This window comes from Siphateles boraxobius, unplaced genomic scaffold (genome assembly GCF_051911475.1).
Source record: "Siphateles boraxobius isolate OS27281-9 unplaced genomic scaffold, OSU_SipBor_1 13, whole genome shotgun sequence".
Lineage (NCBI taxonomy): Eukaryota > Metazoa > Chordata > Actinopteri > Cypriniformes > Leuciscidae > Siphateles > Siphateles boraxobius.
In genome coordinates, this window is record NW_027508733.1 from 10,628,447 (window position 1) to 10,886,692 (window position 258,246).

A 258,246-nucleotide genomic window follows, 5' to 3' on the forward strand; every position below is an offset into this window, starting at 1 on the left:
AAACACTTTGTTCTTTCAAAATTATATGTGCTCATTCATGTGTAATTACTTCCACCAATTAATCAAGTACTCTCGTAAGTGTAGAATCTGCCATTCAGAATACATATGAGCGAGTCGCTCGAAAGGCGGCAGCCATGTTGCGCCTCCATCTTGAAAATACATTAGCCAAAGAGGGACATACCTGGAAATTCAAGCTTCGCCTTTCGAGCCTTTACTTAGTGGCACCGTGACGAATGCGAGGGGGAAATTACTCATAATAATACGGCCACAGTAGGAGTTACAACGCCCTCGGAATGGGAGGGGCTAGAAAGTAATATTCAGTTGGTAGTCTTATACAATTTCACCGCTATATGGGAGAAAATCTTACACAATGTAGCTTTAAATAACACAGAACATAAGCTGACCTGACTGTCCATTAAACAGTTTAATTTGAATTGTTTGTGTTTTTTGTTTAACTTTCAGAGCAGGACTTGGAGAACGCCTGACGATGGGATGTTGAGACTTCGTCCTCTGAGAAAGATCTACACCACATCAGTGATCACATCTTCTGCTCATCAGTTGTACTGTAGTAGGGCACAACTGAACAAACTGTTTTCACGAACAAACTGAAGAACACGAACACGATAGAGACGTACAGGGAAGAGCAAGAAACCAGTTTAGCTGTGATATTGAATTAATTTTTTCCAACACAATATAAAATCTGTTTTCTGTATCATAGGTGACTGAATATGATTCTCTGGCACTCATTTGTGTGGCTTCAGCAGTTGTGAATCGATTAATTTGATGTTAATGTATTTTTGAAGGCTCATTGTTAGTTATCTTGAATCTCATTTGTCTTTATGCTACTTTATCAACTTTATGTTGTGTCCTCAAATAAAGTGTTGTGTAATAAAGTATGGTGAATATTGTGTATTGAAAGTGGTGTTTGGGACAGAATTTTATTTGAGAAATTTGAATTTCTTATTTAGCTTAGTTCATAATTTAAAAACAAAAAATTATAATTAATTACCATAATTATTTTACTTAGGACATAAACATTTTGTTGTGGTTAATGATATTTGGGACAACAATGCAGCAAAAGTTGCACATACTTGCATTTATGCCAGTTTTCAGTGAAATAAAGAAAAGGTGTGTGAATAACAAGAGGCTGCAGTGGGCTATCTTGCTACAAACACTTAAAAGTATAATTGAAGATGATCCATGTTGATCATTCTAGTACATCTACTACTGCATTTAAAATGAAAGCATAGACATTACTGATGTCAGGCAAATAATCAGCAGTCAGATGGGGTGAAAAGGATATTTTGGCACTGTTTTGTTGTTTTACTGAACGGTGCATTATCCTTGTGATATAGTAATAGTTCAAAATCTAAAATCTGTGTAGACTGTACTGCCCGTCCACCCTCAGGGGGCCAGCAACGGCCCCCAGAAGAGCAAAAGAAAGCACATTTCAAATGGCTGTAACTCAAAGTCCGGTTAGTGTATCAAAGAGACAATATGAAGGACAACTGCTTATGCTATGTTTACTAAATAATGTTGGGCACAGTTTTCAGACATATATGGCAAGCTGGCATAAAGGTTATTTTAAAAGTGCTCGCAGTAAAATATCAAATTGCAACCTATCCCTCATATATATCATAAAGGTTTGCACAATTAACAAATTTAGATATCCAGTTGCCCATTAAATATATTATTTATTTAACATTTACTGTTTCATTACTAAACGTTTTAAACTACATTACCCACATATCTCTGTCATTATATCAATGGAACAGGAAGCCTTGTGCTGTAGTTCATTGAAATGTGCAGACATGCTTAGGGTTAGGGTTGGGATCTCGGTAAAAGAGAAATTTTTCACAACATAGAGACACTTTCTAGTTACCTTAAGGTATAACTAACGTAATAATAACACCAAAACATACTTTGTAACATGAAGCGCCGTTTTATATGGGTTAAAAGATAGTCCAATCACAGCGAGTTCTGCGATAAAGTCACAGCCAATAACAACCCAGCTGAACAGATGCGTCACACTTACTTGCCCAATTATGGTAAATGATGACAGATCTCTTCCAGTTCCGGCTGCAGGGATAGATTCCTTAAATATTTAATATTTGGGCTGTTAAATATGTATTGTTTCTAATTAAATTATAAAACTCACATTTAAAAACAAAAAGCCTCCTTTGTGTGGTTACCACCCAAAAACGTTGTATTCATATGATCATGACACAAATTTGCTTATTTGATTAGACTGATGCATACAGTTGAAAGAGAAACCTTTTTTTCTAAGCAATGGCACAATGGCAGGGTAGTTTGCAGTTTTTTAAATTAAAGATAATTGCATGTACTAAAGTGCTACTAACATTTACAATGTATGTATAGTATATCCAGTATATTATATAACAAAATGTAACAAAAGCATAATGAATGCACACAATTTTTAAAGCAAATTCCAATATTTAATGTCAAACTGTTTAAGACAAATGTAGTACCAAAACTAATGCACAACAGAATAAAAATCAGATAATTGTAAACAAAACATAAAATCCAGATACAGGGGCAATCTATTATAGTGACACATACAGTTATTTTAAAAAAATCGCTGATGAAGTTATATTTTTACAAACCACAAGATGAGATTCAACTTTGTTATGTGAAAATATATTTGTTTCTTCCCTTTAAAGAACAAATAGGTGAAAACTTAAGCACAACATTTTACATTCTCAACTTTAATTCTATATCCTTGTGATTATTGGTCACTTTTATTGTAACTAAATGAAAGGAAACCTAAAATAGTTAATTATTATAAATGTCAGCAAGAAAATGCTTCTATAAAATACATTCAAAGGTAGGCCTGTATTACAATTACATTAAACAGGTAGTCATATAATGATAACATAGATGTAGTTATGGTGGATAAATAGTGACCACTGTAATCGAAGGTTTAATGAAGCTAAATGTAAGACATTAAGTCCATCTAAATGTAAAGGTAACAAACTCACAGAATAATGTCCAGTTGTCAAGTGTCATTTCTGTAATACTCTTTCAGCACCAAACAGAACTCCATGAATATTGCTTGTTTTAAAAGGTTTTCCTGAACACTCTCACTATCTTCAATTGTTCGGACAAACACCTGCTATATACACTTGCAGAAATATACATTTGACTATTGTCATGAAGTCGCTGCATGACTAGAACTAATGGATGTCAATGAATATGTCCTTTACCAAAACTTAAATAATGGTTCTGCATATATCAGAGATCATAAGAGTGGGACTCCACATAAAGACTTTCAGAAACTGTGACAGAAAAAAAGGGAGCACCTCGCTGGACACATCCTACACATGCCCAAACCACACCACCCAAAGACAGTTATGAAGTGGACACCACTAGGTGGATGCAGGAGACAGCGAAGACCAAGGAAGACATGGAGACAGATGTTTCATGAAGACCAGAAGAATGTCAGTGTCCCATGGGAAGATGTGGAGAACTTGGCCACGGATCGAATACGTTGGAGAACACTTGTTGCCCAATGTGCCCAGCACAGGACTTGATGATGATGTTGTGAGTTTATCCATAACTGTGGGATATTTTTCTGTAAGGAGTATTGCATAATTAAATGTTAAATGCATTTATGTAATAAGCTCACTGATATGTGGTCATTTCTATGAAAACAAGCATGTCTTTAATAGCAAGCAATAATCATATAAACTTGTTTAAAAAAAATAAGTATGATTTACATGCAAGCGGGACAGTTATCAGCAGTGTAACTGATCTGATTACGACAAAATAATCGAGTATCTGATGTCATGTGACAAGTCAGATTAGCTTTTGCACTCTTGCAAACAGAGGAAGGTTATGAGTTGTGGAGAGACATCATGTATCATTGGAACATCAACAGACAGGGTCCAATTTGTAATAATTTTAATGAATACAATGCAATTAATATAAACTTTTTTGACAGTGTATGGGACATCCGACTACTTTCCAAGAAGGTGCGCAACTGATTTACAAATATGGAGATAAATATGTACAGGAATTGAGGCACTAGCCATTGACAGCACAAGAAGTAAAAGCTGCATGATTATGTACAAGTATTGTACGAATTTGACAACTTGTTAAATCTTGTGAATTATTAAGACTTTGAGACTATGTACTGATTGGGCTTTGGTTTTGTAAGAAAAGGTTTAAGAAACAACAAATAATAAATAAAATAAATAAAAATAAATAATAGATAAAATGTTTGATTTAGGGTTAAAACCAACACATATATACCATTGCGAATATTTGCCTTTGTAGCTTTTCGTCTCCCGTTTACTTCTCCTCAAACAATAATGAGCTGACTGAGTCCGAAACGCCCTTTTGGTCTTTTCAGCTGAAAAAAAAAGAGAAAAGAAAATATCATTATGTAAAATATATTGGATTATTTAATGGAAAAATTACTGATTTACCTTACAAATATTTCTTGTTACATTATTTGGCATTAAAAGCATGATAAGTGTTGTGATTAATATGCATTTACAACAAATATCACTTTAAAACTACCAATACTGAGGTAAAAGCACGGACAGTTTTGTGGTTACTGTCCTTTTACCACACCTATCACAGTAAAACTAAGGTTACTGTGGTAAAAGCATGGTAAGTGTTGTGGTTACTGTGAATTTACAACGAATATCACATTAAAACTACAAATAATGTGGTAAAAGCATGGTAAGTGTTGTGGTTAATATGCATTTACAACAAATATCACATTAAAACTACAAATAATGTGGTAAAAGCATGGTAAGTGTTGTGTGCATTTACAACAAATATCACATTAAAACTACAAATAATGTGGTAAAAGCATGGTAAGTGTTGTGGTTAATATGCATTTACAAAAAATATCACATTAAAACTACAAATAATGTGGTAAAAGTATGGTAAGTGTTGTGGTTAATATGCATTTACAACGAACATCACATTAAAACTACAAATAATGTGGTAAAAGTGTGGTAAGTTTTGTGGTTACTGTCCTTTTACCACATCTATCACAGTAAAACTAAGGCTACTGTGGTAAAAGCAAGGTAAGTGTTGTTTTTACTGTGATTCTACTACAAATACCACTTTGGAACTAATTGTACTAACTTACTTTAAACCTAATATGAATATTATTAACTGATAGAAGGTCTAGGCCTGTAGCACGTCACGTGACAGATAGTGTTTAATTACCCTGTTTTGAATTAGAAAGCAATGAAACGCAAAGCCTCCGTGGAGATGACAGATAATGCAGTGACTGAACATGAGCTAATCTGATTCATTTCGACCATCAGAAAAGACAATATATCAAACATTATTAGGACAGTGTATTTTGCTACTCACCAACATCTGGCACACATGAACTGATGCCAAATATCGCGATGTGTTCGGAAGGAGACTTCTTCAACGCGATTTCCTACTGATAAAATTCGTGTAGTCGTTTATACTTTTTTTTTTTAAATCAATAAACAGCAAAGCAGTCCAGCTTCCCTGGCAATAAGACCGAAATAATAACATTAAAATAAATACATATACATGATAAGATATCGTGAATAAATGTCGATTAAACAGCTGCCCGACTGGCAGAAATAATTGTGCATTACATTAGTAAACAAATAAATAAATTAAATAAATAAATAAAAATGCTGATATCACGAAAATAACGAAATAAACGTGTCCGTATCACGAAACAGTAGATTAAATGACGTGACCATATCACGAACTGCCGTGAGACTGGGCTGTGTGGCACCTCAGAAGCGTGGGAAAAAATCCTCATTTATATTAAAATGAGTGTATAGGCCTACTGAGAAGTCTGAACATTACTCATATTATTGTTTTTATAAACTTTATTTAACCATCTGGAACGGAGAAAAAATGATACCACTTAGCGCCTCTAGTGGACTTTTCACCCGAAAAGTGCAGGGAAACGTACCTGGAGGTACGTATTTCAGGTCTTGCAAAAATGTAGGCAGAGTAACGTATTTCCCATGAGCCTGGGTTGATTGATTCAGATACTACTGTAATATCAACAGTTGTCTCCCTCACATTTATAGCATTTATTCTCGTACCAAACTAGGTTTTTCATATCATTATAACTTTTCCATTCATATCCTTATATTTATCTCATAATGTGTTATGACTATTAAAATCTCCACAACAAATAACTTTACCTTCTAAGTGTTTTGACAGTTCCTCTAAAGATGCTACACCATGCTAAACATCGTCCAACTTTTTTGAGACCTGTAGCAGGCAGAGCTGATTTTGTGCATGTTGTAAAATTTCTCTGTTTAAACATTTTTTGTGTTATCTATGTTCTATTGTGAATAAAATACTGGCTCATGTGATTTGAAAGTCTTTTAGTTTTCATTTTATTCAAAATTAAAAAAACGTCCCAACTTTTCCAAAAATTTGGATCTTTGTTGAAATGTGTGAAAAGGAATTACAGTGAAACTAATACTTCAAAAATGTAATTGTAAACAAAACATTTGTGATATTTTTTAGTGTTGCTGATCAGATTCTCACTTCCAAGTGTTTTGTTTTTTGGGCGTCCCCTCATATGATTAAGTTGTTATCTGAATACTCTTTTCGCTTTTGCTTATAATAATAATAAACCATTTTTAAATGACAATGTTGTATTTTCACTTAGTGCTTTTAATGCTATGTATACTTATATTTCAGTTATTTGGTCTGCGAGCTGTAAATGTTTTGCATCCCTGCCCTGACCTCTGTGAATGTTATGCGTTTTCTCCATGTTTTCTTCATTCAAGATGTGCTATATTTCAGATTTTTTCTTTATCTTTTTGCTGTGTTTGTATGACAATCTTCTAGGGTGATGGAAATGTTTGCCTTCATTGTAATAGTCTGAGTGTTCAGTCTAGTCTCTCCCACCTTGTTCTTGGACAGACTATCTCTAAGTCCTGTTATAAACTAATATCATACACACTTAATCCTATTGAGGCTTTAAAAAAGCTGAATGTTTTTGTCCACTTCATTTTCTAAAGAAACTTGTAACATCTTTGTATTTCCATGTGATGAATGCCTTTAAAAACATCTGACTGACTCAACAGCTGAAATCTGAATTTGTCATGATTTTCTTTTTCTTCTGTATTCGGAAATAACTGAACAAAGTTACACTGATTTATTAGAGAGATCATTGTGTGTCTCTGTACAATCTAGAATGTGATTTTTAACTCTGATTGGATTAAAACTTTACATTTTTTTAACATTTTGTAAACATTTTTAGCACTTAAAACTGTGAATTTGGGGTTTTGACACTAGAGGACATTCCAATAATAGCAGAAGTAAAACTACTAACATCAGTTGGGCAGAAATGGAAAAACACCTTCAGCCAAATGCTATTTACACAGACACCTTTAAACACACTCACAAACATTCAGCACACACACCTTCTCATGCAGAAGTTGCTTGTCTAGATCAAACCACATTTCACAGAATGAAGCATGGTTCACTTTGACTTGTTCTGATGAATATTTTACATTTGTGGTTTGCAGATATACATGTTCTCTAGTTTTTAAAAGACACGACCACTTTTATATGATGAACAAATTTTATTTTACCTTTATGCAAATACAAACATTGATCAATGCACATACATAGAGCTCATTAAATATGGTAACACAAGCTCGAATCTGCATGCTTGATGTTCAAGAACCAGTGAGGTTTGTTCTGGATTTTTAAAGTTTTTTTTATTTTTTATTTTTTTTTTTGCTTGAAAATAGACTTTAATGGATGGACAAAAGCATAAGAATATTGAAAATATCTTCATGTATGATCAGAAGATAAACAATGGTTTGGAATGACATGCGTGTGAGTAAATTATTTTAGGCTCAACTAACAAGAATCAAACATAAAAATACTTCAATGCTTCTAATGATTTCGATAATTTATTAAACAATGTATTGCATGGCAAATTCATTTGAGGTTTTTAGGAGATTAATCAAACTCAAAATAAAACTCTTAAGTTTTTTTTACAACACATTCATGTAATTTATTTATTTAGTATTATTTAAATTTTTTGCAATTGTTGGTGTGGTGGATCTTACCAATCCAAGATTTCAACCGTAGACTTTGAATCTGAGGGTGTTTCGCGAGTTTTTAAATGAAGGGACCGAACAGCTGGATTTGGGACTTAGAAAAAGACTGAAATTTGATCATCTCATGGCGACAGGAGCATAAAGTGTGTGTGTGTGTGTGTGTGTGTGTGTGTGTGTGTGTGTGTGTGTGTGTGTGTGCGTGCGTGCGTGCGTGTGCGTGTGCGTGTGCGTGCACAAGCTTGTGTTTGTTTAGATCTGTTGTGCTTTCATAGTCTTTTTTTTGATCAGACATTTCACTGAACAGCTGCACATGTTTCATGTGTTTGTTTTGTTCTGCAGTGTGATCGTTAAGTTATAAAAAATTTTTTTTTTTTTTTGTATTTACATCTCAGAGTAATAAACTCCTGCGGCTGTTCAAATACGATTGTTTTCATCCACTGTGATCAAATCTCTCTTGTTGTTTTGGGTATTTTAATTTCAATGATCACAAATGCAAATCATCCCCATTCCCCAGCAATTTAAAAACCAATTTTTTAAATACATCCATATTAAACTTTCAAGCTGTAATTAATTCATCATATAATTACTAGATTGCTAACCCCACTACTGTAACTCACTTCTTTATGGCCTTTCAACTAAAAATATAAAACAATTACAATATGTTCAAAACTCTGCAGCTCGCTTGATCAGTCACACAAGAAAGAATAAACACATTACTTCAATTGCCACCATCAGTGGCTTCCGGTTTCCCTGCGTATAAACTTCAAGATACTAATCCTCACTTATAAAGCTCTCCATAACCTTGATCCTATTCAGCCTTATGTTCCTGTTAGTTTCTTACGCTCTTGAAATACAGTCAGTGTCAGTGATGGAGGGAGATTTACAGACTGAGAGCTAAGAGTAATATTCAGAAGAAAAAAAAAAACATGTTTTTTTTCTCTGAATATTACTTTTCAGCTCTTAGTCTGTAAATTGTACCTTGTTATTCATGTTATTTGTTTGAATCTCTCTTTGTTTGTATCTCTTGGTTTGTGTATTGTGCTTTGATGTTGATATTAATTTTGTTCTGTTCCTTAACCTATCTTTGTAAAGCAACCTTGGGTGTTGGAAAGGTGCCATATAATCACAAATTATTATTATTAGTAGTATTATTATTAAACTATAAAATAAATAAATCAAATAGTTTAAAGGTCAAGGTATTGTTTATAAAATAATAATAGGATTGAAGAAATGCTCTTTACTCACCATAGACGGAAACATTGAATGTTTTTGATGACCATTTTGCTCCAATTATCTGTAGTTGATAAACTCCAGCATGTTCAGTTCTGGTGTTTGTGATGGTCAGAGATCCAGTTTGATCGTCCAGCTTCAGTCTGTCTCTGAATCTCCCATCAGAAACTTCAGATGTGGGGAAGATTTGCTTCTTTTTTTTAATTTTAGCTATGAGAGAGTTTTTATCTCTAAATTTCCACTCTATGTCATCGTCTTCATGTATTTCAGTAACATCAGTGTGTAAAAGAACTGAATCTCCCTCCATCACTGACTGTCCATTTATCTCAGCACTGAACACACCTGGAGAACATGAACATGTTTTAAACAGATTAAGACTCTCGTTGGTTTGCAAAGCCTGAAATCAACTGTTGTTTTTGTCATTTACATATGAACTGAAAAACATTCACAACAGCAGTAGAGATACTACACAAAATGAAATGTGAGATATATAAACAGACAGATGTTGTTATCGATGAACCAATAATTTGGTCTGTTTTAAAATTATCTTCAGTAAAATCATTGCTTAAAATTACATAATGTACTGAAAACAAATACATAACTTCAGCATGAAGCTACAAGTTTAATTATGCTGGATATTTTAAATAATTATTTTAAAATAAATGAGACGGTTAGATCAGTAGATAAAACAGGCTCACTGATTCTCTGATGCTCTCAGGGTTCATGAGCATTTTGCCAATTTAATTTCCATGATATTTGTCTGTTTATGAAAACTGCAGAAGTATTAAAAAATTAATTATGCAACCTGATTTCAAGATCTCGCCATAATTATTCATCTGGTACAGGTGTCAACAGATGAAAATAATCTAATCTAAATATATATAATCTAAACAGTAGCAGCTTTATTGCTCTGAAATGGAAAGAAATTAAACCATTAAAATGTTTTTATAACTTACCAATTAGACTCCAGCAGCACAAACAGAACAAAACAAGCGCGCGAAACATTTTCTTTAACAAAACTGTTCGGCAAAACAGTCTATGTGAATCCTGTAAAAAGAGTTAAAATCAACTAGCATCTCACAGTACCAACTGCACTGACGTTTATCTTCCAAGTCAAACTGAAAGTAGCTGTGGTCGGTTTTCAGAGATGTGGTTTGATCTGTCGGGTGGACAAACAGCTTGTAGGTGAGAATGTGTATTCAGAGCAGGTGTGTTTGGATTGGAGGTGAAAAGTTTTTTTCCTGACCTGCAAACAGCTCTTAAAAAAAAAATAACATGAAAAGAAACTGTTTCTGACACAGAAGGAGAGATACGATAACTCTCATCTGTTGTAGGGGACTGTGTGAAGTTTCCACCCACTGAGCAAAAAAAAAAAAAACTTTAACCCTTTAATTTACTATTTTTATGCTGTAGAAATCATCTAATGGCTTTAGTAGGTTCCCAGGGCAAATTTAGACAAGAACGGTATAAATTAATCAGGATGTTGGTTGTATGATGCTCATTAAATTGATCAAGATCATCCATGAGACACTGTACGTCACGGGTGTGGTGTGGGCAGAAGAACAGGAAGGAGCCCAGAGTTCAAATTTACATCTATACTAATTCCAAATAACACAAACAGGTACAGGCAGGCAAACGGTACACGATGCAACGTAAACGTAAACATAAACATAAATGTAACACATGCACAACGTGTCATAAACATAGAACCGACAAGGACTAACTGAACTGAAGGAAACTAAATACAGACACAAATCAACAATAACAAGGTGAGCACAGGTGACATGGATGATGAACAAGTGTGGGTAAATGAGGGAGTGAGTGCAGGTGTGAAAACAAGAGGGATTCTGGGAAGTGTAGTGCAGACGAAGACTGTGAGACTGTAGATATATAACAAATAATATAACTGATGAGATCATCTCATTTTCACACTGAGTCCAAGTTCGAGGCAACGTAAAGTTTCTCGGAGGAATGTAAAGAATAAAAAAAAAAAAATAATGTTCCATCCCAAATTTTTTCCACCACCATGTCCCTTTAGGGGCTCCATAAGATACCAAAGGCCTGAGACGTCAAGAACGCGTAGCTTAATAGGCTAAATATTTTGCATTTAGGTGTTAAATGTGTTGCTTCATCACTCCTAAGTTGTTGACTCGTCTTTATAGTTCACAGACATAATTTCTATTTTTGAGGTGCTGCCATCTGTCTGATGTTTCCTGTTGATGCTGCTTAAGCTGCTGTTTCTCAGAAACCCACTAGATGGTGATATTTATCAGTTAAACAAGTATCATACAACTGAAATGTGGTACTCACTGCAGGGTAAAATGATGACCAGCTCCTCCTCTCTGGTTAGGGTGTGGTTAAATATTCTAGCCCCACCCATTAGGCCCAAATTAAATTTACTCCAAGCCTCCTCCGTCCTCGCTGGAGCTCTAGTGAGCAGCTTATCGAATATCATAGTAATTTTTGCCGGGGTTGATCCATATGCTGCGGCTGGATGTAACCGATCGGCAAGAGTTACCGTGTGCAGGCGAGGAGGAGCTGAAAACAGAGACGTGAAGTCGGACACTTTCTGCTTCCCGTAGTGACCGCTCACGTGGTGTTTGCATACATTTGTACAGCGGAATAATTTGGGACACCTGGTGTCCATTTCCCAAAAGCATCGTTAGCCAACTATGGTCGCAAGATACATCGTTATCAGTATAGTTCAAAGAGTCTGTGTTTCCCGAAACCATCGTTCAAACAAACATTCGCCAACATTCGCAAAGTTGTGTGGTTGGAACGACAGCTCTCGATCTGTGGTTAGAAGCATAGGCCACGTTTACACATAGCCGGGTATTTAGAGAAACGAATATTCCCCCCCTACCCTCCGTTTTCAATAATGACATCGTGCACAAAACATCGTTTTCAAAAAAGTTGTCATTTACATCAACCCGCATAAATACGCCGTCGAGCGCCATCATAACTATGCCAAACTGGGCGCTCACATGACGTTAATCATTTCTGGCGCATAATGTAAGGTTTGAGAACCTAAAACTCCGTTTCTCCCAGTTGACACGGCCACACATACCCGCCGTTTTCAGAAATAATCGTTTTCTGTGATAAAGACGGTGTTTTTGTGTAAAGGAGAGGCCAAACCGCAGGGAAATATCTGCGTTTTCCCTTTGTGTAAACGGGGCCATAGTTTCTTGTTTGCATGACATGTGGATTTAATAAATCCTTATCTTAAGCAAAATAAGCAAGCTGAGATTTAAAGCATTGTTTTTGAAGAGTGTGCATGTGCACCTATGATTGAATCTGGAAATAAATAGAAATAACTGGGAAAAATGAGAAATAGTTCTTAGATGCCATGTCCGTAATTTAGGCTATAGCAAAAAATAACATTTATTAAATCTCAAACAGATTCATTAAAAAAAGTTATTACCTCAAACAGGTGCGTGACATCATTAGCCAACGTGGTTGAACGGCCAACTTGCGACAATATGGTTTCGGGAAACAGTCGTGACTAGCTAGTTGATTTCTTCAACGATGCATTGTACTATATGGTATTTAAGCAGTGAGTTATGTCGTTGTACGGGAAACGTATCCCTGGTCGGGAGGGCTCATTTCGCTCGTTGACGGAGGCAGCTCATGCCATCGGACAGGTGATCCCTATCGACCGATGGACGGGGAGCAGCATGATTTAAAAAAAATTATAGACCGAGAGGGCCCATGTAGTTTCCGAAGGGAGCAGCTCACTAGCAGGGAGCTGCTAGTGGGCCCTTCCAGCTGATGACAGGATGAAAAGGCAAGATTGCTCCGCCAGTAGGCTTTGCGGAAGTTCAATACTCACGGCACATGTTGACCCGATGCTCGAAGCGAGCCGGATCTTTTGCTGGAAAAAGATCTTGGTGTCAAGCAAGGTCGAATTCTTGGCCCTGCGGGCTTTGCTCTGTCGAAGCAGAGCTTTTGGCCGTCATGGAGGCTGGAGTGGACTTGGGAGAGAGGTTGACTGATTGCAATGTAACGGAGATCATACAGTTTTACTTTAATCATCAGCAAGAAGTGCATGCCAGAATTGATCAGCGCTTGCCTCAATCCTACTACTGCCCACTTCCCGAAAGGTGGAATCGTTGGGATGGCCGAACGATAGGAGGACACCAGGGAGGACGTTGGATGTCTCGCCGGTGGAGGCGAGGGTTGGCCTCGGTGACATAGTAACAAAATGGGCGAAAAATATGCTGATTAATGATCAACACACAGAGAAAGTCTGCTGTATATATACAGGCTACACCTCTTATCTGTTAATTGGGTTGATTAACTCAATGTACTCCCCTTGTGTTAATAAGGTTAATTATCTGAACGTGCTACTCCCGAACTTTGTTAATAAAACATCATTAAGTGAACTTCACAAAGTGCAAGTAAAAGACCTACAGGTGCTGGTCATATAATTAGAATATCATCCAAAAAGTGGATTTATTTCAAGAATTCAACTTAACAGGTGAAACGAATATATTATATAGACTCATCACATGCAAAGTGAGATATTTCAAGACTTTATTTGTTATAATTTTGATGATTATGGCTTACAGCTTATAAAACCCACAAAATCAAAATCCCAGAAAATTAGAATATTACATGAAATCACACAGTAATTACACAGGAATACCATGGTCATTGAACCAGGTTTTGGTTCTTTTGGCAGTGTGGGCAGGTGCAAATCCTGCTGGAAAATGAAGGAAGCCATAAAGCTTGTCTGCTGAAGGAAGAAGGAAGTGCTCTGGAAATGTCCTGATAGACGGCTACATTGAGTGGACAGCACAGTGGACCAACTCCAGCCGATGACATGGCTCCCCAAATCAACACAGACTGTGAAAACTTCACACTGGACTTCAAGCATCTTGGATTGTGTGCCTCTCCATTCTTCCTCCAGACTCTAGGACCTTAGTTTCCAAATGAGATGCAAAATTTGCTCTCATCAGAAAAGAGGACTTTGATCCACTGTGCTTTATTAAATCCAGAGTCAACGCAGCGGTCTTCCAGGACATTTTCAGAGCACTTCATGCTTCCTTCATTTTCCAGCAGGATTTGCACTTGCCCACACTACCAAAAGAACCAAAACCTGGTTCAATGACCATGGTATTCTTGTGTAATTACTGTGTGATTTCATGTAATATTCTAATTTTCTGGAATTTTTATTTTGTGGGTTTCATAAGCCATAATCATCAAAATTATAACAAATAAAGTCTTGAAATATCTCACTTTGCATGTGATGAGTCTATATAATATATTAGTTTCACCTGTTAAGTTGAATTCTTGAAATAAATCAACTTTTTGATGATATTCTAATTATATGACCAGCACCTGTATATGCATTATACCTTCACCTTCGGATTCAATCGTTGGGCCATTGGGTGGTCCTTACAAAACACTTTCCATCCAATGAGTTGAAGAGAACAGAATCGTCGATTAACTGCTGCCAAATATCACTGAGAAAAATGGAGGTTGCTGCAGTAGGAGAAGCCACTGTAAATAATAATTTAAAATATTGAATAAATTACTTGTGCCTCAGTACACCTAGACTGAATACAATAAACGTGGCCATGTTATCTTGCTTTCGGAGGCGGATGTCAGTGCTGTTTGGGAACACAGTTGTGTAAGGAAGTTCTGGGAGGTCATTAAACACTAATTCACTGAAACACTCCAATGACAGCATACAAAATATGTGGATTGAAACATAGCTAATTATAACACGATAGGAGGACACACAAAACAAACCTGCAACACTTGAGACGTCTGACACAAATAGGCACCGAACACTAGGATGCAAGATTTGAATCTGCAAGAAGGATAGTAACAGTTATTTTCTGGATGAATTTAAATCTTTTACATATACAGACAGTGGTAAGAGGGTAAGACAGATTACTCCATAACTTAAGTTATACACCATTAATTAATAGGCCTAATGCATGTTAAACAAATGACACTAACTATAACACTAATAGTGCGCTTAAATTAAAAAATGAGTCCTCTTTTACTCACCCTGGTGTAGTTCTAATGCTGTTTACCCATCTTTCTTTTCTAGACCACGAAAGGAAAGTTAAAAAAAAAAAATCCCAGCTCATGCTCCTCAAGATAATGGTAGTGGATAGCAACCAGTTGTGAGAAATCAAGATTTAAAAAAATGCGACATGGATTTTAAGGACCTAATAGTCCTTAGTCTGGCCTAATGGCCTTTTAAGTCTGTCCTAATGGCTTAGAGAAAAAAAGACAAAGCAAAGATTAAAATCTTCTTTAATCATTATGCTAGCACCGGCTGGTAGATGTTGTAACTACACACTCCGACTGAAATAGGCATCATTGTTCAATAACATTCTGGCTTTAGAATTATGTTTTCTCAAAATCAAACTTAAAATCTTAAAATTATATGTACCCAGGAAAATGTTTAGCTCATACCCCTTTTCCACCAAAAAAGAACTGGTTCGGAACTGGTGCTGTTTCAAAGTTGGTTCAACTTGCGAACCTTCTCAGAACCTGTTTGTTTTTCCACTGACGTCACTGTGTACGTCGCCATACCTCTTAGCTTCGTCGTGTTGTTGGTCACAATAACCCCGCCCCCAGCCCCTGACGTAAGCATAACATGGTAAAAGAATGGTTCTAGTCCAGCAAAGAGTTGGTGCCGCTTTGGAACCAATTTTCCTGGCTGAGAACCGGTTCTTTGTCTGCCAAAACACAAAGAACTCATTCGCGAGTAGGCACCGGCTCTCAAAATACTTTGGTGGAAAAGGAGTATCTGATGTATTGTTTGGCGTTGTCTTTCTCACATTCATCAATGATATTTGATGAGTAAGAATCCAGTTTGAGCTGTGACTCTTATTTGTGTTTTATACATCAGTTTTAATGGATTGATTCAGTACTTTATTAAAGTATTACGTAACCCTGTTTTTAAAATGCTCGTTGGAAAAGGGGTAAGCAACATAAAAGGACACGCGAGGCACATTCGTTTCTCTAAATACCCGGCTATGTGTAAATGTGGCCTAATCAGAGCACAGAAACAGATACACACAAAATACAAATACAACACTAATAAGGCTTAGGCCGTAACAATAGTTTAAAGCAGTTTTGTCTTGAGAGGATGTCAGACTGTGAGGTTAACAGCAGGATATGAAGAAGCTTTTCACCTGCAAACTACACATATCAACAAATGGCACCATTCAAGATGTTTGTCCATCCAACAGATCACACCATGTTTCTGAAGATATGCGACCGCAGCAGTTTCAGTCTGACTCAGATGAGCTGCGAGAATCACACCTCCATAACCTGGCACTGCAAGGCAGACAGCTTGACCTTTTCAGTTGTTTTTCTGCAAACACAATAACTGATATATTCAATTGAATTAAGTAAGATCTATTTTACCATAATTCAAGAGATTGACTTATATTCCACTTTTCTATTATTAGTAGTAATTAATATAGTTACCATACCTTTCAAACATAATCAATGTTAAATGATAAAGATGAAGTTTGTTTTCCCCTTTTAGGAACAGTTAAAGTCTATGAGAAGTCTACAGGTCAGAAGACCATGAAACAATGGCACACATCCAGAGCACATGCATGTAGGAGGGTCTCCATTGTGGGAGGATTCACACCTAGTCAGATATTTCAACAGATAGTCTTGTTAGACCAGACCCTGAATGGGTGAAGGAAATCTCGCACATGCTTGTTTTGTTCTGTTTGTGCTGGTGTCGTCTGATTGGTAAGTTATAAATGCTTTTTATGGTTTAATCTGTTTCAGAGCACAGTAAAAAAAAACTAATACTACTGATCAGATTAGACTTTTAGTTGCTGTCATTAGAGATTTGGGAATTTTTATATTGTAATGTTCATGCCTGGAAAAGTCATGGAAACTTGTGCATCCTCGGACAATTTTGTCTTTTTCAGTTTTTGTTTTTTTGGATCACTTTGCCTGTGTTAATGCTAACTGCATAATTTTGGCACAGGTGTGTATTTTTATTGGAATTTTACTATTTCAACCCCATTTCCTTTAAAAAAATCTGTTTTGCACTAGGTAGGCTATAAAATACTTCCTCTCAGTGCCTTTTGGACAAAAATGTCCCTATTGAAACCCATTAAAATTGCGATTTTTAATCCCAGGGCCATTTAACTATAAAATGGTTCAATCTTTGTTAAGAGGCTTTCATTCTGTTGGCAAGGCTTCAAAATAAAAATTTGCACAAGGGTTAAATTGCTACGTCATGGAGAATAACTGAAATGTCTATGTCTTCAGTAAAAAAAACACTGGAAGTGAATCCTCCATTGAGCAACTTTTATTTTTGTTTTCATTTTTAAGTATATTAATTTCAAGGACTCCAGACAAAAGGAAATCCTACCCAGCTCTCTTAAAAATTAACATGAACAACCGCACAAGTAATTCGGTAGTCAAAGTGCAGTTTATATTTAGTTTCAAATGGCAAATTTCAAGCTTTGCAAACCACCAGGAACCTTAATCTGATATGTAAACTTTGTTTGTTTTTTGTGTTTTTGTTGTTTTGACAGATGAAGTGCAGTTGTTATCAGTGATGGAGGGAGATTCCGTACTTTTACGCACTGATGTTACTGAAATACAAGATGACGACAACATACTGTGGAAATATGGAGCTGAAAACTCTCTAATAGCTAAAATCAACAGAGAGAATCGAATCTTCTCCACATATGATGATGTTCCTGATGGGAGATTCAGAGACAGACTGAAGCTGGACGATCAAACTGGATCTCTGACCATCACAAACACCAGAACTGAACATACTGGAGTTTATCAACTACAGATAATTGGAGCAAAATGGTCATCAAAAACATTCAATGTTTCTGTTTATGGTGAGTATAGTCATAATTTGTCAAAATGTTCATATATTCTTGTATTATTAGTAATTGATTATTCATTAATAAAATAAAATTAATTAATTAATTAAGTACAAGTAAAGGTTAATCAACAGCATTTGTGGAATAAGGTTGATTACAAAAAAACCTGTCCTTTGTTTACTTTAAAATAATATATTAAAAAAAGACATTGGGGGTATGGTGATGCACTTATAATGAAAGTCAATGGGGTCCATTTTCAAGAAATTACTAATTCTGTTGAAACATGTTATTTGAGCTGTAAAGCCATTTTATGGTTTTGGTGTTTGTCAAATCTACAAACTTAAGTATAACTTTACCCAGAAAAGGTTAGTAAGTGATTTTTTTTTTTTTGAGCAATACTGAACTCTGTAATTATTTTATAATTTGAGATGTCATGAAATATATTTCTGTTAATTCTCTCATATTTTCCAGCTCATCTGCCCACTCCTTACATTACCAGAGATTATTCACAAAATCTGTCATCATCAAGCCAGAATTGTTCACTGGTGTGTTCATCAGTGTTGAATGTGAGTGATGTGACTCTCTCCTGGTACGCAGGAATGAGTGTATTGTCCAGCATCAGTGTGTGTGATCTCAGCATCAGTCTTTCTCTACCTCTGGAGGTGGAATATCAGGATAAAAACACCTACAGCTGTGTGCTGAACAATCCCATCAGCAACCAGACCACACATCTGGACATCGACAAACTCTGTCACACACATTCAGGTACGATATGGTGACATTAGTCATTATTTACTGAGCTGATCTCTGTTTTTGACTTTTTGAGATAAACTGAGATCTCAGTCTTGTTTGAGGTCAAACTGACAGACTAATTTTTTCCATCACAGATGAAAGTCTATTGTATTGTTTATTTATATAGTGTTGATCTATGCTGCTGCTGCTGGATCTCTGATGATTGTTGTTATAGTCGTGATCTTCTGCATCTGCAAGAAATGTAGAAAAACAGGTCAGAAATTCAGTTATTACCTACAAATATTAATTAATACATTAGAATCGGATACACAGATTTTTATACAAGATTCCAAGCTCTGTTGTTTCAACATGTCTGTATTATTGTTAATGCAGTCGAGACCCGGCAGGACGGCAGAACTGATTCAGTATTGTGTAAACCAACAACACGAAAAAAGGTAAGACGTTGTTTCAGTCAGGTAGTGTGATTGAAGTTCTGTGTGCAGTCAGACGGTCAGTGAACAGATGTATGGGGACGGTCAGCCTTGATCACTAGGAGATGCTCAAAAATTATACTTTTTAAACATGTTTTTATGCTATTTATTGTTTTTAGTTCTAACATACAGTAGGCCATATTTTCATTCTGCATTCTTTCATTCGACCTAAAAAAGGTCATTAGTATACAGTAAATCAAAATTAGCACAATTATTATTAGCACAGAAAAGTACCGACAGCCATAGGCACTGATCCTCAACAAACTCGTCTCCATACGCGCGTGATGACTCTGATCTTCAACCAGATGAACTGCATAATATAACGTTCCGATGTAATCTGACTTCTGACCTATAATGCTACCTAAATCATAATCATACACTGTTCGTTCGTTGGCCAGAGGAGGACTGGCCCCCTGACTGAGCTTGGGTTCTCCCAAGGTTTTTTTCTCCATTCTGTCACTGATGGAGTTTTGGTTCCTCGTCACTGTTGCCTTTTCGCCTTTCTCGCCCTTGGCTTTTGGTTGGGGACATTTCATTTTATATTTAACAATATTATTACAACATTATTTACCTGTTATCTCTGTAAAGCTGCTTTGAAACAATGTGTATTGTAAAAAGCGCTATATAAATAAAGGTGACTTGACTTGACTTTTGCATTTTGTAAGTAACAGTAATATATTATTATTGCTTATTATATACTTTAAAGAGATAGCGTGTAGCTCCTCCAGTGACAGACATGAGGCAAGAGGTCTTGGTTAGAATACAGGGCTTTAATGCTGGTCAACCCGTGAGAACTGGTTGAAGAAAGAAAATATAAATTAACAAAAAATAATGCTATATGCATGTCTCACACATATTGTGTAATAATCAAGGCCATATACAGCGAACGTTAGACACTTATATGTTATACATCAAAACAATTACACATGAAAACATATGTAAACACAAACACCCTCACAGCAAAATAAACGGTCAACAAAACTCATTGCTGCTTATCACATAGAGGTGCTAAACATTCTTTCAAATCTTCTGTATCTTCTTCTGCCTATTTTCTTGTAAACTTATGCACTTAAACACGACAACAGCGGATAAATCAGTCTCTTTCGCCGTAAAGTTTTTCCTCAGCGCGTCGCTCAAAAGCGCCCGGCCGGAAACCTTCGGGCGGAACCAATAATTAGTTCCGTCTTGCTGTTAACATTAAATTCAGAAGAAGCAAAACAGTAAAAGTGCTAATACAGAAATAAACTGGCGACAAAGGCAGTTACATAGCGATTGGCTCTTTTATTCAGAAGGCAGGAATTATTCCACCATATTGCGGGCTGCACGTCACCCACTCTTACTTGAGTGAATAGAATTGTCTGTTTATTTCAAGATTTGTGAGGCGTCTTTAGTTGACAAACAATGGCCTATTTTATTTTTGACATGCTGCTGACTGCCTAGTTGTTGTTTTTTGTTAAACATACATGCATGAATTAATTGCTTTTGTATTATAATTATACTAATTATGCATGTACAAACCATTACACCATAGTCATCCTGTGATGTGGTCTGTGGCCTAAAATGTTAAATCATCTTTTTGTAAAACCATATGTGACCAGTTTTAACAATAAATAATTGGTTTGTTATTCTAAAACAACCCATACTAGGTCAGTTTTATAGCATTAGATGTTTATAGCATTAGAAGTCAATTTTCCCTGTGCTGAAGTTTGGCCTGACCGTTCTCAAGTGACATGTTGGTTGCTTTATAGAGGTGGTGAAACAAGTGTATCGTTGGTTTGTAAACGTCCATCATTCTCAAAGCAGAAACTGTCGTGACAAACCTTCTGATCTTAAAGGGGTCATCGGATGCCCATTTTCCACAAGTTGGAATGATTTTTTAGGGTCTTCGTGTAAAGTTTGTAACATACTTTGGTTAAAATTCCTCAATGGTTGTGTAAAACAGTACCCTTTGTATCTCAAAAACAGCTCTTTTCACAGCGACCCGTTTCGGTGCACTTGCGGGTGCGGGCGGGAGGGATGATACGCTGCACTCCCGCAAATGAAATATGAGTATAAAGTAAAATATATAAATGATTAAAGTAGCGTACATAATTTGTAGTTGTGAGGGAGATTCTGATTGGCAGCAATAAAAACGTTTTAAGCAGCCTAAACTTGTGAATGTTGTCGGGTAGGGCGGGGCCTAATCTCACGCACACTTGTTTAGAGACAATTCCTTTCCCGCTGCTCCGAGTTCGAATTCGAAAGCTAGTTCAAGTTCAAAATAGACAGCATGGACGAGGAACAGAGCGCCTCTAGTGCTTCAGATAAAGTGCTGTTGTGAATATTATGCTGTTCGTAATATGGGACCAATAAATATGTTACCAAGTATTGGTAAGGAATTTTGTGTGCACGCATTTTTTTCCCCAAGACCTTTCGTCAGACAGAAAGTGCGGGCGGGAGCGGGACATTATATCACAGATGCGGGCGGGAGCGGTACTAAAAATGACAAATCTTTGCGGGAGCGGGCGGGAGCGGGACTGGACACTGCGGGAGCGGGCGGGAGCGGGTCTGAAAATTGTGTCCCGCGCAGACCTCTACAGCACAACACACTAGTAGCTAATCAGCAGGATGGGAGAGGAGAGAGAGTGAGCCAATCAGCAGCAGGGGGCGTGTCCATTCCTGATGAGGGAGGAGAGAGAATTAGCAATAGGGGCGTTGTTTGTTTGGAGCTGGTGCTGCTGGTGACTAACAACAAACTCTTGCTTATATATTGGCTACTCTTGTGTACTGTATGATAATTTTTTGTTCCCTGTCGTTTGTACACCATCTAAGCTGTATTTTTCACAAAGGATTACTTTGCTTCACTCCATCAGCTATGATAAACAGTAGGGTTGTTTTGGTACACAGAAGTCATGGTTTGGTACGTATCTCAGTTTTGCCGTTACGATTCGATACGGTTTCGAGATCGGTACATTTACATGAGTGTTGGGTTGGTGCAGATCGTCACTTTTACTTCTGCCCTTTTTCCTGTTGTGGCAGTGAGCAAACAGCATTGCTTTACCGCGCCGGCCCCTTTTTGGATTAGAGTGTGGATCACCTGTGACTGATTGTATTCGACGTCTGACTCCATACACTGAACAATGTCCATACTGCCAATGTTTGGGACTAATACATGTACTGTTACACCCCTAATAATGACACATTTGCTCTTTAGAATTGTCTGTTTGTTCATTTGGGGGCGGAGCAATGAAGGGAGGGTGTTTGTTTGGGTTGATTTCAAATATCAAAAGTGTTTCTCTAAAATCTCTTACTGCACTTTTAATAGTTAGATCACAATCCTAAAAAAATAATTTTACAGAAAAATACTAAAATCTTGTTTTGAAGGTTGGTCTGCAATTAATATTAACTCTGATTATAAAAAAATAATAATAATAATAATTAAAGTCACATCCAGATCCACAGGTACCTGACTGAATTTGTGTTTCCTTTCAGAAATCCAAGACGGATGCTGTGTATGAAAATGTCCCCAAAAAACGATGATTACTGTATCTACTGGAACAGGACAATACCTTACAGCTTTTGGTGTTGCTCACATTTATTCTCTGCAAGGATGTTTTCCTATCTCTGTTTTGTTTTTGCTCTTCGTATTGCAACTTTTTATTTATTTTTTTATTTTTTGCAAATGCGAAATAGTTTAATTTAGTGGCTCACCATTAGCATAGCATCCAGAATCTCAACTAAAATGTTCTATTTTTAGTTTATCATATGCAAATGTATCTATATTTCATTATAAAATATTGATCTCATTTACTACTTGTTTTTTTCTTGTTATTATGCTCTGCTGATCATTTTGTCAAATGTATCAAATGTTAGGAGTGTCAAATGAGCACATCATCGCTCTCTAGTGACCAAAGCAGAAATCACATATAAACTTGCTGATAAAGTGCTATGAATAAATACTGCTGTATTTGCAAAAGAACTGCTAAAGAACCAGTAAATTAAATAAACAGACACAGGACCAAAACACAACACTGATCTTTCACATCTAGAAAATCAACGGAATAATGTAAAATAATACAACAATCTCAGGTTCTAGCATTGATAAATAAATAAAAAATGTCTCTAATATCTGCTGCAAGCTCACAAATGATTTTATAACCAACACATTTACAGATGCGAGCAAATTATGTCTAATGTGTAAGACTTCAGTTTCGCTAGCCGGTACCCTATGAAAAGAAAATATATTTTCCCTGTATTTGAATGATCAATATATTAAATGGTTTAAATTTGAAAATATACAGAATAATATATTGTGTTAATATATTACAATATATTGAATAATACATAATGAATTGCCACTTTTCATTTTGAAAAATATGTGAAAATATATTTACTATTATATCATAATGTATGTAATTTTATATTCAGTAATATATAGATGTACATGTGATCAGATATGGTACTGCATGTGTAATATATTGCAGATATATTTACTCATGCAGCACAAACACACATGTATTATACACATGTTCATATTTTCAATCTAGTTAACAAAAGCTCAAGCACACCTGCATCATATTCCAAGGTATTTTAAAGGCCAATCGTCAACCAAACCATAGGCTCTACTTTTCAGGACAATGGTAACCCCAAATACTCACACATACCAGAAACCCTTTTAAATTCCAAAATAATAGAACATTAAGCAAAGCATGCTGGGAACTAGAAATCTGTTGTAACTCATTCCTGTGTGTGTGTATATATGTGTGAACATACATTCACATTTATATGGTAACATGTATGTGCAATATGTACACAAAATGAGAAAACTTTGTGAATATTGCATGTAATGCTATTTTTGGATTACCAACGGGTATGTTTAAGGTTAGGGGTTGGTTAGGACAATGTAGCAATTACATTTTTAAAATTAAACAACTAAATAATTACTGAAAAGTAATAAAAATAATAAAAATACAGAATTGAATAGTAAGTGATATAAAATAGTATAAATTGCTAACACACACACACACACACACACACACACACACACACACACACACAAAATAATGTCCTAGAAACGCTCTCCTTAAACGGCAGGAATACCCTACTCAACCAGATTAGTAATGCAGTGTGAATTAATATGATTCAGAAAGCTCAGGAATCAGAGCATAAGACTCACATATAAAATGTAAGAATGTCTTTGATTTACAATGGTTTATTATTGGGTCATTATCTGCTGTTGAGTTCTTATTATAGGGCCCTCTATTGGTCAAAGGTAGAGTTGTTATTCTTCCAAAAGTGAAGACTTATTTTGACCCAAGATGACGCTCAACATTTACATTTAGTCATTTAGCAGACGCTTTTATCCAAAGTGACTTACAACTGAGGACTAAAGCAAGCGAGTCATCGTGAAGAGGCAAGAACAAGGCAAGAAGTGCTCAAAATACAAAGTTCAGGCATTGCTCAGAGTAGCAAAAACCAGACATGGGAGGATTTAAAGGCGAAGGAATGTTTTTTTGTGTGTGTGTGTGTGTGTTAAAAAAACACCATGTTTTTTGTGTTTGTGTTTATGTTAGGTACTCACGGAAGAGATGACTTTTCAGTTGTCTTTTGAATGCTGTCAGGGATTCTGCATGGATGAGGGTGGGGAGATCATTCCACCAGCATGGAACCGTGAATGAGAATGTTCTGGAGAATGATTTAGTGCCTCGCTGTGATGGCACCACGAGCCGTCGCTCCTTGGCCGATCGTAGGCTTCTGGTAGGGGTGTAGACTTGTAGGATTGAGTGAAAGTAGGACAGAGCTGAGTCTGTGATCGATCTGTAAGCAAGCGTCAAAGCCTTGAATTTGATGTGAGCAGAGAGTGGTAGCCAGTGCATAGAGATGAACAGAGGATGATCAGATGATCACACAAGTGACGTGGGCCCTTTTGGGCTCGTTGAAGACAAGACGGGCTGCAGCATTCTGGATCATTTGTAGAGTTTTAGTTACACATGATGGAAGTCCAGCCAGAAGAGCATTGCAGTAATCAAGCCTAGAAATAACCAGGGCCTGGACAAGAAGTTGTGTTGCATGCTCCGTTTGGAAAGATCCGATCTTCCTGATGTTATGCATTGCAAACCTGCATGATCAAGCTGTCTTCGTAATGTGGTCTGTGAAGGACAGCCGGTCATCAAATATTACTCCAAGATTTCTGACTGAGCTTCATGGGGTGATTGAGGATGAATCTAGCTGGATAGTGAAGTCTTGCTGTAGAGACGGATTGGCAGGGAGGACGAGAAGCTCGGTCGTTGCCAGGTTGAGCTGCAGGTAATGTTCCTTCATCCATGCCGAGATGTCCGCCAGACAGCTTGAGATACGTGCAGCTATTGTGGGATCATCTGGTTGAAATGAGAGGTAGAGCTGGGTGTCATTAGTATAGCAATGGTAAGAGAAACCATGTGCCTGTATGATGGGTCCCAGTGATGTGGTGTAAATGGAGTATAGGTGCGGTCCAAGAACTGAACCCTGAGGAACCCCTGTGGTCAGTTAATGTGCTTTGGATACCTCGCCTCTCCATGCGACCCTGAAGGACCGACCTGTGAGATAGGACTCAAACCAGAGGAGGGAAGATCCTTTGATGCCCAGTGATGAGAGGGTGGACAGAAGGATCTGATGATTCACAGTGTCGAAGGCAGCAGAAAGATCAAGGAGAATGAGAACTGAAGATTTGGAAGCAGCTTTAGCAATCCGTAGGGCTTCTGTGACTGACAGTAGTGCAGTCTCGGTTGAATGCCCTTTCTTGAAGCCAGATTGATTTACATCTAGCTGGTTGTTCAGAGACAGAAAGATGGTTGGTTGAAAAGCAACTCGTTCAAGTGTTTTCGCAATGAATGGTAGGAGAGAGACAGGTCTGTAATTCTCCAAAAGTGATGTGTTTAATGTTGTTTTTTTAAGCCGTGGAGTTACCCGAGCCTGCTTGAATGCTGTAGGGAAAATGCCAGTATGGAGGGATGAGTTGATGATGTGTGTGTGAGAGCTGGTAACAGTGTGGGAGTGATGGCTTGTAGAAGGTGTGAGGGGATGGGGTCTAGAGGGCAGGTGGTAGGATGACTGGAGAGAAGAAGTCAAGTCAAGTCAAGTCAAATATATTTATATAGCGCTTTTCACAATACAGATTGTATCAAAGCTGCTTCACAGTATCAATCAAACCAACTTAACAATGTTTGTTTATTAAAAAAAAAAAAAAGAAGTTTAGATATGCAGCAGTATTAACACTTTGTTTAATGAAATGGCAAGGGATCCAGGTTTGTGTTAAATGAGTTTTATTTTTACATTTGTCCTGGACAATATCAAATATAAGATGTGAAAATAAATGTCCTTCTATAAAGACCTATACTACACTGTAATAGTAAAACATTTAATACAAATAAAAAAAAAGTGGAAATGACATTTTGACATCATACTAAACACCATTAAATAAATGACCACCAAAAAATGTGTTAAATTACTATTACTATTAATCAGAAATGTGCAGGATTAATTTACACCATGGGGAACCTGTTTGATTGCAATATATTTCTCACATCAAAACATTAATTGAACATATTTGTATTAAAATGATGGCTTAATCTGCTTCTTATTTGTAAATGGTTTGATACTCTCTGCTGGACATGAGCAGTCGATGAGACTTGAACAGAGCCGAATAAAGCCTGAAATCTGAACCCCTCAAGCAGTGAGTCACAACTGTGCCTGTATGATCATTTAACCGTTTAAAAGATCATGTGATTTACATGACATGGATGTTTGACATCATTTCCTCTAACTGCTCTGTAGAGTAGCTGCTGTTCTTGTGCACTGTGAAACAATACAAGGTTCATTCCACTCATAACACTCAATTTATTTCTCTACAGACAAAGTAAAGATTGGTCACAATTATTCTCTGCAATTTATTCTTATTTATCTTTCTGTGTTTACTGTTGCTCTTCATATCACAACTTTTGATTACGCTTATAAGTTCTGTGTCCAGAAACTCAGCTAAAATACTCTATTTTTTAGCTTAACATGACCCGGAAATGTGGCCGTTCACCTACAAACTACATGCTTTTGCTAGATGTTTTCTCACAGACGAGATGTTGGTCCACCAAACAGATCAAACCACGTTTCTGAAGAGACCCGACCACAGCAGTTTCAGTCTGACTCACAAGCTGAACTACAGTATGTAATGTGTGATGCAGAAACATTTAACTTTGTACTTTGGGTTTTCCATACACCTTTTTTTTTTTTTTTTTAGTCACTAAAGTATATTTTTATTGAACACAATAATTTTCTATTTTGACATATTTCAGACAACTAGCTTTAAAAAAAAAGTGAATGTTAAATGTTTATATATATATATATATATATATATATATAAGTAGATTACTTACAATGTGTAGTCGGCTACCGAGTCCAAATTACATGACAACAGTTAGTAACATAATCCATTACACTACACATTTAAGGTAATTTAGTCTGACTTGATTACTTTTAATTACTTTTGACCTAACTCATTTATCCAATTTTTTTGAACAAGAACAAGATAATCTTGTGCCATATTGATTAGCTTAGTGTGTTTGTCAGGTGATTAGATATGCAGTGTTGCAATGTTGAGAAGACACTTGTTTAAAGTGAAATTATTTCCGTGGATCCAGTGATCAAATCCTTTGGGTCTCAGTTTTCAGTGATAGTCACATGTCTATTGGCTGGTCTGTGTGTGCAATTCCACAAACCTGGAAGACCGTCTGAACAAATATATGCGGTATAGGCTTTTATAGAATGGACAATTTAAGAGATAAAAGTATTAGAGGGATTCAATGAGTAATCAATAATTCACTGCCATTTTGAGAATGACATGTAATTATGTAATCACATTTTTTTTAATTATAAAACTGATTAAGTAATCATTCATAACACGTTCAGAGAATGTGAACTAAGAGTGTCAAACTCTGTCGGGGGAGGACTCACACAACACACTCACACAACACACTCACACACACACACACACTCACACACACACACACACACACACACAACAGGGTGGGAGTTTTCAGCAGACTGAACCATTAAGAAAAATGCTTCACAAGTTTGTTTTGTTCTGTTTGTTCTGCTGGAGTCTGATTGGTAAGTTTTAAAATAATTTTTACAGTGTAATTTTTTTTCCATTTCAGGTCAATAAAGTATGCTGCAGCTCATATTACATTATTTTCTGTTGTCATATAGATGAATCAATATAATTAGATTTACTGACTTTGAATACCGTTCTCTGTTTTCATTGGAATTTTAAATTGAAATGTTCATGCCTTCTTTTGTGTCTGGAAATTTCTCTTGCTCAAAAATCCAAAACCTTTATTGAACTCTGTTCAATTCACATTTATTTATATTGCACTTTTCACCATACATATAGTTTTAAAGCACTTTTACAGAAAAATGCGTGATCAAAATGATCACACTTTAGAAAATTTGGCAGTGGTGCATGTTGGGCATCCCGAGGTAGAGACAGAAAAGCAAATAATAAGCGTAGCTGCTGTTCATATCATTAAGAAAGGATAATCATGTGCATTTGATCTGATATAACTGTATAGGGTTATGAGATGCATTATGAATGCTTGGCTAAAGAGATGTGTCTTTAATATAGATATTAAACTATGAGCACCGAACATTATCAGGAAGACTATTCCAGAGTTTAGGAGCCACATGTGAAAACGCTCTTCCTCCTTTATTCTAGTAACTACCAAAAGACCAGAGTTTTGTGACCTTAGAGAGTGTGATGGATTGTAATAGCTAAATCGTTCAGGGCCTTATAGGTCAGTAGCAAAACTTTGTAATTGATACAAAACTCAAAAGGTAGCCAGGGGAGAGATAAAAAATTGGTGTTATATGATCATATGTTCTTCACCTAGTAAGAACTCTAGCAGCTGGATTTTGGATTAATTGTATCTTTTTTATTGAAAATGCAGGACAGCCAGCTATTAACACATTACAGTAATGGTCTAGAGGTCATGAATGCATGAACTGACTTTTCTGCATCAGAAACAGATAGCATGTTCCGGGGCTTAGAATTTTTTTTGAGGTCGAAGAAGGCTGTGTTTGTATCATATGATGATTTTCAAAAGACAAGTTGCTGTCTAATATAAAACCCAGGTCTTTAACTGTAGAGGATGAAGTTATAGTACATCCTTTCTAATGCAAATTGTATTCTAGTAGGTTCTGTGTACATGTGTTTGGTCTAATAAGTGATACCTTAGTCTTATCTGAATTTAATTAAGAAAATTACAGGTCATCCAATATTTTATATCTTTAACACACTCTGTCAGAAGTCTCATCTGGTCGTGATGAAATCTCATCTGTTTAAGAGTGGAAACTATTCAATGTTTTCTATATTACCAAGAGGCAGCATGTATTTTGAAAATAGCAGAGGGCCTAACACAGATCCTTGTGGCACTCCATAATTCACTAATCAATACTTGGATTATTCTCCATTTAAATAAACAAAATGGTAACGGTCTGATAGATACGATCTAAACCACTGTAATGCCTGTATCTGAATACCAGTGTAATTTTGTAATAGGTCTAAGAGTATTTTATGATCTATAGTCTCGGCCCTGGCTGCTTTTAAAGCCTCTTTATAACGAGAAGTGCTGTCTTTCCACGCGATTCTCAAGACCTCTAGATGGGTTTGTTTCCATTTGCGCTCTAGATTATGAGTTCTTCTCTTGCTAGCGTGAGTAATACTGTTGTACCATGGTGCAGTACTTTTCTCTCTGACCTTTTTTAATCTGATGGGTGCAACAGTTTCTAATGTACTAGCCAAAATGGTGCAAATACGAGTCATTTCCTCTTGTTCATTTGTGTGTTTGGGTACAGTGAGAAGCTGAGACAGATCAGGCAGGTTATTTGTGAATCTGTCTGTAGTGTTTGGGAGAATTGTTCTTGTTGACAACACTGAATTGAATATGGCAGATTTAAGATACGCACATTACAAGGTATTGAACAGTGACATCATCACTTTGTGGTTGAATGTCTATATCGGTAGGATTGGTTCCTTGCAATATACAGTAATATGTAAAATAATGGGTGGGTCAAGTAACGTTTTGTTTTACCCCATATGAGTTTAGTAAGTCTATAAACGCAAAGCTAACACATTATTTGTATCTATGACATGAATGTCGAAATCTCTGACAATCAGCTTTATCAACGTTTAACCACTTTCAAATCCCAGGCATCTTTTGATAAGTTTAAAATATATTAAAGATCACATTTTTGGTTCATATCTATGTTTTCATAAATCTCACCTTTCACTTTGCTTTTGTGTGTTTGCAGCTGTTCTGGATGTTCATCAGTTCATATTTAAACAATTAAATCTACATCTGATATCAGGTTTTGTAAACCATCAGGAGCTTTAATCTGTTCCTGTTCATGTTCTCCAGGTGTGTTTTGGGCCGAAACAAATGAAATACAGTCAGTGTCAGTGATGGAGGGAGATTCTGTTCTTCTACACACCAATGTTACCGAAATAGATAAAAACGACCACATAGACTTGAAATTTGGAGCTAACAACTCTTTGATAGCTAAAATCCTAAGAAAGGAACTATTCTTTATATTTGATGTTCCTGATGGGAGATTCAGAGACAGACTGAAGCTGGACGATCAAACTGGATCTCTGATCATCACAAACACCAGAACTGAACATACTGGAGTTTATGAAGTACTGATAAATGGAGCGAAAATGACAACAAAAACATTCAATGTTTCTGTCTATGGTGAGGAGAAATCATTATTGTTATGTGTCAATTATTGACATGTTTAATCATTTTTTTATTTTGAGATCAAAAACACACTAAACCCTAAACACACTGAACCAATAAGTTAACCAACATATTTTTGTTTATTCAGCTCGTCTGCCTGTTCCTGTCATCACCCGTAACTCTTCCCAATGTTCATCATCAAACTGTTCACTGATGTGTTCAGTGTTGAATGTGAGTGATGCGACTCTCTCCTGGTACGCAGGAATGAGTGTATTGTCCAGCATCAGTGTGTGTGATCTCAGCATCAGTCTCTCTCTACCTCTGGAGGTGGAATATCAGGATAAAAACACCTACAGCTGTGTGCTGAACAATCCCATCAGCAACCAGACCACACATCTGGACATCAACACACTCTGTCACACATGTGCAGGTACCACAGCACTGATGATATATGTGTGTATTTACTGACCTGAACTCTGTCTTCTGTTGTAGATCAGACTGATGCATTCACTTCTTTCTTTATCAGAACCAGACACACACACTCCTTCACAACAAGACTCGCTTCTAATAGTGTTGATCTCTGCTGGATCTCTGTTAATGGTTGCTTTAGTCATTGGGATCTTCTGCATCTGCAGGAAACGTAAAAACTTATCAAGTATGGCAATAATTCATTTTATTGTTTGCATGTTATTTAATAATTGCATTGATAAAAATGCTTACATTTGAGCCTTATTAATAGAATATGCTGTGAAAAAAACAGATCGATTTGAGATTGAGTTTTGCTGTTTTATTATTCTTTAAACAGTTCAGACTTTTGATGAAGAAATAACGTATGCAGAGACAACGTTCTACAAAGAAAATCGACACAAACCGGTAAGATATAAAGCAAGGTTACTAGAAAAGTGCTGTGCGGGGTGTAAAATCTGTGATGATTTAAGTAGTCCTAACACAAAATTATTGTTACCTTCAGTTGACTATGTGTATTATGTGAACATACTGTTTGTTTTGAGCAGTGAACAGTGTTTCTTTTAACAGAAACTCACTAAATTAAACCATCTAACAGGAAACAAGACATTTGCACGACAGTCCATGAGAAAATGTGCTTTTTAAATCACTCAATGACCATCAAACCTGCTTTATAACACCAGCATTTACACTGTCCATCTTTTTTGTCACAGTCAAATGTTGTTTCAGAAAAAAATCATGCATCAGATCATATTTTTTTTGTGTCCAATTTAGGATTACTTTAATATAGGCTATTAAATATTTAGTAGTCAGAGAATCAGACAGCTGGTGTAGTTATTAATACATTAACAACATTTCCAATTTTTCAGCTTACATTATATTAATATTTTGCATAGTGTTAGGCCTATGTAGTTCATGGTACACTCTCAGAAAACAAATATGCAACAAAATGACCCTTTTCGGGGTACAACATGTTGTCACTGGGACAGTACCCTTAAAGGGATCTGTACCTTATTTACCCCTAAAGGTTTCATAGCAGTGCCATAAGAGCACACACAATCACAATCTGCTTAAAGTTAGTTTAGCAATAAGAAGAAGGTAAACATTTTATCAAATAACACTGCATCACTTTTAATATTTCACATTCTCAATCAATTTTCAGCAAGCCACATTTTTAACCTGTAAAATATTATAGCTTGTGTGATATTTTTTACAGAAAGTAGAAGAGGAGGGTCATGTGGTTTATGCTCCTGTCGCCATGAGATGATCAAACTTCAGTCTTTTTCTAAGTCCCAAATCCAGCTGTTTGATCCCTTCATTTAAAAACTCTCGAAACAACCTCAGATTCAAAGTCTACGGTTGAAATCTTGGATTGGTAAGATCCACCACACCAACAATTGCAAAAAAATTAATTAATAATAAATAAATTACATGAATATGTTGTAAGACTTTTATTTTGAGTTTGATTAATCTCCTTAAACCTCAGATGAATTTGCCATGCAATACATTGTTTAATAAATTATCGAAATCATTAGACACATTGAAGTATTTTTATGTTTGATTCTTGTGATAGTTGAGCCTAAAATCATTTACTCACGCATGTCATTCCAGACCTATAAGATTATTGTTCATCTTCTGATCGTAAATGAAGATATTTTCAATATTCTTATGCTTTTGTCCATCCATTAAAGTCTATTTTCAAGCTAAAAAAAGCCAAGAACAATTAAAATGCCAGAACAAACCTCACTGGTTCTTGAGCATCAAGCATGCAGATTTGAGCTTCTGTTTATCATATTTGATGAGCTCTATGTATGTGCATTGATCAATGTTTGTATTTGCATAAAAGGTAAAATAAAATAAGTTTGTCGTATAAAAGAGGTAGCGTCTCCTCAGAAAACTTTACATTTAAACCGATTGATTCAAAAGTATCACTTGTATGATGTCTTTATGGACCTTCTGAAGCTTGAAAATGTTAATTAAATGGACGAAAATAATGAGAAAATATTAAAACATCTTAATTTGTGTTTCAAAGACGAACAAGTCACATTTTTGGGGTCTGAAAACTAGAGAACATGTATATCTGCATGGAGTGTAAAATATTCATCAGAACAAGCCAAAGTAAACCATGCTTCAGACAGTGAAATGTGGTTTGAGACAAACAGCTTCTGCATGAGAATGTGTGTGTGCTGGATGTTTGTGAGTGTGTTTAAAGGTGTCAGTTTTGTGTCTGTGTCAATAGCATGTGGCTGAAGGTGTTTTTTCCATTTCTGCTCATATGATGTTAACAGTTTTACTTCTGCTATAAAATAGCCCATTAATTCTGACAGATAAAGATTCTCCCATTCAAACAGTGACAGTGCTGTGAAATTTTGCAGTTTAAATTCAAAATATAAAATAAATACCGCAATGGTGCTGTAAGGGTGGATTTCCTGCAGGGGTTCAGGCTGCAAGACTGCCGAATGACTAAAGAAACGTTGTCAGAAAGATGGTAGAAAACTGTACATTTCTTGTATATTACCACGCACTGACACTTATACCAACGATGGAAATAAGTGCAGTTACAATAGCTTAATATGTGGGAGAGCGTTGCTATATAGATTGACAATATTGTATTGCAATATGTAGCACTTCAAAGTCAATACCAAATCAAAACTAGTTAGCACATTATTTGTTATTGAAAAGGTTTAATAGCAAAATATGGTTATGGTTAAACTTAAAATAGTTACAAAATAAATGTATGAGATGATAATACTTATATCAATAAATGTACCCAGCATAGTATATGTAAAATGTTACCTGAGAGAGAGAAGAGAGAGAGAGAGAGAGAGAGAGAGAGAAGAAGAGATCCAGAGCATAAAAAGAGTAGAGCAACAGTTACAATACTCTTTTATCCTTTCCCTGACCATGTGACTAAAACCCAAATGTGAGACATTCAAACTGACCAATCAGATAATTACAACTTCCCCCACGGTAGCCTACTAAAGGTGTGACAATGCATAGACCCCCGGAGTGCACACATCTCAGCCTACAGGCCTTGATCACTATCTGCCCCTCTGTGCCATTAGGAACTCCAGATGGTCCTTGTGGTAGGAAAAGGGGGTGGAAAACAATAAAAACAAATGTCTTTGTTCATTTTCAAATTTCTTGGATTATTTTCAATCCTACAGTGCCATCCCAGTTTATGCCACTGGCCCCAGAAGTCTAATAACTTTGATGTCATTGATATTTGGGTGTTTATGACATCAAACAAACATGGTGGCAGTCAGGGACGTGTGGGAGCATATCTATGTTCCCAGAGTTAACACTAGTTCCTATGTAAACCTAACCCTGGGAACATAGGACCCTTTGTCATGTGTTCATAATTCCCATAAATGTGGGGAACATGGGAATGACCCAGCAGCGGATGATAAATATTTATTTTAAACAAATAAAGTGAATAAAATGAGTCAAAGTTTATAACACTTATTGTTAAACCTGTGCAGTTGACAATCGCACAAAATGTGTTTTTCGTACAAATTGTCTTACACTCTGTCTTACGTGCAGAAAGAAACACTCAAAGAAATGAAACTATATAATAGCATTTGACCACTAGATGGGTCATATTCACAGAGACAAATCATCTGGGTTTGTTTGTTTGTTTGTTTTTTTGCTTCAACATCACTGCTTATAGTAGGGTTATTAATAATGTTCAATACTGGCTGTTTCCCATGGAATTTCGTTGTAAATACAGCATCAAACATTTGTAATAAATTGCCTAATACTTAATTTATACATACAGGCCTGGTTTCACAGAGAGGCCTTTGATTAAGCCAGGATTAGGCTTTAGGTCAATTAAGTAGCTTTTATAAACATGTCTTAGAAAAAAAATATATTACTGTTGTTGATCTTGAGACAAAACAATGGCACTGACATATTTTTACTTAGTTAAAAGAATTTAAACATGCATTTTAGTCTGGGACTGTAGGCTTAGGCATTGTCTGTAAAACCAGCCAAAAGTTTAAGTACAAGCAGTGCATAATACTGAAATGTCCTCTAGTGTCAAAACCAGGAATTGACAGTTTTAAGAACTAAAAATATGTTAAAAGTTATAATCCATCAGAGTTAAAATCACATTCTAGAATGTACAGAGACATGAAAAATTCATATTTCAGCTGTTAGTCAAACAGATGTTTGACACACAAAGATGTTACAAGTTCCTTTAGAAAATGAAGTGGACAAAAATATTCAGCTTTTATAAAGCCTCAATAGGATTAAGTGTGTATGATATTAGGATATAACAGGATTTAGAGATAGTCTGTCCAAGAACAAGGTGAAAAGACTTGACTGAACACTCAGACTATTACAATGAAAGCAAACATTTCCATCACCCAGGAAAATTGTCATACAAACACAGCAAGAATAAAAAAGAAAGCTGAAATGCAGTACATCTTGAATGAAGAACACATGGAGAAAACAACATTCGCATGGGTCAGGGCAGAGATGCCAAACATATACAGCTCGCAGCCAAATAACCGAATATAGCCAATATCCAAATAACTGAATATAGTGCACATTTCATTAAATGCTAATTACACTATATGAATACAACATTGTCATTTCGAAATGGTATATTATTTTTATTAGCAAAAACAGTATTCAGATAACAAAATCACATCAGGGGACGCCCAAAAAACAAAAACAAAAACACTTGGAAGTGTTGAATCTGATCAGCAGCACAAAATATGTTTGAAGTGTTACAGTTTCACTGTGATTCATTTGCGCACATTTCAACAAAGATGTATATAAAATAACTATACAAAGAATATAAAAAATGACTATAAAAGTGTTTGTCCTGTCATGTATACACAAATGTGTGTGGAAATTGGGCTGTAACACATTTCACATAAAATGTTCATCCAATCATTCAATCAAATCATCCAATCAAAACATCTGCCTTGCCCACCCAATCAGAAGACACAGATAGTGTAAGGATTGTTTTAATCAATGCCCAAATCATAAACACATTGAGGTTTGATAACTGATTTTAAGGTGTCAGTTTGCCACCACTAAAATGGGTCATACCATAAGCAGTGGAGTTACGCTAGAAACCCTCGCTTATTTAAAAACTTGCATTTATTGCATGGACGGAGCAAGATAATTATGTTAATAACATGCATATGCATAGTTCAGTTGAAACCTTGCTTGCTTGCAGTTAAACTGAACGTACGAGACAAAAACTGTTTAAATAACAACACTGATCGAAAGATTAACAGTATATTCTTCAGTTACGGGCCATTCACACACATGTCAGAACAGTTCTTTAACTTTTGTAGAATGCCGCGTCATTCATGAGACACTGCCAAAGTATGAAGGCGGGACTGTCAAACACATCAGTCTAACACATTTACATAGAAAAACACTTTTCTTTTTTAAAATTGTCACTTCACAGTAGGAATGTGAAAATGGTACCATAGTGAAAATAAGATAAAAACTCATGTAGAGCGGTTATATAAAATGTTTGGTATTAAAGTTTTTTAATAGTTAAGATCACACATCACACGTCATCAGCATGTTACATGCTATGTAGAGTTAGACAGACGTCAGCACCGCAACCGACACAGTAGCTGCCTTTTACAGTTCCTCCTGAACCAAAACAACCAGCTTATGCTGCGTTAACACCATAACTGGGAAAAGACGGAAACCTGTGACGTAATAATCGGAGCGGTCCGTGTGTTTGGTAGGAGTGTTTGGTGAGATCTCTTGCTTTCAAAGCTTTTGAAAACCTTTACATAAGCTTTTTAAAGGTTACGGTTTTCATACTTATCAACATAATATTAGTTTTTTCTATTAACAGCAACAATACCAGTCTTTCTGTGAAGAGCAGGGGCCTATACCATGAAGCCGGTTTTGGCTAGCCAGCTATGTTTCAGTCTAGTTTGCGTCAACCCAGGGTTTTAGGGACCATGAACGTGGTTTGGCTTTTAGCTGTGTTCATCGCCATAGTAACTTACGCTCCACGGCTAACCTGGTCCAGGGCAGGTTATGTTCCAGGTAAGAGGTTGCAAACTGAACTTAGACCAATCAGCTGTGAGCAAAGTGTCACATGACTGATGTGAAAAAGTCACTCCACCTGTTTCTACTCCAAATTAAAGGTCACTACATAGCAAAGGATTTTTAAAGACAAAATCGTCTGGGTTTTAGTGATGCTTATTTAGAATAATAAATTTGTATGATTTAGATATTATGTAATTATTATACCATTTATCAATCACACATGTACAATTTTAGTTCATCAATTATTATTACGCAGTTTAAATGAATAAATATATAAAGGTAACATAAATACGCTTTAGCATCAATAGATGAAGCTATAAAATGACTACATGTGAGCTTAAATGTTCAATTCTCTTTAAACCTTTATCAGCTGTATAAAATAACTTCACAACTTTTACTTGCACTGATATACAGTAGCGAGACCTTTTCTTTTAGTTGTCCTCTTTCATAGACAGCTGTTTTCTTCTTGCTGTGTAAATTTGTTTAAATTCTTACTATTTTAATACTTTTATTTAATAAGTGAATTGCGCTGCTTCTCTCGCCAGAAATTAATCTCAGTTTCACTCTCTCAACATGGGATTGGCTGTTCGCTACTGATGTCACACTTAAACTCCTAAACTCAAGATCAAAGCCTGAGTTGACAGAGAAAGTTGATGATCAGCATCATGGTACCAACAAAGCCTGGTTGGATTGGTTTGGTTTTGTCAACTCTAAACTAATCCTGTAACCCTGAGTTTGTTCAACTACCATCATGGTACAGGCCCCTGGTGTTGCAGCTGTGTCCATCTTAGCAAGATATTCATGTAAACAGTAAATTCTAACTAATGTACCCAAATGGGACAAAAGTATTTCAGTGCATTAATAGGTCTTATCAGTGCTTGAAGTGGACTGGTATATGCAGTATCAGCACTTCAATATTTCAGTCTGTACTGTACCCTCACTTCCACTGGGACATGATTTCAAACGAGAGACTACCGGCACTTTTTTTCCCATTTCGAGCATTGGGTCTTAGTGTAAATGATGAAACAAAACAAAAATATGTTTCTGTGTGGGTCACTTTAGCAGCTTTAACAAATCTCTACAAACGGTTGACCAATCCGACAATACAGCGAATACAATTAGTTTTATCTGTCATACAGATGACTCTGATCGTTTAACTAAACCAGGTTTGAGACAAGTTAACTGTCTCTGTTGACATTTTTCATACATTTAGCATCATTAATCAGCAAATGTAGAGCATTTCATTAATAAACTGTTAGAATTTGGGAAATTATTTAGAGATGGCAAGGGAAGACAAAAATCTTTTAAATTTCTAGTTAACTTTGTTTTACCCTTATGATGAGAATTTTGATTATCCGATTATGTACATGGTTTATTTTTAGTAGTTTATTATTTTTAGCTAAATATAAAATACTTAAAAACAAAAATAGCCTATTAAAAAAATCTGATCTAACCATTTTATATTCATATCCAGCTGGGAGAAATATTTATTTTTTAGTAAAAATTCTTAGACATTGTTTTGGCTCTCTGGGCCCAGAATTCTCATCTTTGGTGACTATTTTGAGTGTTTAGGGTTTTTTTGTTTTTTTTTACAGCTGCCAGAATTTTAATTTTTGGGTGAACTATCCCTTTAAAGTATCAGAATAATTTACATTGATGTATCACTGGCAGCTTCAGAATTAATCTCAACCTGATTCAGAGACAAGTCATTGGTAGTGTTCACCACTATAGCATCAGTCTGAGTAGGGGACGTGTGACTGGCATTATCCATCAGAATCCCAGTCTGATTCAGGGACAAATCTTTAACACCATTCGCCTGTAAGAAAACAGATTCACAGAAGATGAAAGAAATGAACAGGATGAATAATTCAGTTACACATAAAAAATATATACCAGAGACTATGAACTGTAATTGTGCATTTCTTTTGATTTTTGCAGAATGTATGCTGGTTTTCTTTTCCTAAACATTAAACACATTGTCCTGAAAATTAAAGTTATTATCCGTTAATGTAATAATTTCTGAATCTAACCAAGTAAAACTGGATCTAAATTTTGAAGTCAGACAAATTCAGTGTATATCTTACCTAATCACTGTGCTACATCCTGGTGTCTGTTTGAACAAAAAAAATAATAATTAAACACACATTACTACGGTTATTAAGAATAATCTTTTTTTTTTATTCTTTACACACAATTTCCATCTTGATATATCTCAACTGCATATAATTTAGTGATGCCAGTTCGCAAACAAATCATTGTTCTGAGCCAGTTCTGGATGAGCCAGTTCACCAAATTGAACTGAATTGTCTGAAACAGTTGTGGCTCAAGTCAGCACTGATGCACATTATTTAACTGAATCGTTTTGGATGTGCCTGACAGTCACTCAGACTCAAGATGAATGACAGTGACATCGATACTGTTTCAGGACCATCTGAAGAGCTTCTCCAGCACCAGAACCATAGTTGATATTGCCATGATTAAAAAGCTTTTTGATATTTGTTCTTTACTTAAAGCTACATACTGTATTTTTCTGCCACTGGGAGTAGCTAAACTCTTCAAAACAATAACATTGATGACGCAGTATGTAAATTAGGATGGAATCATGGAACTTGTCTTCATCCCGAAGGATCTAATAATGCTTATGGATGAGTGAATATACTGATGTTTTTACATGACTGTGGTATGAAGCAGGGCGCGATTGCTTATGAGTGACAGATACAGTATCAGCGACACACGCGAGTCCCGCGGATATAAAGTAATGAGGACATTTAATTCTACCGAACTACCCGTAAGTGGTGAATTAATACTCACACACATCAGTTTATTTGACGAATTAAACTTGAGGTAACGCAGCGCTGTTTCACTTGGTCTACACCAGTGGTTCTCAAACTTTTTAGGTCGCACCCCCTTTAAACCTTTAAAAACATCTGGCTTGACAGTAGCCTTGAATTCTGACACCATGAGCTTCCTGCTTTCTAACCTTATATCCATTTTTATTTTTTTATTGCATTTGTTCTACTTATTGTAATTATATACACTGATAAAGAAATTATTTATCAGTAGTCCCAAATTCACACATTCTGTTTACAGTGTCTACCATTGTAACATGTCTACGAACTGTCTGAAAGAAACGGCTCACAGATAAGTATCAGACTTCCCATCACTAAAGTAATACTCACCTTTCTTTCTTACTTTACAACAAATCACAGCAGTTACAGCAGCAGCCACCACGAGCAGAACAGCAACACATATTCCTGCTACAGCACCTGAAGACAGACCTGAATCTAGATCAGAAAGACAGACCAATATTATTATTCAACAGAGAGTGACTCATAATCAATTTTACCAATATCTTTTCCTCATATTTACACTTTTCTGCTTTGGTCATCAGATGTATGATATTGATTAAATTGATAAATGGCACCATCTGGTTGAATTTTGAAGAACAGCAGCTAAAACAGCATCACAGCACAGAAAAACTGACTTACTAATATTTTCATGTAAATGAAATTCTTGTGAACAGCATGTGTTGAATGTGTCACTTGATGTGAAGGTGATCTCAATTACGAAGACAAAGCTCACTTTTTCAAACATTCCACAAAGAAAACATTTAGTCAATTTAAAATTTTAAGTTTGCTCAAGGGAACTACTAAGTGTACTCACCAGTGACAGAAACACTGAAACTCCTTTTGATGCTGAAGCTGCTGCAACTGATGTCTAGTTTATAAAGTCCAGAGTCCGTGTTTCTGGTGTTTGTGATGATCAGAGATCCAGTCTGATGATCCAGCTTCAGTCTGTCTCCGAATCTCTCTTTACTCTGAACATCTGTACAGATTCTCCGCTGATTTCGGCAATACGAGTGTCATTCAAATACCACGTCATCACATCATTTGGGTGTTTTATTACACCGGGATTTAAAGTGACAGATTCTCCCTCATTCACTGACTTTCTCTTCATTTCATCTTGTTCTGAAACAGGAACACCTGAAACACAAACCAACTGATGATTAAAGGATATGTATGCCAAAAAAAACACAAAATGTGAAAAAATGAAAGATAAAAGCAACATTTTATCTCTATTTTTATCCTTTTTCAACATCGATTTGCTTCAGAAGGCCTTTATTAACCCCCCTGAGCCGTGTGGAGCACTTATATGATGGATAGATGCATTTTTATGAAATTTAAAACAGAAACAGCAATTCACTGCCATTATAAAGCTTGGAAGAGCTGGGACATTTTTTTATATAACTCAGATTGTATTCGTCTGAAAGAAGAATGTTATATACACCTGAAAAGTTAGTAAATGCATTGTTAAAGTAGTCCAAGTGACTACAGTGGGTCAACCTTAAGTTTATCAAGCGATGAGAATACTTTTTGTACACAAAAAAACCCCAAAATAACGACTTTATTCAGCTATTCATTTTCTTTCTTCACATAGTGCAACAGCGCAGCGCTTCTGGGTTGTACGTCAGAACGTAGGCTCACCATTGGCCAGCATCACACACATGACCAGCGTCGGCCAATAGTGAGCCTACGTTCTGACTTACAACCCAGAAGCGCTGCGCTGTTACGCTACGTGAACTGATGTCAGAGGCGCACACAGAAGAAAATCAATGTTGATGTCTTTACTAACTTTTCTGGGATGGCAGATATCGATTACTTAGAAGCCTATGGAGGAGTGATCCAGCTCTCAGATTTCATAAAAAATATCTTAATTCGTGCTCCGAAGATGAATGAAGGTCGTACGGGGTTGGAACAACACGAGGGAGAGTAAATACTGACAGAATTTTCATTTTTGGGTGAACTATCCCTTGAAAAGCGTCTTGATCGCCCCCAGCTGGCTGGAAGCAGTATAGGTTACAAACCTAAGGTCTCTCCATGTGAAAGGAGTAAGGATGCGAGACAAATAACTTTTTTCTGTCATTAAAGGTATTTTTTAACCACACTGATGTAAGTTTTTTAAACAAGTTTGGTTTTAGATATTTGATGCTACAAAAACAGGAGTGTTTGTCATTATGACTGTCAGCTGAGATTAAGTAGTCACTGACGGACTATTTTCGGGGTCTTCAGGAGGAGATTGGAGCTTTAACTTTAAAGTCTACATTACCATAACTGTTTATTTCACGTCATCGACATGAGCTGTTCTGTAGTAAACTACTAACCGTAACTGTGGAGTGAGGAGTGCCTTGATACCGCGGCTCCACTTCACTCACCAGATGTCAGAGCCATATTTGGACTTTGGCGGCTTCACTTCTCTACAATGGAAGAGAGTGAAGTTGTGTCGTCCATCTTTTTTTATAGTCCATTTAAACAGCTTCATTCATTAAATGACTCACCGTGACCAGTAACACTGAAGGTCATTTCAAAGCCATTTCTGCTGCTGCTGAAGATCTTCAGTTTATATTCTCCAGAGTCTGTGTGTGTGATGTTTGTGATGGTCAGAGATCCAGTCTGATGATCCAGTTTCAGTCTGTCTCTGAATCTCTCAGTATCTCCATTACACTGAACATCTGTACAGATCTTACTGAGATCTCCAGTAATTTGAGCTATACGAGTGTCATAAAAATACCATTTAATGTCTTCTTGTTGGTCTGTTTGAACACCAGTGTTTAGAGTGACTGAATCTCCCTCCATCACTGACACTGACACTCTATCAGCACCAGACGCACCTGAAGAAGAAATTAACAGTTTATTATAAATTATAAACCAAACAAAATTACACAATACGAAAGGGCTGTGAAAAGTTTTTTTCTCCATTGTGAGAACATAATGTTACATGCACATTCACTCATCAGACAAACATGCTTCTCATGGATCTCAATGAACATCATACAAAAACTCACATTCTGATATTAATATATTAACTGCTTTCCCTAAACATATTTGTGGATTCATAAACCAATTTTCATTAGATTCATCAAGAATATTTCTCATTATGAATATTGTAGATTAATATTATTCATAAAACATTTGGTGCTATTAATTGCAAAATATTAGCTTTTGTTTTTAGTATTAAAACAGCGTTTTATTGTATACAATTGTTATAACACTATTACTATTATTCATTTGACAGAATTACATTACATAATTACATTATTCATTTGGCAGAAGTTTTTTATTCAAAGCGACTCAAATTACATTCAATGTATATTGATACATTTTTATACTGATTTAAAAGATTTCAAGTTTCAACGAGAGCAATCTTTTACTAAGATAACAATTGTGAAGGTAAAATGATGCCATAAAGAATCGCATGCGCAGGGTAAGATTTGTGAAAGTGTAGCTACATAAGATTGCAAGCGTAAATTAAAGGGGCATTCGGCAACTATTTCAGCTTAATAAAACCGTTTAGAAATCATTTGGATGGTTTAATAACCTGTTCTGGTGAGAATGGTGACTTTCCCCGCTCCCCCCAACGTTCCCAGGCGGAAAACCAACCTTGCAACATGAGGATTGACGTCCTGGTAAGTTGGAAATAGGAAGTCTCGTGAGAAGCGAGAATGAGCGAGAAACACAAACTGCTTTATGGCAATTCGACATAAACACACACGCCGCCCTCAATGTGTATGATGTATTACCCACCTCGGTAGACATAGATCCACACGATAAAGTTGGCCGGCTCCAATAATAACAAATGCACATGAGCAGCGGTTGAAAGCGGGAGGAAGGGGCGGCAAGTGAGTTTTTTTTACGACATTGTTGTGAAATATACGCCTCACAGCTGTAGGGGGAGCTCGTTAAGAAAACATGCGACAACAAAAGTGAAAATCAGCGGAAAAAAATAGCTAGAGTTGCCGAATGCCCCTTTAAATCAGCATGCGCACGATAAGAATTGCAAAGGTGTAAATCACCTTTCAAGTGTAAGAAAAAAATTTGCAGCATTTTACTGTTATTCGTAAGTGTAATTCATATATTGTGAAGCTGCAGCTTCAAGCTAACGCAAAATAAATCAAGTGGTATATACTCGATGCAGAGCCAAATGGGAGGTGTCACAGTGTCTGGTTTATGTTCCCTGGTGTCCACTAGAGGTCCCCTTTCCCCACGGTGTCATTCACCTTTGGAACGTCATTCCCCACAATCCTTGTCTGCGCTCATCACTGTTCATTGCACTCAGCTGTTCCCCATCATGATTGTCTTGTTCTGTGTATAAATACCTTGCCTGTTTAGTGTTTGTTATGGAGTCCTTGTCTTTCATCACCCCACTTCTGAGTACTGTCTTTTTGCCCGTTTGAATTGTTCTTGTTTATATTGGATTGCTACTTTGGTTTTGACCCCTGCCTGGACTGGATGTATGATTATGGATTTCCCCAATAAATTCTTACTTGCTATTGGATCTCTCTGTTTCCCGTGTGTGGATCGTGACAGGAGGAGGATAGCGCTCAAACTATCTGTACAACTATCTCACGGTAAGAAAACTCTATGCTTTAAAGCTAAACTGAACTTTGACATGTATATAAAATATTAATCTTACTTGCATTGGTGTCTCGACATGACTATCAATGTTATTATTGTTTTCTGACTCCCTGACATATTAATCGGGAGTAAGTTAACTTTCGCGATAAACAATATCGATTGCTATGTGCTAGGATTCTCCCAAGTGGTACATACTGCATTTAATCAGTTTTTATTTATTTTATTTAAATATTTATTTAACCTGCACAGATGCATCAGACAATACTTTTGCGAGGACAGGATCCCCTGCTGTCTATCGAGAGATGCTAAGTGTGCTGCATAAAATATCACTGTAAATCAGTGTATAACCATTTACACAAGCTCCGAAATCATGTGGCTAATCACATGGGAAATGCAGTGCAACAAGAAGGTATGTGAATTATTTTAATTATACTATGTGTGAAAAATACGTTTGTTGAACATTATGTTTTTGCATGTCATAGTAATTTCTTCCTAGCATTGCGTAAAAATGTACAGAAGAATTAATGAAAATGAAAACTGAAATGTGTTGTGCATTATGAAATGTATGGTGTAACTGTTTGAGCTCATTCTTTTGTTTTAGCCAATTATGGTTTTCAGTATTATATCATCATAATTCAGTCATATTAAAACCAAACCACTGGCTCTAATATAAGGCTCTAACATTTTAATTGCAATGATAAACTGTCTTTATTTACATGTGACTGCCCGTGAATAAATAACTTTTTTTATTGCTGTATTACTTTAGAAAACTGGCAAATTACATTTCTCCCGGCCATTGGAACATGTCTGTACTGACAGATTTGGATGTGCAGCTTTTTAACTTCTTTGCTTGTAAACTTTAAATATCTGTAGTAAGAAAGAATGCAGTACACAGTTGTCACAAATAACCCACTGATGGTGAATTGAGTAAACCAAGTGCATGTATTTAACAAAACTATAAACAAACAAAGACTTTAGTTAAACAAAAAACAAATCACCGGATGTGACAGCTATGTACTGTATTTATTGTATGGTCTAATTGTATATTGTCTATAATTAACAGGGTGCCCCTCTTCAGCTAGGAGGAATTGATTGTGGGATATTTATGCTGATGGTTAGTGGTCTTATATTTGCTGTACAGTCGGTCTGTGTGCTAAACACCTTAGTTGTTAAAGGGACATTGTGTAGGAATTTCTCCCATTAGTGGTGAAATTGTATTTTGCATTCAAACAAATTGTGCTCTCCAGCGCCTCGCTTTTTCAAATGCGTGTTGCATCTATGGTAGCTCTTATGTACCAAAAAGCTATGACAGGATGTCTTCTAATAGCACTTTGTCGAGTTTAGTTTTCAAACAAACTGCAACTTGACAGAGAACAAACAAATAGAGTATGAATAATAACAGTGCAATGCAGCCTTTTAAACTTGCGCCTCACTGCTCTGCTCCTCCGTTTCTGCTGCTTTCAGTTACGTGACGCTGGCTCTAGAAAAAAGCGTTGTGGAAACGCGTTGGCCTAGTACTTTTTGACCCTCTCTGCTACTATAGTTTTTCAAGATGGCGGAACGACATGGAAGCCTCCGTGGACCTACCCATCCCATGTATATAAAGATAATAAATTCTTTGTTTACGAGGATAAGTCAGATAATTGGCAGAGGTATTTGTACACCATTGAGGACATATTTATGAATAAAAATATTGATTTTTAGATAATAAAATGCTTAAAAAACTACACATAGTCCCTTTAATATAGTTTGTGTTTTTTCGAATGCACTCTGTTATGCTCTCAAAGCCATTTTATTTTGCTGCGGTGAGTTTGAATCCATTTATGGTTATTTGTAAAGCAAAAAGGACTTTATATTAAACGATTAAGATTTTCAATTGCTATCTTTTACCAGTCTGAGATTCCTATAATCAGGAAGTGGTGGTGCTATCCGTTAATTCAGACATTTCCTCCGACAAGGTATGATATTGATAACTATACTGTTGATTAAAACCGTCATGCTGTGAATTCCAGAAAGAAATAAAGCTGTGCATGCCTAAAAAGATTCTAATGTTTGTCACTTCCCAAAACCTCACCCAGGAACAAATACCACCAAATCCAGATGACATGGAAGTCATTCCACCTGAGTCGGATGACATGGAGATCACCCCAACACCAGATATCTATGTATGTAGAGGGAATGTTTATGTATTGCAAGATTTGTTTATTTATGTTTTTACCTTTCCTGCTTCAAGTGTTTATGAGCAGCACTTCATTAATTACATTATTATTGGAATTATTATATTGCACACACATTCAGCTGTCCTGTGAGTGGGTGGAGGAGAACCAACACCACTTTACTGGGAGGATTGATCTGCTAAAGATCTTAAAGGCACAGTTCACCCCAAAATTACTCGCCCTCATGTTGTTCCAACCCCCGTAAGACCTTCGTTCATCTTCGGAACACGAATTAAGATATTTTTGATTAAATCTGAGAGCTGGATCACTGCTACATAGGCTTTTAAAGGATTGAAACTTGCCAGCTCCGAAAAGTTATTAAAGACATTGTTAAAATAGTCCAAGTGACTACTTACAGTGGTTCAACCTTAAATTTATTTAAGAAAAATAAACCCCAAAATAATGACTTTTTCAACCATCTCTTCTCTTCCATGTAATTCTCCTAAGCTGTTGACGTAGTGTAACAGTGCAGCGCTTTTGTGTTGTACGTCACACGTAGGCTCACTATTGGCCGACGCTGGTCATGTGGGTGATGCGTGTGACGTACAACACAGAAGCGCTGCGCTGTTACACTACGTGAACTGACTCGAGGCCCACAGAGAAGGAAATGAATAGTTGAAATAAAGTCATTATTTTTGTTGTTGTTTTTTTTTGCGCACAAAAAGTATTCTCGTCGCTTGATAAACTTAAGATTGAGCCACTGTAGTCACTTGACTATTTTAACAATGTCTTTAATAACATTTCGGGGCCGGCAAGTTTCAATCCCTTAGAAGCCTATGGAGGAGTGATTTTTGTATTACAGCTCTCAGATTTAATCAAAAATATCTTAATTTGTGTTACAAAGATGAACAAAGGTCTTACGGGGTTGGAACAACATGAGGGTGAGTAGATACTTACAGAATTTTCATTTTTGGGTGAACTATCCCTTTAAGGATGAAGAAGGATGATATATATATAATATTTAGCATTTTATCTTATTATACCATTAAAATGTTGTGTGGAAAAAAGTGTTGTGTTCTTTGAATATATTTGTTATTTTTTATATCTCTATTATAACATTTTATTTAGATTTAAGATTAATTTTATGTTAGATTAATATTTTTCAAATTTAGGCTAATATAAACAAATAAATCACATAAAAGAGTATGTGACTATTAAATTACATTTATCTTCTCCCAAATTTTGTTGAAGTGGATGCCTCACTTATCTCAGAGCACATTTATTTTTATTGTTTTTCCTCTAGTGTGGGAAGTCACATGGCTGGTTGTATTTAAACAGCTTAATTAAAAACAGCTTAATGCCTGCCTAGCCTATTACATGAAGGTTGAGTCTATCAAAAATTACAGTCAATATTCCATTTAAATTTACAATATAACAAAAAAACTAACTATCCTGCCGTACATGCTTTCACATTTGTGTTAACAATAATGTCACAATAATTAGTCATAATCATGACAAATATTACAGAAAATAAGTCAATATTCTGAATCCCAGCATCTTGCGCATCAGAACAAACATGTCCTTCCATCACGGTTGAACTCGCACTAACATTAACAGGCTGGATAGCGCTTCAAGCTCTGTCCACTAGATCCAGCGAGGGGGAGCTAGAGCTCCTCCCATTTGGCTCTGCATCGAGCTCCATCTCAATGACTTCCATTTTTCCACGCTTAAACTTTTGGCGCGGTTTTTGCGGACACATAAAGAAATAACTGTAAATCCGTTTATTTCGTGAACTGTTATTTTCACACAAGTTATTTAGACATTTGCAACAGTTTAATGTTTTTTACACAAAGGTTGGTTTTACGGAATTAATCTGTTTTGCAGTTCCTGACTCTGTTGTTTTCGCTTGCAAATTGCTGTTCACAGACCTGCAATGCTTTTGGCCGCATTTGTGCGCAAAAATTGTGCCAAAAGTGTAAGCGCGGAAAAATGGAAGTCATTAGAATACAGATCATATTTATTTTGCGTTAGCTTGAAGCTGCAGCTTCACAATACATGAATTACACTTATGAATACCAGTAATAGGCTATGCTGCAAATATTTTGTTTCTTACACTTGAAAGGCGATTTACACCTTTACAAATATTCTCTTGCGCATGCAAATTTAATTTACGTTTGGAATCCTACACTTTCACAAATCTTACCCGGCGCATGTGATTCTTTATGACATCATATCTTCATAAAGATGCTCTCGGAGTAGTGAGCACGTGGGATAAATTGCGTAGCTGTGGATTAATTTCGTCATTAATTTTTATGGTTGACTAGAACAGAGATTGTAACATAAAATGTCTTACCATGTGCGAGTAAAAACAATACTAAGCAAAAGCAATATTGTGTGTTCATGTTTTCCATGCACAGTGGTTCCAGCCACAAAATGAATGAATGAATGGATGGATGGCGGCAAACGTTATTCTTCTTTTGCTTTCGCTTCAGCTTCTTCTTTTGGCTGTTGGCAAACCAGTTTGAGGTAAATTTCCGCCACCTATTGGTATGGAGTGTGAAGCCTCGATGAACGAAAGGAAATTAAACGAGAAGGAAAAAAATAAGAAACATAAAACTTTATCATTCTGAACAAATCTGTATCTCTTAAACATTTAAGGGTCTATGAGATTCCTCTAAAATATTTATGTACATTCTGAAATATATTGTGAACTGTAATGACATTGATTTCCAAATCTCTTTGGAGTTTATACAAGCTGATACCTTTCTCTTTTATAGCTATATGCCGCCTCACAGTGTAAAATCACATGTTCATGTTCTGTTTCTGTTTTAAAGTAATTGCAGCAGTCTGTCCACACTTTCATGATATGCAGTGAATAATAAAGGTTAGTGTGTCCTATACAGAGCATGGTTAACAGTATCTTCTCTTCCAAACACTCTTCTTTCAATCCCCACTTTATGCTGAATAGGTGTCTCCCTTTCGACTCTTTATTCTTGCTATTTTCAACTCAAAATAATTCAAATATTCATCCATATTGCTATCCACTCTTAGTATTAATTATTTAATTATTTCTTGACTTCTTTTTAAAAACGTATTATCCAAGTTTTCAATGCTATGGATTTTAGCAAAGGTTGTATCTAAGACTTCTGCATTTTCCTTATTTCTAATGGACATTTTCCCTTTCTCTTCTCTCCTGGGATCTGCTTATAGTTATTACTACCATTAATTTTCCTAATGATTCTCCATGTCACATGCTCCAATACAACCTATCTGCTTGCGACCAAATCTGGGTTCCACTTTATTCAGACATTCTACTAACTATAAGTAACTTTGCAACTAAATGTCAACTAACTGTCATTAAAGTATTAGTAGAGTGTTTGATTAATATCTGCTAACTCTTTATTTTGATGCTCCCCCAACAGATACTCTACTGACTAAGTAAATTGGCAACTAAGTCAACTTATTTTCCTAACCCCAACCCTAACACCTAGTCTACTAACAGTTTACTACAGTCCACTAATACTCTAATGAGAGTTAGTTGACATGTAGTTGCAAAGTTACTTATGGTTCGTAGAATGTCTGAAGTAGACTACCGAAATGAAGTGGAACCCAAATACAATCGACACCCACGGCCAGCTTTAGCACATTGCTTACAATGAGTGATTGAGCTGCTACTGTGTCTCATAATATCCAAATGTGTGTATCATTGTCCTCCTCACTACTGGATGCTACACATCCACGTAATATGGTTTATAACCAGACGAGGGAGAAATGGGTGAAACAGAATTCACAAAACCTACAGTTTTAGGCTTGCTTGAAATATTTTTCTTTTTCCAGGCTTCACAATCTGTGATCAGATGACCTGCCTCATACAGTAGAAACAAACCCGCCGCTCACTAGAGCGACATTTTGCGGATCTGCCCCCCTCCATACCCCCCGGCTAAATCTGGTATTAGCATCTCGTCCTCCATCTGCATTTCAGTACCATGGACAGCTACTTTTTAATCATACCTCCCCGCTGAAGAAAAAACACTTTGGTGGGTCAATACGAACTCATCAGCAAGAACCACCAAGATTTGATGAGCACAACCTTTGAAAATCTTCAATAAAATTAATTCTCAAGTTCTCAAGTGTTTACTTTTGTAACGGTCATCAGCTGGAGAGCCCTTTAGAGCCACCAGAGGGCATTCCACTTCAGTTTTTTTTTTCCTCACAACATTTGCCTTAACTCTCTGCCCGGACTCATCATCACTGATCACATTCACATGTTTGTCATTACCTTGTTTAGCTCACCCCTAATAAGCCTGGTTTTCACATTCAATCACTGTGTAGTGTTGTATGTTGTTGCACTGCATCTCTGAGAATTTCTTTGGTTCCCTGTATTTTGTTTTTTTGGATTCTCTGCTTTACAGTTATTGATGCTAGAGATTGCTTATGCCCTATATCAGAAATGTGTGGGGTTGGGACAATAGGCTTGTTCGACATCATGCATTTCCGCGTAGACTGATCGGTCGCTGACTTGAAGCAGTGCATGCCGGTTAGAAATTGTGTCCGACTTGAGACAGCGCCAACGCCACGTGACTGTGACGTTTGGCATCAAAGTAGCGCAAGAGCGATTCGAGAGAAGTTGGAGAGCCAGCGCAGTTTCTCCAGAGCGGCTGCAAGAGCTCTGATGACGACACAGCTGTTCCACGATTGGCCGGATTCACCACATGACAACTATCATGTGTGTTTCGTGTTTACACTCACACCTTTATTTCAACTAATCCTCATAAATCTGTGTTTTATAACAGTAAAATCTCTTTTCATGTAGTCAAGATGTTATAATGTGTCATGTTTATCAAAATAAAACTGATTAAAAAACATAGATCCCACTTCATTTGATAAGCTAATGTTGAACTTTATTCTTGTACAAACAGACACTGTTTTAAGGGGTAGGCTACATAAAGTATTGAATGAAAATCTCTCCAAACATCTGTGTATTGGACAAATATTGCATTTATTTCACTTCAGCTGTGGTAAAGTATGCAAACACCACGTGAGCGGTCACTACGGGAAGCAGAAAGTGTCCGACTTCACGTCTCTGTTTTCAGCTCCTCCTCGCCTGCACGCGGTAACTCTCGCCGATCGGTTACATCCAGCCGCAGCATATGTGAGACACCTAATATCGACCCTGGCAAAAAAAAGTGGTAGGGAATTGTTCCACCCAACAAATTACTATGATATTCGAGAAGCTGCTCACTGCTGAGAAAATGGGTGGAGCTTACATCAAGCTCCTCCTCACTCGAGCTCCAGCGAGGAGGAGGCTTGGAGTAAATTTAATTTGGGCCTAATGGGTGGAGCTAGAATATCTAACCACACCCTAACCAGAGAGGAGGAGCTGGTTGTCTTTTGACTGCAGTGAGTACCACTTTTCAGTTGTATGATACTGGTTTAACTGATAAATAGCTCCATCTAGTGTGTTTCTGAGAAACATCAGCTTAAGAAGCATCAACGAGCAGCATCTGCTGCAAAAATGGAGGCTGCATTTTCAGGACCACACTTCTAGGACCGCATTTCTAGGACCCGAGGTTTTTAGTGACAACGCCACCTACCGAATTAGAGGACCAGCGAAGATGGATGACATTCAGAGTGTGAGTATCAAATGCGAATCAATTTTTATTTGTTTAACTTTAAAAACAATTGTGATGCATTTCTTTGGAAAGTTAACGTTGCCAACGTGCTGGTGATTTGCTAAACAGTCTTGAACGCATAGCCATCATTAGCCTCTAATGCTGGAAAATGATTTGTTAGCACGTTCATTTAACGGAACTGTTGCATGATAAGCCTGTGTTTACTTATTTACAGCACAATAAACTGTAGCATGTTCGTTCTGAAAGCTTGTTAATTACTCATTGTTTTTCCATTTTAATTCAGTTAAAATAATCTTAATGTTTTCACTGTCACATGCTCACAGTCAGCCTGTTTAACGTTACCCACAATACATGTGTACGTCTCTTCATTTTGACATGGTTTTATAAAGTTGGTTGAGACATATCAGAGAGGCCATTATAATAATTGACTGTTAAAATCCCACGTGTTAGATTGTGTCATTTACTGTATACTGTAGGCTACTCTATATGGAGTGATATCAAGGACACAGCTCAGGGTAGGCAATAGTATGACAAAAGATAAATAAATAAATTGGTTAAGTACTAGGCTAAGGCCACATCACAATGTGTGCTTTAAATCTTATATATATATATATGGTCAGGAAAAGTCGTGTCAGTAATGTTATTTCTATTCAGATTTCTTGCATCTCTCTCCATTATTTTTTTTTCTCAGTTCAGATGGGCTTTATTGACATGAGTGTTAGAACCTTTGTTCCCACAACATCAAAATCTTTTTTTTTTTTTCAAATCTTTGAACAGTATGCAATAATTGTATTATGAACATTAATTGGTATGAAGATTGATATCATTATTTGTATCATTATCATTACTCTGTGGTAACTAAGATCTTTTAAATATGAAATTTAAAATTAGAGAGTAGAACATGTTCAACTAAATGTTCCTTATTTAATTCACTTCTCTTTCTCTCTCTTAGGAGTCAGTGATGATGTTGTCCATGTGTTTGTCCATCCATTGAAGTTCTGTCTATGTGGTTCACGTCATGATCAAATTTGTTTTTGTGTGTGTTCAAGTTCAGTTGTTATATATTATTTTGTAAAATATTTTGTGTTCAATTTCAGTTGTTATATATATTCTTTGTCATCCTGAAACATCTTGATTCATATATACCCCTCTTCGCTATACATTTGCACTGGGAACCTAAAGCTATTAGACGATTTCTATAGCATAAAAATAGTAAATCAAAGGATTAAAGCCCACTAAGTTTTTTTTTTTGCACAGTGGCTTGAAACTAAACACAGTCCCTTACTTACAACAGATGAGAGTTATCGTTTCTCTCCTTCTGTGTCAGAAACAGTTTCTTGTCATGTTTTTTTTAAGAGTCTTAAAAAGCTGTTTGCAGGTCAGGAAAAAACTTTTCACCTACAAGCTAAACACACCTGCTCTGAATACACATTCTCACCTACAAGCTGTTTGTCCACCCGACAGATCAAACCACATCTCTGAAAACCGACCACAGCTACTTTCAGTTTGACTTGGAAGATGAACGTCAGTGCAGTTGGTACTGTGAGATGCTAGTTGGTTTTAACTCTGTATTAACTCTTTTTACAGGATTCACATAGACTGAGTGTTTTGGCGAACAGCTTTATTAAATCAAGCGCTGAACAGTTAAAGAAAATGTTTCACACGCTTGTTTTGTTCTGTTTGTGCGGCTGGAGTCTAATTGGTAAGTTATAAAAACATTTTAATGGTTTAATGTCTTTCCATTTCAGAGCAATAAAGCTGCTACTGTTTAGATTATATATATTTAGATTAGATTATTTTCATCTGTTGACTCCTGTACCAGATGAATAATTATGGTGAGATCTACTAGCTTTGAATTCAAGTTCCATAATTACATTTTTAATACTTCTGCAGTTTTCATAAACAGACAAATATCATGGAAATTCATTTGTCAAAATGCTCATGAACCCATCAGAGAATCAGTGAGCCTGTTTTATCTACTGATATAACCGTCTTATTTATTTTAAAATAATTCTTGAAAATATCCAGCATAATTAAACTTGTAGCTTCATGCTGAAGTTTTCATGTATTTGTTTTCAGTACATTACGTAATTTTAAGCAATGATTTTGCTGCAGATAACTTTAAAACAGAGACCAAATTATTGATTCATAACAACATCTGTCTGTTTATATATCTCACATTTAATTTTGTGTAGGGTCTCCATTGCTGTTGTGAATGTATTTCAGTTCATATGTTAATGACAAAAACTACAGCTGATTTCAGGCTTTGTAAAACAACGAGATTCTTAATCTATTTAAAACATGTTCATGTTCTCCAGGTGTGTTTGGTGATCAGATAAATGGAATACAGTCAGTGTCAGTGATGGAGGGAGATTCAGTTCTTTTACACACTGATGTTACTGAAATACATGAAGACGATGACATAGAGTGGAAATTTAGAGATAAAAACTCCCTCATTACTAAGAACCAAATCTTCCCCACATCTGATGTTCCTGATGGGAGATTCAGAGACAGACTGAAGCTGGACGATCAAACTGGATCGCTGACCATCACAAACACCACAACTGAACATACTGGAGTTTATCAACTAGAGATAACTGGAGTAAAACTGACATCAAAAACATTCAATGTTTCTGTCTATGGTGAGCATTTCTTCTATCTTATTATTGTTTTATAAACAATACCTTGACCTTTAAACTATCTGATTTATTATATTTTATTATTATTGTATAGTTTAATAATAATAATAATAATTTGTAATTACCTTTCCAACACCCAAGGTTGCTTTACAAAGATAGGTTAAGGAACAGAACAAAATTAATATCAACATCAAAGCACAATACACAAACCAAGAGATACAAACAAAGAGAGATTCAAACAACTAACATGAATAACAAGGTACAATTTACAGACTAAGAGCTGAAGAGTAATATTCAGAGAAAAAAACATGTTTTTTTTTCTTCTGAATATTACTCTTAGCTCTCAGTCTGTAAATCTCCCTCCATCACTGACACTGACTGTATTTCAAGAGCGTAAGAAACTAACAGGAACATAAGGCTGAATAGGATCAAGGTTATGGAGAGCTTTATAAGTGAGGATTAGTATCTTGAAGTTTATACGCAGGGAAACCGGAAGCCACTGATGGTGGCAATTGAAGTAATGTGTTTATTCTTTGTTGTGTGAGTGATCAAGCGAGCTGCAGAGTTTTGAACATATTGTAATTGTTTTATAGTTTTAGTTGAAAGGCCATAAAGAAGTGAGTTACAGTAATCTAGTTGACATGTGACAAAGACATGTATTACGGTTTCAGCATCTTGCAGACTAAAAGGAGATCGAATATGAGAGATATTACGTAGGTGGAAAATTGCTATATTTACCACTTTACCAATGTGATCATTAAATGAAAGTGTGGACTCAATGAGATCAGCAAGATTTCAAACTGTGGTATAGGGGTAATTAACAAGTCACCATCCAAATATGTCAGTTGACCGGAAAATTTAGATACAACAGAATTAGTTCCTTGATGCAAGTTGTCATTGTAAGCAGCGGAAACACTGAGGTGGGAGGTATGTTAAAAATAAATCTGAATGTCTTCAGCATAACAGTGGAAGTTAAACCCATAGCGTTTAAGAATTTATCAAATTGGTAACATAAATAGTGACAAGAAGAGGGCCCAAGACAGAACCTTGAGGGACACCACACTGATGGATTTGTTGGATGGTTTGTGCTTCTGGTATATAAAAATTTTTTGCCTCGCTGTCAGAAAGGAGTCAAAGGCTGTGTCAGTAATTCCAATCTCATGACTAACAATGTCAAAAGCTGAGCTGAGGTCTAACAAAAGGAGAGTGATAAGAGAGCCAGAATTAGAAGCGTTGAGGAGATCATTAAGAAACTAAACCAAAGTTGTTTCAGTTCTGTGTAAAGGACGAAAGCCAGACTGGAAAGACTCATAGCGGTCATGTGCTGTTAAATAAGCCTGTAAATGGCAGGCAACAACTTTTTTCAAATATTTTAGAGAAAAAAGAGAGGTTTGAAATAGGCATAAACAGGCACAGAATAAACCCTCATTCAACACACTGAACTGAAAATATTATTATTAGATTGTTCAATATTATTTTTTGTTGTCATATTTTCCAGCTCGTCTGCCTGTTCCTGTCATCATCAGAGATTGCACTTCATCATCATCATCAACTAACTGTTCATTGGTGTGTTCATCAGTGTTGAATGTGAGTGATGTGACTCTCTCCTGGTACGCAGGAATGAGTGTATTGTCCAGCATCAGTGTGTGTGATCTCAGCATCAGTCTCTCTCTACCTCTGGAGGTGGAATATCAGGGTAAAAACACCTACAGCTGTGTGCTGAACAATCCCATCAGCAACCAGACCACACATCTGGACATCAACACACTCTGTCACACATGTGCAGGTACCACAGCACTGATGATATTACTGTTTATGCACTCATTTACTTAATGACTATCTTAATCATCTCATCCACTCTCCTTCACTTCATCCATTCCCCAGTGTCTCTGATAGTGTTGATCTCTGCTGCTGCTGCTGCTGGATCTCTGATGATTATATCTACAGTCGTGATCTTCAACATCTGCAGGAGACGCAGAAAAACTGATCAAGAAGGCAAGAGTTATATACTGCTTTTAAAACAAATAACAATACGTTTTATTATTATAATTATTATATAAACAAATAAGTATTATAACAGATACTAATACATATTTTAATTGTTTTTGATAAATATCCCTATATTTTATATATAGAACTAAATGTGTATTTGCATTTTCTGTATATTACATTATGCACGTCTATATATAATGACACTGAACACCACTCTTTACAAATCACACTGGAAATATTGACATAGAAATGCAGATCTACATTATTTCAATAATAAACCAACTTTTGTGTAAAGATGAAGCATTCTGTTGGTGTACAAATGAACATTGATATGATTGATGCTGTTTCACTTTGAGTTATGATAAAAACTGCAGCATTCTATATTTAATCAATTACATTAATGCTTTAACTCACAAAGAAGTCACAAAGAAACAGATCTAGATGAGATTGAGTTTTGTTGTTTTAATGCATCTATTGTTGTTGTTGCTAAAACAGTTCAGACTCGTGAAGAAGAGATAACATACGCTGTTCCCACATTCCACAAAAGAAAAGCACATAAATTGGTAAGAGAATTTATTCCTAATTTATGTTCTGTGTCTGTGAATACGTTTAGGAGATACAAAGGTTGAGATCCAAATGCAGCATTTATTGAGTAATCCAGAATCGTAATCTAAACACAGGCAAAGGGTCAAGCTCAGAAGGCAGTCAAAACAAGCCAAGCTATGAGGAACAGCTGATGACAATCATGGTTGATTAGTCCCGGTAGTGGGTTATGGGTAATGTAGTCCGGGGTGCCCTCTGGTTGCTATAAAGGGCACCCCAGCTGTTAATCGTGACAAGCTCATTATTCAATGCCAGAAACACTCAAAAAAAATGCTTGGAGTAAAAAATATATATATTTTTTTAATTTTAAAGCAATCGAGAAGCATTGAAAGACTGCATGATATTACAAAAATATATATTTATATATATATTTAAATTTTAAATCTTAAACAGTCTAACAGGAAACTGAAACCTTCAGGAAATGATGCACATATTTTTGCTCATTTGCACGACCATGTCCATGAGCAAATGCTTTTTTTAAAATCAGTCAAACCTAAGTTATAACATAATTCTATTGCAAATTGACCATCTTTTTTTCCCCCACATGTGGCAGATTGGATCTTGTTACAGTAAAATCTCATATCAGATCAGATTTTTAGTGTCCACTTTGTATTTACTTCAATACATTTGTGAATCATTGAAGTCAGAAAGTCACATATGTCACAACAAAATAATCTATCTGTCTAAGATGTCTCTATGTCTGCTGTAAGGCTCACTTCTGATGTTTGTTTTTAATATTATCATCTCTTGTTATGTATTATTTTACAGAATGTTAAAGAGAAAGACCATGTTGAGTATGCACCTATTGCCATGACATGATGAACTGACAACCACTACATGTCTCATCAGGAAATCACAGCGGACATGCAGTAGGATCATTCTTTAAGTGTGGTACTTTAAGATGGACTCCTAAAAACTTTTTAACATACATTTTTCAAGGACTTTTTTTAGATAACACATTATCTAAATCATTTGGCACATTGCAGCATTTTCATGTTTGACTTTAAGTTTGAGTTTGTTTGTTTTTTGTCTTAAAGAGACCATGTGTGTACATCTCTTTTCTTTTCTTTTTTTAAGTGCAAAATGTTGGTGCAAAAAAATCATCAAAAGGAGTGGAGACCGCTGTGGTCTCATGCATTCACATCTGTACAGAAATGTTGTTTGATCCGTTGGACAAACAGGTTATGCATGAGCTTGTAACTGCTAGGTGTTTGTGCTAATGGTAGTGTGAGAGTGTGTCTGAGGTGTCAATAGCGTGTGGTTGAAGGTTTTTTTCCATTCCTGCTCACATAAAACTGTCTTGCTTTAGACAAAACACCTTTACTACAAAATACTAAATCCAACATAAAAAACCCCCATCAAACCAAAGAGAGATGTTACTGCGTGAATGTGAAATATATGAAATATGGAAAATACTCCAATATTTATTTGTATTTTAATTAATTTATCTATATTTTAACTTTATTTCTGATTATCCGCTTGTAGCATGACATCAAAGTAATAACTGATGACTCCTTTCAACAGATAGGCAACTAAGACCAAATGATAAACACTTTGATGACAAATCTATGATACCACTTATGATGTATAGAATGCCACCTACAAGAAGTTCATCAATCTGTAGAGGTGTTTGTTGAAGTGGAATGTCACACATCTCCAAAATGCTGCAACAAAATAGAGCTTCTTCTTTGGTTGTTAATGGCATCATTGGAGTTGCATTACTGCCATTTTCTGGTTCTAGTTATTTCCCATATACTTTATTCATCATTTTCTTGTCATTAGTCCAGTTTTAGTCAGAAAGCAAATGAAATATTTAATTCCTTGTTCACAGTCCATTATACTCTTTACTCTTTTCCCCCCACACTATACTCTTTCCTTCTGATCTTGAAAGGCTGATGACTGCTTCTATACCCTCTTTTTGCAGTGCTTTCTTAGCTATTTTGTCTACCTTTTCATAATACCCATATGTGATGGGACCCACATAAAGTCATCACCTTTATTCTTTATTTTTATAGACATAATATCATAAAAAACCTCCTGATGATTCTTAACCATACCGGTCTTGAGACTCTGCCGTTCAGAGACAGAGTCGCTGCAAAGTAAAGTTTTTTAACTTGTGCATTCCATCCATTCTAATGCCATAAAAATGGCAAACAGCTCAACAGCATATATACTTAAATGATCTGATTTTCTCCTGATCAGATCTCACTCTTCTGGCTGGAAACTACAGTTGCAGCGCCTGTAACTACTGTTATCGGGTCTCTAGATCCATCTGTAAAAACTTGCTTAAAATTGATGTAGTTTTGGTTCACATGTCTATAAAATTCACTCAGCACATCAACTTGATTGTTTACTATCTTGGTCTGTAATACCTACAAATCCACTATTGGAGTGTCAAACTTACCATACCATAGTTTTACAAAACTCCTTTCCATATACTTCCAAGTCACATGCTACATCATCTCCTACAAAACAATTTTCCCCCTTTCCCTTTTCCCAATACCGGCACATCCGGGAACTTAACTGTCAGTTTCGTTCCCGCCCCCTTTTAGGAGAAAACAAACTAGACTTCCCATAGACTTCAATACAAAATAACGGCACAAACCAACGTCCGTACACAGCCGGCAGGCGTGAATAACTTAAGAAATCACTAATATAAAACATGTCAAGTAATTATATGTCCACCCTGCCTGCCATAGAGCGTGAAAGATACATCAACAAACTTAATTTGGTCAATTTAAAAATTGTGTCCCGTCATTCTCCCAGCGTCAAATTGGTGTAACAACCCCACCCAGTGGGGTTATATATACTATAAGATATATAATGTAGCCTATATTATAAGACATAATATATAGCCTATATTTAAAAATGTTTACTTTAAAAAACAAAGTAGGAGGAGGATGCATTCCAAGCTCGGAAGTCATCAGTGCAATGTTTCATTTCCTGTCTCCTGAGAGACCTTCATTTGTATGATTTTTGAAGGCATGTAGGCTATAGGCTAGATGTATCTTTCACTGCCTTTGATATCCCACAAACCTTTGCTTTTCATTCTGTGTCTGTGACAGTAAGATTGCGTCTGAAAGTTGTGGCTGATCGTCAGTCCGTGTGTAAATGTACATTTTTCATCAACGTTAACTTTTCCACTTATGATTAGCAATAAATTACTATTGTAGTCATTAAATATTCTCTTAGTTTTCTCCCAAGCTCGCTTTATTTTACTGTACATTATTAAACCTCAGAAGTCTTACCGAAATCAGTTTCGTGAGTCATTGGCTGATAGGGCAGCGGGGCAGCACTGCATACGTTTTCGGACGCAGCCGATCGTTTCTGTCTAATCACGTGGGTGATTCTCCCACTAATCTCGCTAATCATGATTCGCTTTACGTCGAAATGTTCGAAGTTCGAACCCAAAAATGAAAATTCTGTCAGTATTTACTCACCCTCATATTGTTCAAATCCCGTAAGACCTGTGTTCATCTTCAGAACACGAATTAAGATATTTTTGATGAAATCTGAGAGTTGGATCACTCTTCAGGGATTGAAACTTGTCGGTCTCGAAAAGTTATTAAAGACATTGTTAAAATAGTCCAAGTGACTACAGTGGCTCAATCTTAAGTTTATCAAGCAACGAGAATACTTTTTGTGCGCAAAAACAAACAAAAATAACGACTTTATTTCAACTATTCATTTCCTTCTCTGTTGGCCTCAGTTAGAGCTACGTCACATGTAGGCTCACTATTGGCCAACGCTGGTCGTGTGCGTGATGCGTGTGACGTACAACAACAGAAGCTTACGCTGTTACACTAGTGAACTGACTTGAGGGCCAGAGAGAAGGAAATGAATAGTTGAAATAAAGTCCTTATTTTTGTTTTGTTTTTTCGCACAAAAAGTATTCTCGAGGCCGGCAAGTTCAATCCCTGAAGAAGCCTATGGACTAGTATGGAGGAGTGATCCAGCTCTCAGATTTCATCAAAAATATCTTAATTCGTGTTCCGAAGATGAACGAAGGTCTTACGGGGCTGGAACAACATGAGGGTGAGTAAATACTGACAGAATTTTCATTTTTGGGTGAACTATCCCTTTAACGAGTCATACAAGTAGCCTAATATGAAGAATATAAAATATTTCACGCAAAATGCATGCCATGTAACTCTGTTAGCCATAGCCTGGTGTACATTATTCCTTCTATTACATCATATTGAATATATTACCTTATTGGTAAATTCATTTATCAGAAGGAGAAATTCAACCCTTAGGCTATTTTTGTGCACATAACATTGAGACTATGGAGATTGGCTGCTTCTGCCCTTATGAAAATGAACCATAGTTTTATAGTAAAACTGTAGTAGGCTAACAATGTTTTTCATTTGGCAGATTGATTACCATTGTATAATCAGTTTTACTAAACCATATCGTAGCAAAGCCATTGTTAATTTGGGGTTACCATGGCTATTATAATCATGTTTTATTTTTATATGATTAATTTCATATGGTAAGGGTTCTGATTGAGGTTTTTCCACAAGATTTAACCTGCTTTATTTTCACTCTCGAAGTTTTGAATCTTTTCAAAGAAAAATATTATAATCTAAAAAAAAAAATACGTATACATAATACATATAGAGTTGCTTTAAAATGGGTCCGCCTTCAAAGTTTAAAATATATACAATTATTTGTACTTTACTAGAGCACCATCTAGTGTCCTAACCAGGAACTCACATTCCAAAGATATGCATAAACCCTCATCAGCTTTTAAAATAACAGTCGAGTAGACTCATGTGTTTATAAGGCTATGGATTAATTTGAACAGCTTGTGTGAATGTCAAAGGTTCAATCCTAAAATGTTAAAGATGAAAGTTCAGTCTATGTTGTGTTAAAATCACAATGACACACAATTATGACTCTATAAATGATTCATTATTTGCAAAGTTTCTGATAAACTCAAAACAATTGCAAAAAAATTGCAAACAAACATTGTTCATTTAAGAAAATAGATTTTATATAGCCTCAACTATACTTTTTTTTTATTTTTTTTTTATTTATTTTTTTTTATACAGGTACAGCTTTCTGATATACGTGACTCTGGAAACAGATCAAGCAGGATAAACCTGAGAAAGAAGAGAGATTTGAACAATTACAAGTCTTTTTTCTTGTCCTGTCACAATGGGTTGCAGAAAACTCACAACAATAGAGTAGCAAACAAATACAGTATTTAATAATTAATCTAAACAATGAACACAGAATTCACTGGAATTAGTTTAGAAAAACAACTTCCTAAAACACAAACAACACTGAACAAAGAACTGATAGATCAGAAGCTAATACGTTTTCTTATGGAACAGTTCTTTTCTCTCCGTTTTGGCCTTCCGTCCACACTGAGACGGTGTTTTTGTCCTGTGAATACTGAGCTTTTTGTTGTGTTGTGCCTGTTATGTGCTATTCACTTTCTCACTGTTGCTAGAGATATGTTACTTTGCACACTCTTCATATCACAGTCCTGCAAAGATGGCAGAAACTGTACTCACAAATGCTGTCCTATGGCAAAACAATCCGGCATATAATGTCGACTGAGATCGACCTGGACACATCAGTGAATGGTGGGATATTTTGCTAAAAAAAATTAAATCTATCAGAATATCATGAGAACTTTGTATGTTCTGTCTTTATCTCAATGACCTTTTATGAGGTTTTACACGTGCAGTAAGGTGAATTGATTGTTATCCGATGTTTCAGTGTGAATGAGAAACTTTTGGAAAATGCATGAAAACGCTAGTGTGAACAGAGAGCGTTTTGAAATGAAAACGATGTTTTCAAATGTATCCGGATTAATGTAGACATAGCCTTAAATACACATTTAGTAAACAATGAAACAGGGAACAGGTGTGAAACTCAAATCAGCAACCAATATAACTAACAATGGCAGGGAACATGGGGAAACAGGAACAGAGCAAAACCAAACTAAAACACAAATGAGCTAACAGAACTAAACAAACCCTAACAAACAGATGGTGTTTAAAACTGGGGTGAAACATACTCTATTATTACATCCGCCAGTATTATTATTTATGTTTCCTGTTCATTATCCTGGAATGTGGCGGTAGAGACTGGACCCAGAATGCAGAAAATGCAGGTGCATGCGATCATTTCCATCACACAGTGATCATTTTATAGAATCCTTACATAAAAAAAACAAAAAAACTTTGAAAAAATATAACACAGCCAAACATGCTTCATGAACAGAACTGAAAGAAATGGAGATGGACAAAACAAACTATCTATAAATGGACAAATAATGTGAAATTGTGAATCTTTACCTTGAACGCCCCACAGGTTCTTCCTTTTGCAAGAACTTGGCGTAACAAAACTGATCAACATCTCAAATGCTTAAAGGCAGAATATTACAATTTACAAAATACAAAGAAGAACAATTCAATTTTTGCACATTTCAACAGTGAAGGCATTTAGTAAAGTAAACATCTGAAATCTTTTTTTAAAGTAATATTCATGTTTTATCAATAAACACATTTATAAAATGTAAAAAAGCTTATGCAGCAGCCCATGCTGGACTTGAACCTTCAAGCACAACCACAAAGCTTTGACACCCCAATAATAGCAGGTGTTAACAGGTCCTTAGAGTGGACCAATCTGGTTGAGAAAGGGAGACTTTCTGGTTAAAATAGATGTAGGGACACCAGCATCCAAAATGCAACATACTGGCACTGAGAAGATTTTCACACTGTGAAGAGCACTTGCATCTTGCAATATTAATGATTATGAATCTGATCAAAAAAAGATCAGTGCATTATTATATCTTGTGGAACAAATGCTGCTGCTAATTGTTAACAGAGATATAGACAGTTCTGCATCGTTCCTATCAGGATTCCTTTAGTAGCTCCAATGATCTTCTCTACAGTCCCCCGATCTTTGCTCTGCTGTCCCCCCGACACTCTTATCATCCTTCAGCTCGTGCAGTGTAGTCAGGAGAGTGCGGTAAGCTGCAGTGACGTGTTTAATGGACATGTCACGGGTACACCACCTTGTAGGGACTTCTTGGAGAATCAAATCCAGTGAGTGGTTGCTGCAATGCACATAAAGTGAGTGCGGGTTTAACTCTTTAAGCCGAGCTTGCACACCTGAAAAACGTCTCAGGTTACGTCTGTAACCATAGTTCCCCGAGAAAGGGAACTCGCGATGCGTCGAACGCTTTGGGAACGCCCCCGGAGTGAATGCGTCTGAAGCATCTATGTCAACTAGTCCAATGGAAAGAATGAGCGTCACGGGCGGGTGACATCATGACCAGGAAGTGATAAAAGCACATCCGGTGCAAACCGGCATTAGCTTCGAAAAATTGCCGAAGCAAGCCGATCACAGGGATGCAGGAAGTATGGCAGGGTGACGCATCATCTCGTTCCCTTTCTCAGGGAACTATGGTTACAGACGTAACCTGAGACGTTCCCTATCGAGGGAACTCGCGATGCGTTGAACGCTTTGGGAACGAGAATACACAAAACGCCAGACTTACAAGTAACTGAGTGTCAGACTGTTGTAGCTAAGCACTAAGCACCTGAGAACCTGGGGAAGCATTCAGGTCTAAGCTGTAAAACCTAACGAATGTGAGCGGTGAGGACCAGCCTGCCGCATCACAAACGTCTTGAAGAGAAACCCCAAATAACAAGGCTTTAGAAGCCGCCATACCACTAGTAGAATGAGCTGTGACCGCCAAAGGACACGGCTGGTCAGAATACTCGTATGCAAGTGAAATAGCTTCAACTATCCACTTACTAACCGTCTGTTTAGAAGCAGGAAGACCTTTCTTAGGAGATCCAAAGCAAATAAATAACTGGTCGGACTTCCTCCATGAAGAAGTCCGATGAACATAAGTGTCCAGTGCTCGCACTGGACACACGAGGTTCAGCCTTTCCTGGTCCGCAGAAGTAAAAGGAGGAGGACAGAAAGCCTGCAGCACAATAGGCCTCGGAATCAAGGTCGGCACCTTAGGGAGGTATCAGTTTTGGATATAGGAAAGCCTTGACCATCCCCGGTGCAAACTCAAGGCAGGTGGGGGAAACCGAAAGGGCCTGAAGATCTACAACTCTCTTTAGGGACGAAAAAGCTTGCAGAAAGATAGTCTTAAGGGTAAGAAACTTCTCTGAAACCGAATCTAAGGGCTCGAATGGAACCCTAGACAGGCCTTCTAGTACTATAGCAAGATCCCAAGCTGGCACCTTAGTGCGAATTGCAGGCCTCAGCCTCAGTGTGCCACGAAGGAAACGTGTAATCAGGGGGTCTCGACCCAAAGATGTACCCCCCACAAGAGCGTGGTAAGCCGCAATGGCCGCCACGTAGACCTTGAGCGTGCAGGACATAGACCTGACGTAAAGCGCTCCTGCAGGAACTCGAGTACTGTATTCACAGAACAGTTAACCGGATCCCACTGATGTCGGTGACACCATACAGAAAAAACTCTCCACTTAAGCGCATTAATTTCCTAGTAGCTGGAGCTCTGGAGCTTAGAATGGTCTCAACCACCTCAGTTGAAAGACCACTCTCTATTAGTTGGGCCCCCTCAAAGGCCAAACCCACAGGTTCCACATCTCTGGTCGAGGGTGAAATATTGTGCCCCCGGCCTGAGACCGAAGGTCTCTCCTGATCGGGATCTCCAAGGGAGGACCGTCTTAGAGATGGATCAGGTCCGTAAACCAGATCCGACTTGGCCAGCGTGGTGCTACTAGCAGTAGGCTTATTCCGTACCGGCGGACTCGCTCCAGAACTCCTGGGAGCAGAGCAACAGGGGGAAACGCGTACAGACGTAGCCTCGGCCACGTCTGTACCATAGCATCCAGCCCCAGGGGGGCTGGGTGAGTAAGGGAGAACCACAGTGGACAGTGCGTTGTGTGCTGAGGCGCAAACAGATCCACCTCTGCTCGGCCGTAAAACTCCCAAATTTTCCCCACTGCCTCGGGGTGGAGTCTCCAGTCCCCTGGCCTCAGCTCCTGCCTCGACAGGATGTCTGTTGCAATATTCTGGTCCCCAGGAATATATACTGCCCTCAGGGAGAGTACCTTCCCCAGAGACCACAGGAGGATCTGGTGCGCCAGTTTGCAAAGCGGACGCGAACGCAGACCCCCCTGGCGGTTCAGATAAGAGACCACTGATGTGTTGTCTGTACGGACAGGCACATGATGGCCCTTCAGGTCTGGGAGGAACTGCCTTAACGCATTGAAGACAGCCATCATCTCCAGGCAATTTATGTGCCAAGAAAGATGATGACTCTTCCACAGACCCTGAACCGAGCGGCCTTCCATTACCGCTCCCCAGCCGGTGAGGGATGCATCTGTCGAGATAGTAACTTGATGGCAAAGAGCTCCCAACACCGGACCCTGGGTTAATGTGAACCAGTGCTTCCTCCACATAACCAAGGCGCGGAGACACCGCCGCGTGATCTTGATCATACGAAGTGGGTTTCCCCACGGAGAGAACCCTCTGGTCCTGAGCCACTACTGTAAAGGTCTCATGTACAGCAGGCCAAAAGGTATCACGTTGGACGTTGCTGCCAAAAGACCCAACAATCTCTCGAACTGTTTTACAGTGCGTGACTGGCCTAGCCTCAGCCCTGTTGTGGCAGTCAGGATAGCAGCTACACGAGCGGGCGATAGAGTGGCCCGCATCGTCGTTGAATCCCATACTACACCCAGGAAAGTGGTCCTCTGTACTGGAGAAAGCACACTCTTCTTGGTATTGAGCCTCAACCCCAACATCTGCATATGAGCGAGAACGACACCTCGGTGCCGAACCGCCAACTGCTCTGATTCCGCTAGAATCAGCCAGTCGTCGATGTAGTTCAGAATACGTATGCCCTGTAGCCTGAGCGGGGCTAGAGCTGCATCTACGCATTTCGTGAACGTGCGGGGTGGTAAAGCTAGACCAAAAGGAAGAACCCGATATTGGTATACTTTGCCCCGGAAAGAAAACCTTAGGAACTTCCTGTGCTGAGGGAGGATGGAGACATGGAAGTAAGCGTCCTTCAGATCTATCGTGACAAACCAGTCCTCGGATCTGATTTGAGTCACAATCTGTTTGAGTGTCAGCATCTTGAACTTGAGTTTCTGTACTGACCCGATTTAACAGACGAAGATCTAAAATGGGACGCAACCCTCCATCCTTTTTTGGAACAATGAAATAACGGCTGTAAAAACCCGACTCTCGGTCGAGTGAGTACACCTGTTCTAAAGCTTCCTTCGCTAACAGGGCCTTTACCTCTTGCTCCATTACCAGAGCCTGCTTGGGATGCACCACTGTGAGCAACACCCCGTTGTATCGAGGAGGACGAGAACCAAATTGGATTCTGTATCCTTTCTCTACAATCCGCAGGACCCAGCGAGAAATATTTGGCAGTAGCTTCCACGCTGCCAGAAAATCTACTAAGGGAACCAGCCTCTCGAGGCTGGTCTCTGGTGTTAACGAGACGGCCAGTTCTGGAGCCTGAAACATAATGGCAGGAACTACCTGAACTGGCTGCTCTAGAACCCCCCTCAGAGGGTGCGAAACTGATGCAGTGCCGCAGCATCGCATCAGCGACTCGCTGGAGACTGCTGCGCCCTGAAGCACCGTGGGTGGCAGGGTTGGCAGAACGGTCTCGTGAGGACCCCGAAGTGGAACGGGCACCGTATACTGAGGTGTACACCGCTTCACTTCGGTCGGGGCTGTCCTTACAGGCTTGACGCCAGTGGCATCAGGACCTCTTTTTTTGAGCCGAAGTCTTCTTCGCCTGAAGAACGGTCCTCAGATCCGGCTTCGACGTAGAAGACTTCGACTGAGAGTGCTGCGCCTTTTTCCAGTGTTTCTGTGGAGGTGCACGAGACGCAACACTCTCTTTCTGTTGCACACGATATGATGAGCTCGATGGCTGGGGCTGCTCACGCCCAGCAGCCCCAGGGGCTGGACACGGCGAGGGAGAAACTTTTTAAAAGCATCAGATTGCTTCTTAGATTCCTGAAATCTCTCGACGACCGCATGAACTGCGTCGCCGAAGAGACCCGAAGGCTCAAGCGGAGCATCTAATAAAAAGGTACGATCTCTCTCTTTTAAATCGGCCAGATTTAACCATAGATGTCTCTCAGTAGCTACCAGGGCTGCCATACACCGCCCAATTGCCCTGGCGGTCTCCTTAGTAGCTCTGAGAGACAGATCGGTGGCCCGACGAAGTTCTCGAACCTCGTCAGGACCAACTCCCTTGCTGTTTTCCAGGTCCCCCAGCAGGTCAGCCTGGTAAGCCTGGAGCAATGCCATAGTGTGTAGACATGCTCCAGCTTGACCTGCTGCCGTATAAGCTTTACCCACTAAAACCAATGTTGCTTTAAGTGGTTTAGTGGGCAGGGCTGAGGCCTTTAGTGATGATGCTGGACCAGGTGACAGATAGCTGGCTAGTGTCTGTTCAACCTGGGGCATCACCTCATAACCGTACTCTTTCAACCCTCTTATTTTAGAATACACATTAACTTGAGGGCTGAAAAGACGTGATGAATACGGCTTATTCCACGATTTAGAGATTTCATTGTGCAAATCGGGAAAAAAGGGGAGGCCTCGTGGTGGAGATGATGTGGTAGAAGAAAGGAAACGCTCGTCTAATTTGCTTTTGGGACGAGTTTCTTTTTTCTCAGCTGGCCATAGAATATTTAATCTATCAACAGCGCGAGACATCACATCCACCAGCTCATCATATGCTGGGGAAATAGATTGCGAATCTACTTCGACAGTGTGTGTGCTTTCACTCTCCATACTCATAACATCAACCTCCTCGGAGGAAGAGCACTGAAGTAATGGAGGGCTCTCTCCCCGGGCGGAAGAAGCAGCAGAGCGGGCTTCCGACACCGGGAGGAGAGCACTGGATCTTCCGGTTAAGGAAGGAGAAAAGGCCCTCGGACCCGTCTCCAACCCCTCCGAAAGATCCTTTTGCGATCCCCAGGAATGCATTCTCCGCGCCGCCTTGGCAGACGCGGGTCCTGTACCCTGAGGATCGCGAGCCTGCCCACTCTCGTCAAAGAGTGACAGGCGAGAGCGGAGCATGCGAAGCGGAAGCATTTCACAGTGTTGGCACTCAGGCCCCTCGAAGGCTGAGACCGCATGCTCCACACCCAAACAAATGACACAAAGCTCGTGTGTGTCCCCACCCGTTAAATAACGTGGGCAGGGAGAAGCACACTGCTTGTACATTTGTTTCGCCATAACGTTTCCGAGATATATTGCAACAGACAACAATAAATAGACAGAAACAGTATAACACAGATCGCTTGCTGAGGCAACAGAAGCTAATGCCGGTTTGCACCGGATGTGCTTTTATCCCTTCCTGGTCATGACGTCACCCGCCCGTGACGCTCATTCTTTCCATTGGACTAGTTGACATAGATGCTTCAGACGCATTCACTCTGGGGGCGTTCCCAAAGCGTTCGACGCATCGCGAGTTCCCTCGATAGGGAACAACATTCACCATTGAGTTTTAATTGTTTTTCAAATGCGATGTACTGCGGCTCTACATTCACACGCTTGTTTTCAGTCTTTTATTTTATTAATATATCCTTACAATTCATTTAATTTCAAATAAAAATTAAATGAATTATATATTTTAGATGTTTTTGGTTTATATCTTCACATCTGATCAACATGTCTGTGTAAATTTGTTTTACCAAAAATTGTTAAAACATAATATGTTGTATATAATTTAGATTTTTTTTTTACATTAATCATGGTTGTCAACTTGCCATCAGCAATTATCATTAAAAACAATGCAAATATTGATATTAGTAAAACTCAATGTGTGGCTGTTGCACTTTTTAAAGTACACTTTTACACACAAATACCCTTATTTATGGTTTTATTTAGTTATAATAAACAAAAAATTGAATTGATTTTTTCTAAAAACTTTTTATCCGATTAATCGAAAAAATAATCATCAGATTAATCGATTATCAAAATAATCGTTAGTTGCAGCCCTACATTATATTATCTAACTTAACTAGTCTGCTGCTGCCATGGCCCATGGATGTATGTATGCTGCATGGAACGAGCGGGAAACCACTTTACTCGGCCACCACTAGCCTGCCTGACCTTGACAACGTAACTTCCGAACCTGTGTTGATTAAGCCTCAAAATAATGAAATTAAAATCCAAAATACACTTAATAGCCTACGTGTGACAAAATCATTTCCTAAATATTCATAAGGAATTTATAAATTGTGCAAAATCATTTCCTAAATATTCATAAGGAATTTATAAATTGTGCAAAATAATTAATACATTTTTAAAAAATCTCCCTCTCACCAATAGGGGGTGCTGCAGCGGCCATGGGTTACTAACTGGAGAACCTATCGATGTCCCATTATCAGCAGGGATCAATGGCATCTCTGTCTGATAAGGGAATTGAGTCTTCCACAGTATTCCCCTGTAAGAAAACACACACAGAAGGTTAAAAGAAATGTTTTTACCTCTGATGTTTGCTGAATGCCCTTTATTCTAAAGTAAAACACCACAAGAGAACAGTACTCGAAGTCAAAATAAATGATTGGTGTTTTTTTGCAATGATTTCTGAATGCCTAAATACATGCTGAGTAGGGTTGCCACCCGTCCCTTAAAAAACGGAATCTTCCTGTATTTGTGAAATAAACAGCGCGTCCCGTTTTGAATCAATACGCAGTTTGTCCCGTTTCCCTTTCGAGAGGTCTCTCCTATTGCGTAAGTAGCTTACGCTATGGGAAAACTCCTTTTCTCGAGAATATTGAAGTCTTTATGTAAAACGCATTGCAGCTGCACAGCTGACAGCAATGAACGAAGGCAGCTCGGTCATTGGCTGTGCTGCGGCAACTTGCTCGAACCAATGACGGGGCGACTCTGAATGCGCGACCAATGAGCGCGCTTCGCGCCCGCGCGCGTCAGAGCCCGCCAAGATGGGCGTGGCCAAGAGCTATATATTGGGCGCCCCGTCATGAGAGTTCTTTAGATTTAATCTCCTTCAGCGAACACCTTCTTCGCTGGATCCTCCGGATTATTGAAGCTTCGCCGTCGAAAAGCATACCAGCGGGATTTGCTACGAGGACGTCGGCACCTTCAGCCGCCTTCTAACGTGATCCTACTGAGCCATCCGGCGTACTGCTCACGCAAGTATTTACATCTGTTCGCTCTGTGACACTTGTAAAAGAGCAAATTTTCCAAGGCGTTGTTTCAAATGCCTTCCTGCGCGTCGTGCAGAGACCTTCTCCCGGACGGGGATCGTCACATCATCTGCGCTCGCTGCCTGGGCCGGGACCACGCAGAAGCTGCTTTGACCAAGGGCGGATGCCCCGAATGTGACGACCTGGGTCTCTCCGCACTGCGGGCTCGCCTCGCAGCTTTCGCCGTGAGCGAGCCCATCGCCGCCATCCCTCTGTTCGAGCCGCGCACTAAGAAAAAGCACCGCTCACAGAGGCTTCCTGAACCTGAGCTCAGTGACGTCACGCCGAGCCAGTCTCCGCGTGCTTCACCGCCGCTCTTGCCTTCCCCACCGCCGGTTCAGTTCACCCAGCCGGACCCACACCCCTCTAGCAGAGCGGTGGGCCTTGTGACTTTCGGCGCGTCCGAGGACGACGGGGGAATGGATGACAGCTTGTCAATCGACGCTGCATCGGACGACTGGCCGGGCTCCACTCTCGACCCCGCCCCGTCGACGCTAGCTAGCGCGAGCGGGGGCTCCACCATGGATAGCGAGATTATCCGCGTTCTCTCTAAGGCCGTGGAAGACCTCGGGCTCGATTGGTCTTCTCCCGAAGAACCAACCCGGAGCCGACTGGATGAGTGGTTTCTGCAGGGGCGCCAGCAGGCCCCTCGGCAAAGGCCTTCTCCCTTCTTCCCGGAAGTTCACGACGAACTCACCAAGTCGTGGAAAGCCCCCCACTCTGCGCGCCTAAAGCCTTCTTTTTCTTCCTCGCTCTCCTCTGTGGACGGCGCGAAGGAAAGAGGCTACGAGGGAACACCGCCCCTCGAGGAGGCCGTGGCCAATCATCTCTGCCCGCCCTCCACCACCGGATGGAAAGCCAAAGCTTCCCACCCCTCGAAGCCCTGCCGCACTACTTCAGCTCTCGCCGGTCGCGCCTACGCCGCCGCCGGCCAAGCTGCATCAGCGCTTCACTCTATGGCGGTACTTCAAGTGTTCCAAGCCAAGCTTCTCCGCTCTATGGACGAGTCTGGCCCCGAACCCGAAGCCTTTAAGGACCTACGCAGCGCGACTGACATAGCCCTGCGAGCCACGAAGGCCACCGCCCAGTCTATCGGCCGTGCCATGGCTAATTTGACTGTCCTCGAGCACCATCTGTGGTTGACTCTGACTGAGATGAAGGACGCGGATAAGGCGCCATTTCTCGACGCGCCTATCTCCACCAGCGGGCTGTTTGGACCGGCGGTTAAGGGTTTCGCCGAACGCTTCACTGAGGCCCAGAATGCTTCACAAGCTATGCGGCATTTCCTGCCCAAACGCTCCAGCTCATCGCAGAGCAGACAGAGGCCGCCGCAGCCGCAGCAGGCTAGAACAGCCCCCACCGCCTCTCAGCCCGCGCCTCAGGCTGACGCTCGACGCCGCTCGCGCTCTCACAACCGCAAGCCGCCTTCTGAGCGACGGGGTCCTCGGCCCAAGATTGTGCTGAACCCCGAGCCTCGAAAGCCGTCCTAGCCACAAGAATGAAAAGAGAGAGTGCGTGTCTCGCAAAAGCCGGACCACTCTCTCTGCAAAAGCTCAAGCATTACCCAGTCCCCTTACAGGCGGCTGGATATGTTCATACAGCAGTCAATGGGCCAGTCACAGAGCTCGCTCACCTGCAAACAAACGCCGTTTTTACGGCGACGCACAGAAAACACAAAAAGAGTCTTTTTCTGCCTGTGTCACTAAGGGTTCACATGTCCACAAAGTGTGCATTCCCAGATACTGTCAAAACAGTGCCAAATTCATTCCCAGCTCAAGCTGCGCACCCCATGAATGTAGATCACGTGCCTACGGTCATGTACGCACCACTACACACAAGCACTGTTCACACAGTTATAAATTCATCCCCAGTAAAAGCGGGAAACATTATAAAAGTGACGCGTGTGCCTACCACTGTTTATGCACCCCCACTTATAAACACTGTCCTTACAGTGTCAAACACAACCCCAGCCCAGGCTGCGACTTTTACAGACACAGCGCGCGCTGCTGTAATCACACACGCGCCCATTCACTCAGCTGCTCAGCGCGCGCCCGCGCCTCTGAGAGCTATGAGCTCAGGCGATTCGCTGGCCGGGTCCCTGCGTCACAGCGGCCCGCCCCTAGCCTGTATTCAGCCCATATCTGTACGTGCAGCGGCATGGGAAAATATTCCAGATATGCCGAAATGGGTATTGAATATAGTAAAGCACGGATACTCGCTCCAGTTCGCTCGCAGACCACCACGTTTTACGACTGTGGTCGAGACGAAAGTGAGAAAAGAGTGCTCACATGTTCTACGCACCGAGGTGCGCAAACTAATAGAAAAGGGCGCTGTGGAAACTGTTCCCCCCTCTCTGAGCGAGGCAGGTTTTTACAGCCGCTATTTTCTCGTCCCAAAAAAGGATGGAGGTCTCCGCCCCATCCTAGATCTCAGACACCTGAACAAAGCACTAATGATTCGCTCGTTCAGAATGTTAACAACCAAGCATATCCTCGCGCAAGTACGCCCAGGAGATTGGTTTCTCTCAGTGGATCTGAAAGATGCTTACTTTCACATTCCAATAGCGCCTCATCACAGGCCGTTTCTGAGATTCGCTTTCGAGGGACAGTCGTACCAGTACACAGTACTTCCGTTCGGCCTGTCCCTGGCTCCCCGTACATTCACGAAATGTATGGATGCAGCACTTTCCCCCCTAAGGCGAAGGGGAGTGCGAATACTGAATTATCTCGACGATTGGCTGATTCTAGCACAATCAGAGAGTCAGTTAATAACACACAGATCTTGGATTATCAGCCATTTAGAATGCCTGGGTCTAAGAATCAATTTTGCAAAAAGCATACTATCTCCCAGCCAGAGGATTTCTTTCCTGGGAATAGTTCTAGACTCGATGCAAATGACAGCGCGTCTGTCATCAGAGCGCGCGCTCACCATCCGGCGCCTTGCAACATCATTCAGGGCGGGCGCGCTCGCCCCCGTCAAGCGGTTTCAGAGGATGCTCGGTCTCATGGCCTCAGCATCGGCCGTACTCCAGCTAGGATTGTTGCATATGCGCCCTCTCCAACGCTGGCTCAAGAGCCGCGTCCCTACTCACGCGTGGCGTTCGGGCCACCTTTTAATCAGAGCGAACCACGGCTGTATAAAAGCCCTGACGCACTGGAAAGCCGCCGACTGGTACCAGTCAGGCGTGAGTCTGGGTGTGAACACAAGGAGAAAGATGATAACGACAGATGCCTCCAAAATAGGTTGGGGGGCCCTTTACGAGGGCAGGCCTGTCTCCGGCTTTTGGTCAAACCCGGAGAAGCGCCTACACATAAACTGTCTGGAAATGAAAGCGGTCGCTTTGGCTCTCAGAGCGCCTGCTCCCACAGCTGAGAAACGAACACGTCTTGGTCCGAACGGACAACATGACGGTAATATCGTACATAAATCGCCAGGGTGGACTCAGGTCGAGCTCCATGCATTCAATGGCCAGGAGACTCATTTTATGGTCCCAGCACATCTTGCGCTCGCTGAGAGCAGCGCATGTGCCAGGTGCCCTGAACCAGGGGGCGGACATGCTATCCAGAGACAAAATTCTCCCAGGAGAATGGGCTCTCAACCCGCTGACGATTCACTGGTTATGGAAAACCTTTGGCAAAGCGGAGATCGACCTCTTCGCCTCCAAGGAGAACGCGCCTCTTTTCTTCACGAAAAGCATGGATGCGCTCGCCCAGAGCTGGCCGAGCCGTCCCTTATATGCCTTTCCCCCGATCGCGATGCTACCGCAGGTCATCAGTCGGGTCAGAGAGGAGAAAAACGCAGTGCTGCTGATAGCCCCACTCTGGAAGAACCAAACATGGTTTCCAGATCTGATGCAAATGCAATCTGCACCACGGCCGATTCCACTGAGGCCAGACCTCCTCAGTCAGGCCAACGGGATGATATTTCATCCCCGCCCCGATCTGTGGGCCCTTCATGCATGGCCCCTCAACGGGTTCCCAGGAACCTCACGAGCGGAGCACTAAAAACCATCGCTGAGGCGCGGGCGCCCTCCACGAGACGCTTATATGCCCAGAAATGGAAAGTGTTCAGTGTCTGGTGTAATGCCAAGGGCCTGAACCCTGAAACATGCGAGATTACGAACGTACTCGCTTTTCTACAAGGGCTTCTGGAGGCGGGCCGCGCCCCCTCCACGCTCAAAGTATATGTGGCGGCCATCACAGCATCACACGACCCTGTAATGGAACGTCCATTGGGAAGAAACGACCTAATTATTCGTTTCCTAAGGGGCGCTAGGAGGATGAACCCTTCACGCCCCCCCTCAGTGCCGATCTGGGACCTAGCTACTGTCCTAGACGCTCTTAAAGGGCCTCCGTTCGAACCACTCCGAACCGTGCACCTTAAACAGCTCTCGCTCAAGACTGCGCTCTTGCTGGCACTCGCCTCGGTCAAGAGAGTGGGCGACCTGCACGCGCTTTCGACAAGCGCTGCCTGCCTAGAATTCGGACCTAACGACTGCAGGGTCGTCCTTAGACCGAAACATGGGTATATTCCTAAAGTGCTCACCACTCCCTTCAGAGCACAGGTTATCTCCCTAACTGCGCTATCGTCCCCAGCAGACGAACACGACGCTAATCTACTCTGCCCCGTTAGGGCTCTCAGAGTGTATTTGGAGCGTTCTGCCCTATTCAGACAGACAGAACAACTGTTTGTATGCTTTGGCGGCCGTACGAAAGGTTCCGCCGTTTCAAAGCAGAGAATCTCTCACTGGATAGTTGAAGCTATAGCGCTGGCTTATGAAGCTAAGGGACTTCAATGCCCCTGGGGAGTCAAAGCACACTCCACCAGGAGTGTGGCTTCTTCCTGGGCATGGTCGAGCGGGATACCGATCGAGGATATTTGTGCGGCGGCAGGCTGGGCCTCACCGTCCACATTTATCAGGTTCTACAACCTACAGGTCCCGACACTGCATTCCAATGTACTATCAGCATGATGCTAGTTGAACTACGAGTTCGTATCTAGATTATGTATGTGCTTGTGTCACACTGAGCGCCTTCTAGCCGCTCTGTATTCTTTCCCACATATAAAGCTCGCCTCTGCCGGCTAGTTGGATGATAACTTTGCTTTTTTAGCTCAGGCACCTGCCTCTGGCTATCATAAGGCGAAGTTCAGCACGCACGGCGTTTTGCATGGTGTTCCCATAGCGTAAGCTACTTACGCAATAGGAGAGACCTCTCGAAAGGGAACGACTCGGTTACTAACGTAACCTCGGTTCCCTGAGAGGAGGGAACGAGTATTGCGTAAGCTGCCGTGCTTGTGCTTGGTTAGTTCGCTTCAGTCGTTTTAACCTAAAGAACTCTCATGACGGGGCGCCCAATATATAGCTCTTGGCCACGCCCATCTTGGCGGGCTCTGAGGCACGCGGGCGCGAAGCGCGCTCATTGGTCGCGCATTCAGAGTCGCCCCGTCATTGGTTCGAGCAAGTTGCCGCAGCACAGCCAATGACCGAGCTGCCTTCGTTCATTGCTGTCAGCTGTGCAGCTGCAATGCGTTTTACATAAAGACTTCAATATTCTCGAGAAAAGGAGTTTTCCCATAGCGTAAGCTACTTACGCAATACTCGTTCCCTCCTCTCAGGGAACCGAGGTTACGTTAGTAACCGAGTCGATTTCCAATAGTGTTGCCACCCGTCCCGTTTTTTCCGGGATTGTTCTTCTTTTTAACAACCTGTCCCGGGAAATTTATACACTCTCCCGGTTTTCGAAAGGCTAAGATGAATTAGCCTTGAATTGTTATTTTTGTGCAAATCCAACTGAAATCTAATCATATTTATCAAGTCTGAAAGTGTCACACTGGCGGATGTAGTAGCCTATATGTCCGGAACGGTCGCAAAGTTTCAATTCAAATGTAGTACCTACTTACATTGTAGGCCTACGTGATTTTAGCCACAGCTTTATGTTCTAAAACCGGCGGAGACGACAGCATGGAATAAATTCTGTTCTGAATAAATTCAAAAATTCTGCCACGGCCTTAGAAGATACTGTAGCCCAGCTTGGCAGACACACATACAGGTGAAACTCGAAAATTTAAATATCGTGCAAAAGTTCATGTATTTCAGTAATTCAAATTAAAAGGTTAAACTAATATATTTAGTATATATAACTATATACATATGCATGATTATACTTTTCAGAGGGCCAACATTTCTGTATTTAAAATCCTTTTTTTATTGATTTCATGTAATATTCAAATTTTCTGAGATTTTGAATTTGGGGTTTTCATAAGCTGTAAGCCATAATCATCAAAATTATAACTTTTGCACAATATTCTAATTTTTTGAGTTTCACCTGTATAGACTGAGACTGTCTGAGAATGCCTGAGACTGAGACTTGCAGATCTCACAAATCAGAATCGGTTGTAAATTCAATTTTTTTGCAGAGAGACGGGTTCAGTGCACATCTTACCTCATCATGATTCTGCCTTGTGTCGCCTGTATAAACAACAACAACAACAACAACAACAAACTTGATTTAACTCAGATTATTTTGGTTAATTTGAATAAAAATACACATTATTTTTAAAGATTTATTTTGCTCAATAAATCTCATACTTCTGTAAGGCCAGTAAGTCTGGGCTACCCCTCGAGAAAACAAAAGGCTCTCCTGAGAATTAACATTTGAAATCTCTCCTGCATATGTGTGTAACCCCTCCACCCGGGTCCTACTCGCCCCGCTGTGTGCAGGCCTCGGACCCGGGTCTCCTGCGAGAGAGTCAGGTGCTCTAACAAGGTGGCTAAAGACTGCAGACTCTATCTTCTGTCGCTAGAGCGCCTATTGAGATCAGAGGAGTGAGGTTTACTTGCACAGCAACTACAAGCTGGCCTCCGTTACATATAACAGCAACATCCGAGACGTACCAAACAGTGCAGCTCACACCTCATTTTTACAGTCTCATCATCTCCCCCTTCTCCCCCTCTTCTCCTCCTCTCCTAAAACTCATAAAAACATATGCAATGTTAAATGTGTGCAATAAGTAACTATACATGTTTGGTATCATTTAAAATGTCTCAGTGCGCCTGGTAAATACAAAGCTCCAAGGAGTTCTAGAATATATCTGAAATACTGTGTGCACCTTAAAAGGTGTGGCCTCCGCCATATCCTCCATTCAAACTACCTCCTGTATGTACATAAGTATTCTCTTCTACAGGTATCAAGAACCCATTCAATTATAAATTCTGATCCCACAGTTGTGAACCCCTCAATAGAGGACCAAAATCTAATTATAAAGACAAAAACCACCATATTGAATTATCTGGGTTTATAAGGAAAATTGACAAAAGGTTCGGGGAATCTGTAGGTAGACTTCTCACATGATTGCTGTGTGTAGTTTTTGTTGCCAGGTAAATATTTCTACAATTCCTCGATTTCTGTATTGTTGTTATTGTGTATGGTTAACTGACGATTTTATTCTATGAATTGGATTTTGAATTATTGTTTTATTACCTGGTCAATAAATTATGTTTGAATTCATTTTAAATCACTCTGAAATTATTTTCTCAAGCAGACTAAGTGAAGTCTTATGTTTCCGCAAATCTGCGTCCAGGGTTAAATACATACTCCCAGTTTAGATGGAGCGTGAGGCACATCTGCTGGGATTCTAGATTCCTGACTAACAGCTTGCCTTTAAGTTGTTATGCAGTCGCAAATAGGGGGCTAGATAAAATGCTATTAAGGTAATAGCAAGCGTTAAAGCAGCATTATCTTACTATCCATAACCTCTGGTTATTGTTTGGGCTTTAACTAAGTTGTTATATGGGTGACTGTAGGGGGCTACAAGGGGTACTTTTTAACCATAGATATATACACTAGATGTCGCCTTGGCTACGGCAGTTCATTGGAACGAATGCGTCAATAGAGCCGCCATCATGGAACAGGGGAGCCCCTCCTCTTTAATGCATCAGCGTCAATGAAGGAAAAGGTCTAACAGAAAAAAAATCACTACATCACCAATCACCGTTTTGGTTCGTTCCAACGGTCAGACATGTTTTTTTCATTGAGTACAGAGAAATTAAAAAAACGTTACAAAATTTCACATTCTTGTGAAATATAATCCCTTGCTGTCTGGTTTTTAGATTTCATTTGTGTGAACATCCATACGCAGCACAAAAGTCATCCATGAATTCAGCGTTACCTAGCTACTTCCTATGACAAGACCACTGTTCCAAGATGGCGGCGGTTTTGGCGCATGCTTTGAACCCCAAGGTGACATCTAGTGTACATATCTATGGTTTTTAACAATAGCAAGCGTGTGCGGCGGCATTGTTGAATCGCTTTAGCCATAACCTCTGGTAACCTCTAATGAGTTTGTGATCATGAGATCCGCGTAAAAGAACGACCGGCGCCCACATTTAATGATACTCGGATATCATTATAACCTTTTTCATTTATGGAGTCAGATGAAATAACGAGGTAGGCCGCCCTAATACATATGAGAAAATGTATTTCATTTAATTTTGTTGTGTTGCGTTAAAGGAAAGACAGTAACGCGGAGACCTTCACCCGTCCTATTGGAAAACGCAATTGGACCAATAACGGGCTTACACTTCCATCTTGTCAAATAAGTTGTATAAAATACTTGCCATATTGTCCTGCTTGTGTAGATTTCCTTTGGCGATAGTAAATCACACCAGCAGCTGAAGCCACCAGCAGAACACCAACAACTATTCCTGCTACAGCTCCTGAAGACAAACCTGAATGTGGAACATCTGAAGAGAGACAGACAATATTACCAGAGCTTGACTAAAAATCAACTTTAACAAGTCTTTTGACTGATATTTATACCCATCTAATTTGGTCATCAGTGTGATGGTAATTTATTTTATAAATGACACCATCTGGTAAATTTCTTTTTCAAGAAACAGCATGTTTACAGGAAAACTGACGAATCTTATGCATTTTTGTTATTAACAATACTTAATTGCAAAATTCATAATGTAAATTTATATTAGAATTAGTTACTAGACTCATTTATATTTTAATATTGAGGTAAATCTCACTTTTTCTAACAGCCAACAATGTACATGTACAGGGTTGATTTACAGTATATATTTCAACTGTTTCATTAAACTCCAAAGGAAAATGCACTGAATGGCTTCATGATACTCACCAGTGACATTAACACCGAAACGGCTGACAGTCACACTGAAGCTCCTTATGATGCTGATTCTGCTGATGATGATCTGTAGTTTATAAAGTCCAGCGTCTGATGTCCTGATGTTTGTGATGGTCAGAGATCCAGTCTGATGATCCAGCTTCAGTCTGTCTCTGAATCGCTCATTACACTGAACATGTGAACTGGTTTTATTGGGATCTCTAGTGATGTCAGCGCTGAGAGTGTCATTAAAATACCACATCATCAAACAATTTGGGCTTTTTATTACATGCGTGTCTAAAGTAAAAGATTCTCCCTCCTTCACTGACTTTCTCTTTATCTCATCTACTTCAACATCAGGAAAATCTGAAACAAACCAAACACAAACCACCTATTTTAGGGGGAAACTACATATCATGAGAGAACTGTGGAACTCTCTTTACTTTTAGTCTAAAAATCAACATTTATCCACATTTTGAGCTAATAAACATACTTTTATCCTCGTGATGAACTAAAAATACCAAGTATGGTGTAATATATTGATCTAAACAATTGCTCCACTGTCATCTTCGTCAGAACAAAACTGATACAACAAAGTGCTTTAAATTATACTATATATTTAAATGTACAAATTCCACAGGAAATGTGTTTGTGAAGAAATGATCTGTATGTGAATTAATATACATGTATAGAGATAAAATACCTCTAAATGTCACCAAGCTTAACTGTACAAGACTTAATGCTTTATTATATAACGACTCACCATATACTGCAAAAATGAAGCTCTTTGTACTGATGTTGCTGCTGATGATGATCCGTAGTTGATAAACTCCTGTGTCTGTAGTTCTTATGTTCATGATGGTCAGAGATCCAGTCTGATGATCCAGCTTCAGTCTTTCTCTGAATCTCTCAGTACCATTATTACACTGAACATCTGTACAGATAACACTGAGATCTCCAATGATTTGAGCGATGCGAGTGTTATTAAAATACCATCTAATCTTTTCTTGTTGGTTTGTTTCAACACCAGTGTGAAGAATGACTGAATCTCCCTCCATCACAAAAGCTGACGCTTCATCTGTATCAGCGATGAAGAAACCTGAGGAGGAAAGGAACAGATAAATATAAGCCAAACAAAATTAAACAACATGAAACTACTGTGAAAATGCAGAATGCGTAATCTTGAAAGTTGTGTAGCCGTGTTTATGGGTGATCGTTTCTGCGCAGATTATGCCCATCTCAAACAAGTATATTGTTTCAAATAGATAAACAGACCTGAATCTGTAACCGCTAAAAAGTCATTATTACTAATAATCAATTTTACCAATATCTTTGGAACAAAATTGCAACTTATGAACCAAGACTAACTGCTGAGACTAAAACAAATTACCTTTTTAAATCATACTGAAAGCAATAAGCCTGTTAGGCAGTGGTTTAAACAAGCACACGGCAACACAAATGTAATAAATTAATGATGAATTTATAGCAAATAACAATTTCTTTGCCAAGAAACGTAGTTCTTCAGGAATATTTAACAGAATAGCTGCCCAGCAACAAATATGCAGCAAAATTTTTGAATTATCTATGTACTTAATGTGAATTAGAATGCAGGTAAAGAGAAAAACACCTCTGAATGTGTTCAAAAACATCACTAACATTAAACATGTGACGTGATGTAACGCTTTTAAACATAATGACTCACTATGAACAGTAACAATGAAGATCTTTGTACTGATTCTGCTGCTGTTGAGCTTTAGTTTATAAACTCCAGAGTCTGTAGGTCTGGTGTTTGTGATGGTCAGAGATCCAGTCTGATGATCCAGCTTCAGTCTGTTTCTGAATTTCTTATTACACTGAACATCTGTACAGATCTTACTCTGACCTCCAGTAATTTCAGTGATGACCATGTCATTCACTAATGTGAAATACCACCGAATATCTACTTGTTGGTTGTTTTGAACATCAGTGTTTAGAGTGATTGATTCTCCCTCCATCACAGACAATCTCTCTGTATCAACACCAGATGCACCTGGAAGAGAAATGAATAGTTATTTTAAACCAAACAAAATGTTCACCATATGACTTGAATAGCTGTATTTTGAAGTGCGAACTATCCAGTAGTGGCTCCTGGCTGTAATTTAGGGTGTGGCTCTTCGAATTTTCATTTGCATTTTAGAAGCTGCATAAGATATTTAGTTTTATATTTCCCAGAATCTGTATTTTTCCAACAACCCTACACATTTTTCTTTTTGGGAATAGTCAAAATAATATGATTAGACAACATAGACAGTCTAAAAAAAGCGATTTTTGAAATGGTACAAACTGAGCCATCCATGGAACAATCAAAACAAACCCTGAAAATTGGTAAAAGAACACATTATACAGACACTTGATATTTAATCTTATTAGATGATTGGTTAATTGCATTTGATAGATTTTACTTTCAATAAAATATTTCCAATGGGTTTGTAAAAGTTGTTTTTATGCATGTTTGGCCTGAGTTTTTGGTGCATTTACACTGTACTGACCAGCAGAGGTCACCAGTGTGGCGTTTTGAACGCTTCGGAACAGTGAATCGTTTTGCGAAGCAATGGACCACTTGCACCGAGCTTCATGACGCACTTCCGTTTGGAAATAGTAGGCTACGTCCACTGATCTACAGTATATGGAATGTTATATAGATCAGTGGCTAAGTCTCACTTATTTCCTGTTATGTTAACTTTCAATGTACTGTGGTCAATGAGTTGAACAAACGCCACCTAAAATTAGTGTCCGCAATAAGATTTTAAAATTTGGCAATTTTTATTGACAGGAGAAGGTATATTCTGATGTGTGTGCAGAATTTTCCAAATTTATCGGAACATGACGTTTAAATTCAACCCAAGCCGATCTGAGAAAGCAGCTGCTGCTGTTAAAAATACGCCATTATTTTACCACAGGGTGTCAGTGTTCTTCTAAACTAGTGACCGCGACGCGTAAGTGTGTGAGAACAGATGAATAACATCAATACGAACCACGAACATTTATTTATTTTGATTAAATATCAATCATTCTGTGTCATTTTTCAATGTCGATCTTTTAACTATTTACATGTTTAAGCCCAGAATGCTATAATATTTAAAGTAGTTGACTGCAGGGCTCTCAAGTTTTATCAAAAGTTTAGAGTGAGATTTAGGGGAGGAGCTACCCAAATATTTGCAGCAGCGTCCCTCGACCCAACCAAATTCGCTTAAATTTTTGCTAGCAGTTCAATTTTGCCTATTGTTCATAATTGACCAGCACAAATGGAAATTATAACAATTGTTAAATCTGATAAAAAGACAAATTCATCCAAATAAAATAAATAGTTATATTTAAAAAATACACATTTATTGAAAAATAAAAAATAAATTTGACCCCAAACAAGCCAAATGAACATCAGTGCTCAATGTACATAACATTGTGTCATAACAACTTGCCCTGGGCATGTATGTCAAGACCCAAACCGGTCACCTTTACATGGGTCATCGGATGCCCATTTTCCACAAGTTGGTATGATTCTTTTGGGTCTTCATGTAAAGTTTGTAACATACTTTGGTTAAAATTTCTCAATGGTTGTGTAAAACAACACCCTTTTTACCTCTTCAAAAACAGCTCTGTTCACAGTGACCCATTTCGGTGCATGTCTCTTTAAATGATAATGAGCAACAACTTTTTGGCTTTTTGAGGATTAAAAAAAAGTGAATGGATTTTTTTCATTGCATGGTGATTGTGTCCACACACTGCAAAGCCACATTTATTTGTAAATACCATATAAAAGTGTATTTTGCATCCGATGACCCCTTTAAAAGCAGTTGGAGATTTTTGAATGCATCAAAAATAATTTAACACGAATTTGGCTATACTCCTCAACAACAGCTCTCACTGTCTTTGATCACAGGCAAGAGATATCGTCCAGGAATCGTAAAATCAAAATGCTAAAAAAAATAAAAAAATAAATGAAGATGTCCGCAAACCGCATTCATCAGATCGTACTCTTTCAACTTCCACTCCGTGAGTGCGCGTGTTGTCTAGTAACGAACGTGCTTGCAGCGGGAACACATAATTTACCCGGAAACAACTAATTCTCATTTCTGATTGGCTGGTAGCTAGGATTTAACTCAGTATAACTCGAGACAGATGATATGAACTCGGCAGAAACTTGCCTCCGTTTGCCTGCGCTCGTCCATTAATTGTATAGCGGGACAAGTTCCCTTACTCCTCAGGGTGAGAAATACAAGGTGTGGCGTGTGAGCGTGTGAACGGGTTGAAATGCGTGTGTCTCACGCGGCGTCACGCCCAATGCGTGAGACTTGAGAGCCCTGTGACTGTCATTCTCCTCTAGCCTATGCTGTGTGCGTTATTGATTAAATAGCCTATAGCTATTTAACATCGTTACAGGAACCATGTAAAGGAGCACTGGACGCACCACAGGATCAGCTCCAAATAAAGAGAAACACCAGCAATGCCTTTTTACTTTGTGTTTACTGCAAGCATAAAATGGGACAGTGTTACTAACATCTGTTCTGGATTGACAATCTCTCTTCAGAGTGCTTCCCGCAAACTCATATTATAAGATGTAGGCTATTTTCTTTACAGTATCTTAAATTGTTCCATTTAATAAAATGCATAACACCAAAGGCATATTTTGATGTAGAACTAATAAGATTTATGAATTCTGGAAATTAATCAAATAATAATGAAACAAAATGAATACAACAGCATACCTGCAAGCATAAAATGGGACAGTGTTAAAATCATCTGTTCTGGATTAACAATCTGCAAATACATCATTCAGTTAGTACATTGTCCCATATTTAATATACAGGCAACTTACAATATCAAAGTAGCAATTCACAGTTTCAATTTATTATCCTCAACACACATAACATGCTTTAAGTCATGAACTACATTACCCAAAATGCACCGTCAATTACTGGCGCACATTTCACTGCAGCACAGATTAATCACTTGTGTCATCAAATTGAAATTAAGTGAAACTCAGATTAACATTAACAAGCGTCCTCATACTTATGGGTAGGCCTACACACAACAGGCTACACACAACAGAGTCACCAACAGTATTACCACCATATTTTGTTCCGATTTCATATTTCAAATTCTATTTAATATGCTCTTAGTCTAAGACCTTGTTTGAGTTCTCCATTAACTGAGACACATACCTCTCTTCAGAGTGCTTCCCGCAAACTGAAGAGTGCAACTGCAACACGCAAGGAATATACTATTGATTGAAGAGGGGGAGGGGGTGGGGGGTGGTATACCAAATCGGTAACACAAAATAATACAACACAACACATCATTCTAATCAAACTCATGCAGTAGGCTACAGGGCAGCAGTGCAATTATAATGTTTGATACGCACAAAGACTAAATGCTGGGTAAAACAGCTACAATGTCCATACTGTGTCAATTTAATATTCCAACATACCCCACCTTAATGAAATGTGGATCATCCCTTGCTCAGTCTCTCTCTGCACCTGATTGAGAAGCAACTCATCTATTTAACAAAGTTTGATGAATTATACATTTTTTCACACCATTACAACCTCACGAGCATTCATTCATTCAACTATTTTAAAAGACTGGAATAAACACCATGCACAAACGCAATCCTTTTAAAGGGGTGGTAAAACACGATTTCACTTTTCTAACTTTAGCTAGTGTGTAATGTTGCTGTTTTAGCATAAACAACATCTGCAAAGTTACAGCGCTCAAAGTTCAAAGCAAAGGGAGATATTTGCTTTTAAAAAATTCAATTTCTAAGGACTACAGCAAACAGCCATTTTTGGACTACACGACATTCCTCCGGAGTTGCTGACGTTTGCATATCCCATTATTTACATAAAACCCTCCTCCGAGAATACTTATGTGTTCCAGGCAACCTGTAACCCGTGTTTTTCCAACCTTATACCCGTGAAAGTGCACTGGAACGGCAGTCAAACCCGTGACTTCCCATCCGTGAACTCGTACTAGATCGATGTACTCCCAGTTACGAGCTCTGACGTCACATAGCCCATACAAAACAACAATGGGAGCCCCTAAGGATGCAGTGTTTCTGCAGGCGGTACACAGTGAGAATACACTTTAGGACAATATAACGTTTCAGTCAAATTAATAATAATATAATAATGATAATAATACACACACGATTATGTATTACAATGTTATGTGTCTCTGAAAAAATAATTATATATTGCGCTCAGGTAGTTTGGCGTGACTGGCCTGGAACGCTACAAAGTCGTGAGTCGTGGTTTGAAGTCGTGATTTACGTGCTCAAAAACCTGCCTGGAACGCAGCATTAAGCGGGGCGAGGACATTTTATATTGCTGTTTTGGAGATGAGTTGTCGCAATGCCGTTGAAACGCTGCTGTTATTTTCATCCGGATTGCAGGTCCACTTTGTTCAGCCTTCCTAGGGACGAGGGAGTTAGGGATCAATGGCTAAAATTTATTTTTAACTCGGTCCCTCATAATTATTACCCAAATCTCGCTCTCTGTGCTGCACATGTTACGGAGGAAAGCTTTCACAATCTTCGCTAGTTCAATGCAGGATTCGCACATCGGCTTGTCCTGAAAGATGGAGCAGTTCCAACTTTAAAAACAGAAGCTTTTGTTTACGGGCCACAACCTGTAAGTATGATTTATTTTTTGTCGATGTGTTTTCCTGTAATAGTTCGTATTGTTAATTGTATGTTGTAGCAAGGAAGTAAACAAATGACAACGCTGTTTGGCTCTGCTGGTTTGTTAAATGCTCATTCATACTTAACGTTATCCGACAAACACCTAACGTTACAAACTTTTTTTTTAATCTCAACAGCGAACTTGGAATTAGTGTAAATTATTCTTTGATTAGAGCTTTTATGTTTATCTACATGCTTGTTTATCTACAGGCATGCTAAACATGGTCCTGTGTTTGATTTGTCAGCCGATGTTTAGTGTTCGTTTTGGGTTAATAGTTCTGTCGACAGATATTTGTCTGCAATCGTTCTAAAAATACAAAAGTAACGGTGGCATACAGTCAGAAACGATCACTATAGATCCGCAGTCTTTACTCAAAAAAATCCCTTTGAGGACTGTAGTATAATTTGTTAGAACGATTATATGAAATTCTTGTTTATGAAGCTTATTTTTTTTTGTAATTCTATAATAATTAGTACAATTAAATAACAGCGCATCTAAAAAGTAATGAGAGAACAACAAAAAACAAACCTTTCTGAAACATCGTTTAACAGCTGTTCTTGAACAGGTTCTGCTCGATCATCTTCACTAACGTTTCCCCGGGTCCGATTGGTTTTATTGACGCCATTGTTTATAATACACCAAAGCACAAAGTACCGGTAAAGGTACGGGGTGTGACGTTTCCGGAAAACGTGCACTAGACGGTTAGCGAATCACAACACACTGGGCCAGCTAACCAATCTGAGCCCATTGTGTAGTTTTGAGGGACTGGTTTCATAGAACCCGGAAACCATCAGACCGTTTTTACAAGGAGGGGCAGAGCAGTGTAGAATAAAGGTAAAATATATGAAAAAAACGTTTTTAAAAAACGAAGCATGAACACATGTTACAGTGCACCCCACAAACACAATCAAGCCTTCGAAAAAAATGCGTTTTACCACCCCTTTAATACTCAATTTCATTTAAAAATGTAAACCCAACAGGTATGAAATGTCAGAAAGAGGAAAAAACTGTTAATGAGAAGACGAGCATATAGGACTGCTGCGGCTTAGTGGATAAGTATAATATTATGTAGGGTAGGCTATATAAATATATTTAGCCTATTATTAAGAATGCACAGTTGGAAAGAAAATATATTTATAGAAACATTTCAGCAGACTCAAGATAATTAATCCACCTTATTCCTGACGACCTTACTGCGTTTTGGATTAAGGGTGGCACTTCCGGTTTGGGGAACTTCCATTCAAAAAGGCTGAAACGAATCATTTCAAATCATAAGGTTGTCCTACAAATAAAGCTGACCCGTCAGTTTGACTGGATGAGCTGTCAATTTTCCTTCTTAATTTATTTTCAGACATCATGAGAATAACGTTATACTTGGTATTTTAACGTGACATGTTATAACAAGAATATCTATGGCAAGAGCTCAGTCGCTGCTTTCTTTTCCTCATGATCATTTTCTTTTTTCCCCTTTGCAATCCGCAGTAAAAGTTTGAAAAAGGACAACATATATAGGCTACTGCACATTTGTGGTCAGTTCTACCGAATGTAATTTACGATAGGCCTATATTCCATTAATAATTCACTGGAATGCATTAAGAATCTCTCGTTATTCTCCTCAAATCCTCACGTCTCTTGGTTTGTTTTCACAGGTAAATGCAATTTATAATCTGTCAAAATGATGGAAATTACTTTGAAATAGTAGGCTATCACGTAATGCTGAAGTTAATGAACATTTTTGATTAAGGCAACATAAGTTACATACATTTATATATTAGCCTTCTACAGTGATATTTAACCAAAGACTCGCACTTTTGGGGTTATTTGGTCCGTTGAAAGTATCTTGGTGATGCTTTTACATTTTTAAATTTCCTTTCGATGGTTGAAGGATGAGTAGATTTGTCATCTTATGTGACACTTTAACCCATTGTGTTCATAGAGCGAGCCTTACACTGATTGTTTAAAGCTTAACGGAAGTTACACCCATAATTCGCGCAAAGCGCCATGGGGCGCAGAAATACTGTGAATACAGAGATCATTATTCATTGTTTTAATCAATTGGCAGCAATAAAAAAAAAAATAGTGATAATCTGCATTCTCATGCATGCATTCTCATGCTACTCGTTTCGTGTAGGGTAGACTGAGTACAGTTGAGACACTTTTTGCGTTTAGTTTTTTCTAACAAAAACAGATACTGAAAAGTGAATTGCCACATGACATTTCATTAGCTTGTAGACTAAGATATTATCAATCAATAATACCCATAAGTAGGTTATATTTTCCACAATTAGCTCATAAAAATAAGGTGCTTTTTGTCTCAACATGGTACAGTTGAGACACCCATTTTAATGATGTAAAGGTAACTAAACGTTCATTGCAAATATAATAAATAAAGACAAATAAAGAAATTAACAATTGGGCAACATGTTTATTTATTCATCCATTTAAATTAACCGTGATACTCTCAAAATGTGAGCTAACACTGTGCTAGGTTCGGAAGGAGCTAAGTGATATAAACTGTACCCAGAAAAGGAAGTATCAGGCCAAGTACGTTGTAAACAGTAAATTTTGCTCACATTACTTTGCAAGTAACAATTGACACAATTACACAACATACATGAAAAATAAAAAAAAGGGCCCTTTTAAAATAAATGAGTCTTTGGTTTTTCCTTTTGTAGTCGTTAAAGTCTGTCTGTTTGTAATAATTTTAAGAGGAAAGTTGGCAGTCTGTTTGTAATCATTTTAAGAGGAAAGTTGACACTTTTGGATGAAGTGTGTGTGTACCAGCTCAGGCGACTGATACTTTCCTACCATCAAGGGAAGTGTTCGATGAGTTGGTCTGTCTCTTCAAGATCACACTGAGAGGCTCGCCATCGATAAAAAGGGATCTTCCAAGTAGTTCTCACTCTGTCCATAAGACCTGACCTATTTTTTGCAAACAGGAATTTAAAACAATGTTATATATAACATGCTATATATATTATACAACAATCATACTAAAGCATAACAACCAAGTAACATAAGCAGCACATGCAGCATAATACTCAACATTCACATGATCAGGCCTATTTATCACACTTCAGTTCAAACTTCAAATCTCAGCTCAATATCTAGATATATCTAGTAACCAGCATATAACATGTACAACCTTGTACTTATTCAATAACATCTGATAATAAATCAACAGAAATAACATCAAGCTACTCTTATCCCGATATTAGGAAAACTGTAGGCAGTAACGTTACAGGTTATATATGTTAAGCTGCAACACATAACTGTAGTTGCAATGCTAATACTCTAATTAGAGTACCCTAATCAGAGAACATGTTGTATCCCCACGGCAGAATTTAAACATTAAGGTTTAACATATTCCATACACAACAATAAAATAAAATCATCATAAAAAACCATAGTATTTTTTCCATAACCTTCCCTTCAATAGCAATGCTGTGTAATTCACTCAGCTACTCCTTAAAACAAAGCAAATGAACATAAATGCAGCTGTGCTTAAGTAACTTAAATATCAGCTTACTATTTCAGTTGCTAATTAAAATTAAAACTTTATATCACTGTCAGAAATCAATTTCTACGGCGCCAGGCCATGAACACCCCCTCAACTCTTAAATACAGCCAAAAGTAGCGCTACACACACAGTTAGCAATATTATCGTCATGCATTTCCCTAGCTTACCGAGACAAATTGAGGTGGAAAACGGCCAAACTCCCGGTTGCTCCTCCAGTCCTCCTTATCCTGTCTTCTGTGTTGGTTCTTTAGCTTGCTAATACACTCACTTTTATCCCTCTGTGAACTTTAAATCTGTTAATTTCCTCTCTTTTTTCCTGTCTCCATCAAGCATGTTCGTCTCTTTCTTTCTCACATACCCCTTTTCCACCAAAGCATAAACACGCGCAGGTTCTCACAGGATCACACAGTTGCGTCGTGACCTGTCAATCATGTTCAAACTGGGTGAGGAACTATCGCTCCTGTTTTGCTAGTTTTCCTAAAGGGATATTATACTATTTTAATACATTAAGTTCTTTTTACCCCGTATTTTCACTGGGTTACACAATCCAGTCATTGACTGCGGTCAAGTGGGCCGCGCGTTGAAAATACACGGTCAAGCCAGCCGCACATTTTTTTCAACTGTGTACTTACAGTATGGGTCCTGGAGGAGGTCAAAATTTATTTTTAGACTCTATTTTCTGCTATTTTGCATCTTATTAGGACACAATTAATACAATTTCATGATTTATTTTTTTTATTATTTTAATTTTTGTAGGCCTATATATGATTTACATTAATTATTACATAATTTATTCATGTTCATATTAATGTTAATTGTCATACATCATAATTTTTTTACATTTTTATTGTTAATGTTTATATATATATATATATATATATATATATATATATATATATATATATATTATACATTAATTATAATACTTTATTTATGCATGTTAATGAAATGAAATATGAATGTTAATTATGATACATTTATTTTGCATTTTTATTGTTGATTTTAATGTTTGTATATAAAGTATATACATTAATTATTATACATCATGTATTAATATGTATTTATTATTTACTTACATTTTCATGTTAAAGTAAATTACAAATATGATACAACAGGCTTGTGGTGGCTTTTAATTCGGTCAATTATAATTGAATTGCATATATGAGCTATAAAAACCTGATCCTGGTGAGTTTGCCTTTACTTTTCTCAAAAACTATACAGTAAAATGATATGAAAATGATAACAGTAATAGTCAGGGTCACTTTGAAAAAGCATCAAATGAAAGAACGAGCAAACCTATGAAGGAACACGTTTTATGAGTGTTTGAAAATGAGACATAGTTTAAGTGATTGAATGCTCTTTGATATTTAAGGTGAGTTTGCCTTTACTTTTATCCAAAACTATACAGTAAAATGACTTAAAAATAAATACAGTAATATTCAGGGTCACTCAGAACAGGAATATATTAAAATAATTGGCAAACCTATGAAGGAACACTTTTTATGAGTGTTTGAAAATGAGACATGATGTAAGTGCTAAAATGCACTTTAATGAGTTTGTCCTTACTTTTCTCCAAAACTATACAGTAAAATGACATGAAAATGATAACAGTAATAGCCAGGGTCATTCTCAAAAAGGAATCAAATTAAATAATGAGCAAACCTATAATGGAATGTTTTTTTTTATGAGTTTTTGAACATGGGACATGGTGTAAGTGCTAGAAGGCACTTAGATGTTTAAGGTGAGTTTGCCTTTTCTCCAAAACTAGTCAAATGACTTGAATGAATAGTCAGGTTTACTCGTATGAGTGTTTGCAAATGGGACATGATGTAAGTGTTTGTTGATGTGTGTGTTGAGTATCATATTTCATACATTAGTTTGAATGTATATTTCATAGATCAGGTTTTTATAGCTCATATATGCAATTATAATTGACAGAATTAAAAGCCACCACAAGCCCGTTGTATTATATTTGTAATTTACTTTAACATGAAAAATGTAAGTAAATAATAAATAAACATTAATACATGATGTATAATAATTAATGTATACTTTATATACAAAGATTAAAATCAACAATAAAAATGCAAAATAAATGTATGATAATTAACATTAATATTTCATTTCATTAACATGCATAAATAAAGTAGGCTATAATAATTAATGTATAATATATATATATATATACAAACATAAAAATTAACAATAAAAATGTAAAAATAAATAAATAATGATGTATGACAATTAACATTATATGAAGATTAATAAATTATATAATAATTAATGTAAATCATATATAGGTCTACAAACATTAAATAAAAGTCGTGTTTTTAAAAAAAAAACAATCATGAAATTGTATTAATTGTGCCCTAATAAGATGCAAAATAGCAGAAAAATAGAGTCTGAAAATCAATTTTGACCTCTTCCAGCACCCATACCGTAACAATTAGACGCGCAAACTAAAAGAATAAATAAATATGCGGCTGGCTTGACTTAATTTTCAACTCGCGGCCCACTTGACCGCAGTTTCACACTGATACACAGGCACAGCTTATGGGCTCGCTGAACGCTCTAACAGGAAACTAACTAACGCGGAACTAATGGTGCAAGTAGTTCATTGTTTCGGAGCTTTGTACTAGTATAATTGTATAATTTCACTATAAGTGTCTGAATGTATAGGCTACATAATTAAGTCATCACAGTCCCGTGACTGAGGATATGGGAACTGCTATTGTTTTTCATCACTAGCCTACTAGGCTATTTGAAGCTTCCTCATTTCGAACGCTTCCGTGATAAATGCCAAACTAATTTAAACAGGTTTGCTCTATTGATTTAAAAATAAACGCCGTGGATTGGCTTGATGGTCCGATATGCTTGATCGGATCACGGTGATCGCATGTTAGCCAAGTAACGCAGCCACACCAGAAACAACAACACAACACTTTCGCTTTATCATGAGAGCCGGAAGTGAAACATAAAGGTCTAAATGTCTTACCACAGTCACGTGAACACCAAAGCAATGAGGACAGAATAAAGATAATCATTTTCACTGCTTTTCCTTCAAATAAATGTAGATTTTAATCCATTAAATTGTTTCGTCCATCTGCATTTATACCGACGTCATAACGAAACTGAAAATAGGGCTTAACCAAAACATTAGACTTGAGATGCGCCTATAGCCTGAAATGTAGTCGAGAGTAGGCGGCAGCAGTGAGGGGAGGAGTGAAAAAAGCGCAGGCAAGCCGGACAGATCTCTCTTCTCGTAGTGGATCTGACAGCTGTGAGATCAAAGGCTATAATAGGCATCAAATAAGTCAAAGGTCTTAATAAACTTATTAATAAATGTGACACTAAATGACACAGTGATGGCCAGTCTATCAATTACATAAACTTTGCATAGTACAAGCAGTGTGTATTCTATTAGCACCAGCATCCCACCTAGGAATTCACCTTTCCAACAATAGCCTCCAGCTTCATCCAATATAAAATACATGAATCAATGAAATGACTTGAGTAAAGGTCAGAGGTTAAATCATAAAACAGTTTAAGGTGGAGGTTTAATGAAATGTGTTGAAATCACTTTTTGGAATATACAGAGACGCTCAAATCAATAAACACTGTATAAATGATTAAATATTAGCTTAGTTTGTTTTTTTCTGAGAACAAAATGACAGATTCCAGCTGTTATGAGCAAATAAGATTTGTTTTAATGGCACTTGCTGTCAAACGAACAGATATTTCAAGGTCATTTTCATTTAAAGAAATAAGTGTTCTTGATTTTTGTGCTTTAAGGCATATATTCCATGATACAAAGTTAAAGAAAACCAAAAATATATATCCAAATTGAAGTTAAACACAAGAATAGAAAATAATATAACCAAGATGGAGAAAACATCTATATGCAGGATTTCTTTTACCTTAAATGTCCTATATTTAACACAACATGTAACATTTAAAGGGCACTGTTCATCATCTTAAAGGGTAATGGAATGTTATCCGATGTTTCAGTGTGAATGAGAAACTTTTGGAAAATGCATGAAAACGCTAGTGTGAACAGAGAGCGTTTTGAAATGAAAACGCTGTTTTCAAATGTATCCGGATTAATGTAGACGTAGCCTTAAATACACATTTAGTAAACAATGAAACTGCGAACAGGTGTGAAACTCAAATCAGCAACCAATATAACTAACAATGGCAGGGAACATGGGGAAACAGGAACAGAACAAAACCAAACTAAAACACAAATGAACTAACAGAACTAAACAAACCCTAACAAACAGATTATGTTTAAAACTGGGGTCAAACATACTTTATTATTACATTATTTCCTGTTAATTTTCCTGGAATGTGGGGGTAGAGACTGGACCCAGAATGCAGAAAATGCAGGTGCATGCGATCATTTCCATCACACAGTGATCATTTTATAGAATCCTTACATAAAAAAAACAAAAAAACTTTGAAAAAATATAACACAGCCAAACATGCTTCATGAACAGAACTGAAATAAATGGCGAGATGAACAAAACACTATAATCTATAATGGACAAATAATGTGAAGTTGTGAATCTTTACCTTGAACGCCCCACAGGTCTCCATCTTCCTTTTGCAAGAACTTGGCAAAACAAAATTGATCAACATCTTAAATGCTTAAAGGCAGAATAATACAATTTACAACATGCATATTAACACAAAATACAAAGAAGAACAATTAATTTTTGCACATTTCAACAGTGAAGGCATTTAGTAAAGTGAACATCTAAATAAAAAAAATGTAAAAAAACGCCGGCTTTTGCGTTTATATGTAAATTGCATGAGCTTGTGTCTCCCTCGTCTACTTGTGATCCGATCAACCAAAACTCATCTTAATACCAGGAATAAACAGGGCCTTAGAGTTGACCAATCTGGTTGAAAAAGGAAGACTTTCTGGTTAAAATAGATGTAGGAACACTAGCATCCAAAACTCAACATACTGTCAAGATGTCAAAATGGTAAAGATGTAACTGTTGCAGAGTAGCACCTCTGGCAACCTTTGTTCATTTACGAACGATATCAGGGAGAGCACGCTGGAACTGGCTATATTGCATCAGTCTGCTGGAAGTAGCAACACTGATATCAGTCCATCAGAAACCGCTGCCTGTTTTCCGTTCCGGGATGGACTTTCTGACAGTAACATTAACACAGTCTTTTTACAGTATGTGTAGCACAGACTTGATTTAAGACCTGTGTGTTGTTTAACTGACAGTTGCCTTGTTGTGGCATTTACACACATGATCTGTAAAGAGCGCTTGAATCTTGCAATATTAATGATTATGAATCTGATCAAAATAGACCATGCAGTGCATTATTATATCTTGTAGAACAAATGCTGCTGCTAATAGTAAATAGAGTTACAGAGATAAATGGAGATAATCCCCTCCACCATTACAAACTGGAAATTCTGTTGATGTCCCGTTATCAGCAGGGAACAGTGGAAAACTTTTTTGAAAAGGGAATTGAGACTTCCACAGTATTCCTCTGTAAGAAAACACACATTTACAGAAGGTTAAAACAAATTATTATTTTTTTTCTCTGATGTTTGCTGAATGCTCTTTATTCTAAACTAAAACACCACAAGAGAACAGCACTCTCTTTAAGTCAATATAAATTGTTGGTGTTTCTATGCAATGATTTCTGAATGCAGAAATACATGCTGAACACCCAAATATGACAATTCTGTCATCATTTACTCACCCTCAAGTTGTTCCAAACCTGCATTAATTTCTATCTTCTGTTGAACACAAAAGATATTTGAAGAACGTTGGTAACCAGACAGCAGCCAATGACATCCATAGTAGGAAAAAAATACAATGGAAGTTAATGGCTACAGTCAAGTGTGTGGTTACCAACATTCTTTAATATATTATTTTGTTTAGAAAGAAGAAATTCACACAGGTTTGGAACAACTTGAGGGCAAGTTATTTTCATATTTGGGTTAACTAGCCCTAAAGCCTCGTTCAGAGTGTCAGTCCAGATCAGATTTTTGTGCAAATCCGATTGAAATCCAATCATATTTATCAAGTGTAAAGGCAAAAAAAAAAAAAAAAATCTCATAAAATTTGATTTTCACGAATCCATTATGAGCTACATGGGCAACGTTCACACTGTGGTTTGCAATAGAGACATTGTCGTATTTACATGACAATGTGTATCCATTACGCTGGACTATTGTGTCTTCTGAGGCAGTGGCATAAAGTTTCCTAAAACAACGTCTGACGTTTACATTTTACGTGGTGTGAGAAAGTCACATAAACCACGCGTTTCCAGAAATGTGATTGGAATAGGATTTCAAACCACATACTGTATAAACGCAGCTCAAAACGGATTTTTAAAAATTCCATTTCATGTTATTTTTTATTTATTTTTCACACTCCCTAAATCTTTTGGGATTTTAATCGGATATGCACAAAAATCTGATATGGACTGACAGTCTGAAATCCTATTCAAACCACATTTCTGGAAATCCGTTTCACTCTGACCACTTTGATCAGATTTTGCGTTTTTGTCACTTTCGCACGCCACGTAAACATGTCAGACGTTCTTTTAGAAAACATGCCGAAAGTCGCTGCTGAAACAAGGTTGTGTTGTTGAAAAATGGCGGACGAGCAGAAAATGAAAATATAATGGAGACATGTGCTGCATCTGAAATCAAATACTTCTCTACTATATAGTACGCGAAAAACAGTAAGCAAACATAGTAGTATGTCCGAATTCATAGTATTTGAAAAACAGTAGGTGAAAAGTACCCGGATGAACTACTACTTCCGGCGAGATTCTGAAGTGCTCATACGATGGACACTTTTACTATCCCACTTTACTATCCCACTTTACTAGCCACAGGGGAGGGTTTGGGAATGGAGGTGAAGGGACGTAAAAGACGCTGGTAGGTCACATGACAATGACAACATGGCGGATGTAGTACAGTATGTCCGAATTGGTCGCAAAGTAAGTTTGAATTCAAATGTAGTATCATCTTACATAGTACGTGATTTTGGACGCAGCTATATGCTAAAACCGGCGGAGACGACAACATGGTATAAAGCCGGAATAAAGCTGCCACTGCCTCAGAAGACACAGGCCAGCGCGGCAGATACACATACAGACAGTATTTACCACTGACAATATGTAGCCGCTGGACTACTGCGTCTGTATTGCAACCCTTCCATGTTGTTGTTGTTGTTGTTGGCGTATGCCTACTGATCCAATGTCATTGCAATAGAAACCAGTGCCGATATTCCGGAAAACGAAAGAGCACCACGGGACACACATATCAGATCCGAACAGTTGAAAAACTGGACAGTCAATAATTTAGATAATATTCCAATCGGAAAACAATCGGATTTGGACTGACAGTGTGAACTTGCAGATCTCACAAATCAGAATCAGAATTTCAGTTTTTTTGGAGACAGACAGATTCAGCACACATCTTACCTCATAGTGTTTGTTCTGCCTCATGGTGCCTGTTTAAACAACAAATGCAGTGAAACACAGATTACTTTGGTTAATTTGAATAAAAGATTATTTTTGCACAATAAATCTCATATTTCCATCTTGTTAAATCAGCTTTTTTTACTTGCCATTATGTCCTACTTGTGTAGATTTCCTTTGGCGATAGTAAATCACAGCAGCAGCTGCGGTCACGACCAGCAGAAGAAGAACAACAACAACAACAACAGCATATATTCCTCCATTAGCACTTGAATCTGGAACAGCCAAAGAAAAACAGTCATTATTACCAGAGCTTGAATAATAATCAACTTTGACAATACTTTTTACTGATATTTATTCCAGTCTAATTTTGTCATCAGTGTGATGGTAATTTATTGTATAAATGACGCCATCTGATAATGTTTTTTTTTTTTTTCAAGTAACTGTGTTTACAGGAAAACGGACGAATATTATGCATTTTTCTTATTAAAAATACTTAAAATTGCTAATGTAAACAAAAATCAATGTAACAAGAAGATAATACAAATGGCCTCAGTTATATTTTAATATTGAGTCAAATCTCTCTTTTTCTAACAGCCACCAATGAACATGTACAGGGTTGGAAAATGCACTGAATGGCTTCATGATACTCACCAGAGACATCAACACCGAAACTCTTTATACTGACTGAAACACTGAAGCTCCTCATGATGCTGATTCTGCTGATGATGATCTGTAGTTTATAAAGTCCAGCGTCTGATGTCCTGATGTTTGTGATGGTCAGAGATCCAGTCTGATGATCCAGCTTCAGTCTGTCTCTGAATCTCTCATTACACTGAACATCTGAACAGGTTTTATTGGGATCTCTAGTGATGTCAGCGATGAGAGTGTCATTAAAATACCACGTCATCACATCAGTTGGGCTTTTTATTACATGCGTATCTAAAGTAAATGATTCTCCCTCCTTCACTGACTTTCTCTTTATTTCATCTACTTCAACAACAGGAAAATCTGAAACACAAACCAAACAAACCACCTTTTTTAGGGGGAAGCTACATATCATGAGAGAACTGTGGAACGCTCTTTACTTTTAGTCTAAAAAGCAACATTTATCCACATTTTGAGCTAATAAACATACTTTTTATCAAATTCACTGCACTTTGGATTGGTGATGAACTAAAAATACCAAGTATGGTGTAATATATGGATCTAAACAAATGCTCCACTGTCATCTTCGTCAGAACAAAACCAACTGATACAACAAAAATTTAATTATACTATATATTTAAATCTACAAATTCCACAGGAAATGTGTTTGTGAAGAAATTATCTGTATGTGAATTAATATGCAGGTATAGAGATAAAATACCTCTAAATGTCAGAGAAAAAAATACCACTTAACTTAACTGTACACAACTTGCTCTTAAACATAATGACTCACCATATACAGCAAGAATGAAGCTCTTTGTACTGATGTTGCTGCTGGTGATGATCCGTAGTTGATATTCTCCAGAGTCTGTGTTTCTGGTGTTTGTGATGGTCAGAGATCCAGTCTGATGATCCAGCTTCAGTCTGTCTCTGAATCTCTCAGTGCCTTCATTACACTGAACATCTGTACAGATAACACTGAGATCTCCACTGATTTGAGAGATGCGAATGCCATTAAAATACCATCTAATCTTTTCTTGTTGGTTTGTTTCAACACCAGTGTGTAGAGTGACTGAATCTCCCTCCATCACAAAAGCTGACTCTTCATCTGTATCAGCGATGAAGAAACCTGGAGAAGAAATGAACAGATAAATATAAGCCAAACAAAATTAGAGACTAAAAACAAATCAGCTTTTAATCATACTGAACTAATTTAAAGCAAGAAGCCTGTTAGGCCGTGGTTTAAAACAAGCACACGGCAACACACATTTAATAAATTATTGATGAATTTATAGCAATAACAAGTTATTTGCCAAGCAACTTAGTTCTTCAGGAATAGCTGCCAAACAACAAATACGCAGCAACATTTTTAAATTATAATGTGAATTAGAATGCAGGTAAAGAGAAAAACACCTCTGAATGTGTTCAAAAACATCACTAACATTAAATATGTGATGCACTTGCTTTTAAACATAATGACTCACTATGAACAGTAACAATGAAGATCTTTGTACTGATTCCAATGCTGTTGAGCTTTAGTTTATAAACTCCAGAGTCTGTGTTTCTGGTGTTTGTGATGGTCAGAGATCCAGTCTGATGATCCAGCTTCAGTCTGTTTCTGAATTTCTTATTACACTGAACATCTGAACAGATCTTACTCTGACCTCCAGTAATTTCAGTGATGACCATGTCATTCACTAATGTGAAATACCACCTAATATCTTCTTGTTGGTTGTTTTGAACATCAGTGTTTAGAGTGATTGATTCTCCCTCCATCACAGACAATCTCTCTGTATCAACACCAGATGCACCTGGAAAAGAAAATAGCAGTTATTTTAAACCAAACAAAATGTTCACCAGATGACTTGAATAGCTGTATTTGGAAAGTATAGTGCTAACTATCAAGTGGCTCTTGACTGTTAGGTGCGGTCCTTCAATGTTTCATTTACTTTTCAGAAGCTGTGAAACGCAGTATCAGGTCACTGAAACCAAACATTTTTCAAAACCCCTGCCAGGGTGAGGATATTCAGAAACGCCGGTTGCAGTGTTGTCGTTTAGACGGTAAAACCGGGGTTTTGCCTTGCGATGTCAGAGTGTGCGCCGCTGACTGCTATTTTTAATTTTATTTATTTCTTTTTATTATTATTCAACTTTCATAAAATCTTACAATGGCATTTAACATCAAAAAACATAAATTGGGGAAAACTTATAACAGATCTTACATTGTACTGAGTAAAACATTATAAATTCTACAAAAATTTAATTTAAGTGTTTTATGCTTTTCTTTTTAGTGACCCGTGTCCGTGTGGACTAGAGTAGTTAATACCATATAGCAACTGTCAAAATGATTGATTGACAGGTGGGCGTGGCTTTCCTTTGATCTTCCCCCGCCCCTTCCGGTTCCTCCCCTTCCTGTTACCTTTGACCTAGTTCCGCCCCTTCCTGTTACCTTTGACCTAGTTCCGCCCCTTCCGGTTACAGCTTCTGTCAAAATGATGGATGGTTACCTTTGACCTAGTTCCGCCCCTTGCGGTTACAGCTTCTGTCAAAATGATGGATGTGTGACAGTTAGTTTGGTCGTTTGAAGTTCATTTGATCAAGAAAAGGGAGGTATTGGTCTTTGATATTAACATAAGCTTTGATGTTACAGTTACAAAGTGATGTGACAGTTAGTTTGAGATGTATTGGCTTTGATGGTGACAGTTACTTTGATTGTTTGAAGTTGGTGTTTTGGTCACCGCATCCCTGAGCTTTATCAAGGGGAGCTGTGAAAGTGATAAGAAAAAAATGTACAACTGTTCACTGAACCAAGCATTTCAGTTTAAATAAAATGGTGAAATTTATCTGTTCTGTAAAAGAATATAAAATAAAACCTCACACAAAAAGTTTGAATAAAATGTAGAATTATTCACTGAACCAAGCATTTCAGTTTAAATAAAATGGTGAAAGTTCATCTGTTCTGTAAAAGAATATAAAATAAAACCTCACACAAAAAGTTAAAATAAAATGGAGTCACAAAAATATTTCAAACAATCCATTGTGTGGATGACCTTGCTCTGTCTTGCACTGACGCTGAGCGCACGCGTCTATGTGTGTGTGTGTGTGTCAAAGCAGTAAAGGATGCGCCGCGTGCACTTATCTGTCTGTTTAGATGAAATAAATTAATCTTACATGTTTTACAGAACTCTAGAAAAATCACACGCTATAACCGGATCTCTCTGAAATGTATCTCCAATTATAATCTTTTTTGGCAGTAACCCAGTTAGGGATGCGTCCGCTCCACATGAAACACAGGCTTTGTCTGTATGAGACTGTTAATTAGGTCAGGGACGGGGTCGCCAGATAAGACGCTCACACACGCGGTGCAATGGCGCCATCTAGTGGCCAAGGAACACTGTTTTTCTCCATATCCAAATATAAATACAGATGTCCTCAGGCCAAAAATCATCAGAAACATATTTTCCTGACTCAGCTCAATCATCTCTACTTGTCATCAAAATGCAAAACTGTGAGTATTTCTTTTCTCAATATTTTATCTGTTATAATAATATGATTTTGTTCCATCATCTGCACTATGCAATATTGGTACTAGTTTAATATGATTGTTTATACATTATTGTTTTAAACATGTATGCATTGTGCTATTGAAGTTTATCTACTGTAACTCAAATCTCCATTATACTATCTGTTTAATGTTTATCTGTTGATGTTGGTATTTTTTATCATAAAATTATGATTTTTAAAAAAAACTGTTTTAAACTTTCATTGGACTATGGGGGTTTTATCTGTTAGAATAATATGATTTTTTCATCATTTTAATCATGCAATGTGCTATTGCTTTTATTTCATTATTTTTAATTTTTAAAAAACTGTTTATTAGTTTTTAACACTCATTCATTATGATATTGCATTGTTTTATCTGGAAAATTTAGATGTAGAACAGATTGATATAGATGTTTTGTTAGGATAATTCTATCTGTAATGTGTTTTATTTAAAACACCATTTGTGACTATTACATTGTTTCATCTGAAAGATTTAAAACATCATTAATATAAATGTTCTATCTGCAATATGTTTCATTTAAAACATGACAGTCATTCTAACCACGTAGCATCCACTGTCTTTTCTTATCATACTGTTTTATGATCGATATCAATTCTGTTTGGCCTGTATATAGTTTTTTCAGAAAACTTTAAAAATTATAATGCTATGGTTTTTCTATGGACTTTTATTATGAAAAGACTAGGCTTTTCTAACAGGAAGTGTCCGGTGTTTTGCTTAGCTAGCAGCTATGCTGTGATTCTGTTTTTGCTATGTATCATTTCTGTTTGCATTAAATCTGCGTTTTACCATCGCGTTGTTTTGTTATCTATTTACTAAGACAGCGCTGCGCTCCCGGTTATTAGGCATGCCTTAGCACCACTCCTGTTAGAAATGCATGGTTTAGCTTAGCAGCGCGTGCTACGTTGCTAACTGCTCTTAAATATGTCTGACATCATGTATCAAAACTAGTTTTGATCCGTATCTGTTTCACAAGGCAGATCGATCTACTTTTGATATATTGGCTGTTTTATTTTTAGACCTAAAAAGCTTGTTTTAGTCACTGTCTTAAACACACCATGTTATTGATACAGGAACTAAGCAACTCTCCGGCGCCACCTGGTTACCCGGTGTTAAAACTACATTCTGTTACGGGGAAATTACGCCCTCTAGTGCACCGTTCTGGTATAACATCCTGTTATGGCGAAATTACGCCCTGTAGTGCACCGTTCTGGTATAACATCCTGTTATGGCGAAATTACGCCCTCTAGTGCACCGTTCGGGTATAACATCCTGTTATGGCGAAATTACGCCCTCTAGTGCACCGTTGTGATATAACATCCTGTTATGGCGCCACCTGGTCACCCGGAGTTAAAACTGCATCCTGTTTTGGTGAAATTATGCACCCTAGTGTACCAGGGAGGATATAACATTATGTTATGCTGAAATTGTGCCTCCTTGTGTTCCGGGGGTGATATAACATGCTGAAAAATAATGATTATTATATATTTTATTTTTTAATCATTAATTTTTATATAATTTTATTTTTTAAACATTTATTTTTTATTTAAATTTTTTTATAATTAATTTTTTTTTTTTTTTTTTTTTTTTTTTTTTTTTTAAGCATCTGTCTGTAGGCGTGTCATCAAACAAGCATATAAAACGACTTACAAGTGTTTCCATTCATAACAGGATTTTTTCCCCCAGGTCCGAATTCCGAGAGCGGCGCTTTCGATGACACCGATGCATGTGAGGACTGATCTTTTTCTATTCTTTTATAAATTATTAAATAAATTTTAATTATATTTTAAAATAAATAAAAATGTAATTCTCTCTTTTCTTTTTAAATTCGCAGCAGCTACTCCGGTGATTGATGCAGACAACGCATCGGATGGTAAAACAAGACCCATCGTCGATGTAAATTTTTTTCTAACGGCTATGAGAAATCTGATTTATTTATTTATTTATTTATTTTAGATTTCATATATTTTATTACACAACCTGACTTCCCCCTGACGGATCACACTCAAGAAGAGAATGAAGACCTCACCAGTGTTGAAGTAGCAGACGTAGCTGACCCCACTCCGGCTCGTGCTGAGGATCAAATAGCCCTTACCGACTCAGCTTTAGACCAACGCCCCGGACCAAGCAGAGAGTCTTTGAGAAAGAAGACTAGAAAAACGGATCGTTCTACCTCACCGATCAGTCCTGAGAGAAAAACAACCCGTTTTGTCCCGGCGATCAGTCCTGAAAGCAGTCCTGACAGGAAAACTTTTTGTCCGACTCCACCGAACAGTCCTGAGCCGAGTCTTGACAGTGTATTTCTTTATGGTAAGACTATCTACATTATTTTGTATTTAAACTCAAATTGAGTCATAGCATTAAGATTTTCGAGTTATATTTCTACACAGCTGGGTCCGGTAGAAGCCCTGACACCGTGACTGGTTGGAATACACCTCAGCGCATCGCATGGGACCAGAGTTCTTGGACAAGCGAGCACGCTGAGTTGACAACCACAAACGCTGGTCAATCGCCGTATCCTTTTCTCTCACCGCCGGAAGAAGAGCCAGCTGCGCATCACCCGACTGATGAACCACTTAACGATAGTTCTCTGAGCCCTAGGCTCATTAATGCAATAGAGACATTAGTGGATGAGCTTCGTGACACACAGGTTGATAGAAATAACCAATACATCGAACTACGCGATGTACAAGATGCTATAATCACCAAATTGAATGCACTGCACAGTGAGAGACCAAACGAAACGCGTAGCAGATTAGACGCATTGCGCAGTGAGCTTCGGGCCTCTCAGCTCGAGACACATAGTCGACTTGACACACAGGATCGCTTTATTCAAAATTTGGCCGATGAAATAATCAGACGTAACCAAAGTATGCAGGCAGCCATCTGTCAGGATTTTGATAGAATCGGTCGCATGTGCGCCGAAAACCACCGTGAGCATATGCTTTCGATCCATCATCTCATTCTCACCATCCTATATGAAACAGCGGAGTAATCCTTGTACCCCATTAAACTTTCACGGTTGTAGTCATTTTCTTTAGCTATCATCTAGTATACTCTATGATTTTGTAATACTTCATTTGCGGAGTAATCCTTGTACCCCATTAAACTTTTACGGTTGTAGTCATTTTCTATAGCTACCATCTAGTATACTCTATGATTTTGTAATATTTCATTTGTACTTTTTACATGTACTCTATGATTTTATGCATGCTTTGATTTTTGTTTATACTCTATGTTTTTCATGTATGCTTTGATTTTGTAATATTTCATCTATGGTTTTTACATATACTCTGTGATTTTTATATTTCATGTTTTGGTCTGAAATCTAAAAAATGGATGGTTCAAAATGCTTTTGTGCAGGCGCTTGTCAACCAGGCCAATGTCCCGCAGAACTGTCACCGGACGAGATTGAAATGCTAAGTATGCTGCCTGACGAGCTTTTAACGTATACAGATTCTTTAGACCAGTATTTGTTTAATCTAGAATCTTCACAACACTCGGCCGATTTGGATCTTTTTGAATTAGCCGTAAATCCAAATATGAATTTGTTCGATCATGTGCTAAGCGTAGACAATGATCCGGTTGTACAATACGGCGGTGATTTAAATAACCCACCCACACCATGTACCGACGATCCTGACCACGAGAACACAGAGCCTCCCGCTAATGATGCTTCACAACCATCCACATCCGCAGCAAGTAATGTTGATACTTCACCCGACGATCGATTAAGTCCTCCGGACATTGACGCGCTGATCCGTCAAGGTGGTTACGTTAACGGATATCACGTTATACCACGACCTCGTTTCAATAGTGTCTCGTTGAGAAGATCCATGAATCTGCGAGTGATTAACTCTCCAGATTTAGCCGTTTATCACACTTACTTGCACGACACGCTGAGCGAGATTGTTACCTTCGCTAGAGATATTGGTGGTAATGCCCCCATCATCAATATGACCGTGTCGGCTCCCAGTCTACAAACACCCATCAGCGCCATTTTAACACCTGGCAATAATTACAACGCCGATTTGCTTTATGATCAAATTGAAAAAGTCCTCCAGAGCGAAGACCGGTTATTATCGGACACTGCCGTAGAAGTAGACGCGTCAGTTGTTTTCGCCAGACAAGGTGGGGGTGGTCAGCGTCGTAAACTTACAGATCTTGCTGTTCATGAGGTGATTAAAAGAAAAAAAACGAGTTTATTTTGCCCCGTAAATATATCAAATAATTTGTGTTTCTCCATTTGTCTCGCCCGTTTTCTTAACCCTCAACACCCCGAGAGCGAGTTAGAAAAACTGGCTGCCGCTATCCAAAACAGCGCGGGCTTCTCAATCCAAGATCCAATCGCTTTTAGCGACATAGCATCGTTTGAACGCGCGCTAGACATTAAAATTGTGGTATTTCACAGATCTAATGCCTCGGTCTTAGAAACGTACAAAAATAACGATTACCCCCACCCCAAAACGGTGTTCCTCTATCTGGACAACGACCATTACTACATGATTTTGAAATTGACCGCGTTCATCGGTTCGCCATTTGTGTGTGAATTTTGCTATAAAAGTTACACATGTCGCAGAGACCATCGCTGTAAGCATGTTTGCAACATATGTTTCGACGCAGAATGTTACAGATTCCCTAAACAAACCATCCACTGTTCTGACTGTTTTCGGTACTGTAAATCGCGCTATTGCTTTGAAATGCATAAAAAAAATTCACCTCCCGGTCATGAAAATATGGCCTGTGATGTTATAAAATACTGCAAACTATGTAACAGACGTTACACGGTTAAACCGGGGGCAAAGAAAAACCAACACATATGCGCCCCGGACAAATGCGTCCACTGCCACGAAATTTTGTCGGATGGCGGGTCGCACCAATGCTTCATTCAGCCCCTAGCACCTAAGGAATTTTGCGAGAAATACATCTTCTACGATTTTGAAACGCGTTATGAAAACGGCAAGCACGTGGCAAATTTTGTTTGTGCGATCACGTTCCAAGGAAAGAAATTTGTCGCTCGGGGTACTCAATGTATTGCTAAGCTAATCAAGCGCTTCAGACAACCTCGATATGAAGGCTACTGCTTCATAGCTCATTACGCCTCCAGATTTGACTCTTTTCTAATCCTGGAGTATTTCTGCAAGGCCGGGTTGACGCTCGATCTCATCATGCAAGGGTGCAAAATAATGTACATGTATGACGAATCGTTTGATCAACGATATATCGATAGTTATTCATTTTTTCCTTTCGCTCTTGCGAAAATGCCTGCGGCGTTAGACTTAACGACGACAGAAAAAGGCTACTTTCCCCATCTGTTCAACAGGGTCGAAAATGAGAAGTATTTCGGACCGTACCCGGACAAAAAGTTTTACAACTACGATAATATGTCGGACAAAGCTCAGCAAAAGTTCGATGAGTGGTACACCACAGTTGAGGGCAAGTGGTTTGACTTCAAGAAAGAACTGTACGAGTACGGCGTTAACGACGTGGTCTTATTACGTGAAGGATGTATGAAATATCGGAAGTCGTTCATCGAATGCGCAAAATTAGACCCTTTTTCCTTCGTGACCATAGCAAGTTGCGCTATGGGAGTCTTCAAAACACAATATCTCCAGAAAAATACGCTGGCTCTCACGCATAACAAAGCGTACGTGCAACAGAGCAAGACCTATTCGAGCGGTTCAATTGAATGGCTCGAGTTTGTCAAAAAGACACGAAACGTTGACGTACACCACGCTGTAAACCACGGCGAAGTATCCTTCGGCAAGTACTTTTTAGACGGTTACTACGAACAGGGCGGGGTTAGATACGGCTTAGAATACGCTGGTTGTATCCACCATGGACACTGCTGTCGCTTTGAACCTCATCAGACGCACCCCTTGTCAGGAGTACCCTATGGAGTTCTCAGGAGACAGTTTGACGATAAAGTCGAAATTCTGCAGAACGCGTACGGTTTGCAAATCGAGGTTCTTTGGGAATGCGAATGGTGCAACATGAAAAAGACCGACCACTCTGTGATAGAATTTATGAGCGAATACTCTCCCCCAGAGAGACTGAAGCCGCGAGACGCTCTCTTCGGTGGGCGCACTAACGCTTATAAACTCTATCACAAGGTGACCGATGGTGAGAAAATAAAGTACCTCGATTTCACCAGTCTCTACCCCTTTTGCCAGGCTACGAAAACCTATCCGATTGAACATCCACAAATCATTTTCAAAGATTTTGAACCCATTGAAAATTATTACGGACTTATCAAAGCGACCGTGCTCCCTCCCCGCAAATTACTGCACCCAGTTCTCCCTTACAGATGCGGAGGAAAACTCATGTTCCCATTATGTAGAACCTGCGCTCATGAGGAAAACCAGACCACGAGCTGCAGTCACGCGGATCAGAAAAGATCTCTCTCGGGGACCTGGGTTAGCATCGAGCTTTTAAAAGCCGTCGAGAAGGGTTATGCGGTGGTCAAGATAGACGAGGTTTGGCATTTTCCACAACGGTCAGACACGTTGTTTGCCGGTTACGTGAAAGCGTTTTTGCGTTTGAAACAACAAGCGTCCGGGTACCCATCGAACGTCGTCACGGACGCCGAGAAAGAGACTTACATTCGCGAGTATTTTGAAAAAGAGGGGATTCAACTCGACCCTGAAAAGATCAAGTACAACGCCGCCCAGAGGGCAATCACGAAGCTAATTCTGAATTCGCTTTGGGGAAGGTTCTCGTTAAGAGAGAACTTACCTCAAACGATCCTGGTGAACGACCCCGAAGATTTCACCAGAATCGTTTTTGGCAATACCGACACGCTGACGTATTTCACATTCGTCTCAGACGACGTAGCTCTCGTCCAGCATAAACCCGCCAAAGACGATGTCTGCAAGACACGCGACGTTAACGTGTTTATAGGGGCGTTTACAACGGCGCATGCCAGACTGGAATTGTACGAATTGATGGACAGACTCGGCGACCGACTTTTGTACTCCGATACAGATTCAGTCGTCTTTGTGTCTAGGGACGGAGACTGGGAGCCGGCTCTAGGGGATCATTTGGGAGAGCTGACGAGCGAGCTAGACGACGGCGACTTCATAACGTGTTTTTGCTCTAGCGGGCCTAAATCTTACGGGTACAAGACGGCCGAAGGTAAAGTGTGCATGAAAGCTAAGGGGATCACGTTGAATGCCAAGAATTCCCGAGCCATCTGTCTGGAATCACTGATTGGTCTGGTTGACGGGTATGTGCTGTCGCATGACAGTACCAGATACATCCTGGCTCACACGGAAAACATAGTGAGGAATAAAAAGACTCTCACATTGCACAACAAATCAGTCGTTAAAAAGTTTAAGGTGGTGTATAATAAACGCAGGCTTTTGCCCGATTTCACCACAGTTCCTTATGGCTACTGATCAGATGATGCACAGAGGATCGCTGGATGTTTCCGATTTTGATTTCAGACTTCAACATCCATTTAGTTGTGTTATAAGCGGACCGTCCAATTCTGGAAAGTCTTATTTTGTTAAACTTTTGTTGGAGAAAGGTTTGAATATAATTTCAAAGAAAATTGAAAACATTGTATGGTTGTATGATTGCTGGCAACCTTTGTACGATGATGTACTGAAATTTTATAACATTAAATTTGTACAAGGAATACCCGAGAGTCTGAATGATGATGATTTACTACCCGTTCATAAAGCAAATCTTCTCATCGTGGATGATTTGATGCAGCAAGCTAGCACCAGCCTGGAACTCCAGCGCGTTTTTACGCAGTACGTCCATCATAGAAACGTCAGTGTCTTCTATATAGTGCAAAATTTATTTGTGCAGGGCAAGTCCAGCCGAACCATCAGCTTAAACGCCAATTACATGATTCTGTTTAAAAATCCTCGGGACGTCAATCAAGTAGCGCTGCTAGCACGTCAGATGTACCCGGGGAACACAAAATACTTTATGGAGTGTTATCAGGATGCGGTCAACCAACCTTTCGGCTACCTAATGATAGACTATAAAGCTAAAACTCCGGAACCGTACCGTCTCAGAACAGGATTGCTTTCAGACCGTCAAGTGGTTTATATTCCGAAAAAAAGAAGAAGAACGTGATATATCGTCATGTCAGCCAGACTTTGTAAACATCTGCCGGTGTTGAAACTGCTACATAAAGCATCTCCTAAACAACGACGTCTTATTTTACAATCGGCGTCCGACGAATTCATTTTAGCGTTGTGTGAAGTGGCGCTTAACATCCTCTACGGTACGATCCCGGTCACTCGACAACAGTACCAAAAACTGAAAAGGAGAAAAACGGAAATCAAATTTGTGGCCAATAAAAAAATTGGTCTAGCGGCCAAGAAACGAGTCTTCAACCAAAAGGGTGGGTTTCTTCTACCCCTCCTAAATATAGCTCTGCCATTTCTGTCGAACTTGATAGCCAACCGTTAGGATGGAGTACGCCGAGAAGATGTATTTAGTCCCGCACCATCAACTGGATAAGATCAAGAGTGAAAATGTTCGTGAGAGCATTCAACAAAGTGTGGAAAACGATTTGGATGATGCCATAAGAAACATTTTACACCGCGTCGATTTGAATCCGTACGAAAAAGCCAAGCTTTACTCAAATACCCTGACCAGGTTTTTGACCATCGTTAGACAAGGGGATCGTGAGAACCGTGTTTTAACGCTTTCGTCACCCAATACCGAGCCTATAGATGAACAACCAGCTGCTGCTACTGCTCCCGTTGTTGAAGACATTGATGATGGTGGGGTGAAAGTGGTGGATGAAGTTCTGAAGAATGTGCCTTCGAGAAGTGTGAAAAACACCAAATACATATTAGACAAGATGTCTAAAGCTAAAGGACTCTGCGCCTGGAACGAATCGGGCGAGTTTGTGTTTAGGGGTAAGCCCATACAGGGCTCACACATGCTTGATTTGTTAAAAAATGTGACGGCCCCGCAAAAGATTCACGATGACCGGAGACCTCTAGGATGGATGGAGTTTCTTCAGGCTTTTGCCGAATTAAACATCCCTTTTTCTACAGTGTCGAATCAGCAGGTCAGACGCACAATTAACTCTCTAAAGAGAAAACCCGACACACCTCGTGTTAGACCTCCTAAAAAAGCACAAAGATATTCACGACCCGAGTCCGAAGACGCTGTGTTTAAGTCACCGGCTATTAATCGAAGAGCATGGCTGGAATTTTAACGAATTGTATCTTATGATTAAATAAAAGACGACAAAAAATATAAATGGTTTTCAGCTTTTTTTTATTTTTATTTATAGGTCAAACATGTCTGCACACAGTGAACGCAGGATAACATTTTATCATTACAAACATACGGTTTTAATCTCTTCACAAAGAGGGAGACCGTTTTATCATTTTTGATATAATCATTGGTGTATAGTTTCATCACATGGTTATAGTCGTAACCTCTGGCTAAATGATATAGAAAAAACAGACAGTGTTGTCCGCAGGTATCCGATGAATAATCCTGGACGCGTCTGTCGGAATATAATACGTCAACGTCGTTGGCAGATAGAAAGTTATTAATGCTGATCGGGAAGCGGGGGCTGTCGGGTGGATTGCCGAAGCTGTCGAAAAAACAAGCCGCCCCCTCTTGGGGTAGATAAATGGCGATCCAATGCTGGCCTGGGAGCCTGGCAGGGTCAGTGTTAATGATACCCATCGACGGTAAGATCCTCAAGGGTTTTTTGGGTAGTTGATCGCTCGGTAGAACGCCGAGAAAATGAGTCCTGCAAGTGATTTTATCCATGATGGCGGTAAGTTGTAGGGTGTTCATCTCTCAATAGTAGTCGATCAGTACCTGTCTGCGGTTAGACACTTCAAGGATGCTGTCGAAAACGGAGTAAATTATCAAATTAATGGTATTGGGCAATGGTTGTCTGAAACGCGCCTCGACTCTGATATTCCCGGACTTGATGAGCGATACGTGCTGACCGCACTCTTCATCCGGGGTGAGGTTAAATGCGTAAAGTGTGTATCCGTTCAGGAAATCATTCCTGCCGATACAGAGCGGCTGATCTTTAAGGTGTCTCCCTGTCGTCATAGCCAGCTGATAAAATTCGCGTACGGCCAAACCGTCTTCGAAATTAGGCTGTAGAGGCTTCGAGGGGTATTGTTGCCCATCTACGTAGACGGCTAGGAATTCCAGATCGTAATGTTTGAACGCAAATGGATTTTTAGTGTAGGAGCCGGTGAATGCGTCGTTGTCGACCATAGCTATGACGATAGACTTTGGCAACCTTCCTAAAAATAGATTTTCTTGATTCGTAACACGAGAGCCGGCGGGTATGGAGAAGGATTTTAGACAGACCCTATCGACGGGGTACTTGGCCGTTGTCGAGAGAAGCGTCTGGGCGTGAGCCAGTCTCACCGACGGTGATACAGAAACTTTCTTGACAAATAGGGACGCCGCCGTTATATGTAATTTGTAAGCTACGTCGTCGGACCTCATCAGACAGAATTCATCTTTTGCTCGAATAAAGCGTATCTTGATGTCAATTCCATTGATCATCAGTTTCCCCTGGAAGAATATATCGCTGTGTATGGGGGCAAGTAGCTCCACCTCCTTGCTTTCGGCGGTGTAACCCGATCTCTTTGTCAACCCCGCGTTACGACCAGCAGGGTCGTTCACATCCATGTAACCGGCCGTGTCTTTATGAAACAGCCCGGCGGCGAAAGTAGATTCCAGCGTATCTTTACCGTAGTTGATCAGACTTTCCAGAATGCAGCGATACGGGTAAGTACTCGAGCTTTGAGATATTAGGCGATCGCCCAGCGTCACATCGACTTGGGAAAACATTGTTGCAGCCGGATAATTAATCAGCGCGACCTTAGCAGGGTCCGCGATTTCTTCACCATTCGGCTTCGTGATTTTCGCCCGTAGATAGAGCATCGTGTTATTGAGATCCATGTAATCATCGCCGTTGCCGGCGATAAAAAACTCAATCGGAGCTGAGTCGGAAATGGCTGATAATGGGGTTATTTCTAAATAACTGCTTTTCTCAATCATGGTCTGCGTCAGCGGGACCGTAAATAAGTCCAACTCGGACTTGATGCATTCTCCTGACATCTGATGCAGTAACGCCATGTTAGAATATGGTTTTCACGGTTCTCTTGACCGACGCGTTTCGACTAACAGACTTCTTACGCTTTCTACGTACGAGTGAGCGCTTGTTTGATGCGCTCGTTGTTTTCTTCTTCTTCTTCGCTACCCATTGACCCCGCCTCCTCACACCGGGTGGTTTAGTCATTCTCTTACGGGCCATGACCATCAGACCGGATCCCTCTTGAGCTTTAGCATTATGCGAACGCGTCAATACGTTAGAGACGACGTCGGATACTATATTTTTAGCGGCTGACTTTAGGTGGGGTTTTGCGATGCTAAATCCTCTTTTTAACAGGGGTACTGCCATCCTGAACAGACCTCTGAAAAGACCCCCTAACCCCGCACCGTACATAACCCCTCCCCCGGCATAGCCTGGTAAACCCCCACCCGCCTGATTTTGGTAGTAGCTGACATAGTCCGCGGTGTCTCCGGGTCTATAATAAACCATTTTTTGGTTTAAAGTGTAGTTTTACGATGACTTTCCCGTAAGAAAATGGTACTTCGTGGTTTTGATCGTCCTTCAACTCTATGGTGATGTCGGTGATGTGATCCTTGCTGATCGATGCGTAGTGAGGGGTGTCGTATCTAGCAATGACCGTGTCGTTGCCTTTTCCCGATATATGTACGCATCTCAAAAGGGGTACGTGAGAATCGCCGACCGCTTGAAATTTGATAATATCTGTGTAAACGTACAATGTGTAGAACCCTGCGTTGATGTCGGATTGATGAGGAGCGTACGTGATGACGTTCTTGGAAAAATCAGGTTCATTATGATAGTTTAAACCTCCGAGAGGTTTTAGTGTCATTCCTAAAATAGTGGCGAGTCTCCCTTTGAAGCTGAGTGAAACGTTGGGTTTCGCGTCCAGAAACACTTTGTTTTTTAATTCATCGTGATGCAATACGGCCGTTGGTGCGATAAGTTGATTTATAGCACGGAGGATCGCGCGAATGTTTGCGTAGTACCCACCGCTTATGTATAATTTCGTAATTATAGAAAAACGAATATCTGCCTCTTTGGAGGGATTGCTATCCGGGGGTTCCGGGGCCGTATGGAGGATGAAATGACCATCCTCGTCATTAAAGCTATACCAGCTTCTAGGATATTCGATTTCGGCGAGCCCCACCTCCCATCGTCCTTCCAAGTTTATAGCTTTTGTTAGCCTGGTTGTATAGCTGGATATGCGATTTTGAGGATAAACCGCAGACGATGCGTTGCATGGTAACGTGATGTAGAACCCGTGGTCGTCCATGACGGTCCTCCGCTCGTATGATCTCATCCGTTAACGTCGCCGTGTTTTAAGGGGATTGCAAGTCCACCAGAGTTTTTTTTATCTATATAACTGTTAAATTTTGAAGGCCATCCTAACCATTTCACTAAAACAAGCGTAGATTTCCCTTGTTTTTTCTGACCTAAAATCTTTTCCACCTTAAAAGATTTGTTTTTACTCACATTTATTTTCTGTAGCTCTTTTTCATAAAAAACCCCGTCGATGACTTCACCGTCATAATCCGTGAGTCTGTAGACGGGAGGTTGGCGCGGAATACGCGAGGATACGGTAAAAAATTCTTCCGTGTAGTTCTGCTCGTAACCTTTGGCGAACGGACCTCTCACTTTAGAAATCCTGACGACGTCTCCGACTTTAAAATTAAATACGGGTTTCTCGGTCTTCTTTACATCGTCGTACAAGTTTTGAAACACTTGACCCTCATTGTCTTTGCTGACGTCGACGGGTCTCATTTTGATACTTCGGTGATAACTGGTGTTGTACCCCTGCATAATGTCCTGTAAAACATCTATGTATCGTCGGGAATTTGTGGCCGTTAAAAATCTCCACATACGACTTTTTAAGGTTCTATTAAATCGCTCCACGACGCTGGCTTTCAAATCGGTAGCGGTAGCGAAATGATTAATGTTGTGCTTTTTCATGACATCTTGAAATTGTTTGTTAAAAAATTCCTTCCCCTGATCCGTCTGTAATTTCTGCGGCACACGCCCCTCTTCGAGTATAGACTTGAACGCTCTAGTGACCTCAGCTCCGCTCTTATTCTTCAACACACGAGACCAGGCATACTTTGAGAATACATCTATACAAGTTAAGAGAAATTTATTACCGTCATTCTGATCAGAAAATTGGGTCATGTCGACTAGATCGGCCTGGAACTGCGTATCGACCCCGTACACCACCACTCTATTTCGTTTGTATTTTATAGGCGCTGTTTTGTGTAATGTGTAAGCGTCCTCGCCAGCCAGCCATTCTGAAACCTGTTTATCGCTTAGACGGACCCCGGTATCTTTAAAGACGGCGTCTTTTAATCGTTTTTTACCCCCTAAAGAGCCGGGGTTGGAGGGTGTATAATAAGCCTTTTTCATGAGCTCCGACATGCTACCGTTTCAACAGTTGCAAAAAGAATGACACGTACAAGCGGCTTTAATCAATCTTTTATTAAAAATGTTGTAGGATATGATACAAGTCAAATGGTTATAATAGAAGATAGTAAACATGCATATTATAAATCAGACACTGAGTAAAATGGTTATAATAGAAGATAGTAAACATGCATATTATAAATCAGACGCCAAGTACATTGAATATAACGATATTAATAGAACAGAAAAAAATCTAAGTAAATTGAATATAATGATCTTAGTACAAAAAACTAAGTAAAATAACTACATAGTAAAGAATGGATATAATGAGGTTACATAATATTATGCTGAATCCAGCCAAAAGAGAAAGTCACGGCAGGCCATCATGTTACGATCTAGGATGTAATCAACATACATTACAACAATTTTGTCGACGTTTTTAATCACGTCCACAATTTTGACCACGTCATCATCATCATCAGAGTCATATTGTTTTGAATTCTTGACCAGTTCGGTACACACATCCGCCACATAAGTACAAGTACATAACACATCGTTGACCCGAAGCGGGCGTTGTGATTCACACATCATATCTAGAACCTGTTTTATCATATCACCGGGCGGATCGTTACCGTTAACACATTTGTCCGTCAAATCATCCCATGAATTAGACAGTCCTCTTATATGAACCATTTGTTTCTTGAGATTTGCCTCACGCACAGTGTCATAACACGGAGTATCGGGGTGGGATGCGTCCATAATAATCTTGCTCATTAGATCGGTCATCTGGATTCTGTAATGGTCTTTAAACATGAATTCCATACAGCACTTTAGGCTACAGGCTGCACCCATGCTGGACTCGGCCTGGTCACTCGCCATTCACGATTGGAAGACCTTGCCAGAGATCAACGACGTCGTTGATGATTTCCTTGCAGGGCTTGTCCAGAAGTCTCACCCTGATTTCTTCTAGCTTAGCGGTGATGAATGGTTCGTCTTTTAATTCGTGTAGAATACTCCCGACTGTTCCTTGAATTCGGTGGGGTTGAGATTTTAACCCACACCGGTTCAGGAGGACACTGATGATGGAATGAAAATAGGGTTTAAACAGCTTGCCTGAAAGTTCGTCAAAGTGTGTGTCGAAGTAGTAGTTGGGAGGGTCAAACAGACAGGAATGCTGCAGCTGGCTGGGATGATCAATCTCACAGCCCTCGCAGTCGGCCTTCAGCTTGTCAGCGATGAGATGCTGCAACAAAACCACGGTCGCGGCTTTTATGATTTTGAATCCAATGTCGCTGAAACATCCGTCTGTAGCGTCCAAACCGGGTTTAGCAAGAGACACAATGCTGATGATTTTAGGTGTGTCGCTCGATTCCAAGTCTTTGCGGGGATTGATGAGGTAAGTCGGGTTGTGAGTTTCAAGGTTTTCGCTGGATGGTGATGAAGGTTTGCTGCAACCGCAGTCGCACTCGATGTACGAATCCCAGTCTAAGCGGCGTTTGATAGTTTTAGTCGGAGGCCAGTCGTTTTCGAGGTCCGATGGTTCACTCGGAGCCCAATCGTTTTCAAAGCACGGTGCTAAGGCTATGCGACGTCTGGTAGTTTTGGCCGGGGCCCAGTCTTTGTGGTGGTGGTCCGATGGTCCGCAGTCGTCGGTCAGAATATGAGGGGTTGCGTTGTCGTCGGGTGGGTCGAGAATGCTGCCGAAAGAGATGCCGCAGCTGCACACATGCACCGGTTCTGAAGCGCCTTCTTCAGCCATGGTTTATAAATGATGGTTGGGAGGGTCCGATCGCCGGAATTTATGAGCGCTGTAGTAGAGGTGGGCGTGGACCATGGTTTAAAAAAAAACGACGCTTGGGAGGGTCTGACAGGCGTGCTTTCGCATGGCTGTAGCGAATGGGGGCGGACGGCTTGGTGAATGAACTGCTGCGCACGCATCTCTCAGGTTGGAACAGCTGCACTTTGATTTTGTTGTACCCGTCATGCATGTCGGCCCATTTGAACAATTTGTTGATGGTTGAAAAAACATTACTCATTATATTCAGATCGCCCCACTTGAACAAAAATTGCATTTCATACAGATTGTGATGCTCATTAGGCAGGATAACTCCAGACTGAGTGCTGCTGAGCTTTGTCTTGTCTTTACAGCAGAATATGTAGACAGAATCATTAGGCTCCTTATTAGTATGGTCACCTACCACACGGTAGCGGACATTCGGAGTTACTCCATCCCACTCTGCAGTGTACAAAGGCTCTTCGCCGGCGTCATTCAGATCCTTCCAGACAAATTTGTAAAATAGAGACCAGTCTTTTTCAGGAAATACAACACACGGGTCTTCCCCAGGCTGGAACTCTCCTGGACCGTCAACGGTGTAGAGCATAACAACTCGCGATGGTTTGTGAAATTTGTACCCAAATACACAGTTACTAGACATCATGAATTCACCTTCAGTCCATTCCGAAATTTCATGGAGAAAATTGGTTAAACGGATGTGGCCGAAAGGTTTTCTCGGAGCCATAGGCAGACTTTCCAAAATCTTGCTGCTCAACCCCGCCTCTGGGGTTTTGGGGGAGGATAAACTGTCCATGCTTGTGTAGCTCATGTTTCTCTTTCTAGTTTTTGTAGAACACGGCTGACCCATTTATACATGCTGCTGCTCAGGAATGCAGGGGCGGTGACCAAAACACCAACTTCAAACAATCAAAGTAACTGTCACCATCAAAGCCAATACATCTCAAACTAACTGTCACATCACTTTGTAACTGTAACATCAAAGCTTATGTTAATATCAAAGACCAATACCTCCCTTTTCTTGATCAAATGAACTTCAAACGACCAAACTAACTGTCACACATCCATCATTTTGACAGAAGCTGTAACCGCAAGGGGCGGAACTAGGTCAAAGGTAACCATCCATCATTTTGACAGAAGCTGTAACCGGAAAGGGCGGAACTAGGTCAAAGGTAACAGGAAGGGGCGGAACTAGGTCAAAGGTAACAGGAAGGGGAGGAACCGGAAGGGGCGGGACAAGGGGCGGGACAGGAAGGGGAGGAACCGGAAGGGGCGGGGGAAGATCAAAGGAAAGCCACGCCCACCTGTCAATCAATCATTTTGACAGTTGCTATATGGTATTAACTACTGACTAGTCTTAGATTTCTCAGAATTGTTTTTTTTTCCAAAAACTTAAACATTTTTCTTTTTGGGAATTCAGTCAAAAGAATATGATTAGACCGACGATCTAGTTGTGTAGCTGCGTTTCTGTCATTATACCGCAGAATGAGGTGGACTACTGGCACTGAGCTTGTGACGCACTTTCGTTTTGAAATCGTAGAAGCTGATCGAGCCATTGATACATGGCTCGATCAGCTTCTACACATATTAGACAGACACATATTATACAGACACTTGATATTTAATCTTATTAGATGATTAGTTAATTGCATTTCATAGATTTTACTTTCAATTAAATATTTGCAATGAGTTTGTAAAAGTGTTTTATGCATGTTTGCCTTCGTTTTTGGTTCATTTACACTGTTCTGACCAGCAGGGATCACCAGTATGTGGCGTTTCGAACGCTTCGGAACAGTGAAAAGCTTCGTTTCTCCCATATCTTCGATTGTAACTACATAAACAAATCATCATAGTCCCGTGTGGATATGGGAACTGCCAGTTTTGTTCACTACAAAGCTATTTGAAGCTTCCTCCTTTCGAACGCTTGCGTGATAAATTCCTAACTAGTTTAAATATTGGTGTGTAAACAAATATAAACGCCGTGGATTGGCTTAATGATCCGATTTCGATATGTTTGATCAGATCACGATTATCGCATGTTCGCCAAGTAAACGCAGCCACATCAGAAATAACAACAACAAAACACGACCAATACTTTTGCTTTTTCCTGAGAGCCGGAAGAGAAAGTGTCTAAATTTCTTACCACGGTGATGTAAACACCAGAGCAATGAGGGCAAAATAAAGAGAAGCATTTCACTGGTTTTCCTTAAAATAAGTGTCGATTTTTAATACATTATTTTTTTCCGTTCATTTGCTTTAACGCCGACGTCACTATAAGGAAAATGAAAGTAGGCTAGGTTTAACCAAAACATTGAGTGGGACGTTACGTAGAATTCATCACGTTTTTTTGGCTTCTATTTGTACAGTGGACAATTTTAAAATACTAGGACGCGTTTTAAAGATCAGCATCGTAAATATCAAGTTGCAAAGTTAAAATGTTTGTACAATTACAACATTATACTTTGTATAACATTTGTATCAACAACAACAAAAATCAGATGCTGCGTGTGAGGGTTTCTAGTAGGTGTATGGGAGTGAATGCGAGTGAGGGTGTTTCTAGTAGGTGTATGGGAGTCTATGGTGGTGCGTCATTGATTTCTTTCTCACTGATAATAATTAGAAGCGAAAGATGAGCAATTTTGTCTCTGAAATGTTTTCACTAAACTGTTATAATTGGAGCGAGAGATACAGCGGGGCTTTATTACATCTTTACTCGCAGCTGATTTGTCCAGTTTGGGTTTGCGATCTCCAACCCAAAATAAAACCTGCTTCGAAGCAAGTAAGCCGTGTAACTTAAGTATAGGTTTCCATGAACACTGCTAAAAACCAATCCACCTTCTTGAGCCCAGATAAACAGAGTTTGCTCAAAATAATCTTGAACTTACCTGGATAGCAAGTGAAACCGGCTTTGTGCAACAGACCACGTAGCTCTCAAAAGTAAGATGTAAACAACCTCAGAAATTAAACTAACATCATTTGACCACTAGAATAGGCGGAACCATGTCTGAAATGTGCCTTTTGCTTTGCCAAGCATATTATTATTATTGCTCATATTAGGGTTATTAATAGTGTCCACCACTTAAAAAAGAAGAAAATTCTGCATTAACAAAACATAATGCATTGTAATAGCTGTTGCCAAAATATTTACTATAGATATTCCTTCTGCAAAATTGATCAGATCTTCTTAGTAGAGAGTAAAATTGTTTACACTAACAATAACAGAGGTGGTTGATACCACATTGCTACAGTTTTTGAACAGCATCACACATTTTGCCCTTTTTATATTATTGCCCAGTATTTAATTTAAACATTAAGTGTGTGCACTAAAAGCAGTAGCTATACATTGTGTACTACTGGAGCGCAATCTAGTGTACTAACCAAGAATATGCCCTCACCTTTATCCATTATGTCTGCACAAATCCTGCTCCTGTAGGGCCACTGTCCAGCAGAGTTCAGCTCCAACCCCAGTTAAACACATCTGAACCAGATATTCAAGCTCTTTCAGGCCGGTGTTGGAGCTAAACTCTGCAGGACAGTGGCCCTCCACGACCCAGTTTGGACACGGGTGTTTTAAAGTTACATTTTGTGAGACATTGTGCTCATATTTTCAATGATTGTGTAAAGGTCAAAGGTTGAATCCTAAAATGTTGAAGGTAAAGTTTAGTTTATCAGAGTGTTGAATGTACCGAGACACACAACGATCACTCCACACTTGATTTAGTGTTATTTCTTATAACAAACTCGATAACAAACATAACGGTTAAAATATTTTTAATTTGTCATTAGTTAATCAGACCTGTTTTAATGGCATCAGTTACATGAACATTGAGAAGTTCATTTCCATTGTATGAAAATAGTGTTTGCCTCAACTTTTGCATTGGCCGATGCAATGTTAAAGACTAAGAAACAGTCTAATGATCTTCTGCTCAGAACACAAGGCAGTAAAGGCACACGATTGTAGTCTGTTACAGAGGTTGTTTTACAGGATTTTGCTAGTTCATAAATTCCCATGGAATAGCAAAATGAAGACCAAAATGAAAAAAACGTTTTATTTCCAGGCTTTAAAAAAAAGGCTAATAATGCATATTCCATTTGGATCCTCCCTAGCTGGGTTCTCGTTCTTCTTTTTCTTCTTATTTTAGTTTCCTGGCAGATTGCATCGTTTATTTGTTGCATACCGCCACCTACTGTACAGGAGTGTGTAGAGTGTTGCAGTAATCTTTTGGCTATTCAATGATAAGGGGCCAAACTAAATATATACATCCTCTCCCCTTTCCCCCTTTCTTTTTGTTCTCCTTTTTTCCTTTCTTTTCCCTTCTTCTCCTTTTCCTTCTTCCCTTCCCCCCTTTTCCCCCCTTCCGTTCTTCTTCCTTCCCTTCCTAAATTCTTCTCATTAAATCACTGTCTTTAAGGAAACTAAATAAGGTTCTACTTTTGTCGCTTTGCATTCCTTGTTCCCCAAGAATATCCTCAATGTTATCGTCCATTTCTTGCCATCTTTGTCTCTGCTCATGTATCTCCTACATCTAAATAAAACATGTTTCACATCTTCTTCCTGTGTTTGACATTCTGTGCATAAACCCTTTCCTTTTCCTACCAGCTTCAGTGTTGCATTCGATCTATGTCACATTCTCAATCTTGTGTTTTGAAGGGGGTGGATCAGAATCCACTGCTGCTTCAATGTATATGTACTGATTGATTATAATTAAGGTATTAATCAATATTTTTCCTTCTAAATATCAAATGAGTTGAATGACTTCTCTAGAGATTTTACTTTGTTATAAAAGTTACCTGTGTGATCACTGAAATGTTCTTTTCATGTATTCTTTAATGTCTGTATTTGATATCTGAATGCAGTGCTTGCTTATTTAACCCAGCTTCCATAAATGAAATAGGGACTTGTTTTGTGATTGAGAAAGGTCTTCAATGTGTTAAAACATATAGGGGTCATTGAAGGGGCCATTTCTTTGTTAAAGCCTTACTTTCCAGTTAGACTAAAGTTTAGCTATCCTTGAGAGAAAGAACGCATTATCTTGATGTTTTGAGAGGACTCTCCTGTTTATAGTTAGAGCCTGGCCAAATCCAACCTTGGAAAAGCTGTGTGTCGGTGTGTGTGTTAGTCTTCTTGGTTACAGGTTAAGGAACCACTGGCATTATTGGAGATTGACTGAGTTGTTGTTCTGGACATGCTGGCGCCCAGCAACCCAAATCTGCGACCTGGATGGTCACGACGTGCCTAACTTCAGCTGCATAATCGATGGAGATATGCTTCAGTCTATCTGTATATGTGTGGAAAATTACTGTGTTTATCTATTTCATAGCCAATGAGAATCATTCATCCTGTAAGCAATGACGTAGCTTAGACCTTGGACATGATATAACTGCTGTGATCTTTGTAACTGTAAGCAGGGCGGCCTACGAACTCCTGTGCGAGTATTGAAGCTGACTTCTGCTGATGAAACTGCAAACTATCTTCAGTAAATATTTTCTTTAATTTTTTATAATTCTGACTCTGGGTCTTCATTCTTCATATCTGGTTCTGGGTCTTTAACTGTACACCCCTTACAGTTTACTATTTCTTCCTTCCTATATTTTCCTTCTTATTTTTTACTTTCCCTGTTGAAACATTTATTTCTATTTCTTTATTTTTTAGTGCCTTTTTTAGCTAAATCATACGTTTGTTGATCATACATCTCTCGGCCACCGTAAAATCATATGCCTTTTAATTATCTCTAATTCCAATGTGTGCTGGAACCCAACAGAACTGAACTGTTAGCTTTGAATATTTAACAGTATATTTCTAATCTCTAGTAGCTCTTCTTTTTCTTCTTCTTCTTGTTTATTGGCGGCTGGCAAACCCACTTTCAGGTGCATTACCGCCAATAACTGAACTGGAGTGTGGAGCATCAATGCGGAAGGACTACTCTTGCCAAAAACAAACAAACAAACAAACAAACAAAAAAACAGATTCCTTATAGCCTAAGTTATTTATACTCTCAAATATAATCGTGTTGCTTTTATATATTGCCACACCTCATCTTTCATACTTGATGAGGTTTTCTTGCCAACAGATTTTTTAGTGACATATTTTGGATTCCTTTTTCCTTTAATTTTATAAGCAACATTCGTCTTTCATTTTCATGCAATGTAGCCTACAGTATTACAGTATTACATGTTCAACTGTCTCTTCTACATTACAATGACTGCACAACCCATTATTATGCTTTTTAATTTGATATATTCCCATTAAAGAGCAACATGCAGGTTGGACACCCCTATATAGCATAGTGTATGTTGATGATAGAACAACTAGATTTTCTTAACTGGAGTAATATATATTTAGCCATTAACGATATTTTGAGATAAATTGTGATAAAATAACTTCCACATCTGTAAAGCACTAACCGGAAGTGACGATCGGCGAGGGAGTCTGGTCAAGTTCAAGCTCAGATTACAATGGATGCGAATGAAGAAACCGAGTTCACCGATGTGGACGAACATGCTTATGATGGCCCACAGGCCTATAATTATGAGCCTCCTAGGCGAGATAGTAGTCAGGGGGAGGAACAATGGGCAGAGGAGAGATGTAGAGTTGTGGTGTCAAGAAAACCAGTGGCGAATAGGGCAAGTGACTTGGCGAGTTCCCTTTCGAACGGTCACTTCGTATTGCGTAGCTATACGCAGTGGGGGGGAAACTCCTTTTCCTCGATTTACTGAAGCCTTTATGTAAAGCGCATTTGCAGCTGCACAGCTAGAACATGAGCGTCTGGCTCGCTCATAGGCTGCGCTGCGGCAACTGCACATCCAATGGCGCAGGCGCCTCTGACGTGCAACCAATGAGATCACTCTGCGTCATACACGTCAGAGCCCGCCAAGGGGGCGTGACCTCAGTCTATAATAGCCCCCGAATTCGCCATTATAGCAGATTTTACTCCTTCAGCGACAAACTTCACGTCTCTGACCATTTATTGAGCCTTCGCCGTCGAACAAGCCTTCAGCCTGAGCCAGCTACAGTTCAGCAGACGACACATTTCACCGTGTTTCTCCTGACGCCGTCTCTCCTGTGGCTATCCGGCGATATCCTTTTCATTGCTCTTTGTATATTGTATTATTTGTACGAGCGTTGTTCAAATACATCGTGTTAAGACCTGCGCCACGTGCGGATGCAAGCTGCACGAGGCGGACGAACACGCTAGCTGCATTCCATGCCTGGGACTTCACCACGCGGAGAATGCACTGTCTGCCGGCGGATGTGCGGCCTGCGAGAGCATGCCTATCTCCGTGCTGCGAACTCGGCTAGCCCTCTCCCGTGACGGCGACGCCGCCTCTCCCGCGCTTCCTTTTCCGGCCCTACTTCAGCCAAGGAAGAAGAAGCGCCGCAGCCAACGGCAGCCGGAGAACATGGATGTTAGTGAACGCACGCCGGCCTCGTCCCCGCGTGCCTCACTCTCTCCAACCCGTTCATCTCCGGTCCTGTTCGAGGGAGATCAGCGCCCCCCCCCCCCCCCACGTGGCGGGCCTTGTCTCCTTCGGCGGGCCTAGCGAGCACGACGACAGCCTGTCTATCGCTGCGTCTGAGGAAGAATGGCCGGGCTCTTTCGACCCCGTCATGGCTTCCCAGCCAACGCCCAACGCCTCAGCTACCAGGACTAACTCCGACGCGGAAATGCTTCGGATCCTGACGCAGGCCGTAGCGGACCTCGAGCTCGAGTGGGCCGCGCCCGCTGAACCCCCTCGAAGTCGGCTGGATGGCTGGTTTCTGCCAGGGCACCAACAGGCCCCTCGTCACAAGCCAGCGCCATTTTTTCCTGAGGTACACGAGGAGCTTACCAAGGCCTGGCGCACTCCTTATTCTACACGAGGCCCCGCAGTTTTCGCGACGCTCTCCTCCGTGGACGGAGCAGCGGAAAAAGGCTATGAGTCGTTGCCGCCCCTCGAAGAGGCGTTGGCCGCTCATCTCTGCCCGAACACAGCTGCTAGCTGGCGAACTAGAGCTGTGCATCCCAACAAGCCGTGCCGTAGCACTTCAGCCCTCGCCGGACGCGCGTATTCCGCCTCCGGTCAGGCTGCATCGGCCCTGCACACGATGGCCGTGCTGCAGGTTTACCAGGCCAAACTCCTCCGGTCTATGGACGAGGCTGGCCCGGACCCTGAGGCTTTTCGGGACCTTCGGAGCGCCACAGACCTGGCCCTGAGAGCTACTAAGGCCACAGCGCAGGCTATCGGGAGGAATATGGCGAGTTTGGTCGTGCTCGAGCGCCACCTCTGGCTTACCCTCACTGACATTAAGGACGCGGAGAGAACAAAGTTCCTCGACGCCCCAGTATCCAGCACCGGCCTCTTCGGCCCGGCAGTGAAGGGGTTCTCAGAAAGATACACCGAGGCACAGAAAGCGTCCCAGGCCATGCGTCACTTCCTGCCTAAGCGCTCTAGCTCGGCGTCGAGTGCTCACAAGCTAGCCCCGCCGACGCCTCGGCCAACAAAGCCCACGAAGCAGGCCTCTCAGCCCCGCCCTGCGGCTGATGCCCAGCGCCAGCCGAGAGCAACCAAGCGCTTCCCGCTTCCCCGACGCCAAGGCCCCAGACCAAGCGCCGCGCCTCACACAGCGCCGCCAAAGTCGTCCTAGCATGGGAAAGAGAGAGGGCACGGGTCCCGCACTCGCCGGACCACCCTCGAAGAAGTCAACAAAACTTCCCACAGCCCCTTGTTCAGTTCAGGTGGCTGGGGATTTTATTACTGCAAACAGGCCCGCAACAGTAAGCGCGTTCTTGCAAACAAACGCCGTTTTCACGGCGACCCATATAAAGCACAAAAAGAGTATGTTTCACAAACACAACACGTGGGTTCACGGTCCCCCTTCATCAGGCGGCCCCTCCCCCGTTATAATACTGCCTTCCCTACACGCAAATGCTTGTACAGTCAGTCCAATACTCAATGTGTGCACAAATCACAATATAAGGGTATCAGGTCCCCCTTCACTAGGCGGCCCCTCCCCTGTTGTAACACTGACTTCCCCACACGCGAATGCCTGTACAGTCAGTCCAATACTCAATGTATGCACAAATCACATGATAAGGGTATCCGGTCCCCCTACATTAGGCGACCAGCCCCAGTCAGTGTGTCAAGCCCTAGCCACACGTGTTCTAGCCTGGCAAGCTATCCCCGGTGTGTCGAGTTGGGTCATAAACACTATAAAGCGAGGTTACTCGCTCCAATTCGCTCGCAGACCCCCGAAATTTCAGGCGGTTCTCGAGACTTCGGTGAGAAGCAACGTGGGTCACGTGCTTCGCACCGAAGTACAGAATCTATTAGCAAAAGGGGCGATAGAATTAGTCCCCCCCGCGCTAAAACACATGGGTTTTTACAGCCGCTATTTTCTGATTCCGAAAAAAGACGGCGGTCTCAGACCCATTCTAGATTTGAGACATTTGAACAAAGCTCTCATGAGACGGCCGTTCAAAATGTTAACTATCAAACATATCCTCGCGCAAGTGCGCACGGGGGATTGGTTTGTCACAATGGATCTGAAAGACGCTTACTTTCACATTCAGATAAACCCTCGTCACAGGCCATTCTTGAGATTCGCCTTCGAGGGCCAAGCTTATCAATACACCGTTCTGCCGTTCGGTCTATCGTTAGCACCCCGTACATTCACGAAGTGTGTGGATGCAGCGCTTTCTCCCCTGAGACATCAGGGAGTGCGTGTGTTAAATTATCTCGACGACTGGCTGGTGCTGGCACAGTCGAGAACCGAGCTATTAGCTCACAGGGATTTGATTCTCAGCCATCTAAAATGCCTGGGTTTCACAATCAATGTGTCAAAAAGCAAACTAACCCCCAGCCAGAGTGTGATCTTTCTGGGTACAGTTTTAGACTCGAGAGCGATGACAGCGCGACTCACACCAGAGCGCGCGCTCTCAGTGCGAGCGCTTACAGGCACTTTCAGAGCGCGCGAGCACGCGCCACTGAAGAAATTTCAGAAACTGCTTGGTCTCATGGCAGCAGCATCGCCAGTACTCCGCTTGGGATTACTGCGCATGCGCCCGCTGCAGCATTGGCTGAAACGGCGTGTGCCAACTCACGCATGGCAGTCAGGCAACTTGCGCATTATGGTAAATCACGGTTGTTTAAGAACCCTGATTCCCTGGCGAGCGCAGAACTGGTACCACGAGGGGGTGACAATGGGAACAATTTCCAGAAGGAAAATGGTTCTTACAGATGCGTCCAACCTGGGTTGGGGAGCGCTGCACGAGGGCATGCCTGCATCCGGCCTCTGGTCGAGCACGGAGCAGAGCTTACATATCAACTGTCTGGAGATGAAAGCAGTTGGATTGGCCCTGAAAGCATTTCTGTCGAACCTCAGGGGTCACCACGTTTTAGTCCGCACAGACAATATATCAGTGGTGGCCTACATAAATCGCCAGGGGGGCATCAGGTCAGGAAACCTGCATGCGATGGCGAGAGACCTCCTCTTATGGGCACAAACCAACCTGAGCTCTCTGAGAGCAGCGCATATACCGGGCATCCAGAATGTGGGCGCGGATATGCTTTCACGGGGCAACACTCCCCTCGGCGAGTGGTCCCTCAACCCACAGACGGTCAGTCTGATATGGAAGGTGTTTGGCGAGGCCGAAGTCGACCTGTTCGCCTCGAGAATCAACACCCACTGCAAATTGTTCTTCTCGAAGGACAGGGACGCGCTGGCCCATGTCTGGCCCAACCGTCCCCTTTATGCCTTTCCCCCCGTCTCGATGATTCCACAAGTCATCAAACGGGTCAGAGAGAGCGGGTGCCCAGTCCTTCTGGTGGCCCCTCTCTGGAAAACCAGACCGTGGTTCCCGGAACTGGTTCAGTTATCGGACACAATCCCATGGCCTGTCCCTCTGAGGAAAGACCTCCTCACACAGGCGAACGGGACATTGTGGCATCCGAGACCCGATTTATGGGCCCTCCATGTGTGGCCCCTCAACGGGTACCCAAAGACCTTCCTGAGAAGGTCTTAAGCACTATATCTGAAGCCAGGGCCCCGTCGACTCGGCGCCTTTACGCTTCGAAATGGTCGGGTTTTTCCAGCTGGTGCTCGAAAAATCAGGCTGACCCAGAGTCATGTGAGATATCTGTAGTTCTCTCATTCTTACAGGAGCTGCTGGATGCGGGTCGCTCCCCGTCCACGCTCAAAGTGTATGTGGCAGCCATAGCAGCACATCATGTTCTGGTGGCTGGCCAGTCACTAGGAAGAAACGACCTGGTCGTCAGATTCCTTAAAGGTGCTAGGAGAATGAACCCCTCCAGACCTCCATCTGTGCCATCTTGGGACCTCTCCACGGTCCTGGGGGCTCTGAAAGGTCCACCTTTCGAACCGCTCCAATCGGTTGATCTAAAACCCCTCTCGCTGAAGACCGCTCTCCTTATGGCTTTGGCATCTATCAAGCGAGTGGGAGATCTGCAGGCACTCTCTGTGAGCCCTGCATGTTTGGAGTGGGGTCCAGATGACTCCAGAGTCATCCTCAAGCCCAGACATGGTTACGTTCCTAAAGTGCTCTCAACACCGTTCAGAGCACAGGTGGTGACGTTATCAGCCCTCCCTCCTTCTGCAGAGGATGGAGAGGTTAATCTTCTCTGCCCTGTCAGAGCGCTGAGAATCTATCTGGAGCGTTCTGCGTCTTTTAGACAATCAGAACAGCTTTTTGTCTGCTTTGGTGGTAGATCCAAGGGGGATCCAGTCACTAAGCAAAGACTGTCTAGATGGATAGTGGATGCTATTTCTATGGCTTATACCGCAGCGGGTCAAGTTTGCCCTATAGGCGTCAAGGCCCATTCAACCAGAGGTATGGCCTCGTCATGGGCTTGGTCATCTGGCATTCCCATTAGTGATATTTGTGATGCGGCCGGCTGGTCCTCGCCTTCCACATTTATGAGTTTTTATAATATGGAAGTGCCTTCCCTGCAGGCGAAGGTGCTTTCGGTATGATTAAGACCCGTTGGTGGCCGGTCTTGTCATATATTACTGTGCACAATCACATTCACATATATACATGAAACCCGCTGCTGGCCGGTTGTAGTTCATACATAAACCCGCTGTGGCTGGTTATATTTATATATATATAAACCCGCTTTGGGCCGGTTATATGACATATACAAAACCCGCTTTGGCCGGTTATATGACATATATAAATTCCATACATATATAAAACCCGCTTCGGCCGGTTATATTCCATAACAGATATCAACCCGCTTTAGCTTCAGTCGTTAAACCTGCTATAATGGCGAATTCGGGGGCTATTATAGACTGAGGTCACGCCCCCTTGGCGGGCTCTGACGTGTATGACGCAGAGTGATCTCTTTGGTTGCACGTCAGCGTCAGAGGCGCCTGCGCCATTGGATGTGCAGTTGCCGCAGCGCAGCCTATGAGCGAGCCAGACGCTCATGTTCTAGCTGTGCAGCTGCAAATGCGCTTTACATAAAGGCTTCAGTAAATCGAGGAAAAGGAGTTTCCCCCCCACTGCGTATAGCTACGCAATACTCGTTCCCTAACTCAGGGAACTGAGGTTACGTGAGTAACCGAGTAGTTCATGCAAGTTAGCACCTTGGTGGCTAACGCTGGTTCATCTACTGTATGGCTAGTACCTTGGTGTTTTGCAATAAATCTGCTTTAGCAAACATACGTTCGACCTTGTTCTTGATTAAACATCCATTTATACTGTCTTAATTTAAGCCAGCAACGTTTTGTCTTCTCATATTCTACGCTGACAGTGATTATGCGGTCCATCCAAGCTGGTTAGCACTATCTACATTGACTAAATACCATGCCATAACAACAAATTAATAATGACAATACCTAAGCTACAATAACAACAGTCTGGTGATAGTGATAAGGCTCATCATCAAGTCCCAGGTCAGGTGATTATGCTGTTGACAACAACTCAGTGTATAATGAATGTCAGCATATCAGGAGGGTGCTTCTCTTTTTTTTTTTTTATTGTCCATCTTCATCTGCCTTCACTCCTACTAGAGGAGCAATGTGCTCTGCATGCAAGCACTGACGGATGAAGACATGGGCTAGGTTTGCAGTGTAACATTCTTGCTCATGTTCATGTCTACTGCACAACGTTAGAACTTTATTCAGGAAATTCCTAATAAACTTTACTAAAGCAAGATGCATTTTTAAGAATGTAGAAAAATATCTTTATTTAAACACTTTAATAACTTTTTAATGCGTCCAATTACAGTGAGTAACACCACAAATCAAACACTAATAAGCATGCAATACAAAGGAACAGAAAAATAAAGGTAGATGCACCATTGTTTGAAACTGTGCTAGAGAAGTCATGTAAGTATGTCAGGTGCTTCAACAAACAAGACTTCTGAATAGGATGCACCTGTTTTCTCTGGAAGCATCAGACTTCTGAGATGTGCACACATGCAAAACCAAAATGAGTGTTTACCAATCATTGGCTAATTTCAACCTACAATAAATGTTTTTCAACCATTTTTCCATTTTGTTTTGGGTCATTATCTTGCTGCATGATGAAGGATCTCCCAATCAGTTTGGTTGCATCTTTCTGTAAATTGGAAGAGGCGTGGTTGTTCCTGTACACTTCTGAGTTAATTTTGCTACTGCCATCATGTGTTACATCATCAATGAGGATTAATGAACCTGTCCCAGAAGAAGCCACGCAAACCCAAGCCATCCCACAGATGAGCTTGTATGTTTGGGGTCATGAGCAGATCTTTTTTCTTTTTTTTTTTACTTTAGCCTTTCCATCACTTAGGTTAATCTTTGTCTCATCAGTCCATAAAACTTTGCCCCAGAATGTCTGAGGTTTGTCGCTGTACTTTTTGGAAAATTCCTGGTAGGTAGTAGCCTGGGTTTCCCCATAATGCCTTTGCGCAGCGCGATTTTATTCACGCTGCTAGGCAGTCTGGACTCCATGGACCAAATTTTCGCCTTAGCGAGGGGACCAATCACAGAATGGGGAGGGAGCAGCAAGACGATGATGACGTCTATGCGACACACGTCACACACCGAAGCAGTTTGTTTATACCTATGGATCAAACATGGCAGCAGACGCGAAGTTACCTTTCGATGCAGCCTTGGATATTGTTCTAAGTAATTTAGAACGCAAATAAAACTCTGACCCATCGTCTTCTTCCTCATCTAATTTCTTTCGCTCTACATACGTCATCTGGTATAATTGAAACGATTGGCTATGAGCTACGTACAGACGCATTTGATAGACATTCGTAGCACCCAATAAACGGCTCTGGGCATACGTAAACCACGCCTCAAATACGAGAAAATGAACATGTGGTTCCCAGACCACGTCTAAATGTCAATGAGACGTGGTCTGACGTTAGCCAGGCTAGGTAGGTATACTGGCAACATAACAATACCAGTCTGTTCCAGTAACAGCAACAATGGCATTATCAACACCCACACTATCAGCGGAAAAGTTCAGTGTCTGAGTGTATTTGATTGACAGATGCCTTCAAACACTCATTAGCATATGGATCACATCCTCTGTGAAGAGTGCTTGTGTTTTTACAGTATCATGTTTCACCACGATTCACACAGTTTTAACATGTGTGACTGTGTTTGAGCAGTCAAATAAACTTTGTTATAAATGTAAAGGTATTTATGTAAACAGTCAGTTCCATCAGATATAAGATGTAAACAGATGGAACAAAATAACTGATATGTCAGAATAGATCACATCATTAATATGTCTCAGTGCAAATTACCCCTTTTACAGTGTGTGTTTTTAAAAAAATCACTGGTTTTGGTACTGATTACTGAAATCTGGTATCATGAGCGAAACATCCTGTAAGCAATGACATCTTCAGCTGATCCTCCTATTGCATTTCTGAAGCCTCTTCATCTATATATGGAATGTTGTCTTGATAGAATGGCCCATTGGAAGTGTCCATTGATTGAGGTTCATTCAGATCATGGGACATCTCATTAGAAGTGTCCATTGATTGAGGTTCATTCTTTTCTGGGGACATCACATTCATAGTGTTCATCAACATAGTTTCACTCTCATTCGGGGGTGGCACACCATCCATCTGTAAAAAAATACAGATTCACAGAAGGTGAAAGAAATGAAAAGGGTAAAATTATAATGTTTATAAAAAATATTTATACTTAATAATAATAATATAAAAAATGTCATGCCACTGTTCCTCATTTTAAAGTAAAACATCTTACTTTAATTATTGAATACATTTAATACTAATTCTGAAACCACATTCACAGAAAACTCACACAGACAATTCTCACAGATCTAAAACAGTTGTAAACTTTATTGCAGATAAACAGATTAACATATATCTCACCTTATCGTTGTCCTTCGTACGAGTGCCTGTTTGAACAACAACAAACTCAATTAAACGCAACTGACTTTGGTTAATTAGAACAAAAATACATATTTTTAAAATTTCTAAAGATTCTTCTCACATAATAAATGTCATATTTCCATCTTTATTCAGCTGTATGCATGGGCATGTCTAGGATTAAAAAACGTAAGGAGCTGGTTGTGGGTGATTTTGCCATTTTGTGCAATATTGTTAATTGGTAAAAACTAATTATTCATATGTAACTTTATTTACATCTCTCAATTTTCTTCATTCAGTTTTGACTCATGTCTACCACTCTCAATCTTAGCAGTTTTTTCTTATTTCAAGTCAAAATGTCTAAACATTCTTAAATCAATATTGCATTTACTTGCAAAATTACATGAGTAGTCTTGTTTCCTGGGGGGGGTTTCCTGAATTAATTTGTCCCCAGGGTATACCTGAACCACACACACATACCCTTATCCATTTCTAACTGATCCTGTTGCAGGCCACCTCTACTGCCATCTGTGACACTGCCACCACTGCCATCTGGAAATATAAGCATCAAAACTTAAAACAATACTCTTCCGTATAACTAATGCAAACTACATCACTCAGCGGCTGATGTGTTGAGATTTTTATTTATTTAAAAAAAAAGGTTTTGATTTCCACCAAATAGCTCTAATATTCCTCCTTTTGTTGGATTTGAAATGTCATAAAACAGAAAGTAATATGATTGCTATGTCTGAGTGCTTTAACTTTTTAAGTGCTTTCTTTTTAGAGCTGGTCTTCCATATTTAGATCAAGCTATATTGTATTTGGGGCTTTTGCTTTCAGGCTTTGCTTTATATATTTCCCCAACATTGAAATCAGGCAAATATAAATGTCAGGAAACCTGATTCCTGGCCATTTAAAAGTCATTAAATGTCAATAGACCCTTTTTACATTTCCGGGTTTCTCAGAAGCTGAAGTCGTCATAGTTGGGTAAACTTCTATTGTGGTGAATAAGATAATATTTTTTTTGTTTTTGTATGCGTGTTCCCATTTGCTCAAATAGCAAAAGAAAAACAAAAATCATTCCAAAAGAGGAAAAAAATAGAGATAGATTGATAACGGCAGTCAGAAGAGAGAAAGATGTCAACTTTACCATCACTCTCAGTAGCTGTGTTAGAAACACACTCATAGCAGTGTTAACTAGTTTTGTAATTTGATGCAAAGGTATTATAATACAAAATATAGTGTTAAAAATGTACATGCATTAAAAAAAAATTCACTGATTGCCTTTTATTTAATTTTTTATTTATTTTAACTGCTGTGAGATTGATTGCCGTTTTGCGCAACTCCTGGAGATATTCCAGGCTGAAATCACTAACGGGGTGCCTGACATGTCAGTGTGTGACACTGTGTGTGTCTGTGTGTGCGGGATGTAGAGACAGATTTCAACAATCACCAGTCAGCGACAGCTCCGAACTAAACAATCAATATTTACTTAATTCCTATGATATTTTCCCTAAACTCAGGGGCCTGTTCCAGGCCAAAAACATTCAGGGCTAAATTTAAATAGTTTAGTTTAGTTAGTTAAATTTAAATTAGATTAGCCCTAGCGACGCCCCTGGTTCTATGTAATACTCACCCTTCGTTTTTTTACTACAGCGAAGGTAAATCCCAGCAGCAGCAACAACAAGCAGTAGAACAGCAACAACACTTATTCCTGTAATAGCACCTGAAGACAGACCTGAATCTGGAATAGATGAAGACAGACAGTCATTATTACTTAGAGAGTGACTGATAATCAACTTTACTGATAACTTTGACTGATATTTAAATTGTTATACTTTGATCATTAATTGTGTAATATTGATTAAAATGATAAACCTGGGCTTTTTTTTTTGTTTGTTTGTTTGATTTTAGTAACAGCAGCTCGAACAGCATTACAGCACTGGGAACTCAAATAGCACAGAAAAACTGTCTAAATGTATGAATTTATCCATGCTAATAACATTAGACTTCAAAAATTATTTTCTTTTTTTTTGTGAAAAAAAAACTATGCAACACTTGCTATGCCTGGTTTCACAGACAGGGCTTATATTCAAACAGGATTAGGCCTTAGTTAAATTAGGACATTTAAGTAGATTTTATAAATGTTGCTTAGAAAAAAAACATTGCTGGTTTGCATCTTGAGACAAAGCAATGACATATTTTAAGATATGCCAGTGTTGCTTTTAGTTAAAACAGCTGTTTTAGTTAAAACAGCTAAAACAACATGCATTTTAGTCTGAGACTAGACTTAAGCCTTCACCTTGTCTGTGAAACTGGGGGTTAATGTGTATGTGAAAAGATAATATATAGAGATAATTATCTAATATTTTAATAGTCAAAGCTAAGTCATAAAATTATTGGATTGATTTTACAATATTGAAGTGTATTCTACACTCACCAGTGACAGTAACACTGAAGCTCTTTTTGATGTCGCTGCTGAAGATGTGTAGTGTATAAACTCCAGAGTCTGTGGTTCTGGTGTTTGTGATGGTCAGAGATCCAGTCTGATGATCCAGCTTCAGTCTGTCTCTGAATCTCTCTTTACACTGAACATCTGTACAAATCTTACTCTGATCTCTATTGATTTCAGCAATGAAAGTGTCATTAAAATGCCACGTCATCAAATCATTTGGGTTTTTTGTGACACCAGGATCTAAAATGACCGATTCTCCCTCCTTCACTGACTTTCTCTTCATTTCATCTCGTTCAACAGCAGAAACACCTGAAACACAGACCTGTAGATGATTAGAGGATTTTAGCTTCTTGCTGAAGAGAAAAAAAACTACACAAAATTTAAGAACCATGGATACAAAAGCAAGCTACAATGTGCTTGCTTGAAGTGCAGGAACCTCATTTTATTAACTTACATGTTAAACATGTTTATTAATTATTCAACATTAAATTACTCACCAAGAACATCAACATTAAAGTTCTTTTCACTGTTGCGGCTGATGATCTGTAGTTGATAAAGTCCAGTGTCTGTGATTCTGGTGTTCATGATGATCAGAGATCCAGTCTGATGATCCAGCTTCAGTCTGTCTCTGAATCTCTCAGGACATGCATCATCTTCACAGATCTTACTCTGATCTCCATTGATTTCAGCGATGCGAGTCCCATTAAAATACCATTTAATTCTTTCTAGTTGGGTTTTTATAATATCAGTTTTTAGAGTGACTGAATTTCCCTCAATCACAATCTCTGACACCCCATCTGTATCCGCACCAAGAGAACCTGTAGAAGAAATGAGCAGATTAAGTCTCTTTTGAAACAGTGGGACAAAATTATACAGCAGGAAAGTGCATTGAAAAAAAAACTAATTTATAAAGATTGTAGAGAAATATATCTGGATTCATAATGTAACATGCAAACAAATTAAACATAAGTGCATTATAGCAATGATCATATGTATTCATGGACACCTGGGGCAGTATTCATGAAACATCTTAATGCTAAAAGTAGCTCCTAACTTGCCGATTTAGGAGAAACTAACTGGGACTCCTACATTTTTTGCTCTAAGAGTATTTCACAAAGCATTTTAGGTCTATAACCAGTTCCTAAATCGCTGAAATGTTTCAGTTATTACAATCATTTTGCTGGTTTGCCTTAAGATTCCCCAATTTAATTTGCCCAGCCCTAGTTTCTCGCAAAACGTAAAACGATTATTTTGCTGCTTTCGGTCCCCCACACCTTCCTTTCCTTTACAGCGGTGCACTTTCGTTCCTGCCTAAAATCCAAAACTTCAACATCCAAAATTAGCCAAATAAGTAAGTGTTGTAAAATACAGTCTACTGTTGCTAAACTGCAGGACGTGCTTGATATTAAACTGTTATTAAAAGCACATTAAACCGTGAAAGGCAAGGCAAGGCAAGGCAAGTTTATTTATATAGCACATTTCATACACAATGGTAATTCAAAGTGCTTTACATAGAAGAAATTAAAATAATCAAAAGAAATCAGAATAATTAAAACAGTTTAGAATAAAAGATAAAATACAGAAATCAGAATAATTAAAACATAAAATAAAATACAGTGCAAACAGTCGGACGAACAGTGGCACAGTGCTCATTCAGTAAATGCACAGCTAAACAGATGTGTTTTGAGTCTGGATTTGAATGTGACTACTGTAGGAGCACATCTGATCTCTTCTGGAAGCTGGTTCCAGCTGCGGCTGGCATAGTAGCTAAAAGCAGACTCGCCATGCTTAGAGTGAACCCTTGGTATTTCTAGCCGATGTGATCCTAATGATCTGAGTGATCTGTTGGGTTTATATTCAGTGAGCATATCTGCAATGTATTGAGGTCCTAGGCCATTGAATGATTTATATACCAGTAATAATACTTTAAAATCAATCCTAAATGTAACTGGCAGCCAGTGTAAAGACCTGAGGACTGGTGTGATGTGTTCATATTTTCTGGTTCTGCTCAGAATCCTAGCAGCAGCGTTCTGTATGAGCTGCAACTGTCTTATGGTCTTTTTGGGAAGGCCAGTGAGAAGTCCATTACAATAATCCACCCTACTGGTGATGAAAGCATGCACAAGTTTTTCTAAGTCTTGACTGGAAACAAAGCATCTAATTCTTGCAATATTTTTCAGGTGATAATATGCTGATTTAGTTATTGCTTTGACATGACTACTGAAACTAAGGTCTGACTCTAGAGACACACCCAGATTCCTGACTTGATTTTTAGTTGTTTGACCCCTAGACTGAAGGTATGCGTTCACCTTGAGAACTTCATCTTTGTTTCCAAACGCAATGACTTCAGTTTTGTCTTTGTTTAACTGAAGAAAGTTTTGGCACATCCAATTGTTTACTTCATCAATGCATTGGCAAAGGGAGTCAATGGGGCTGTAATCGTTAGGCGATAGGGCTAAGTAGAGCTGTGTGTCGTCTGCATAGCTATGGTAAGCGATTTGGTTCTTTCTCATTATTTGGCTCATTGGGAGCATGTACAGGTTGAATAGGAGTGGCGCAAGAATTGAGCCTTGAGGGACTCCGCATGTCATGGATGTCCACTCAGACTTATGGTCTCCTATACTCACATAATAACCTCTGCCTCCTAAGTATGACCTGAACCATTTTAGGACTATCCCAGAAAGCCCGACCCAGTTTTCCAGCCTGTCAAGAAGTATTTTGTGATCGACAGTGTCAAATGCAGCACTGAGGTCGAGTAGTACCAGCACTGATAATTTGCCTGTATCAGTATTTAAGCGAATATCATTTATTATCTTTATGAGCGCGGTCTCTGTACTGTGGTGCGGTCGGAAACCAGATTGAAAATGGTCAAAGTATCCATTCGAGCTTAAGAATTTGTTCAGCTGATTGAAGACAACTTTTTCAATGATCTTGCCTATGAAAGGAAGATTTGAGATCGGTCTATAGTTGTTTAATATGGTCTTATCCAGATTGCTCTTTTTCAGGAGGGGCTTGACAACAGCAGTTTTCAGGGAGGTCGGAAAACTCCCAGAGAGAAGTGAGGCATTTACCACTTCTAGGAGATCTGCTTCTAAGCTGTGTAACACATTTTTGAAAAAAAGATGTGGGAAGTGCATCAAGGGCGCAGGTTGATGTTTTTAGTTGCTGTACGGTTTCTTCCAAAATTTTGCCATCAATTTCTTCGAAATCAGACATAGTTGCTACTTTCTCGTGCTGTTGTTTGATCTGCCTGACCCCAGCGCAACTCAAGGATGAGCTGATCACCTTTCTAATATTATTGATTTTCTCAGAGAAGAAAGAAGCAAACTCACTGCACTTTCTCACTGAGAGCATTTCACTGGGAATCTGGCTTGGGGGGTTTGTCAGTCTCTCTACAGTAGCAAAAAGAGTGCGCGTGTTGTTTATATTGCTGTTTATAATATTCGAGAAAAAAGTCTGTCTAGCTTTGCTTAGTTCCTTATTGAAAGCATGGATGCTGTCTTTGTAGATGTTATAATGGACTACAAGTTTTGTCTTCCGCCACATGCGCTCTGCTTTTCTGCATTGTCTTTTCATATTTTGCACTGCTGTTGAGTTTCTCCAAGGTGCTTTTTGTCTGCCACTCTTCTTCCTGACTTTCACAGGAGCAATATCATCAATTACACTAAAAGAATTAAAAGAATCAAGGAGAAAATCAACAGAGTCAGCAGATATGCTTGGTGTTAAAGATATAGCCTTCATAAATAGTACACTAGTATTCTCATTTAAGCATCTCTTCTTGACAGACACAGATCTAGCTTCAATGGCAGGAGAGATCAATATATCAAAGAAAATACAAAAATGATCAGACAGTGCTACATCCTTAATAACAATTGATGAAATGTTTAGACCCTTACTGATAAGTAAATCTAGAGTGTGTCCACGATTATGTGTGGCTCCATGTACATGCTGAGTCAGATCAAAAGTTTTTAAAACAGTTTTGATTTCTTTTGCCATATTGTTTTCTGCATTATCTATGTGAATGTTAAAATCTCCAGCAATGGCAAAGCAGTCAAACTCTGAGGAAATAGAACTTAACAGTTCTGTTAAGTTCTCAGCAAAAGCTGGAGAGTATTTTAGACATACTATTCCCTAGGCAGCCTCCTGTGCGCACGCTCCGAGACGAGGCGGAATGCGCACAAGCAAAGTATACTGTGGGCTTCAGATAAGTGCCTAAACGGTCAAATAGCCTACATACAAATATGTCGAAATGCCTTTTTGGTAATTATCCTCGTAAACACAGTTGGTTATGTCTTAAGTGAACGTAAACACTGGCCCTGTCCCAAATTGCACACTTCATATGCCCTTTCGGTCTTGTGGACTTACAATGGCTGCCGCATCCACGTGGGTATACTGGTGCGAGTTCCACAGCAGACTTCTTACCGACAGTCAAAGCAGCGTTACGTCATGAAAGTGGGGACTCGTAGGAAGACGGAGAGTGTTTAGGGTGCTATTTGGGACCGGGCCACTGAGAAAGAACGCGTGTGTAACATTGGATGCTCCTATTCTATAAAACTGTTGTATTCCTTTTTCTGGTGGGATTCTATCTGAAATTTGTCTGTGATCCTCCGGCCATGATTAAAGCTTCTTCTTGGGGGAGATTCTCTGAGAACTGCTCGGGAACTCTCCCGGCCGTGATTAAAGCATTGGAAGGACATTTGATGAAGTCTGTTTGTCTGTTTATTTTTGCTGCGCAGCAAGTTAGTAAGTGGAACAAGTTATTTAGCGAAACACTAGAAACCTTACCACCAAGTGATAGTGTGGAGCACGTTAGGAACACTAGAGACATTATTCCCAAGTGATAGTGTTCAATAGGGGGCGAGACATTGTTCGACTCTTTGTGAGACTCTTAGGCGGGGTTAGATTGCAGCTTAGGCTTCAACCCGCGCGTTCAGAGGTAACTCAACTGAGTATAATATTTTAAGGTGTCAAAGACATCCGGTTCAACCTAAGTCATGTGCGTAGGGGGGAAATCTACCATATCATCAGATTGTGTCTCTTCGGGAGACTTGAATTAAACCAATCAATTCACATGGATTACATTTTATTAACTTTCTGAAGCATCAGTTCTGGGTGAATGGACTTTCAATGGAGGGACACAAACCTCTCAGATTTGATTAAAAATATCTGAATTTGGTTTTTAAAGATGAACTAAAGACTTTTGAGTTTGGAACAACATGAAGGCAACTAAATGACCATTTTCATTTTTAAATGATCTAACCTTTTAAACATAATCTAAATATAAACTTTATTAAATGATACTCACCATGGACAGTAACACTGAATTTCTTTTCACTTCTACGGCTGGTGATCTGTAGTTCATAAAGTCCAGAGTCTGTGATTCTGGTGTTCATGATGATCAGAGATCCAGTCTGATGATCCAGCTTCAGTCTGTCTCTGAATCTCTCAGGACATTCATCATCTTCACAGAGCTTACTCTGATCTCCATGGATTTCAGCGATGCGATTCCCATTAAAATACCATTTAATTCTTTCTAGTTGGGTTTTTATAATATCAGTTTTTAGACTGACTGTACCTCCCTCCATCACTGACACATCTGTATCAACAACAGACAAACCTGGAGATAAAATTAAAAGTTTATCATAAACCACTTCTGTGGGAGAGGGACAAAACACAACAGGAAAGTGCTGTGAAAATGTTTTTCTACAGATCATAAACATTGTGAGTACAGAAATGTCTGGATTCATATTGTAACACAAACAAACAGTAGAAGAACATTGTAACAACCCCAATAACAACAAGGGTGATTTACACGTTCTCTACTGGACCAAATATTTAATGTGGGCTCAATAACCAAGGAAACATTCAAGTACCAACAATTTGTTAGATACAAATGTAACAATTGTATTTTGGTACAATCATATTAAAACCCAGGGGAGGGCAGCAGGTTGAAGCAATCATAACAGGTAGGCTACAATTTAAATGATCATGTATTTGTAATTAATGATAATCAGCAATAAGCTAGCTTATAAGGCATCAACAAACTGGATAATGTATTCAGCAAGGGGTTTCAAAGGTCGTTAAATAGATATATTAAATCAGTTAATGTGATCATGCATAATTTCATTGCACAGCAAACCTCAAAGCCATATAAATATCCACCAATAAATCACTTAGATACCACACCAAATATCAATCAGGAAATACCATCAATACCTCGGTATAACCTGTTCTCCTGCCCCCTTACTCCCACACACGCTCATACACACAAATAACACAGGTGTAGGTGTTGTGTCGAATTTCGACACCCTAGTAACGAGGTTTCGATTACCCCCTCGTTGAAGTCAGTACCTGATTGCCTAATCCTAACCCTACCCCAAATCCTAATCCCTCCCCCACAACTAATCCTGAACCTACCAACCATAACTGCGGGGTATAGCCTAATTTGGCGGGGTCAGTATTAGGGACAACACCTGTTCGCCAGCCTCGGCAAGGAACTCAGCAGCACCAACAAAAACCCTCCCAAACAAAAATACCTCATACCTTTATAGCTTTGATCACTGATTACTAATGCAACACAGACGATTCTCTTCCCCGCACATCATAAAACACGGTAAACACGGTGAACGCTAGCGTTGCCACTCACCTTACGGGCGGTTTTCAACATCATTGATTTACACTTTCACTCTCAAACAAACATACACGAGTCTCATCATGGACGATCTTTAACAACTTAATGAACAAAATAAAACACACATCCTGATTCATTCACTTCTCGGACACAGGCATATATTTGTGCACAAAGTAAACTAGAGATTGCGGCTATCTAAGAAAAACCTGCTGTCAAATGCGGTTAAAACCAATACAAAATCATATTCGTCAGAGAGATTGGAACAAAAAGCGTAATGTCTTACCATGCACGGGGAATGCACACAATACGAGCCAAATACAAATACTCATTTTAACTTTTCCACTGAAAAATGAATGCAGCTTTTATAGAAAAGTGTTACGAGGCTGACGCCAGTCGTACAGGAAAACGAAAGTTAGTAGCCTGCGACATCGAAGCCAATCTTGTGTCAAAAACAACGTATTGTAGGCTATAGAGCTTTCAACTCTGTCAGAACTTCATTCGTGTTATGCCAAAAACCTTTGGTGATGGCTAATGTGGACTCGTAGACCAACTCGACGTGTTTCTTATTTCTTTTCCCCTCTCCTCGCGCCTCAGCTCCTTAAGGAAAGGAAATTAGCCAATAGGTATGAAAGGTATGCTATGACGGGTTTCAAAGTGACAGGTAGGACAGGTAGCTATGAAAGCGAGACAGGTATGAGGGATACTGGTATGACGGTTTATATATTAAAAAGCGGCAGGTATGAAAGCGATGCTGTGAGCAGGTATGACGGTCAAGCCAGCCGCGGTTTGAAAATACACGGTCAAGCCAGCCGCCAAAAAAAAGATGTGTGCGCCTATTACTATGAGTACGGTAATTTCAGTAACAGACGCGAGAGGTAACGTGCTCTCTCCACTATGGCGCTCGCTCTCTCTCTCTCTCTCTCTCTCTCTCTCTCCCTTTTTCTTTCTTTCTATGTCTTCCTTTTTTCTTTCTTTCTTTCTTTCTTTCTTTCTATATCTTTTTCTCTCTTTATTTCGTTCTATCTTTTTCTCTCTTTCTTTCTTTCTCTCTTTCTTCCTTTTTTCTATCTTTCTCTCTTTCTTTCTATCTTTTTCTCTCTTTCTTTCTTTCTCTTTCTTACTTTTTTCTTTCTTTCTATCTTTTACTCTCTCTTTCTTTCTTTCTTTCTCTCTCTCTTTCTTCCTTTTTTCTTTCTATCTTTTTCTTTCTTTCTTCCTATCTTTCTTTCTTTTTTTCATTTTCTCTCTTTCTTTCTCTCTTTCTTCCTTTTCTATTTTCTTTCTTTCTATCTTTTTCTGTCTTTCTTTCTTTCTTCCTTTCTTTCTTTCGTGTTAGTTGCACATATTTGTGAGAGACAATGTAACAAGATGCTTTCTTTTTTCTCTCTTTTTATAGTTCACATCTCAAGAAATAGTTTTATGTAAATGTTTACAGCACAAGAAGACAAAATAAAGTATTCACTCTTTCTAAATACATTTACTGCATATGGTTTACTGTTCTCTTGTATTTAATTGACTTCAGATGTAAGTTTTTTTTCTACTTATTAGAAAGGAGGTCTTTATACACCTATGAAGTCAATTAAAGTGACATATTTCCAAAATGCTACAGTAAACTGGTTTGATATGAGGTTTGTAAACTGTATGGGACGTCCTGTATTAAACCTGACCGTTATTTTTTTCTACTTATTAGAAATGAGGTCTTTATACACCTCTGAAGTCAATTAAAGTGACATATCTCCAAAATGCTACAGTAAAATGGTTTGATATGAGGTGTGTGTACTGTATGGGACGTCCCGTATTAAACCTGACCGTTATTTTTTTATACTTATTAGAAATGAGGTCTTTAAGGGCCTCTGAAGTCAAAAATGTCTATTGTGCTTCGCATGGGGTTTGTATACTGTATGGCACATTGAATACAAGAGAACAGTAAACCATATGCAGTAAATGTATTTAGAAAGAGTGAATACTTTATTTTGTCTTCTTGTGCTGTAAACATTTACATAAAACTATTTCTTGAGATGTGAACTATAAAAAGAGAGAAAAAAGAAAGCATCTTGTTACATTTTCTCTCACAAATATGTGCAACTAACACTAAAGAAAGAAAGAAAGAGAGAAAAAGATAGAAAGAAAGAAAAGGGAGAAAGAGAAAGAAAGAAAAAAGGAAGAAAGAGAGTAAAAGATAGAAAGAAAGAAAAAAGGAAGAAAGAGAGAAAGAAAGAAAGGAAGAAAGAAAGAAAGAAAGAGAGAGAGAGAAAGATAGAAAGAAAGAAAAAAGGAAGAAAGAGAGAAAAAGAAAGAAAGAAAGAAAAAGGAAGAAAGAGAGAAAGAAAGAAAGAAAGAAAGAAAGAAAGAAAGAAAGAAAGAAAGAAAGAAAGAAAGAAAGAAAGAAAAAGATAGAAAGAAAGAGAGAAAGAAAGAAGAAATAGAGAAAAGGTAGAAAGAAAGAAAAAATGAAGGAAGAGAAAGAAATAGAGAAAAAGATATAGAAAGAAAGAAAGAAAGAAAGAAAGAAAGAAAAAAGGAAGAAATAGAAACAAAGAAAAGAGAGAGAGAGAGAGAGAGAGAGAGAGAGAGAGAGAGAGAGAGAGAGAGAGAGAGAGAGAGAGAGCGATCGCCATAGTGGAGAGAGCATGTTACCTCTCGCGTCTGTTACTGAAATTACCGTACTCATAGTAATTGGCGCGCACACCTTTTTTGGCGGCTGGCTTGACCGTGTATTTTCAAACCGCGGCTGGCTTAGTCACGTTACCGTGTTTTCGAATGCATAAAAAGATGTAGCATATAAAACTCCCAGATCACACATAATTTTCAACAGCTCATATTAAGCTCTTTTGTGTGTGTGTGTGTGTGTGTGTGTGTGTGTGTGTGTGTGTGTGTGTGTGTGTGTGTGTGTGTGTGTGTGTGTGTGTGTGTGTGTGTGTGTGTGTGTGTGTGTGAGTGTGTGTGTGTGTGTGTGTGTGTGTGTGTGTGTGTGTGTGTTTAAAGTGTTTCGTCAGTCAGCAAAACAATCCAAAAACGTATTAAATAGGCTAACAGTAGGCCTACAACCCACTGAGGAGATGTATGTAGGCTATATACTCACAGCCTCGATGACACTGCTGTGTGAATAAGGTCTATAACCCACACGTCAAAGCAATAGCAGCGCCAGGCCAGCAGTCTCCAGTGTCCATAATACATCATTTTGGCACATCTATGGTGTAGATATACTAAAGCTAAAATGAGAAGGCTTCAGGTGGCTTATAATGATGCATTAAGAGTTTTGCTTAAACTCCCAGGTGTACAAGTGCAAGTCAAATGTTTGTTATGTTCCTACATTGCATGCTGTGTTAAGGAATTTCATGTGTCGATTGGGTCGAGAAATACAATCATAATGGTCTTAAATTATTCTATATTAAGTGATACAAGGTATTCCTTCTGGTTCTGGAAGCCCTGGAACTCAAGTTTGTCTGTTCTTAAATATTGTTAGTGTATGTAAATCTATGTTTGTATGTTATTATTTCTTTCTGTTTCTTTTACTTTGTAATATGGACCTAAGGGTCTGGAATAAAGAATTAATAATAATAATAATAATAATAATTGATCATTCATCAACTAAAAACAGCATGGACCAAAAGATTCCTTTTTGGATTTAAGAATCGATATTGGTTCATCAAAAGTGAGAATTGATTAAAATGACCCAAGGCTGATCTAGAAGGCAGCAGTATTGGGGTCCAAAATCACATATTCTCTTGGGTAGGTACTTATTTTGAAGTAATTGATTACTTCACCACAGCTTAAAAGTATATGTTGTATATGTGTGTAGGATGAATGTAATCTGGACATGCTACATTCGCCATGTTGTCATTATCATGTGATTTACCAGCGTCAGTTGCGTTGCTTCACTACCATTCATAAATCCTCTCCGGTGGCCTCATGGGTTATTAAAGTGTCCATTATCCACACTTCAGAATCTCTCTGGAAGAAGTAGTTAGTCCGGGTATTTTTTGTCCACTCTTTTATGATAGGCTACTGTGAATTCTGACATTGGTTAAAAAAAGTATGTGACAAAAAGCCAATATTAGGGAAGTATGCGATTTCGGATGCAGCCATTGACAGATGACAGTTAATCGAAAATGCCCAAGCTGGCTTATCGAAAACCAGGAAGTAATCGTGCATATAGCGAATTATGACCGATCATTGATTTTATGAATCATGACTGGGGTCATCAGTAGGCTTCGTGCAAATCCTTAGAAGTAATATGTAGGCCTTATTATATGGTAATAGTGTTATGTCGTAAAAAATAATTTGAAACAACCCAATACATTTGTGAAACATCTTACCTTTGAGGATTTGAGACAAGCAGGAGGTTATACATAACTTTAAGAAGGTTGAGAATTATCAAAAACATTCTTTTAAAGAATTTGAAATCTTAAGTTTTGTCTTAAGAACAATCTTTTCTTTTTATAAAAAAAAAAAGATAAGAACATTCATTAGTAGTGTTTTGGGAATACAACATATTCTTAACTTTTCTCTTTAGCCACAAAATAGAAAGAAAATAGCAGTTAGAATTCATTCTGTACCCTTTGACATGAACTATCAAATTGAATTTTATTTGACTTTTATTTTAAAAACAAAATAAATGAAAATGTATTTATCTTTATTTGATATGGACATAACAACAGCATTGGACAAACCAGATACATTGTTTTTAGTGTTATAGCAAAACTGCTAATTTGCAACACTTGTCCATAGGACAAAATGATGAAGAATCAGTTGCAGAGGATTTGTAGGTGCTATTCATTCTTTTGACCACCAGATGGATGAAACGTACACATGCTGAATAGCTTCAAGTCATTAACCTTTGTGCTTTGTTTCGACATCACTAGCATTTTGTTTCCACTTTTCCTACCTTTGTGTACTGGCAAGTCAGTGGACAGTGATATATACAGGACAGCATGTACATAATCTTGAGTTGACTATTAATGCATAATACAAAGAATGAAGTCAAATTTGGAGAAAACTGCAAATGAGGCAGTGCAGAAAGGTTTCTGGTCCACTTTTCAAAGTCACACTGAAATTCTTCTTCTTTTTTTTTAAATAAGCAGCTCAGGAAAGGATTCAGTGTTTCATTTTTTTGGTGGATTCATTTATTTCACAGAAAAGTTGTCCTGTCTAGAGTTGAACTGTGAACTCAACTGTGAGGTTCATAACAGCAGGACAGGAAGAAGCTCTGCACCTACAAACTAAACAGACATCAAACAAAGTGCCATTCGCATGCAAAAGTTGTTTGTCCATTTAGCAGATCAAATCACATATCTGAAAATAACCTGACCACAGCAGGTTTCAGTCTGACTCAGAAACTGAGCTAGTATCACACCTCAGTAAGAATGTCAATGTGAGAATGTGAGATAAGACTGTTATCGATTAAACAATTATATAACCAATTTAAAATCCCTAAGATTTATTCTATTGTTAAATGTATGTTGACAAATCAAATATTTTCACAATATAACACTCTCCTACTTTACATATTTAACAAGAGTCAACTATTTCTCAAAAACTATGCTTCCCAAAAAAATTATTTGCATTTCATAAAGAATGTTTTACACAATTAAAAACAGTCTTAATAAAAGGACCAAAAGAACTTCAACATTATAACATTTGAATACAGAGCATGTGTTTGTGCACTAAGAGGGTTAAAGTCAGTGGTGGGAGGATTCACAGACTAGATGAACAGCTCGTCTGCAGATAGTTTCATTAGATCAGACACTGATCAACTGAAGAAGATGTTTTACATGTTTGTTTTGTTGTGGTTCTGCTGGTGGAGTGGGATTGGTAAGTTATAAAAGCATTTTTATAGCCTAAATTCTTTCCATTTCAAGATAATAAAGCGGCTGCTACTGTTCAGTTTAGAATATTTTCATCTGCCGTTATCTGTATCAGATGAAGCATTATCGTGAGATTATTGTGTTAAAAATTTGAATTTTAGGCCTGGAATCTTCAGGAAAATGTAATAAATTAAGTCATGGGGGGAAAAAAATATTTTTTTTATAGTGAATGTTTAAAATTTTCAGGTGTATTTTTTGTTAGAATTATAAATGCTTTATTTATAAAATAATAATAAAATAATTTATTTATAATTTAAAATTATAAATTACAAATTAGCAATGAAGGTCATTTTTAAATAAATATTTTAGGGAAAAAACAACGTTATTGCTGCAGTTATAAAGTAACCACCACGTTTTAGTCCAATGACGAAGAAGATTAAAATTGAAGCGTGTTTATTAAAACAAAGTAAATTCAGGCAATCCTGAATTTGTATAAATCTTGAAAAAATGTGAGTGTTGATACAATACTGTATCCAAGCACAAACGATACCGGACAATGACTGTGAGAAACAGAGGAACATTAATACACAAGGTGATGAACTCAAATACAAACAGGCGTGCTCTAATTAGGAAAATAAATAACCATTACAACTGATTAATGACGTGCAAACAGGAACAAATGCAGACGGCAAAAAAGAGAAACATAATAAGAGTCAATGAAAAATTAAACTAAAGCTAAACTAATGCTGACATTTTATGAATTAATTATCTAAATAAATGACCATGTATCTTATCTAACAACACTCATTTATTTGCCAACTTTAAGACACACACTCCTCTGTCTGTTCATGTGTATCCCCTTTTATTTAGTTTTGTGCCTCTGCTACAGTTCTTTACTGCTGTTCACATTTAAAGTTTACAAACTGCAGCTGATTTCATCTTTAAAAAGTGACTAAACCTTTTCATGTTATCCAGGTGTGTTTGGTGAGTCATTGTCAGTGATGGAGGGAGATTCTGTTACTCTAAATACGGGTGTTACTAAAATACATGAAGACGACGACATACTGTGGAAATTTGGAGATGAAAAGTCTCTGATAGCTGAAATCAGTAAAGCTGCTGGAGTCTTCCCCACATCTGATGTTCCTGATGGGAGATTCAGTGACAGACTGAAGCTGGACGATCAAACTGGATCTCTGACCATCACAAACACCAGAACTGAACATACTGGAGTTTATGAAGTAAAGATAATCGGAGCAAAACTGGTTTCAAAAATATTCAGTGTTTCTGTCTATGGTGAGTAGAGAACATTTGTCATGTCCTGTGATACTTCTTAAATGTTCTATCAAAGGAATGTTTCAGGATTTCCATTACACGAGAGTATATGTTAAAACTTCATGCTGATTTGTACCCGGCTTTCGCCAAGATAAGCACCAACTAAGACGTAGCTTTACAGTAACCTATGCTTCTCCATCCATTTACGCTTCTTTCCATCTGGTGACGTGAATCTCCTTCTGTCTGGTGTTAATAGCTGCAGTGTATTTGCGCGTCAGCACACACATCGGCTGCAACCACAGTGCGGTCCCCCCATAACAACCCTCTGGATTGAGCGGAGTAGGGAACATCTCTAGGGTCTTCAAGTGGGCACCTTCCGTCCTCAGTGTTTCGTCGACTAGCCCACGACACCTCAAGAGGGCTCAAGAGTCACCCCCCTCCGTCCCCCACTCAACTCAGCCCAGCTTACTGACCTCTACTTCCCTCTTGCTGCTGAGACCTAACCACAATCTCACAATCTCTCCGACAACCCAACCATACGCGCCAACCCGTTTGACTAAGGCTGTCGAGCCCCACTGGTGCGTTAATATGCAGTTTCAGTGGCAACGGTTCCGTATGGCATACCAACTACCGCAAAACACAATATCTGCCCAACCACCCGTCATTCACGCAATATACACAGGAACGTAATGACTGCAAATACTGTACAACCTATACAAATAAACCAACAGACTCTTCAAATTTTCAAGAATTCTACGTAACCGTAGCATGGCGGCCTGTACACAGCCAGCTAGAATCTTTCCGTCTCAACCACAGCCAGTTGCTGCTCCTTTCTAGCTGCTGCTTCAGATAAGTTCTTTACTGTGCGACGCAAATCTCGACCACTGAATCTGACGTCTCTGAGGAACCGGGTTGTAGAGTGTGCCACAAAACCTGGACAACCCACTTCCACTGGATAAACCTGGACTCTCCATCCTCGCTGTTCTGCTTCAGTGGCCAGATGAGCATACCGCAGTTTCTTCCTCTCATATGCCTCATCTACCGCATCCTCCCATGGCACTGTTAACTCTATCAGTTGAACAATGTGTGCTGATCCAGACCACAAAACAATATCTGGTCGTAGGTTAGTGGTGGCAATCTCAGGTGGAAAAATAAGCCGTTGATCAAGATCAACCAGCATCTTCCAGTCCCTAGCAGCTTCCAGTTGTCCTGGGCGAGAACTGGTGTTAGCACCTTTTCTTGGTGGTTGCTCGCCTGGGCGGAGGAATATTGTCTTCTGAGTGTAATGTTTTGCTAGAGCAGGCGGCAACTTATTGTGTCATACTACGCTTGCCTTCCAATGCTAAAGCCAAACATCGCAATACTTGGTCATGGCGCCAAGTAAACCGACCTTGGCTAAGAGCCACCTTACATCCTGTCAAAATTCTGAATTCAGAAGATCTGAAATAGCATCCCCTACAGTTTAACAGTGAAAACACGGAAAGCCGGAAAATTTTGACAATGGTGGGGAAACAATTTGGCCCTTTTATTTTAATTGGTGTCTCACTGTATAACCCAATGATTTTTTTTTAAACGGAAGGATGGACAAATGTAAATTAATGATTGTGGTGATTATGGCACAAATGCATGCGGTTGATTTTAACTTGAACCTGGAATTCCTTTAATTGCAGTATTGTCATATTATGTTTGTTACTTTTATAGTTTCAAACACACTATCTGACTGTCAATACGCTACACCGAAAACAAGATTGTTTAGATATATCTATATTTTCTGTTTATTCCCTCATGTTTTCCAGCTACTCTCCCCGTTCCTAACATTACCAGAGATTTTTCTTCATCATCATATTGTTCACTGGTGTGTTCATCAGTGTTGAATGTGTGTGATGCGACTCTCTCCTGGTACGCAGGAATGAGTGTATTGTCCAGCATCAGTGTGTGTGATCTCAGCATCAGTCTCTCTCTACCTCTGGAAGTGGAATATCAGGATAAAAACACCTACAGCTGTGTGCTGAACAATCCCATCAGCAACCAGACCACACATCTGGACATCAACACACTCTGTCACACATGTGCAGGTACCACAGCACTGATGATTTTAATTTATGTAAAATCTTTGAGCTTGATAAATCTGTCAAGTTATATAGTGCTAAATGTGATATTTCATAAAGTGTTAGCTGTAGGTCAGATGGACAGATTCACTCACACTAATGGTTCATTTTGTCTATTACAGATCAAGGTCTACCGTTATTGTACATAGTGTTGATCTCTGCTGGATCTCTGATGATTGTTGCTATAGTCCTGATCTTCTGCATCTGCAAGAAATGTAGAAAAAAAAGTCAGGAGAGCAAGCAATTAATGCATATAAACTTTTCAACACAGATTTCTGTATGAGATTGGGGAAAAAAATCATTTTCACACATCTGTACTATTGTTACTGCAGTTCAGACCCAGGATGAAGACCAAACTGATTCAGCATTGTGTAAACCAACAACTCGAAAAAAGGTATGATTATGACTGTTACAGGAAGTTGTGTGTTTTGCAGATTGAAGAATGGAGTCTGACTGAGGTTTTGTGTGCAGAATTACATGGTCAGTGAACAGACGTGGGTTTCTGACAGCTCAACTGGCAAAAATAAATAAATAAATAAATGATTTAATTTAATTGAGCAAATTTATTAAAAAGTTTGGATGGAGGACAACCCAAACTATGTTCAGTTTACTGATCTAAGCTATCTGGTAGCTTGAATTAGGGAAGTAAATATAAGCTTTTATAAGGTCTTGTTGTAAATGTTTTTGATAGAGAAGTTGGTCTGTTATTTATTTTCTGTAAGCAAGATTCCTGAATAAGTTTGTATTCCCTTACAGAAGTCAAAGACGGATGCTGTGTATGAAAATGTCCCCAAGAAACAATGATCAAATACCTTATTGGAACAGATGTTAGGACAAAACCTCACACTTTTGGACACAATTATTCACTGCCAGGATGTTTTTCTTCTTTCTTGGCTTTGTTTTTGCTGTTCACAGGTTATATTACATCTTTTGAGTTCATATGTGTTTTTATTTCTCCTTTTTTTGTCATATGCACTCTCATGAGTTGTAATTGTTGCGTATGATATTCTATGTGAATAACTGATTGTTAAGTGCATTGCACAGGCTAGTGGTGTAGTAGAGTATCACACACATGCTCTTCTGGACATTTTATTAAATGTAACACAAGCACATCATCGCTCTCTAGTGTCCAAAGCATAAATCACATAATTATCCAATAATAGCACTTTTATCCAATAGAGTGCGCTAAAGGCTACATAGATGAATAATGGAAAAATAAGACACAAGCTCAAAACTGGCATCACTAATCACAACTGAGATATGAATTAAAAAGTTATTTAAATATTCTGATATGATTCTTGTAACACATAAAAATAATTTTCTAATATGTTGTAAACATCTTTTCGGCAGCTCAGTTAAAACGGATAGTTCCGGTGTTACACCTTGGTATCTGTTTTATTTAAGATAAAGCACTGCTATCACCGTTTCAAAAGAACGTTTCTGTGTATCATGTGCTTCACCCTTATCCTGAAAGCACACGTACATTACATAGACATATTTTTGATGTCTGCATTTACATCTTCAAGATGTATTTTTAAAGTGTTTGCATATCTGCAACATGTCTCTAAGATATTTCATGTTTCATCACAGGTGTTATCTGGGTTAGCAAGCACCCCAAGTGGAATAAAGATATGTCTGTTTTTATTGGAAGAATTAAAAGGCCAAACTGTTTATAGTATAATTTGTTCGATGATGCAATATGGCAATAGAGGAGTAGAAAAATGAACTGTTTGTTAATTATCGATATTAAGTCTGCCACGTCGCCGTTTCCTGGTACAAATGCTCCTTCAGATCCCAAAAGTAAACAACAAACGGTGCTAATATACATTCACAGTGTGCTGAAATACTACTGAAAAATCCTGATCCTGACCTTTACCTATGTAGAAAGCATCACCATTTTCAATACAACAAAGAGACACACAAATGAGGGCCATTGCATTTGTCTTTTTTTTAAGCATTCATATCAGATCTATTAAAACCATACACTGTAATGTCAAGTACAAGTTAACTTTGTCAAGCATATTATTATTATTGCTCATTTTAGGGTTATTAATAGTGTGCACCACAAAAAAAAAATAAAAAATTATGCATTAAAAAAACAATGCAATTTAACATGGTAATAGCTGTTGCCAAACTATTAACTATAGATATTCCTACTGTACAATTGATCAGATCTTCTTACAAGAGTGTAATTTTTTTTTACTATTAATACAGTTTGAACAGCATCACACATAGTTTGCCCTTATTATAATATGCCCAGCATTTCATTTCGTAATTTTTCGCCACCAGAGCTCGCATTTTCAAAACAATAACAAAGGCAAAGGTTAATGACTATGGCTAATGCTATATGCTTGCCTCAGTTGATCTACATTTACTTTTTTGGGGGGGTTTCTGTACTCACAATCAATAATCGTGAACCATGATGACTGAACGACACAACAGCGGTGTGCGAGATACTATATCATATATATATATATATATATATATATATATATATATATATATATATATATATATATATAGGTCCTCCTTGGTGGCTTACGCATAGCGGGCCATTGAAACGGCTGCAAATATATGTAACGTATATCTATGGTTTCTACAAGCGTAAACCGAGGATATAGCACGGATATTACGCATTGTTAGGCGACAATCACAAGGGACGAGCCATTATTTAAAACTGTAATTTCTCTGGATTTACAAATCCTTGGGAACTTTTGGGATAATGTAAGTACACAACTGCATGAAATATATCACACTGCGAAAGTGGTTTTTGAATATATTCTAACAAAAATCTTACATTTTACCTTTAAGTGTGTGCACTACACCAAGAATGGCCTTCACCTTTATCCAAATATGACTGTATAAATCCTGCTCCTGGAGTTCAGCTCCAACAATCAGGGGTGCCGTTAGAAATTTTGGGCCCTATGAAAGAATATGAGGTTGGGCCCCCATACCGCACCAATTCCATTAATAAAATCGATCTCTGGGGGCCCCAAAAGTGTGTGGGCCCTTAGAATCGTCCTAACTTTTCCCCCCTTAGCGGCGCCCCTGCCAACAATCAAACAAACCTGAAGATAAACAAGCTCTTACAGGCACACTAAACTCCCAGACAGGTGTGATGAGGAAAGCTGGAGCTAAACTCTGCAGGACAGTGACTCTTCAGGACCCAGTTTGGACACCCGTGTTTTAAAGTTACATTTTATTAGACATTGTGCTCAAAATTTTAATGGTGGAGTTGAACAGCCAGTTAGCTTGAGTAAAGGTCAAAGGTTGAATCCTAAAATGTTGAACGTTTAGTTTTAGTGTTGAATGTAAAGGGACACACAATGATAATTCTACACATGATGTAGTGTTAGTTTATCTCAGTTATTTCTGATGACAAACTCTAAAATCATGACAAACAAATGAACAGATTCCAGCCGTTATGAGTTAATCAGACCTGTTCTAATGTTATCGATCACATGAACAGAGATCTTTCAAGTTTATTTCCATTTAAAGAAAATAGTGTTAAGCTCAACTTTTGCATGAGTGAAAGTTAAACAAAACAAAGAACCATTCTGAAGATTTTCTTCTCGGAACACAAGGCACAATTGTAGTCTCTTTTATAGGCCCGTGCTACAGGCCTTTGAGGAGTTTGGCCTTTATTTTCTTGTAACATTTAAATGACAAAAGTTAGCACCATGGTGACATTTCTAAATCCAACAGGTCAGGATTCAGAAAGATAATTGATAGGAAAATAATTTCTGGCTTGGTAATCCACATCAAACATAAGAAACCTGGAAAATGTAATTACAATCGTTCGGAAAACTCTTTTAACACGGACATTTAAAAGAACAGAAGGATGGATTTTTGCTTCAGGTGAGGTAAGTGAAATATTTTTTTATTGTCTTGCTGTACATATGTTATTTTCTTTAAAATTTCTGCCTAAAAGTGACAAAAAAATTACTATTTAACTAAATAAATAAAAATGTATACATCTTCTTCAGAGGATGCCCAATTTAGTGCTACAATTGAGTGTGCCTCCTCTATTTTTAAACCCACCAGCCGCCACTGCATTCACACCATAATACTATTCTAGAATACACATTTAAAAAAAACACACAATAATTACATGATATAAAAACACAGGATAAATACAGCACAACTGCAAGCTTCATGAACAGAACTGAGACACAAGATGGAGAACACCTAAAACAAACGGATGATGTAGAGGATAAATGTTCACCTGTAATAACCCAGAGAGCTTCTTCTGTCTCCTTGCATGAAATGACAGCAAATGAAATGAAAGAATATGACAACAAGATTAACTAAATTGCAGACCTTGTTACTCAGACCTGCTGAGTGAATCATTTTCACTTAATATATGTCCAGGTACAGGCACACTAAGGCTTGTTCTGTTTAATAAAAATACATGCATTTCGTCAAGGTGAACGTAAAAGAACATCCAAAAGTGAAAAACTGCTAAGCTTGTAGGTAAGCAACATACCAATCCCAGTTTTTCCCATTAATGGCAACAATACCAGTAACAACACCTTCAGTATCAATAGTGCAGAATCAATTCAGTGCATGAATGTTGTTTGAACGACAGCTGCCTTCAAACACTCATTATTTGTGCATAGAGTGCTTATGTTTCACCGTATGTGAGCGGCTGAATATATGTTGAATATATGCTCATCTTGGAAAGGTGTTTCTGTGAACGCAGGCAGTTCTATCAGTTATAACAGGATGTAAAGAGACGGGAAAAAATAACTGATAAGTCAAACAGATCAGTGCATTAAAGCAGCTGAAGTAAACCATTATATACTGAATTAAAGTTAAACACTTATTCTTCTATTGCTGGTAATGTGTTGCTTCGTTCCTCATTTCATATGAACCCATCGGCGCATTCACCTCTAACAGCAACAACTCAAACATATATTATGCATATATTGTATTGTGCACTTTTGGGCCATCGTCGGTATCCCATTTCATTAACACAAATTTAATAAAAGAATGAGTTTTTGTTGATGTTGTATTGAAACTGAGGTGAAATGTTACTGGTATTTGTGCCGAATACTGAAATCTGGTTGTCATGATAAATACTGTGTAAGCAATGGCAGCTTTTCTTCACTAAATTACATGATCCAAATAATAAATAAAGTTATGATGAAGTCTCTTTGGTCGGATCAGGAGATGACGTCACATTGGTCTTAATTAGAGGGTCAGTCGGATCAGGAGATGAACCATTCTGCTGTAAGAAAATACAGATTCACAGAAGATAAAAAAAAATGACAACATTAATGATTCAGTTCCACACACACACACACACACATAAAAAAAATACAAGAGACTCTTTTTGCATCTATTGTTGCTATTTAGTTTATTTTGGTTATCAATTTGTGTTATCTTATTGCTTTGGCAGTGTCAAGTTCTGTGTCCATGGTGATTAAAATGAGAATAAAAAAGGACAACTATTATAACAACTATTCATACATTTATGTTACACCCTAGTAATAGCACCCTACTTTAAATAAATAATGTAATAATAATTTTATAGTAATTAATTAATTTTTAATAGTTTTTCTGGCTTTCCATGTTTCACTGTTATACGGTAGGGGGCGCTATTACAGATCTTCTGAAAGATTACTGAATCTCCAGATCGAAACACAAGCAGAAACAAACTATATAAGCAGATTAAGCAGATGCATATTATGTAAAATAGCGTGATCATCAACATTAAACAGCATATAAATCAAAACTGCCTAATGTTACTAATGTTACTATGAAATGTTGACCCAGGACGAGCGATAGGACTGTGAAACTTTAGTGGTGTTGATGGACTCACTCTAGTCTTTAACAAAAACATTATTTTCTCAGCTTTTTGTTCAAAATTTTACTTTTTTTATGAAACTTACCCACATTCAAGTGTTGATAAAAAAGGAATGCATGAAGCTAGAATAAAACGTTTTTTTGTTTAAAAGCATACAACAAAATATATTCTGGGGTCCATGCCATTTTTGTTAATATTATCCAAAAATGCTGGAGGTGCCTGGTAACCTTTTAAAAGAAAAAACGCTGGCAGGGGAATTGTTAAACACATTTATTGTATCACAGAGAGAGCTCAAACAGACACACACACTTGTGGATCTGACAGTGCTCATAGTTTCTCACCTCATGATGATTCTGCATAATGATTCTCAATCAAACACATATTACACTGGTTAATTAGAATGAAAATAATATTTTCACAATTCTTTTCACACAATAAACCTCATATTTCAATCTTGTTAAATCAGCTGTTTGTAATACTCACTTTTCCTTCTTCCTTGATGCTTGCGATAGTAAATCACAGCAGCAGCAACAGCAACAGCAACAAGCAGAACAACAGCAGCACTTATTCCTGCTATAACACCTGGAGACAGACCCGAACCTGGAACAGCTGAAGACAGACATCATTATTACTAGAGAATCATAATCCATCCAATATTTACCAATATCTTTGACTGACATCTTCTACTTTGGTCATCAGTTGTATTCAATTAAAGTTCCACGAGGCCCGGTCTCTATATTTCTGACCCAGCAGAGGTCCGGACAATACTTTTTTGGAATAATTATAAATATCCATCTGTATTTTAAAATTGCTCAAAGGGAAAATGCATTGAATTACACCGAATTATACCCACCAACGACAGAAACGCTAAATTTATTGCTGATGCGGATTCTGCTGCTGTTGCTGATCTGCATATCTTAATAAAATATGATCTTAATAAAATACCACATCATCAAATCATTTGTGTTTTTTGTTACATCAGGATTTAAAGTAACAGATTCTCCCTCCTTCACTGTCTTTCTCTTCACCTTATCTCGTTCAGCAGCAGAAACACCTGAAACACAAACCAACAGATGCTGGAGGATCTTTTGCTGATGAAAAATAAATCTGCATAACCTGAGAAAACTGTTCAATCCAACAGCTCATGAATGGTAATGTTTCAGTTTTAAATTATACTGAAATACATTTGTAGTCAAATATACAAGTTCCAATTTAACAGTAAATGTGTTTTTGAAGAAATTATCAATATATTGCATGTAATGAATAAACAGGTTAAGAAAAAAACTCCTAAATGTCACTGCAAAAAAAAATCACTAAACATATTAATGTTGTGAAGTTAAGACTTTTAAACATAATGACTCACCAGTGATATTAACACTGAATATATGTGCACTGTCGCGGCTGCTGCTGTTGATCTGTAGTTGATATTCTCCAGAGTCTGTGTTTCTGGTGTTCATGATGGTCAGAGATCCAGTCTGATGATCCAGTTTCAGTCTGTCTCTGAATCTCTCAGTGCCTTCATTACACTGAACATCTGTACAGATATCACTGAAATCTCCAGTGATTTTAGCGATGCGAGTGTCATAAAAATACCATACAATGTCTTCTTGTTGGTTTGTTTGAACACCAGTGTTTAGAGTGACTGAATCTCCCTCCATCACTGACACTGGCACTCTCTCTGTATCAGCACCAGACGCACCTGAAGAAGAAATTAACAGATAATTATGTTCCAAACAAAAACACAGGAAAGTGATACAAAAATGTTTTTTTCTTCAGATCATAAAAATTGTAAGTACAGAAATATGACTAGATTCATAATGTTATCTTCTTTTTTTCTCTATACATGTATTTGTGAATTCATGCAATCAAGTATTTTCATTACATTATAATGAATATTACACCTACATAATATGAGATTTTTTTCTACAAAATACTGTATTTATTTTTTAGTCTAGATTAGATTGGTTTAGTGAAGGTATGTACAATTAGTCAAATCAATACTATGTTCTTTCACAGGCCGCTGTCGAGTGCTACTGGCTTGTGCTTTCTTCTTTACACGCAGGAAAGGCCATCAAAAAAGTCATATGAGAGCATAAAAGGGGAGAGACTTCAGTTTTATACACTTAAAAACATGAAATCAGGATTACAAAATCAAACAGAACAACTGTCGTATAAATAATAATCAGTCCGTACATGAATATTCATGAATTTCCGGTTTCGGGTTAAAAGTGCCTCTGAATAGCCTATATTAGTTCATGAAGTTGGTTTCAAAAAGCAAAATGTAATATGACAAACCTTTAACCCACACTTTAGGTGTGTTCAACTTCATGCAGCGCTGTGCAGAACTATCAGCATCTGACTTGAAGCAGTGCAAGCTGGTTAGAAATTTTGTCCGATTTAAGACAGCGCCGACACCATGTGACTGTGCCGTATGCCATCATACTTCGTACATCATATACCAGCGCAGCTTCTCAAGAGTGGCTGCACGAGCTCTGATGACGACACAGTTGTTTCACGATTGGCGGGATTCACCACATGACAACGATCACCTGTGTTTTGTGTTTATTCTCACACCTTCAGTGCAGCTAATGCTTAAAATCTGTATTTCCAAACATTAAAAGCTCTTTTCATGTAATTGTAATGTTTTATTGTGTCATGTTTAAAACAAAACTGCTAAACAAATATAGAACCCAATGTTTTGGTGTTTATAGACCAACGCTACTTTTGCGTCATCGAAGGGTAACGCCCCTTTTTTGGGGAAAACAAACGGATTCCTCTGAGAACAGAACTCGCTCTAGATCTGCAAAGTTTCTTGATAGCAAAAATGGCACAAACATACACACTTGCTTGCGCAGACAGAAGCACCCGCGCCCTCAGAGTACTTGGACGTGACTGTGATTACAAGAGGTAAAAACGATATAAATACTGTTCGTTTTCACACACAAACCGCTCGTTTCGTGTCTTAGGCCATCAATGTGTACTTACATTTACGAGCAGTGGCGGTTCTAGACCATTTCAACTGGGGGGGCCAAGCTGGGGCCAGTTGTACTGTTAGAGGGGCCAGTTACATATAGACCTTATTGTTGTCATATAATTTTCTGCGCTGCAGGCATTAACAGGCAAAATACCATGTTTATAATCATTCAACAATGTATTTGCATTTCCATTATATTTTTACATTTGCATTACATATTCAGTATTAGTCACAGTAACTGTAATTGACATGATGTCCTTCTTTCTCTGCATTTTGGTGAGAACTATAGAGCAAAAGCAATGGGGACCAAGAAGATTATTAATTCATTTACTGAAAATAACTGACTTGCTAGGTAACTGTCTAACCGTTTACAGGGTTCCTGCACACTTTTTAAAGTCAAATTTAAGGCGTTTTAAGACCTGAAGAAATCAAAATTCATACCGTACATTAGGGGCGTGCAATATTGACAAAAATATATCTCAATATTTTCAATGTTTTGTTGATAATTAGATGATATTTTACTGATTGTGTTTTTGTGCTGGTGACATGGCTGGTTTAGGCCTGTTGTTGACAGCAGACTCACAAAGATATTCATATTTTTTAATATTCTATGCAGTGGTCAGTTAACAGCAGGGACCGAAATTCATTTTTTAATTAATTTAATTTGCCACCTTAAATTGATTTCCAGGGGCATTTTCACCTATATATGGACATTCTTTCTAAACTTATTTAGATTTATGAATCACCTTTTATGTCAAATACTAACATTCAAATTATACAGTAATTATCCTTATTTATAGAATAATACTTAATTATACAATAATTATACAGTACCACTGTTACCAGTCAAATTAATTCATTCAATCAAAATCCATGTTTGCAGTCTAGAGGAGACACAGAAGCGGCATTAATATATTTACATTCCATTCACAATTGCATAAATAAAGCTATGAGATTTTTTTTTTAAATCAATATTTAAACATGAAATGATTTCTAATTTTAACGTTTTAATTAAAGGGTACTTTAAATACGAAACTAAAACCACCAGTAGGCGGCGGAAAGTCACAGAAGTGAGTTTAGGGATTCATTCATTCAACCGATTCGTTCAAACGGCTGATTCATTCGGGAAAGAAGCAAGTGATTCCTTCAAAACGCGGATTTTGAACAAGAAATCATCGCTGTCTGTTGCATTGAGACTCTGCTACGGTTTCATTTTCAAATTCTAGTCGGCGAAATAAAGGGAAAACAAACAATATTGACAATATTGTGTCTAAAAAGTAACTCATGTTAACTTATTGTTAATTTAACTGTTGTATAACATCAATATCACAGTTGCAATTGTGCACGGGAAAACGGCACTCTTGCTGATCTGATATTCTAATCTAAGAACATAATATGATATAAGACATAAACTAATTTGGGGACATAGCCTACCTATGAACCGCACACAGCAGTGAAAGGACGAGAGACAAATGCGATGTCAGCTCACAGTGCCTCGTACATAGTTAAAACAAGTGTTACAATATTTTAATAGACAATACACATCGCACATCCGATACGCACATAAAGAATGAACTTGCAACTGACCAGCTTTCTCCTTCTCTCCTCTCTCGCGTGCAGGAGACAGACGTTATTCTGCCGCGATTCCCGCGAATGTGATGCGAATTGTCACGTGAACAAGCAAATCCACAAAGATAGAATAATAAAAAAAATAATAATATGCATACAACGATAACAAAGATAGCAAAAAACAGTTTTGTAAAAATTATTTCAAACTCCACATTTAGGGGGGCCACAAGGGGGGCCAAACGTGTTGTCACAGGGGCACGGGCCCCCCTGGCCCCCCCTCTAGAACCGCCACTGTTTACGAGTCATTAAATCATGTTTAATTTGGACTTCTCGGTGCATGCTCTTTTGAGGTGGACCCCATATACCTGCATTATATGACTGACAGACAAGAAAGGTTTGACCTAAAAATATCAAAATTGAAAATACTGTGGAAACAAAGACACCTACATCTTGGATGCCCTTGAGCTAAGCTAAAACATATCAAAAATGTATTTCAAAGTGAACTATCCCTTTAAAATGCTATGGTTTACCTAAATAACTTATCGCCTAAAATGACAATTCATATTGTGTCTTTCTGTCATTTGCACTAAAAACATCCCCGTCTCATGTTAAGGTCCCTAACCCCTCACATAATCAAGACACATCGCACTCGCACATTATCTAAGCACCCATCCCAATAGGCCTATGTCACGAAAAAATTGAAGACCTGAAGGGATACAGAACTTCCGGTCAACAGTATTTCTCAATAAGGATTCAGATTATCAGCCATAATGTCTAAACCATCCGAGGTAGACTGACCACGAGCTATGAGGTTGTGAAACGAAGGTTTTTGCTCCTGTAGAAGCTATAAGTTTGTATGAAATCAACCTTGTTTTAAGAAAAACCTGTTTTATCTGCGATCTTATGAAAAAAACTACACTACCCACAATCTTAAGCGTAGCAGCAACGTCTGCTGTTTGGTCCAACTCGCTGTTACCATAGAAACGTTTACCTTACTGGCCTATGGCAGGCTACACCCGCAGCTGTTGTTATAGTGTACTGGGTTGCTCTGCATCAGGAAGTAGACAGCCATACCTCAGCTTTCACACTTTCCCACTTGAGAGTTTTCATTTACCATCCGAACCACATCGCCATATGTGACTTCAGGCAGGTTGCGGATAGATCTGGTCCAGCGGTATCCATCGGACTCCGCCATTGTAAAAAGCTAACCGGAAGAGCCGTATCACTACTAAAAGACAAACTTCCGGTCTTCAATTTTTTCGTGACATAGGCCTATAGGGCATCTCTATAGAGAGCCTAAGTCCCTCCCCTCTGCTTCCGGCTCATGGGACCTTATTTCAGAAAAAAATTGTATGGTAGTCAATGGCGAGAGACAACTTATCTTTTTATTCCGTCTGAACTGTGCCCTGAATTACCCATATGATGTTTGTCAACTTAAAAGATAATTATGAAAGTCAAGAAAGTCACAGTTTGTCATAAAACAGAAGAGTAACATTTAGTTGTATGTGAAAATCACTCAATGAACTACATCTCTCGTCTCGCACTATGTACGTCACCAAGCTCGTGTGTGTGCAGTCTGGTACAACACAGGCATGACGGCGTAACGTTACGATTATAACGTTAGACTATAGAAAACATGACAGACGTTAGCTTCAGTAAAGTTAGCTTCATTCATTGAGAGAAAAGGCAAGACTTCACATGCGCGCCTTTTGGGTTTGGGTTTTTAAACAATTTTTATTATTATTTTGGTAGCCTATACTTTTAAATCTTCATTTACTCTGATTTTCATTTTCAGTATTGCTTGATAAATGGTTTAAAATTGGAGCTATAAATATGAACTACACTCACAATGTGCACTGACATAGCAAACCATTAAATGCTATGTGCAGCTGTCCAGCAAGGCAGGGCTTAAAGGGGCAGTTCACCCTAAAATGAAAATTAAGTCCTTTTTTATTTACTCCGGTGTTGTTCTAATGCAGTGTTGTTCTTTCTTTTTCGGAACACAAAAGGAGAAATCAATTTTTAAAAAGTACCGCCCATGATCATCCATATAATGGCAGTAAATAGTGAGCATCAAGCTTTTACTGTAAATAAAAAACAAAAGTATCACACAATGATCCAATTATCCCACAGTTGTATATATCCCACATGTTCTGAGGGAATATCATAGTGTTTGGTGAAAAAAAAAAAAAAATTGTATTATTTAATGAAAATCCTGACTAGTGCCACATTTCACTCCGAATCACCCAGAAAAACACACAAGTTGTGAGAAAACAAGATTAATAAAAACGTGACATGAAATAGTCCGTAAAAAGTATGCTTGTACTTTCTTTACTGAGTTAAATATCTCTGGACCGGAACTCTGTTTGTCAGATTAGAGTTTGTTGTTCTCTGTTTGTCGACATGTGTTGCGTGTAATCATTCTGCTGATAGATGTTGTAACTACACACTCATACACACTGTACATGAAGCTGGTTTAGGTGACTAGGCCTATAACCAGGTATGTTTCAGTTTAGTTAGGCCAACCCTGGGTTTTAGGCACCATGAAAGTGCAGTTTCACTTTTCCACAGCATGTGATTGGCTGTTCGCTACTGATGTCACACCTAAACTCAGGATCAAAGAAAGTTGATGTTCAGTGTCATGGTAGCAACAAAACCTGACTGGATTGATTTGGTTTTGTCGACTCAAAACTAATCCTGTAACCCTGAGTTTGATTCAGTACTTTATTTCACTGTTGGCAGGTTTATTTAGAGAGGAAGTCAGACTGTGAGGTTCATCATTACAGCAGGACAGGAATAAACTCTTCACCTACAAACTGAACACAGATCAAACAAATGGCCACTTTCCTGCATGTCTGCCAATCTAACAGATCAAACTCTCTGAAGAAAAGCGAGTGCAGCAGTTTCAGTCTGACTCGATAGATGAGCTGCTATCACACCTCACCTCAGTAAGACTGGCAGTGTGAGATGGTACACTTTTAACCTATTTCTTTTGTTTTTCCATCTGCACCTTTATTCAGTTGAATTATAAAACTATTTTTAAATCAGTAAGAATTTTACGATGTAATTCAGAGAGATAGACACAATATTCCATTTTACGTAATTAATATAGTCAGACACCTGCACATTTCGAACATTATAACATTATATTTGTTAAATGATAAAGATAAAGATAGCATTCCATTGTTAATAGCAGTTAAAGTCTTAATCAGAGGCAGAAGAACATTTATATGTAACATATCTAACATGTGTGTGTGCTTGTGTTTGTTTGTGTGTGTGTGTGAGAGCACTAGGAGGGTCAAACGCTGTTGAGTGATGATTCACGCAGTGTTTTGATCTGTCAGTTGTATTAGATCAGACAGTGAAATGCTGCAGAAAATGTTTCACATGTTTGTTTTGTTCTGTTTGTGCTGGTTGAGTCTGATTGGTAAGTTATAAAACCTCATATTTCCGAACAAAGTGACAAACTACGGTTTAGATTAGACTGTTATATCATATTAAATCAAAATGAGATACTTTGGATTCAGGTGTCTGGTTGTCAGGGAATTTTTAATTTGCATTTTTATGCATGTTAATTAATAACATTTATTAAAATGTTAAATGTCATGGAGAATGAGGCTCAGAAAGTGAATCATCAACTGAGCCACTTTCATATTTTAGACATTTTATTTATTTATTCATATTTATTTTTTATATTTTTAAAATTTATTAATTTCGAGGATTGTAAACGGACAAATGGAAATCCTGCCCAGCTATCTCTTAAAATGATCATGAATGATAGCAAAAGTTAATTGGTCAAAAAGCAATTTAAATTTAGTTTCCATCAGAAGCATTAATCTGTGTAAAATCTGTTTACTCTTTAGTTGTGTTTGGTGATTCAGTGTCAGTGATGGAGGGAGATTCTCTTACTCTAAACACTGATGTTACTGAAATACATGACGATGAAGATATACTGTGGAAATATGGAGCTGAAAAGTCTCTCATTGCTAAAATCAGAGAGAAAAAAATCTCTTCCACATATGATGATGTTCCTGATGGGAGATTCAGATACAGACTGAAGCTGGACGATCAAACTGGATCTCTGATCATCACAAACACCATAACTGAACATACTGGACATTATGAAGTAAAGATAATCGGAGCAAAATGGTCATCAAAAACATTCAATGTTTCTGTCTATGGTGAGTAGAGATCATTTGTCAAAAATGTTTGCTTATTTTTGTTTAATTGAAGGCAAGTTTTGTTTTCAGTAAAAGCTTAATCGACAGTATTTGTGGAATAAAGTTGATTACCACAAAAAAATGACTTGCCCCGGTTAAGAAATTGAGTTTGCTGTAGCCTATGCCGCTAACAATTTTTCGCTAATCACATTGGTCACTTGTGGCTGTACTGTTGAAACAGTATTTTAACATGTATGGATCGGCTCCATTCACTTCCATTGTGATTCTCACTGTATAACCCACATTTTTTGCTTTTCTCCTGGAAATACATATTTGATATAATCAACATTATCTCTCTCTGACATCCGGCTTTTATCCGGTCTCCCCACGCCAATCCCTGCAATCAGAAACAAGTGTTCGTCATTTTGCACTTGACCCACTTACTCACCGCTCGGCTCCGCCCTCGCTCTCCGCTACAGACTCCGCTAAACCACGCCCCCCTTGCCACAGTCCTCATGTCTTCAACCAAGCAGAGCTCCTTACTGCCGCATTCCTTAGATAAAGGAACCATGGCTGCTTGCCTCGATTTATTACTCACTGGCTCAAAAGGAGTCAGAGGTTCCCACTCAGCCTTTCCCGAGATGTCTCGGTTCTGCATTTCAGTTGTAAAACATACATAAATTTTCCTCCTCCCATACCTACATTTTCTGTTAACATCTCCCTCTACAAATGAGAAAAGAACACATTGCATTCCTTTGAAATATGTATTACTGATCAATGAATATTAAAATTTCCACTAAATATATTTATATTAATATACATAATAGACTTATATTATACTATTTTTTATATATATATATATATATATATATATATATATATATATATATATATATATATATATATATTACTAGCCTACAGTGGTGGGCCATCAGGGCCAGTAAGGCCTTCTCTGCTGGCCTAAACACTATCAGAATCACTGACTTGCGCTTTAATATTTTTCTTTCCCATAATGAGTATTCAATTATTCCCATAGTCCATTCTCTTTATTTCATAGCTTTTCTCTTGGTTGCGCTACTTTATGTTAGAGCTTTTATGACTGTAATGTATATGCCATGACTGATTTTGAAGGCAAAAGTCCCACTGATCTCCTTGATTTCCTTCAAAAATCCGTGTGAGAGTATGGGTGGTAGGCTACATCCTAATGTTTTGCTGTGACTGTCGCTGTGTCCACTGCTTTTGTCGAGCGGTCATCCTCAGCCCAACAAGAATTGAAACTTATGCAATTGAATTTCGTCTTGAGGAAAGAAATTAGGATGGACTTTATTTATGTAAAAAATAAAAAAACAAGCCCAACTCACTCGGTCGTTTCTCTATCCGGCCTTTTCCCGAACTGACCCCATTAACCCTATGCCGGTGCAAAATACAACAGCAATTTCACAACAATTATAGAGAGTCCGTCGCTAGATACCGTGGCAGATTATAAGGGCTACTATATAAACACACACTTTTAAAGTGCATCAATCATTAAAAAAAAATAAAAAATAAAAACACATGTAACTGAGGCCAGCTAGTGAGAGCTGTGCGAGTAAACCTCACTAACCCCAAGAAACGCACTAGCGACTAACTTTGGAGACTGCGGTCTTTGGTGTTAGCACGTCAGCCTCCCACGCCGGTGAGCCGGGTTCGAGGCCCGCACAGAGTGGGGCAAGTATAATCTGAGGGGTTTCACATAAAATCAACAACGTTCAAAACTCATTAATTGTTATTAATGCCTGATGTGTTCTACTAATTTAAATAATCCTTTGATTCGAACCATATGTGAACAGTAAATAGATTACTTTGTTACTCTAAAATGACACACAGTCACAGTTGTTACCCATGTTATCTGTGCTGAAGTGTGTCCTCAAGCTGCAGCTGCTCTACGGTTTATGATTATTTTTGAGGTGAGATGCCGATTCAACAGCCGTTGTTTGTTTTAGACGTGCAGAAAAAACAAGTATATTTGCTGTTGCTTTTGTGTGAAAGACAATCATTATCAGTGCAGAAGCTGTCATGACAGCCCTGTTTGATTAGTAGGCCTATCTGTTTGATTATTTAACGGTTTAAAAAGACTTGCAATGAACTGGATGATTGATGTCATTTCCTCTTGCTGCTTCATGTGAGCATCTGTTTTGTAGTAGCCTAGTGGTAGTTCTTTGAAAAACAAAGTTTGTTGATTCAGCTTTGCTTTAGCATCTTTAGCACACACGATAGAAACATATTAAGGTATTTTAAAAGTGATTCACTCTTAGACTTTAAATAAAATCAGACTTAGACTTATAGTTGGTCTGCTATCGATTTACTGACAGTTTGTTTTCATTTGCAGAAATCAGAGACGGATGCTGTGTATGAAAATGTTCCTAAAAAGCGATGATAACTGTATACCGGAATTGATGTTCATACAGGACAATACCTTACAGCTTTTGGTGTTGCTCACTTTTATTCTCTGCCAGGATGTTTTCCTTCAGTCTCTGTTTTTTTACTATTTGCGCATCGTATTACATCTTTTGATTGATTTTGTGTGTGTGCAAATGCTCTGTATTAGTAGGCTATAATTTAGTGGTTCTCTATTAGCATAGCAGCAACCAGATTTTTAACTAAAATGTTCTATTTTAAGTTTATCACATCCAAATGTATCAATATTTCATTATTAAATATAGATCCCATTTAATGCTTTTTTTTGTTAGCATGCTCTGCTGGACATTAAGTCAAATATATCACAAGCACATCATCACTCTCTAGTGTCAAAGCAGATTCACATCTCTATAAAGATAGCGCATATTTACCAATAAAGTTCCTGTCTCCAATAGTAAAAAGTAGTAGTTTTTTGTAAAGAGAGCATTACACACTATCCCCTTTTTATTCATTTCGTGAATACATAAAACAGTGTGCATACTGCACTACTAGAGCATCTAGTGTCACAACTATCATTTACCAAGAATAAAAATAGGTATTAAAAGTGAAGTGTTAAAATCACATTCCAACATAATTATTACTCAAATCATGACTCATTGTTAGCCAAGTTCACATTTATGATCATTTATTTACAAACTCTCGGGATCCAGCAGTTTTTGAGAAAATACAAAATCCCTTTCCTTTTTCCTGAAAGTATTGTTTATGTGGATTCAACCTTAAGGCTTGTGTGGGTTCAACTTTTGTCTTTTTTATACATAACATTTAAACAGCTTACTAACAAACCCTGAAACCGTTAACCAGATGCAGAAAGACAGATGATGCTCAGAAATAAAGTTCAAAAGCAGCGTTTAACAACAAATACATTCACAAACGTAGAGTGATAAACACTGAGTGAAGTGAGGAAGTAAATGATGAACAGCTGTGATGATGATGATCATGTTAGGTTACTTCTCATTTAATACTTATGTACAATTTAAAGTTGTACTTTTTTTACTTTTACTCAATGTTTTTGGCCAGATACTTTTGAGTAAAATTTTCACTGAGTATCTGTACTTTCATTCAGTGACGCCAATTCACTAAAAGTCAAAGTTAAAGTTTGGCAAGTTCGGATGATGTCATCCAATCTAACAATATCACTACGACATCAATTAAATTAAATGGAGAGCGACAGATGGAAGTTAAAACTAAAGTTAAACATAATCAACAGAATCAGCTAACAAAATATATTTAAAAAAATGAAAACAAATATTCTTTAACATTTTAGTCCAAAGAAGACGAAGATATAGTTACAATTAATCTAGTTTATTACATAAAGGAAGACATACCCAAAAGGGTTCAAACTCAATGTAACAGCATACATGGCACAAACATTATGGGACAATGAACTGAAGCGACTTAAATAGACATGGTCCAAGTATAATGAACTCAAATACAAAAAGGTGTGCTAATTGATAAAAAAACTTTTAAAAAAACATAGTAACCAACAAAGAGCAGGAACATGAAACAAATGAAACAGGAAATTAAGGCAAACAAACAAAGTGGAAACACTCATTTGGACATATTGCACACAGCTGCTAATTGGTTTATTTATCCCCTCAAAACACAAATAATGCTTGTGCTTTAACATTTAATTGTGGAGAATAGTGACTCAAGTAAAATAGGGTGCAAACGAGTCATAAAATAAAGCATATTATCAAAGTGTTCTGAAGGCAAATTGGCAAGAAATAACCAGAAACAATTTAAGTGAAAATCTTGACCTTAGCTTTTGTACTCTAGTCAGTGCTTATTAAAAAAAAACAAAAAAACATTAAAAACACACACAAATGCATCATTGCTGTTTCACCTGATTTTGTTAAACATTACAGCAAATCAGCTGGTTCTTCGATTTCACTTTGAAATATCTCTGGACATATAAACAGAAATTTGCAATAATGGCTCAGACTTAAAAATACTTTTCTAAACCGTAAAATACTTTACAGCATTTAAAAATCTGTTTTAATTAATACTTTTAAGTGTTATATTTGTATTTCAACTTTAGTTTTAGGAGTAGAAACTCAATTCAGTGCTGTTGTTTGATTAAAACATTCTTTTCATATTTGCACACATCCTCAGGGAAAAGCACTCACACATTGCAGTTCGCATCAGTGTACGCTTGCCTTGGCAGGATATATTTGTGTAAACATAGCAATTATACGAGGATAAATTAGCATGCTAAGCCAACTAAAATAAGGCAACAAATACAGGCAAGGTCAACTTTGGAGAAGATTATGTCGATCTAAAGGTTTTTGCAACAAAAAAAAACGTATATCTCTGGAACATAAGGTGGCGCTGTATTTCAATTTCTCAGGAACCTTCGGGAAATGCTGTGGATGATCCCTACCATATTTTGTGAAGATATGTCAATAGTTTACAAGATATTGACTGGTATTGGTGCCGACTTCTGGAATCTTTGTATCATGACACTATTACTCTTACATCTTTCAACGTGTCCCATGATATGATAATAAATAATGATCCTCCAAGTCTCGCTGGCAGCCACATTCTCATTTCAATTACAGGACGTCCCATTACCAACAGTCACTGATGGTTTGTCAGTATGATTAATGAATGAGGAAGTTTCACCGTTCCCAACCTGTAATAAAACACAGATTCATAGAAATTAAAAAGAATAATGTCACAAAAACACAAAAAATACAGTAGAGCTGAAAGTTTTTTCCTCATATTTGAGGAATGTACAAAGGCTTTTCCCCCAGGAAATATTAAAATGTCTTAAATGTGTGATTTTTCACAAAAACATCACAACTGCAACACAATGTCATCTGCTGTACTACAACAATACACTTATTAATTGCATGATGTCTGATGCTACAGTATTAATAATATTATGGGTACTCTTACTTGCTCTTTTAATAAAATTGTACTTTTTATTTTAATATAATTTAGTTTATGTGGGAGTCATTGGCACTGGCTCAACTGTGAAGATCTGCATCCATGAAGAAACAAACTATCTTCAGTAAAACTTTTCTTTTATTTATTATAATTCTGACTCGTCTTAAATCGACAGGACTTCTAACTCCTGGTTTTAATAAATCATATCTGGTCCTTTGTAAATTTGTAAATCCCCTAACACAAAATCAAATCAAGAGAGGTCGCTATTTCCAGCCGATCCCTTTATTAATTACAGTGTTGGATGTGAACGCTAATGTGAAAGTTTTCTAAAATTAGCAACATAAATGAAAAATTGACAATAAAATCATATTTTCCAGTCATGATGGTAATTATATTTTTTACCAAGTTCAAGGTGCCACTCATACGTTTGGTTTGTTTAGAAACTAAATCTGTAATAAAAGATTTTATGTAAATTGCCATTACGCCACTGCACTGCTCACAAATGAGAAGAATATTTAAAATCAAATTCCATTAATTATACATTGATTTCCCTTAATAAAAAATAAATTGAGTAATGTATATGTACTTCCAAGTAATTAATTTACTTGGAATTTCTGTCTCTCACCTTATGACCATTGACCTGCGCCCTGGATCCTGTTTGAACAATTAATCACAAATTACTTTGGTTAATTACAATAGAAATACACATTTTTACATATTATAAAGTTGTTGTTTTTATACAATAAACCTCATATTTCAATCTTGTTAAATCAGCTGTTTGTAATACTCACTTTTCCTTCTTCCTTGACGCTTGCGATAGTAAATCACAGCAGCAGCAACAGCAGCAACAAGCAGCAGAACAACAGCAGCACTTATTCCTGCTATAACAGCTGGAGACAGACCTGAACCTGGAACAGCTGAAGTCAGACATCATTATTACTAAAAAAAATTATAATACATCCAGTATTTTCCAATGTCTATTTACAACTTTCCACATTGGGCATCAGTTCCATTATATTGATAAATAGTGTCATCTAGTGATTTTTTTATGACCACAAGCTCAAACAGCATTACAGCACTGTGATCTCAACCGGACACAGCAGTGTTCACTGGAAAATGTCTAATTGTATGCCTTTTTCATGTAAATAACGTTAGACTTGGAGGTGATAGAGACCTAATGTATATTTTATTATTCAAAGCTGCACTTTTTCAAACAAGCCATGATGAAAACAATAAAACGTAAGTAGAAAAGTATGAGGGAAAAAGCATTGAATAACTCAGTTCTACTCACCAATGACAGTTAATGCTGGTAATTTTCTGCTAATACTGCTGCTGTTGCTGATGATCTCCAGATGATAAACTCCAGTATCTGTGTTTCTGGTGTTTGTGATCTTCAGAGATCCAGTCTGATGATCCAGCTCCAGTCTGTCTCTGAATCTCTCTTTACACTGATCATCTGCACAGATCTTACTCTGATCTCCAGTGATTTCAGCTAAACGAGTGTCATTGAAATACCACACCAATGAATCACTTAGGTTTTTTACACCAGGATCTAAAGTGACAGATTCTCCCTCCTTCACTTCATCTCGTTCAGCGGCAGAAACATCTGAAACACAAACCAACAGATGATGGACGATCTTTTGCTGAGAAACTCAAAAAGAAGATAACTGATCTATTGATCCTAATACAACAAAGACATGAAAAATTATGTTTTCTCGACTTTCAATCTAAAATGTAAAATTGTATGTTGATTCACAAAATGTTGTGCTTATAAAACACTTACTGTACAACTAAAACCCAATAATTATGAAATAGATGCATTTAATCTAGAGCCCGACCGATATGGATTTTTGGGGGCCGATGCCGATAAAAAAAAAGCCTGATACCGATATATCGGCCGAAATTATTTATGTGTACAGTAGCAATATTATTTATGTGTATTTTAGTACAGTACCAGTCAAAAGTTTGGACACATTTTCCTATTGGTGTGTACAAACGTTTGATGGGTACTGTATATAGAATACACAGTATTTAAACAGAATAAATATATAAACGTTTTGCAATGATCACTGAAATGTGTTAATCAAACACTTGTGTGACAAAGATATGTAATGGAGGCAGGGGGAATGATAGAATGAGACTGATACATTTGAGCTGTAACCAAACTAGTTTGCATTGCATGCTATATTATATTCTAAATACTGTTGCATAATCTTCACTAACGACTTTGTCTTTTAATTTAGTCACGTTATATAAAACAACTTGTATCAATAAATATATCAAAAGTGTCAATGACATCATCTTCTATTTTTAGTCTCAATTCCTCTAATCTCTACCAGTGGAGGAAGAACTCAGATCTTTTTACTAAAGTAAAAAATGATCGTGATTTTAATGGTAAAAGACTGTAAAAATGCTACAGTGAAAAACTGTTAATTTGTTAACAGAAAGTTTCCTTACTATATACGGTAAATAACTGTGATATATATAATGGTACATTTAATGTAATTTTACTGTAAAATGGTAAAAGAAAATGTAAAAACGCAACACTGCTTTATGCTCCCATATTTAATAAAAAACAACGTTTCGACCCCACTGGGTCTTCTTCAGGCAAATGGTGGACACATTTGATACAGGGATATAAATAGGTCTCACAATCAACTGACCCACCCCGTGATTTCAATTAATTTGATTAGCTAATAGCCCCACCCCTAATAATACAATTAAGAGAACACTCATATAAGCATACTCAACAAACCCATAACCAACATAACACACAACATTGAAGAAAAATTCAAATGGAAAAAACAATGCAATACAATACAAATAAAGCCAAAATGATTAGGGGACATTAGGCTACCCCACATTTACACCAGATCTGCTGAAATATAGTCAATATATACACAAACCACAGACTATTGTACAGACATGTCTGTTATTGTATATAAAAAAAAATATATAAAAAAAAAAGATTTATTATAAGAATGGTTTAATATCAAACTCTTCATTAAGACCATACGGAGACATTGTATTTAAGAAATAGATCCAAAAAGTTGAAGAATTTTTCTTCAATGTTGTGTGTTATGTTGGTTATGGGTTTGTTGAGTATGCTTATATGAGTGTTCTCTTAATTGTATTATTAGGGGTGGGGCTATTAGCTAATCAAATTAATTGAAATCACGGGGTGGGTCAGTTGATTGTGAGACCTATTTATATCCCTGTATCAAATGTGTCCACCATTTGCCTGAAGAAGACCCAGTGGGGTCGAAACGTTGTTTTTTATTAAATATGGGAGCATAAAGCAGTGTTGCGGACATTACATTTTCTTTTACCATATTAGTTATTTTTGTCCTGCACCTGCCAGAAGGTGGGATGTGCACACAACTTACTCTTTTTATTATTTTACTGTAAAATACCATTAAATTTACAGTTTTTGGAAGTGAAGGGGGATGATCAGAATCCACTGCTGCTTCAATGTATATGTAATGATTGATTATAATTAAGGTATTAATCAATATTTTTCCTTCTAAATATCAAATGAGTTGAATGACTTCTCTGGAGATTTTACTTTATTTATATAAGTTACCATTGTGATTACTGAAATGTTCTTTTCATGTATTCTTTAATGTCTGTATTTGATATCTGAATGCAGTGCTTGTTTATTTAACACAGCTTCCAGAAATGAAATAGGGACTTGTTTTGTGTTTGAGAAAGGTCTTCAATGTGTTAAAACATATAGGGGTCATTGAAGCCAATAGTTTAATGGACCATTTTTTTGTTAAAGCCTTACTTTCCAGTTAGACTAAAGTTTAGCTATCCTTGAGAGAAAGAACGCATTATCTTGATGTCTTGAGAGGACTCTCCTGTTTATAGTGAGAGCCTGGCCAAATCCAACCTTGGAAAAGCTGAGTGTCGGTGTGTGTGTTAGTCTTCTTGGTTACAGGTTAAGGAACCACTGGCATTATTGGACATTGACTGAGTTGTTGTTCTGGACATGCTGGCGCCCAGCAACCCAAATCTGCGACCTGGAAGGTCATGACGTGCCTAACTTCAGCTGCATAATCGATGGAGATATGCTTCTGTCTATCTGTATATGTGTGGAAAATTACTGTGTTTATCTATTTCATAGCCAATGAGAATCATTCATCCTGTAAGCAATGACGTAGCTTAGACCTTGGAAATCGTATAACTGCTGTGATCTTTGTAACTGTAAGGGGGGCGGCCTACGAACTCCTGTGCGAGTATTGAAGCGGACTTCTGCTGATGAAACTGCAAACTATCTTCAGTAAATATTTTCTTTAATTTTTTATAATTCTGACTCTGGGTCTTCATTCTTCATATCTGGTTCTGGGTCTTTAACTGTACACCCCTTACAGAAGTGAAAAAGAACAAGTCATTGTATAATTTACAGTGAAAAAATGTAAATTGACATTCCCACAATTCCCTGCGTGACGCTTCACATTTAATGTATTTTTTTTTAAATAACTGTTTCTTCAGTTATGTACATTAGGGTTTTATGTTACATATGATGTTGTTAAATTAATGGTTATTGCATTTTTTAAATTTCAACATGTTACCATGATGGTGTTTAATGTTTGTGTGAATGATACTGTGCAGCTTCTATATATTCGTATTAACTTTCATGTGGAACAGTTGCTTATGATGAGCTTTGACTGATCATTTGACTCTCATTACTGCTGTGATTGTTGGCTGTCAGTGTATTACAATGGAACAAAACAGATATTAATACTTCAAAAGATCAGTAAATTTACATTATATCAGATAATGAAATACGGTTTATTGCTGTAAAATTATATATGGTTAAAAGTCTGTAAAACCTAAAATGTTGCTACCGTATTTTTAACAGGAAAACTCTGGTAACCACAGCTGCCAGTTTTTCCCCGTAAATTTAACGGATTTTTTTTTACAGTGTATCATAATGAAAACGTTTTTAATTACATAGGCCTAATATACAGACTTTTATACTATTTTAAATAAGTAGCCTAGTAAGCAAAATGTACCTATTAAACGTGAAACTAGGCTAGCCTACTCTTAATGCAAAATGGCCCTATATAAAGTGTTATAATTATATAAATTATTGGAATATTGCTTGGATGTTGTAGCGTAGCGTTATAGGCAGAATGAGCTTTAACACTGTGTCTACACACCGGACGCGGCCGTTATTGCTCGCGTCGCAACAGCTGTTTACACGAGACGCGGAAAAGCACCCGTTACAGAGCAGAATGGGCCATCCGTTTACTGTCGGAGATGTCGCTCGCGCCACGCATTTTAATCAATGTTAATAAATCAATTGCCTGGATTTAATAAATAAGAAGTAGCCTAAATATAGCAGACAATATAATCAGGACTTCTCAGCTGCGCGCTTGCAATAGTCACAAGCTCACACAATAGGCCTACGTGACAGAGGCTGGCAGCAGAGAAATCAATTCAGTGAATTACACAGCGCAAATCAAAAGTAATAGTCTACTACCCACTGGATGAAGAAGGGTTGGCTCTCAACAGAACATATAATATTCATTTTATTTTATTTTTCGTGTTCGCATTTATGAGGAAAAAACGGACGTGACAAGCTCCGAAAGCGGCACTAAAGTGCTTTAAAACTTTCACATAGACCTCGAACAGAAAGCACAAAGCCTTTCATTAAAGTCAATTTCGTTTTGTATTAATTATATCTTAATTTTAATCAATGTTTCATCAACCAAATGCCTGGATTTAATAAATAAGAAGTAAATATAACAGACAATAGATAATCTCGAAACAGAGGCGCCGGCGAGTGAATTGCAACTCGTCTCATAAATGAACCGAAACTCAGCGTATAGACCTGAGAAATATATCTATTGAAATGTCTACTTTTAAACAGAACAAATCAAAACGAAATACAAACTGCTCTCTGCTTATGTAGGCCTAATCCTTCTGAAATGTATTTCTCTCTGGCGCGTTCAAAGATCGCGAGTCCGCATCCCCCGCAACTTCATCTTTGCAGCCCACAATGACTGAAAACACTTGTTATTAATAAACAATTAAAATGTCTCCTTGCTATATTTGATGTATTCATATCATTGCTTATGCCAGTTCATTGTGACAGCTTTTAGGTGCTTTATTGGCAGCGCCACCCTTACATGAATCACCGCACGCCGCATTTTTTTTTTTATATTCATTTATCGGCCATTATAAATGCTGATACCAATAGTTATGAAAATGCCTAATATCGGCCGATATATCGGTCGGGCTCTAATTTAAACAGATCATAAGAAAAGATGATCAGGGATTAAATTATGAGAATATGTCTTCTTCGCCAGAATAAAACTAACTGATAAAATTAATGGATCACCAACTGAAATATATAAGTTTTAAATCATTCTGTTCTGTTTAACGATGCAGGTAAAGAGAAAAAGAAACTCTAAATGTTACCGTTATAATACACAATAATGCGATTTAAACATAGCCTACTTTATATAACCTGCTTTTAAAAAATCAATAAATGACTCACCACAAACAGAAACGCTGAACGTCATTTCAACGAGTTTTCCACTGTTGATGATCTCTAGATGATATTCTCCAGAGTCTGTGTTTCTGGTATTTGTGATGGTCAGAGATCCAGTCTGATGATCCAGCTTCAGTCTGTCACTGAATCTATCTTTACACTGAACATCTGTACAGATCTTACTCTGATCTCCAGTGATTTCAGCTAACCGAGTGTCATTAAAATACCATTTAATCTTTTCTTGTATGTTTTTGTCTACATTAGCATATAGAGTGACTGAATCTCCCTCCATCACAGACACTGACACTCGACCTGAAACACTGAAAACACCTGGAGAAGAAATTAAGAGTTAATTATAATTCAATCTGGGATAATGGGACAAAAATACACAGCAACTATGCACTGTGAACATGTTTGTGTGTGCTTTAGAGACTCTAAAAGTCTCCCCCCTAAATGAACAAATCGGAGGCAGGAGACTATTTCACAGGGAGTTTCAGGCTTGTAGATTGTTTGCTTTGTTACAAATGTTTAACTTTCTTCCTGGTTTGGTTCGCTTTCACAAGGCAACATTTTTAAGCGTACTACCTTATAGCTAGCCTAGAAATCTAGACACACCCTAGCGGCAGTAAATTTTATTTTGCAGCCAATGTCGGCTAGCAACTCTAGTCAGGCCAATCACATTGTGTATAGAGTTGGTGGGCAGGCTTAACATAATGACGGCAGAGTTGCGACGGTTCCGCGTGAATTCCACTTCAATTTGAAAACAAAGAAGATGACCGCTCCAGCTGGCGAACAGCGGTCTTTCGAAACTGCTTTGGCCGCGACTCTGGAAGACGACTCTGGAGTTAAGCTTTTCTTTGAGAAAAGCATGGACGTCCGTCGCTCTGACTACGTCACCTTCTTCGTTGCTCTGGTTGGTTGTAGCGCTATCCTAATGCATGCAGAGGGAATTTGAAAGACAACCGTTTATCCCGCCCCTCGGATTGAGCCCTGCCAATGGTGTGTTCCCAGACCCAACATCTTGATGTGTGTCTGGCTTGTCAGGCTACCTCATAGCATCATCCAAGTTGGATTGCAATAAATAATGTCCACTCCTTTTTATTCAACACATTTCCCAATATGAAGTATAATATAGCGTGGTTCGTTGGTCTGTTGGGTCAGATTTCTTTCTCACCACAACCCAAACGCTCCATAGTTCGTTTTCGTTCAAGCAATCTCAGACTTTGCTGTGGATCCGAGTGCGACTGATGAGTTCATATATGTCGATATCCATCGAAAGAAGGAAGAAAACGTGAAACAAATGCTCCAAATCAACTAGGTGTAAAAAAACTTCTAAGAAATCGATACAACACCAGACCCTTTCATGTCAAAACTAGTAGTACCAATATAGTACTTGTATTTTAATTTACATACACAGCAGTTGAATGTTTTTTTCTTCCCAAAGCAATATATGGAATTAAGTATTAACTGTGTAAGGCTAATCTGGGGCATTTGTTATGGAACCTGCTGCGTTTTCGTCCTTAGTTTGGTTTGTTTAGGCATGTATAAATTTTAAACATGGAAATTGCGCTCGGACGTATGTTGAAGATTTTATTATTTAGAAAACAAGTAATTTTGCTATATATTTGGACACAATTATTTCTTCTGTCTGTGACTTTGGATTTCCTCTGTGTATGTGAAAGACCTTGAATGGAATGTTGTTTGCTGCAGAAAATTCTATTCTGAGAAGTCACATGGTAAAAGACCTTTACCCAAAACTATCTATAGGGTGTGTTACCTTCTTTGGAAGAAGAAGTATGTATATAACTCTGAACCAAAAGATACTCGGGAGCGCGCACTGGAAGGCCAGAGGGCCAGAGAGCGTTAGAGCGCCGTTCTATGGAACGGGACGGCGTTCGAAAATAAAGTCTAATTATTTCTGGCATCAAAGATCTCTGCGAAGTTATTTTTCAGAAAGATTGAAAACCACAACATTTGGCGCCCGAACAGGGACATCCGTAGGGGCTGGTGACGAACCGTGGTGGGCTTTGCTGGACGAGCGACACAAACAAAAAGTGGCCACAAGGTAAGCAATTTTTGCTTATAGTTTGTGTGGTTCGCCCGGATATTTGCCCTTTACGGTGAGACACTTAAAAAAAAGCTTCTCCAAAATTAAAGAACTACATATTTTAAACAGAGGTCTCTGATTTCGAAATAATTGCATGCAGTGTGATGTCCAATAAGAAGGCCTTGGGGATATAAGATAAATTGTAAAAACGGAACTCTCGTTTGCCAGTGTTTATATAATCTGATGCAGGTTGTATGAATATTGGTATCAATTTGGCGCTAAAGGTTTTATTATACGTACGTAAAAGATTAAGTATACTGGTAAAGGTTATCAGGTTTTTGTACATTTGAATTAATGATAAGGGCTATCATTAGGTATACTGGTAAAGGTTATCAGGTTTTTGTACATTTGAATTAATGATAAGGGCTATCATTAGGTATACTGGTAAAGGTTATCAGGTTTTTGTACATTTGAATTAATGATAAGGGCTATCATTAAGAATACTGGTAAAGGTTACCATAGCTCTGTGTTACTTATTAAGAGGGCCTTGAGGATAATAAGTTAATTGCATGTGCACAGATTAAGTTTGGATTATTGTTACCGCCTTGTTATAGGTTAACAAGGGACTGGGTAAGTTTTATGTGGATTTCGCCAAGAGGGCCTGGAAGGATGGCGAATATTGCACAGATAAGTTTAGCTTTTGGTTACCGCCTTGTTATAGGTTAACAAGGGACTGTACGGAAAAGCTATGTAGTATATGACTCTGTTGTGTCGGAGGAAGTGAATCGCAGAGGTCTGTGATAGTTTAAAGTTATTCAGTGAAGTATTGTTTGTAAAAACAGTGAGAAACACTGTGAGTAGAATATAGCTCTGTGTGTGTATGTAGGATCCTGTCCTGTGTGTCTGCTTGACTGTGACTGTGGTTAAAAATAGGGGACAAGGAATGTGTGAATGTGCTTGAGAGACAAGTACTGTATAAATGAGTATTAAAAGTAAAGGAAATAGTAAAAGAAAACAATTGTTTCAAGATATTAATCTTACAGATTATTGTAGCATGAAATAAGTAAAAGTATAAAATATATATTTATTTAATAAATGGACTGATATAATGATATATATGAATAGATAATGATAAATAAGAATGCACGTGCTTAATATATTATATCTTATATCTGAAGACGTCTAAAATTTGTATCTCATTATCCCTGAAGACAAAGTGAGAAAAATTATTCCATTGTAGATAATTAAGGTTGTGCTAAGAAAAAATAACTTGTGCAGTGTGCTAAAAGTGAACAAGATTGAGTGACAAAGTTTCAACAGTCATAAATAATTTACAGCAATCTTAGAATTGTAGTAAATGTGAATTGTTGGAAATGGGTGAGGAAAAGTTTATTCACCATGTTAGATTATTTTGAGCACAGCATGCAAATATAGGAGAAAGATTGAAGGCTGATTTTATGATAGGGAAATTATTTAATTGTATTATACTCAGAAAATCAAAAGTTAGATTATTGCTCATATTGCAATGAAGAAATAGCTTGCTTTTTCCTGCAACGAAGAACTGCTTTACTAAAAACAGAATGGGAGAACTGCTGTTGTCAACCAGTGATTATTATATAGTATAAAAGAACTAGAAAAAGATGGTTAAAATTGGAATTTAGATAAAGAGCTAATATCTCAGGAACAAATATTTATAAAGACTAATTTGATCTATGCAGCTCTCTGAGTGTTCAAGTTTCAGATGGCTTCAGTGTCGAATGGAAGAGGTGAAAGGTCAAAGACGACTGCAGAGAGAAGAAGAAGAGAGGGTGAGGGGCTTTCAGCTCCCCTTCTGAAGATGACCACTTTCTGGCATGGAGAAAGACTGATTTAATGCTGGAAAAGGTGAAACTTTCACTATTTCACTGGAGACTTTTTCCTGAGGACAAGAGGAAAATCCTGAGATGCAAAGCTGTGGCAAAATCTATCAAAGCCCAAACTGAGAAGGGGCAGAGAAACAACAGAGCCTATATTCCTGTTTACACCAAGCCTTGAGTGACAGCTAGGCTGACGACACATGCAGAGCGACAGCCAAGAAGCTTTAACAGACTGATAATCTAAAAACAGAAGAACTGACTGAAACCCTTCCCTTACGGGCAACACAGGTCTGGCAACTTCAATGATCACTCTAGAGACTGCTTCAAATTTAGTTATTTTATTAACTTTATTCATTCTGATTATTCACTGGTCTCATAAGCAATTCTTTATATTCTCTGCTAAACTAACACTCTTTGCTTTTCCGGTAGGTTCAAGTCCAGCCATATAAAAAAGAAAGAGAATACACTGAAAGAGAGAAGTGGGTGCTCAACTCACCAAATAGTTCAATCTGAGGTTGGATTTGGTATAGTGAGGGCTATTATATTAAACAATTATAGGGCTAAAAGCATGAGAAAAATTTATCTGTAGAAAAGTAAAAGATAGACACAAAATGTCAAAGAATTATTATTATTGTTTGTAAAACAATGATACTGGTCACTCCATTTTGTTTTGGTAAGTTTTTAGAGATATAGATTGGAGAAAAAATTACTCCAAAGGTCCAAAATTATGAAATCGCAAAAAATGCTGTCAAAACTGGGATAATGAGATGGAAATGTTGTTGGCCATGGATCCAAGATTATGCAGAGATCTCCAATTTCTTAAAGCAGCTCATGAGCAAAAAACAAAAAAGAATAGGAAAAATCAGAAAAACAAATGACAAAATGCATTTGAAAAATTACAATTGGCAGGCTTATTATTCTAAAATAATTAGTCTATTAGAATTTGTAAAAAGAAAAAAAGGATTATAACAATGGTGTTAAACTAAACCTTATGATCATTGACACTTCTCAGTAGTGTTTCACATAGCTGTGTTGACCTGATCAACCCTTGGCTAAAATTATAGGATGCCACATTTAGAGCACAACCTGCAAGAATGTATGCTGGCCAGCGTGTGTGTGAGAGACACTGAGTGTGAATGAGTGAGAGATGATGTTTGAAGAGACACTAAGGCAAATCAATTATTTTGCCAATACAGCTGTATTTAAAATTTAACATGTGGGCCCACAGGGCAAATTCTGCCCAATAAAATAATGACCATGGATGGATTTGGTTAAATTTCCTGGTCAGGAACTGAAGTAACAATATAAAAAAACAAAGAATGAAAAGAGAAAAATAAAAATAGAAAAAAAACAGTGCCACATATGCGCAGCGCTTAACATGTCTGCCTTTCTTTTCAGCATATCGTGATGGAGCTGATCTTTGTCAAAATTATGAAATATTGTCTTGTAACTTTTGTATTGTGACAAAGTGGGTTGAGTATTGTCCAAGATGCCTAATAAATAGTGGGTTGATAGTGGAACTCAAGACAAAGAGATAACTGAGTTGAATTGACTAATTATAAGAGTACATTGAAATTTATTGTGAGAAAAATGCAAAAAGTTGCAAATAATGATCAAAAGTCAAATTTATGAAAAACAAATGAGAATATATGGATTAAATTCCTGCTGTTAATGAAGGCAGAAAGGACACCACTCAGCCCACATGACCTTTCTACAGGTAACATCGAGAAGGACAATGGGACAGATGAGCAGATGATTGAAATCACATGTTGTTTTCACTAACAAAAATAATTAAGCTTTAATTTACAGATAGCAGCAGCTCGATTCCAGGAAGGATTCTGGGACGAGTCTAACAAAAAGAACCAGTAACTGTGCTTTGTAATTTCAGAAGAAGTGATCAACAGTGTGACATTTGAGTCCATGCCTCTCAACTTAAAATAAACCAACTAACTTCAGCAACCCCCCACAACTGAAGTGAGGGATCAAGGACATGCTGACAATGAGAGAAAATAGTCCATTGCAACGAACGACTCACTGGAGACACCCTTGTGAAAGATGTAATGATTGATGACAAGGTTAACAGAATGATCAAATCATGAATGGAAGAAAAGACAAACTTGACCAGAAACACAGTAATGAGAGGAACTGTGCAAAAGAGAGAATCAACAGAGATGAGTACAAGCTCAAACAATAGTCAACATCAACCAACTTTCCTATGATTGGATGTTCAGCCCTTGAATAGATTCAGTAGCAACTTAATAATAACCCCATCAAAACAAAAAATTATTGAGGAGAAAAATATATTACGCAACATAGAAAACAATGATAATGACTAATTAAGAAAAGAAACTAAAATAATGTTAACAATTAATATAGCATAATGGGAATTAAGACAATTCATGAAGGAAAAAATTAGAACTAAAATTAACTTTAAAATAAATTTTAAGGGGTACTCAGATGTAACTTGTCAATACAAGGGTATACTTAATTAATTTAAGGCTACAGTTGAAATTAAAGCAAGTATTAACAAATATTAAATTTTAATTTTAATTGATAAGAATACATTTTGATTCAATATGCAATCGATTAGCTAAAATTATATCAAGTAGTGCTTGATAGAAAGTATAGAAAGTTTATAGACTTAGAGGAAGTTATTGAAATCCAATAACTAACAGGCCCTTGTGAACAATCTAAATGGCACCAGAGGGGGGTCAAGAATAGATATTTGCCATTTCACATGAAGGACAGATTGTCGAACCAATGAATACTTTTGAATATTCTCAGTCCAGATGCGCAATGGTTTTAAACCAGTGCGCAAAGGGGGGAGTAAGGAAAGGAATTAAAAATTAAAATGAATATAAAATTATAGGCATTTTAAATTAAAAGGCATTTTTGCAAAGTTTTGTGAAATTTGTGCAAAAACAAAGTTAAGAAAAGAACAGCGACAAAAATAGGCCATATGTCAGTATACCAGAAGAACTATTAAAACACTTGGTAATGGATTATGTGGACATGATATAGATGGGTAAAAGCAAAGAAATCAGCAGAGGAGGGCAGGAACAGAAATTAAATCTCTGACAGAGAAGTAATCCTTAGATTGGAAGTCTATCAGAAATAAGATCCGATTATATGTCAACTAAACAGAAGTATTGAAGATTAAAAATAAATTGCATACGAATACAAGGAAGTTTTAATAATAATTAAGTTATAATGCTAATGGTTTAAAAGGATGATAGACAAACTTTTAGATTGTTAGATATAAAGAAAAAGAAATGTACATATAAGAAATATGTAAGAGTGCAAAAAGTTGTTCTCTAGAGTTATTTTTCTAATTGTCTAATGAGTTTATTGAATGACTTTTATGAGATAAATGTAACATTGCTCTGAAGCTTTCTTAGTTAGAGTGATTACATGAGACATAATTAGTTTATTCATGATAGTTTATTTAGAAATTAGTAGAAATGAAAAAAAATGTATTCAGTTTAGTCTTGAACTGAGGAGCTACAATGAGAATAGGAAGCAACATGCGAGATTAAAAAGGTCAAAATGGAATTTATTGTTTAAATTTGTTAATAAAATAGACAGTAAGCGAAATGTATTGCAATTTATTAGATAGGTGTAAAGTGTTCTGTTCACTAAAATTGACTGACTAAAAGATGGATTCTTCGAATCTAAGAAATGATATTCTCTCATAAGAAGTGATAAAAATGAGAGAGTTATGTTTACCCAGCCATATTTTGAATTAATAGTCATATGGATCAAGTAGAACAAAAATGCATAATAAATTAATTAAACTACTATAATAAGCAGAAGATTTATTATAATGCTTTGTCTGCATTAGGAGAAAAACTATTATATGAAAAAAGTAGAATGACTTATGTTTGGTGATCAGTGTTGCACTTTTACTGAATAATATTGCGCAGGGAGGAAAATTTAGCGATTACGATTGAGTCAAGAAAAACTTAAGAGCAGAAGTTAAGGAAAACTTAATGAAAAGTTTTGAAAATTAAGGTTTGCTCAATTAGGGATATTGAAAGTGGGTTATTATTCTGTTGTGTACTTTGTATATTAAGATCACTAGTTGGAAAACCACGGTTAAACGAATGAAAATGCGGAAAAAAGATAATGAAAACTAATTTGAGAGGGCAACCAAATTGATATTTACAAACCCTGGATGTTGATTCCATTAAATGAGGAATTGAGGATGAAGAAGATGATTGATGAGCCAGACCCTAGAGGATATCTACACCGCAAGAAAACTTTCAATAGTATAAGAGACGTTTTATGTTTGACATACTCTACATAACTGTGTCAATAACATGCAATGCTGAACCAAATGTATACACACACTTATAACACTGTCTTATTCTTTGGTTTAATTTTGATTAGGGAGAATTCGAGTTTTTTACTTTTTCCATTAAACAAAAAAGAAAGAACAACTAAAAGAAATAAAATGTATGGAAGAAGATGTTTGGCTCGAGTGCTCCGCCAGAGTGTGGTGGCTTAATCCAGTAATTGGAAAGGAGAATGGGTGACTCAGTTGGGTCACTAGGTAGCATAACTGAGGGAGCTGGATTTTGAAATTACACTCTGGAAAAAGCTAGTGAAAGTGAGGCTTAGATAAGCCTCAGAGGAGGGAATGTTGAAGATTTTATTATTTAGAAAACAAGTAATTTTGCTATATATTTGGACACAATTATTTCTTCTGTCTGTGACTTTGGATTTCCTCTGTGTATGTGAAAGACCTTGAATGGAATGTTGTTTGCTGCAGAAAATTCTATTCTGAGAAGTCACATGGTAAAAGACCTTTACCCAAAACTATCTATAGGGTGTGTTACCTTCTTTGGAAGAAGAAGTATGTATATAACTCTGAACCAAAAGATACTCGGGAGCGCGCACTGGAAGGCCAGAGGGCCAGAGAGCGTTAGAGCGCCGTTCTATGGAACGGGACGGCGTTCGAAAATAAAGTCTAATTATTTCTGGCATCAAAGATCTCTGCGAAGTTATTTTTCAGAAAGATTGAAAACCACAACACGTACAACAAAACAATCGGCCCGAGATCGCATAAACGAGGAGTGTTCACGAGAACGCAATCCAACCCAACGGAGCAAGCTTCATCATAATTCATAATGCGAAATTATTAATTATCATTTACTATAATTTATTAATAATTATTATTATTATAAGTTAATATAATAATTATCTATTCTAATGGGTCCATTCTTTTACATGATCCATGTTTTAGGGAGGTTTATCTTGATTAAAGTGGTCAAAGAACCATGATCCCGACTGGTGGCGTACTGCCACTCCACTGGCCGCTCAGTTCAACCAGCCGCTATTGAGCTCTGAATATACCACTCTTGCTGCAACTAAATACATTATTTTATTATTATGAATAAATTCTTATGAATCTATTCTTTTACATGGTAATGGTGACGTGACAGTGGATTGTGCTGCCAGGCAGAAACTGATTGAACCCCTGCAGACATAGTATAATCTCATTAACCGTCATACTTTTCACTTTGAGTTTCATTGTAAACATTAGAAATGCTTTGGCAAAACACTGTAATGCCTGTCATGTCACTAAAAAACAGTATAAATTAGGCTATCTATTACCCATTATCTGCTCAAAAATACTAATATTGACTCGATTTCGTGTATCTGAACTGTGTCAGCAAATTAAGCTACCTTTTCACGTCATTAATATTAAGTAAAGAGCTAGAATAATCCATTTAATTTCATTTCATTTACAAATCGGCGATCTGCTGGTTTACCCAAGTCATAACCTCCTGTTCCTATACGGAAGTAACCGTGTCTCTTTTTCAAAACAAGTTGCACTTTTAAAGATTTTTATACGAGCGGCCACTGTGAACATTAATTTACAGCTGACTCATGGCAAAATAAAACTTTGCATTAAGTTGAATAGGAAATTAAAGAAAAAACTCTTGTACCCGCTGGCTGTTTGTCTCTGTCTGCACTGTGGACGCAGTCCATAAGGAATGGGCTATGATCTCCGTAATTTGCACATAATGTCTTAGCACATTAAGTCTCAGCTCGATTTAAGACAACAGTAATTGACTAAAACTGCGTTATAGGCCGCAGTCTGAATTAATGAATATTTATTCAAAAGCGATTTTTGTCTAACAAGTGTTGTGCTAATGGCCATAGCCATAGGCTAAGCTGCTGCCCTCCCTTTCTGTCCCTTCCACCCTCAGAAACGTGTCTAAAACTATAAAACATGTTCACTCCTCACATAAAACAGCATCAGTTAAGAAACAGCAAATGGACTTCTGTCAAGTGTAACACAAAAACTGACAGAACGGAAATGAGATCGTGACAAATAGGCTAACTTAACTTACATGTCTTACCAAGCAGGCCAATGAAGTATAACAGCCACGTGACAAGATAATACATTTTCACCAGGAGCTAAATGCAACCCAATTCTTCTTTTTATTAATTGACCGACGGACTGTAAAAAAAGACGGACGACCCCACTTCGCTCTCTTCCATAGGTGACAAGTGAAGCCGCAAGTGTGCCGATATGGCGCTGACATCTTGGGAGTGGACTACTTGAGTCTGCGCAGTTGCGATTTCGGGACCTCTTCTTCTTCTTCTTCTTCTTCTTCTTCTTCTTTTAGAGTACACTTCTTTCTGGCAAACACAATGAAATGGTGCATGACTGCCACCCACTGGTATGGAGTGTGGAACTGAATGACTTTAACTTACTTTTATTACAAATAAAAAAAATTTTTTTTTAAAAACACTTTCCTCTCAATCATATTAATTATTCTAAAATAATGAACACCAATTCCATAACACTTTTCTTTAGAATTTTTCCTAAGATTTTCTACTAAATCAAACCATACTCTTTCCTTTTTCAAATTTTGGATCCTTTCCCTCCTTTTTCCCTCATATTCTTTACAGTGTATCATGACGTGTTCTATTGTCTCTTGTTGTTCACAGTATTCACATCTGCCGGTGTTATGTTTACCTATTTTAAATAAAGTGCTGTTTAGTCCTGTATGTCCAAATCTAAGTCTAGATATAATTGTCTCATCTCTCCTTTTCCTTCCATCTCATTTCCCCACTTTCCTCTGAATTTTGTAAAACCATCATCCTTTTCTCTCTTCTTCCCATTGCTTTTGCCACCTTTTCTTCAAACTCTTTTTAATAATGCTCTTCATTTCCATCTTACTGATGTTAACTTCTACATCGATGTCTTCTCTTTTTGTGGCCTCCTTTGCAGCCTTATCTGCCTTTTCATTTCCTTTAATCCCAATATGTGCTGGTACCCACACAAATATAACTGTAATACCCATCATTTGAATTCTATATAATGCTTGATGAATTTCTATCAATATTTCGGCTCTACTATCTGAATGACTGCTCTGTAAACTGACTAATGATGATGCAGAATCGGAACAAATAATAGTTCTCAGTGGTCTTACCTCCTCTATCCACTGCTGCTAACAAAACTGCTAACATTTCTCCTGTGTATACTGATACATTATCACTTATCCTCTTCGCTGTTGAAATATGAAACTCTGGAACAAAAAAAGCCACTCCTATTATCTAAACTCTTTGATGCATCTGTGTAAATCTGAATATAACTATAATAATTATCAATATATTCCTGTACAGTATACGAGTCAAAAATTAACCCCATGTCTTTGTTCTGCTTTCCTAATAATACTAGATCTACTTTTACTTCTGGTAATATCCAAGGTGGTACTATTGGTAATGGTACTGTTGGACTGATTTTTAATTCCGTTAATTTTAACTCTGTTGCTTTTTGTATAACTTTCCACCCAAAGCTTTTTATCTCCCTCTTCTCCTTTTCCCAACACGATTTTAAAGTGATTTGTGCTGGGTGATCTTCATTATGGCCCTTTATATTAACCCAATAATTCAGAGATAGCTGTATTCGTCTCAACTCGAGTGGCATTTCTCCCATTTCCACCTGCAGTGCTGCCATTGGAGTTGTTTTAAATGCCCCTGTACATAATCTCAAAGCCTGAAACTGAATGGTATCTAATTTTTTAAGAGATGTGCTTGATGCCGATCTATACACCACACATCTATAATCTAATACTGATCTAATTAATCCACAATAAATTGCCTTCACTGCTGTTCTGGATTTCGGGACCTCGGCGGATGCGGACTACCGTCACCCTTCCAAAAAAAAAAAAAAAAAAAAAAAACTACACCTTGTCAATGAGTCCAGTGTTTCAAACATATGTTTTATTACTCTATGATCGGAAGCCTTAGACAAAATATCTCTAAAGATAAACCTTTCCCCACTGTCCTCTATTTTCCTTTTAATTAAAACCCTTTCTCTATTAAATTTCTTACATATTTCATTACAAATCTCACAATTTCCTGACTTACGTTTTCCTATTAGCTGTAATGTTTTGTTTAGTCCAGTGTGCCCTATTCTCATTCTTGTAAAAATTGCCTCTTCTCTTCGACACCTTATTACCGGACGCCCCTGACCAACCTCAGGATTTATAATGTAAAAACCCCTCCCTTTATCTCCCCTATCCCATTTATCTTGCCACAACTTTTTAACATGTTTTTTAATCATTGACTTAGCTTCTGATTTTGATATTTTACACAGAATAGACACATTTGTCACTTTCAAAGCCTGTTTAGCAAACTTGTCTGCCAACTCATTACCAACCATACCTACATGGGCCGGAACCCAAACAACCTTTACATGCGTCCTCCGATTTTGAATACTATGAAGCAAAGTCAATATCTCACACACAATATCATGCCTTTCACTCGAATTACCTAATTTAAAATTTTCTAAGGCTGACAACGAATCTGAACATACAACTACTCTCAGTGGTTGAATTTGTTCCCACTGCAACGCCATCACAATTGCTATCAGCTCTGCTGAGTACACTGACAAATGATCCGAAACTCTTGCAGAAAACTTAATATCAAACTCTGGTATCACATATGCAATTGCAACTTTCCCTGTTTCTGGTTGCTTTGACCCATCAGTAAAAATTTGCACATACCCATAATAGTTATCCACATATCTCATAGCCATTTGTCCACGATCCCCCTTAAAATGTTTAATCTTTTCATGCAAAGTTATATCAACGTCTGGAACAATTATCAGCCACAGTGGTGGATAGACTACAGATGGACTAAATTCTAAATTTTCTACAGCCGCTTCCTTTACCTTTTCATGTATACTTGCACTAAACGACTCTCTTTTACTTTTTGCCTGCTCCCATGTTGAAATGAGGACACTTTTAGTTGGAAGGTCTTCCATATGCCCCGTTAAATGAACATAATATGATAATGACATTTGCAGTTGCCTAAACTCAAATGGCATCTCACCTATTTCAACCTGAAGCGCTGATATAAGGTAGGTTCTCATTGCTCCTGAACATATCCTGAGGGCCGAACCCTGAATAACATCAAGTTTCTTTAATTCAGACTTTGTAGCAGACCCATAAGCCATGCACCCGAAGTCAACAATAGACCTAATTAATCCAACATATAATCTTTTCATTGAAGTCATATCTGCTCCCCACTCCTTATTGCACCTAATATGTTAATGACTTTTTTACATTTGTCAAGTACCTTTTCAATATGATTATGCCAGGTAAGCTTAGAACCAAAATACATACCTAAAAATCTCATACAATTTACTCTTTCTAAATCTCTACCATACAATTGAAATTTAAACCTTTCTTCAATTTTTTTAAACGAGAAAAATACCACCTTGGTTTTCTCAGCAGAGAACCTGAATCCCCATTTTCCAGCCCATTCTTCAACAGAGTCGATAGCTTTTAGCAAATTTTTAACTATGAATTCAACATTTTTACCCCTTTTCCAGAGAGCACGGTCATCTGCAAACAATGACTTGCCTATATTATAATCAAGTGTATCATATCATTTATCATAGTAGAGAACAGAATTGGTGAAATAACACTTCCTTGGGGTACATCATTTTCCACAAATCTGCAATCAGAGAAGCTACTGTTTATCCTCACCTGAATTTGTCTATTGCTTAAAAAGTCCTTAATCCAGTAGTCTAATACATTTTCCCGTCTATTCCAAGCCTTCAGATTTTAATGAATACAACATCCATTTCGGGACCTGCGCAGTAGTGAGCAGAAGTAAAGCCGCGAAATCAACGCTCCGCCCTCACTCTCGCTGAACCAATCGCAAGCACACGCCCCTGCACTTTCTACTGCAGAACAACCCATTATGTCGGTGTGAAATAATTAATTATAGAAATTTAGATATTACATTTAAAGCTCCAATCTCATCAGTCCTCCGAAGATCCCGAAAAAAAATCTGTTAGTGCTTCAGTGACTACTTCGCTCACAGAACCTGTCAATCATGACGTCACAGTACCGTATTTATAGCATCAAATAACTAACTAAAGATGGAGGGCCAAGATGGCGCTGGTCTGAGGAGGCTGTTTTGAACTCTTCTGTCAGAAAAGTGGAGGTTGTTGATAACGCAACCTAATTACTTTGACTTGAAACTGGTGTAATGATGGCTTGAAAGTAAGGTGAAACCATTTTTGGTGTTACGGGGCAGCAGCGTTGTGAAAATATGCTCACTATATAGCCTACATAAAAAAAATAAAAAATAAAAAAGAGAACAGGTGTTGTGCCGAATTAAGACCCCCTGCCAAATTATTACCCCCCTCGTTGAAGTCAGTACCTGATTGCCTAATCCTAACCCCACCCCTAATCCTAACCCCTCCCCCACAACTAATCCTAAACCTACCAATGCTAGGGGGTAGTAATTTGGCGGGGGTCGAAATTCGGCACAACACCGGCAAAAGGGAAAAGTCACAACTGGCGGTAAGCTAGGCTAAAGTTTTGTCAACATAGGAACGCACGCCAGAGAGTGAAAACAATGGAAGACAACTCTAACGTCTGTACCACGGAAGTTTCTATGGAAGACTCAGGTAAAAAAGATGTATCGAATAAACTTGACCATAACCCAGGTGACACGGGTGACATTCTTTCCACCTCACCTCATATCTCTAAGAAACCTGTCACAAAGAAGAAGAAGCGCGAACACAGTAATGGTAGCTGACAGCGAAGAGAATGGCCATGCGGACGTTTTTGGCTCCTATCCAAGATTTAGCCAAAAGTTGTGGTGAACTAGGAAAAAAAAATTGACAACTCATTCCATAAAATTTCGGTCATCGAACTGAACACAACTGTAACCGGATAGCTGGAGATGGGCGCTAAAGCTGCACGGGCTGAAAAGAGGAGGCCAACGAGGATGTGAGAAGGGTGGTGATTACTGTGATTGGAAAAGTTGCTCCTGGGCTACAGGAATACCTGGAGGAGGGGATCGACATTGCCCATCGTGTCGGCCCTGTAGCGGCACATAAAAACAATCCTAAAACCGCTAAGGAGCTGAGTGGAGGAATAACTTCTGTGACGCGTTTATCCTTGAAGCTTGCATGTTGTTTTATTTTGTACAGGTTTCACGTTTGCACGGTCAACAAAAAATGTGCTCCAGCACTCACCCCCATTCTTCCATGTGAACACACACACACAACAGGTGTTTTAACCCCACTTAATTAATGACACTCCCATTATCGTTTGGTCACATGACCTTCCCATTACATGGCTCCTACATACCAGCCCCTAATTATTATAAATCGATAATTATATTAAATACACATAGGAGACATTTATAAATACAAGATCTCAAAATACAAAAACCTTTTTTTTTTTTATAAATATTTGCACATTTACAATACATCAATTATTCAGTACTGAGTCCTTGTAAAGTCCATAACAGTGTCAGCACAGAGTGAATTTACAAATCGATGTAAGGTGAGAAATATGTGGTGTGTCAATGTGATAAGTCCATGTCTGTGTTAAAAAATAATTCTCTTTCAAGCAAAACGTCAAATATCCACCTCTTGCAAAAGGCAGATTTTTGTCACTGGTCTATTCAAACAGTTTGTCTTGGTTTTAAGTCTCACTTGACGAACAAAGCCTTGATTATCTGGGAATGTCTGAATCACTTTTCCAGTTATCCATGAATTACGTGGTGCTGAGTCATCAACCAAAAGCACGATGTCACCTGGAACGAAGTTGCGAGATGGAGCTGACCATTTTTGCCGCTCTTGCAGTTGAGGCAAGTACTCCTTTGTCCATCGTTTCCAGAACAGGTCTGATATATATTGCACCTGTTTCCATCGACGACGAGCATATATATCCTCCTTTTGAAAGACCCCTGGTGGCAATGATGGGGTAATCTTTAACAACAGCAAATGATTGGGTGTCAGTGCTTCCAAATCATTGGTGTCAGTAGATTCCTTAGTAATGGGACGTCCATTAATAATTGCTTCAGCTTCACATAGAACTGTATAAAGACCTTCTTCATCAAGGTTTTGTGTTCTTAAGGTGGCATTAAGTACTTTTCTTACAGACCTAATCATTCTTTCCCATATGCCTCCGTGATGTGAACCAGTTGGGGGATTAAAAATCCACTTTATTCCCTTCTGCAGAAGCATGTTGTTGATCTGAGATTGGTTCCAGCATTCAATAGCTTGCCTTAACTCGCGTTCCGCTCCATGAAAATTTGTACCATTGTCAGATTGCATTTCCAAGACTTGTCCACGTCTTGCGATAAATCCTCGCAGTGCGTTAATAAAGGAATTAGTATCCAATGATTGTACATCTTCAATATGAATAGCACGAATGGCTAGACATGTGAAGATAACTCCATATCTCTTCACAATACTTCTCCTGCTCTTAATTTCAAAGGGTCCAAAACGGTCGACTCCGACGTATGTAAATGGAGGTTTATCTGGAGATACTCTATTCAGAGGCAAGTTTGCCATCTGTTGATGCCCTGGAGCTGCTTGCAAACGCTTGCAGATCACACACTTGGACAATATCTTCCTTATGGCTCCACTGGCCCCAGGTATCCAGTACCTCTGATGCAACCTTGATAGCATATAGTTTCGACCACCATGACCCACCTCTTGATGTATATGTTTAAGAATGAGGTCTGAGATGTGAAAATCCTTAGCAAGTATAACAGGATGTTTTGTCTCTTCAGGCATAACAGCCCTATTCAAACGTCCACCGACTCTTAAAACACCTTCTTCAAGGATGGGATTGAACTTGTAAATGTGACTGTTCTTTTTCACATTTTCTCCCTTTTGCAAGCTTGAGATTTCATCAGAGTAACCTTTTCTTTGGCAGTAACGAATTACCTCTAATTCAGCTTTCTTTAGCTCTACCACAGAAAGGTCACTTTTGGCACATTGTGCCTTGATTTTCTCCATTTCCTCTTTCAAATGTTGTGTTTGTTGGTTTTCGTCCATGCAAGATTGTATTAAAGACATACCCAGTAATTTCCTCTTCTGGCTTAGATTGAGGAGTAATTGCTTAAATCTGAGGATCCAAGCCACTGACTGCTTCAAAAGGATCCAAGAGGAGAAATACTGGATGAAGTATGTTGTAACATCCATATTCTCTTCTATTTGTACAGCATTGACTGTGACACTTGATTTTATCTCTGGATCATCTAGTGAACATTCCCCCAGGTCAATAAGATTAACTGGCCACTCCTGTTTAGGCGAAAGAAGAAACTGAGGTCCAAGCACCCAATTCTTGTTCTTCAGGAATGATTCCACTCTCAACCCTCTAGAAGCTATATCTGCTGGATTAATTGCAGTGTTCACATACCGCCATTGTGATGATCGGGACACCTTTAGGATTTCGGAAACTCTGTTGGCGACAAATGTTTTGTACCTAGAGACTTCGTTTTTGATATATTTAAGTACAGAAGTACTGTCAGTCCAGAAGACAGAGTCTTGAAAGTCCATGCACAATTCCAATCTCCACAATGAATCCATTCGACTTGCCAGTGTTGCAGCAGTAAGTTCCATTCGAGGGATAGACACCAGCTTCAAAGGAGCTACTCTAGCTTTCCCCATTACAAAGGCGACGTGTGCAACATTATGCAAAAGCAGATACGAAACTACTCCATAACCATCTTCACTTGTGTCGGAAAAGTGGTGTAATTGTGCTGTGCTCACTTCTCCGAAACCCGTTGGTTTGAAACATCTATCGATTTTGAAGTTTTCCAATTCACGCAATCCATCCAACCACTTGATCCACTCCGGAGCATTTGAAGCAGGAATAATTTCATCCCAGCCTAGTTTCTTCCTGCACAAATCTTGCAAGATCTTTTTTGCATATAAAATCAAAGGAGACAGTATTCCTAAAGGATCATAGACAGAACTCATGGTAGCCAGGATCCCTCTTTTGGTCAGAGGTCTTTGCTGCAACACAATCTTAAACTTGAAGGCATCAGATTGTATGCACCATTGTACTCCCAGCACTCTTTCCACTGGAAGTAAATCTTGGTCCAAATCCAAATCCTTGACATTGTTTGCTCTTAATTCCTCTGGAATTTTTGCCAGAACATCTCGATTGTTACTTATCCATTTTGTCAGTGAAAAACCTCCTTTCGCACAAATAGCAACAAGGTCGTGATACAGAGAAACAGCCTTTTCCTCTGAATTTCTGGGAAAAAATTGGGAATAAATTGTCTGAGAAACGTTCCCCTTGTTTGCCTTGGCACCTGCATTGCCACCATCCTTAGAAGAAACAATTTGTTGCGTCTCAGCTGTAGGAGTAAATGAATTTGCATCAGCATTAAGTGTCTGTGTCCTTTATCAAAATAGGAATTCATTCCATCGGACCGAGGAGTCACCTCACTTTTAACACGATGCACACTAGAACCTTCAAGCACTTTCACTTTTGCAATAGTTGCAGCAATCACCATTCGCAACTCAAAATCCTCTTTCTATTTCCTTAAGTTCTGTTCCTTTTCTTCAATTGCATGTTTTTCCTTCATTAAATTTTGGCGTACTAACTGAGCTGCAATATCAGCCTCTGCCTTAATGCGGGCCGAAGTTGTTGATGTAGTTGAAGAGCTGCGTTGACTTGATCCTTTACTTCCAACATTAGAAATACTGTCACTTGGGTTTATATCATCTTGTTTATGCATAGAAATTTGAGACATATTCCGGTTTTTTGAATCATTCAAAGAGCATTCAACTGTTTTCAACTGTTGTTGCTGGTTATCGTCACTTGACTTCTCAATTCCATTTATCCATTGCTTTGTCTCCTTTATAAATGCATCACAGCTTTTATAAATGCTTGAGAACCACTCATTTTGTTTGATTTGTTCATCAGTAGGCAACAATGGGATCACTGAATCATGAAGCTTGACTGTCTCTTTAAAAGTATGCACCAAAGTTTCAAGTTCAAACTGTACAGCTGAAACGTTCCCATTTTTCAGCGTGAGTTCTTTGATGGCTGGTATAGAACTTTTAATCACATTTACATTTCTTTTTCGTTCCTTCTGAAGCTGCTCAAGTTTATAAGCCAAAGCCTTTGCTGTGAGTTGAAATTTTCTTTTACATGTGTCCTTTTCAGGTTCAACATCGGCACCCGTTTCAATCTCACTCATGATTGAAGCATGCACACCTCGTCGCGTCTGAATACGATACATTTAGACGCTTCCCAAAACAAGCGAACACAATCCAAAACAACGCATATCATCGGATATGTCTCACAACTCCAATAGATTCGCAAAAGCCCAAGCCCAACAATCTAAACGATCCATCAAACACACCAACAGCGCTGCATCAATCGTAAACAAACCGCAAACTGCCAGACCATTTCAAATCATCCGCGAACACAAGCAAAGACGTAACAACCCAATGTCCAACCAGTTCAACAGCAGCAAACATATCCGAAGACCTCGGTCCTGTTGCTTTGAACGTCCAATTGTTCGATGATTGTTAGCAGCAAACATATCCAAAGACGTCTGTCCTGTTGCGTTAAAAGTTCAATGTGCAATAATCCTCATTAAAACAAGCGAGAGCAGGGCAATTCTCCGTCAGTCAGCGCTGCGCTTCCTATCCTTTCCATCCAGTAAAAGCGCGAGGGCCTCTTCCTTGAATCCAAAGTCGACGCGTTCACGTTCTCAAACAATTTTGTTGACTAACTTGTAGCGGCACATAAAAACAATCCTAAAACCGCTAAGGAGCTGAGTGGAGGAATAACTTCTGTGACGCGTTTATCCTTGAAGCTTGCATGTTGTTTTATTTTGTACAGGTTTCACGTTTGCACGGTCAACAAAATAGGTATGTGCTCCAGCACTCACCCCCATTCTTCCATGTGAACACACACACACAACAGGTGTTTTAACCATAGATATCATATAGAGACTAGATGCCCTATTGGCCGCTGTGGCGCAAGAAATGAGGCCGCCATATTAAGCAGGTCATACTCCTATTTGCGTTGCATAGCAGCAGTAGATTTCAGAGCACTGTGCAGTATATTCCTGCTCAAATCGGCGGACCATCACTCGGGGATTACTTTACACAAGTAAGATTTAACATTTAACATTACCGTACTATTAGTTGTATTTTGTGAACAAAATATTCAATGTGTCCTGTATCGTAGCTACGTGTATGACCTTTGCAGCAAAAAAACCCGCGTAGAAATCAGTTCGGTATTCAGTGAGATATGATTAATTAAATGCGTTGGCAGCTCATTGCACCTGCCAAACAGATTGCACTGACCGGAGCGGGTGACCGGTTTAAGATGGCGGCCCCACGGCTCGTCCGCGCCAATAGGCAGTAGCGGTCGATAGGGCGTCTATCTATATGATGTCTATGGTTTTAACCCCACTTAATTAATGACACTCCCATTATCGTTTGGTCACATGACCTTCCCATTACATGGCTCCTACAGGCCCTAAAAAACAGGATGGTCCCCACAGATCTGTCATTATTCTATTTGCACACCGCTGCATGCGTGATGCTGTCTGGAAGAGCGCCAAGGGGAGCAGGTTACGTGACAAAAAACTGCGGCTTACTGAGGCTTTGTCTCCAGAGGGCAGAATTGCCAGAGAAAAGCTCTGGCCACTTGTTAAAAAAGCAAGAGAGGAAGGGAAAAAAGCTTCTTTCCTTGGCCCCCTCGCTCTAATTGATGGGAAAAAGATCAACTACGCAGACATTGATTAACTACTTTCTAAACTGACATTTGATGGACGGGAATCTGTATGATGACGATCATCCCCTGTGATCCCAGAGTGAATCTAACGGTCTTACTGTCATCGGAGCTGCAGACCGGTATGAAGGGTTGGTCAAAATCCCTTGCCTCATCAAATACATCTATAATCATATCCTTTTGAATGCAAATATACTTCCTTTATAAAAATCAATTATCAAATATATTCATTATCACATAATAATTTTTATATTCTTTGTGCTTGTGAAATTATATTGTCTTAAATGCATGTGATGTAAGTAACCAGTTTCTTTTAGGTGCATTCCAATCTTACTTTGAGATTGCACGCAGTACACGCAGGACACGAAGGCCACGTAACCCACAAGGTCGTTTGTCTCTTTCTCTGGTATCAGTAGAGGGTCCTAAAGGCAGCGTGGACACATATGATTCTTCGCTGGACATATGGTCAAGCTATATTGAGCGTTACTATATAGAACTTTAATTGTTGTATTAAAATGTATTCTTTCCAGTATATTTCCTTCCTTCGGAGTAAATGCCAGTGATCTGTTTTTCTCCCAAATGAGTGAATGTTTTAGCATTATGTTTTGGTATACTTAACTGATAATAAGGAGCTCAGACTCTCTTAAGCCTTGATGGAAGCTGTTATTTGCTAGTGTCTGTTATGTGTGTGTGTGTGTGCGTATGACATTCTATGTAGGTTCTGGACGTTCGGACCAGACACCCCGGCGCCCTTCTCTAACCTGCGAGGCCACCACAGACCTAAATCTAATGAGTGGACGACAACTATCTTGACTAATGGCGATAGGCACCCCTATCTCCTCACATGTGTTAAATTGTTTAGGCTCTTAATGTTTCTTAGCCAATGAGAATCATTCAACCTGTAAGCAATGACGTAGCTTAGACCTTGGAAATGGTATAACTGCTGTGATCTTTGTAACTGTAAGCGGGGCGGCCTACGAACTCCTGTGCGAGTATTGAAGCTGACTTCTGCTGATGAAACTGCAAACTATCTTCAGTAAATATTTTCTTTAATTTTTTTTAATTCTGACTCTGGGTCTTCATTCTTCATATCTGGTTCTGGGTCTTTAACTGTACACCCCTTACAGGTAGAACTAATGATGGGTCTTCCTTCGTTCAAGAAACATTAACGTCGGTATCTATACAAAAACAAAAAAAAGGATAGACAATAAGGAAAGGAAAAGAGTATTTTGTTTTTATCCTGAGACGAATTAAAGGTTCTCACCTAAATATGAGCTAGTGGCTAATATAGTTATTTGTGATTATTTGGTCCTAATGTTTGGTTCTGAAATTCTCTAATTAACCTTATACAATATGTTCTCCTAAAGGAGTTAGTAACTTTAAAAGTAATACCTTAAAGGGTTAGTTCACCCAAAAATGAAAATTAAGTCATTAATTACTGACCCCCATGCTGTACCAACCCCGTAAGACCTTCGTTCATCTTCGGAACACAAATGAAGATATTTTTGATTAAATCTGAGAGGTGGATCACTGCTACATAGGCTGCCAGAGGGAATGAAACTTGACGGCCCAGAAAGTCATTAAAGAACATGTTTAAATATTCCATGTGCCTACAGTGGCTCAACTATAAGTTTATCAAGCGACGAGACTACTTTTTGTGCGAAAAAAAAACATAAATAACGACTTTATTCGACTATTCCATTACTTCCTTTTGGGCCTTGAGACGAGAGTTGAAGAGATTTCCACGACGCATGCGCGAGAACTGAACAAGAAGTAGTAGAAGAAGATCGTCCTCTTCTCAGTTCTCGCGCATGCGTCGTGGAAATCTCTTCAAGGGTGAACTAACCCTTTAAGTTCATATGTATAATTAAACTAAGTTGATATACGTAGTACATGGCTATGTTAAAGGCAGTTTGTAATTCTGTTTCTTATTATACCAAATCAAATATGTGCCTTAATATACATTGATTTAGTCGCTATTTGTCCACCATAATGTTAATGGTTGTGTATCAATCCTTCTTCAACGGTTACTTAAAGTAACACCAGGTGACTTTTGCTCTCGGGGTCCCCCTACAGTTGGGAAACAGTATTGTCCTCTACTACTGTCGTAAACTCTGTCATCCTACATGTACGTGCATTTGTTGACAACCATGATAGCCCTTAACACTGTAGGAGGAGGTCACATGCAGGTGTTCTGCTTGCGTCGCGTGTGAAATGTCTTCATCCCAGGTACAGTGGCATATATTTCAGCATGTCATATGAATATAATTTCATGGGTTTTATTTTTTTTCTAACCACAAACAATCGCGATAATCACGTTTACAAGCCAGCGTCATTATAGTAGCCTAGTCTATTGGTTACCGTTTTACTGAATCTATCAAAAACTAGAATATCGTTTACTAGCTACCAGATTGATAATTTGCTACTCTATCATTACTTGACTCATGAAGATAAACTGAGGATAAGATAGCTTCCGTAAAATTAGTCAGGCAGACAAAAAAAACAAAGAGATAGTATGCAAGCAATATATTTAGGGGGCTTTCACACTGGCAGTTTAGTTCGGAACGGGGCACGGTTCGCATGAAAAATCTCTAATGTGAACGCTGTCATGGGACCCGGGTGCGCACTGGGGTACCGAACCCGAGACTACCTGGAGGAGGTGGTCTGAGTTCGGTTGCTCCCGAACCGTGCTGCGATTCGCGTGTATGTGAAAGCAACACGGACTCGGGTGCGCACTTGTTCAGGAAGTAAAGTATCCTGCACATGCGTTTTAGTCGATTATGAGGTATTTAGTTAAATAAAACACACGTAAGGGATGAATTTACCCTGGATACGAGCAAGAGTGAGTCTGCAGTGTATTCGCGCATAGTGCGTGCAATCAGGGCAACAAATTAATTGAAATCCACTGTCTCCTCAAAAGAGTCCATTTGCAAGCAGCGGAAAGACAGCTTATGCGACACACACACACACACACACACACACACACACACACACACACACAGTTAACCTGCGTTGTTTACTCAGCTATGAATAATAGCACCAAATTAATAAAAAACACAATATATTGACCCGCGTCGTGTTTTCTACCATGCGCCGTGCACGTTTGCAATGACGTAAGATGCACGCAAACGCACCAGAGTTCGATAGAATCAAGTTGAGTGTGAAACCAGACCAACGTTGCGGGGGGCGCCGGGAACAATCGCGCTCGGCTTCGGACCGCAGCAAACGAGCCCAGTGTTAAAGCCCCCTTACTAGTCCAAAAGCATGACAGCCAAGTCCGCATCGGTCGGGAACCCTTCCTCCTCCTTCAGCTCACGCCAGCGAGAAAAAACGCTGGCCCAATGTTGATCCTCGTTCTGCCTTTAACGCGATCACTTTCTCTTTTTCTCTTTTTGCTTTGCTCCGATAAAACCTTTGCTTTCTTGTTTTTCTGTGCTGCTTCGGCCATGACTATAACATTTGGCTCGCACATCCGATTTTAAGGAAGTCGGGGTGGTGGTGGATGTGACGTATATGCCGTAAAGCAGTCGAATTTTGTAGTTCTCTTTGTTCGCCGGTTACTACCCGAAACCCGAAGTTTAAAAGTACGATTAAAAACGCTACAGACCCCGTCAGGCTATGGCAGACGTGTCATTCAACCTATTGTAAGTCGATGTACCATCACAAGAGAATTGGAAATATATTATGAAGGTTGAAAAGTTACCTAGTGTTACTTTAAACACTTCTTACATTTCTTGTTACTTGTTAGTTGAGAGCTTGTTTTAGTTTGTGTCTTATTATTTTTTGTTTTTGTTTTTCTGTCTCTGTTTTTCAAATTTATTTGATGGATGTTAAGTTAAATTCTCTTACTGTGATTGAATGCCAGGGGTATTCGGGACTCTGTAAAAAGGAAAGCTATTTTTTTATTTTGTAAAAGAAGTGAGGCTGACTTGATTCTACTTCAAGAAACACATTCCTGTGAATCGGATATTAAGTTTTGGAAAGGGCAACGGGGAAACGAAATTTACTGTAGTCATGGCACTAATCACTCAGCTTTTAGAGGAGATATTTTAGAGGTGGTATCTTCTGATGATGGCAGATGGTTAACTATTGTTATTAGGCAGGATAATGCAATCCTTATTGTGTGCAATGTTTATGGTCACAACTCATGCTCTCGGAACAAACGGCTTTTCTCCCACATAGTCTCAAAATTAAATGAACTCTTACAGAAGTATTCAAACTCCCTTTTAATTTTAGGTGGTGACTTTAATGAATGTGCTGATGATGCAAAAGACACGTATCCTCCCAAGATTTGCCAATCTTTACAAAGTAATCTGATTTTAAAACTCTGTTGTGTGACTTGTCTCTGATTGATGCATGGCGATTTTTGAATCCCGATATGTTGAATTTTGCTTGGTCTAACAGAAGTTTGTCGTGTAAATCTAGAATTTACCCTTTTTTTTAATTTCAACAAATGCTCTACATCTTCTTAAAAACGTGTCTCATTCTTCTGCCCCTTTATCAGATCATAAACAAATAATTCTGAAATTGGGTGTTTCACAGGAAAATGCAAACTTAAGAGGTTATTGGAAATTCAATAACTCTCTTCTCCAGGATGTCAACTCAGGCAACTACACTGCGACCAAAATGGTCGCATATTTGAAATGCCATTGCGACCCTAATTTTTAATGGGTCGCAAATGTATCACTGATTATTTTTGTACCTACCTTATGTTTTAGGCAATATGCTATGATTTACTATGAGCATTTATTAAAACAGAAATGTGTATTTTAAGAATATGTTTTATAACGTGCTCTGAGCATTAAACACATCAAGTTCGCTTAAGCACCGCGACCCCCCCGCGCCCTCCCGGAATGGTATAGGCGTAGCCTAACGTTGATTTAATTTTTTTTTTTTTTTTTTTTTTTTTTAAATAAAATAAACTCGTTAAGACACACGCAGCAATCGCATATTATATCAACATAGCCTACAATCTGCAAGTGTTGAAATGAAGCGGACAATTCAGGGCTCGAATTTCAGCACGGGATTGCGAATATTACCCATTATTCTAATCGTTTCCGCAGGTCTCCCACTTATAATGGGGGAAATTCCCGCAAACATTAATTGAGTGTCCAGCTGTGCCGCGTCTTCTGTGTCTCTGTCTTTCAAAATTCAAAATTTTAAACTATTCAGTACTCGCACGCTCTCTGAGAGATGGTTTTCTCTGCATTCTTACATAGAGTAACGCCGGCTCACCTGTGAGTAACAAAAGTTCTTTTTCACGAATTATATCGCTTTTACAGACAAAAACAAGCAAAATTATGTAAAAAATGTCGGTCTTGGTGAGTATGCAATGCAACACAGTCGGTTATGTCTTAAATAAGCATAAAATGCATGTGACAGTATAATGAAAACAGGATCCGTGCACTAGCTCTTAAAGTGACAGCAGCCATATGTCTGTCATTAATATTGTTGTCAAAACAACAAAAGATAGATTTAATTATAAGTAATCTGGATTTATAGTCGATGTATTTAATTTAGTCAGGACTAAAATACTACCCAATGTTATTTTACATTTAATCACTTTATTAAGTTTCTGTAGTATTTCTGAAAACTATTGCTAGACCTATTCAAAAACTTTTCTCTTTATTGGTAGGCTATCTTTATTCTATTGTATTTATTTGTTTAAAATGATTTCAACATAATGTAAAGAAATTACTGTGTTCGGTGCACATTCCAACACTTGTTTAATTTAACTCTCATTGTTTTTTAATGACAAAACTAAATAGTTTTTCAGTTATCACAACTGTTATAACACTGTTTATTCAATAAAGATATTACTGTTACTAAACTCTGCTCAAAAGAAATTTAAATTCCAAATTGATCCATATCGTGATGCGTATCATATCGTGGCTTTAGTATCGTGATGCGTATCGTATCGTGACATTGTTGGTGATACACAGCCCTAGGAGCAATGCACTGTGTGTACTGTAAATTCTGTGGCCCTTCAATTGCAGGACTGGCCAAATTTGTAACTGCGTCAAAACAATTCAAACACGAATCATTGAAGCTTCACAATGACAGTATGAAGCACGCGAAGTGTATAGACAGGTACATATCCATGTGCCAACCATAGCATGTTGAAATCCAAAAGAAATTAATTTAGCACTTTATTGTATACTGTATTTTCTATTGCAGTAAATCTATCCCAACCAATTTTAAAGAAAACAAGAAGGCATGTGGTTTAAAAGATGGCAAGTAAAATAAAAAGCACATCTGTATGCAATACAGTTTCAATATTGTTCATTATTATCCAGAGTGGCTTACAATAAATAATTGGTGCGACCAAATCATGTTTTGCGCCAGTAACTGAAAAAGTTAGTAGCGCAAGTGCCACCAGTGGAAAAGGTTAGTGTAGTTCCCTGCAACTTCAATGATAGTATTAAAAAAATAATTGAAGAAATATTTAATGATAATACAAATTGCAAATTCAAGCAAAAATGGGAATACTTTAAATATATGGCTAGATGTGCTGCTATTAAGAGAAGAACTTAAATTCCTTAGAAATCAAAAAGAATCAGATTTATTTAATAGAATTAACATCCTTTTAACTAAAAGTACTTTATCTTCTGAGGAAGAAATGGAGTTAAAGGAGATACAACTAAAAATAGATCAAATGTATAAGGATTTAGCTAAAGGCGCATTTATAAGATCTAGAGCTAAATGGCTGCAGGAGGGAGAAACCAACTCCAGTTACTTTTTTGCTCTGGAAAAAAGAAATGGAAGGAGGAAATCACTGGATGTTCTTGATATTAATGAAACTCACTGTTCAGATACAACAACTGTTCAGATTTCCAACTTTGTCTCTCATTTTACAGTGCCCTTTACACTTCCAAATTTGATGATTGCAAATGTGAAAATTTCATTTCTAAATTAATGAAGGATGTGCCTGTTATTAAGGATGACTTTAAAACACTTTGTGACTCAGAGATTACTTTGAATGAAATTAAAACAGCACTTTTTTCAATGAAAAAAGGCAAAGCACCCGGTATTGATGGCCTTTCAGTTGAATTTTATATTCATTTCTGGGACCTTATTCAAAATCTTTTATTTTATATGTATAAAGAATGCATCAGTCAGAGGGAAATGAGCACAACGATGAAACAGGGGGTTATCTCTTTAATACCAAAACCTGATAAAGATGTTTTGCTAATAGATGATTGGCGGCCCATTACTCTATTGACTATTGATTATAAAATCTTGGCTTTAGTTTTTGCAAGCAGACTAAAAACCGGACTTGATCATATTGTTGCTGAACCTCAGTCAGGTTTTATTAAGGGGTGGCATATCAGTAACAATGTTAGACTTGTATTAGATCTATTGGACTATGCAGACTCAATACACTCTAAAGCTTTCATCCTTTTTTTAGACTTTTATAAAGCCTTCGACACCATTGAACATGGTTTTCTTATATAAAATGTCTCAAGTTGTTTGGTTTTGGAACGCCATTTGTAGAGATGATTGATATGTTTTATAAAGGAATTAATAGCTCTGTGATAGTACATTTCAACACATCTCCTAGATTTGATAGAAAGCGGGGTGTTAGACAAGGTTGCCCTATTTCGCCATTTCTTTTTATTTTAGTTGTTGAGTTGTTATCCAGGAACATTGTATGCAATCCTGATTTTAAAGGCATCTCCATATTTGATAGGGAAATTAAAATTTCCCTTCCTGCGGATGACAACACTTTTCCTTAAAGATAAAGATCAGCTACCAAAAGCTATTGAGCTAGTCCAACAGTTTTCTGCAGCCTCAGGTTTAAATCTTAATATATCTAAATGTGAATTATTGCCTGTGTGCATGATTGTAAAGATACCTTGATAGGAAATGTTCCTGTAAAGAATGTAGTGAAATATCTTGGTATTTATATTTCCAAGAATCTTTCAGCCAGACAACATTTGAACTTTAATGAGAGAATTAAAAAAACTAAGAATATATTTAACCTCTGGCTTCAAAGAGACTTAACGATATATGGTAGAGTGCTTTTATCAAAAGCTGAGGGTCTGTCTCGTTTTGTTTACCCTTCACTTTCTCTTTTTGCTAATGAATCCATGGCCAATGACATTAATAAGTTATTCCTTGATTTTATTTGGAGAAATAAAACGCACAAAAAGCTGTGCTATCTAATAGCAGAGCGGAAGGATTTCTTGTTTTGTCCAACTTCATTGATACTGTTAATAATTTTAAAATTAACTGGCATAAAAGATGCCTGGCAAACCCTAATTCTGCATGGTTTCTTATCCCCAACTACATTTTTGAAAAAAATTGGTGGCCTCTCCTTTGTCTTGATATGTAATTACTATCCAAACAAACTTCCTGTTGCACTATCTAAGTTTCATCAGCAGTCACTTCTTGCATGGAAGCTATGTTTTGTCCACAATTTTTCTCCTCACAGAACTTTGTTATGGAATAATATTGATATAACTATTAGAAATTCCTCTCTCTTCTATCCAAAGTGGTTCCAAAAAAATATCGTAAATATCTTGTCGTTGGTTGATGAACATGACTCCATACTGTCATATGAGAACTTCATGATAAAGCACAGTTTTCCCATTCCTTTTAAGGAATTAAATCATGCGGTCAATGCGGTCATTAAAGCCATCCCTTCTGGTTTGATCCATCTAATTAGGAGTCGTTCTTTTTAATGAAGTAAATACCTCATATGCTCAACCTACATTGTCTTTGAACGGCATTCAATTACTTGATAAAAAATGTAACAATAAATATATTCGTCGAATTTTGCAAAGTAAAAATAAAGTTGTTCCAAGAGGAAAATTTTACTGGAATTCACAGCTGGATGATATAAATTGGAAAAAAACATGTCTTTTACCTCATAAATTTTGCATTTCCAACAAGGTAAAAGAAGTTCATTTTAAAATCTTACGTAAAATTTATCCTGTAAACTCTATAATATCCAAATATGTGGATGTTGATGGCTCCTGTTCCTTTTGTGGACGCGCTGATGAAACTTTTATTCATCTTTTCTTTCATTGTGATTTTACAAAGAAGTTTTGGTCTGATTTAATTTATTTCATATTCCATCCTCCCATGATAATTGATAACTTTTCTCTCAAGTATGTAATATGTTACTATGATAATAGCAAGGACCAATCTCTAATTCATATGGTTAATTTTTTTATTTTGCTGGGGAAATTTTTCATTCATAAACAGAAATTCTTGGGGTCTCAACCCTCATTCCCTTTATTTTTAGTGGAATTTAAATTACTTTCCAATTCTCTTAACCTGATAGACAATAAGAAAAGTAATAGACTTATAGAATGTTATAAAAATATTTTTGATAAGCTTCCTTGATATTATAACGATTAACTTACCCTCTATGCATGATTTGTGTAAGATGAATTTATTATTTTTGTATTCCGTGGCTATCTGTTTTTACTTGTATCTTTTATTTTATTTATCTGGATTAATTGTATTGTGTATATATATATATATATATATATATATATATATATATTTGTATCTGCAGGTATATATATATATAATTATTATTATTTTTTTTTTGTTGTTGTTGTTGATAATTGTATATTGTTATATGAGAATGGTGTTAACTATTTAGATTTTTGCTTTGTGTTTGTAAGTATCTGACTAATTTTTGTAATTTATAATAAAACTTAATGTAGCACCCTCTACCCTCTCAAGAATGATGTATCTGAGCTCTTAGGGCGGGTACTCGGGTTTGAACTTTGCAGTCTCTCGACTAATTATAAGGGAACTCTCTTAACACCCTTTAACACAATAGACAATTTCCTCTGTTTAACTATAACCCAGTATTTTATGTGAATTTGAATTAATAGAAATATTCAGTTTAATCTTCAACCAAACCAATTAGTAAACTTGACGAAATCCCTTATGTGAATTTGAATTAATACATAGAAATATTCAGTTTAATCTTCAACCAAACCAATTAGTAAACTTGACGAAATCACTTCAAGTAAACAATTACAGTGTTTATTTAAACAAATATGAATTTAAATGAAATGGGAAAAGTGATGTATGCTTCTAAAAAGTAGAAGGACTATAAATAAACAGTAACACCAATTAACTGTCTATTTTAGAGTGATGTCACAGAAGGGTAGTTAGGATATTTTAGTAATACCCAATCTCTCTGATTAATGTACTTTTAGAATTGTATGACAACCCACAGATGAATATGAATATAGCAGTTGAGTAGGCCTATAACCTTTTCCACCAAATGATAAATGAAATGCCTCTCATTATGGTTTTAACACCTTTAAATGCACCATAAAATCTATTTACATGTGTAGGAACTGCCCTTTACAAAAAGGAATAAAAATAAATCGAACCCCTCTTAGAAAAAATGCTATGGCAGTTATAAAATGACAGATAAACACATTAACTCACGTGGGCCCACTCACGCGCACACACACACAACAATTTTTCAGGACCAAAATAACATTCTGCACAGTGAGGAGCCTACAGGTTACAAGCTTCACATAATAGAAAAATAGCTACAATAGTCAAAAAACAAATTTTTTAAGCTCGTTGTCAAGGTTGTTTCAGATCAACACCTGCAAGCGACCACTAGGTGTCACCGTTGAGACGGGTGTCGGATTGATTCGAAGCCTCGACACAATATGGCACATTTGGTTCAACTGTTTCATTACTTCACGAAGCCTCGATATGACCACCACTAGTATTTAGAGACTCAGTCACTATTTCGTTTGTATTTAGTTTTAACTCGTCTGGAAGTCACACAAGTGTATCGAGTCTATCGACAAACTTAAAGATGACTCAGCTCCCCGCTTACAGCCAGTGGATCCTTGCTCAACAAATTAGTTCTGCTGAATAAACTATTTCAACACTTTCTGTTAATTCAAACAAATAAAATCAACCAATCCTGGTCGGATTAATCACGATTTTCTCACAGAACGGTGCGCTTCAACGCCTCCTCTCTCTCTTACCCCTTTTTTTCCCCATCCCCAGAACCAATCATACATCATTACCTAGGTATCAGGCGGGCTTAATAAATTATAATCCAATGAAAAACGGGCAAACACCCTAAACTCTTGTAAAACCCACGTTTTGCACATGTAAATTTCAACCAAACTCTACCATAGAACGATGCTCTTAGTCTTATAGGGCAGTTCCCATATACACATTGTAAAGAAATAAGAACTCAGTACAAAAGAAACATCATTAGAAAGGGTCTTAAATAAACTCCCACTTAACTTTTAGGGGGAAATCACCAGGGTTCCATTAATAAAAAATAATAAAAAAAATAACTAACTAAAAACAAACTTATTATAAAAACAAACACTTGGAATTACATCAGCGTGATAAAAACTACAGTAAATGACAGAAACTATCTTTGGAAAAAAGATATGTGAAGTGTAATTTAATTATTTAGAGGTGGGGTTTATGACCTATACTAGGACCAGTCACCGGGGGGCGATCGAGACGCTTTGGCTTCACTTTTCGGGGCTTGTGCGACAAAATGCTGTTGGTGTGTGTGAACCCATAGATATCATATAGAGACTAGGGGTGTTTCTCAAAACCAAGAATGCAAAGAACGGACTTGTGTTCTTGGGGAGAACGCTCTTGCTAGTTGTTCTTGGAAGAATGAACTTGCAATGTGACGAGCACACAGAACGCTGCTGACAGTTTGAGACGATGTGTTCTTGCGGGTATTGCGCAATACCCTCATACAGAACTCAAACATTTACGACTCGCCATACATTTTCGTAAAAATGCAAATATCTGAAATCTTCACAGTTGATTTCTCGCATCCAATGTTCTCAGAAGTGAATTGAGTGATGAAATAGCATACGAAATTGTATACTTTAGGCATCAAACGAAATATGCTACAACTCTACCTCTTTTCGTCAACAATAAAACGAAATATTTTAGAAAACACCACTGCCTCTTTTCATAAAAAAAAAAAAAAAAACTTAAACATATTAGCCTAAATGGCCACACAATTGTGGTTCAGGCAACGTGTACATTAATTATCTTCACTGCATATTTATAACAACATGAAATATTAAAACACAACCCTGCTTCTTTTTTTATTTTATTTTAAAAATATGAAACATTCTTGATTTGTATTGCCATTTGTCAAAGAGAGACAGGGTTGTGTCATTTTGATTTTACATATAGTGAAGAGAATGTTAAAATAAATATAAAAATATATATCTATTTTAAAGTATATAAAATAAAAAAAACAACCCTGTCTCTTTTTGTTAAATGTAATTTTTACTGATCAATAATATCCAGTATAAAGGTATAAGAAGCTAACTTACAATGAGAAATTAAGCAAACAATTAGGCTACAAAGTTAAATAGCCTAAATATATAAAGTTATGAAACTTCACTTTGCCCTCAGCCAAAACGATTTGCCATGGAACAAATATAGATTAATGAGTGTGAGACCAAAGATCGACACGACGAATATCCGTCATGTTTAGAGACACCAGAGCCAGCAGCACACGTCAGACGCACTAGCCGAGGCAAAGCTGTTCCAGTCGGGGTTGATGGGCGTTGAACACCCGGTGATCACCTGGATCTCACAACTCCGAAAGCGTCAGATACATTTTTCAAATAGGCGCTATCTTTATAAATAAACCACAGATTTGAGCTTTAAACAACTACATTCTCGCCTGAAACACTCTTAAAATTACATTTCATAACACAATAACAGTAGTATTTTGATATTACGCGGGTTTTCTCCTCTGCTATTGACGCTTGCTGGTTGGTGCGAGATGCATTCTGGGATACCTGGCTGTCTCAAGTCCAAACAAGTCACCTCTCGATGCATCCTCGGTAAACGGGGCGGATCAAGAACACATCCGGGGATTTGAACTGGACTTGGCTAGATGTGAACTTTGAATTGGGACAGTACTTGGGCAGCGACTGATGACGTTTCACAAGTCCACAAGAACACAAGTACAGACAAGAACGCATATTGAGAAACGGCCTAGATGCCCTATTGGCCGCTGAGCACCGAGAAATGCGGCCGCCATCTTGAACCGGTCATACTCCCAGTTTCGTTGCGTGGCAGCAGATAAGATGCCAGAGCATTGTGGAGCATTTTCCTGTTCTAATCGCCGGACCATCGAAAATAGGGCTTTTCACAAGTAAGTCTTAACATTACTGTACTATTGGTTGTATTTTGTGAATAGAATATTACCAGATAATCGAGAAGGAGCAAGGATATTTGCTATTACTGTACTGAAATCGTTGTGAAATGCTGTTTAACTTACTGCATCAGCCGGTGTTCACCCGGCATGGAGAGGTGGGGTAACGTTAACTGTTAAAGTAATAATTACAAGAGCTTCTAGGTTATCAGATAAGAATTCAACTGCCCTGTTGTATAGGTTATTTGTGTTTGCGCACATGATATCAGGAAGCAATGTAATATACGCATGACAGCGACGCGCAAATTGAGTTACCCCTCCAACTTCTAGTGTTATTGATAACCTATATCTTATCACACGCGATTTGGCTATTGATATTACAGAAGTCCTGTGGTAAAATTACATTATTAACTTACTCCATCTACCCTTGTAAAGTTAATCCGAATAGGGCTTTAGTCTCGACATTTTCCCCTCCCACATCCACATACAATAAAAAAGGTATAGCCTAGGCTTAATGTTGTCCGAATTTAATTTTTAAAAATTTCTGATGCAAACACGTTGAAAATCTTCTTCTCAATTTTTATTACAGGTGGCTGCGTTCGGTGGATTCGGTGGCTGCGTTCTGTGTGTGAAAGTGTGTTTGTGTGTGTGTGTGTGTGTGTGTGTGTGTGTGTGTGTGTGTGTGTGTGTGTGTGTGTGTGAGAGAGAGAAAGATACTTTAGAGAGAGAGAGAGAGAGAGAGTGTGTGTGTGTGTGTGTGTCTGTGTGTGTGTGTGTGTGTGTGTGTGTGTGTGTGTGAGTGTGTGTGTGTGTGTGTGTGTGAGAGAGTGTGTGCGCGCCGGACTTGATTGCATGGAGGGAAGAACGCAGTGTTCAAGATGCCGTCTACCTGCTGTGTTATAAACTGCAATAGTCCTTCTTGCACAGTTTTGAAAACGAACATTAAGGGTTGTTTTAAGGGACATGTTTGTGTATGCTCGTAGACACTCACTCTGAAGCGGTCCGAGGCGATTCTGAAAGATTCAAAAAGTCGAGACAGGATTATCGTACCCAATTCTACACACCACTCTAACTTAGTTCATCCAAAACTAACTAGAAAATAGACTCAAAGTGCTAAATACCTGAATTATCCTTTAAGAACGGATCAATATATTTGTTTTCCTTAATTTTAATTAACCCTGACTTTATTCTCATCTGAATGGTAAATAATAGATTTTCGTATAAAATAATACTACCATTAAAAGCACATCTGATTTTTTTTAATCAATGTAGAATATGTAACTGCTCTGAAGACAAGAAATGAAAACCAATGCGATATGATTAATGTCCAAAAGATGTAACCCACAGACTGTTTTGAAATGGGTTTGGATAAATATGTTGCTTTAAAAACTGTGTGTTTGGTTGGGTGACAGTTGTAGGTTACAGTTTGACAAGAGTTTAGACTGTGACAAAAGCACAATGTTGTGTTTTATTGCGAGTGTAAATTACACGAATCGATCCATTTGAGGAGTATAAGTATGAATGCAATATTGCTGATAATATATTGTGTAATATATATTGTATCGTTTTTTTTAGTAAAATGATTTTATTGTAGCTTTTCAGAAGTAACGGAGCAGTAATCAAATAATGTGCGCCATTATTAATAACTATTACTAAGTAGATTTGAAAAATGCATGGGTCTTTGCTATAAATGGTAGTATAGCCTATTGCTATAATGTGATTGCAGTTTTGGCTGCATGTAGTCCATCTTTATTTATAAGCTATTTCTTTTACTTTGCTTGTCTATTTTATTGTAATGTTTTTTAGGGAAACTTTATTGTATCTTAGGGCTGCACAATTAATCGAATTTCTAATTGCGATTACGATTACGGATGCCACGATTACGTAATCGTTCAAAGCCGCGATTACAAAAGAAAATCCACTCTGCATGTGTGTTTAGAGCATATATGAGAGGCGAATCACGATTACTTCAGAAAACCCAGCACAATATGACATACCAGGGAGTGACGTAAGTGTACGCTGAAATAAAAAGTCTTTCACCTCAGAAAAACAGACTTTACTGTGCTGTGAGCCGTTATACTGTGCTCGTAGCGCGCACTCTTCAATTGCACGCGCAAATGCGGCGGCGCGCGCTGTGTATCGCTTCACTGTATGAAGTGCAAAAGAAACTACGAGCATGCAACGTCGTTACAATGTAAATTAGTAAGTCACGAAATAAAAGTAAAATACCAATAAATCACGTTCAAGCTGAGAATGATTTGCATGCAGGTATGATTTCCAGTCTATTCACCAGGAGCTGTTTCATTAACAGTTCTTGTTAGTATTGTGTATTCACCATGGTAACTGTCCTTTCCATATCCCCAAAATGCCACTTTATTTTCACTTTGTGTTATTTTTTATATTTTTAAATGACTGTGGTGGCTCATATCAACATTGTATTCACAAAAACTAGTTTGGGACTGCTATTTAATTGCTTTAGCATAGTCCTAATGTTTTTCTAGTATTTACTATGAGTCATTCTTACAATTTATGTGTATGTTAAGTAAAGGGGGACAGTACTTGTGTGTGTTAACAATTTTTGTGTAAACATGTATTATAATATGCCTATATATATTCAATGTAAATTGTGATAATCGTAATTAATAATCGCAATTACAATTTCAAGGGAATAATCAGCAATTATGATTTTTGTCATAATCGTGCAGCTCTATTGTAGCTTTTCAGAAATAATGGTGCAGTAAGCCTTATGTAAGGCCTGTACTATTTGTCTACATGGGAGGGGGTTTGGTTTAGACATTGTATTTACTCTGTGCATAGAATACTATGATGAAGGCTCCAGTAATAATTTTGTAGAAGTTCTATGACTTGGATGTAAAAAAGACACACATGATGATGAATAGCTAATCTTTATTTACCACATTTTAATAAAGGCTGTAAAACTTTTGATATGTGGGCATGTAAACTAGTGATGCACCGATGTGAAAATGGTGGCCGATACCGATAACCGATATTAATATTGCTGTTTATGGCCGATACCGATATTTACCGATGTCGATATCTCTGTATAAAAAACACATTTGTATGATAATCAAATAAAGAGCTATTTTCCAAAAAACTTTTTTTATTTTTTTTTACTTATGTAATTTATTTTCAGAAATGGCTGATATTGGGCACCTTTACCTGTGTGCAAAATATATCATCACATTTTCAGAAGAAAAAATAAATATTTATATAAAAATACATTTTTATAAAGGATACAAGTGTGTCCTGAATTCACACTATGAATAAGCCAACCCCCGAGTATTCTCAATAAACATCTAACTCACTTGAGACCAAGTCACTGTATTCTGTGAACAGTACAACAGTTCAAAACTTTAAAGTACAGTACTGTCCTACAAAGGCAAAAGACCTTAACTTCTATTTTATAGCACAATGTTATGATAACACTTAAAATGTAATCAATATTAACCCTATTAGACTCACTATGATGAATGGCTTCACATGTATAAACAAGAAGTTGAAGTAGTGAGCATAGTTGGAAATGTCCTGTATGAACAAAATGACGGAGTATGTTTTTGTTTCCACTGTTCGATCGCGCCCGCGCCCCTCTCTCTCTCTCTCACACGCGCGCGCCACACACACACACACACACACACACACACACACACACACACACACACACACACACACACACACACACACACACACACACACACACACACACACACACACACACACACACACACACAGGGTGGGAAATTAACTTTTTTTTTTCAGCCACAGTGGCTGGTGGATGCCCAATTTTACCAGCCACTTGTATTTTTTACCAGCCACTTTTTCTGGAATTCAAATTTATGAATGAGAACTGTGACTTTGATAACATTGATGTCAATTACAAATATGTAATTCGTTTTATCCATTTAACAATATGAGTTATGCTGCACTCAGGCGCCAATCTATGTTTTCCTCCGTGGATGCTCACGGGCGCACACCCTTTGTTTTTGTTTTTTAAAAGCACTATTCAGCACAAACAGGGCTACCATAATATGTGAGCAACATGCATGTACATGTTTGTATTTTTGAGAGAATTGTATGCATGGTTATTTTACAGTTTATTTTTTAATATTAGTTAAGTCTGTATGACCATAAATGATGGAGTATTTAAATGTATTTTGCTGCTATTTGAAAAAAATCCAGCAAAACGCGCCAGCGCGTTTGTCGACCCCAGAGGGTTAACTCGATAATAAAGCCGTAAAGTAGGCTATCTTTCAACTCAGGACAGCACCACTTCTCACAAATACAGATAGGATTGGAGATGAAAAGTTTAACTGACACGTAATCGAGCTCCGGAGCACCCACGGTATCGGCTCTAAAAACTATCCTCGCGGCTGCTAAAACTATCGCTAAACTAAAAAAACGATAGCTATCTAGCCATCACAAAACATAACTTCAAGTTAGTAATTTACTTGCACATCCAAACGTAGTCCCGAAAAGGTCTGCCCTTTTTGCCGATCGCATGGACGTTTCTGAATAGAATTGGTCATATTCATTATTGACTCTATTTTAAGGTTAGTTGTTCCTCTAACGAACTGTTTGCATTTTCGGACGACGCATAGGTTCGACAGTAAGTACAGTGCATGGACTGTTCGACGGGAAGGTAGGCTAACCATTCGCTCGTTTTCCCTTCGTCATCAATGCGCCACTTGTTCGAAAAGTACCTTCACTTTTTATTTACTTCGCCCTCAACAGTTTGTACATTCATATACTGCTGACTCCGAGGCAAAGTCACCCGCCACTTTGAAAAAGTACCAGCCATTGGCTGGTGGCGGGTGCTAATTTCCCACCCTGCACACACACACACATTCCAGCATTGCAATCTTGATGTCGCAAACAGTTCATCACAGAGCTTCAGAGCTAAGGCAGGGCTACAGATTAGGGGTGCTTCTCATTTCTTATTTGTGCATCCTCATTTCCTTCCCTCGCTTCCTTTCCTAGCGCCTCAGCTCCTCCCCCTGTAGGTTGTGAGGGAAGGACGCAAGGAAAGAAAATGAGGATGGAGGAATCGAATGAAAGCTTTTTTTATACATTGGAATACTTGATCACTCAAGCGTCACTTCATAGCGTCATCAGCAGCGCTCAAAGGATCTGCCCTTATGTTGTTGAAGTTTGTTTATTTAAGAAATTCATAATGAATAATAATAAAGCAAGATACCCTGTTGAAATATGTGAGATGTGTGGTTTATATAAACTGCAAGGGTAAAGAATAAATTCAAATTATTGTGAACGATGTGAAGGGGGAGGAGAATTGATACGTGTGTCAAGTTTAGTCAATAAAACACTTCCGTATAGGATACACATGTGTATCCTCGCTCATAACTCCTCTGAAAGCCTCCTCACTCCTCCATCCTCGACTCCTCGCGGTGCAATTAGAGAATTGAGATGTCCTCCAAGATGGCTGTGCTTGATTGGTTTCCGGGTCATAGGATGGAGGACAGAGGAGCGAGGAGACGAGGAGGGATATTGAGAAGCACCCTAGGTGTCCCTAAAGAACTGTAACGTTATCTAACGGTTAGTAGTTCCGCATTGTAATGGATTTGCTTTCTTGTCGGTTGTTTGACATGGATTTTAACCAGGGTTCAACAAAAGGTATGCTCTAAATTACTACATTCCTGCTGCTGGTGTATAATGTGTGTGTCGTTGCGGCTCCAACTGACCAACTCGCGTAGTTTTCAGTCAATGGACTGTCATTGACAGGCGAGAGCTAGCATTTTATTAAAGTTGTAGCCTACATGTAGCCTTGTATTACGGGCTGTGTATTAAGATATCCTACAAGCCTGCTCTAATGCAGCACTTGTTACTAGATAAGTTGTTGATTATGGCTCGAAACGTGTTTGTGTCTAGTTTGTGAAGTAGCATCGCTAGCTAAAGGCTACCGCTAGCTATTACTGGATTTTAAAGATTATCTTTTTTATGCACCCGTGTCGTGTGTCATTCTTACCTTGATCATTTTCATCATAATTTTCCCCCGAGAGTATGCCATTATTCAGTAATCTTAACAAAGCAATCACTGTGAAACACTTAACTTACATGTGTGTCTGAGGTGATTTAATTGCTACATCATAACCCCGTAACTCCAGCGCGACAATACTTTGATGGTCGGTCAGAACAAGGCAGAGTGCCATAACTTGCGCCTCCAGCACCTGCTTCAGCACATTATGTGTGTAATGTATGTGCGCGTGCAAAAACAAACATCCCCGCCGGCCCCACATAGGCCTACACACAAATACACAGGAATGATTATCGGCCTGTTCACATCGGCCCTATTTTGACATCGGAACGATACCGATGTGTAAAAAATTGACCATATCGGCCGATATTATATCGGCGGCCGATATATCGTGCATCACTAATGTAAACTAATGATAACATCTGTGTGTTTTAGTCTAAATCAGGAAACCCCAGATCAGCCGAGTACAGCCCGCAGATCCATTTCTCCTCCTCGACCCGGCTCCTCCAGCGCTGCCACAGAGCCACCAAGAGGATGGTCTGCGACCCCTACCTTGAGGTCGCGTCGTAGGGGAAGGAGGCCCTCTGTGTCACAGAGTTTGTGCTGTGCAGGAGTTTGGCTCCCTAGAAGACCAGTCGCTTTCACCTGTCAGACGTCCAGCACCACCAGACCAGCCGGAACAAGGATGGAAGACAGAAAAGGATCCTGACGTGACCCCCATTCAACATAGGTTTTGCCCCAGACTGGAACCTGGAGTGCAATTGGACACGTCTGTAGAACAAAGCCCCCTCGGCATTTTCAAGCACTTTTTTAGTGCTGAATCGTTAACCGATTAGTTTAAAATATGCCACGCTATTTGAAATAACAGCCATTTCGAGCCGCGCCTGCAATTTCGCAACTCTGTCGCATCTCCCTCTGCCTCCCGCTCACACACACACACACACACACACACTGCCCCGGTGCCGCGCTTCAACTCACGTCACTTTTTTAAATCCCCTACAGCGCGAAACATGAGTCCCGCAAACGCGGCGCCGAGGAGCTTGTATGTAATCGGAGGACAAATGGCTCCTTAGTTTTGAAATGGTTTGGGTACAAGGTGATCGCGTTGAAAATAAAGGCGTTAGTCTAGCGTTAGAAGCTCATTAGAAACATTGCAGCGGCTCGCTCATTTAAGAAAATGACAGCTCCGAAGAGACTCTGCTTTAGTTTGAGGTAACGTTAGTGCTAACAATAATAAAGAAAGATGATGATCATCATCACCTTATCTGTTAACACTGAAATGTAGATGTAATGTATTTCTACAGTATTACTGTATTTAAGCACTGTATCACACAAGTTGCAACTTACTGTGTCATTCTTTTTGGTGAAATGGTCCCACACACTACGTTTCTTTGCACGCTTCATCCTGTCGTCTGCCCTGGCTCTAACCTCCAGTGTTTTAGCCTGTAGCCTTTACTTTTCGCAAACCTTGTGAGCGCGCGATCCCAAACGCTGTGACCTGGCGCCAAATGTTTTTATTGGTTTATCAAGTAGCCAACAAACAGGCGAGTTATGAAAAATTGAGTGTGAGGGATTTGTTCATTTCACACAAAAATATCTTGGAATGAGATGGCTAACTGTAGTAGCGTTTAGTCCACTGTCTATAATAGCCTAATTTAGAGATCACTTTTTTTTTAACCGACCACCGACAACTTTGATCGGTTAACGTTGAGACGGTCAACCATCGGTCAAACGGTCATCGGGGTAGCATCCCTAGGCTATACCTGTGACTTCAACATATACACAGGTAAAAGCAGGTTGGCATCTGGGCAAGGGCTCTCATTTGACTCTGTGGTGGAATTGATGAGGCCATCTTTCCTCGGCAGTGGTTATCACCTCTACTGTGATAATTTTTACACCAGCCCAAAACTCTTCAGGCACCTGCTGTCCCTCAATTTTGGAGCCTGTGGTTCTATACGTGAAGGGAGGGAGGAGGCTCCAAAAGCAAAAAAAAATGAACTGACCAAGAAATCCCCCAGAGGATCTCTCAGGTGGATAAGAGAAGATAACCTTGTCTTCACCAAGTGGATGGACAACAAGGAGGTGGCAATGTGCAGCAGTGTCCATGTTGCTTATGATGGGGACACTGTCAAGAGGAAGCAGAAAAATAGGGATGGATCCTGGGAGGAGACAAACATACCAGTACCAAAACCTATTTTGGATTACAACATGTACATGGGGGGAGTGGACTTATCAGACCAGCTGATACAGTACTACTCGGTTCATCACACAACCAGAAGATGGTACAGAACCATGTTCTTTCATTTTATTGACATTGCTGTGACCAATGGCTTTATAATGTACAAAGAAATTCAAAAGCTGAGGAACACACCAACCAACCAGCTCATCACCCACAGGGCCTACGTGGAGCAGCTTGTGGCTGAGCTGTGTGGTGTCACAGTCGAGGCCGTGCCTGTGCCTGTACAGAGGAGAACTGGACATACGCCTGTGCCAATCTCAAAACCACTTGCAAGGCTGAGGTGTGGGAAATGTAAGGCAGATGGGGTCCCAAGAAAGGACACTTCATGGAAATGTAATGAGTGTGATGTGCCACTCTGCCTACAGCCAGAGCGTAACTGCTTTCACATGTGGCACAACATGCAAGAATAATGTTGAAAGGCTGATGTGCAAATGCAGTGCACAGTGCCATATAGAGGTTGTTTTTGGATGTGTTTGGTAAGTTGAGACAGAATATTCAATTCAAAATGAACATTTATTTTCCCTTTACATTTTCTTATTTCGGTGTTTTCCCCCCCAAAAAAAATCGTATGGTGACTACAAACACAGAAATGTAAATAGTTACTTTGTTTCTTTATATTTTTTCACCCAATGTTTTTAAAGGTGTTCTAAAGCCTTTGAGGAATCAATATTTGACGTAAAACCCCTTATTATTTTATGGTTTACTCTTTTTATATATTAAAAGAAAAAAATGTAACTTCCGTTTTTGTATTTCTTGATGATATATCACATCCGAACACATACAAGTGTCTCAAGAAGTGTATTGTAAATGCATCCACATTTTAGCTGAGAGTCTATAGACTCTCTTCACTCTTCTATGAAAATTGAAATGTAAAGCCAAAACAGCATATTTATTAATTTTGGAGGGCTCTTATTTTGTAATACAACATCAGAACGTCCTGAAACGGTGCAGGTGACACTGTGAGAAGATGTACTCTCCAGCTAAGGTGAAATTGGGCTGTGGATTGGTCGCTCATTTGCATAAAACAGTGCCTGGTGCATGGCTCTGCTAAAAAATTGAATCGCTTCCGCGTAGCCACGTGAACCGGAATTATCCCGACAACGTTTTATCAGTACAGAGGTAAAGGGAAGGAGGCCTTCACAAGGGAGAGACTAGTTATGTGTACAATGTGGACTTTTATAAAGATCAGTTTGGCCATTAACTTTTAAATGCATAATTATGCATTAAAATGAGGAGATTCAAGCATTTAATAAAATACAAAGAAAAAAGTTATGCTTATTTAAAAACGCTGCTGCTGTCTTGTGCAGTGAGTGAACACGTCCTATGTACACGCGCACTTGTTTCTTCGTATAATGTTTGTTTTTATAAAACATGTATTCACTATGTACTGGATTGGACTTTAAAGTGCAAAATGGTTGAATAGTGGTGTTCACTGCAGAGCCAAATGACATCCAGCTCTCCCTCTATGGGAGTAATCGGTTATGTTCAGGCTAGTTAGGGATATATAGGGTGTGGTTGGACCTTCAAGCTCCACCCATTACGTCCAGAAAGGGGGAACTGGAAGTCTAGCTCCACCCATTGGCTCAGCAGTGAGGGGAAAATAGATTTTAATAATATATAACTAAAGTCCTGTTTCTTTTAAATAATTAAAGAATTTACAGTAAATTATTGACTATTTTGGACCATTGCTTAACAGAACCTGGAGTGATATATTATTCATTTATCCCCAAATCTAAGATGTTTTACACTTTAAAGTTTGATAGTTCTGTGTTGGAGGGAAGTCAGTGACTGTGAGGTTCATCACAGCAGGACAGGAAGAAACTCTTCACCTACAAACTGAACACACATCAAACAAATAGCCATTCTCATGCAAAAGCTGTTTGTCCATCCAAAAGATGCATGTCAGAAGAAAAGCGACCGCAGCAGTTTCAGTCTGACTCAGATGAGCTGCTAGAATCACACCTCCGTAAACCTGACAATAATGTGAGATGATTGTGTTTTCAGCGGATTGTTTTATTAGATCAGAGTTTACACTGAGCCACTGAAGAAAATGTTTCACGCGCTTGTTTTGTTCTGTTTGTGCAGGTGGAGTCTAACTGGTAAGATAAGTTATAAATAAATATCCAAATGTCTTGCATTTGCTATTTTTCCCAGGTTTAAATCAAACATATGGATTCAGGCCCATCTTTCAGTGAGCTGAAAATGTCCCATATTTAAAGCTAATGAAACATCCGCTGTTCTTCAAAACACATTTAGATACAAATTCAATTTGATTTCAGAATTTGTAAGAGCCTTAATCAGTGTCAAAACCTCTTCATGTTCATCAGGTGTGTTTGGTGATTCAGTGTGAGTGATGGAGGGAGATTCTGTCACTCTAAACACTGATACTGAAATACATGAAGACGAAGACATACTGTGGAAATATGGAGCTGAAACGTCTCTGATAGCTGAAATCAGTAAAGCTGCTGGAATCTTCTCCACATATAACGGCACTGATGGGAGATTCAGAGACAGACTGAAGCTGGACAATCAAACTGGATCTCTGACCATCACAAACACCACAACTGAACATACTGGAGTTTATACACTAGAGATGTGGAGCGAAACTGACATCAAAAACATTCAGTGTTTCTGTCTATGGTGAGTGGAGACGTGTTTACAAATTCTTGTTTTATTAGAGTAATATTTTGGTTTCAGTTTAAGTTAAGCTGAATCAACAGAATTTGTGGTATAATGTTGCTTAATACAAAATGTATTTAGTTTTAGCTTTAGTGTCGTTTTAGAGTTATAGTGTCAAAGCGACAAAGTTGTCAAATTAGATTAGAACTTTACACAAAAAAGTTGAGTTAAGCGTTTTCTTTTCACATCTCTTTTCATATTGTTCACAACTGGATATTTTATCTATATTTTAATGTTTACAGATCGGCCCCATTCACGGCCATTGTAAGCGTCTCACTGTAACACATATTTTTGCTTCTCTGCTGTACACAAATTGGAAACAATTTTTTGTGGTAATCAACATTATTACACAAATGATGTTGAATGAGCTTAACTTGTACTAAACTACAAATATTCCTTTAAATATTTACGTACCGTAATTTTATAGGTTGAGATGAGAAACACTCACTCACCATCAACCCACTACACCAAAAATAATAATCTTTGTTTATTCTGTTGTTTTCCAGCTCCTCAGTTCCTTACATTACCAGAGACTGTTCATCATCTTCATCATCATCATCATGTTCACTGGTGTGTTCATCAGTGTTGAATGTGTGTGATGCGACTCTCTCCTGGTACGTAGGAATGAGTTTATTGTCCAGCATCAGTGTGTGTGATCTCAGCATCAGTCTCTCTCTACCTCTGGAGGTGGAATATCAGGATAAAAACACCTACAGCTGTGTGCTGAACAATCCCATCAGCAACCAGACCACACATCTGGACATCAACACACTCTGTCACACATGTGCAGGTACCACAGCACTGATGATATATGTGTTAATTAATTAAACTGTTCGTTCATGTTATTAGTGTTGATGTTTGATAGTGTTTGTTGTAGATCATACAGACAGATTCACTCACACTAATGGTTCCTTTTGTCCATTACAGATCAAGGTCTACCGTTACTGTACATACTGTTGATCTCTGCTGCTGCTGCTGCTGGATCTCTGATGATTGTTGCTGTAGTCGTGATCTTCTGCATCTGCAAGAAATGTAGAAAAACAGGTCAGGAGAATTTAAACATATACATACAGTACTGTGCAAATGTCTTAGGCACGTTAGTATTTTCGCCCGCAAAATATGGTTTTAAGACAGTAATTTGTATCTTTTGCTGTAGTGTGTTAGTTGGAAATATCAGTTTACATTTCCAAAAATTCATTTTGCCATTAATTATAGTAATACAGTGAGATTTTTAAATGCACAAGGAGTCTGACAACAGCCGGCATAATCCACTCAGAGATCTGATCTCACCATCATCAAGTCCATCTGGGATTACATGAAGAAACAGAAAAAAACTGAGACAGAATAAATCCAGAAGAACTGTGGCATTGTCTCCAAGGCTCTTGAAGAAACATGCCTGCAAAGCTACAGTACTGTGAACAGTTTTAGGCACTTGTGTAAAAATGCTTTAAAGTGAGGAGGCTTTCAAAAATAATGTCATAAATAGATTTTATTTATCAATTAACTTCTATTAACTAAATCAAATCAATATTTGGTGTGACCACCCTTTGTGTTTAAAACAGCTTTTGTCCAGGTACACTTGCACATAGTTTTTCAGGTAGCTTTGCAGGTCGATTTCTTCAAGTGTCTTGGAGACGTTGCCGCAATTCTTTTGGATTTAGTCTGTCTCAGTTTTTTCTGTTTCTCCATGTAGTCCCAGATGGACTCGATGATGGTGAGATCAGATGATCCTGATCATACCGGCTGTTGTCAGACTCCTTGTGCATACAAAAATTTCACTGGATTATTACAACTAATGGCAAAATGACTGTTTGGAAATGTAAACTGATTTTTCCTACTGACACACTACAGCAAATTATATAAATAACTGGCTTAAAAACATTTTTGGGGGGCGAAAATACTAGCACGCCTAAGAGTATAGGCCTACTGTATTTATTTTTTTAATGCACAAATTTCCAAATAATATTGAAAACTTTTTCATTTGAACACATCTGTGTTATTGTTAATGCAGTTCACACACAGGAGGAAGACCAAACTGCTTCAGCATTGTGTAAACCAAAAACACGACCAAAGGTAAGATGTTCATGACTGTATTGCAAGAAGTTGTTGCAGTCAGTCAGTGTGGTTGAAGCTGCTGAGCGTAGTTCTGTTTTAAATGCCACAAATGGTCAGTGAATAAACGTGAGTGATCAATCGTTCCAACTGTCATCATCTTTACTAACTTCAGTAGAGAGCAGATCAAAAGGACAGTTTAAGCATGTTAGCACCTCAGTGTAAATACTGAAAATGTATTTAAAACGTACCACAATTTTTTGTATTTATTTTAGTAACTAATATATTATAATTGATGAACTAATTTAATATTATGATTTATCTAAAAATGTTTTCTCAATCTTTTATGACTGCTGCCACCATTCACTTTCATCGTATCTTTTTCCATACAATGACAGTGATGTGGTGACTGTTCCCTTTCGAACGGTCACTTCGTATTGCGTAGTGTAGTAAATGGGATGCTATAGTCAATGTTGTCCAGTAGAGGGCGGCATGGGTTTGCATATAGGTTACCCTGGTGATACACGGGAATAGAGAGCGGGGGTGCTAGTCTGTTGTTGGCTGAGCCGGTGTCAAGGCACGTTGTCCGCTCTGCATCTGTTAAGAAAGATTCACATTAATTTCACTGCATGTCTCCTCATGTATGATGCACCAAAGGATATTACACGTAGCATGTGGGGAAACTCCTTTTCCTCGATTTACTGAAGCTTTTGTGTAAAACCAAAAGTGCAAAATGAATGGGAGTCTATGGAGCTAGAAGGCTAAATTTGTCTCTTACATCCGATTGCCGTTGAGAAATCTCAGATTTGATTGTAGGTTTTGCAAGTTCAACATGGGTTATAGATCGAAAGTTGAATGAACGAGTACTTCTGTCCTTTCGATTTCTTACAGGTTGAGTTGTTGTTGCCCATAGCACGCTAGCATTCTGCTAATGAACGGGTCAATATCACTGTAGGGTGCCTTTTGGTGTCCTTAACATAAATAACTAATTTTCCATTATAACTTTACATACAAATGACTATGAAAGGGTGTGTTATATAAGGCTAAGTTGTTTTATTCATAGCAGTAGCATTATTTGGCTCTTTAGATACATTTTTAAGATTTTCTATAGTTTTGTATAAGAGGATGTATGTTATTTTGCTATGTCCCAGGCACTGCTCATCAAATTTGAATGAGAGTAAAATAGTCAAATCATATTTATTTTTTATTTATTTTTTACTATTAATATTTTGTTTAATAAGATATTACTCAAATTGAGTGTATTGATCAGTTTATAATAAAAACAATATTTTTATTTAATAAAAAAGAAGAGTTTGTCCATGTCCCTTAAATGGTTGTCCACCCTGTCATATTGTGGAATCTGCCCCCTTTAAGAATAGGCCACCCCCATTAGTAACATTAGGACAACAGATTTTTGTATCTCTTTAGTGGTAGGAAATTCAACTGCTGAGGCGAGTAGCTGCTGATTTTACAACTAACAAATTTTCTTCATATGAGTTTGCTTACTTGTTTTGCCAAAGCTTAACATGTCCACCCTGTCGGCATAAAATATACTGGAAGTGATTCAAATACAATAATTTCCAAATATGTACGTTTTAATATACCAAATTCTCTTCAACAACCAGACTAACTATCACAGTTTGTTGTAAGCTAATATGCTAATTGAAGCTCAAAATGTCCACCCTGTCGTTGTTCCAAAATGTCCACCCTGTCGGCCACTTAGACTCGACAGGGTGGACATACACATGACAGGGTGGACATAGCATTCATTTGTAGTTAATATTGCAATTTATAGCAATCTTATATTACATTTTATGGAAACATATAATATAATATAACAAGATAATATTTTGTTATATAAAAAAACATAAAATCATTGCTGTTCTCAGGACATGACTCTGAGTGCGGCAGAAATTGCGGCAGAAAGTGCTGGCAATACCAGTTTGGGGCAAGTTGTAAATGTTACAAATTGGCAGAATTTATTTACTACAATATTTCTTGGCCACAAATAAAAAAACTAATTGTTGCATTTAATGTACTTGCCTTGTCATGTTTTGTTATTATAATTTTCCTTATGTTTACATTTTGCTGAAAAGACGGGCAGGTTTTTGAACTCCCTGCCTTTTTCATCTCAACCAGAGAGGCCATTCTAAATTCTCAGTTATATCAATGTGATTGAGAATGTAATTATATATTTATTTTTTTAAGTTGAATAAATGTTTCATTGTCATATTTTGTCATGCTTTTTGTGTTCTGCTTTATGTGTCCACTCCATCGTGTGCTTGTCCACCCTGTCGTGGGCTCGTCCACCCTGTCATCTTGGTATTTTTAAATAATATTTAAAATAATAATTTAATCATACCTATATAATCCATTGTGCTAGGTGTGGGGGCAATAACATGCAAACAAAAAACTGCATCCAAATAATCAAATATTTCTCCAAATAAGAAAAAATACATGTGCGAATTGTATGAGTTCCTTAAAAAACACATGATTTACATAAAATCTTTTATGTATTTATAATTTTAAAGCAAACAAATAACCCTGTTTAGGAAAGGGACATCATACCTTTCAGAAAGTATCATTTGTATCTTAATAATGCAATGAAGACATATTTAACAGTAATTTATATGTCCACGACAGGGTGGACATATCTATGCTTTATGCTCTAAAAAATGGCCCACAATTAAAAAAAAAAATTTGTGGGAGCTCAGATAATATATTTATTATAGTATTTGGGTGTCTACTATTATGACATGACATAAAGCGAATGGTAAATTAAAATCAAAATGTGTGAGTATTGTGAGGGTTGAAAGGCACTCTATGGTGATATTGACCCGAACGCTGATTGGTCAGTGAAGGACTGATTACGACCAGAGATACCGCTTGATGGCATCGTGGCATCCGAAGCAGGACCAGAATGAATCTAGTAGTCAGTAGTTGTAATTTATGTAGCCAACTTTAGTTAACGTTTATTGGAAGAAAATAGTTAATTGCAGCTAGCTTACGTGATCAACACTTCACTAACGTTAGCTACCAGTCAGAAATGTGTAAATACGGAGGTCATAGTTAAATGTGATGTTACATGAGGTGGTCAGAATATTAGAAATACATCTGGATATAAAACAAATAAGTACAGCAGCACCCCCACAAATAAGACCTCAATGCTAAAACGTGAAAATGAATTTACACCTCTATGACAGTATAAAAAATCCTGAACATCATAGAAAAGCAGAACGTATGGCTAAGCTTTATATGGTATCATAATACAATAAAAATATAAAATTATATTTTCCCTAATTTGCATAATTTGTCGGATGAGCAAAATAATCCTCCAGCTTCTTCCATAATGTTGTTGTGTAAGAATAACAATTTGAATAGCAATAGTGGTTTGTATATAGATAGATATTTTTGTTCTCATTTAATTTCAAATTATGTACAGGAGTAGAGTCAAAATAACAGAAATCATGACAAATGTCCAAGTAGGTGTAGGTTATAATATATGCATTCGATGTACTGTGTACAGTATGATTATGTAAATGTATACTGAAATGAATCCCATTAACAGTAACGTTAATGTTATGAATTATTCCAGTCAGTAGCCATATTTCCAGTTTCATTTCAACTAGCTAGCAGGCAGGGCTTGAAAATTGGTTGAAACAACCAACATAAAATATAAATAATTACGCTGTGCATGTACAAATGAAGACCAGTATAAGCATCGCAAAGGGCCTCTGATACAATATAGACAGTTGACAATTCAAAAGAGGTCGATATTTCAGAATCTTTGGCATGACACAATAGGGGCTAAGAGTTGAAATTTGACTGGTATTGGTGCCGACTTCTGGAATCTTTGTAGCATGACACTATTACTCTTACATGTTTCAATGTGTCCCCTGTGATGTAATACTAAATAAATAAATAAATAATGATCTTCCAAGTCTCGCTGGCAGCCACATTCTCATTTCAATTGCAGGAAGTCCTATTATTACCAACAGTCACTGATGGTTTGTCAGTATGATTAATGAATGAGGAAGTTTCATCATTCACAACCTGTAATAAAACACAGATTCATAGAAATTAACAAGATTAATGTCACAAAAACACAAAAATACAGGAGACCTGGAATAGTTTTTAACTCATATTTGAGGAATGTACAAAGGATTTTCCCCCAGAAAATATTAAAATGTCTTAAATGTGTGATTTTTCACTTAATGAATCTTCTGATAAACTGCAACACAATGTCATCTGCTGTACTACAGCAATACACTTACAATTTCATGATGTCTGATGCTACAGTATTAATAATATCATGTGTACTCTTACTTGCTCTTTTAATAAAATTTAAACTTTTTATTTTAATATAATTTAGTTTATGTGGGAGTCATTGGCACTGGCTCAACTGTGAAGATCTGCATCCATGGAGAAAAAAAAACCATCTTCAGTGAAACTTTCTTATATTTATTATAATTCTGTCTCGTCTTAAATCGACTTCTAACTCCTGGTTTTAATGAATCATATTTGGTCCTTGGGATTTTAATTTGTAAATCCCCTAACACAAAATCAAATCAAGAGAGGTCACTATTTCCAGCCGATCCCTGTATTAATTACAGCGTTGGATGTAAACGCTAATTTGAAAGTTTTCTAAAATTAGCAACATAAAAAAATGAAAAACTTACAATAAAAATCATGTTTTCCAGTGTTACACCCCCGTCTAGGGGAAGAGGCGCAACATGAAAGAGTCAGAGAATTACAAGATTTGGAACAAACAAAAAAGTTATTTATTTTCTTAATATGGGACTTGTGGTGCAGGAGCTGACCAAGTCAAAATAACAAACAAAACAACCTTGTCTTTAACCTCTTGAATCCCAGCTATCCTCACTTACCGGTGAGTCATGAGAAAATTATTCTTACTGCAGGTGCAATTACCTACTAACATGTTACACCGTTAACTAGGATGTAATGGTAATAATGTAACTTAAATTACTTAAAAATAATATTTTTCTTAGTACTTTTAAAATTAATTACATGTAATAATTTGTACACAAAACAAGCTTTTGTAGTTTTTCCCCACGACACTGTGTCTGCCAGTCAAGGTTCTATACAGAATGTGTGAACGACCCACCCCCATTGATCTTTGCTTGACCTTTCAAAGGTGTCAAGCTCAGAACAATAACATTCCAACACCTTGAGACACCTAGCCTGACAGCTGAGGTTCTATTCAAGATGTGTTAACGGCCCCCCATTGAGCCTTGCTTGACCTTCGATAGATGTCAGTCTTAAAACAATATCAAAGTCTGTACAGTTTTTTTATCTTTTTGTATGGGAAACATCGCACCTTTCCTCTGCTCTGGAAAAGATAACACTTTAAAGGAACTTTAATAAACTTTGCCTTTGTCTGTGTGTTTTAACAGGTTCTCTTGTGATATGCATGTGGCAAAGTTGATGAGGGAGCGATCTCTCGGCAACAGCGTCTCTATGCTGTATCACAAGCTGTGTGAACAGCATAGTGAGGAATGGATGGAGAGGTCCCTGCAATATCTCTCTGTGTGTCACCGGTTCCATGGCACCACCACACAGCCCATCTCACCTCCACCACCCAAGCCGCCTGTACCAACCGCCAAGTGGCTCCTCTCTGTCCACGCAGAGGATATCCGGTCCCGGTATGGTGAGCTCAAAGCCAGGGTCACCTCTGTCTTTGGGTCCATCCTGAAGATGGCCTCCACAAAAAAGGTAACATATTAATCAAATATTAGTTTCAAAGGCCCAAATGTGTATATACAGGTGTAGATAAAAAATTTGTAGGTTATCTGTACTGAATTTTCTGTTTTCCAACAACAGGTGGCCAAAAAACTGGCAGGAGCTGCAGCTGGGACCGCAGCCTGGGTCACCAATGTGGGCAATGAGCACGGACAGGTCCTCATGTCTGTGCTCACCTCACACGAGGGTCAGGGACTGCTGCCCATGACCACAGGCCTGGTGAAGAGGTACGAGGCGGCTGGTGTCGCTCCCCCCACGCTCCTTTATGTGGACAGAGACTGCTGCTCTTCTGTGGGCACATCCAGAGCAGGTGCCATGTTCAGCGGCTGGAGTGATGTGGTGGTACGTCTCGATGTGTGGCACTTCATGCGGCGCTTCGCCGCTGGTCTGCACACTGACAGCCACCCGCTCTACGGTCTGTTCATGGCGAAGCTCTCTGCCTGCATTTTCGTCTGGGACGAGGGAGATGTGGCTCTGCTGAGGGAGGCCAAAATGAGGGAGCTAGAGCAACAGCATGGCATCAGAGGCCTCACTGATGACCAGCTAACCAGCAGGCTCACCTCCAGACAGTTGGCGCTGCACACGTGGCGTGGAGGAGACAGAGCAGCTAATCTGTACGTTGCTGGAGGCCTTCAAGGACGCCAGGGAAACCATGGGCATCCCCTTGGTGGACCAGGAGAGGATGGACGTCATATGGGACACGCAAAGACGCCATCTTCCCTGCATCCAGGACCCCCCTGGTGTGCAGCTGTACACCCAGACAGGAAGTATGACAAGGGGAGGGCTCACACTTCCTGTCTACCGCTGCGCTAGGGGTTTCACTTCCCTGGAGTCCTTCCACAACCACCTCAACCGCTTCATACCCGGTGAGATTACACACATCCACCTCAATGTTTTTTTTTGTGATTGTCTGTTTTTATCTCTTTTGTAATTATAAATTAGTGTTAATGTTTCCTTTTTTTTTTATCAGGAACGAGCGCTAACCTGGAAAATTTCCAGGCTTATCTGCTTGAGGGTTTGGAGCGGTGGAACGAGGACCGCGCTGCTGCTGCTGCTGCTGCTACCGTAATGGATGAGGGCCCGTCGTCCCTGCGCTGCTACAGTGCCTCGCTCCAGCACAGCCTCAATGAGCTCAGTCAGCGTCTTCTTGGCTGTAGTCTTGTACAAGACCATTCAAAGCCAGGACAGTACACGGGTATGTGTCTATAATGCCATGCTTTGTTGTTTTCTTTGTAATGCACAGGTGTCGGTTTTAAAACCTTGTTTTCAATTTAATTTTGTTTTGTCAGGCGAGCTCATCGGGGTGGAGTACCTGTGCTCGCAGCAGTCCTGGGAGTTCAGGGAGGACTTTGGGCGGGACCCAGATGCCCCAGATAGAATCCCAGATGACCTAGGGGAGGCAGAAGATGAGGGATTTGGGGATGAGGCAGAGGAGCAGGACCACACCATCTCCCCTCTTTCCTTAGTGTCCACCCAGGAAGCTGTACGCTTGTCTCAGGATTCAGCCTCACCCTCTCAGTCCTCCCAGGACCTGCCTCCTGAGCCCCAAGAAGATGTATGTATGCATGCAGGCATCCCTTGCCATGCCATCATATGGAGGACTTTTTTTATCCATCCACTAATTTCTTCTTTCTTCTTGTTAGGTGTGCAGAGGACCAGACGGGACACCAGGTTTTGACAGAGTGGTGGACCTGGCCAGGTACCTCGTCGAGCTGAGAGAAAAGCCTTGTGTCTCAGATAGGGAAGCCACTGACATTGTTCGGCTGTGGGACAGACTGCCGGACAGTGACAAAAAAGGTGTTTCCTATCCGACGAGACACAAGGGGAGACTCTTACAAGGCAGGTTTAAGGCCACCCACTCCAAAACCTCCACCTGTCATGGAAAGGAGAGCCTGAAGCGGTAAGTTAAATATTTGCACACAGAGCTTTAATAATGTAAATGACTATATGCTTTATAATTCCCTATTTTATTTTACAGGTGTGTGCTGGGGCAGGGGTCGGGCCCTGCGCAATGGCCCAATATTAGTCGAATTGTAGAGGCAGTATGTCTGGAGCTTTCCTCCATTCATCCAGCGGGGAAGGTGAAGTGGGGAGTTTCATTGAACCGCTGGGCTGCCGTTCTACACGACTACCAGGCCATACGGAGGCTGGTGGGGAACTGCCCAGCACTGAGGGGACGGGCAAGGATTCAGCTGTTTGAGGTCAATCAGCGGACGCTTTCTGTCTGGTAAGTAGTTTCTTTTTAAAGCCAGCTATAAAAGGAATTTTACAATTCTCATATTCTGTTCATCCTATTAATTGTGCCATTTTAAACAGGTACAACAACTACTGGAAGAAGCTGGAAGCAGACGTGCTGGCTCTGAGTGTGCCCTTGCCTCAGATCCGCATGGTGTCTAACACCCTTCTTCCTGTAGCCAAACAGAAGACGTCAGTGCCCGCTGCACCTCAATCAGCACTCAATCAGCGACATCCTCCCCCCGCATCAGCACCCGCCCTGTCTGCTCCACCGCCAGCGTCTCTCTCTGCTCCACCGCCGGCGTCACTCTCTGCTCCACCGGTAGCATCGCTCTCTGCTCCACCGCCGGCGTCACTCTCTGCTCCACCGGTAGCATCGCTCTCTGCTCCACCGCTGGCGTCACTCTCTGCTCCACCGGTAGCATCTCTCTCTGCTCCACCGCCGGCGTCACTCTCTGCTCCACCGGTAGCATCGCTCTCTGCTCCACTGCCGGCGTCACTCTCTGCTCCATCTTTGAGCAGAACAACTTTGTGGAGGAAGAGAAAGGCAGAAGAGTTTTTAGCCCAGAAGCAAGGGCTGCCCCCTCCACAGCAACGTGAAAGAAAAGATTACACATGCAGTCGATGTGGGCAGCCCAGAAAAAAAGAGTTTGGGCACACCAGGGTGGGCAGCTTCTTCTTCTGTGCCACAGCAGAGGGAAAGACTGTAGAAGAGTGGCTGCAGGAGAGGAGAAATGCTTCACTGTAAATAGTTATTTGTGTAAATATTGTAAATGTCCTGTTTCTTATTATTAAGGAATATTTAATTGCATTTAATAAAGAGCATGTAATTATTCCAAAGTGATTGTTCTTTATTTCAAAAGGTTTATCTGCCTTCATAACGGTCATATAAATTGTCCTTAATAATGATTATTTATTTTAGAACATTTAACGATTGTTCTTTTATTTGAGAACATTTATGTGCCCTCAATAAATGCCATGTTAATATATATCAAAACCTAATTTAGGGTTTACCTGCCTTCATGAGTCATGTAAATTTCCCTAAATTATAGTTTTTTACTTTTGCACATTTATTTGCCCTCATAAAAACCACGAAACAGTCCTTCTTTATTTCAGAATGCTTCTCTGTTAAAATAGGCCATGTCTGACCTATATATATAATTAATATATGTACGTATGTATTATTACATTTATACATATTTGTTGTACTTGTACAGATTTTAATTAAACAAAGGGTATATAGGGATCCCACAGTTAAGGCCATGTTAATAGTCTTAAATGCTTGTTCTTTATTTTAGAACACTTATTTTCTCCCATGAGGGTCATTAAACAGTCATAAAAGACTGTTCTTTATTTTAGAATGTTAATCTGCCTTCACAAAGGCCATGTTAACAGTCCTTAATGACATTTATAGAACATTTATTTGTCTTCATGAAGATCATGCTAATTGTCTTGCCCATTTATTTTATTTGTGGAGCTTTTTTATGTATTTAAATTATGCATTAGCATTCTATTATACCATGGTCTGGGTGAGTACTCGATTCTGGCTGCAGGATGTCCGTTAAAAAGTGACAGAGGACACCTAGTAAAGGAGTTCTGGTGAATCTGACTGTTTACCGTTCGAAATTAATAAATAAATGCGCTGGCTACATCAGCTGTGAGTAACCATGTTTACAATTTAAAAAAACCAGGGGGGTATAAAACAGAGTCAGACAAAGATGGAGAGACTCAAGAAGAAGTGACAACATGTAGAATGCAACAGGACGTCTCTGAATGGTTAGTTGATGAATTTATGTTTCTGATGTGGAGTTAACTATCTTCAATTAGCATAATTCTGTCATGATAATCTATAAATCGCTCCTATAGGAACTGTTGTGAGATGCACACAGAGTGACTTTTTATTGCATGTGAAAAGAAGGATGCTAAAGTTTGAGCTGACTCACAAATGTTCTTCTTATAAAACAACTTTTCCTCTTCTCAACATGGACTGCGTGTCCCGGGGGCGGGGTTTATGTACATTTTAGGGTTGCTGATGTCACTAACCTGGGAGGAATGTCGTGTAGTCCCTACCAGCCGTTTGTTGTAGTCCTTTTCTTTAAAAGCAAATAACTCCCTTTGCTTTGAACTTTGAGCATTGTAACTTTGCAGATGTTGTTTATGCTCAAACAGCAACATTTCACAGTTAGAAAAGTGAAATCGTGTTTTACCACCCCTTTAAGCATCAGAGCAGACACATGGCATTACTGTTCTGTGCAGAGATGCCACAGCATCCAGTTTGGCAAGTACCAGGGTCAAACTTTCCGTTGGCTCCTGGAGAACGACGTGGGCTACACCACGCAGTTGGTTGCCAGCCACCAGCGGGAGCGGGAGAAAAGTGCCTCCGACAGCCCCCTTATGGCCAACAAGGACGCACTCGCCCGGTACTCGTGCGCCCACCCTGCTTTTGCTGAGCAGCTGCGTTACCACCGGGTGCACGAGGAGGCCCGGGCTCGCGCCACTCAGCCCGGGTGTGAGGGCGAGGCGCTTGTTGGCTTTGGGGACTACAAGGAGGCCACCCTGAAGGACCTGTACGACTCCAAGGAGAAGCAGCACCAGAAGTAAGTCCTGTTGTGGTGAAGGGCAGTGAACTGTCGACAGGGTGCTGTGACTTGTTGATATGCGTGTTAATCTTTGATCATTGTCTTGCAGCTTTGTCAAGTGGCTACGGCGGAAGACACCGCAGCCTGGGACCTCGATGGACGCCGCCAGGAAGTACATCCTGGGCCGAGACAAGGAGCGGTCGGCAGAGGTGGCTGCTACCCCCCCACCTCCCACCAGCAGCAGCAGCAGCAGCAGCAGCAGCACCCCCACCACCAGCAGTGGCCCCAGCAAGGCCGCTGCTTCCACCGCGCTGCCGCCGCGCAAGCCGATCGCTCCCATGTTCTCGGCCCTACTGGGAAGGCGTCCAATGGCCCCAGGTGAGCTGCAGGCCAAGGTCAGGAAGCTGATGACCACACCAGCACGGCCTGCAGTTCCAGGTAGATCTCTTTCTTTCTCTTTAACACAACAGTGGTTCAGTGTACAGGATTAACTAACCATTGCCCTCCCACCCCACAGCGGTGTCTACATCCGTCAGAGACCAGTGCCCCTCGGTTCCGCCGCCGCCCCCCCCCCCCCCCACAGAGGTGACGGACGAGGATCTGGTCCAGATGGCCACTGACTTAGAAACGGGTAACTGGCACCACACTGGACACGTCACACTGTAACATTTGCCCTCAATATATATTCTTCTGGCGGTATTTTTGTATTAACTGTAATGGTTTCATTTGATGGTCTCTACAGCTGATGCTTGAAGACCAAAGGTAGGTTTGGCAGGTAATGTAGCCGTCTTTGTCGGTGGTAGATGTGTAGAACGTAGTGGCAATGTAGATTTGCTTAACCACCTTCACATGTCTACTTCCCTTGGCCCTGCTGCATCTCTTGACATTCACCTTGTAGCACTAAACCATCTGCCCCATCACTGGCATGCTGTACGTCATCTAATTACTTGCATTCTGCACGTCATCTAATCACTGGCATGCTGCACGTCATTAACACTCAGACTCACTTAGTCTTGCCTGCCTGTGTGTTGCCCCATGACTATCATTGTGCTGATGCCATTTTGTTGTGTGTGAATGTGTCTGAAGCTCACGTACAGGTCCTTCAGACTCTCCCGCTGGTGGTGAGGCCTCCATCTCCACCTCCTCCGGCGTTGTCCTCCATCCCTCCCCCACCGCCACCACCTCGAGTTGCGGCTGCTCCACCTACGCTCGCGGTTCCGGCTCGGGCTCCGGCGTTGACCAGGGAGGAGCCCCGTCGCGTCTCCGTGGAGGAGACGCCATCTGGGGAGGCCACCCTGGCACCAGCGCCGGAGAAGAGGAAGAGGAAGGAGAGGAAAGTGGAGCAGCCCGCAACGCCCACTCCTGCTTCGGCTGAGGTACAAACACAAACACAGACACACACACACACACACACACACACACACCGTGCCCGTACTCATGGACGGCACAACTCAGTGAAGTTGACTGTCAAACTGCATGCAGCACCTCCTCTCAGCCTCCTTACAGTGTGTTTGTTTGTGTTGTTTTTTTCCCTCACAGTCCCGGTTGCCTGAGAGCTGGCGGACAGCTCTCACCGTGGAAGAGCAGGAGTGGATCGGCCGGGAGCTGTTCAAGACAGACAGCGAGGGGAGGACCAAACTCACCACAGACCTCAAGCTGTGGTGGGACCCCCCTCAGCCCCGGCCGAGTTACACTCAGCCATCCGCCTCACCAGCTGCCTTCTTCGCGTGTCGGCTGTTCCTCTGGACGCCCCTGCGTCTGTGGGGCGTCCGGCCGACATGCTGTAATAGGGCCCTCACCAAGTGTGGGCTCTACAGGACCATCCGGAGGGTCCTGGACATCGACGGCTGGTACTTGATGGCCACCGAGTACCTGGAGTGCCGTCGGTGTAAGAGGAAGGTAGCTGCCTGGTCGCAGGAGGTCGTGGGTCAGCTGGGAGAGGGGCATCGCGCCCTCTTCCCGGCAATCCTCACCTACAAGTAAGTAGCTGTCTGAACACTGTCACAGTATGTCTGTTTGTGGCGCCCTCTTCCCGGCAATCCTCACCTACAAGTAAGTAGCTGTCTGACCACTGTCACAGTGTGTCTGTGTGTTGCGCCCTCTTGCCGGCAATCCTCACCTACAAGTAAGTACCTGTCTGAACACTGTCACAGTGTGTCTGTGTGTGGCTCTTCTGTAACACATGATGTGCTCCTCTCTGTAGGCTCGCCTGCGACCGGCGGGTAATCATCCAGCTGCGTGAGCGTACTCGGGGGAACAGCGCCACGCAGCTGTACAAAAAACTCTGTGAGGCACACACAGAGGCCTGGATGCGGCGGTCCATACACTACCTCAGCGTCATGGAGCCCTTCACGTCGCGAGGTGTCGTGCGCATGTGCACCCCACCACCAAAACCGCCACCCGTGCCCCAGTACGCGTGGCTGTTAATGGTGTACTGCCACGACATCCTCTCCCGCCTGGAGGACGTGAAGGCCCGGGTCACCTCCGTCTTCGGAACGGTCTTGAAGATGGATTCGACCAAGAAGGTAAATGTGGTGCTATGTATGTATAAATATATATGTATATAAATGTGGTGCGGAGTATCACGCTCTGGCTATGTGCGTGCAGCCTTACTGAGATGCTTTATTCTTTCAAACAGGTGACCCGGAAGCTCGCCGGTGCTGCCGCCCAGACCGCAGCGTGGGCAACGAACGTCGGCAACGAGCACGGACAGGTGCTCATGTCCGTGCTCACGGACGCCGAGGGTGCCGGCCTGTTGTCCATGGCTGCGGGGTTAATGCGGCGGTATCGGGACGCTGGGGTGGAGCCGCCTCAGCTCCTCTACGTCGACCGGGACTGTTGTTCGTCCCACGGGGGATCCAAGACAGCTGACATGTTCGGGAAGTGGGACAAGCTGGTGGTCCGGCTGGACATCTGGCACCTGATGCGGCGGTTCGCGTCAGGTGCGTTGTGGCAAAAACAATAATTAAACAAACAGCATCACAGTAAGAGACATCATGGTTCCATAACTTGATGTAACATGCATTTTTCCATAACAGGTGTCACCACCGAGAGCCACCAGCTGTATAAACCCTTCCTGCAGCAGCTGTCTTCGTGCATCTTCCTGTGGGACCCAGAGGACGCAGCCCGGTTGCTCAAGGCGAAGAAGAGGATGCTTGAGGCGCAGGGGATGACCTTCTCGTCCGACGCCGGAGTGTGGAGGCACGTCAGCCGCAAGAATATGGCTCTCCATTGCCGTCGCCGCACGCGTGGAGCGGCGGAGACGGAGCGGCTGATCGGTGACCTCCTGGAAACCTTCGGCGGTGCCAACGGACGAGACACCATGGGGATTTCCCTGCTGGACCAAGACCGCATCCAGAAGATCTGGACGGAGCAGCGGCGCCACCTCCATTGCATCCAGGACCCGCCGGGCGTGGAGCTGTACACTGAGACCGGCAGGGTGACCAAGGGGGGGATCAGCCTGCCGGTGTACCGTTGTGCACGAGGCTCCACGTCCCTGGAGTCGTTCCACCTGCATCTCAACCGCTTCATTCCAGGTATGTTTCACATGCTTCACTGTCATGTCAATCTTTCACTGTCATCGACTCGCTGTCATTCACATTGTGTGCACTGAATAAACTGCTAAACAGATCTGTGTTCCTCCTCAGGAGAAAGTGCCAATCCCTGGCACTTCCAGGCATTTCTCCTGGAGGGGTTGACGCGGTGGAACGCCGACAGGGCGGCGTCCGTGGCACAGGAGGGACGGCCGCTGCTCCGCTCCTACAATGGCCCCCTGCAGCACTCCCTTGACCAGCTCAGCCAAAGGGTGCTTGGCACGAGTGTGGTCAAGGATTACACCAAGCCCAGGGAGTACACGGGTAAGAACACTCAAGCCACCGCGCTTACACGTGTCCACACTGAATGATATTTGTACCAGACTGACTGATGCGATTTGTGTTGTTGTACTTCAGGGGAACTCATCGGCATCGAGTACCTGTACTCCCAGACGGGCAGAGTGCTGCAGGACGTCAGCTTGGACCCTGACATTCCGGACGCGGGGGGGGACGTTCCCCAACTCGTCGAGGATGACGAGCTCGCCGACGGCCCGCAGGAGGTGGAGGACCTCACCCTGCACGTGCCTGGCGAGTTCCCAGCTCCTCAGACGGACCCGCGGTCAGGGCGACCGGCTGACGCACCCGCGCCCGAGCCATCCAGTCCGACCGGTGCCCCCGAGCCCGCACCCCACTCCCCCGGCCGGTCCTCGCCAGAGCCTCAGCAGGCTGCTGAGGTAAGCACGCCACCTCTTTGTGGTCTGCGACTGCAGTGCATCTCGCATCACCAAAAACTGCGCTCGCTCTGTTCCATCCACCTGACTTATTGTTTTCCATCTCTTCTTGTGTGTCTGCAGGACTACAGAGGACCGGATGACCAGCCGGGGTACCTGGCCGTGGTCCAGTTGGCCACGGCCTTGGTGGGGTTGCGTCACGACCCGGCCTTGTCAGAGGGGAGGGTAGACGAGCTTATCAGGCTCTACGAGGCCCTGTCACCGTACGACAGGGCCCGAGTGGTTTACCCTCCCCGCTACAGGGACAGGCCAGCTCAGGGGCGCTTCATGGCAGCCAAGCCAAGCCGCCCCAGTATACCTGGTGTGGAAAGCTTGAGACGGTAAGGCTACGCTTCCATCATACATTTCCCTGGTGTACAAACAAGCTGCTTTATGTAATGTTGCCCATTATCATGCTCATATCTGTCATTGTTTTTGTCCATTGTCCACAGCTGCCTGGTCGGAGAGACCTCTGGACCTGCCAGCAGTCCCAGCGCAAGCCGGCTGGTAGAGGCAGTATGCACCCAGCTCTGCCGCTTGATCCCCTCGGGCAGCCGTGCGCGCGGTGCCCGGAGGTCGCGGTGGGACAGCATACTGCTTCGGTACCAGCACATCCGGGACCTTGTGCTGGGCCACCAGAGGCTGATGGCTCGGGCGCCCATACAGCTCTTTGAGCTGAACGCCAGGACCCTCTCGCTGTGGTATGTTTGATGCTTTTGATGTTATGGTAATGACATGCTTGAATGGCATGCTCTCAAAATTGTACATGTAACTAAAACACTACGTTGAAATCCGTTTTCAGGTTCACCAGGATGCAGCGGGAGAAGGAGAGGACTGTGCTAGCTTCAGGCGTTGCAGCAGAGGGACGACCACCAGCGGCAGCGGCAGCGGGTTCGGCGCCGTGCCCAGCAACAGCGGTGGATCGTTCTCCGGCAGCAGCAACAGGCCAGGCGAGGACAGCAGCGCCAAGGGCGGCGGGACCTCTGGCAGCAGCACCGGCCGTGGCAGCACCGGTGCCTGTTCTGCCAGCGCCAGTGCGCCCACTGGCGCCTTTACCGCCTGCCCCCTCAGCTGTTGTCCTGGCCATACCACCGGCTGCTGCAGCTGCAACAGGACCTTTTCCGGCAACACAGCCTCTCTTTCTGGACCTCTCACTGCCCCAGCAGAGTGTGAGGGTGCTCCCCATCCCAACGCTCCCTCGGACAACGCCAGCCCCACACGTCCTCCCTCTGCCGCTGGCCGCCGCACATCACGCCGGCCCTCGGCTGCCTGCACCACCTCCTGCTCCCCCTCCTCAGCCTCGCTCTGCGTACAAAACTGAATGGCTGAGGAGGAAGAGGGCTGAGCAGAGGGCAGCGGCAGGAACAGTCGTCGCTGCCCGGGCCGGCGTGCCACAAGAACAAAAGTGCAGGAGATGCGGCCAGCCAAAGCGGAGGGAGACCGGACACACCCGCTACGGCAATGTACATTTTTGCTCTGCCGCCGCAGCGGGTAAGAGTGTGGAGGACTGGCTGAGGGAGATGAAGGACCAGGGTCGAGCCCCGGACTGATTTCGCATTCTCGCTGGGGCAGGTGTATATAGTTGTTTCAGTGTTTGTTTGTTTGTTTTTTAAAGACATTGACTTTACCCTCCACAAGGACCGGGACCTTGCCGCGGTGTGGAGGCTTCCTACAAACACCGGTCCACACCTGCCACAACTTTTCTACAGCAAAAAAAACATTGTGTATCCCATTCACACCTGTATAACATTGCCATGCCTTTGTACTATTCTGATTCTTTGCACTGACAAGTTATATAGGCCTATACTGTGTGTGTATGCTGCCTATCATATGGCTTAAGAAAAAGAAAAGAAAACATTGTCTGTCCCATTCACACCTGTATAACACATTCACACCTGTATAACACATTGTCATGCATTTGTGCTGTTCTGATTTTATGCGCTGACAAGTTATATAGGCCTTTTGGACATGTGGGTATGTTCAATAATGTGGTCACTGTCTTTGGAGTTACGTCCAGTTGCCACTGGCTCTGTTGCCGCCGCGTTGGTACTTCACACTGTATGCTGCTGCATTATTTATCCATGCATGTCTGTAATGAGCCCTTATACTATGCGTCTGTCTGCTGTGATTGATGTGGTTTAAAATAAGAGGAATGAAGCCTTGTGCCACTGTTCTGCATCAATACCACTGTTCTGCATCTCGCCCCAGAACATTTATGCCATGTGTCTGCTCTGATGCTCTATTTGTATTATTATTATCATCATCATCATCATCAAAATCATCATGTTTTATTGTATTGTAGTTTGAAATAAATAATCTATTTCACACTGTAGTCTACTGCTGCTGTGTTTGGTGTTTTCTGCATCTATACATCATCATCATCAACAACAACTACAACAACAACAACAACTACTGATATTTAATTGATATTTTTTTTACTGAAGAAAAAGGTGAAACGAATAATACACGGCATGTAACTTTTATTTATACATTGAAATAAAATTATTGACATAATATAAATGTAATATAATGTTTAACATAACAAATTTTTATATATATGCAGAAAAAGGTGAAACAATATAAATACAATATATCTATGCAGAAAAGGGTGAAACAATATAAAAAGGGGAAACAATATGAATACAGTATATTATTTAACATAAACAATATAAATACAATATAATGTTTAACACAACAGATTTTAATATCTATGCAGAAAAAGGTGAAACAAATAACGCACGGCATGTTACTTTTATGTATACACATGAAATAGGCATAATATGAATATAATAGTGTGTAATATAATGTTTAATATTTGTGCTTCGGTCGGGATTCGATCCTACGCTTTGATGGTGTCTCGTTTGTACCGCGTTTGTGCGACTGGGCATGCGCGAAGGCACTAATGCGCATGCGCGAAAACAGAGAAGAACGATGGCGAAGCTTTAGCATCCCCACCGCGCATTTTTCTCTGTTTTTGCGCATGCCCAGTAGCGCCTTTGCGCATGCCCAGTTGTACAATATATATATATGTATATATGTCAATCTCAAGTGCAATGCCAATTGCAACCTCACTCACTCACTTACTCACATCAATTATTCATATTAGCAATATTTGCTAAGTATATGGCAGTTTGTGATGTTTCAGAGACGTTCGTTCCAGAGACGTTGTTCGACGGTGCCTTTATCTGTGATGACGGACATTCGAATAAAGGGTGGGAATCATCAGTCAAAGAGTCCAATCTTTCTTAAACCAGGCAGCTACATATGGCAGTTTGTGATGTTTCAGAGACGTTCGTTCCTCCCCTAGGCGGTTCCTCCCATTGGCCGGGAGCCCTGCCTCGGCTCCTATTGGCCGAGGCCTCGTCGCCGGCGCCAACGTCGACTCCGACGTCATTCACTCGATTCACTCTGTCTGAATCACGAATTGCCCCGAAATAACCGGAAATAACCATCTTTTGCTGTTTTACTCCATTTAAAACAATATTTAACACAAACGTTTTTTTAAAAACGCTGCAATTTTCTGCACACGGATCATTTTTTAGCCTTTTTGCTCTCTTTTTTTGTGGGTTTTTCTACCCTGTATTTTTTCGTTGAGCACGTAAGTAAGCATATTTCTTTCCCTTTCTCTTGTTTTATCTGTATTGTATTTTTAAAAGAGGCACATAATAAGCCTTTTATCAAAGTGTACTGCATGCAGAAGAGGCGGGTGAAAAAAAATTGGGGTGATGCCGAGTCGTTACGTTGGAATGACGTTTGACCCGCCTAAACCTTATAATTCTGTATAAAAAGTACAGTTTCATTCATGATTTTCATCGACACCCAGTAAAGTGCAGGTTTTCTTTCTTTTAACTATGTGCAATGCATGCAGAAGTGGCGTGAGAAAAACAATGGGCTAATATATCGAGCAGTTCATAAGCAGCTGACGTAAAACATATAATTCTGTATAAAATGTACAGTTTCATTCATGATTTTCATCGACGCCAGTAAATCCACTTTTTTTTCTCTCAAAAATATAATGTATGCAGACTTCTTCTGATGAGCGTTCGTTTGACCCTTTACTCACTTTATGTCAGTTTTATGATCCGAATAATCAACAACTATGGAAAAAGAAAACGAAATTCGTTTAAAATTATAAAAATATATAACTAAAAAGAAAAAAATTAGTACTAATGCCACTGATTTAAAATTTTCCATGAATATTTATTGTGTATGGGGGTTTTCAGTGGGGGTTTTCATTGTTTGCATTGCTTTACTGTTGCAGAATGGAAAGCACACCCAACCTGCGTGTGGAGGCTGGAGAGCTGGTGCTTAGGCCTTCTAAGCAGGCAGCCACCGTAGAGAAAGTCCAGAGAGAGGGCACGTTACCTGGCTGTGAGGGTGACTGTCTGGTGGGCTTTGGGGTCCACAAGAAGAGCACCTACAAGGAGCTCTATGAGGCTAAGGACAGGGAGAGGAAAAGGTAATATGTGCTTCTGCTTGCTTGTTATTGTATTGCTGTTTTGTATTTATTTTACTCTTATCATGTAAACTATTGTGTTTCTTATGTAGTTATGTGGAGTTCATCCGGCACAAGGGCACCAATACAGGCAGCAAGATGGACGCCCTGAAAAAGTACATCTTGCTGAGGGACCAGCAAAGGGAAAAAAAGTCATCCTCTGCATCCCAGCCTGCTGTCCCGCACCCTTCACGCCTGACTTCTCCTCCTCCCACCCAAAGCTCCCATTCCCAGCCAGCCACAGCACACAGTGAGTTTTTAGATCTATAAGTGGTGTAATTCTATGCACGTTCTAATGGAATTATGAATAACATTGTAATTTTTCTGCCCTCAGAGCCAACAGATGAAGATCTGCTGGCTTCAGCCATGGAGGTGGAGCCACAGTGTGAGTGTTTTGTTTTCTTTTGTGTGTAGAAAAAGCATGCTCACCTGATCTTATGTGATCACTAATACATTTCCTAACATCATATGGTATTGTTATGTAACCATAAATGTCTTCAAATTATTAAATCATTAGTACTAATTACAAAATTAAAATGATGTGTTCTTCACAGTACTTACACCAGCACCACCACCTTCAGCGCCGATCCGCTCACCTCGCTTGGAGCAAAGAGCCGCTCAAAGGCTGGTGTCAGCGGCTTCTGAGGTACAGTTTTCACACCAGAAGTTTGCACATATATATATATATATATATATATATATATATATATATATATATATATATATATATTATTATTAATTTACTCATTTTGTTTTTATTCATACATGACATATTTTTGTGTTCCTATAGGTTGTTCTCCCTGAGGCCTGGAAGCACTCCCTTCCAAAAGAACAACACGAGTGGATCGGCCGCTCCCTCTTCCGACGCCAGGGTGGAAGGGCAGCGCTGACAGATAACCTGCAGATGTGGTGGTACCCTCCCCAGCCTCGTCTGCAGTATCATCAGCCTCCAGCATCGCCGGACGTGTTCTTCACCTGGCCGCTGTGTTTGTGGATGCCCTACAGAATGTGGTCCTACAAGCTGATCTGCAGCTCGCCAGACTGCAGACGGTCTGGTCGGCGACTGACATCATGTGGGCTCTACAAGACAGTGAGGCGGGTGCTGAATTTACACGGCTGGTATTTTCTGGCAACAGAGTACCTGGAGTGTCAGCGCTGCCACAAGAAGCTCGCCGCGTGGTCCTATGACGTCCTGGACCAGCTGGATCCGGCTCACCGCAGGATGTTCCTAGCTATCCTCACTTACCGGTGAGTCATGAGAAAATTATTCTTACTGCAGGTGCAATTACCTACTAACATGTTACACCGTTAACTAGGATGTAATGGTAATAATGTAACTTAAATTACTTAAAAATAATATTTTTCTTAGTACTTTTAAAATTAATTACATGTAATAATTTGTACACAAAACAAGCTTCTGTAGTTTTTCCCCACGACACTGTGTCTGCCAGTCAAGGTTCTATACAGAATGTGTGAACGACCCACCCCCATTGATCTTTGCTTGACCTTTCAAAGGTGTCAAGCTCAGAACAATAACATTCCAACACCTTGAGACACCTAGCCTGACAGCTGAGGTTCTATTCAAGATGTGTTAACGGCCCCCCATTGAGCCTTGCTTGACCTTCGATAGATGTCAGTCTTAAAACAATATCAAAGTCTGTACAGTTTTTTTATCTTTTTGTATGGGAAACATCGCACCTTTCCTCTGCTCTGGAAAAGATAACACTTTAAAGGAACTTTAATAAACTCTTGTGATATGCATGTGGCAAAGTTGATGAGGGAGCGATCTCTCGGCAACAGCGTCTCTATGCTGTATCACAAGCTGTGTGAACAGCATAGTGAGGAATGGATGGAGAGGTCCCTGCAATATCTCTCTGTGTGTCACCGGTTCCATGGCACCACCACACAGCCCATCTCACCTCCACCACCCAAGCCGCCTGTACCAACCGCCAAGTGGCTCCTCTCTGTCCACGCAGAGGATATCCGGTCCCGGTATGGTGAGCTCAAAGCCAGGGTCACCTCTGTCTTTGGGTCCATCCTGAAGATGGCCTCCACAAAAAAGGTAACATATTAATCAAATATTAGTTTCAAAGGCCCAAATGTGTATATACAGGTGTAGATAAAAAATTCGTAGGTTATCTGTACTGAATTTTCTGTTTTCCAACAACAGGTGGCCAAAAAACTGGCAGGAGCTGCAGCTGGGACCGCAGCCTGGGTCACCAATGTGGGCAATGAGCACGGACAGGTCCTCATGTCTGTGCTCACCTCACACGAGGGTCAGGGACTGCTGCCCATGACCACAGGCCTGGTGAAGAGGTACGAGGCGGCTGGTGTCGCTCCCCCCACGCTCCTTTATGTGGACAGAGACTGCTGCTCTTCTGTGGGCACATCCAGAGCAGGTGCCATGTTCAGCGGCTGGAGTGATGTGGTGGTACGTCTCGATGTGTGGCACTTCATGCGGCGCTTCGCCGCTGGTCTGCACACTGACAGCCACCCGCTCTACGGTCTGTTCATGGCGAAGCTCTCTGCCTGCATTTTCGTCTGGGACGAGGGAGATGTGGCTCTGCTGAGGGAGGCCAAAATGAGGGAGCTAGAGCAACAGCATGGCATCAGAGGCCTCACTGATGACCAGCTAACCAGCAGGCTCACCTCCAGACAGTTGGCGCTGCACTGTCGACGCTGCACACGTGGCGTGGAGGAGACAGAGCAGCTAATCTGTACGTTGCTGGAGGCCTTCAAGGACGCCAGGGAAACCATGGGCATCCCCTTGGTGGACCAGGAGAGGATGGACGTCATATGGGACACGCAAAGACGCCATCTTCCCTGCATCCAGGACCCCCCTGGTGTGCAGCTGTACACCCAGACAGGAAGTATGACAAGGGGAGGGCTCACACTTCCTGTCTACCGCTGCGCTAGGGGTTTCACTTCCCTGGAGTCCTTCCACAACCACCTCAACCGCTTCATACCCGGTGAGATTACACACATCCACCTCAATGTTTTTTTTTGTGATTGTCTGTTTTTATCTCTTTTGTAATTATAAATTAGTGTTAATGTTTCCTTTTTTTTTTATCAGGAACGAGCGCTAACCTGGAAAATTTCCAGGCTTATCTGCTTGAGGGTTTGGAGCGGTGGAACGAGGACCGCGCTGCTGCTGCTGCTGCTGCTACCGTAATGGATGAGGGCCCGTCGTCCCTGCGCTGCTACAGTGCCTCGCTCCAGCACAGCCTCAATGAGCTCAGTCAGCGTCTTCTTGGCTGTAGTCTTGTACAAGACCATTCAAAGCCAGGACAGTACACGGGTATGTGTCTATAATGCCATGCTTTGTTGTTTTCTTTGTAATGCACAGGTGTCGGTTTTAAAACCTTGTTTTCAATTTAATTTTGTTTTGTCAGGCGAGCTCATCGGGGTGGAGTACCTGTGCTCGCAGCAGTCCTGGGAGTTCAGGGAGGACTTTGGGCGGGACCCAGATGCCCCAGATAGAATCCCAGATGACCTAGGGGAGGCAGAAGATGAGGGATTTGGGGATGAGGCAGAGGAGCAGGACCACACCATCTCCCCTCTTTCCTTAGTGTCCACCCAGGAAGCTGTACGCTTGTCTCAGGATTCAGCCTCACCCTCTCAGTCCTCCCAGGACCTGCCTCCTGAGCCCCAAGAAGATGTATGTATGCATGCAGGCATCCCTTGCCATGCCATCATATGGAGGACTTTTTTTATCCATCCACTAATTTCTTCTTTCTTCTTGTTAGGTGTGCAGAGGACCAGACGGGACACCAGGTTTTGACAGAGTGGTGGACCTGGCCAGGTACCTCGTCGAGCTGAGAGAAAAGCCTTGTGTCTCAGATAGGGAAGCCACTGACATTGTTCGGCTGTGGGACAGACTGCCGGACAGTGACAAAAAAGGTGTTTCCTATCCGACGAGACACAAGGGGAGACTCTTACAAGGCAGGTTTAAGGCCACCCACTCCAAAACCTCCACCTGTCATGGAAAGGAGAGCCTGAAGCGGTAAGTTAAATATTTGCACACAGAGCTTTAATAATGTAAATGACTATATGCTTTATAATTCCCTATTTTATTTTACAGGTGTGTGCTGGGGCAGGGGTCGGGCCCTGCGCAATGGCCCAATATTAGTCGAATTGTAGAGGCAGTATGTCTGGAGCTTTCCTCCATTCATCCAGCGGGGAAGGTGAAGTGGGGAGTTTCATTGAACCGCTGGGCTGCCGTTCTACACGACTACCAGGCCATACGGAGGCTGGTGGGGAACTGCCCAGCACTGAGGGGACGGGCAAGGATTCAGCTGTTTGAGGTCAATCAGCGGACGCTTTCTGTCTGGTAAGTAGTTTCTTTTTAAAGCCAGCTATAAAAGGAATTTTACAATTCTCATATTCTGTTCATCCTATTAATTGTGCCATTTTAAACAGGTACAACAACTACTGGAAGAAGCTGGAAGCAGACGTGCTGGCTCTGAGTGTGCCCTTGCCTCAGATCCGCATGGTGTCTAACACCCTTCTTCCTGTAGCCAAACAGAAGACGTCAGTGCCCGCTGCACCTCAATCAGCACTCAATCAGCGACATCCTCCCCCCGCATCAGCACCCGCCCTGTCTGCTCCACCGCCAGCGTCTCTCTCTGCTCCACCGCCGGCGTCACTCTCTGCTCCACCGGTAGCATCGCTCTCTGCTCCACCGCCGGCGTCACTCTCTGCTCCACCGGTAGCATCGCTCTCTGCTCCACCGCTGGCGTCACTCTCTGCTCCACCGGTAGCATCTCTCTCTGCTCCACCGCCGGCGTCACTCTCTGCTCCACCGGTAGCATCGCTCTCTGCTCCACTGCCGGCGTCACTCTCTGCTCCATCTTTGAGCAGAACAACTTTGTGGAGGAAGAGAAAGGCAGAAGAGTTTTTAGCCCAGAAGCAAGGGCTGCCCCCTCCACAGCAACGTGAAAGAAAAGATTACACATGCAGTCGATGTGGGCAGCCCAGAAAAAAAGAGTTTGGGCACACCAGGGTGGGCAGCTTCTTCTTCTGTGCCACAGCAGAGGGAAAGACTGTAGAAGAGTGGCTGCAGGAGAGGAGAAATGCTTCACTGTAAATAGTTATTTGTGTAAATATTGTAAATGTCCTGTTTCTTATTATTAAGGAATATTTAATTGCATTTAATAAAGAGCATGTAATTATTCCAAAGTGATTGTTCTTTATTTCAAAAGGTTTATCTGCCTTCATAACGGTCATATAAATTGTCCTTAATAATGATTATTTATTTTAGAACATTTAACGATTGTTCTTTTATTTGAGAACATTTATGTGCCCTCAATAAATGCCATGTTAATATATATCAAAACCTAATTTAGGGTTTACCTGCCTTCATGAGTCATGTAAATTTCCCTAAATTATAGTTTTTTACTTTTGCACATTTATTTGCCCTCATAAAAACCACGAAACAGTCCTTCTTTATTTCAGAATGCTTCTCTGTTAAAATAGGCCATGTCTGACCTATATATATAATTAATATATGTACGTATGTATTATTACATTTATACATATTTGTTGTACTTGTACAGATTTTAATTAAACAAAGGGTATATAGGGATCCCACAGTTAAGGCCATGTTAATAGTCTTAAATGCTTGTTCTTTATTTTAGAACACTTATTTTCTCCCATGAGGGTCATTAAACAGTCATAAAAGACTGTTCTTTATTTTAGAATGTTAATCTGCCTTCACAAAGGCCATGTTAACAGTCCTTAATGACATTTATAGAACATTTATTTGTCTTCATGAAGATCATGCTAATTGTCTTGCCCATTTATTTTATTTGTGGAGCTTTTTTATGTATTTAAATTATGCATTAGCATTCTATTATACCATGGTCTGGGTGAGTACTCGATTCTGGCTGCAGGATGTCCGTTAAAAAGTGACAGAGGACACCTAGTAAAGGAGTTCTGGTGAATCTGACTGTTTACCGTTCGAAATTAATAAATAAATGCGCTGGCTACATCAGCTGTGAGTAACCATGTTTACAATTTAAAAAAACCAGGGGGGTATAAAACAGAGTCAGACAAAGATGGAGAGACTCAAGAAGAAGTGACAACATGTAGAATGCAACAGGACGTCTCTGAATGGTTAGTTGATGAATTTATGTTTCTGATGTGGAGTTAACTATCTTCAATTAGCATAATTCTGTCATGATAATCTATAAATCGCTCCTATAGGAACTGTTGTGAGATGCACACAGAGTGACTTTTTATTGCATGTGAAAAGAAGGATGCTAAAGTTTGAGCTGACTCACAAATGTTCTTCTTATAAAACAACTTTTCCTCTTCTCAACATGGACTGCGTGTCCCGGGGGCGGGGTTTATGTACATTTTAGGGTTGCTGATGTCACTAACCTGGGAGGAATGTCGTGTAGTCCCTACCAGCCGTTTGTTGTAGTCCTTTTCTTTAAAAGCAAATAACTCCCTTTGCTTTGAACTTTGAGCATTGTAACTTTGCAGATGTTGTTTATGCTCAAACAGCAACATTTCACAGTTAGAAAAGTGAAATCGTGTTTTACCACCCCTTTAAGCATCAGAGCAGACACATGGCATTACTGTTCTGTGCAGAGATGCCACAGCATCCAGTTTGGCAAGTACCAGGGTCAAACTTTCCGTTGGCTCCTGGAGAACGACGTGGGCTACACCACGCAGTTGGTTGCCAGCCACCAGCGGGAGCGGGAGAAAAGTGCCTCCGACAGCCCCCTTATGGCCAACAAGGACGCACTCGCCCGGTACTCGTGCGCCCACCCTGCTTTTGCTGAGCAGCTGCGTTACCACCGGGTGCACGAGGAGGCCCGGGCTCGCGCCACTCAGCCCGGGTGTGAGGGCGAGGCGCTTGTTGGCTTTGGGGACTACAAGGAGGCCACCCTGAAGGACCTGTACGACTCCAAGGAGAAGCAGCACCAGAAGTAAGTCCTGTTGTGGTGAAGGGCAGTGAACTGTCGACAGGGTGCTGTGACTTGTTGATATGCGTGTTAATCTTTGATCATTGTCTTGCAGCTTTGTCAAGTGGCTACGGCGGAAGACACCGCAGCCTGGGACCTCGATGGACGCCGCCAGGAAGTACATCCTGGGCCGAGACAAGGAGCGGTCGGCAGAGGTGGCTGCTACCCCCCCACCTCCCACCAGCAGCAGCAGCAGCAGCAGCAGCAGCACCCCCACCACCAGCAGTGGCCCCAGCAAGGCCGCTGCTTCCACCGCGCTGCCGCCGCGCAAGCCGATCGCTCCCATGTTCTCGGCCCTACTGGGAAGGCGTCCAATGGCCCCAGGTGAGCTGCAGGCCAAGGTCAGGAAGCTGATGACCACACCAGCACGGCCTGCAGTTCCAGGTAGATCTCTTTCTTTCTCTTTAACACAACAGTGGTTCAGTGTACAGGATTAACTAACCATTGCCCTCCCACCCCACAGCGGTGTCTACATCCGTCAGAGACCAGTGCCCCTCGGTTCCGCCGCCGCCCCCCCCCCCCACAGAGGTGACGGACGAGGATCTGGTCCAGATGGCCACTGACTTAGAAACGGGTAACTGGCACCACACTGGACACGTCACACTGTAACATTTGCCCTCAATATATATTCTTCTGGCGGTATTTTTGTATTAACTGTAATGGTTTCATTTACTGGTCTCTACAGCTGATGCTTGAAGACCAAAGGTAGGTTTGGCAGGTAATGTAGCCGTCTTTGTCGGTGGTAGATGTGTAGAACGTAGTGGCAATGTAGATTTGCTTAACCACCTTCACATGTCTACTTCCCTTGGCCCTGCTGCATCTCTTGACATTCACCTTGTAGCACTAAACCATCTGCCCCATCACTGGCATGCTGTACGTCATCTAATTACTTGCATTCTGCACGTCATCTAATCACTGGCATGCTGCACGTCATTAACACTCAGACTCACTTAGTCTTGCCTGCCTGTGTGTTGCCCCATGACTATCATTGTGCTGATGCCATTTTGTTGTGTGTGAATGTGTCTGAAGCTCACGTACAGGTCCTTCAGACTCTCCCGCTGGTGGTGAGGCCTCCATCTCCACCTCCTCCGGCGTTGTCCTCCATCCCTCCCCCACCGCCACCACCTCGAGTTGCGGCTGCTCCACCTACGCTCGCGGTTCCGGCTCGGGCTCCGGCGTTGACCAGGGAGGAGCCCCGTCGCGTCTCCGTGGAGGAGACGCCATCTGGGGAGGCCACCCTGGCACCAGCGCCGGAGAAGAGGAAGAGGAAGGAGAGGAAAGTGGAGCAGCCCGCAACGCCCACTCCTGCTTCGGCTGAGGTACAAACACAAACACAGACACACACACACACACACACACACACACACACCGTGCCCGTACTCATGGACGGCACAACTCAGTGAAGTTGACTGTCAAACTGCATGCAGCACCTCCTCTCAGCCTCCTTACAGTGTGTTTGTTTGTGTTGTTTTTTTCCCTCACAGTCCCGGTTGCCTGAGAGCTGGCGGACAGCTCTCACCGTGGAAGAGCAGGAGTGGATCGGCCGGGAGCTGTTCAAGACAGACAGCGAGGGGAGGACCAAACTCACCACAGACCTCAAGCTGTGGTGGGACCCCCCTCAGCCCCGGCCGAGTTACACTCAGCCATCCGCCTCACCAGCTGCCTTCTTCGCGTGTCGGCTGTTCCTCTGGACGCCCCTGCGTCTGTGGGGCGTCCGGCCGACATGCTGTAATAGGGCCCTCACCAAGTGTGGGCTCTACAGGACCATCCGGAGGGTCCTGGACATCGACGGCTGGTACTTGATGGCCACCGAGTACCTGGAGTGCCGTCGGTGTAAGAGGAAGGTAGCTGCCTGGTCGCAGGAGGTCGTGGGTCAGCTGGGAGAGGGGCATCGCGCCCTCTTCCCGGCAATCCTCACCTACAAGTAAGTAGCTGTCTGAACACTGTCACAGTATGTCTGTTTGTGGCGCCCTCTTCCCGGCAATCCTCACCTACAAGTAAGTAGCTGTCTGACCACTGTCACAGTGTGTCTGTGTGTTGCGCCCTCTTGCCGGCAATCCTCACCTACAAGTAAGTACCTGTCTGAACACTGTCACAGTGTGTCTGTGTGTGGCTCTTCTGTAACACATGATGTGCTCCTCTCTGTAGGCTCGCCTGCGACCGGCGGGTAATCATCCAGCTGCGTGAGCGTACTCGGGGGAACAGCGCCACGCAGCTGTACAAAAAACTCTGTGAGGCACACACAGAGGCCTGGATGCGGCGGTCCATACACTACCTCAGCGTCATGGAGCCCTTCACGTCGCGAGGTGTCGTGCGCATGTGCACCCCACCACCAAAACCGCCACCCGTGCCCCAGTACGCGTGGCTGTTAATGGTGTACTGCCACGACATCCTCTCCCGCCTGGAGGACGTGAAGGCCCGGGTCACCTCCGTCTTCGGAACGGTCTTGAAGATGGATTCGACCAAGAAGGTAAATGTGGTGCTATGTATGTATAAATATATATGTATATAAATGTGGTGCGGAGTATCACGCTCTGGCTATGTGCGTGCAGCCTTACTGAGATGCTTTATTCTTTCAAACAGGTGACCCGGAAGCTCGCCGGTGCTGCCGCCCAGACCGCAGCGTGGGCAACGAACGTCGGCAACGAGCACGGACAGGTGCTCATGTCCGTGCTCACGGACGCCGTGGGTGCCGGCCTGTTGTCCATGGCTGCGGGGTTAATGCGGCGGTATCGGGACGCTGGGGTGGAGCCGCCTCAGCTCCTCTACGTCGACCGGGACTGTTGTTCGTCCCACGGGGGATCCAAGACAGCTGACATGTTCGGGAAGTGGGACAAGCTGGTGGTCCGGCTGGACATCTGGCACCTGATGCGGCGGTTCGCGTCAGGTGCGTTGTGGCAAAAACAATAATTAAACAAACAGCATCACAGTAAGAGACATCATGGTTCCATAACTTGATGTAACATGCATTTTTCCATAACAGGTGTCACCACCGAGAGCCACCAGCTGTATAAACCCTTCCTGCAGCAGCTGTCTTCGTGCATCTTCCTGTGGGACCCAGAGGACGCAGCCCGGTTGCTCAAGGCGAAGAAGAGGATGCTTGAGGCGCAGGGGATGACCTTCTCGTCCGACGCCGGAGTGTGGAGGCACGTCAGCCGCAAGAATATGGCTCTCCATTGCCGTCGCCGCACGCGTGGAGCGGCGGAGACGGAGCGGCTGATCGGTGACCTCCTGGAAACCTTCGGCGGTGCCAACGGACGAGACACCATGGGGATTTCCCTGCTGGACCAAGACCGCATCCAGAAGATCTGGACGGAGCAGCGGCGCCACCTCCATTGCATCCAGGACCCGCCGGGCGTGGAGCTGTACACTGAGACCGGCAGGGTGACCAAGGGGGGGATCAGCCTGCCGGTGTACCGTTGTGCACGAGGCTCCACGTCCCTGGAGTCGTTCCACCTGCATCTCAACCGCTTCATTCCAGGTATGTTTCACATGCTTCACTGTCATGTCAATCTTTCACTGTCATCGACTCGCTGTCATTCACATTGTGTGCACTGAATAAACTGCTAAACAGATCTGTGTTCCTCCTCAGGAGAAAGTGCCAATCCCTGGCACTTCCAGGCATTTCTCCTGGAGGGGTTGACGCGGTGGAACGCCGACAGGGCGGCGTCCGTGGCACAGGAGGGACGGCCGCTGCTCCGCTCCTACAATGGCCCCCTGCAGCACTCCCTTGACCAGCTCAGCCAAAGGGTGCTTGGCACGAGTGTGGTCAAGGATTACACCAAGCCCAGGGAGTACACGGGTAAGAACACTCAAGCCACCGCGCTTACACGTGTCCACACTGAATGATATTTGTACCAGACTGACTGATGCGATTTGTGTTGTTGTACTTCAGGGGAACTCATCGGCATCGAGTACCTGTACTCCCAGACGGGCAGAGTGCTGCAGGACGTCAGCTTGGACCCTGACATTCCGGACGCGGGGGGGGACGTTCCCCAACTCGTCGAGGATGACGAGCTCGCCGACGGCCCGCAGGAGGTGGAGGACCTCACCCTGCACGTGCCTGGCGAGTTCCCAGCTCCTCAGACGGACCCGCGGTCAGGGCGACCGGCTGACGCACCCGCGCCCGAGCCATCCAGTCCGACCGGTGCCCCCGAGCCCGCACCCCACTCCCCCGGCCGGTCCTCGCCAGAGCCTCAGCAGGCTGCTGAGGTAAGCACGCCACCTCTTTGTGGTCTGCGACTGCAGTGCATCTCGCATCACCAAAAACTGCGCTCGCTCTGTTCCATCCACCTGACTTATTGTTTTCCATCTCTTCTTGTGTGTCTGCAGGACTACAGAGGACCGGATGACCAGCCGGGGTACCTGGCCGTGGTCCAGTTGGCCACGGCCTTGGTGGGGTTGCGTCACGACCCGGCCTTGCCAGAGGGGAGGGTAGACGAGCTTATCAGGCTCTACGAGGCCCTGTCACCGTACGACAGGGCCCGAGTGGTTTACCCTCCCCGCTACAGGGACAGGCCAGCTCAGGGGCGCTTCATGGCAGCCAAGCCAAGCCGCCCCAGTATACCTGGTGTGGAAAGCTTGAGACGGTAAGGCTACGCTTCCATCATACATTTCCCTGGTGTACAAACAAGCTGCTTTATGTAATGTTGCCCATTATCATGCTCATATCTGTCATTGTTTTTGTCCATTGTCCACAGCTGCCTGGTCGGAGAGACCTCTGGACCTGCCAGCAGTCCCAGCGCAAGCCGGCTGGTAGAGGCAGTATGCACCCAGCTCTGCCGCTTGATCCCCTCGGGCAGCCGTGCGCGCGGTGCCCGGAGGTCGCGGTGGGACAGCATACTGCTTCGGTACCAGCACATCCGGGACCTTGTGCTGGGCCACCAGAGGCTGATGGCTCGGGCGCCCATACAGCTCTTTGAGCTGAACGCCAGGACCCTCTCGCTGTGGTATGTTTGATGCTTTTGATGTTATGGTAATGACATGCTTGAATGGCATGCTCTCAAAATTGTACATGTAACTAAAACACTACGTTGAAATCCGTTTTCAGGTTCACCAGGATGCAGCGGGAGAAGGAGAGGACTGTGCTAGCTTCAGGCGTTGCAGCAGAGGGACGACCACCAGCGGCAGCGGCAGCGGGTTCGGCGCCGTGCCCAGCAACAGCGGTGGATCGTTCTCCGGCAGCAGCAACAGGCCAGGCGAGGACAGCAGCGCCAAGGGCGGCGGGACCTCTGGCAGCAGCACCGGCCGTGGCAGCACCGGTGCCTGTTCTGCCAGCGCCAGTGCGCCCACTGGCGCCTTTACCGCCTGCCCCCTCAGCTGTTGTCCTGGCCATACCACCGGCTGCTGCAGCTGCAACAGGACCTTTTCCGGCAACACAGCCTCTCTTTCTGGACCTCTCACTGCCCCAGCAGAGTGTGAGGGTGCTCCCCATCCCAACGCTCCCTCGGACAACGCCAGCCCCACACGTCCTCCCTCTGCCGCTGGCCGCCGCACATCACGCCGGCCCTCGGCTGCCTGCACCACCTCCTGCTCCCCCTCCTCAGCCTCGCTCTGCGTACAAAACTGAATGGCTGAGGAGGAAGAGGGCTGAGCAGAGGGCAGCGGCAGGAACAGTCGTCGCTGCCCGGGCCGGCGTGCCACAAGAACAAAAGTGCAGGAGATGCGGCCAGCCAAAGCGGAGGGAGACCGGACACACCCGCTACGGCAATGTACATTTTTGCTCTGCCGCCGCAGCGGGTAAGAGTGTGGAGGACTGGCTGAGGGAGATGAAGGACCAGGGTCGAGCCCCGGACTGATTTCGCATTCTCGCTGGGGCAGGTGTATATAGTTGTTTCAGTGTTTGTTTGTTTGTTTTTTAAAGACATTGACTTTACCCTCCACAAGGACCGGGACCTTGCCGCGGTGTGGAGGCTTCCTACAAACACCGGTCCACACCTGCCACAACTTTTCTACAGCAAAAAAAACATTGTGTATCCCATTCACACCTGTATAACATTGCCATGCCTTTGTACTATTCTGATTCTTTGCACTGACAAGTTATATAGGCCTATACTGTGTGTGTATGCTGCCTATCATATGGCTTAAGAAAAAGAAAAGAAAACATTGTCTGTCCCATTCACACCTGTATAACACATTCACACCTGTATAACACATTGTCATGCATTTGTGCTGTTCTGATTTTATGCGCTGACAAGTTATATAGGCCTTTTGGACATGTGGGTATGTTCAATAATGTGGTCACTGTCTTTGGAGTTACGTCCAGTTGCCACTGGCTCTGTTGCCGCCGCGTTGGTACTTCACACTGTATGCTGCTG

At 39.7% G+C, this 258,246-nt stretch overlaps 8 protein-coding genes, 3 long non-coding RNA genes and 1 pseudogene across 14 annotated transcripts; 6 read left to right on the top strand and 6 right to left on the bottom strand.

Moving 5' to 3' along the window:
- Positions 1-19,053: 19,053 nt before the first annotated feature.
- LOC143735367 (uncharacterized) lies at positions 19,054-23,356 on the top strand. The gene is made up of 3 exons (XR_013203131.1): positions 19,054-19,136; positions 19,256-19,317; positions 22,825-23,356. It is a non-coding gene; the product is annotated as an uncharacterized LOC143735367 (long non-coding RNA).
- A 4,084-nt stretch (positions 23,357-27,440) lies between these two features.
- On the top strand, positions 27,441-32,940 carry LOC143736328 (SLAM family member 9-like). The gene is made up of 6 exons (XM_077227069.1): positions 27,441-27,525; positions 30,777-31,109; positions 31,243-31,524; positions 31,621-31,749; positions 31,900-31,967; positions 32,776-32,940. Exons 1-6 carry the CDS (start codon positions 27,441-27,443, stop codon positions 32,824-32,826), a joined length of 948 nt encoding a protein of 315 aa, XP_077083184.1. The 3' UTR covers positions 32,827-32,940.
- Positions 32,941-41,241: 8,301 nt separating this feature from the next.
- On the bottom strand, positions 41,242-49,594 carry LOC143736379 (uncharacterized; annotated as a pseudogene). The gene is made up of 3 exons (XR_013203416.1): positions 49,514-49,594; positions 42,928-43,260; positions 41,242-41,575 (listed from the first exon to the last, which is right to left on the bottom strand). The product of XR_013203416.1 is annotated as an uncharacterized LOC143736379 (transcript).
- Positions 49,595-52,673: 3,079 nt separating this feature from the next.
- On the top strand, positions 52,674-60,368 carry LOC143735231 (SLAM family member 9-like). The gene is made up of 8 exons (XM_077225330.1): positions 52,674-52,793; positions 53,746-53,829; positions 54,381-54,495; positions 55,112-55,435; positions 56,931-57,218; positions 57,317-57,427; positions 57,920-57,987; positions 58,796-60,368. Exons 2-8 carry the CDS (start codon positions 53,812-53,814, stop codon positions 58,844-58,846), a joined length of 975 nt encoding a protein of 324 aa, XP_077081445.1. The 5' UTR covers positions 52,674-52,793; positions 53,746-53,811; the 3' UTR covers positions 58,847-60,368.
- Positions 60,369-63,005: 2,637 nt separating this feature from the next.
- LOC143736380 (uncharacterized) lies at positions 63,006-120,817 on the bottom strand. The gene is made up of 14 exons (XM_077227120.1): positions 120,686-120,817; positions 101,193-101,519; positions 100,502-100,837; positions 99,715-100,071; positions 99,206-99,335; positions 87,301-87,451; positions 86,103-86,154; positions 83,060-83,386; positions 82,121-82,456; positions 81,373-81,723; positions 80,846-80,971; positions 78,672-78,697; positions 71,342-71,462; positions 63,006-65,102 (listed from the first exon to the last, which is right to left on the bottom strand). The coding sequence occupies exons 1-13, from the start codon at positions 120,732-120,734 to the stop codon at positions 71,403-71,405; spliced, it is 2,628 nt and encodes an 875-aa protein (XP_077083235.1). The 5' UTR covers positions 120,735-120,817; the 3' UTR covers positions 63,006-65,102; positions 71,342-71,402.
- LOC143735355 (uncharacterized) lies at positions 90,482-94,719 on the bottom strand. Its single transcript, XR_013203119.1, has 2 exons — positions 94,592-94,719; positions 90,482-90,998 (listed from the first exon to the last, which is right to left on the bottom strand). It is a non-coding gene; the product is annotated as an uncharacterized LOC143735355 (long non-coding RNA).
- LOC143735350 (uncharacterized) lies at positions 95,281-99,107 on the bottom strand. Its single transcript, XR_013203114.1, has 2 exons — positions 99,064-99,107; positions 95,281-97,110 (listed from the first exon to the last, which is right to left on the bottom strand). It is a non-coding gene; the product is annotated as an uncharacterized LOC143735350 (long non-coding RNA).
- Positions 120,818-131,703: 10,886 nt separating the features above from the next.
- Positions 131,704-143,588, bottom strand: LOC143735179 (cell adhesion molecule CEACAM3-like). The gene is made up of 8 exons (XM_077225263.1): positions 143,245-143,588; positions 141,636-141,947; positions 136,828-137,148; positions 136,316-136,639; positions 135,512-135,619; positions 134,356-134,427; positions 133,879-133,904; positions 131,704-133,608 (listed from the first exon to the last, which is right to left on the bottom strand). The coding sequence occupies exons 1-8, from the start codon at positions 143,288-143,290 to the stop codon at positions 133,396-133,398; spliced, it is 1,422 nt and encodes a 473-aa protein (XP_077081378.1). The 5' UTR covers positions 143,291-143,588; the 3' UTR covers positions 131,704-133,395.
- Positions 143,589-148,669: 5,081 nt separating this feature from the next.
- Positions 148,670-152,431, top strand: LOC143736381 (T-cell surface antigen CD2-like). The gene is made up of 4 exons (XM_077227121.1): positions 148,670-148,775; positions 149,744-150,061; positions 151,837-152,115; positions 152,271-152,431. Exons 1-4 carry the CDS (start codon positions 148,670-148,672, stop codon positions 152,429-152,431), a joined length of 864 nt encoding a protein of 287 aa, XP_077083236.1.
- Positions 152,432-169,725: 17,294 nt separating this feature from the next.
- LOC143735244 (uncharacterized) lies at positions 169,726-189,037 on the bottom strand. 2 transcript variants are annotated; one of them, XM_077225348.1, is made up of 6 exons: positions 188,771-189,037; positions 178,515-178,838; positions 173,298-173,612; positions 172,798-172,923; positions 172,632-172,660; positions 169,726-171,749 (listed from the first exon to the last, which is right to left on the bottom strand). In XM_077225348.1, exons 1-6 carry the CDS (start codon positions 188,823-188,825, stop codon positions 171,666-171,668), a joined length of 933 nt encoding a protein of 310 aa, XP_077081463.1. In that variant the 5' UTR covers positions 188,826-189,037; the 3' UTR covers positions 169,726-171,665. The 2 variants fall into 2 exon arrangements, with proteins under 2 accessions (XP_077081463.1, XP_077081464.1); XM_077225349.1 differs by having other exon boundaries at positions 188,780-189,017.
- Positions 189,038-212,239: 23,202 nt separating this feature from the next.
- LOC143734933 (uncharacterized) lies at positions 212,240-234,421 on the top strand. 2 transcript variants are annotated; one of them, XM_077225249.1, is made up of 12 exons: positions 212,240-212,609; positions 223,183-223,495; positions 224,041-224,324; positions 224,462-224,578; positions 225,546-225,607; positions 231,001-231,319; positions 231,428-232,212; positions 232,317-232,541; positions 232,636-232,901; positions 232,990-233,246; positions 233,325-233,573; positions 233,663-234,421. In XM_077225249.1, exons 7-12 carry the CDS (start codon positions 231,999-232,001, stop codon positions 234,327-234,329), a joined length of 1,878 nt encoding a protein of 625 aa, XP_077081364.1. In that variant the 5' UTR covers positions 212,240-212,609; positions 223,183-223,495; positions 224,041-224,324; positions 224,462-224,578; positions 225,546-225,607; positions 231,001-231,319; positions 231,428-231,998; the 3' UTR covers positions 234,330-234,421. The 2 variants fall into 2 exon arrangements, 1 of the variants encoding a protein (XP_077081364.1); XR_013202823.1 differs by lacking the exons at positions 223,183-223,495; positions 224,041-224,324; positions 224,462-224,578; ... (6 more) ...; positions 233,325-233,573; positions 233,663-234,421 and adding an exon at positions 213,199-215,724.
- Positions 234,422-246,714: 12,293 nt separating this feature from the next.
- LOC143736382 (uncharacterized) lies at positions 246,715-250,136 on the top strand. The gene is made up of 7 exons (XM_077227122.1): positions 246,715-247,020; positions 247,129-247,927; positions 248,032-248,256; positions 248,351-248,616; positions 248,705-248,961; positions 249,040-249,288; positions 249,378-250,136. Exons 1-7 carry the CDS (start codon positions 246,715-246,717, stop codon positions 250,042-250,044), a joined length of 2,769 nt encoding a protein of 922 aa, XP_077083237.1. The 3' UTR covers positions 250,045-250,136.
- Positions 250,137-258,246: the final 8,110 nt, after the last annotated feature.

Bases quoted from the DNA above. Each gene is read 5' to 3' on its own strand.
- LOC143736328 (XM_077227069.1), top strand. From the start codon at position 27,441: ATGTTGGTCCACCAAACAGATCAAACCACGTTTCTGAAGAGACCCGAC. The intron at 31,525-31,620 runs GTACCACAGCAC...TTTCTTTATCAG, and splicing joins ACTCTGTCACACATGTGCAG to AACCAGACACACACACTCCT. The intron at 31,750-31,899 runs GTATGGCAATAA...TTCTTTAAACAG, and splicing joins GAAACGTAAAAACTTATCAA to TTCAGACTTTTGATGAAGAA.
- LOC143735231 (XM_077225330.1), top strand. The intron at 54,496-55,111 runs GTAAGTTATAAA...CATGTTCTCCAG, and splicing joins GTGCGGCTGGAGTCTAATTG to GTGTGTTTGGTGATCAGATA. The intron at 57,219-57,316 runs GTACCACAGCAC...TCCATTCCCCAG, and splicing joins ACTCTGTCACACATGTGCAG to TGTCTCTGATAGTGTTGATC.
- LOC143736380 (XM_077227120.1), bottom strand. From the start codon at position 120,734: ATGCTTCTCTTTATTTTGCCCTCATTGCTCTGGTGTTTACATCACCGT. The intron at 100,072-100,501 runs GTGAGTCATTAT...TTTGTGTTTCAG, and splicing joins CTTCATTCTTGCTGTATATG to ATTTTCCTGTTGTTGAAGTA. The intron at 71,463-78,671 runs GTAAGATGTGCA...GTTTTCTTACAG, and splicing joins CAAGGCAGAATCATGATGAG to GGGAATACTGTGGAAGACTC.
- LOC143735179 (XM_077225263.1), bottom strand. From the start codon at position 143,290: ATGAGTATTTGTATTTGGCTCGTATTGTGTGCATTCCCCGTGCATG. The intron at 135,620-136,315 runs GTGAGTGTAGAA...CATCTATTCCAG, and splicing joins CTTCAGTGTTACTGTCACTG to ATTCAGGTCTGTCTTCAGGT. The intron at 134,428-135,511 runs GTGAGTATTACA...TTATATTTCCAG, and splicing joins CTGTAGTAAAAAAACGAAGG to ATGGCAGTGGTGGCAGTGTC.
- LOC143736381 (XM_077227121.1), top strand. From the start codon at position 148,670: ATGAACAGCTCGTCTGCAGATAGTTTCATTAGATCAGACACTGATCAA. The intron at 148,776-149,743 runs GTAAGTTATAAA...CATGTTATCCAG, and splicing joins CTGCTGGTGGAGTGGGATTG to GTGTGTTTGGTGAGTCATTG. The intron at 150,062-151,836 runs GTGAGTAGAGAA...CATGTTTTCCAG, and splicing joins ATTCAGTGTTTCTGTCTATG to CTACTCTCCCCGTTCCTAAC.
- LOC143735244 (XM_077225348.1), bottom strand. From the start codon at position 188,825: ATGTATTATCTTGTCACGTGGCTGTTATACTTCATTGGCCTGCTTGGT. The intron at 172,661-172,797 runs GTGAGTATTACA...TTGTTCAAACAG, and splicing joins GCGTCAAGGAAGAAGGAAAA to GATCCAGGGCGCAGGTCAAT. The intron at 171,750-172,631 runs GTGAGAGACAGA...GTTTTATTACAG, and splicing joins CGCAGGTCAATGGTCATAAG to GTTGGGAACGGTGAAACTTC.
- LOC143734933 (XM_077225249.1), top strand. From the start codon at position 231,999: ATGGGCATCCCCTTGGTGGACCAGGAGAGGATGGACGTCATATGGGAC. The intron at 232,213-232,316 runs GTGAGATTACAC...TTTTTTTATCAG, and splicing joins CCTCAACCGCTTCATACCCG to GAACGAGCGCTAACCTGGAA. The intron at 233,247-233,324 runs GTAAGTTAAATA...TTTATTTTACAG, and splicing joins GGAAAGGAGAGCCTGAAGCG to GTGTGTGCTGGGGCAGGGGT.
- LOC143736382 (XM_077227122.1), top strand. From the start codon at position 246,715: ATGCATGTGGCAAAGTTGATGAGGGAGCGATCTCTCGGCAACAGCGTC. The intron at 248,257-248,350 runs GTATGTGTCTAT...TTGTTTTGTCAG, and splicing joins AAAGCCAGGACAGTACACGG to GCGAGCTCATCGGGGTGGAG. The intron at 249,289-249,377 runs GTAAGTAGTTTC...CATTTTAAACAG, and splicing joins CAGCGGACGCTTTCTGTCTG to GTACAACAACTACTGGAAGA.